The sequence below is a fragment of the Papio anubis genome, chromosome 11 (assembly GCF_008728515.1).
Source record: "Papio anubis isolate 15944 chromosome 11, Panubis1.0, whole genome shotgun sequence".
NCBI lineage: Eukaryota > Metazoa > Chordata > Mammalia > Primates > Cercopithecidae > Papio > Papio anubis.
Genome location: NC_044986.1, coordinates 2,029,996 through 2,299,170, shown reverse-complemented (window position 1 = coordinate 2,299,170; position 269,175 = coordinate 2,029,996). Strand labels below are relative to the sequence as shown.

At 48.6% G+C, this 269,175-nt stretch overlaps 1 protein-coding gene across 1 annotated transcript; it reads right to left on the bottom strand.

Annotated features, from left to right (window-relative positions):
* Positions 1-27,233: 27,233 nt before the first annotated feature.
* Positions 27,234-257,435, bottom strand: TCERG1L (transcription elongation regulator 1 like). Its single transcript, XM_017944455.3, has 12 exons — positions 257,013-257,435; positions 254,906-255,052; positions 253,964-254,144; positions 206,253-206,438; positions 102,417-102,508; positions 98,740-98,828; positions 82,312-82,466; positions 69,949-70,018; positions 51,681-51,816; positions 38,492-38,581; positions 32,471-32,589; positions 27,234-28,157 (listed from the first exon to the last, which is right to left on the bottom strand). The coding sequence occupies exons 1-12, from the start codon at positions 257,349-257,351 to the stop codon at positions 28,001-28,003; spliced, it is 1,761 nt and encodes a 586-aa protein (XP_017799944.3). The 5' UTR covers positions 257,352-257,435; the 3' UTR covers positions 27,234-28,000.
* Positions 257,436-269,175: the final 11,740 nt, after the last annotated feature.

The following is a 269,175-nucleotide window of genomic DNA, read 5'->3' as shown; positions in this document are numbered from 1 at the left end:
GGAAGGAAGGAAGGAAGGAAGGAAGCAAGGAAGGAAGGAAGGAGGGAGGGAGGGAGGGAGGGAGGGAGGGAAGGAAGGAAGGAAGGAAGGAAGGAAGGAAGGAAGGAAGGAAGGAAGGAAAGAAGGAAGGAAGGAAGGAAGGAAGGAAGGAAGGAAGGAAGGAAGGAAGGAAGGAAGGAAGGAAGGCAGGCCGGCCAGAGGCCACTGTCCAGATCCCTGGAGCCAGACAGCACTACTGTGACCAGCTGAGGCTGTGCTTGGGGCTGGGGACTGATTCTTCGCTGTCGGTGGATGCTCAGGGAGGAGGCGTCCTGTGTGAAGCATGCAAGGCCCTGTGAGCCTGAGCCTGCTTGTGGGTCTAAACGGGCACAGTTCCCTGCCTCCCAGGTCCATGGTGCAAACCACAGCCCTGGAAGCCCTGACTCCTGTGCCCAGCCCCAGTGCCCGCCTTCTTCCTGCTGAGACAGAGTCGAGGGCCATGGCAGGTCCCTGAGGCATCCCAGACAGAGGAGGGGCACGGAGTCCCAGCAGGAGGGTTTCCAAAGAGGGGCAGACCCAGGGGCTCAGCTCTAATCTCCCACCACAGCAACGCCAGCTCCCACAAGCCTGGGCCTCCTCGCAGGGCTCAGGGGCTTAGTGACAAGATCTGGCCCTTCAGGAACTGGCACCCAAGCCCCTTCCCCAAGAGGCACCTTTCTCTAGGTGTAACGCAGGGGCCGCCAGACCCAAAGACCCCTCCCTCTGTGCAGGACAGACGTTGCAACCAGGGCCCATCATCCCTCATGCAAGGCATGTGTTGCAGGCAGCATTGGATATACAGACTTGGTGGGCACAGGGTGCACTTGTTTTGTTCTCACTGGCATCACAAGGCCACCATCTGGTATCCTAGCAGCAGCATTTTGGAGGTTACAAAACAGTTTCCTATTTATTACCTGAATTAATCTTTGTGGTAATTTTATCCATTTTAAGTCACAGGCAGAAAATGAGATTCTAGGCCATCATCCTCCCCACCCCCACTTCAAGCCCTAGGTCAGGATCTACCCTGGGGCCTCTGCTCCTTCCTGGCTTCTGCTCAACCTCCTCTCCTCCTCCCAGGCTCTCATCATCCTGCCGGATGGATCTTCTCAGGGGAGCGTGTGGCCACCACTCCTCTGAAGGCACCTGGGCACCGCCAGGCGCTTTGGAAAGCAGAGCCCGATCTTAGCAGAGAGACAGAGAGGCAGCCCGGAGGGACAGCGGTGAGTCCTTCCTTCCCTCCAAAACTGCCCCTTCCAGACCCTCTGGCAGCTGAATCTTCCCCAGGGGTAGATACTTAATTTCTAAGGAAGAACCTAAAACAAAACAGTGATTCCATCATCAGCATAAAATAAACAGAATAACAATAAACCATGAAAGAAAAAAAATAGACTGAAAGAAGCGAAGATCTATACCTGTGTAATGATGTATAATGAGATGTTCCTGTAATCAATAGGAGGCAGAATGGAAATCTTTGATTTTTGCAGAGGCTGCTGAAGGCTGCGGTTCTGGTGGATGTGATTTACGCCACAGTGTTGGGGTCTTGAAGCTCTAGCTTGGAGATCCCCACTTTACCTCTTTATTTTAAAGAACTCTTATTGGTTTCTTTGTCATTACTGTTATTTTTGGAAAGTGATACATACTCATGTGAAAGTACAAAGAAGAACCATGTTTTAAGATCTATAATGCCGTAACCCAGGGGTAAGCACTGTTAAATCCATCTGCATTTTCTTCTAGTCTTATGCACATATATTTACATAATTGAGATTATACTGCATGTGCAATTTTATATCCTGACTTTTTTCACTTAATATTGTGCTGTAAAATTTTCTACAAGTCGTTGACAATTTTAGAGAAGCATTTTAATGGGCATGTAATTATCTATTGTGTGATATAGCACACTGTAATTATTTCCCTAGTGTTGGACATAAGTTTTTTGCATTTTTTCACTATTATGGATAATATTCTGATGAGCACCTTTGCGAAGAAGACTTTGATGGTTGATACGGCTGTTTCCTTAGAAGAGATACAAAGAAACATAACTGTGGAATCTAATTATGCAAGTCAAGAGAGTCTGAGGCAATTAACCATCCGCAAGTAGCAGGAGCTTTGCTTCCCTTCTCCCTAATGGGTCATGGCTATTATCATTACTTTAAAGTTTTCTAATTTAATAAGTAGCAAGTATGTTACTATCATGATAAAGTGTCTCTTCCTAATTGCCAGAAAATTTGAATAATTTTTATGTTTGTTGATAATCTCTTTGTAAATAACCTACTCATTTCCTTCAGTTCCTTTTCTGTTAAGAAAAACAAAATGCTTTTAATTTATTGATTTCGCTTGAGTTTTTGTCACTTAGGAAATTAACCCTTATTTATGCCAATTAATGCTTTTATTGAGAATGTTCATTTAAGTCCTCTTTCCTAAGCCTGGCCCCTGGGTTGTAAATCTTTTAATATGTTTTTGAAGTGATGTTTTAAGGATCCACTTAATTATATCCAGAAGACAATAATTTTCCTGTGATCTATTTTATTGTTCATGTACTTCAAAGAAATAAACAAACAAAAATCAAACCCAACATTCTTACCATCCATATATCAGCTAATAACCTCCTAATGGTCTTATATTGCTATTTTCTTTCCTCCTCTGTCCTGTGCTTCTGCACTTAGTGCCATGGGACTTTCATTTTGGTGTAATAATGTGGTGTGAGGACCCCAAGCCACCCCCTTTTTAATAACAGCATTTACTGACGTATTACACTGACTAATGTATCTCCTCCTAATTGATTTATAGTTCTCTGATAGAATATTATGCTCCAGCCGGGAGCAGCGGCTCACGCCTGTAATCTCAGCACTTTGGGAGGCTGAGGCAGGCGGATCGCTTGAGGTCTGGAGTTCAAGACCAGCCTGGGCAACATGGGGAAACCTCGTCTCTACTAAAAGTACCAAAATTAGCTGGATGTGGTGGTGTGTGCCTGTAATCCCAGCTACTTGGGTGGCTGAGGCAGGAGAATCACTTGAACTTGGGAGGTGGAGGTTGCAGTGAGCCAAGATCATACCACTGCACTCCAGCCTGGGTGACAGAATGAGACTCCATCTCAAAAAAACAGAAAAAAAGGATGCTCCTTCAGGTAGCTGGGTCTATTTTACACTATTCCAGCTACCACAGGGTTACAACATTTTAAGACGTTTTTCTTAACTGTCTCAGCTATTCTAACTGGTTCATTATTCAAATACACATTCTCCCCAGCCTAAGCAATCGTCCTGTGGGCATCTATGAAAGAAAGAAAAGAAAGAGCTTCACTCCCTCCTAACTGCAGTTGCTTCCTTATACCTGACTTGCAACTATGTGGGAATGGAACGTTTGAGACAAAACAAACCTTAAAGGCCATCCAGATCGACTCTTAAATAACACCCAACACGAAGAAGCTTCAGCTGTTGCTGGTCACCCTGCTGGCTTTCTGCCGGCCGAGTGACCCGCTCTGTCTTTGGCAGCTCTCACAGTGCTTGGGTCTTCTCTACTGCTCTGGGGCTACCCCCACCCACCCAGACATGTGCCCTCCAGAGCCACGGAGAGTATGTGGATATCTTCTTTATGAGAACAGGAACCAGATTCTATGGAACCAAGTTTGAAAATCCCAGTTTCCAGGATGGACTCTATCCAGATGTGGGAACCGTGCATGCTGGGAAACTCTTTTGCTCCCTGTGAAGCAGGCTGGCTGGCCTCCTGTTGTGATCTGGTCTAGAGAAGAAGAACAAAAGCCCCTTACTCAAGCTCTAGCTTATCTAACTTTCAGCCAGTCAGCAACAAAAGACCCAACACACTGTTAACCACAAGTTCCTGCTTCCATTAGGACTCAAACTCAACCTATAGTTATCCCTTCCTCATTGTAATGCTAAAAGTCACACCCAGAGGTGCAGATTTAAAGTATGCATGCTACATGCAGTGTATACAGAAGTGTATTAAATCCCTGCCCAGGTGCTGAAAAGGATCCTTCTCTACATGTTCTGATGTCTCCCTTCCCTATAGGAGAGTCCTATAAAATGAACTCCCACGCTGCTTTCAGAGAGCAGCCCGTCCTTCCCTTCTGCAGTGCTGACTCCACTGTGCACAAGCTAAATAAACTTTTCACTAGTCTCTCTTGATTTCTATCCTGGGAGACCGCAGGAACTCAGGGCACCAGAAACACTTGTTTCACTTAGAAAATGTATGTCCATGACTAGAATAATAATTTACAGCATTTTTCTTAATCCAAGCAGTGCAATGATGGATGAACCTGTATAAGCAAATAAGGTTGTGAAAATGTTATTTGTAATAACAAAGAGTAACAAATACAAATATGGGCAGATGAGGAAATCACCCTGAGAAATCTCCAAGTGTTGTTTCTCATCAAGAAATCTGGACACACACTCTTTTTTTTTTTTTTGCAGGTTAGGCGCAGGAGGTCCCTTCACGTCGGGCTTGTGGTGGATGGGAAGAGATGGGCAGACACAATGCTGCTTCTCCAAAGCTCACCCAGGGGCTCACAGCCCCAGAACATCAGGACAGGAGGAGAGGTGTGTGGACAGGGCGGACGGGGGATAAGCTATGGATCAGCTCCCACACCAATCTCACCCCCAGGTACTGCTTTAAGAACGCTGGGGTCCAAGAAGAGCTTGTCATATAAAGGACTGCACATAGCATTAAGTCTAGAAATTAATAACATAACCCACCGCTGAATTCTGCCGGCACGCAAACTCAGGCAGAGATAGTGCTGCCTGGAATCCCCTGTTTTCCCCATGTTGTAGGAGGGTGCAGGGCTCGGTGCAGTGCCCGCAGCATCTTTATGACGAGTTCTCACCTGAGCGCAGAAACACAGCGCCCGCGGAGCACGTGCCCCTCTGCTGGCGCATGAGCACCTGCTCCATGCCAGGTAAGACGGGACGGGCGCTCATTCCATTTCAATTCTGTTCTCTCCAAGAATGGAGCTGCTGGAGTGTCTCCATGGTCAGTTTCTGGACAGGCCTGGGACAGCCCTCATCGAAGATCAATGCTTTATTTGTGAATTCTCCAAATTCCAGCACCCTTTCCTGATTAAAACAGCAACAAAAATGCTTAGTTAAAAAGGAATTTACGGTAATGTCCTTGGCATTAAAAAACAAACAAACAAACAAACAAACAAAATCTCAGCCCCAAAGCTAAGCTCCTACTGAACAGGAAAACCTGTTACAGTAAGATGAGGTCCTAGTCATCTCCAGCTTGGCTGGGTGTGCAGTGGAGGCGTCAGCCCGTGCAGTCAGACCGGTAGACACAGAAGAGGAACAGGATGTAAACCCTTTTTGTTTGCAGGTGATATGAGTGTTATCTCTTGAAAACCCAAGAGAAAAAAGGATAAAACAGATAACTAACACTGGAACGGAACCACACAAAAGCAAAACAAATATAAAAAATTAGTAAAGTATCAGTATATAAAATTAACATAATAATAAAAAGTATACATACAAACAATGACCAAGTAGATGATATAGTGGATAAGAAAACACAAATAGCAATAAAAAGAAAAATACATAAAAGCAAGTTTTTAAAAACTGTATGTTTACATGAGAAAAACTCTTAAATATTCCTAAAAATTTGATTTCCTTGGATGGAGGGGCATCTCCTATTGTTGGATAGGACTATTTAAAATTTGGGTGGGCACGGTGGCTCACGCCTGTAATCCCAACACTTTGAAAAGAGGTTGAGTATGGTAAGATCACCTCAAGGTCAGGAGTTTGAGGACTAGCCTGGCCAACATGGTGAAACCCCATCTTACTAAAACTACAAAATTAGTCAGGCATGGCGCACACACTCAGTAATCTCAGCTACTCGGAAGACTGAGGCAGGAGAATTGCTTGAGCCCAGGAGATGGAGGTGGCGGTAAACTGAGATTATGCCAGTGAACTCTAGCCTGGCCAACAGAGCAAGATTTTGTTTCAAAATGAATGAATAAATAAATAAATAAATAAAATGAAATAAAATAATAAAGATACTAGTTTGGGGGGGTTAAGGTAAATATTTCATGTAATACCAATAAAAAGTAAGCTTTTTAATAAGTTTTTCTGAAACCAACAGGTATATTCAAATTTCTTTTTGAGACGGAGTCTCATGATAAAATAACACCCAGGCTGGAGTGCAGTGGCTGATCTCAGCTCACTGCAAGCTCCGCCTCCCAGGTTCACGCCATTCTCCTGCCTCAGCCTCCGAGTAGCTGGGACCACAGGCGCCCGCCACCTCGCCCGGCTAGCTTTTTGTATTTTTAGTAGAGACGGGGTTTCACCATGTTAGCCAGGATGGTCTCGATCTCCTGACCTCGTGATCCACCCGCCTCGGCCTCCCAAAGTGCTGGGATTACAGGCTTGAGCCACCGCGCCCGGCCTCTAAATTTCTTATGAAAACAAATGCAAAGTATCTTTAAAAAAAATTTTAAAACAATGATAAAGTTACTAGACATAAAAAATACGATAAAGCTTTTGTGATTAAAACGGTGTATTAGTGGGACATGAACCACCTGACCAACAGAAGAAATAAATAAAAATAATTTGTAGAAATCCATAAATAAACCCAAACACATGTGGAAGTTGAGCATATTATTAAAGAGGACATCTCTGAAATATCCGAGGAAAATATTAACTTGTAAAGATTCACATTAGAAAATCTTGACATTCACTTGGAAAATTGGATCCACGACTCACACTATTCGCTGGACAAAAAGTAAAATGTAAAATATACATGAATTATATACACACACACATTAGGCAAAATCATGGGTGAATTCCTTTTTAACCTGAACAGGTGAAAAGCTTTTCTAATTAAGATTCAACATTTAGAAACAATAAAAAAGGTTGATAAATGCAATGATATGCTTTCTAAATTTATAGTAAAAATGACTGTAAGCAAATCCTAAAGACAAACATCGAACCGTGAAGAAGTATTTACAACGCCACTCACGATGGGAGAATACGTGAAAGCTGCTTGCTGCTGCTGTTTCTCACCTCTCAGATCGATGCCAAGTTACAGCTGGCAGCACTCCATGGGCAAGGCTGGGGGAAGTCGCCCCACGCAGTGCTGGTTGGAGCAAGGGTGTTACTGCACTGTGGAGGGGAATGAGAAGTCTTTTAAGGTGGTAGTGTAAGCACCTGCCTTTGACCTAGAGCTGCATGTCCAAGAATTTCCCTTACAGGTGAATGTCTCCAAACATCAACCAGCACATACAAGTGTACTCCTCGCAGCAGTGCTCTATGTTAGCAAAGTGCTGGGAATAACCTGGATAGCCACTTAGCAGGGTGGGTACGAGAGCCACAGTGCCCTGGGATGGCGCCAGGAGGAGGCATGGAGGAGGAGCAAGGAGGGGTGGCCCCACACCAGCAGCACTGGTCCTGTTTCACGCAGCCAGCACTGGGACAGGCCAGGCCAGGCCCTTCTCGATGGGGAGTGATGAGAGGAGCCCAGCACCGGCGGGGGCGTCCAGGGCAGAAGGGCCGGCCTGGAGTGAGTCACCTCAAGAGAAGCTGACAATCCCCAATGCTGGGCTGGAGAGCCAAAGAACCAATGTCAGGAAAACAACGGAAATGGGGGAAGTGTGTGTGGGAGGGAGAGTCTGATTTTAAAATGTCCATGGAAACCTGGCAAGCAAATGCAGTGGGTAAAACTTGATTGGCTCCTGGGAGAAAAAACATAAAAGTAATTGTTAAAAAAAAAAAATAGATGAAACTGGAATGCGAACTATTTAGATGCTGTTGTTGAGTTTTAAAGAGTCTTCGCTGTGACAATGGTATTCTGGCTGGGTGGGCAAGGGCCTTTCTTATCGGAGATGCATGCTGATGATGACTTATTCAAGGGTAAAATGTCACGATGTCTTACACTCACTTTCACATGTCTTCACGAAAATGTACGTGTGTGTGCACGCTTGTATGTACTTATGGACATGTATAGAGTGCACAAATGTAACAGTGTTAAAAAGCATGAAGCTGAGGGTCTGTGAGGGTTCATTTTATGACTTGTCAACTTTTCTATAGGTTTACAACATTTTCTAAGTAGACACTAGGTAAGAAAGAAAAATCGTGCACATTTATTTAATCATGAATATGAAAGGTGAGTCAGGGACAATTTGGCTTGGAAAGACAGAACCCTGCAGAGGAGTGAGTGTCTGCGGCAGAGGCTGACTCGGACTGGCAGGGCGCCCGGTTCTTTGAGAAGATGCTGTTGAAAATGAATGCAGAGGGCTTCATGGCCTCTTCGAAACTACCCTCACCAGCCATAGGCCAAGCCTCCTAGCCCCAGCCCCTGGCCCACTCCCGTCAGCAAGCCCTTACTGCCTCTAATCCTGTGGCTGGTCTTCAATCCCCAATTAGAGGCTCTTCAAAAGCATTCCCTTCTCTAAGCCATATTCCTCTGAAATATGCTTGTAATATTGTTCACACTAACCTACATGCTCACGACTCCATTTACACAACAGCTACGTGATGTTGAGGTTTATGTGCTCATTAAAAATTTTTATAGCAAAATAAAATTATTATTTCAAAAAGAGATTATGCATTTAATATAGCTATACTCCAAATTATCGAACTTTTGCATTTTGCAGAGTAGGCAGAAGCGGTGTGTAGTGTGTCACTTGTTGAATAAACACACGTCCAGGGGTCTGTTTTTCCCATAGTCAAAAAACCTCAAATCTTGTCATGCTGTGACCGAGAAGTGGAACCTGGCATCTGAGTGTGGACAGGTCATCCACCATATGGAGCTGTTCCCCTTGCCACCCAGTACACACACACACACACAAGTACACACATATGCACATGCGCATATACACATGTATTTACATATACAAATCCACACACATATCTACATAAACACACATGCACACATATACACACATGCCCATGTACACATATAGTTGTACACACATATATACACAAATGCACATACATAAACATACACACACACACATACACACACGCACATGTACACACATACCTGAACACACACATATACACACATACACATGCACATACATACACACATGCCCATGTACACACATAGCTGTACACACATATATACATAAACACATATATACATAAATATACACACACAAATACACACACAGACATGTACACACATACCTGAACACACACATATACACATATACACACATACACATGCACACACATACACACATGCACATACTTACCTGCACACACACATCTACATAAACACACACTCATGCACATGCACATACATACCTGAAGACACACACATGCACATGTACTCACACACTCCTGCACACACGCATCTACATAAACACACACTTGTACACACATGCACATGTACACACATACCTGCACACAGATATACACACATACACATATCTAAACACACATGCGCACACACATGCACATGTACATGCATGCCTAAACACATACACAAACACATACGTACAGACATGCCTGCACACACATACACACACATACATCTACATAAACACACACATACACACACATACATCTACATAAACACACACACACACAGAGACATGCACATGTACATACATGGACACAACTGGGCTCTGATTCCCAAAGCTGAAACTGGGCTCTGATTCTGGTGCTCCCCCTCCCCAAAGCTGGAACTGGACTCTGATCCCCAAAGCTGGAACTGCGCTCTGATTCCCAAAGCTGGAACTGGACTCTGATTCCAGTGCTCCCCCTCCCCAAAGCTGGAACTGGACTTTAACTGGACTCTGATTCCGGTGTTCCCCCCAACAAAGCTGGAACTGGACTCTAAATGGACTCTGATTCTAGTGTTCCCCCCAACAAAGCTGGAACTGGACCCTGATTCTGGTGCTCCCCCTCCCCTGCCAACCTGACAACCCTGACAGCACTGGCCCATGGGATCCCGGGAGCCAGCCACGTGTCCTGTTCCCAAGGTGCTCAGGGCAGGTCTTGTCATGGGGACGCTTGGGAAACCCTAGCTGCCAGGAGTCTCACTCCCAGCCAAACCCCAGTCACGACGCAAGCTCCTGGTCCCAGGGGCTTCTGGGCTGCGTTCCATTCCTGCCTTCTGACTTCCCTCTAACCAAGCAAGGTCATAATGTGTGTCTCTTGCAAAGAAAAATAAAAGGAAAAAAAGAACTTACTTTCAACTCATCGATATTTTGTGCAACAGCTCTGCAGGGTATCAATACACTTTTCCAAAGATGTAAATGTGTAAACTTCCGAAGCAGTAAAGCTGTAAAATCTTGTTATTGGGCCTTCATTACATTTTATATTTGGGGCAGCTGATTCTAAACTCCAGAAAACAATAGGAAGGCTGGTCGACACTGCGTGGTTGGAGGGTGGGAAGGAGAAACTTTGCTGACCAAGAAACCGGCTGATCCGCGGGAGGCTGGACCCAGACGGACCAGCGGACTTCGCACGTGGCTGAAATCTGTCTCACCAAGAGGGAGGCAGGTGTGGGCTCCAAATTAGTTTTACCTGGATGGAAACCAGTCTGCCCAGCGTAGTGACAACCTAAACAACCAGGCAAATAACACTGGAAATGAAAAGAAATGTGGCTCCAGTCAGTTCATGGCAGATGAGGTGTGCCCAGTGTGCTGGTTTTCTGTGGCCCTCCAGGAGGTGGAGGCTGCTGGGGGAGATGTGGTTTGGATGGAATGCAAGCTTCAACTGCTTCTCACGTGACATCACCTGTTCTCACAGGGAACTCATGAACACTTATTTGAGCAAAGATGAAGTCTGGTCCCAAGCTCCCTGAGCCATTCCTCAAACCCAGCTGTGCAGGGGTGTTTGGCTGTGGGGACCTTGCTCTCTTTCTGCCGTATCCCTCAGAGGCACAACTGGGATGAGCCAGGGGCAGGGACTTCTTCCCCTGAGGACTCCTGCAAGGGTGTGAACTTGAGGGGAAATCCTTAATGAGGACTCCTCCCTGTCATCGGGTGGGTGATGGCTCTGTCTTAGAGCCCTTGTCTTTGGTGGCCAACCCTGGGGTGCCCAGGGCATGGGGGCCGGGAGCCTGGGGCTGGGAGGGGTAAGACAGTGACGGCACCCAGAGTCTGGCAGCCCCTGATGTGGGAACCCAGGTCATTACATTTTCTCTCCACTTCTATGTGTTTGAGAAATTCTATCATGAAAATCCTCCAAGGCCCTCACTCTTCCCAGGCCAATGTCCCACTGAGTAAATCAAAGAGTTGTTCAGAAAAACTAAGGATAAAGGTTTCAGATGCAATAATGACCTAGTCTAGGTCTTCTGCAGGTCAAGGTCAATCGCTGACCTTCAGAGTGTCAGCCTGACACCCCCCAGGTCTGGGCTCCTGAGTCTGGGTCTCCGTGCAGCCTCAGGCCTCCGTGCACTGGGCACACCCAGGTCCAGGCTCCCGAGTCTGGGTCTCTGTACAGCCTTAGGCCTCTGTGCACTGGGCGCAGCCCTTTTTTGCTCATGGACCAGGGTGAGTTATTGCTCACTCAGCTAATCATGGCCTGATTAATTCTCCAAGCTCAGTTAGTTTGCTAGCTAAGGAACCTAGAGGTAGTCAGAACCCACTGGAAATGCAGCCTCTCCAAATCCAGGCCCCCGTGAATCGCCAGTGCTCAGCCTAGGGGGCATCCCCTCCCCTCCCTTTGTCTTTGCTCCTAAATGTCCTCTCTGTTGGTGCATCATAGCTGAAAAGGTCATCAGTTTATGAAACACCTAAAGAGATAAGCAGGTTTCCTCTATTTCTGTGCATTCCACAAGTCCTTTTGAAATGACCTTATTTTCTTCCCCCAGTGACACTTGCAGGTCCCTACCGGGATACAGTGCTCACCATTGGGATGCAGTTCCCACTGGGATGCAGTTCCCCCCAGGATGCAGGTCCCACCGGGATACAGGTCCCATTGGGATGCAGGTCCCACCGGGATACAGGTCCCATTGGGATGCAGTTCCCACTGAGTGGCAGTTCCCACCAGGATGCAGCTTCCACCGGGATGCAGGTCCCACTGGGATGCAGTTCCCACTGGGTGGCAGTTCCCACCAGGATGTCCACCTAGGCCTCTGTGCGATGTCTGGCTGGCCCTTTCCAAAGCCGCTCCACATGGAGCTCAGGATGCAGAGCTGAGGACAACGGCCGAATCGGGGGCCTGGACTGCCCCCAAATTCTGCCTAGGATGGCCCTTCCACCCCTCTGCACCCCACTTCTGCCCATGAGGGTCACTCCAGCTCTCCGGGTTGCTTCTACAGAGCCAGGGGATGGACTAAACAAACCAAAACAAAAATCTTCTCCGCAGGCCCTGCATCATGAGTCAGCTGAGGGAGTATTTCCCAAAGGCCTTGCAGGAAAAGGCAGGGAGAAGTTGGGCAGCCTGGCTCTGGGGTATCTCTGGAGAGCAGGCTTCGGTGGAGGTTGGACAGAAAGGTGGGGTCTCCCCTGTCCCGGCCTGGGGAGGGCTGGAAGGGACCAACAACTTGTATGGCCGGGGAGCTGGGATTGATCTGTAGAACCAGGCATCGCGAATGAGCAGCCAGGGGCGGACCTGTGGGTGCGCCAGGTGCTGAGCCTTCTAAGCAGCAGGTGCAAGCTCTCTGTCCTTGCACTGTTTCTCTGACACAGAAGAAGTCTGAGACCTGTCGTGTGGGACAGTTGTGTGAGTCAGGACTCCCCCATGGAGGCTGCATCTTTGGGAGTGGTGAGGAGGGATCTATTACAGGAGGCTGAGCCTGTGCCACTGCTGAGGCTGGTTCCACGATCTAGGTGTAGTTGGCATCACTGGAGCCAGGAGGCACAGGGCAGGCAGTGATGAGGGAAGACAGATGGGAGTGGACAAAAGGCCCCCTGGGACGCATCTGTCTCTTTTCAACTCCAGACCTGCAGCCTGGACGACACAGCTGAGCTGTGTAGATGCGGACGCTCTCATCCCGGAGTGGAGCAGGTGCCTGGCCCAAAGGACAGGTACATTGATGCATGGAACCAAGGCAGCAAGGAGGCAGGACTGGCTGTGACAGGTGCCCACAGGGTGAGCAAGGAAGTCCATGGGAAGAAGCTGAAATGGTACCCAAAAGCCCAAAGGGGACCCAAGGACAGGGCAGCTCTAACCTTGCTCTCTGGGCTGCCACTCCCATTTTTGCCTCGGAGTGAGACTGAGTCCAGAAGGGGAGGAGGCAGTGCCTGCTGCTGGGAGGGTGCTGGGTGGGGACAGGGTGGACAGGGATTCCAGGCCCGGTGGAGCTACCCACCTCCACACGGTTAGAGAGCCTTTCGGAGCCACGCTGTGCCCAGTCTGGTTGTGCAACTGTGCCTGAAAAGGACTCTTAAGCCCTGAATATTTTCATGTAAACATGCCTCTAGCCTCATGTTAAAACCACAGATGATCATGGAGGTGAACACATAGCTAAGAGGCTGATTTTTTTTCTGAAGATATGTTCATTATTTGATAAGGATTTAAACAGATTTTAACTACCTCCCTGGATAGTTCTTTCTAAATGTTTTAATTATAAGACCTTCCTGGCTTAATACGTTATACGGTGCATAATCAGGTTATACATTTTCTATCCTATCTCAGCCTGAAAAATAAGAAAATAGGATTATAATAATACCACTGCAGGGGCAATTAAATGCAGCAATCATAGTGTGAAGACAGTCCCCTCTCCTCTCCACTCAGGCTGGCTGAGGCTGGCTCCCCATCCCCCATCCCCTCCACAGGCACTGGGTACCAGCCATGCCTGGGGAAGCCCAGAGCACGGGGTCCTGGGTGGGTTATTGTAGCAGTGCCCAGAGCAAAATGGAGGCTGGAAAGGCTCTGGAGGAGACAGTGGGTGGAATGAGCCAGGATGAGGAGCATCGGTATACCTGTCCTCTGGGCCGGGCACCTGCTCTGCTCTGGGATGGCAGCGTCCGCATCCACACAGCTCAGTTGTGTCCTCCACGTTGCAGTCTTGGAGACAGAAAGAGACAGAAGTGTCCCAGGGATCCCAGATCCTCATCCCAGTACCTGGGGGGCCTTTTGTCCACTCCCCTCTGTCTTGCCCCATCACTGCCCGCCTTGTGCCTCCTGGCCCCAGTGGTGCCAGCTGCACCTAGACTGTGGAACTGGAGTCCCAGTCCCTTCCCGAGTGATGACAATGCACTGGGGGACAAGCTTTCCATGTAGTCCCCAGCACTGCCCAGAGCTCAGGTCCCTTCCCAGGTGAAGATGATGATCTCTTGGGGGACAAGCTTTCCACGTAGTCCCCAGCACTGTCCAGAGCCTCGGTCCCTTCCCAGGTGATGGTGATGCCTTGGAGGACAAGTTTCCAAGTGGTGACCAGCACTGCCCAGAGCCTGGTTCCCTTCTAAGATGACCCCTTGGGGGACAGGATTTCCACGTGGTGCACAGCACTGCGGAGCCCATTCTGCACCAGCCATCTCCACAGTAAACTCCTCACCTGCTCCTGCAGCCCCCTTAACACGGGCACCTTTTCCAATGGGAGAAGAATCTGAGCTTCCAAAAGTTTAAAGAACTTACGCCAGCGCCCCTGAGAACCATCAGCGCTCTCTGACCTCACAGGCTCCATTTCTAAACCCCTCTGACTCATCCGTGGGCTCTGGGGGGAAACTGAGGTGTAACGTGGGTGGTTCTGGGTGAGTCACTTCTCCTGTCTAAGCCTCAGTGGGGCATATGAATGGCCCCCAGAGCATCAGAAATGCTGGAGGAGGGGACTGACGACTGTGGATGGACACAGCCAGTGCCTGTGCATAGGAAGCTCTCTCTGGGGATTGTGCCTCTCATATTATTGCTGTGGGGCCGAAAGCAGTGGCCGGACGCGCAGGTCCTCGAGGCAGCCTGTCTGTGTCTCAGCCTGAGCAATCACTGCCTCTCTGTGTCTCATTCTGCCTGTATATATAAAGGGGCAGTCCCCTTGACTGTGCCACTGGTGTGCATGAGGATGACCTAAGTTAACACCTGATCGCTTCGAGAACTGCCTGGCAGGGGGCCGGCCTTTGCACTGCTGAGCTGCGTGGCTGCTGGTGTCCCACCGCCACAGGCTGGACAGGCTGAGCTAGGATGGCCCGGTGCTCACACCTGCTTTTGCTCTGCTTTACCCTCTTCAAGGGCAGGAGCCAAGTCAGCTCCGTGTCTGACCCCAGAACATAACAGGCTCTGGCGTGCGTCAGTGCTCGGCATCTGTTGTGCTAAATCGCCAGGTGCGACCCCGTTGTTTGACTGTCATAGAGGGAGATGAGGTGGAGGCAGGGAATCCAGGCAGCCAAATGACCCCACTGGAGTCCAGGCAGCTTGGTGACCTCTCCTGGATCCCAGGCAGCCGGGTGACCCCACTGGACAGCAGTTCCCTTGGTTGATACCCTGGGTCTGCTGTCCTGCCTTTCTGAGAAATTGTCTTGGCTGTTGAAGTCCCAGTTGGCAGAGGAAGAGTGGATGGAATGAGCCAGGATGAGGAGCAATTTACTGCTAGGCTGCAAGCGCCCGTGGCTGCAGGGCAAGGGCAGAGCAAATTTCATTCCACTTCCAAGGCACTGAGCTATGTCGACACATTCATCGCGGAAGGGTTGGGGCCTTTATGGGCCATTTCCATTTCTAAAATATGGTGTAAGTTGCAAAGTGATGATGCAAATTGCAAGAGATATTTACTATGTGTAGGACTCCAATAAATATTTCTTTTATGTCCTAAATAAAACCCCAAAATTGTGAGTGTTTTGTGGGCCTCTTTTATGTCTTCCCATTATGGTCCTGGTCTTGTGATTTAGCCAAAATTTAGTGGCAGTGAACATGAGCTACAGTGGAGCTCTCTCTGACCCTGAGCACAGCCACGCACAGAGCTTGTCTTTCTGCCAGGGTCCTGGAGGGAGCCCCACCCAAGAGAAACAGAAAACAGTCAGGACACGGAAACAACATACACGTAAAAAAACCACCAAATGCAGTATGCTGATTTCTGCCCTTAGAACCCACGAGTAGATGAGGACTCCTGTTCTCATGTCTCAGAGGGCAGTGTATTATATAAAAGATGAAGTAGGCAAAGACGGTGCATTCGCAAATACATTGGAATCAGGAGAGCATTTCAATTCCGTGAGCTTGAGCTACAAAAAATTGAGGGTGGAGATCTCTGACTTTGTTATTAAATGTGCATTTTGGAGAAGTGGAGGGAGTTGAAATGGTAGTAAAAATGATTCATTTCTCAGCAGACTTTGCCAGAAGGTGATTTATTTTAAAAAGCATATGGACGCCCACATTTCTCCACTTCTCAGGCAGAATTAGAGGACTGAAACGGAGAGCTCTATCTCAGATGGACGTGGAGACGAATCAAGTAAAATCACCCACTGAAGCCAATGCTGCACTCTCTCTGAAAGTCTAGAGAAAGAACTTGTCCTCTCATGGGGACAATCATCTGATTTGTTTCCATTTCCCTGACTTCTAACTGCTTGGGGTAGAGATTATCTCCCCCAAATGATGCCAGGCAGGCCCAAGACCTTGTCTCCGGTAATGAGTCATGGACAGGAGTTTATGGAATTGACACACCCAGGTAGGGTTGCTGGAGATTCAGAAATGTGGACGCTCTCATGCATTCTGTCTGTGACATGAACCCTCATGCCAGCCTCCCAGGGGAGGGTCTGCCTGAATAGGAGCCACCAGGGGATGGATGTAGAGAGAGGCAAGCTATTTTAGAGCAGTGGGACTGTTCAGAGACACACACACACAGTGCATGCACACACACATGCACATACATACACACGTGTGCACTTGCTACACACCCACACCCACACATGGTGCATGTTCACACATGGGCACACGTGCACACACACACACACACACATACATACATCAGCAGGGAGGGGCTCAGCCCCAGTGGCTCCATGCTGCTTTGCTGGGCCCCAGCTCAGTTCCAGGAGCTCTCCCATCAGGCTGGGGATGCAGAGTGCTTAATCCCAAGCCCTGCCCTCCAAGGCACATAATCCCAAGAGGACATTCTTTTCTTGTTAGTCCAAGAAAAACAAAAACATTTCTGAAATAAAAAGTTCTGTTTAGAACATCTTGCTCCAACCGTCCATTCTGACCCCCGCTCCACCTTTTATCCTTAGACGATCTTGGCTTGCAATCCTGGTGGGCAGAGGAGACCGGGCTGGATCCCAGTTCCAGGAAAGAGGGTGGGATGCTGGAGCAGGTGGCAGAAATGTCGTAGTTTGGCCCCAAGCCTGTGTGAAGTGAGCTTCCTTCTTTACAGACAACCACCTCACAGGAAATGTGCCAGGTCATAACAGCAGAGAAAAAGCCAAAACCAGAAAACAAGCATCGCTCTGAGTGAACATTCTCCGCCTGACCTGAGCGAGGCATTCTCGGTGGGCGGGGCAGTCAGGGCTTATGTAGTTGCTACAGACCTGTGAGAGGACGTCTTGCTGTGACCCCTGTGTCTGGAACCCCAGCAGAGCATGAGCACACGTTCTGCAATGGGAGAAGCTCTGCCCAGGAGTGAACTGAGCTCAAGGCCAAGGCCAACATTCCTTGTTTCATCTTCTCCCAGTAGATGGAGGCTGGAAAGGCTCTGGAGGAGAAGGGGTTGGATTGGGCAGCAGGAGGAGAGTCCAGCACGGGGGAAGTATTCAGACCCTTCTTGACCTTGACTGTCCGCAGGTGTCTCTGAGTCTGGCAGATCCGTCCCAGGGTCGGTGGCCCCCACATTGGGGCACCAGTCTGAGGTGGCCTTGCAGGGCAAGAGCTGAGTGAGGCTTGCTGGGTCGACAGGGCTGGGAGCGTGGAACACAGTGCCTGAGTCTCTGGGCCCCTGATGCAGGCAGATGTGGTGGGCACACTGGGCTCCTGGCCTGCATAGCAGGAGGGTCACCTGGGCTGTTCCAACGAGCATAGTGGCAAATTCGTGAAAATGAGAAATCCGACCACGGCTACTTTTTTCTTATTTCCTTTCCTCTCTACCCCTATTCTGTCAAAAATTTTAAAACAGTGAATGGCCAAGTTCAGTGGCCAAACAGCAACCCAGCCACCTGTCCCCAGACTGGCCAGTTCTTGCTGGAGCCTCCCAACCAATAGAAAGAGCACTTTTCTGCCTGAGGTCAGAAGCTGTGGGAAGATCAATGCTGCCCCAAGATGGAGTCCCTGCAGGCTGCCCAACATGGGTCAGGGCGGGGCAGGTAGAGGAGGACGGCCAGAGTAGAAGGCAGCACTCACCTGGCTGAAGGCTGGACTTGCGGGCACAGGGCCCCCGGCCTGAGGCTTTACCTGATGGATGCTGCTCCATATGCCTGACGGGAGCTCTGAGCTGCTCTGAATGAGGGCATTTGGGATGTCAGGAGTGAAAACCAGTGGCCGGACACAGAGCTTCTCCATGAGTAGTGGCAGGATTGTGGCCTGAGGCCGGTGGGGCGGCAGGTGGGGTGGCAGGGAGAGGACTGTGTCCTCTGTCAGGCTGATCCCTACAAAGGAAACTCCTTTTTCCACTCTTGGGACACCTCAGATTCCCCCATCGTGCCAGCCCAGAGATAAATCCAGGATGGCCACATGGAAAACAGCAGCCCTGTAGTTTAGGCTCAGCCTGGCCATGTAGGAACACTCGTCTTACCCCTAAGCCCCATCTCAGCTCCTCCTCCAAATTCTGGAAGCCTGGAGAATATCTGCCATCATTTCAGCCTTTTCTAAAAGTGTCTGCTTTGGTTTCAGAGACCGGCTGCCACGAGTTCAGTGGGCACAGGTGATGCAGGCTCAGCATCTGTCCACGTTTGGGCAGGCTGCCCGCCGACCTGGGCAGGATAGAGAGAAGGTTGCTGTTCAGCTGCTCATTTATGGAACAGCTTCATTTCAGCACAATCTCTGTTTATGGGTTATTCTAGCAGTGCCCAGAGCAAAATGCCTGCACGGGGCTTTGAAGGGAATGAGCTGGCAAAGTCATCTGATTAGCAACTTTTATGTGTGGAGGAGATATGCCGGCAGAGCAAGAGAGCAGCTGTTTTCATTTGTGGTTTGCAAACCAAGGTCACGGCGGGTTGAGAGTATTTGGGCGAGGTGACTGGACTGGAAGTAATTCATCATTTCAGGATGGCCGGGGCCCGTGCTGCACATTCACACACATTGGAAAATCCCAGGGCCTATGTGCTAAGTCGACAGAGAGACGGTGCACAGCTAACTGGCTTTACAATTCCCATCCCGAACTAACAAACGTTCCCGATCTAACAAACGTTCCAGACAGGCGTTTGTTAGATCGGGAATTAGGCTGTATGGTGTCCATCTGGCCACACATTCCCCACGCAGGCGATTGATCCATTCAGTCACCCATGTGCCCTCTCTTGCTGAAGAGGCTGCTGACCTCCCAGCCATGGGGAATAGATCCTGTGTAATGGGACGCAGGGCAGGGGCCAAATGTGAGAATCCCCCCACGACTGCTCCCCAAACGCAACATACGACTGCTCCCCAAATTCAACATGACACGAACATGGATGGGATGGATCAGAGATGAGATGGCCCAGGTCACTGCTGAGAGAAGGGTTAGTGACCCGCAGGACTCGGTTCCAATGAGATAGGGAGGTGCTCGTGTATCTAAGGAGAGAGGCACCAGTGAGAATGAGAAGAGGGAGCTTTGGAAGAATAAGGGAGAAAATGGGGCAACTGTCCATGGTGCTGACTGAACTGCTGATCGGGTAACAGAACTGGCCGAACGGCCCTGAGGACATGGGCTCGTGGGAAGGGCCACCCCCCGCGGCAGAGACAACGTCCCAGACTTCAGCTTCCCCTGCGATGACTGGAGACTCACAGGAGGTGCTGTCTCTGCTCTGAGCTCTGCTTGCCAAAGAGCCTCTGGGTGGGCCTTGTCTTCTTGTGAGGGTCTGCCCCCAGAAGCCTGAGCAGCCGTCGGTCAGGGCAAACCCTCTGCTTCCCAGGCCACCAGCCTCCTCGTTGGAAAGGAAGCGGTCAGATTGCGCATTGGCTCTGAGTGCTGCGTGTGGGGGATATATCCCCGGAGAGCCAGAGCCATTCTCAGGAGGCAGCTGCATTACGGTCCCCTGCCTGCCTGTCCAGCTAGGGGCCAGACCCCCATCAATTCAACTCCCCTTGGAAAGACACTGGCAGAGGTGACTGGGGTCTCCAGGGGACTCACCTCTGCAGCGCAGTGGGCAAAGTCTTCACCCGGTTTCCTTCTCTGTGCCTTGGGAGAAGGTGAACATTATCATCGCACCAGCCCTGGCCTGCTGGGCTTTTCCAGACATGCTTCTGTATCACGCTCACCAGCGCCCTCTAGGAGGCAGAGCTGTGAGAGCACCCAGCGCATAGGTGGGGAGATGGTGGCACAGACAAGCCGTCACAGTCAGGGTCTCCAGCCCCGGGACCAACACCGGACACCACCAGGCGCTTACCAGAGCCATGCGAGGCCCTGGGCAGACCAGAGCAGCGCAGGGTGAGGTGGGCTGTCTGATGGCATTTTGTCTGAGATGCCCGTACCATCACTCAGGCTCCTCATGAGGACGGGCCGCGGCCCCCAGGGGTGTGCCAGAGCGATTGTCTCGGGTGGTGACTCAAGGGAGGAGGAGATTCGCGGGCAAAGAAAGGCCTGGAGACGCTGTGTGCCCGGCAGCCACGTACAGGCGCATGCGTCCCGGCCTCTGCTCCCCTCATGACCTTCATCTCAAATCATGTGATGTGCAGTGGCCTGAGTGCGTCCCCCAAAAACTCACTTGTGAAACCTAACCCCAAGGTAATCGTGTGAGGAGGTGGGGCCTTTGGGAGGTGGTTAACTCGTGAGGGTGGAGCCTTCAGGAATGGGATCAGCGTCTTATCAGATGGGCCCCAGAGAGCTCCCTCGCCCCCTCTGCCCTGAGAGGACACAGTCAGGAGGGCCCCGTCTATGAGGAAGGGGCCCTCGCCAGACGCCAACTCTGCCGGTGCCTTGATCTTCGACTTCTAGACTCCAGAACCGTGAGAATTAAAGTCCTGTGGTTTTAAGCCCCCTGGGGTGGGGTAAGGGGTTAGAGCAGCCTGGGGCACTGTGCACTTGTCCGTCTGGTTTCCGCCTACCTCCCCAGGTCCAAGTTCCCCAACAGCAGGACCCACACCATCCTGTTTCCTGCTGGGGCCTCTGTGTTGGCAACAGTGTCTGGCACATCTTAGGAGCTCATCAGCATTTGTCGACCAAATGAAGGAATGTGATCACTTACTGTATTGTCTCGCTCTCCATGACGTATATTGAAGGGATTTTGAGAAGCCCTGGTTGGCCTGTGTCATGTCTCAGCTGTTCAGCATGGGTCCCGGGCCTTTCAGAGGCAGAGCACCGAAGATGCAGCCGACCAGACGCACCCTGAGGGCACGGCTGCTGCTGGCAGTTCCGTGGGCAGATCTTGTTACCTGTGCTCAGAGCCTCAGTGTGAGCGGCCCCGTCTGCCTGGAAGACTCTGCTCCTGAGTCCCCCCAGCTCAGCTTCAGGACTTGTCTGTCCCGCTCACCCTCCCCGCTTGCTCCCCTCCCACAGTCCCCTGCACACTCCCAGGCAGCATGTGCCACCCTGTGTGTCAGTGGCCTGATGATCTATGAGTCACTTGAAGACCAGGCTTCCGAGGCTCCCTTCCAGCAGTGCCCGGCCCAGAAGACGCAGAGCACACGTCAAAGGAATAAAGAAATGAGCACCTGCAGGAAGAGACGTTAATTCCGACAAAGCCACAGCCCCCAGTGCCCTGGGAGAAGCCCAGGGTCCAGCGCAGGGTGTGGTTTGCGGATCTGGAGTCAAACAGACTTCTGTGCAAGTTCTAGCTGTGTCCCTATTACCCAGACTTTGGACAAATCGCTCGCTCTTTCTAAACTTCAGAGTCTTCTGCGAAGTGAGAGTGGCAATAGGGTTTACCTCAAAAGATTGTTGAGAGGACAAAATGAGTCAAGGAAGAAAGGACTGAGCTGCACGCCTGGTCTAGAATGAGCATTTGTTCAATTACTCATTATGATTAGTGTTCAGATTGTTCACAGATCAAGGGTCATGGTCATCTGGAAATAGGAGCATGTTCCACTTACAATGAGTGCGCACCAATCACCTGCAAACAGTGGCTTAAAATAATGACCCCTTTGATTTTGCTCCTGGGTGTGCGCTTTGGGCAGGGCTCAGTGGGGAGAGTTGGTGTCCGCCCGGCTCAGTGTCAGAAGTTGCCTTCAAGCGCTGGGAGCTGGGCTCCTAGGAGGCTCCCACACTAGCTCCTGTCACCTGAGGCCACAGCTGGGGCCTCTCCAGGCAGGCAGGGCTTCCTCACAATATGGTGGCTCCCACAGGAGAATGTCCTGGGCAAGGAGGAGCCAGGCAGAGGCTGCCACCTTTCAGAGCCTGGCCTGGCAAGTCACATGTGTGCTCCTTGTGCTCTCTGGTTGAAAGCAGTCACTGGTTCCTGCTGGATTCACAGGGCAGGAACCCAGACCCCACTCGTTGTCATGGCCATGGCAAGGGGAGCACGTGGGCTGTGGGTATGTCTGTGTGTCTCTGTAAAGCACGCGGCGGTGAGTGGGGGAGCACAGCCTGCACTGTGTGGATAGACCCGGCTGGCCCTAAGCCTGGAGAAGCCACCAGAGCCCCAGGAGAGGCTATTTCCACATGTCTTCCACTCCCTCACCTCCAATACAGTAAATACGCATTATTTTAAGATCTCCAAATGATTTCCAAGTGTAATGCAATTTTTAAAGATCGAGTCTTGGAAAACAGAGTTTGGAGGCAGGAAGGGATTCAATCGCAAGACAAAATCCCTAAAACTGTACAGAAACAGTTCTGTTTGCTCTGAATTCTGCTCTCCCCAGCAGCTGTCCAAATCCCTGTTTTCTGTGCCCCCTCACCCCACTGCTATCCTCTGTCCCCCACTGTCCCTGTTCTCATGGGGATGGCCCTCCCTCCTCATTGCCAGTGCCCGAGGGCACAGTGACTTCACAATGCCAGTCTTCATGGGTCTCTTCACGTCGGCAGGCCCGGCAAGGGCGCGACTACATTATGCTGACAGCGTTTTACAAACAAGCAGGAGTTCTTCACCTGCATCACACTTCACATTCTTAATGGAGAAAAGACAAGCAAAAAAAAAAAAAAAAAAACAAGGGAAGTATTTTGGGGGCAATACAACTTCCTCTTATTATTGTTTGAAGCAGATCATTCGAAAGAAGCAGCAACAAGAAAATAAACAGTAGCGACAATAAACGTTTAGTAAAGAAATGAATGGAATACTGAGTGAACCTTGGTAAAAAAAAAAAAAAATGTGTCCTGACCATCTGTGAAGAAACAGCAGGGCCCTGAGTCCACGCAGGCTCATCCATCTCCGTCACGCCATGCTCCTTCTCTGGTCTCGACTGCTCACGGCCAGGAAGGCCCGGGGCCCCCTCATCCTCCCTGCGGGGGCCTCCCCACAGAGCAGGGGGTGCTGGGGAGCGGCAGACGGGCAATGGGCATGCTCTGATGTGTGGAGAGGCTGGCAGATCTGGCAGCAGCAAGGAGGAGCTGAGAACTCCCAGGCAGAGAGAGAAGGCCCGGGTGGGGCCGGGGTGGGGCTCGGGTGGGCAGGGAACCCCTGAGCTGAGACCCCAGGGGCAAGTCCGAGAGAAGAACAGAGTCTGAGAGGAGGATGAGCGAGGAGCCAGGGCAGGTGGGAGGGGTTAGTGAAAGGCAAGGGTCCCAGGAAGGTGAGAGGTGGGTGGGCCCAGCCAGCCGACAGCCGCAGGAAGCTCTTGGGCTCTGGAGCTTGGAGGGAAGCTTCTGTCCCATGACCAAGGCCAGCGACTGCCTCTCCTTCCGCTCTCTTGCTGGTCCTGGGTGAGATTCAGTGATTTCTGATGGACACTCTAATAGAATATTTTAGTTTCCTGCTAAATTCTAAGAGGCTATTATCAAGTTCATCCAAGTTATGTTAGTGGCATTTAAAATGTAAGTGAAACATGGAAAAATGAAATTATAACCTAATACTGTTTTTCTATAATATCTTAAATACATACTGAAACTAGAAAGGTTATTTATATCTACAGCCCCCAAAGTAGGAGAACATTGGAAATGCACTCCCTATAGACAGACATCACGAGGGGTTTCAGAGCTCGTTTTGCTCCCTGAACACGTCCCTAATTACACCCGCGTTCCCCCTTCATCTCCACGGCATTGCTGATGGGCCCACAGATGGGCGTGCAGGTAGATACAACCATCAGCATGGAGATGGCTCCATCACTCAGCTAACCATGACTTTAAATCATTGAATTCTCTTCGAATCATAATCATGGCTGTATGAACTAACATACAAGACCCCCGAATATTTGGATGAAAAGCAAAAATACCCAGGAGTTTCCCTCCAGGCCGGCGGCACCCGTGTGTTCCTAAGCACCGAGAGAGTATGGATTCTTCCATGTTTGCGGAAACAGCTAAAACGGGGCCCTCCCCATGCACTCATGCCTATTTCATTTCTGGTGTAACTGTGCCTTGTCGTGAGCATTCGATAATTACCATCTGGGCGACGATGGAAATGATGGCGGGGATTAGAGGGTCATGGTGCTGACGGCCCACAGATGGCCACTCGCTAGGGGTGACGGAGGAGGGCTTACCAGAGTGTGACCCTGAACACTGGAGCCGAGCTGAGGGAAGTCAGGGAGGGCAGAGTGCCTGGGAAAAGCCACCACAGATGCTGCCTCTAGCCCGAGCCTGAAAGGGCGGGAAAGGCCACTGTTGCCAAAGTCCACGTGAGCCGTGGCTGTAGGAACAGCTCCCTGACCAGAGCTGTGGCCTTGGGCAAAGGAAATAATGTGGCCAGGCAGCAGGGAAGAGGGGGAACAGACACCCCAAACTCCCGCCCACCATCACTGTTTCCTGCTGCTGCCTCCCATTGACAGAAGCAGCCAAGAGCAGGAAGGAAGAGGGCCCAGAGCCGTGGTGTGGGAGACTCGGGGGCCGCAGGGTGGGGCAGAACCCCTGGGAGGGGAGTTTTGGGGACAAATAGAAACTATGGAGCTCTGGCCCCTCACCCCACAGCACACTCACAGGCATTGGTGAGTACGGGGCCCCGCCCCCAGCGTGGGAGAATCCACTGAGGTAACACCAGCAGAAACCCGGGGCAGTGGGCTGAATGAGATAACAGGGGAGAGAAAGGGGAAGACGTGATCCACGGAAGAGTTCAGCTGCTCGGGTCCTATTTCCAGAGACAGCCATGAGCCCTTGGATGAGAATCACCACTTCCAGCTCCATCTCAGGCTCCTTTTACCCAAAACCACGTGATGGGTGAGCCAAGCTTGCTTTTCTGTGGGGTCCAAGTCTTCACCACTGCTGACTTTCTGAGTTGATAGTTTCCTGCCAACCAGTGCCAAGCACTGAGTGGTACTAAAGATGCCCAGCAAATTCCACAGGGTCCAGTCATGGTTCTCCGAGTCCTCATTATGTGGAATTGGGAGAATTCGCCCCAGCCAGCAGAGCGGCCACCTTCTCCACCTCCTGCTTCAGAGCCAGGAGGGGTCCAAATAGCAGGAAGCTGCCACGGCCTCCAGTTGAACAGAACCAAGATGGTGAGCGAACTCTGCCCTTGGGCAACAGGCTCTTCACACGCACCAGCCCAGGGCTGTGGGGATGGACATAAAGATTCCCTAAGTAGGTTAATGAGTCAAATGACCCAAGGGGCCACTCCCACCTCCCCTTGTTGCACCTGGTTCCAGGGGAAACGCCGCCTCTTGCAGGCTGCTGGGCTCTGGTGGGCACCATAACCCACAGGCACCAGACCCTCAGGGTTTTGTCTCCCAGGTGGCACTGTGTCCAGGCCCTCGTAGGTTATTCCAGACTTATCAAGGCAGCTGCTGTGGGGGTGGGCACATGGGAACACCACTGAGTCGGGTGGCTCTGAGCTCATTGTTGCAATGACTTTCACTTGGATTGAATCCCTTGGTCAACAAGACATCTTGCGGGCAGCCCTGGAGATGGAGGCCATCCTGGAGGAATCGGGTCGTGATCACGGTAGAAGTGCTTCAGGCAGGGAAAGAACATCTGCCTCTGGGGAGGTAATCGAATGAGAAAAAATTGCTTCCTCATTAATGAGACAATTTCACATGATCAGTCCAACAAAGGGGCCATCAATGAGACTGAACATTGGCCTTTTGTGGCAGTAGCTCCACCCCCTCCCTGAGCAATTCTACTAAAGCCCATGCAGACCCCGCATCCCTCCCTTGAGGTCACTTTGAAGTTGGTCCAATGCGTAAGAATCAGGGTAGTGAGGGAAAGACACAGGCTGATGGCCACAGGACCATTGTCTTCTCCCCTGGTGCTAGAGTGTGCCTTGTGAAGGGGATTTCCCAAGCACATGGGACCCGAATATCTCCACATTCTGTGTCCATCCCAACAATTCCCAGACTTCTTCATCTCTTGCTTGAGGTGGACACTCAGTAACCCCAGCCCATAAGCCGGTGCTCCCCTTTCACCGAGAGGAAGGAAAGGTTTACAAAGTGGTGGCTTCCACAGCCTGAGGCCACTCACTGAGGCTTCTCCTTCACAACGGCCATCGGCACCACTCCGGACCAGGCCATTACTGGTGTCTGGAGCCAGCAGAGCTGGGGACTCCCCCGTGAGTCCTGGCAAGCACCTTCCATCCTCTGTCGGTGGGGGACCAGGAGTTCAGCAGGAGGCAGCACTGTGGGCAGGGGCGGGACTGGAGCCATGAGTCGAGTTCCCCTGGTCAGGGCCACTTTGCCCATGCTGTGTCCACTCTAAGTGAAACATGGTTGTGCACCTGCAGTTTTGTGTTGGGTGGACTCGACAGTGGGCCTGAGCCTGATCAACGGCCCCGGAACCCCCAGGGGCCACCTGACACAGAGGTGAGGTGTTAACAGTGACAGTGTCAGGACCAGGGCTGATCTCAGTTAAGAGTGGATCCCACCTTGCCCAATTACATCCTAATAAGTTTGGAAAAAAGTGTTCCCTGGGAACTAATTAAGAAGAAGGTAGATGAGGAGTCTGTGTCACTCTTTACTAGGGGACAAAGACATTGTATCTGAACAGATAACTCCACAAATCTTGAAATAAATAAATGGATGTTCAATAGTTCAAGGAACGCAATTAATTAGCGAAGGTTTTGCCCAACATGGTTCCAGCCAGGACTACTAAGTATGTTAAAAAGTAAGATTTGGTGTGAGTGGCATTTTCATGGTCCTTATTGCAATCATCAGGATTTTTTTTCCCCCTGAATCTTTCAAAACTGGGTATCTTTAGTTGAAACACAATTTTGCTGCTTAAGATCATAAGGAATGCCTTAGTAACACACACACACACACACACACGCTGGTTTAAAATATTTATTGATTAAAAAAAATTAAAAATTTTTTATACAAAGGTGATGAGAAAAAATCTCATGCAAACTCTGGGCATACAATAAAAATAACTCAAATATTAATATGATGGTTTTGTACAAAATAATTCTTTTGAAGTAGGACCTGTGGCAACCAGCACGGCTCCCTGCTCCAGACCGGGACGCCCCTCTGGGAGGAACGCGCGGCCACCCTTGGAAACCTGTAAGTGATCCACAGTCCAGGTGTGGGATGCTCACAGTTGTCACTATGATGAACGATGAAAACCCTATTGCTGCTACTCAGAAACGAGACTGAGACCTAGGGACAGAGTAAGGAATTCCTCAACGCCGTGGGAATCCTGGAGGAGCGAAGTAATTCACAAAGGTTTTTCAGAAAAGTTTTCGCTAATCGTCTCAGGTGATGACACAAATGCCTTGAGATGGTTACGGAGGCTCCTGTTCCCGCTTCCCCACAGTCCTGCAGTGATAATTTGTGTATATTACAAGTAATTTGCATAATTAAAACAATTAAGAGATCGACGTATCATGACGATTAGAAATGCATCAAACTCTGAACGTACAAAAGAGAGAGCTTCAATATGAAACAGTAATCCTCTGAGAACGAAGACCCCGCAGTGCCGGTGCCCGCTGGGTCGTGCAGGTGCCGGCCGCCCCACGCCCGTGTCTGTCTCCACCGTGACCTCCTCGCCCCCGGCACGCCCAGGGCCAACCCCCGGGCTTATTGCATTTTTCACAAACTCATCTCATTTTCCGCAGCCTTAGTCTGTTTTCCTTGTCCCGTTTCTTAAGAATAAGTATGAATTGGTTGAAAAAATGCTCCTGGTCCTTTCTTTTTTGAACAAGTCGGAACCTCTGATCCCGGCCGTATTTCTCCGCAAACTCCTTAAATGTGGTCCTGAAAAAGAAAGAGTTTCCTGAGACACCTTCTAGAGAGCAGCTCTGGCCTCCCCAGAGATCCTGCAGCGGTACTGCCTGAGCAAGCAGCCAGCCCTTCCACCAGGCCTGGCTGTGGGCAGCAGGGCACCCGGTGGGTGAGCGGCTCTGGCCGGCCGTGCCTGCTTCTCACCGGGGTCCTGCAGAGCCCTGACATGCCCTCACTTGCAGGACCCCCTGGTCTCTCCTCTGAGTGGTCTCCAGAAATGAGCAGCCCCCACTAGCCTCCTCAGCCAGCTCCTCAGCCTCCTCAGCTGGCTCCTCAGCCTCCTCAGCCGGCTCGTGCAGCTGTCACTCTCCCAGCCGTCCCCGTCACAACTGTGCCTGCCAGGTCTCCTCCGCCCCTTCCTTGCTGCCACCATGCTCTGCCTGCCACGGTCTTTCTTACACTGTTCCCTCCGCCTGGCACACCCTTCCCTTGTTTCTTCCCCCAGTTAGAGCTGCTGGTCATGAGAAACCAGGCCAAGGCATCTTCTTTGGGAAACTCGCCCTATCTAGAAGGTCAGAGAACTGTGACTCCATCATAGCCCTCTTCACAGTGGTGATCTTGTCAAACCTCACGTGTGGAACTGGACTCCCACGTTCGAATGGGGGAGGCACTATCTGCTTCATTCTCCGATAAACGCCCTGAATGTCCAGCCCAGTGTCTGGCAAGTAGTGAGTCCCAAACACTGATGGAGTGAATCAGAGCTGCCAGGTCAGGTGGTGCCCCACAGGAAAACACGAGTGACCCAGTCTAGACCAGCAAGGCTGTTCTCAAGGCTAGGGCAGCTCAGAGGGCAAAACAGGACGCGCCTCTGCGGTGACCAACCTGACCTTCACAGGCACCGGGCCCCACAACTTCCTGTTCTCTTAGCCTTGAACTTGAAGCCAGGAACAGTCACAGGGATAGAGGGGCCGAGGCCTGGAGCCACTGGTCCATGCAGATGCACTCGCTTGTCCAGCAACGGCAGGGCCTGGCCTAGGCAATGTGCTCCGGGGTGCCTGGAAAAATGTGGTCATTTTTGTCCGGGGGATTCTTCTTATTCCCTCCCATTTCTCTTCACAGAGAATTTTACACTTCCTTGCAGACACTGAATTATTGTGTTAAATTATTATAACTTAATAGCTTCTGAAATATACAAACAACAAGATTATGCCGACATGGCTGTTAGAAGACAAGACAAATAATTATCAGACTCATGCTCATTTCTGTCACTGAACAACTCGTCTCATTCCTTCCCCAAGGCGCTGCCGTTTTCCTGCTATCCATCTGTGGGGGGCTTGTTTACACATCTCTTGCAAGAAAAGCACTTCTCTCTGGCTTCCCTCTTCCTCCCTCCCTCCTTCTTGCCCTCTCCCCTGCTTTCCTTTCCTCCTTCTTTCTCTCCCTCCCTCCTTTTCTCCCCATTCCTTTCTTCCTTCTCTCCCTCCTTCCCCCTTCCTTCCTTTACTGATGTAACAACCTTGCTGTGCCGTGGCTACGCCACACTCCACCCCTGACCTGCTCGGGATGAGTCAAATGGTCAGACTCGCCTGGGCTTGTTCCATGCTCCCCTGGCTAGACAGGCATCTACACATTCTCAGTTAGGGTCTGGACAGGTGCCGCTGCTAGACAGGTCCTATTCTGGGTCTCTCTGAAAAAGTGTCCCTGAAAAGAAAGGGAGCTTCATACCTCTGTGGCCCCTGAGCCATGCCGAGGGGCAGCATTGGCTTTCTGCTGATGCTGACGAGCTGTGGTGTGAGCTCAGGAAGGTGAGTCACGGGCCCTGCATCTCTGTTCTCCCTCCACTAAGCGGGACTCAGGACAGCCTGCCATGAAGGAGGCAGCTGCTGCAGCTTCCAAAAAGGAGCACCAGGTGTCAACCCCACCAGGTAGCCAACCCCACCTGGCTAGGACCCAGTCCCTAGTGGATGCTCTCCCGAGAGGTGGGCAGGGCTGGGGCTAGGGGCTGTCCGGGAATTCTGGACTATCCCATCACCACCATTCCCACAGGCTGCTCGAGACTGAGGCTGAGACGGGCGACCAGGAAGGGACTGTACGGCTGTAGGAGGCCACACAGCCCCAGGAGGCTGCTTCGAAGAGGCCCACGTGGCCTGCATGGGGATGAGCCTAGCTGTCCAGCATGTGGTCATTTGAATTGCACATGTTTCAATAGGATGCCTACAGAACAGTAGACAGGAGATCTGGAAAAAATTTTTGAAATGTTGTAAACTTAGCTACTTTAAAAATTAAAAAAAAAAGCTTTATGATTATAAAAGCAATATATCTCAAGTGTAAATGCTAAAATTTGCTGCATTATAGTAAGCATTTTATGATCGCCATGCACCCTATACCATTATGTTGTATAGTTTAAATATATGCAATAAAATTTCTTTTAAAAAATAGCAGGCAATTAAATCTAATTTTAAAAATAGTCAGTATAACTCCCTTCTAATTTCTATCACTCATTTTCCGTGTGTGTGTGTATGTGTGTATGTCATCTTTTTTAAATGACTCATTGCATTCTGAATATCTTTTTCCGTTGTCTTCATGATGTATTCATGGGAAGGGGAGTATGTGGCTTATTGCTACCATTTTATCAATAGAGAGACAGAGAATGCTGGCCAAATGTCCTTAATAGTAATGACGGTCTCAACAGTAATGACAGCTATAACTTTTGGAGCTCCTCCTGCCTGCCAGGCGCCACTGGGGTCCCTCCCTGTAGCCCCTCATTCCATCCTCCTAGTCACTTGCTGAGGTGTGTGTGGTCATCCTCCCATTTGGAGGAGGGCTCTGAAGGTCCAATACTTACCCCATGGCCAGGATAAGATGGGCCAGGGCCGGGGCCAGGCTGTGAACTAAGGCAGAGAAGGGGCTCCTGTACCTTTCCCAAGCCCTTGCCTCCGTGGCCTCTGTCCCATGGCCACCTGGTGGGTGGACACAGCTGAGCCATGGCTAGAACCCAGCATTCTCATGTCTACTTTAACCACAGAAAATCACACGTTGCAAGCAACGGGACACACATTTACTTGCCCACGTTAGCACTTGTGATGAAGATAACTCATGCTATTTTTCCCCATTCAGAAAGTACCTGTTCTCTAGAATAGTTAGAGAAGTTTTATGAGGATTGTGTAACTAGCACTAACTTAGGCCACCCAATTCTTGATCAACCAAACCACAGGTCAAACAAAGGAGGCCTATGCCTTCATAGAAAGCATCAATTAATGTCTGCTTAAAAACTGATGCTGGCCGGGCGTGGTGGCTCATGCCTGTAACCCCAGCACTTTGGGAGGCTGAGGCAGGTGGATCACCTGAGGTCAGGAGTTCAAGACCAGCCTGGTCAACATGGCAAAACCCCGTCTCTACTAAAAAATACAAAAATTAGCTGGGCATGGTAGTGGGTGCCTGTTATCCCAGCTACTTGGGAGGCTGAAGCAGGGAGAATTGCTTGAACCTCGGAGGCGAAGGTTACAGTAAACCAAGATCGTGCCACTGCACTACAGCCTGGGTGAAAAGTGAGACTGTCTCAAAAATAAACAAAAAACAAAAACAAACAAACAAAAAACCTGATGCTGGATCTTCCGGTCTAAAATAAAAATACATTGTCAACCATTTTTATGCTTACAAAACTTACAGTTTTATAGTTCTAAGAGTAGTACATGTTCCTTAATTTATAAAGATTAGTCAATTAGAGCTAATTTTTAAGAGTTAAGCTTACGTGTTCTTCCGATTTCTAACATCTATTTTCTTATAAGTGTGTCTTATTTCATGGAAATAATGCCTCACTTATTATTTTAGTAAGTCTTGGCAACCCAGTTAACTCAGTTCACTTCTCCAGTATATCAAATCTTCATCTTATTCTGGGACCAACTGTTAAGACATCTGGAACCAAGGGGTGTGGTAGGGGTTACGGTGCTGTTGTTTGTAGTTAGCTTTGCATTTTTGCTTCTTGATCATTAGCTCAGAAACTCGACCTCATCTCATGGCTGCTGATGTATTGATTGGTTATCTGGGTCAGTCAGGGCCCCTGACGTTTGAAAGGCATGCAGGGTAAGAATAAAATGGTTGTGATGCATTTGGATAGCAAATAGCCCACTTTCCCAGGACTGATGAGAGGGACATTTGGAGGCTCATGACAGGCAGCATGGTAGAGGGGAGTCAGCCTGGTCTCACTGGCAGGTCTTCAAAGCTCACACTTTTGTGTCCGTGGAAGGCTGGGTTACACAATTTAACAAAAACAAACCTGAAGAGTCCGCTTGTAATTGGCAAGTTCCCAGCCCCAGAAATCATCTGGTCTATTTCTCTCTCCATACCTGGGAGACACTTTAGATTCCTCTAGAAGTTTCTTGAATTCTTCTTTGGCTAGCAGCAATTTACTTTTCTTTTCCTTGTATTCTTCTTTTATTCTTGTCTTGACAAACTGTTCAAATATCTTAAAACACAGACACAGAAGAAAAACATCATGAAATTGCATATCAGAAATGAAATCTTGTATTCCAAGCACAACATGAGAAAGCAGTAAGAATCTATGGCAAAAGCTGTCCTTGTTCACAGCTGCTGGAGTTATGAGCAACAGCCTTTCAGCATAGCTCTCCAGGATCCAAGCGGTCTGAATAATTAAACCTGGGTCCCCACACGGCCTGGCGTTTCTCTACATGCAGGCGCCATTTCTGGGTCAAACGTGAAACAGCCCAGCTGGAGAAACCCAGAGAATGACTTGGCTGCCCTCTCCGCAGGCATCTGGAACCAACCGGCAATTTGGAACTCATGCCGTAGGCTGCAGTGGTCCTCGCTGTGGCCTCCGAGCAGCATCCGTACTGCACGGCCTCCTCACTTTCTCATCATGGCCAGTGGCACCAGAACACAGCAGAGCACTCAGTTCGTGCTAGTCACTTCCTAGGGTGACGTAATTGACATTCGAGTCTCCCAAAAATGACCTTAACTTGTGAAAAGAAAGTAAATTCTGCATCTCTGATCCCCACTTGTGAACCTGGGAGTCTGGCGCGTTGGGGAGGACTCAGGGCGCACAAGCGGCCTCTTCTGAGGAGGTCATGGGATGCCAGGCTGCCTGGGTCATCAGGGTGGAAACAACTGACCAGGCGGCCTGACCCTTGGGCACTGGGCATGCCCCAGTCTGACCAGAAGTACGTCTCAAATGCTGCCCCAAACAGGAAAACCCTGCTCCTCAGTGGGAAGGACACGCACATCAGCTGGCAGGCAATTTTGGGTAAGGCTCCAGGGCACTTCTCCTGGAACCCGCCAGCCCGCATAATGAGATGCAATCTCTTTATGACAGGCCACAAAACCTCTTCTCTGTCAGAGGAAGATGGATCATTGTTCTAACAACCGAAAAATTGTCATTTATAGACTACAGAGTCAAAGAGGGACAAAGTTCTTTCATTCCTAATGCTACCCCAAACTCAAGAACATTAAAAATAAACTGAAGATGAGTGTTTATGCAAATGTAGATAAACATAAACAAAAATATCAAGAGAAAGTCCACATAGGATCCTATAAGGTCGATAAATGGCAACTGTGCACCAATCCAACCAATGGCCAGGCAGATCTTAGAATGTGACCGAGGACCAAGCAGGCAGCTCCTTCGACACTCATGCCAAGTGAGGGGGTGATGAGAAAGTAAGGTGGGCAGGTGAAAGCCTCCACCCCAGCACCGCTCAGCCCCTTCTCTGGAGCGGTTTCCTTCCCACTTTGTCTCATTGTTTCAGATTCCATGTCAGTAGTGGCAAACCTTTACAGGGTTATGAATACACAATGCTACTGGTCTCCTGAAGATACAGCAGCAAAATGAAACATCCACAAATATGGCTCAAATTGAGAATACGTGCATGTATTATATGTAAGTAAGAATATGATTGGCTTTTTTTCTTTTCTTTTTTTTTTTTTTTTTTTGAGACAGAGTCTCCCTCTGTTGCCCAGGCTGGAGTGCAATGGCATGATCCTGGCTCACTGCAACCTCTGCCTCCTGGGTTCAAGCAATTCTCCTGCTTCAGCCTCCCAAGTAGCTGGGACTACAGGTGTGTGCCACCACGCCCAGCTAATTTTTTTGTATTTTTAGTAGAGACGGGTTTCACCATGTTGGCCAGCCTGGTCTCAAACTCCACCTGCCTCGGCCTTCCAAAGTGCTGGGGTTACAGGTGTGAGTCACCGTGCCTGGCCGTAACTGGCTTCTTATAGCAATGTAAGTTCTCAGTTGTCTTATATTTAACTAATAAAAAAAATGAATGCAGGGTTATTATCCAAATAAAAGCATATGGCTCCATCATTAGCTAGAGTTTCGCTCTATTAATTTCAGACCTGGAGAGAAAGCCTCGCTGGCCGTGGGGTCAGGGCTCTTCAGAAACGCCTGCTTCTCTCTCTGCCTAGAACCATTTCTCCATCTCATCAAACGCTCCTCTCTTTCCTCTCGCTTTGCTCTGTAACTTTATTTTATGCTGCTATAATTTAACATCGCAGGTTTTGTTTTTCATCCTTAACAAATTATACCAGCTTTATCCAAAGTGGAGCATGACTTTTTAAAAGAGATTCCGTTGGCCGTTATACACACTGCTGTATGTTCTAGCGCAATAAAACAAAACGCTATTTGTTGCCATAGAAACAGGCCTGCTTTACCCTCCCTCGACCCTGGTTCTGTGTAGGATCACCCTCTTCTCCTGTGCAGCTCCCCCGGCAGAGGAAGGGCTGTGATTTTCACACCAGGGGCCTTAGCTTTCCCCGTGAACACACTGTGTGACATGAGGTCCTGTACCGATTCTACGTCTGATACTTCTAACCCAATTTCTTCCTAAATAGGACTGTGGTCTTTGGATGGGGACCTGCTATGATTTCTCTCCGTCCTCCTCCTCATACGAGCTGCCATGCTCCCCTTTGAGGAGGTTGCAGGCACTTCTGAATGCCCTCTGGCCACTCCAGTGCGCTGGCTACAATGTGGCCTGCTTCCTCCTCCTTCTCACTGGACCTTCTGGGACCAAGCTGCAGGACGTTGGGACAGGCCCACAGTTTCCTCTGGGTGATTTCACAGGGAGGCTTAAAGGCTTTCCCCAGGCAACGGGTACTTAGCATGAGCTATATTCTCTTCTCATCTATTTGCAGAGGACCCACCCAGGCAAGGGCAGGGCATCCCAGCCCAGGTAGGCCTAGCCCCATCAGGGCTGGCATCTGCTGTCTCTGACGATGGCCTGAGAAAGGTCCAGCCTCACAGTGCTCCCTTGGATGAGCCCTGGATGGGATGCCCATGTCCCCCAGACATCAGGGGGGACATCAGGGGGACATCAGGGGGCTGGCGCTGCCCTGCCCATGAACCACTTCCATCCAGCAAGCAGACTGGGCCCCTGTGTTCCCAGCTGTTCTAAGAGATGTGCCTTGGCATTTAAACTAGAATGTCTGGAAGGGGCTTGATCATAAATTGGAATTTTCTTTTTGCAATGGAGATGATCTTACTTATTCAATGTTTTTTAAAGGGACTAATGGCCTCAAAAGGTATCCATGGCACAGAGAGAGAACTGACAACAGCAAACTAGTTGTGGTGGCACACGTGGCACATGCCATGCATACCACACAGAAGCCACATGCCACACACAGCACACATGCCACACACGCCACACGCACCCCAGATGTACTGATGATTTTTAGACACTGCCTAGTTTGTGGCTCCTGCCTATGTCCTCCAGTGAGTCTGTCACATAAAATCACAGGCTCCTTGCTATGCTTTTTCATAGTTGATTTTTTTTTTTTTTTTTTGAGACGGAGTTTTGCTCTTTTTGCCCAGGCTGCAATGCAATGGCACAATCTCGGCTCACTGCAACCTCTGCCTCCTGGGTTCAAGTGATTCTCCTGCCTCAGCCTCCCAAGTAGCTGGGATTACAAGCAAGCACCATGACACCTGGTTAATTTTTGGCGTTTTTAGTAAAGACAGGGCTTTGCCATGTTGACCAGGCTGGTCTCGAACTCCCGACCTCAGGTGATCTGCCCACCTCGGCCTCCCAAAATGCTGGAATTACAGGCATGAGCCATTGTGCCCAGCCACAGCTGAAATTTTTGATTTTTAAAATTGCAACAAAATGATGAAATATTACCAATTATCAAAGTCTATGGTTTTCCTTCACTATAGGAAAAAAATATATACCACCCAAACTCAGCTAACTCTATTGTAGTATTATTTTGAGACTATAACACATTTCACATATTTTAAAATATTTCTTTATAGAAAATGAAACTCAGCTAGAAGACAATAAAAGATTATCAATTCCAAGTTCTTGAAAGGTTCAAGTTCTGTATTCCAAGGCAGTCAATCCTGGGAACACGTCACACTGCCCAGCCTGCCCCTGAGCCTGCTCCAGGGAGACCGTCCAATTCCAGTGAGTGGAGTGGTAGGGTGAGGGCTGGGAGCGGGCGTGGGGACAGAGTGGGAGCTGGTTACAACGAGCAACGTGGGTCCATGTGACTGAGACCCTGTGGGTTAGTGCTCCACTGACATCATCTCAGGCATGTGCTTAAAGGGACTTGATGAGCAGAGGACATAATTGAAAATAAAATGGCAATTCCCATACCCTCCGTCTGGGGCTTTATCAGATTCTGCTGGTGTGAGAAATCCAGCGGACACTAATCTGGGGGCCCCTGGTCTGGTCACAGAATCCCTCCTCCCCAAATTAACTATGGCTCTTCCATTTTCAGCTGCTCTTCTTAATAGCTCACCTTCCATGTGCATCATTTCTGAACTCAAAGGGCAAAGGGAGGGCAAGACGTGACCACACGCATGGAGTCTGGGCAGGGAAATCCGGACCTCCCAGAGTCTATCTCAGGGCCCTTCTCAGACGCGCTCCACGGGGCACATAGACCCAGGCTGTGCTGGTCCCTCCCCCAGCAACCACAGGCCCCTCCTATGAGCCAACACCATCTGTCCCTCTGTCTGTTTGATACGGAAAGCAGTGTTGGCTCAGGGACCTACTCTGTGAAAAGCTAGGGCAGACCCCTGGCAAGTCTCTCCTTAAAATAGCCCCCAGAGAACCCCCTCTAATCAATTCCTTGTTTGCTGGGTGATGTTCTGTAGAACTTCCACCCTTTACTGTGCTGGTATTGTTCTCTGGACCACTCCTATTTCGTTACTATTGTTGTCAACCTGAAGAACAAGCAGAAAGAGGCTCTCTAAAATGAAACGAATGCTTATTTGGGAAGAGAGGATTGCGATGGGAATACACATGTCATCATAAATGACAAGAATACTCAGGGAGGTAAAAAAAAGACAGTAATTTTTAAGGAAAAATAAATGAGAGGATTAAATCATTGTTTTGAAATAATTATCTTTGGCTACAGAGATCCATAACAAGACAAAGCCAGTCTGAGGTTGGACAGGCAGTTGTTGGGCAGGCGTCCTTGGAGAAGTGCTTTTTGTGTGTATAAGTTTGTGATGAGCCAGGTGCAGTGGCTCACACCTGTAATCCCCACACTTTGGGAGCCCGAGGTGGAAGGATTGCTTGAGCCCAGGAGTTCAGGATGAGCCTGGGGAATACAGAGCAACCATATCTCTACAAAAAGTACAAAAATTAGCCAGGCCTGGTGGCTGGTGCCTGTAGTCCCAGCTACTCAGGAGGCTGAGGTGGGAGGATGGCTTGAGCCTAGGAAGTGGAGGTTGCAGTGAGCTGAGATTGGAACACTGCACTCCAGCCTGGGCAACAGAGCCAGACCCTGTCTAGAATAGAATAGAATAGAATAGAATAGAATAGAATAGAATAGAATAGAATAGAAGGTTTTGATGGCCTTGTGTGCAAGACTGTGGTTCTCATAGAGCCTTTTTAGTTATCAGGTACACAAGTGTGAGAACCCTCTCTTCATGGCCTTCCCCCATTCTATTTGTCAGGGTTCTCTTAACATTACTGGCTTCATTTTGATTCTGACAACTTTCATGTTATATAAGACTTTAAGCATATAAAACCTTAAGATCTTACGTAAGACCACCTATTTCACTATCTTTATATAATACCTTCAGTATTTCGTATTTTTAACATATGATTTATGGTCATTTGGAATGAGGGTTAATGCTCCTAAAATCTACATTTTCATCTTTAAAAGTATTTGTCTTCCAGGGTCATAACCAAATGGTGAGGTAAGAATAATGACCAGAATAGCCTTTATCAGTCCCTCTAACTCTTCTGTTCACAAGCTTGCAAGCTCCAGTGCTGGAGTTGTAACTCCTCCCCACCGGCCACATTTACAACACAGTGTCTGTCATTCAGGAACGAAAAGCTCCCCAGATCCAGGATGCAGCAGTCGCTTTCATGCCTCATCTCTGCAGTCAAAGTGCCCTCCCACTCCATTACCTGCTTTCGTTCCTCAGAGTTGAGCAGGAGATAGCGTGGGTCAAACACGATTTTGTGTAATTCTTTCTCCCAGGTAGAAAATGCTGACACCTAAAGAAAGATATTCAATAGAGTTGCTGTTAGCATCTAATGCTAAGCCTGAAGCCACGCTGAAATGATCGATGGTTAAAAACAAACAAACAAAAACCGGCATTAAAGTACAATAGATTCAGTGATGTGGTAGAGTATAAGTGTTAGACATGTCAGACGTCCCAAGAAAATCAATACCTAGAACATCAGAAAATTTAATTTCTAGACTCATGACCATTTCTTTCTTGGGTAACTTTCAGGGTTGTGTCCCCTGATGTGAAACCCCAATTATATCTGTAGAGGCGTGGCATCCTGGAACACCCCACTTCAAAAGGAGAAATTATATTTGTAAAAATTTTCAGAACCCCTACTGACCATAACAAAGAGTAATGTCTTGAAAACAGGCTGAGTTTAGTTGATTTGCAATCAAAGTTTAACCTTTTTTAGGCAGGTCATTTTAAAAATAAATTATTTTGCTTGCAATAGTTTTACACGTACTAAAAATTTGCAAGAATATTACAGAAAGTCACCATATACTCATACCCAGTTTCTCATGCTGTTAACATATTAGTGGGCTAGATTCATCACCACTAACACTGATACATTATTGCTAACAATAGTCTGCATTTATTCAGATTTCTTTAGGTTTTACCCAATTTTCTGTTTCTGTCCAGGATCCTGTCACATTTGGCTGCCATATCTCCTTGGACTCCTCTTGGCTGTGACAGGGTCTCAGACGGCCCTTGCCGTTGATGACTTTGAGGAGCAAAGTCACGATGGTTTGGCGAGCCCTGGTCTGGTGCATTGCAGGATGGTCCTCAGTTGGGATTTGTCTGAGGTTTTCCTCATCAATAGCCTGGGGTTATGGGTTTTGGGAGGAAGACCACACAGGTCAATGCCATTCTCATCATGTCATAACAAGGGTATACACACTGCTGACATGACTCCTCACTGTCAGTGGTGGCCGTGGTCGGCTGGCTGAGGTCTCCCCACTGTGAAGTGCACCTCTCCATGCTGTCCTCTCTGGAAGGACATCGCCATGCACAGCTCACACTTAGGAGTACAGGCTGTGTCCACTTCCGAGGAGGAGAAGTAGCCACATGAGTGACTGGGAAATGTTCTGGGGGCGGGGGGTGGTGAACACTCGTTCATGCCTCCACATTGCTTATGTACTCAATCTTTCATTTATATTGCTGTGGACTCGGATATTCAGCCCATGCTTGGGCTGGACTCCAGTGTGACTTTGCTTCTTTTCCTGCTCAGCTTCTTCCAGGTTGGCCTTGGTGAGCTCTGTGGGGGGGTTCCCGGCTCCTGTGTGCCTCTGACAGGAGCTCATCACTTGGCTTTTTGAGCATCTTCTTAATTTCTGCCACTAAAGATACGTCAGGGTCATCTTCTGCATGTCCCACCTTTGCCTTTGAATCAGTCAATTCTCCAAGAAGCCCTGGCTCCTTTCCTAGAACGGTGTTAGAAACCAAGATCTGGGCACTGGTGTGTTCAATGCTAGTGAGGTGTCATTGCTTCTAGACTCTCTCAGCTGATAGAGCAAGGGAATGGTTAAGTCATTTAGAACATAAAAGCATTCATTTAAAAACACGGACTATGCATTCACTGTGCCTTGAGCCCTAAGCTGGGTATTGAGGATCCTGAGGAAATAAATCAAGGAAGCCCGTGGTCTAGGGTAGTGCTGGTGAGGAGCTAACAGACTCTTAAGATGGCACTAGGGCCACAGCAGAGACAGACCTGGACACTAGTGGGACCCAGCAAAGACCCACAGCAGCCTCGGGAGGTGGCTTCCAGAGTGCTGTGACTTTGGAACATGACTACTCCTCACGGTTCACGTAGGAGTCTGGGGGCTATTCCAGGACTGGCTGGCAGTCAGGGCAAAGGCTGGGTCATGAACTACAGGGAATGCAGGAATCGCAAGAGGTTGAACATGCCTGGGGGTGCCAGAGCCCATGAAGGAACAAGGAAGAGGCAGCAGAGCCAGAGGCTGAGGTGCAGGGCAGCCTGAGACGTGGTCAGGAGCCTGGGCATTCTCTCGAGAGACAGGGGAGAAGAAAATTCGGATGGGGCATGCGTTTGAGGAAAGCCACCCTGGGATCTGGGCAGGAGATGAATACCTGGGCAGGGTCAGGGAGGGGAAGGTAATTGAAAGTTTACAAAAACAAAACCCCATTCGCATTCTTAAAATATTCCTCATAGAGGTACTATTTCAATAAACACGTGCTTTATCTGTTTATCATAACAGATGAATTTACTTCACTGGCAATTTCTATCTTTAACTATCAAATTTAAGCCTTTTCTGTAATACCCACAAGCTCTTTCATTGGGTGGGATGACCGAGGGTCCAGCCAGGGATTCTCCTCCACAGAACACGGTGAAGCATTGCTGGGACTCAGAGTGAGGGGGTGACTCTGGGAGGGTCTCCAGGCAGAATGGGTCCCTTTAGCTTTGACTGAGTGCACGTGGCCCCAGGAGCACCTGGGGCTGTTAGAGAAGCTGTGGGCAGCCTCCATTCAGCCCAATCAGATGGCAGACACCCATCTCATGGGGACCTGTGCACAGCCCGACAGTCCCAGCTCTGCAGGGACAGAGGATTAGACCCTCTGTGGTATAACGACACCAGTTTCTGGAAAATGTTGGAGTTCTAGAAGTATAATAAAATAATTTTTCAATTAATGATGTGTAGTTTTTGCTGCCGAAGGGATTTATAATCTCTATGGAAGGTCAGATAAGCCATCTCTACAGTGATTACAACTTACAACAATAAACCCAACAGTGTCATGTCAGGGACAGTTCAGGGAAGGGTGAGAGCACAGTGGCTGGGACCCAGGACGGAAGTGGGGGCTGAAGTGAAGGCTGCACAGCCATGTGTGAAACAGGGTCTTTCCCTGCCCTCCAGGTGGGTGCAGGACTTCTCCCAAAGAAGGGGTCCTGACAGCCATGGGGACGAGGAGTCCTGAGAACTGCTCCTGAGAGAAGCCTGATATTCCCGAACCTGTGTGAAATATCTACGTTGCCCAGAGAGTACATTCCATGGGGCCAAGATTACACACGTGCATGTGTGACTATACACACACACATAAGCACACGCACCACACACACAAACATCCACAGCATGTACACATGCAGGTGCACACACATGCAAACACATGAACACACACAGGACATGCTAAGATATGCATACACGGGCACGTGTGTACACACCCACATGTACATAGTTGCACAAATGCACATATACGCACAAAGATGCACACATTGATACACACATGCACATGTGTGCCTACACACACACACACACACACACACAGTACCGCCACCACCACCAAGGAAGTCCAACATTGCAGAACCAGGGAAAGAAAGCCCATCAACTGAGTAGACAGCAAGCTGCGTATCTCCTTTTTTTTTTTTTTTTTTGAGATGGAGTCTCGCTCTGTCACCCAGGCTGGAGTGCAGTGGCGCGATCTCACCTCACTGCAAGCTCCGCCTCCCAGGTTCACGTCGTTCTCCTGCCTCAGCCTCCCAAGTAGCTGGGACTACAGGTGCCCACCACCAAGTCTGGCTAATTTTTGTATTTTTAGTCGCGACAGGGTTTCACCGTGTTAGCCAGGATGGTCTCGATCTCCTGACTCATGATCCACCCGCCTCAGCCTCCTGAAGTGTTGGGACTAGGCATGAGCCACCGCGCCTGGCCCAAGCTGCATATCTCTTTTAAGTCCAGCTATGTTGTGGGACTGTTCTCTGGGTGGCGTGGACAAAACCTGGTTCTCCCTGTCTCTGGCTGGTACCTCTCCAGAATGACTGGAATGCACTGGGAATGCAACAGGCTGAGAACAGCCAGGCTTTGTTTGGGTCCCACCCCAGAAATAAGACATCCTTCAACCTGTAGCCCAGTGTTTCACATGACCTCAGGGTATGAAACCCACTGCGGGCTGCTTTCTGGGGTCCCTTGGTTACACCAAAGGGTAGATGAGGCTCCGTCCCCTCCTGGCCGCTTTCCTGGGCCTGCAGGACTGGTTCACAAGGCATCCTCATCTTCACCACCCTTGTTTCCTGTATGCAGGGAATAAACCCACTTCAGATGATTTGCTGTGTGCGTGGGCGTTCTGTCTCAGCAGCGTCACACAGGTGGCTGATCGGTGCCCAGGGAATCTCCTTCACATCTCAGTTTCTATTGCTGCATAAGCAATGACTTCAAACTCAGTGGGTCACAAGCACTACCTCGGGTCACTCCATGGGCTGCGTGGGTCCTGAGTCCAGCATGGGGGCATTGGGCTCCTTGGCCCAGATCCCACTGGGCTGAGACGAGGTGCCAGCAGGACCTTTGTTCTCGTCCGGTGCTTGGGGTCCTCTTCCAAGCTCACTGGACGTTGGGAGAATTCAGGTCTTGTGGTTGCAGGGCTGAAGCTTTCCATGTCTTCAGCCAGCTGGGAGCCAATCTTGGCTCCGAGCGGCTGCCTGCAGGTCCTTGCCCCAGGGCCCCCACAGTGGGGCAGCTTCTTCAAGCCAGAGAGAGAATCTCTCCCTGGCTAAGGCAGAGTCTTACACAACACAGTGCAACATTGCCACGGGTGTGACATGGGCCCCGTCCACGCTCAAGGAGAGGCCCGCACAGGATGAGCACAGCGCGGTGGGGCGGGGTAGGGGGTGGTGTTTAGAATCCTGTCTGCCCAGCACGCCCCGAGACCAGGACACGCTGTTCCTCCCTCAGGGGTTTCCACGTCTCAGCAGAGATCTCTCTCTTTCCTCTTGCCTAACACTTCTTTGATTCTTTGGCATTTTATATGTGACTTGATCCTTAAAGACCTGAATTCTTCTGTAAACTTCAGACCCTTTCCTGCAGAAGTTTGTGATTCCACCCTCTTCCTCACCCTGTTGTACATCGTCACATCACCCCCTGGACGAACAGCAACGGCGGTCCTGGTGCCCGTCTCAGCACGCCTGTTGTCTGTTTCCCTGTGGATGACGTGACCATGGCTGTGACCGTGGCCGTGTCTGTGACCGTGGCTGTGTCTGTGACCATGGCCGTGTCAGTGACTATGTCTGTGACCGTGGCTGTGTCTGTAAATACTGGAGCTGCCTCGGTGGGAGAACAACAGGGTCTTGTTCTGGCTCCTGGGCTGGAGCGAGTGTTTGACTCTGTCTGAGGACCACGTTGCTGGTCCCTCACTGCACATTCTCATCTGATCGCTGTTTCAGGACTGTCCCTCCACCCTGCCTGAATCACGAGAGTGGGGACTGGAGGTCATGTGGGCTGGGCTGCAGTTGTGCCCTTTCTTCCACTCTCAGCCTCCTGCAGTGGGACTCTCTCCTCTCTCCCTGGGAACGCCGGCTGGAGTGCCTCTATTCCCTCATTAGTGTCCAGGTTGCAATTGATTCCCTCCCATTTCCACAGTGGAAGAAGGCAGAGCTGGTTGTTAGAAATGCAGGCGCCAGAAGTTAGCTGCAGAGGAGGCAGTGTGGTTGCAGGCCAGAGAGGCAGTTTCCAAACTCGGCAGATATCTCCATAAAATGGACATTGCCCAAGCATCACCCTGCAGATAGTGGCCGGCTGGCAGCAGGCGTCCTTGACTGCAGGTTGCCATGCGGCACCGTCTCAGCCCGCAGGCATCTCTGCTGGAGAGAGGACAGGCACCTGGAGTCTGAGGTTCAGGAAGGGAAACTGCACCTTCTTCACAGCCACAGGAACTGGGCTGTCCCTTTCACAGCTGTTTTCAACATCCTCTCAGTGACAAGGACCTGGTCTGGAGAACCCAAAAGTGTTTTCCAGATCAAGTGGCAAGATGAAGACCACATGGGCAAAGCATGTGGCCATGGTCATCTGGTTCTGGGACAGACACCGCTGTCCCTTAACCACTCCCCTCCCTGCCACGTCACCTCCCTCAACTCACACCCTCTAAAACTTCTCCTCCTTGAGCCCTCAGATGAGTCCACAATTCGGCTGGGTGCTCGAGGCCCTGGTGGTCTCGCCCCGGCTCCCTCCCAGCATTCAGGGGGCTGCTTCTGTGTCCTGCCGAGTGATGAGTGGTTGCCAGGAGCCCCAGGTTGCCCTGAGCACCCACACTGCCTTGAGCAGACTCTCAGCAGGGAAGAGACCCCAAAGCACGGCCCGAGCCCAGCACTGTCCATGCCTCCTGCTGTGGATGGGTCTGGGTGAGCCCCTGCCTGAAACTGGGCACCTCAGCCCTGGGAAGGCAGCCAAGACCTTGGGCATAAAGAAAAAGGTCACCATTTATAAAACAACACCAGGGAAAACTAGATCTAACTTCAGTCCCAGCTTCACCAAAAGCCTCTCTGGAGACTGAGAAACTCATCGTGCGTTGTTCCGGTGGATGTGTCAGCTCTGAGAAAAGGGGGTTCAGTTCAACTAAAGTGGCTGAGAGCTCGAGGACGGCTCAGCCACATGTGGGACGCCAACGTCCTGGAGGTGCCCCATGCGTGTGACGGCTCTCGGAGGTCAAGGACGGGACAGGTCTGGTCTGGCAGGGAGCCTCCGACAGAAGCAGAATGCTACCTTCCATCTCTAAAACCAAAAAGCCTCTTTCAAGTATGTTTTCAATCCTTGGATCACGGAAAAGGCCAGGGATCCTGATGACTAGAGTAAAGGGCGAAAGCTGGCAAAAGGATGGCGCCTGCCAAGTCCCGAACTGGAGGATAAAGCCCCAGCCTTGAGAGGGCCTAAGGTCAGGGGCACAGTCCATGGCCTCTCCAAGGAAAGCTGGAGCCATGCCCTCTCCAACCCTGACGCTGGGGCTGGGCTTAGCCAGGCAGACTCGTGTGCGTCTGCAGAAACGCGTGTCTGTCCGTCTGTCTGTCTGCACCGTCTGCCCCCACCCAGCCTCATGGCTCCCTGCTGTGGTCCTCAGTGTGTTCCAGGGACGGGAGCTGCGGTCTCTGTCCCTCAAGGAAAGCTGGGTCATACAGGGTCTCCCAAACGTGGCGAACTTCCATCTCAAAGACAAACCTGGTTACTTTTATGAAAGTCCTGGAAGCTAATGTTTTGATGAAATTTGATTGTCAAACAAAATGTATTTACTTTTACTTCTTTGTATCTTCAAATGGCCGTAATAGACCGGGAGCATGAAGTGTTAATCGAATTAGAGGTGATTTTTCCTTCTGGCTTTTATGAGTGCAAACGTCCTAAGGAAGGAAGCAATCTGTCACAATTACCCTCCTCTCTTGACGACCCTGCAGCTGGACCTTTGAAATACGATCACGATTTCCTTGCACAGCCTGCCCTTCCCCTCGCCCATGCCCCGTGGGCAGAGGATAGGCTGCGATTGGTTATCCTGGGGCCTGCGTGGAATTCACTCATGTAAATAAATGAATAAAGCTTCCAGGTAACATTATGCTATATTATTTCATGCTGTGTTGGAAACACAAGAAGACGAACCGACAAGCCAGGCTGCTCCAAGGTGTTGAGGGCGGCCTCCCCTTGCCGCCGCCAAGTAAGACCCCAGCAGCTGAAATGCATCTCCAGGTCCCTTGGTCCCTAGTCATGGGCCCTGCCCCCCAGCCTCTCTTCTCAGCGCAGCCTGCAGGCTGCATGGCCAGTGCCAGCCCCCTCCCTCCCTTCCTGCCGTCTTCATCTCTCCTGTTTCTTCCTGTCTCCCCTGGTCTCAGGAAAATTGACCAAAGTCCTCTGCTGGGGCAGCAGAAGTTCAAGACCACTGAGAGTGGGGCAGTGGGCCCCGGCCACACAGCACTCCCAGGGGCCACATGAGGAGGGTTCAAAAACCTCCCTGGGGCCTGAGCCCAGGACCTCCGCTTCCAGGGCCGGGGGCTGAAGACTTGGGCCACACCCGTGTCCCCGAGCTCTGTCCAGATTTGCCTGCTCTGTTTCTCCAGCTCCGGCTCCCGCACTGTCCTGGAGATGCCTGCCTGGATCTGCAGCCCACCTGGCCGCTTCTGAGCCCAGATGCCCCAACCCACCCCCAGCAGACTTTCTCCCCCTGTCCCCCAGGCCCACACTGCGCCTCCCACAAGCCCTAATGATCCCACAAGCCCTAATGATGCCAGCTGCATGTGGACAGACTTCATTTTTGAGAAACTGCCTGGCCATTCTCCTTCCCTTTCAACCTGTCCCCCTCTGCGGCCCTCTTCTCCTGGCCCCTGGACTTTGCCTGCTCTCAGGGATGGGGAACATTCCTGGAGCCTGTGGCTGCCGCTGCTCCAGAGTCCCCGACCATCAAAAGCGTGGCAGCCCAGGGCAGAATGACCGGGCTCCCACCTCATCCTTGAAGATGAGGCCATTGCCTTACGCTCAGACCCCTAAAGAAGCCGCATGGCCAGGGCCAGGGTGCAGGCGTTTGTTTGGAAGGTGATTCCAGGCGGTCCTGGGAACGGACACGCGGAAGGAGAGGAGCCAGCGATGGAGGGTGGGCCATGGGGCGAGGAATGTGCCCAAATCTGCCCGAGAGGTATCCTCACTGAGGACTGGGAAGCAGGTTTTCACCTACTGACCCCGTCCTTCCTCGGTTGAGGGTTGCCCTTGGGGCGTTAAATCCCTAACGTTTAACAGTGGAAGTGGCCAGCACAGACAGAGTTCCTGTGAGCCCAGGTGGCCCCAGGTGGACCCGGGCAACTGTGAGTGAGCGTGGAAGGGAACCTGGGCCCGCAGGCGAGGCCTCCGTCTGCATCCCTGTATTACCCTGCCTCGGGGCACATCAACGCCTACCCCTACCTTCAGGGCTCGGAGTAGTTTACTAACTTTTTGTTTTCTCTTTTGCTGAATAAACGCAATTTTACATGGTTATTCCACAATATAGCCAGCTGATTTCACTTACTTTTGAGGGTTACTTTCACACAAGCGTAATTATATTCCCATTCCAGAAATTAGAGCAGGCAATCCCAACTCCCAAAGGCACCTTCAAGGGTGCTGTCCCCACAGGCACCTCTCCTTTCCTGGCAGCAACCTAGGCCTTTCTGCGCATGCGCGTCCCAGCCGAGGGCCCGGTGAAGCTCCTGGGAGGCAGAGCTGCCTGCATTTGACGGGAGGGAAGAGCACCAGACGTTACTCATCCAGGGAGACGGACAGGCCAACGCTGTCCTTCCTGCTGCCTGGGAGGGGCGCCTGCTGCCTAGGACTGTAGGGGCCTCTGTCTGGTTTGTACCCACTCACCCCACAGCCTCGCTGTCAACACCCATCTTAGTGTAGGGAGAAACCATCATAGCGAAGCCTGCAGGAACCCTGCTCTGTGAATTCCTCACCCCAATGCAGACGTGGTCCCAGGGCTCTCCTGTGTAGCCCACCACACTGCCAGCCAGGGTCCCCGAGGCTGGTCATTGTTCTGGCCCAGGGTCACCCGCAGAGGGATCCCTGAAAAGGACCAAGGACAGCCCCTAAGTCCCTAAATCGAAATTGAGTATTCTCAAAAGGACTTTCTCTCCTGGCCCCTGGGTGAGCACCACCTACTTGTGAGAGAGACTTTGCAGAAGGAAAGTGTTCTCAATAAAATGTCTCTAATGTATTCAACTAAACAGCAGGATTAAATGAATAACCTGCTGTTCAATTAAACTTGCTCCTGATGGACTAAAGTTTTAAAAGAAAGCTTCTTTGGGATTTGTACTAGCAAGAAAAAACCAAAAATAAAACAAAACAAAAAACAAACCTTCTGCTGAACCATCATTTACATGCCACAAAACCACAAAACCTTCATCCCCCTGCCCCAGGGCACAATCCCCATGGCAGGGCCCAAACTCTGCCCTTTTTAAACTACTAAAAACCCCAGGGTCCACCTTTCATCACTCCACAAGTACATGAATTTCTGAACTGAAGTATTGAACAAATGCAATAAAAAATCTTATTAATCACTCAGTCCATGAAAAAGTGACCTTTCTGTGCCTCATTGTTAAGCAGCTAGAAACCTTGTGGGTTTAGCTATCAAATTCTCCTGAGCACGAGCAAATCTGCCAGCATATTTTACAAAGCTGAAAAGTCATAAATAGTGGCATTGCTTTATGATATTCACAGTAAATTTGGATTGATCTTTTCTATCATGAGCTGTGTGTGGGCCTCTCCTGAAGATCCTCATGAGACACGGGACTAGGCTTCACCCGGGTCCCTTTCTCTCGGGGTAAACACACAACCCTGTAGTTACTGCTTCACATTCAGATGATTTTGCTGATTCCTGTATAATAATCTGAGAAGAAAAAGTTGAAATGAATCACCCACTCTCATTGGGGTAAAAAGGCCCTGAAAATCTCATTAGTAAAATCTCTCAACCAAGGCCATTTGGAGAAATTCAAGAGGCCACGTAAACTGAGTCCGCCAGCATCCCTGCCCGGGAAGGGAAGGCCGGCCTCTCGAGCAGGTAGGTTAGTTTAAAACTGTGTTGGTAAATTGGGCCTGGCTCATTTCTAAAACAAAGAGATGGAAAACTTGGACGTTAGTAAGATAAAGGGAATGTTTTATTCCTATTTCCCAAATGTCCACGATGCCATCATGTTTCAGGGAAGACAGGTCATGTCTCCTGCCTGATAATCCAACCAGGCCAGCCTGGCCAGGCCTATTCGGAAACTCAGAATTACAGTCATTTCCACAAGGGCCATGCAGTCGCAGGGGCATGACAGTAAGGACTGGGAAACTGCCTGCACTTGGACCTGTGGGTCACAAAACGGCCTCTCCTGCCTCTCGCCCAGTGACACCCCGAACCTGACACTGCTCCCAGGCAGGGCTCTCCTAGAAGGTGACTATCTTGGTAAAGACGCGTCACAAGGGCATGTGCTGATATAAGCAGGTTTCCTGTGAGAGGGCCGCCCAGTCACCGGCTGGACTCTTGGGCATCAGGCCGTCCACCAGGATAAAGAAGAGTCCGTGTTGCTTCCTGACTTTTTAATGATCGCCATTCTAACAGGTGCTGGAGAGGATGTGGAGAAATAGGAACACTTTTACACTGTTGGTGGGATTGTAACCTAGTTCAACCATTATGGAAAACAGCATAGCGATTCCTCAAGGATCTAGAACTAGAAGTACCATATGACCCAGCCATCCCATTACTGGGGATATACCCAAAGGATTATGAATCATGCTGCTATAAAGACACATGCACACGTATGTTTATTGCGGCACTATTCACAATAGCAAAGACTTGGAATCAACCCAAATGTCCATCAGTGACAGACTGGATTAAGAAAATGTGGCACATATACACCATGGAATACTATGCAGCCATAAAAAGGGATGAGTTCGTGTCCTTTGTAGGGACATGGATGCAGCTGGAAACCATCATTCTCAGCAAACTATCGCAAGAACAGAAAACCAAACACCGCATGTTCTCACTCATAGGTGGGAACTGAACAATGAGATCACCTGGACTCGGGAAGGGGAACATCACACACCGGGGCCTATCATGGGGAGGGGGGAAGGGGGAGGGATTGCACTGGGAGTTAAACCTGATGTAAATGACGAGTTGATGGGTGCTGACAAGTTGATGGGTGCAGCACAGCAACATGACACAAGTATACATATGTAACAAACCTGCACGTTATGCACATGTACCCTAGAACTTAAAGTATAATAATAATAATAATAATAATAATAATAATAATAAAAGATTTGAAAGAAAAAAAAAAAAAGAAGAGTCCGTGAAGGCACACGGGGAACACCTGGCGGCAGGGGCAGGGCGAGAGCTTTTCGCCACCCTGCAGAGAGCAAGTTAGGAGAAACTACAACAAAGACCCCCAGGAGGGCAGGAAGCCCGGGGGGCAGGAAGAGGGAGGGACTAAAGTCTCGTTTTAAAACAGAATTTGAGCCTAGTAAAAACAGCTTTTAAAATAACATTTTTTGAAAAACAAACCAACACCCAGGTGGCGCATCGTGCCAGGGCCGGCTCCACACACGTGTGAGTCCACATCGTGCTCCGTGCCTCTCGGCGCGTGTGTTAATTCAGCCTGACACACGCACTGCAGTCACCAGCTCACACGCCTACGTTTCCTTCTGGTTCCTTGAGGCCCAGGGCTGTGTTTTACCTTTGAGTGAATGATGAAATACATAAACAGGTGCACACATTCAAATTCAAGGGGCTTTGGAGGAGACGTGTCCCTGGGGGTGGGTGGGACCAGCTCCTTCCTCCATAACATTCCTAAAGGGTAGGATCTGCTCAGTGTTTCCTGTTCCCCCAGGGTTTAACCCAGACCCAGGACAGCGCCCCAGCCCTAACCCTTATGAGGGTTCTGCTCAGACCTCTCTGTTCTGCAGGGAGCTGCGTTTCCAGGCAGCTCCGTCCCTGCCCCTCTCCAGGACCCTGGGAGTTACCAGCTGTGGGAGGGCCAGAAAGCAGCCTGGGGGTGGGTGCTGGCTGCAGAGGAAACTTGCTCTTCAGTCTGAAAGGCCGTTTGTGTGTTCATTATAAATATCCTCACACGTGGGGCCCATCACTGCCATCTGCATTCAGCCTTACTTTCTGAGGAAATCCAGCGGGGCTGAAATACTGCCTCTGGCTCATGTTATACCCAGAGCCAAAGCAGGAAATGATAGTCATTGAAAGGGGATCTGAATATAAAATCCCCCTGGCCCCCAATTCAAAGTGAGATTTGGAAATCAGCTACACTGAAGATATCCTAATTTTATTTTAAAAACAGTCACGTTCATCCCTAGGGGAGCGAGTCCCACTAGGTAGGATGGACAACCCCATGGGGAAGCTGCACAGGGAGGTCGGGCACCGCAACCTGGCCCAGCTCCCGCAGGAACCCCATCTGCGCAGTGCGTGCTTCCTCAGGCCACCCAGGACCTGGCCTCCCTGTGGACCCCACCTGCCGGCCTCTCAGGCCTCATGCCCACAGGAGAAACCACAAAGGCACCTTTCTCCTTTCAGAGGTGAAGCAGGACCTCCTCTCCACATTGGCTGCCCCTCGGCCTCCACTCACTTAGCACCTGCCCCTCACTCAGCACAATCGGGAACTTAGTAAGAGGGAGGCATCCCTCAGGCCCTGGGATGGTCACTTAGCCTGATCAGGAACTCAGTAAGGATGACACATCATCTCTCAGGCCAGGACAGTCACTCAGCCTGATCATGAACTCAGTGAGGAGGAGACGTCCCTCAGGCAGGGACAGCCACTCAGCTGCTGTTCCCCAGGGTCTCCGCCGGAGTGCAGCCCCTCAGCCGCTGCGCCTTACCCCTCTCTCCAGCAGCATGTGCCGGAAGTGGGTCACACGCTCCTCCAGGGGCAGGAGGATCTGTGGGGGTGGCGTCCTTGTGCCTTTGTCCTCTCTCTTTGCCTCCTCTGGCCTGGGACTCCCGCAGCCTTCAGTCCTTCAGGGACACAAGATGCAGAGAGTTAGACACACTCATGGGGACCCAGCTGGTTCTTATTACAACCTTTACAAACCCTCCTTGAGGTAACTCTTTCAGAAACACAGTCTCTTTGACAACTCTTCACAAAGCCTGACGTGGTCTCCCCAGCAAGGGTGGCACATTTGCTCCTGGCAGGCACGGGGCTTGGCTGAGTCCAGGGCGGGAGGCTGGAATTGAAGTCCCAGCCCTGGGCCTGGCTGCGAGAAGCTGCAGCTCAGCTGCAGGCAGAACCACACCCCGGAGGCCAACCGGCGTGTCTCCCGGGCAGGCCCTCACTCCAGGTCCCCGTGCTGCCCACGGCCCACGGCAGGGAAGCCAGGCCTCAGGTGCCGCTGCAGAGACGGGGTCATGGAGGGGTAAGTAGCAGGCTTTTCATCTGAACAATCATTTCACTCACTCATGGCCCCTTTGTTCTGGACAAATGCCTGGAAGACAGTTATGCACAGAACCATCTGTGTCCTGAGATCTAACCCCAAAGGGAAACTTCAGTGACAAAGAAGGAGGCTGGGACCCCTCCTCAGGCACAGAGGACAGTGGAGAATGGGATCACCCAGGGGCCCTGGAGAAGTTCCCTCCTACAGCAGAGGGGTGGCCCCTGCCAAGGCCCCAGACACTGTGGGCAGCAGCAGGAGCTGCACAAGGTGAAACCCAGGGTGGGCAGGGAGGGAGGGACCCCACGAGCTGACTGTGCTAGGCTAGGCAGCTGACCAGCACTCCCTTTCAAACCACAAGGGCAGGGAGGCGGGACTCTACTCCTATGGAAGAAATGTGAGAGGCCCACCTTTTTCAAGTACCAACTCTCCCCCTTGCATTATTTTAACTGCATGTGGATAGATCTCTTTATGGTTCTACACTGGATTCTAAGAAGCATCTAGAAATATTCTTTTGAAAAAATTAAATGTTTGCTGCTGGGAGAACGTGTTTGGCCAAATGCAGACACCGTTCTTCTTGTGTCTGGCTTCCCCTCCTTCCCGCTCTGGCCCTGCCTGGGAGCAGGTCCGTCAGCTGCCCCCCGCACCTCAGGATGCAGCCTGTTCTCCAGGATGGGCAGACTCAACCCACGCAGGCTTGGCACACCCTCGGTCCGACCATGCTGAGCCCTCATGGGCCTGCTCCATGGCCTGGCCCTGCTCCCACACCTACCCATGGATCATCAGACCACCCATTTGAGAGCTCCCTTATTTTCTTTTTCTTTTTTTTTTTTTTAGATGGAGTCTCACTCAGTCGCCCAGGCTGAAGTGCAGTGGTGCAATCTCGGCTCACTGCAAGCTCCGCTCCTGGGTTCACGCCATTCTCCTGCCTCAGCCTCCCAAGTAGCTGGGACTACGGGCTCCCGCCACTACGCCCGGCTAATTTTTTGCATTTTTAGTAGAGACGGGGTTTCACCATGTTAGCCACGATGGTCTCGATCTCCTAACCTCGTGATCCACCCGCCTTGGCCTCCCAAAGTGCAGGGATTACAGGCGCAAGCCACCGCGCCCAGCCGAGCTCCCTCATTTTCTGCTGCACTTAGGTCAAGCTCAGCCAGCAATCATGAAGAGCAGTCCTCTCATAAGCAGTGACTTAGGGCCTCCTACATTCTGGGAGCTCCCTAAGTGCCTGGAGATGTAGGAATGGCAGGAACGTGCATCTAAAGGCCTTACCTGCTCCTTTCAAAACCAGATCACCCTGGGATCTGAACTGTGATTTTTTTGAACCTTTGTCTGAGCTTTCTGATTTGGCCTAGAGGCAAGAGTCTCTCCTGGGCCATGGTCTCCTCAGGCTCCCCTGAACTTTTCAGTAGGCCTAGGATTTTGAACTTCCATGCTCACCTTTGCATTAAGAGTACTGCTAAACTGATTAGCCATACTCTTCCCCGCCCTTCCCTTACTCTGCTCACCTGGACACCTTATCAGATTTCTCATCCTCCGCCATCCCCTAGATCTGACTCAGCAAGAATCTGCTGAGGTTGATTCAGCCAAAACTCCCTGATCCCTGAAGTCTACTCTTGCTAATTTTCCATCCACTGACCCCCAACCCTGACCGTGGCTATCAATTCCTGTTTTTCCATGCCAAATTTGGAATTGAGCCTGGTCTCTTTTCCTCCTTTGCAACAGTCGTGAATATAATCTGATTTTATGGCTTTAACTACTGTCCAGCTCTGGTTTTGACAATAGTGCCATGTTCTCCACTGGGGATGATTTTGCCCCAGGGGATATTTGGCAAGGTCTGGAGACATTTGTGGTTGCCACAACTGGGGAGATGTTACCAGCACCTGGGAGTGGAGACCCGAGATGCTGTGAAGTGTCCTCCAATGCACAGGACAGCTCCCACCATGCAGGCTCATGTGGCCCAAGTGGGCCTCCCCCAGGAGGTTTGGATGCTAGGTGAAGATTATACTACTTTTCTCATTTGGAGAGGAAGTAAGGGGTCAGACGGGAAAAGGTACAGGTGGTCATCTAGGGGCCAGACCCGGCCATCCAGGCCTCCCAACACCTGCCAAGTGAGAAGTGTTTCCTCATGGTCTGTCCAAGGTCCTGGGAAATTCATTAGTACCATGTTGAGGATGTGCTGAGAATATACAATGCCTTATGTCTAACAAGGGGTTTTCACTCACAGGGGCTGTAATATGGATTAATCCCAACGAATACAAAATGTGCAAAGAAACAGAAAGATTGCTCAGCCCATTCGAGAATTGTATTTATAGACCAACTATTCCAAGAGAATTTACATTCTCTGCTTCTTATGCAATTACATGGAATTTTGAGAAAAGAATATTACCAGTGGATTTCCAATTGTATCGTACTCCAAAGGGTATAATTAGGATTTCCCTGTAATAAATTTTCATTAGTTAAAAATAGAAATGTGAAACAAGGCCTGTATTGTTGCAACTTGAAATAAGAAGAAAAGGCACATTTAGACTGTGCGGTGATGGTGTGTTGAAGCTTATTCAACACAATACTCTATTCAGGACTGCTGCATGCCTTCCAAATGGCTATCAGTTCTGTTAGAATCGGTTGAAAGCAAATGCAAACTAGCTAAATATATCTTTGATATTCTTATGGCTGAATGATTTCTGTACCTTTAACAAAAAGTGAATTCTAATACTTTTAGTAAAGATAGCTCAAGTCATGGTTTTCCTGCCGGTAAAGGCGGCGTCCCCGAGGACGCACTAATTGGTGTGCACAAGCACTGCCGGTTGCGAGCCGGGGAGGCAGCCTTACTGCATCACAGAAGCCTCGTTAAGGTAACCCATGGATTTGGGAAGTTTTCCAGGTCTAGTGTATAGGTTGAAAGGGGCCTGGTCTTGGTCAACCTTTAACCAGGGTAGGTGCTCCTGAAATCTGGGCACCATAACCCTGGGCGGGGGGCCCTCACACCCAGGGTCAGCCCCTCCCTTCCTTCTGCCCCTCAGTGTGGTGACCATCCCACCCCTGAGCTCTCTTCTCCTGGTTCTGTCCCTTCCCCCAGCCTCTGAGCTGGCCAATTGATCTGTTAATGATTCGTGTGTGTGAGTGAGCCTGTGTGTGTGCACATGCAGGCATCTGTCCCACGCTGGTAAGTCTGTAAAGCTGAGGTTTTCTGATTTTGCCCATGTGCAGAGGGCAGCATATTATCCAGTAAAATGCACATATCCGAGATCCAGTGGAGCTGGGTTCCGGGCACTGCAACCAAAGCCACGATTTTCCCTTTGTAAACAAGACACTTTAATGGTCCATCTGAGGCTGTGCACACCTGCTGTGGGTGCACAGCGCACCCCTAAATCCTCAGAGGCACTTCTCTCCACCCAGATCCTTTCTGCAGAACCATCTCTGAGGTTGGAACCATTGCCCTAGCAGAGGAATGACAAACACCAAGCAGTTGCTGGCTCCAGGCTAGAGGAATGGGATGTGTGATATTCAGCTTCTCCAGCCAGGCTGAGGCACCCACCCATTCCCTCGCAGGCTGACACCCAGGTGCCTCATCACAGCATGACCCAGATGGATGGAGGCTCAGACAGCCCAGCTGGATGGGTCAAGATCCAAACCTCTACGGGGGCAAATGTACTGACGCCTTCAGCCCCAGCATGCTCCCATGAGGTGGTCCTAGCACTCACCTAGGGCTGTCGTGTGGATTCAGTGAGATGGTCCCACATCGACCCCTCAGAGCAACCCCTCCTGCTCCTTCCCTCCCTCTCCAACTTGCAGGTGCGGTGTGTCCACCCATACTAGGCCCTGCGACGCTGTAGCTGGAACAAGGAGCCCCTCACTGCCCAAGGAGCTTACAGTCTAGTGGGACGTGAATTAAGGTTACACACACGTGAAGCCTCAGCTGCCACAGGTGTGTCAGGGCTGAAATCCACAGTGCAGAGACGGTCAGTGTCAGAGGTATCCCTGTGGTGGGCTTCCGGTTGGTGTTCCCATGAACACAATTATTGGAGAGACTCTGCAGAAACAGCAGACATTCTAGTGGACCACGGCTCCAAGACAGAACATGAGCAGAGAAGAGACACAGACGCTGACACAGGTTGAGATGGCGTCACTCTGCCAGGGTGCTGCCATGGGACGTGGGGAAAATGCAGACATGGGAGGGAGGACCTGGTTCTGGAGAGGCCTGTCTGCAGATGTGACGAGGTCAAGGTGTTTCTGAGCCTTACAGGTGAGGATGACTTGCTGTACAACCTTGGCCAAAATATGGAAACTCTCTGGATCTTACTCATGGTAAGATGTATGCTTCCGACCAGATGATCTGAAAATGCCTCGCAATACTGCAATTCTATGATGCAGATGTGATCCTGTTAATTTCATCCTGATGAAATATTTAAACATCTTGAGTCTGCCATCAACTTACTAGCTCTGCCTCCCAACTTTGCAGTTCCTATAAATTTGATAAACAGGCCTCCTGCGTTTTCATCCAGCTTGTTCATAAAAATGTTCCACAGGAAGCACCAGACAGACGCCTCTAGCAGGTCTCCCAGCTGCAGCCCTGCAGACGGACGGCTCCACACACTCACGCTCATAATGGGCTGTGAGGCCTGGGCATGGGCACAGAGACAGAGATGCCCCCTCTGCCTGGCCTGTCTCCCATATAGTCTTGTCTCAGCCTGCAGGTGCCAGGTCTCCCAGCTGCAGCCCTGCAGACGGACGGCCCCACACATCCACGCTCATAATGGGCTGTGAGGCCTGGGCGTGGGCACAGAGACAGAGATGCCCCCTCTGCCTGGCCTGTCTCCCGGATAGTCTTGTCTCAGCCTGCAGGTGCCAGGTCTCCCAGCTGCAGCCCTGCAGACGGACAGCACCACACACCCATGCTGGTGATGAGCTGTGAGGCCCAGGTATGGGCACAGGCCCCTCGGCCCTGGCCTGCCTCTGGCATAGTCTTGTCTCAGCCTGCAGGTGCCACGCTACCATCAGAGGTCCCTGCTGACAGCCAGTCTGTGGAAGTTTCCAGAGGCTGTGCCAGCCCTCACTTCAGTCTTGTTTTATCATAAACGATGTCTCTTGCAGCCTCACTTCTAACAAGTGACCACACCATGCCACACACTGCCAGCCTCCCCAAGGGCCCTTTGGCAGTATTGTTTGCTGGGGAAGAGTGGATTGGGAACCTAAAATGTTAGGCCTATGATATAACAAATAATTAATCCGGTCTTTACTCCCAGTTCCTGGCAGAGATCCAAAAAGTTCTTGGAACATCCTAAGCACTAGAAATGACCTTTGCTATTCATAAGGAGACCTCTCCACCATACCACATCTTAGCTGCACTAATGAGGCCACTCACTGGGTTCTTAGTTTCAACGAGGGGGCTGGCATGCCAGGAAACACCAGCCCTGAAGACTAGAGGGTTGGAATGTCCAGCCCCACCCACCACCTGCCATCCAGGGTGAGGAGAGGGGCTGGAGATTGAATTAAATCTTCTCACCAGTGATCAATAAATTAATCAATCATTTCTCTGTAATAAAACCCCAATAAAACCCTTGAACAATGAGTTTCAGGAGTGCCCTGGTTGGTGAACAAATCAGTATACTGGCAGCAAGACAAATGTAGGGGGACAGAGAAAAGAATATTACCAGTGGATTTCCCTGCCCTTGAGAACTTTCCCGATCTCACCCTATGAGTCTCTTCCATTTGGCTGTTCCTGAGTTGTCACCTTGATCATAAGATAAAACTGGAATCGTGAGCATAGCACTTTCCGTGAGTTCTACGAGTCATTCTAGCAAAGTATCAAACCTGAAGGAGGGTGGCGAGAGCTCCAGAATTTGTAACCAAATCAGACAGATGTGAGGGTAGCCTGGGGACCCCACTTGAAGCTGGTGTCTGAGGTAGGGATGGTCTTCTTAGGGCTGAGCCCTTCCCCTGTGGGGTCTGCAGTATCTGGGTGGTTGGTGTCAGAACTAGACTTAATTGTAGGACACCCAGTTGGTGTAGAGAATTGCTGTGAGAACTCGGGTGCAATCAAATTCGCTTCAATTACATTCAGCAGGCATTTCCATGGGGACTATCCTGTGGTCCTCCCAACTGGGGCAACCTGCCTCATTTCTCTGAGCTTCCCAGGTCGTTCATCTATTACAGAACCCACTGGCCCCACACGGCTGTCATGAGACTGAACAGAAACCCTCACCTGCAGGGGCCTGCAGAGGGCTGCGTGGGGCCCCTTGGTTAGCACATGGCTGCTGGTGTCTGCAGCGGACCCTGCTCCAGACCCTGGGATCCCAGGCCCCTGCCCTCACTAGGCTCACATCCTAGAGGGAGGAACAGAGAGTAACAAATAACCAATACCACCAAGTTAGTAAACTAGGTGGTGTATTCAAAGATGCTGGATGCTCAGGAAGTCACAAAAAGCAAACAAATGAACGCAGCTGAGGGGAGGGTCTGAGACCATCACCAGGCAGGCAGGACACCCACAAGCAGATCCTAGGAAGAGGTGAGGAGGCTCATTCCAGACTCAGGGCTCAGCTATGCAAAGACCCTAAGGTAGGAGCATCTAAGAATATTCCAGAGACAGTGGCAAGGAGGCCAGTGAGGGGAGGGTATGGGGGGCAGTGCTCAGAGGTCTTCGAGGGTCCAGGTCCTGATGTCTCCTCACCCATGGCAGGGCTGTGACCTTTCACTCCCAGGGACATGGGACCCCAGAGCCTCTGAAAGTGACGCATCCTGGCCTCCGACTGCCCCGAGTCCTGACTTAGTGCTCGCTTCTCTGCTTGCCTGGCCAGGGGCCGCCCTGAGCCAGGGAGTGCAGAGACAGCTCTGGGCAGCACCCGGGGAGCCAGGGCGGGAGTAGGTTCCTGCCTGGAGCTGCCTCTGGAGCACGTGGTTATTTCCGTCAGGACCCCACGGAGACGAGGCCCTGACCCTGTCTTCTCAAACGCATTTCAGAAATGTTTTCCTGGACATCCAAGACTGCCCCATGGTTTCCTTGGTGGATTTTTAAAAATCATGCATTGTTCCAGGTAGGGCATGAGTGAGTGGAGTCCACCTGGAGGAAAGGATGCCTCACCAGGTAAAGCCATGACATCAGGCTGTCCTGGCAGCGGAGGCTCCTGGAGAGTGAGGGGACACTCTTCTGTCAATCACCGCGGCGTAGACCAAGGTGCAACTTTCCTTGCCTGGCTTATGCTACAAGATGATGCAAATCTGCACACGCTGCCTGGCCCTTGGGTCAGGGTTTGACCGTCCCATAGATCTCTGGCCTCTGACAGGTCTCCAAGGCTGTAATTCCAGGGCCCACTGCCAGGCTCCTGAGCTGCAGGAGACCCACCTAAGACCCACTAGCATCCTATGCAGCCGAGCTCCAGATTCTACTTTCTAAAGGAACAGGGTTCCAGGGTCTCCAGCCTTCCTCTCTTAGCATGCAAGAGTCCCCGTCCCCCAGGCTGGCCCCACCCCAGCCTTTGTCTTGGCATCGCAGACCTTGCCCTTCTGAGCGATGTTTCCAGAATTTGTCCAGCATGGAATTATTGCCACATTTCTGTAAGCCTTCCGAATGAGTGGCCACTGAGTTCTACTCTCATTGAACAAAATTGCCAGAGAAATTTATAAAACAAGGTGACTTTTTGCAAGTGCACTACGGTTTTGACATTTTCAGCTCTACGCCATGCAGGAGCGGAGAGCAAGACTTTGACACCCAAGCAAGGCTGGACCCCCTGCTGGCTTGGCTCTTCGTTGCTGCCTGTCTGTGGATGTGCATTGCACTGGCCTCTACAGGCTTTACCTTCTTTATCGCCCAAATGACAACAACAACAACAAGAACAACAGGATCTGCATTGCAGGGTGAGCTGGGGAGGGAGTGCTGGGCGCTCATGAAATGCGTGGTCTCTGAGCTTGCAACCTGGGCTTTCCCACTGTGTGCTCTGTTCTTAAGCAAGTCTCTTCATTTCACCAACCCTCCATTTCTTCCTCTATAAAGTGGAAATAATAATAGTAGCAACCCCTTGGGATTTGCTTGTAAGAATTAAATGAAATAAGAAGAATCCCTTAAATCCACTGAGGGCTCACTGTGTCGAATCTTCTCCTCTTCAGCATCCCTCCATAACCTCATTTCATCACCAGCACAACCCCTGTCCAGGTGGAAAAACTGACATAATGCATTTAAAATATTTAACACAATGGCTGATCTAGTAATAGTTTTGATGACAATGATGGTGATGATGATACAGTGATGATGGTGATGAAGATGGTGGTGGTGATGATGGTGATGGTGATAATAAAATAAATAAAGTAAATAAATGTCGTAATAATATCGCGTAATAAAATGCGTCGTAAAGTAATAAAGTAATAACAATAATAAAAATAAATAAATAAGTAAAAATAAATTAATGTCGTAGTAAGTAATATTAACAATGTCGATAAATATCGCGTCGTAATAAGTAATGTAATGGAAGTAGTAAAGTAATAACAGTAATAAAATAATAAAGTAATATTAAAATATCAATGTCAAAATAATAAATGTCGTCGTATCTTGACCGTAAAATGCGTAAATTAGTAATGGTAATAAAATGTCGTAATAAATGTAAAAATAAATAAATAGTATGGTGGTGATGAAGATGATGGTGATGATGACAGTGATGAAGATGATGGTGAAGATGGTGGTGGAGATGATGGTGATGGTGATGACGGTGATGAAGCTGATGGTGATGAAGATGATGAAAATGGTGATGAAGATGGTGGTGAAGATGATGATGGTGGTGGTGGTGATGATTTTTCACCTTCATCATCTCTGGCAGCTTCTGATCATCCACAGCCAATCTTTCCAGGCTGGGTTCCAGCCCTGTGTTCATCTGGATGACATCTCATTTTTTTTTAATTTTATGGATGGGAAGAACCTGTTCTTTCTTCCAGCAAAGAGGGCTGGGAATTTATCATCAGAATACTGCCAGACTGTAAATCTGGTGTTAGACACAATGCGAAATTCTGCAGGAATCAAAGTTTCTATGAATCTTTTGCCTTATGGGGCCTCAGACATTCTAACGTGTGGTTGTAACAAATGGTCTTCAGATGAGACAAACTTTGAAAGATCTGTATTTTCTAGTTTTTTTAGCCTCGACACTGTGCAGTGCAGAAGCGTGCCTCTGGCAGCTGTAAGGAAGATTGGCACATCAATCAGGGTGGGCTGCAGGCCCCTGGGTGAGACAGGAGCACAGGGGCGTCGGTTCCGCCAGCTCTGCTCTGCTCACGTGGATGGTCAGGATTCACAGCCAATGATGGCATCGAGATGGATGCCTCCCCAGGATGGATCACGGCCACCAACAAAACCCTGGCTTTGGGGCTTGGTGCTGGCCCTGAGTAGGAACCTTGCAGGCAGCTGGGTGAACTCAGCTGGAGCAGCTGCTCCTCTGCCCTTACACAGAGGTGACACTGCCCAGTGCACAGAGATGGGGCTCTGGGATGGGCAGGGATGCAAAATCTTCCTGGAGGAGCGATCGTGAGTTCCCAGCTGGGGTCTGGGCTGCCTGGCGTCTCCAGGGACCTGTGCCCTAGCCACAGGCTCACTGTTGGCCTGTCTGGCTTGGCCAGTTCCTGACTGCCTAGCACCCCTACTTCTGCCCTGCCCGCTTCACCCCTTCCGGGAATCACAAACCCATTTCTGGCTCTGCCTAAGGCCAGACAGGCTCCATCATGGCTGGACAGCTCACTCTCAGTCTTCAGTGTGACCACACTCATCTGTCCCGTGTGCACTTGCTGTCCGTGTGGCTGTGGCACATGGGCCATGCTGGGGAGAGGGGGCAGAATGAGGAGAGATCAGGCCATGGGAGCTGTGGCCTCCTGGACCCTCCACCATGCTGAGAGGCAGGCTCACCAAGGCCTGGGAAGGGCTGAAGTCTCTGCCAGCTGAGGTTTATGAGCCACTCAGAAGGCGAAACGCCTGCTGAAAAGGGTTTGCTGGTGGCCGCTCTGGCCTGAGCTCCTGCTTTGTGACGAGCTCTGCTGGGGACTGTGTTTCAGTAACAGCTTCAGTGCAGGCTGCCAGGCTTCCCCAGCAATTAATCAGGATGCCCCTGAGCCCCTCCCCAGGACGTGTTTCTGCACTTGTAACTTGTGCAGCCTCCTCATATGAGAACTCACTGGTGGCTCCAGACAGGCAGCACCTACCTCCACCCAGGGCAGCACAGACACCAGGCCACGTCCTGTCCTTTGGCAGGTAGTTTGGTAACATTTGCAAAATTACCAAAGCTCTCAATCTGAGATCTTGGTCTCAGAGCTCTCAGAACTCTAGACGGGGCCAGACAAGAGCTGAGGGAGACAGTCAGGGCACCTTGGCTCTAGAATTTGGGGCATGGCTGACGGAGGCTGATTAATCACTGAAAAAGCAAACCCTCAGCAACAAAAACCTCTTTTCTTGTCTCTACTTGCTGCCTCCAGGTGTTGATTTTAGGTAATATTGAAGGAGACACATCAGCCCAGTCACATGCATCTCAGGACACAGGACTCTGAGGAATTCTGAGATTTAAAACAAAAACAAACGGCAGGAAACTAAATCCCACAAAGGCAGAAGGGAAGTGTTTTTATCTCCCCAAAGTCACAAAAGCTCACACCGGACTGTCAGAGCAACAGAACAAAAGCTCACACCGAATTGTCAGAGCAACAGAACAAAAGGCCCATAGACAACATCTTCACATACTGCTGGGTGAAGAACCCCCAGGAACACCAGTGTGCGTGGCAAGTCCAGGCCAGGGCCCTGACAGAGACAGAGACAGAGACCGAGGCACGTCCCAGCCAGGCCCCGAGCACCAGCCAGCCCGCGACCCTGTCATGAGCAGCATTCCCAGGCCAAGGGGCAGCCCCCAGGCTTCTGCAGCTAAGAGGCTGATGGTAAGCAGAGGCAGACAAGAGCAGAAGCCTTCCAGGGTCCAAACCTCTTAGGAGCCCGGGTGGCCCAGGAAGTTCCAAACAGCTGGACCCTAGACACAGACTGGTGAGCTCAGTACAGCAGCTGCCTCAACAGACAGAGATGCCAGGGAATGGAGGGGCAGGTCCAGATAGAGTGCAACGCAGAGCGAAGGGACAGGTCCCTAAAACACAGTCCCTGTCACAATCACAGACTCTAGGAGGGAACCCCAGAACCACAGATCTGGAGACAGGTCCCCAAAAACACAGCCCGTGTCTCAATAGCAGACTCTAGGATGGAGTCCCAGAGCCACAGACCTGAGATGCTGCCCGGGGCCACTGCGCTTATCACGGTCTCATCTAAACAGGGATGACAGAGAACCACCATGGTCCCACCCCATATACCACTACCAAGACCACCACCAAGAGGGACTGACGCTCAGAGAAACGTCCCCAGGTGGCAGAGGAACCGCAGGGAGGCACACCCAGACATTGAATGACAATTCAGCTGACTATTCAAAAAGGAGCTAAACATTAAAAGGAAAAAATAGGTGTTACAAAATATCAGCATATGTCTTATTTTAAAATGAGTGAAAAAGAATATTGGTCAAAGACTTGAAAAACAGTCTGAGAAAATCTGGGAAATAATTAGAAATGAAAGGGGAAAAAGTGGAAATGAAGAATAAACTAGAAGGAACACAAGAGTGAATAAATGTCATAAATGACATCATAGGAGGAATAGAAGGTGAGAAGGGAAGAGGAAATCCAGAAAGAGCATAATGACGAAGCGTCAACAGCGTGCAAAGGAGGTGACCCAGGAGGAAGCTGAGGGAGAACCAAACAGTTCACAGGTGACTCCAAGCCACGAAACAGAAAAGACATGAAAGCAATTCAAGAAAATGCCCTGATGGAAGAAAGGCGTCCACCTATATTTTTATAAGATGCACCTTATATCTGGGAAAATGAACCAAGAATCACCAAGAGTTAGCTCTATCATTGTCTTCTAAAGGATAAAGATAGTAACTAAAATTGACTAAAACATCAACCATGTTTGCATCCAATTCACAGTAAGTTGGTCATCTTTCGAGGATACCAGGGAACCGATGGAGTATTGTGGAAATTGATATTTAAAGGAAAGAATCAACTGTTCATTGTGTGTTTTCAGTGTAAACAATACCTTGAGGGAGTCAATAGTTTATGAGGGTAAGTTCCTCTTTATGAAAGTAGGCAAGCTAGTAAATGTGAATAAAATGGCAGAATTAAGAGATGAACACTCAGCAATCTCTAAGGAAGTCTTAGATCAAGATAAATCATCTGCTTGTATCATGTAAAGACAGACAAGTCGACATTACCTGCTTCATGATGGAAGGAGCTCAAAGCCACCATTAGTCCTAATCAAACCTGACCCTGATAAAGCTCGAATCTGACTGCAGATTTACCAAAAACACAGAGGACAGAAGAACACGCCCCTAAACCATGCCCCAGGCATGATCTATGTCCAAGCCATTCTCCAGGGATGAAATGACCTATGTCCAAACGATGGGAAATGTACACTTGTAAAAAATCTGTCACTTCTTCAAAAACAAAAGAAGAAAATAAAAATGAAGCATAGAAGGGAACACACCAGCAGGTTAAAAGAGACTTAGGAGAGAAGCAGAGGGCAATACCCGAAACTGATTCAGTCCTGATATGAAAGCAAACCTCTAAGAGAAAATAAAACAGTCAAGAAAATTTAAACCATGACTGGGAGCCCATTTGATAATGTTAAGGAATTATTTCTGTTTTTAAAGATGTGACTATGTTACCATGCTTACATTTTTAACATCCTTGTATTTTAGTATTATAGAATATTTACAAATAAGATTTATATGATGTTGGGAGGAGTTTGTTTCAAACTAATCTAGAGGGGCCTGGACTAAAGCAGAAAAACGCTGGCCTTGAGTTGATGCTGGGAAATGAATGCATGGAGGCGAACTGTGTTGTTCCAACTTTTATGTGGAACTTTTCCATAATAAAAAGTTAAAAGTAGGTAAAATAACTATTACTCCTTATTGAGTAATATATTGAGTATATTTGTTTTTTCATATATTTGTTGAGTCTTTTCCACCCAGTGTCAGGCAGCTAAGCACACGCTGGGCCGTCTTATGCCATCTGTCTCTCCTATCACAATAGAACTGTTTGGCTTTGATGGAAATCACTCCGTCTCCTGGGATCTTTTGAACTGACGTAACCTGTTGTATTAGTCCATTCTCACACTGCTGTAAAGTACCACCTGAGACTGGGTAATTCACCAAGAAAGGAGGTTTAATGACTCACAGTTCCACAAGGTTTGGGAGACCTCAGGAAACTTTCAAACTTGGAGGAAGTTGAAGAGGAAGCAAGGCCTGTCTTCCATGGTGGCAGGAGAGAGAATGCGGTTGGGGGAGATTTCCACAAACTTTTAAACCCCCAAATCTTGTGAGAACTCACGCACTATCATGAGACAACCATGCAGGAAACTGCCCCCATGATCCCATCGCCTCCCACAAGTCCCCTTCCCTGACACATGCTGTATTAGTCCGCTTTCACGCTGCTGAGAAAGACATACCCGAGACTGGGTAATTTATAAAGAAAAAGAGGTTGAATGGACTCACAGTTCCACGTGTCTGGGGAGGCCTCACAATCACGGTGGAAGATGAAAGACGCATCTTACATGGTGGCAGGCAAGAGAGAGTGTGCGTGTGGGAACTCTCCTTTATAAAACCATCAGATCTCGTGAGACTTAGTCACTATCACGAGAACAGCCGGGGAAAGACCCGCCCTGGTGATTCAATGACCTCCCACTGGGTCCCTCTCCTGACACGTGGGAATTACGGGAGCTACAATTCAAGGTGAGATTTGGGTGGGGACACAGCCAAACCGTATCACATGGGGATTACAATTCCAGATGAGGGTTGGGTAGACAGCCAGAGGCAAACCACGTCACCCATGTCCCCCGCACATGACCATTTTCTCTTTGGCTTCTCCCACCCTGGCTGTCCTCTCAGGGCCCACGCCCCTGTGTCCCTCTGCCTGTCATCCTGTGATCTGCTCTGACCCTCTCTTCCTCCTCATTCAAGTTGAGCGTTTCTTACCACAGAAGTGATGACCACACTGAAGAGTTAACCTGTCATTTCTCATAATACAGAACAAATACGTTCTCTCTCACGGGAGAGGAAACTACCTGAGATTTTGATAAATTTATACCTCCAAGTGGTGATAGAGTGAGCCAAATATTTGATAACCAGCCTTGTGAAGAAAGTACTGAGTTTTGGGGGAAACTGACTCCCCCATTCACTCGGTGATCTCTGGATCCCTGCAGGGATGGGCATCAACCCCCCGGCAAACCCTAATTACGTCACAAATACGGGGTAACTGAATTATATGAAAAGAGTACTGAAAACACGCCCACCCTCTGGAGGGAAGCAAATTGGTGGAGCGTTCCCGTGAGCACTCACGCAAGCTACACTGTGCATTTCACAAGCCTGTGGCCACAGCCACACAAAACAATCTGTTGACTTAAGAAAATATATTTCCACTTCAAAACACCGCAGCAATTCCAGAAATCACAGGTGTGATTCGAGCCGTGGTGTCCAGGTTTCTGATGCTCAGGCCCTCATTCTTGGGGGACATTGGGAGACAATTGCAGTGATACCACTCAGCAGAGACCACCACCCTGTACACGTGAGGTCAGAGGGATAGAAGGCGACTGCGGACGGGATGCTCCCCAGAGCCCATTTGAAAGGGAGAGTTATAAAGCCAGAAGATCAAAGATCAAAGCAGGTCTGAACTATGAAAAGACCCGTTCATCAGAAACTGGCAGCACCTCCAGCCCTGAGCAGAAAGGGGCCGAGCAGTCATGAGTCTATTTTCCAGTCCCAGGGAAGATGCATGGTCAATGCAAACACATCCCTCTAAATAGTAAATAACAAGCTATTTGAAATGACACTCACCATGTAGATTAGAATATTTCAGTAATTTGAATGCTTGTCATTGTGACATATTTCTCCTCCGAGAGAATTTCAGGAAAAGTTTCATGTGGACCTGAATCACTTTCACAATCGATTTAATTCCATCTGGGCATGAATGTCCAAAATGTGTATCGATTGCGCCAGGGTTCACAGGAAATGTGGGGAGTAGAGACCGGTATCCAAAACAATCATCATCTCAGCTTATTTGCTTGTTTCTTAAACATCATAATCTGACTGCTGATGAATCACACGTTCCGGGAGAATTTTAGTGTTCTTTGATGAGGCAAAATTATGCTATCCTCACAAAAAGGGCAGGTCCAAATGGCCAGATTTCAGCAGGCCCCCTGGAGGCATGTTCTCTAACTATATGGGCCAGATTCTACGACATAGAAATACATAAAAGCAGTTAGGAGCTTGAGGAGTACGTGGACTTATTGACCCTAACCTTCCCAAAGAGGGATCAAAATGCCATGGTGATGCTGGTGGTTCACCCGGCCTGTGGCGATTCACTCTGAGCCGGGGGCGTGCAGGTTGGTGCTTCGGAAGAGCTTTGGGAAAACCTGCCCGATGGTGATGCTTCCAAACAGAGGGTGCGGCTTTGTAAACCGGTCTATGAACGAATGCCCAGGACGGGATGGGCATGCTCAGTCCTCGGGCTGGCAGCAAAATGAACACCAAAGCGTTTTCCTCCCATACCTCAGAGCGGGCCGCAGCCTCCCCGAGAGTCTCCTTCTCCCATGGAATCTTCAAGGCTGGAACCAACGTGGAAATGAACAGCTGCCAAAACGGAGGCAGCTCCATGCAAAACCTCTGTGCGTGTTTCAAAGTTGGTTTTCAATGACGGAAATCATTCAGATGATTAAAACCAAAATTAGCGTTTCGATGTTGTTGAATGCCAACTGTTGGGAACTGAGGCCAGACCCACAGGTCGGGAAGTGCAGCCGGGTGAGGAGGAGGACAGCCCAACTGCTTCGGATCCCACCATGCTTTTCCTCCACACAAGTTCAAAATTCATCAACTCATGGCCATATTCCATGTTTCCTGTGCCTCAGGAAGCTCGTCTTGTGTTTTAAATTAAGCACACATACCCAAAGACCAACGGAGACCAGTTTAGCTGAGGTCCACGTGTGATGGTGAAATCAGAGGCTGCACTGGGTCCTTTCCTGGAATCCTTGGCCCCCATCAGAGGTGCTCCTTGTCCATCCCCTGTGGCCCACACATCCTTTGGCCCCCAAAAGTGACTTTCTATGGAGGAGATTTGGGGTAGCAAGAAGACAGCTGCCCAGGAGATTTTGAGGAGGAGGCGTCCTCCCTCCACAGCCAGTGAGCCCCGGCCCTGCCACGTGCGGCCCTAGACCTCCACACATAGTGGTTCACAGGCTTCCATGTGCTGTGGGGCCAGGCGGCAGGACCCCTAGGGGAGGAGAGCTCCACCTCCTACCTGATCACCTCCCTGGCTTAGGGAAGACACTGTTATTCTTCTTCGCATTGTTTCTGAAAATTCTGTGGTGTCTGCTTACTATTGAACCACTCAGGTCTAGTTCTATGTGTTTTGTTCGTGGCTCCATGGGCACTCAGGAGACAGAAAAGTTCGCCCTGACCCCCTGGCTGCTGGGCCTGCTAGGCATCCCCAAGCCCAGCTCTTGCTCCCTCTTCCCCTCTCTTCCTTACCATCCTTTCATCCTTTGCTAAAAAGTTGAAAGGACTGAAAAGGTGAGAATGGGCACAGGCTCTGAGTCAAGATTTTGTTTTACCTTCATTATGGCAAATATTTTTACTGCAAAAGTACATTTTTTAAAAGAGAAAACGCATATGGTGCTAAGATTCCTGACCACTTCATTTGGGTTCCTGTTGCAGGCCTAGGGTATCCCATGAGCAGGGCTGGTACAGGAGCCTGGTGCAGGATGAACGCACCTGTGGGCCGTGGCAGGACCCAGGGTCCAACGGAATGTCTGGGCATCATGGGGCCAATAACAGCCCAGCTCAGGAAGAGCCTGGGAAGCGCCCCTCATTGATTTGCCTTTCAGAGTCCTCCCCACCCTTCTCTGCCAAACATGGGGCCCAGCAACCACAGCATTCCTTGCATCTCCCTGTTCTGGGAGGGAACACACTTCCACATTCATCCCCTTATGTGAAACTTACAGGCAAGGCAGGGCAGACCAGCAGCCACACAGGAGGGGTTAAAGGGCAGGAGCCATCCCCTGGCTTGATGGAAAACAGGGATTCCCTACTTCGATGCATGGCAACTCCCAAAACCAAACCGTGACCAGCCGACTTGGAGGGAGACCCACTGGCCATGTGCACCCTGCAGGTACGCAGGCATCATCTCATCCAGCTGTCCCAAGGCCCACTGGGGCCTCTGCAAAGCCTCATCTTACATATGAGAAATCTGAGATCAGGGTTGGCTGACTTTGCCCAAAGTCATCAAGCAGGCAAGACATAGAGCTGCAGCACCAAGCCAGGGCTGCCTGACCCCTAAACTTAACCTCTGACACAGCACATGGCACCACCTACACACTTGGCCCCCATGACCACTTCTACAGGACTCTGGAAACACAGCAGGGCTGAGCATGTGGGCGCCTGGGTAGGCGGGGGGTGGCAGGCCCTGTGTACAGTGTCTGAATGCCCCAAGCTCTGAGATACCTGCTTCAGCAGGTGCCCAGGACACTGCTAAGACAGAGCCTGAGACCTCTTACCATCTGTCCAGTGGTTGAATTAGTTCTTTGCTCATAGTCAATGTGGTCAAAATGATGCCTTTTCTTTCTACATCACCTGAGTACCCAGTAGGGAAGGACCCGCTGGGGAAGGGAACGGCCACCTACCGGTTCCTCTTGGTTTTCACATCTGGGTCTTCCCTGCCGTCTTCAGAACTGGACCCATCGCTGTTGTCAGCTGAAAGAAAATCAGATGAACAGGGTTAGAGTTGTCAGCGCTCAGGGCTTTGGCACAACCACTTTCAAGCAGACTTATCTAGAAATTAAGACAACAGGCTTCTCTTAAAGATTGATGTGAAATCCTACGAGTTTCCTCTCGGCACACAAGCTTTTACATTTCAGCGGAACAGAAATCTGACTGTGCTGATCTGCAGTGGTTCTCTTTAGATACTGTCTGTTTAGCAGGTGCTGGGCCTTCCAGAGGGGCTGGAGGGTGGAGAATTACAGGTGGACCTCTGCTCAGCCTCCGGGCGAGGGCCCAGGATGAGCAAAGCTATGTCATGTTCTTGAGAGGGAACCATGAGACCGGGGCCACTTCTGTGGCCACTGCCCCAGGGAAGCATGGGCCCCAGCAGTACCTCCAACAGGCCCATGCTCAGCTCCTCTCCATCCACTACAATAGATAATGAGATTCCCCTACCCTGCATGCAGCCTTGCCTCACTATAGATGCCCATCTACTTCCAAAAGCCAAATCGATTTTGAAGACATGGTCCCCTATTTCCATTCTGAGGCGGTCAGCCCTGTAAATGTTTGATGAGTTTTGGAATGAAAAAGTAAAAATGTGCTTTGGTGTTTCCTATGGGTCTCCGGGAGGGAAGAGGAAAGATGATCATGTAGATGGTCTGGAGTGTCATCGCTTCTTCCCTGACAGGTGGAGTGACTTCCACACGCGCCAAGCATCACAACGGCCTCCCACCTGCTTCTCATTCTGTGTCTACCTCTGGCTCATTCCGCCCCTCCCAGTTTGGGTGGCCAACTGAGCTGGGCTGGGCTGGGCTGGGCAGAGCGTTCCACCATCTTCCCAGCCAGCCTTGGGCCACCTTCCCAGTGACTGCGGAGCCTGCACTTCCTTCCTGGGAGGGTCTGTAATGAAAACAGTGCTCAGCTTAGGACGAGCGCAGAGTTGATGAGAAAAGACATCAATTTCAACAACTGCAGGGGTCTCTGCACATTTTCTTTCCATAAAACCCTACAATTCCCCCCACACCTGTTTTTAGAATCCCAATAATAGCTCTGTTACCAGCTCACAGTTCAAATCTATTTACAGGCTTGTTTTCAATGTGCAGCATGGGGCCCGTGGTAAGAGGAGAGGGTCAGGCTCTGGAAGCCCCGGCTCGCCGCAGTCATGCTGCATCATCCTTGGGGGCCTCTGCCACCTGAGTTTCCCAGGCAGCTCATGGCCGCCCCTGCCCACATAAGCCACAGGACCACGGAGGCTGCCTTAGAAGGACCGAGGTACGGCATGTCTGCCCTGCACCTTCCAGCAAGGCCGCAGTGTCCATCATGCACACCCTGTGTGGATGTTCCACCCTTCTGAAAGGATGCAGGCCCCGGGGGAAGGAATTCCCATGGGCAGTGCAGAGGAGGGGATGAGCAGAACTTGGCCCCGGGAGGGCGGAGGAGCCACAGCCCAGGCGGAGCTTCCTGACTTTTCAGCAGCTCCTGGTTCTGAACCTGGCAGCGCTGACTCCAGGGCTGGATTGCTCTGCCCTAGGGGCCGCCCTGCACCCTGCAGGTGTCTCTCAGCCTCCCTGATCCCTGTCCCTCCCCACCATGCTAATGAAAATGCCTCCAGAACTTCCCAAATGTCCACAGGGGTAAATTTGTCCTTCCCAGTTGAGAGCCACTGGTCTAGAGCCAAGATCATTGATGACAACCGGGGGGCCATGGAAGGGAAGAGAGGACACTGGAGGGCATCCACTTCCTCCTCTCTGGCTGCCTTCTGCGTGTGCTCCACAGCCCAACACAGCCCTCCAGGCCAGGACCCCAAAAGACACACTTTATGCTCCCTGCTTCCCAAGCTGCACTCGTGCCAAGCCCAGCACTTCCAGGCATTTCTGGTTTTTTCTGAGACGGAGTCTCGCTCTGCCCAGCTTCAGGATGAGGGCCTGCTGTAAGCACTTCTATGTCATGTTCTTGAGAGGAAACCACAAGACCGGGGCCACGTCGTGGCCACCACCCCAGGGAGGGGTGGCCCCCAGCAGCCCCTCCCCCAGGCCCACACTCAGGGGCTCTCCATGTTCAGTCTGTCACCCAGGCTGGAGTGTAGTGGTGCAATCTCGGCTCACTGCAACCTCTGCTTCCCGGGCTCAAGCAATTCTCCTGCCTCAGCCTCCCAAGTAGCTGGAATCATAGGCACCCGCCACCACACCAGGCTAATTTTCACGTTTTTAGTAGAGACAGGGTTTTACCATACTGACCAGGTTGGTCTAGAACTCCTGACCCCAAGTGATTCACCTCCCTCGACCTTCCATAATGCTGGGATCATAGGCATGAGCCACCATGCCGGGCCACCTGCAGGCATTTCTACTTCCTGGCTGTGGGAACCTGCTCTGCCCATTCAAACTGAGGACACTGGCCAGGCACAGTGGCTCACGTCGGTAATCCCAGCACTTTGGGAGGCCGAGGTGAGTGGATCACAAGGTCAGGAGTTTGAGACCAGCCTGGCCAACATGGTGAAACCTCGTTTCTACTAAAAATACAAAAATTAGCTGGGCGTGGTGGCAGATGCCTATAATTCCAGCTAGTCAGGAGGCTGAGGCAGGAGAATCGCTTGAAAACACAAAGCAGAGGCTGCAGTGAGCCGAGATTGTGCCACTACACTCCAGCCTGGGCGAAAGATCAAAACACACCCCGCTTCCTGCCTCAGCCTCTGCACCCCAACACCCTCCAAGGAAATGCAGGACTCCTCTCCTGTGTCCCCGAGTCCTCTCCCCCTGGGGCGCTGGGTCCTGGGCTGTCACTGTGCCCTCCTGGTTTTCCCTCCCTGGTGCTCTGGCTTCTCCCTGGTCCCTCCTGGTCATTCCCACCTGGGTCACTGGGCCTTCTGGATGTCTCGTCCAGAGGCTCCGGGGCCTCACAGAGGCTCTCTCAGCTCCCCCGGACCCTCCGCCTGACTGCCTTTCTGCACCTCATGGTGTTTGAAATCTTCCAAGGTGTGCCTCCTGCCTGCTGTGTCCAGGGGAGGGAACATTCCAGCTCTGCCTGGAAGAAGGCCTGGGAGCGGCACCTCTCCTCCACCCACACCAGAACATACCCAGGGAGGCCACGGGGGAAACATCCACATTTCTTAAAACTTAAAAAATGAGGTCATACAATCACATGCATATTATTTAAAGTACATGTGTATAATATTGGTAATTTTTTAGGGTTTTAAACATTGGTTTGTTTTGAATAGTTTCAACATGCGCATAGCTTTCCTAATTACGATCCAGACTCATAAATAAAAGTATGTATAAATTTAACAGACTTAAAGAATACAAAACCAGAGGAGTTGCCGTGCACAACGGCGGCGTAGCAAGCTCTCTGGTTGGGTCTCCACCAAGACTGCCGTCAAGCTGGAGGGGGATTGGAAGCAAGTATTTTAGCTCTCTGGAAGCAGATCAGACACTTATAAAAGCTAGGACTGGTGTAACAATAGTGCTAGAGGCTGGGCGCGGTGGCTCACTCCTGTAATCCTAGCACGTTGGGAGGCTGAGGTGGGTGGATCACCTGAGGTCAGGAGTTTGAGACCAGCCTGGCCAACATGGCGAAACCCTGTCTCTACTAAAAATACAAAAATTAGCCGGGTGTGGTGGCACATGCCTGTAATCTCAGCTACTCAGGAGGCTGAAGCAGGAGAATTGCTTGAACCCGGGAGGCAGAAGTTGCAGTGAGCCAAGATTGTACCACTGCACTCCAGCCTAGGCAACAGAGCGAAACTCTGTCTCGAAAAAATAAAAAAATAAAGAAAAATAAAAGAATAGCACTAGAGAGGCTGCCATTCTCAGTTGACTGCAAAGACAAGGGAACTGAAGCTTCAGTCACCACACACGATGAAGAATATACACTTCAAGGCCATCACTTTGGAAAAGGCACACTTGGATGGCTCCAGCCTGCACAAGCCCATGTCAGTGATCTCTGGGAAGTGGGAGAATCCGATTTCCACCAAAGCTGCCCCATTACAATGCCTAGCATATCTACTTTTCAACCAAAAACTCAAAAGCATGCAACACCAGGAAAGTAGGGCCAATTCACCTGATAAAAAATATTTGACAGAAATCATCCCTGAACAAGTCTATGCGTAAAAAGTATCTCGAATGGAGTTAACCGTACACGTTACAGCTATAAAAGTTGTTGAAGAAAACGTAAGGGGGAAATCTTTGTGACAATGCTTAATCACTGCAGAGTTTCTGCTATGGGAGAGGAAACAGTTGTAGAAATCAGTAGTGTTGACAGCTATACAGCATTGTGAACATACCTAATGCCACTGAATTGTACACTTACAAATGGTTAAATGGTCAACTTCATGATATGTATATTTTACCACAACGAGAAAAAAAAATCAAGGACAACTTGTTCTATGGCAAAAAAATAAATAAATCAATAAATCAAAAGACCAGGAAAAATATTGTGATACTATTGTAGCCAAACACTGATAGCCTTGATTTTCAAGTCCAAATAACTCAATAGGAAAGATAAGGAACACAAACACAAAACGAATGGCCAACAAACCTGTGAAAAACGGTTCAATTTCACTCAAAATTAAAGCAATGCCAGCAGAAACAAAGAGTGGCTTTAAGAATTAAGTCTGATGTTCTACAGTGCTAAGGAGATTATGTAGAATCTATCAGTACAAGTGTGAACTGATCAATCTCTTTGGGAGAGGATTTGGCAATACCTGCCCAAAATCTAAAATGCATGTACCTTCTGAGACAACAATTCTAATAATGTGAAATTACACAATCAATATGTTTGCAGAAACGCTCCTAAGGTAAATACCTAGGTACAAAGATGTTCTTTCCAGCACTGTGTGTGTGAGCACAAAGCAGATGACCCAGACGTCCATCCAAGAGGAGGCTCTGAGGAAGTCATCATGCGTCCAGACAGGGCGAAGGTGGGGGCACAGGAGATGGATAGGAGAGAAAAGCAAGGCATTGGAGGGAGAGGGAACAGGGTGCAGGAGACAGGGAGGCTCTGGGTCTGAAGGATAGCCAAGACGTGTTACAGGTGCGGTGCAGACAGCATGCAGCAGTGGGTCAATCTCTAACATGCTTATTAATGCACACACACCAGTATCTATGTATTTTTAAAATGTGTTGTTTTTTATGCATTTGCCAGAAAGGCTACGCATATGTGCATGTGTGTCTGTGTGTCTCTGTGTGTGTGTGTGTATCTGTGTGTGTGTGTCTGTGTGTCTGTGTGCATGTGTACATGTGTGTTTCTGTTTCTGTATATATATATGTGTGTGTCCATGTGCTTGTATGTGTATGTGTGTGTGTATGTGTGTGTATCTGTATGCATTTGTGTGTGTGTCTCTGTGTATGTGTCTGTGTGTGTATATGTGTGTTTGTATGTGTGTCTGAGTGTGTTTGTAAGTCACTGAGTTCAGGGAGTGTGGCTAGTTGCATCGGGTAGTAAAAGTCCTGAGTCTCTGAGCCAAATGTTTTCCTTTCTGTGAGTGGTGGGGAATATACCTAATTTTATCAGTCTTCTTAGAGAGGGTAGGCACAATCTTTGGTAAAACTTACTATGGAATCATAGGAGCCGGTGCGTATGACAAATTTGTTGTGCGTAAGGCAAATTTGCATTCAGATGGGATCCTTGGCACACCTAAACTTCCCACTCATCACATTTCTTTCATACACAGACTGTACCCTACAAATACAGAGAACTACAGTTTTGGTATCTGTGGGTGCCTGGCTGGACCTGCTGGTGGACCCAGCCCCTGCACAGCCAGGCCTCTCACCTCCGGTGCAGGTGACACCCCCACCCCTGCTCCTGGCAGGGGCTCAGCCCCACAGGGCCCTGCTGCTGAGTGGCCCTGGGCTTTGTGCTCTGCCCTCTCTGATGGGGCCTCCTGCTCTGCATCCTGTCCAGTGCCCTACCCTGCTTGCTCGGATCCTGAGTCCTGAGGAGGATGGGGCTCGGTAGGTTGGAAGGTGGTGTCATCCTCCCTCTCCAGGCAGTTGCGCTCAACCCTGTGAGCTGGATGCAAACCCCAGGTCACGCATTAACCTCAGGTCCCCCCCATCTAGGCAGCACTCAGGCTTGGCATCTTCGTGGAAAAGTCAGTGCTCTCCCAGGACTGTGGCTTTCCTGGGCACAAAGAGGGGCACAGTCCTCCTGCATGGTCCAGGACCCCAGAGAGCACCTTGCAGGGGCTGGGCCAGAACTCATCCACAGGCAGGCAGCTGTGCGAGGGGTGCCCAGGAGGCAGCTGTGCGAGGGGTGCCCAGGAGGCAAACAGGGCGGGCACCGGGATGAGATACGGAGCAGGAGCCCTTGGCGGAGAGGGCAAGGCACATGGCTCAGGGCAGCAGGGTCTTGCGGGGATGAGCTCCTGCCAGGAGAGGTGGTGGGGGTACCGCCTGTGCTGAGGGGCAAGAGGCTGGCTGTGCAGGGGCCAGGTTGGATCCGCCCCATTCCACCAGCAGGTCCAGCCAGGTGCCCGCAGATGCCAAAACCGGACTTCTCTGTATTCCTGGATTACATCCTGCGTATGAGAGAAATGTGATGGGTGTGAAGTTTAGGGATAGAAAGAGCCGTGGCAGAGCTGCAACTACCCCGATTAGGAGACGGACCTGATGTGGTCACTTTGCTTTGCTAGGCCTGGGCTCCCAGCTGAAACTCAGGGAGGACATTCTGGATTTGGTCAATAATGGGGACCTCTCCATGGCCACTTGGAAATGCCACAGAACAGGTGCCGTGATCACAGCAGGGCTTCCCTGAGCCTTCCATGCCTTGAGGCTCACTGTCCCCAGACAGCCCCAGACAGCCACCCTCCACCGCTCTCAGCTCAGCCACAAGCACACCTTCTTCTTCCCGCCTTAGAGCTCAAAACACACCCTTTACCTCCCCTCCTCACCTCCTGGGGTCCAGTGTGAGTGACCATGCCTCAGGGAAAAGCCCCTGGCTGGTGTGCTGGGTCACCCCACTCCACCCATCCATTGTTGCTTGTTTCTCTTCCCCAATATGCAAGACATGGTGCTCCCTGCCCAACATCTGCTCATCTTTGGTGTCCTGTGTCCAGTCCAGTGCTTGGCCAGTCACCAGTCCCTAAATAAAGGACTGGTTCAGAAGAAAATGAACTTCCTCTTTTCCCTCCCTTCCCTTGCTCCCTTCCCCCTTTCCTTTCCTTTCCTCCTTTCCCACTTCCCCTCCCTTCCCTTTCCTTCCTTTGCTCCTGGCCCCAGAGGTGGGTGGTGGCTTGGTGTCTTAGGTCCTGGGGAAACTACTCTGAAAAATGCTATTCTAGCATCTGTCCTTCTCCACCGAATCCACTGGTGCATCCAGGAGCCTGGCTCAGCCCCTGCCCTGCCCACCTGGCCTCCCGGCTGACGCCAAACACAGCAAGCTGAGGAGTGAGTGTGATCACAGCATCCTAGAGACTCCCCCAGCTCACTCCTTCCCTTGCACCGGCTGCCCTGCGAGCTCCACCCTCACACTCAACTTCCTGCACGGTCAACTCGGGATTCTGCAAGGAAGAGACACCTGTCGCAGCTCATCTGCTTCATCTTGGCATCATGTTACAGAGACTAAACAAAGTGGGCACTAAAATGGAGCTTAGCAAACAAGCCACCTGGTTCATTCATTGTGCAAAGAGGAGGCTCAGGGCCTGGAGGCCAGCAGAGGGTGCCGTGATATGAAGGCCAGGATTCCTCCCAGAGAGCCTGGAGCAGGTGGGTTCTAGGTGGGCAGAGCCTCCCGCATTCCCCAGATCCTCATGGACAGAACCACACTAGCTCACCACCCTCCAGGGCTCTGGCATTTGTGTTTTCAGCAGCCCTGGGTCCCCCCAAGTGCCCCAGCCACCTGGGGCCCTGGATGTCATAGATCCAGTGTGCGCTGTCTTCTCGGACAAACAACGCTGGGGAAAGTGACCCATTCACGAGTCACAGCTGTGTTTACTCACCGGACAATTTTACATCCTACTCGGTGAAATGAATGTCATTGTCAATTTACATTGGTCTTGAATATAAATGTCTAAAGTGTTTATAGAGCAATTAAGTCCAGTGAAGTTCATGTCATCTGCCTGCAGGCTAGGGAGGGACAGTGTTGAGTGCACAGCTGCTGTAGCTGCTGCCTGGTGAGCTGGCACAAAAAGTCACCTGTGTCCATCACAGGCTCATGGGGGCCTGGCCAGGCTGCCCTCAGGCCTGGCATCAGACTCGCCAGGGTGCAAATCCCCATTCCCCACTCAGTAGAGGTGTGACCCTGGGCAAGTTAACTAAGCTGCTTTTTGAAATTCCCTCTTCTGTAAAGCAGGCATGGGTCACAGATTAACGCCTCCCACCAATGCCCACATCTGAATCCTAGAAGGTGTGCATACCCTGGGCTGCCTGGAAAAGTCGATGGAGGTTGCTCAACAGCTCCCCTTGAGGTGGGAGACCATCCTGTATCATCCAGGTGGCCCCACAGACCACAGGGACCCTTCAGAGTGGAAGCGGGAGGCAGAAGGGCCAGAGCCAGAGAGAGAGGAGAGAGGCATGAAGATGGATGAGGGGCCAGGAGTCAAGGAAATCTCCCCCGAATCTCCTGGAAAGACACAGCCCTGCCGATGCCAGTGAAGCCTCTGCTTGATGTCTGCCTCCAGAACTGTAAGATCATCACCTTGTGTGACTTTTAGCCCCGTGGTGGTCATTTGTTACAGCAGCAAGGGGTCTCCAATGCTGATGGCATCTGCTGCGTGGGACTGAGGAGGGGAGTCAATGGAACCAAGTGTGGGGGTTGCACACACCCAGGGTCCCACCCGGTGGTCCCTCCCCTCCCCAAGGCAGTGAGAAGGCCCCTCTTCACTTCTTACCCCAGGGCTCCCGGTCCTCCTCCACCCCTGGGAGGCACTAACAGGAGACAGCCAGGCAGAAGGAGAGGCCGGGGTTTGGATTCCCTCTCCCTCCCCCACCTCTCCTCCCTCCACCCCAGACGAAGAACCCAAGGGCCCCAGCTCCAACACTTCCCACCAGGCTGCACCAAATGTCCCAGTAAAGTGACAGGTGGCCCCCGTGGCCAGGGCAGGCAGAGCAGGCCAAGGTGGCCGGGCTGCAGGTGCACAGCCAGATGGCAGGGGAGTTTCTGCCGTCTCTAGCAAGAGAGGGTTCGGCTGCTGCAGGCAAAGACAGTGAGAGAACCGTGCCTCTGATAGGCCTGTGAAATGTGGGTACAGGTGGGAAAGCAACAGCCAGCACCCTCCCAACTGAAGTGTCGGTAAGATCCCCGAGAATGGCATGGCATGGAACGGATGGGGGTGAGGGTGAAGCCTGGCACTTCTCATTTTCCTCCAGTTCTACTGGCATTTATTCTCAACTAACAGCACAGTTACTACAGCGATAAAAAATCTGGATGCTCTGCAAGGTAATTAAGTAATTCAAGAGACTTAAGCTCGAGATCCTTCAACGGTGCTCACCAGAATGAAATGACCTTTTCACTTATCGCCGGATAATGAACGTCTCCAGCCCTTCTGGTGATTAGCACCATCCGCCATCCCTGGCTGCCAGCACTGTGAATAATACAACTTCCGTCTCCACCCCCACTGGTTACCTGAACCACCTGCGGCTCACACACACCTGAGACACACTCTCACGCGCACCACAGACACCTGCTCCTGCGCACCACCTGCGGCTCACGCACACGGACACCGCGACTCCACCACACCGCGACTCTGCACCTTTTCCGGTTTGCGCCTGCCTGAACCTGCGGCTCACATGCACACACGCTCACACGCACACACAGACACACATGCTCACACGCTCACACACAGACACACCGGCTCACACACACACACACACCCAGCTCACACACACAGACACACACGCTCACACACCGCATACCTACACAGACCTGCGACTCCACACACACGCCCCTGAGACCTAAGAGCAGTTAAATGTGGCAGGCATTTTACAAAGTTCTTCTATTTCATTTGCCTCTTGAAAAGTAATGGGTGTCGACTGAAAGCGTAATTGTCCCATTTCAGACTTCAAATAGGTATGGATATATTCACATCGACAATGACTGATAGTTGAACAAAATGTGAAAAACAAAACTCTCCACCCAGAGCCATCTCCCCCAGAGCTTGTTTTCATCATCAGGGTTAAATATCGGACGAGCTGCGATGAACGTCGGCCAGGGAGAATGCCAGTCACTCCTGATGGCTGCAGGCCATCAACTCTGCTCCCTGATCACTAATTAACCCTCCAGAAACACCTCCTGTCCTAATTGTTTCGCTGCAAAGCTCTCTGAGTGCATTTTAGGGAATTAGAAGTTGTGCTCTTAAACATCAATTCTACCCTGGCAACCGGAAGTCGAGAATCGAAGTCATTTGCATATCCTTAAGATTCAGGTTAAAAAAAAAAAAAAGACTGGTTGAAGACAAATCTTTTCCTCTCTTTATATGAGGAGGGAAGTAAGATTAAAAATCGTTTTATAACTACATGTAATTTTGTAATCACATGTCTGTCTAAGTAGAGTACTTAGGTCTACCATAATAAAATGGGTATCAGACAAAACACCATAACATGCTAAATCTAAATTAATCAGGTATTTCTGGTTGTTAAACCTTAACTCTCTACTTTTCAGAGTGTAACATGAGATTCTTGTTAAAAGAAGGAAACGGAGCATGGAGCTCTGAGCCAGGTAATCCAGGCCCCTGTCGTCTACCCACAGTCCTGGCGAGCCCTGAGACAGCAGGTGGCCCAGTGGGGGCGTTTGCAGACGCCTCCCTACCTCTTTTCAGACCTGACCTGATTTGGTCCAAACAAAAGAAATGAGAGAGCAGCTATGCATTGCCTTTAATAAGTTCATTTCTTTCTCCTTACTACCAATTCTTTTGGGGAAGAAAGAAACAGCACCCAATTATCTACAAGAACACAAGCTAAAGAAAGGACTGAGGAATCTGCCAGCGTGATCTGCCTTTGCCAAGCAAATAAAATCATCATTAGGACAAACTGTGCCTCAGTGTTTCTCATGGGGCCTGAGGATGTCATGATTTCCCAAATCGTGCACCATCCTCTGGTCCATGAGTAGGAACCTTGAGAGGGTGCTTTCTGTAATGATTTTAAAGCACTCTTTCAGGACGTACAAGGCCCCCTTTTAATAATGAATGTGGCCTGATCAAAGGAGGAAACACAATCGCCAAATTCAATCTTCACTGTCCCTAAATACAGCAACATTTTACAGATTCAATTCCATATGCACCTTGGAGATTTTTCTTTTCCCAACATGCTGATTCAGTCTCTGGAGAATGCTGTTACTATTTTAAGTGGAGTAAACATTTTAAACGTGAGATGTTTCCATCTTAAAAGACTATCACCATGTCTCTTACTATGGTTAAAAATGCTGATAAAACTTTTATAATACTGTCTTCTAAAGCTTCAGTCAAATACCTCTGGATTTGACACGAAGTGTGGATTGCTGTCATCTAGTATTAGCCTTCAATAATGTGTAATTAAAAATGCCACTATGAACCCAATAGAATTCCACACAAAACTAAAACAAAGAGCCAAGCTCCCATTTCACCGGGCTGGCCTTGCAGCCAGGCGTCTCTGCCTCTCAAGTTGGCGGAGAGCTCCTGCTCTCAAACATCTCCAGTGGAGTCAAGACTGTTTGAATCCACATGCTGCGGGAGGAGGGCTTTCCCTGAGCAGCAGCTAATAAAATATGTATTAGATCTAATCGGAAAAGATCCTTTGTGAAAATGCTAAAAGTTCCTCTCTGTTTCTTGGCAAAACAAGATTTACAGGCATTGTCAGAAACAACTGCCTCTCCAAGCACCCCATTCCTCTACGGCTGAAGAGAATCTCTTCCCCCGTCCGTGACCAGGGTTTTATCGAATTGAGGCATCCATCCAAACACAACAGCAGATCGATGTGGTGCAAAGGTCTAAAGTGAATGTAAGGTGGAAGAAAATACACTCCCATCTGTGTACATCTGGTCTCTCAAGGGGCGTTCATAAGACATTTGGAACAAGAATAAAATGTTGGGTAACAGTGATGCTGGATGGAAGCTTTGAGGGGCTGATGGAATGAATGGCTCTCTCTGCATTAATCACCTTACGTGATGCAAAAAGACAGTCAGAGCCGACCGCTTGGAAGGATCAAGGTTTCTGCAGGAAGTGCCATAAAAACTTGATTACTAAACTCTGCAGTCGTGCACAGGATTCCTTAATAGTCAATTTTCAACATAACCAAGAAGAAACATGCTTTCACTTTACATTCATTAGAAGTAAGCAGCTTAAACACTTCAAAGGAGATGTAAATAACCCAGTGCTTAGTTACTTGCTGGTGCCTCCAGCTTGCGTTTGTGGGGCGGGTCCTCAATGATCCTGTTGAGGTCTCCGCGGTCCTTCAGGTCCATGGGCTTCTCCCAGACAGACAGGTGCATCGTTGGGTTGAAGAAGAAAACTCGGTCATCGCCCGTCCAGACCACACACCTGTTCGAGTGGAAAAACACATCTCAGTGGCTCTCAGAGACACTTAATTAGAAAGTCATTAGCATGAACTCTCACTGAAAAAGCCCCTCAGGACTGCAATCCACGCATTTGCAAAGCTTGTTTACGGACAGTATGAATGCTAAAGACAAAGCCTGCCTTTTTAGGGGGCCTTATGGATCTGATTCATTTGATTAACAGGTAGACATTCTTATCACCAGCCTTAGACCAGGAAGAACATCAACATTCAGAGAAACCAAGCAGCTCATGAAGGTCACATGCAGGCAGAGCTCTCTGCAGCCCACCAGCTGTCTCAGCCTCAGTGAAATTCCATTTCAGATGCAGAGCACTCTGGGGCACCTCTGGCCCCGGTTCTGGCAATGGAGTAATTTGGAGAGTGGCTCCCTACACTTCCCCAGTCGAGCTCTGCATGGCCGTCAAGCAATGCGCACGGCCACAGCTCATTACCCTCCCACAGCGGCAGAATTAAAAGGGCTGCTTTCATTAGCAACCACAGCCCCGGTGTCCTGCTCATTTGTGGATGAGCAAATAATGAAGATTTGTATTTTCATAGATGGAAATTGAAGATATCTAAAAGGAATCATGTGCCATTTTTAAACCCCTTATCTGTGAAAGGTTATCAGAAAAGATTAAAAAGAAAAAAAATGAAAGGAAGAAAAATAATGAGAGGGAAGGAAAGGAGAAAAGTCCCTCCCTAAGGAATGTGGGCTCTGGAGCCTGCAGCATGGAGGTACATGGAAGATTCTGCGCTCTGACACTCTGGCCCTGCACTGTCCCCAAGAGATAAAGGCCAGCAAGGCCGGCTTGGGCTCTGGGTTTATCCCCTAAGTGGTATCAGGGTGCTGTAGAGATTGAGGCCTGTGCTGGCACCAAGGTCTGGTCTAGGTGTGGACCCCCCGGGAGGTTCCCCTGGGGCAAGCTTCCTCCCCTCTCTGGGCCTCAGCTTCCTGCAGTGACCTCAGAAGGTCCCTCTGGCTCCACAAGCCTCCTGGGACTTTTCAAATGTGCGGGAATGAATGGGTGAGAACATCCACATACCCACCTCTAGCTATTGACTTCCCTCTGAGGGAGGCCCCCGACCTGTTGGGCACTGCCTGGGTCCCCAGTAGCCCACTCACGCCTCACTCCGGCCAGCCTTGCGCAGGTTCTGGAGGAGCTATGGATCCGTGTCAATAGAAGCCACTCTGTTGTGCGTGGAGAAAATTACTCCACACTTCACTCAGCCAGGCACGTTCCATGGGCCAGGCACAGGGCTCAGGGCCTGGGGCCCTGCATGTTGGCAACCCTGGGCAAACCAGGACCCTCCCTAGAAATGGCCCTGAGAAGATGTGCCGGGTCCACTACTCAGCCCAGCCACGTTCATGAGTGTGGGAGCCAAAATGATGGCCCCAAAGATGTCCATGTCCTGATCCCCAGAACAGGTGTGCATCACCTTACATGGCAAAAGGTCTGTGCAGATGGGATTAGGATCCTGAGGTGGGGGAATAGCCTGGGTCATTCAGGTGGCCCCAAGTGTAATCACAAGGGTCCTTCTAAGAGGAAGGCGGGAAGATCAGTGAGGAAGAGATAGGAAGATGGAGGCAGAGGTGTTTCACACAGACACACTCACAGAGACACACACAAACACACATACACACAAACAGACACACAGAGACACATGCACACATATACATATACACAGAGACACACACATACAGAGACACACACATCAACACACAGACATACAGAGACACACATGCACACATACACATACACACGCAGATATACACGCATAAACACACACAGACACATACACACACACACAGACACATGCACACATATATACACACAGGGATGCATATACACACAGACACACAGAGACACATGCACACATATACATACACACAGGGATGCACATACACACATATACACATGCACAGAGACACATGCACACATATACACACACACAGGAATGCACATACATACATATACACATGCACAGAGACACACATGCACACATACACATACACACATGCAGATATACACATAAACACACACAGACACATACACAGACACACAGAGACACATGCACACATATACACACACACAGGGACGCACATGCACACATACACACATGCACAGAGACACACACATGCAGACACACACACATCAACACACATAGACACACATGCACACATACACATACACACATGCAGATATACACGCATAAACACAGACACATACACACACAGACACACACAGACACATGCACACATATACACACACACAGGGATGCATATGCACACATATACACATGCACAGAGACACACACATGCAGACACACACAGACACATACACACACAGACACACAGAGACACACATGTACACGCAGACACACACAGAAAGACACACGTGCACACACACACGGAGAGAGAGAGAGATAAGGAGATGACTTGCCTTGAGGCTCAAGAAAGGAATCATGAGCTCAGGGTTGCAGGGGCCTCTGGAAGATGGAAAAGGCAGGAAATGGACCTCTCCAGAGGCTCCAGAAGGATCCAGCCCTGCCCACACCCTGACTTTAGCTCAGCGAGACCTATGTCAGACTTCTGACCCTCCCAACTGTAAGAGAATCAATGTGTGTCTCTGGAGCCCTGAGTCTGTGGGAGACAAAGCAATGGGCTTCCCCGTTGGGGCCACTCTGTCCTGAGTGCCAGCATCTGGGAGCCCTGACCCGAACCCCAAGTATTGTGCCTGGAGGCCTTGGCCACAGTCAGCCTGGTCATTCATGTGGGAGAATATGACTTGCCCTTCTGCCTGGCAAACTCTGCAGCTCCAACCCTGCCCTTGACCTACCAGGTGACCCTGAGAAGGTCGCCTCCCCTTGCTGGTGGCCTTACACCCTCAGCCCTTCAGGTGGGGAGTGGAATGGGAATTTGCTTTACCTGGATAGTCCACCCCACTAGGGAAATGGACCAAGATAGAGAGTATCGCACTCCCATGCCAGGCCCTGCCCTCAGGGAAGGCAGGCTCACGGGCCCATGGGGCGCTGCCCAGGCCCATGCTGGAGGCTGGAAGATGAGGCTGGCCAACTGCAGCAGACTCCATGCCCAGGTAGCTGGATCCCTTCCTGCTCTCAGATCAGGCAGACCCTTGCTCCAGGAAGCCCAGGTCAGGGATACCTGACCTCTGGGGCCTGCAGGGAGGCTGTGGGTATGCATTTATGGTGCAGAACCCGGCTAGCATAGGAAGTTTTTATTGAGTCTAAAGCTGAAGGTAATCACACGGTGCTGTAAATTATGCACAATTCAGCTACTGCATGAACTCTGCAGACAGTGTGGGCCAAAAGGGAACAAAAGCCCAGGGCAGGGACTGACTCTTTTCCTCCAGACGCAGACGTGGTGATGGCCTCCTCCCCAGGTGGACCTGTGAGTGAGTGGGCCACATGCAGAGCCTGTTATTAGCTCCCCGCGAGGCCTGGGCTCTTCAGGAACGGTTAGGACATGGATGGTTTTACTAGTGTGACACTGGGCTCTGTCTCCCAGCACCCCTCTTGCAAGGAATGCAGTTAGAGTCATTGATGGGACCCTATTGCCAGCAGGAATGTAGGGAGTGAGGAAACCCTGAGCCCACCTCCTCATGCTGTATGTCTCATGCCCAGTGTGTCAGGACCAGAGCAAGCCCAGCTCTGGCCCCACATGGGCTTCAGAAGCTTCCATGACTGGACAGTGGCTGGAAAGGCAGCTCCAAGCCTGAAGCTCCTGGCAGCAAGAGGGCCCATTTCTAACAGTATTGCTTGGAACGTTTTTTCATGATGTTTTGCTGCAACTGGCCTCAGTGGCAAATCCTAGAAGCATCCTTGAGTCTCTGTGTTCCTCTCTAGACACTTAAGACTTAAAACCTGTTGTGTAGACCCACGAAGGTCTCCTCAGGAGCCTGACCTCACCTGGAGAACACGGAACAACTCACTGTGACGTGGGTACAGCAGATAGACCTGTTGACCACCATGTTTCTGGCAGGAGGCCATCCTGCCCCCACGGTTCTATGCACACCAGTGATCTGGGCATAGCACCCCAGGCTCCAACAGCCTCACCCAGAGCTGGGGGGATCTGTGTGCTCCTCTAGAGTCACTGAAGTGTGGGGATGCTCAGCCAAGGGCCAGATGCTCACTGAGGCATCTCCAGTTCACTAAGAGCTGCTAGGTGCAGTGTCAGGCATTCCTACTGCACTCCACAAGCAACAGGGCCATGGGAGAATTATCCGGAAGCCAGAGGTGTCGGGACACAGGCTCAGACTGGCTGAGTGGCCTCATCCAATCCCAACCCTCCCACTGGCTTGGGGAGCTTTCCTAACCTGGAAACTCACCAGCTTTCCTGAACACCCGGGGTGAGCCCTGAGCCAGGTGAGGGCCAGAGGACAGGGGGAAGAAGAAGCTGAAAGAGGTGAGAGGATGACCCATTGCATGGCAGAGACCAGCAAGAGCTCTGTTCTGCCCACTGCAGAGTTTAAGAGAAACAGGACTTCAACTTTGGGCCCTGATAGCACATGTGGATCTCCTGTTACCCTGCACTAGGCTGAGGGCAGGTCAATGGCTGTATGAGTCCATTCTAACATTGCTATAAGGATATACCTGAGACGGGGTAATTTATAAAGAAAAGAGGTTTAATTGATTCATAGTTCCTCATGGCTGGGGAGGCCTCAGGAAACTTACAATCATGGCGGAAGGCACCTCTTCACAGGGCAGCAGGAGAGAGAATGAGTGCCAGCAGGGGAAGTTCCAGACACTTATAAAACCATCAGATCTCATGAGAACTCACTCACTATCACAAGAACATCATGGGGGAAACCACTTCCATGATTCAATTACCTCCACCTGGTCCCACACTTGACACGTGGGGATTATGAGGATTATGATGAGGTGAGATTTGGGTGGGGACACAGAGCCAAACCATATCATTCTACCACTGGTCTCTCCCAAATCTCATGTCCCTTTCACATTTCAAAACCAATCATGCCTTTCCAACAGTCCCCCAAAGTCTTAATTAATTCTAGCATTAACCCAAAAGTCCAACTCCAAAGTCTCATCTGAGACAAAGCATGTCCCTTCCACCTATGAGACTGTAAAATCAAAAGCAAGTTAGTTACTTCCAAGATACAAATGGGGGTACAGGCATTGGATAAATTCTCCCATACTAAATGGGAGACATTGGCTAAAACAAAGAGGCTATAGGCCCCACACAAGTCCAAAATCCAATAGGGCAGTCATTAAGCCTTAAGTTCCAAAATGATATAATTTGACACCACATCTCACATCCAAGTCATGCTGATGCAAGAGACATGCTCCCACAGCCTTGGGTAGGTCTTCCCCTATGGCTTTGCAGGGTACAGCCCCCTTCCTGGTTGTTTTCACGATCTGGTGTTGAGTGATTGTGGCTTTTCCAGGTGCATGGTGCAAGCTGTAGGTGAATCTACCATTCTTGGTTCTGGAGGACAGTGGTCCTCTTCTCACAGCTCCACTAGGCAGTACCCCAGTAGGGACTCTGTGTGGGGGCTATGACCCCACATTTCCCTTCTTCACTGCCCTAACAGAGGTTCTCCATGAGGGCTCTGCACCTGTAGCAAATTTCTGCCTGGACATCCAGGCATTTCCATACTTCTTCTGAAATCTAGGTGGAGGTTCCCAAACCTCAATTCTCGACTTCTGTGTACCCACAGCCTCAACACGTGAAAGCCACCAAGGCTTGGGGCTTGCACCTTCAGAAGCAATGGCCTCAGATGTACCTTTGCCCCTTTTAGCCATGGCTGATGCTGAAGCAGCTAGGAAGCATGGCACCTTGTTCCAAGGCTGCACAGAGCAGGTGGACCCTCCTAGCGCCCTCCAGGCCTGGAATGGCAGGAGTTGCCATGAAGGTCTCTGGCATACCCTGGAGACGGTCTTCCCATTGTCTTGGTGATTAACATTTGGTTCCTTGTTATTTATGCAAATTTCTGCAGCTGGCTTGAATTTCTCCCCAGAAAATAGGTTTTTCTTTTCTATCGCATGGTCAGGCTGCAAATTTTCCAAACTGTTATGCTCTTCCTCCTCTTGACTGCTTTGCCACTTAGAAATTTCTTCCACCAGATACCCTAAATCATCTCTCTCAAGTTCAAAGTTCCACAGATCTCTAGGGCAGGGGCAAAGAGCTGCCAGTCTCTGCTAAAGCATAGAAAGAGTGACCTCTACTCCAGTTCCCAACAAGTTCCTCATCTCCATCTGTGACCACCTCAGCCTGGACTTCATTGTCTATATCACTATCGATGTTTTGGTCAAAGCCCTTCAACAAGTCTCTAGGAAATTCCAAACTTTCCCACATCGTCCAGTCTTCTGAGTCCTCCAAGTCGCTAGGAAGTTTCAAACTTTACCACATTTTGCTGTCTTCTTCTGGGCCCTCCAAACTGTTCCAGCCTCTTCTGTTACCCATTTCCAAAGTTGCTTCCACATTTTCAGGTATCCTTATAGCAGCACCCCATTCCTGGTAAGAATTTACTGTATTAGTCCATTCTCACAATGCTATAAGGAAATACCTGAGACTGGGTAATTTATAATGAAAAGAGGTTTGATTGATTCATGGTTCCACATGGCTGGGGAGGCCTCAGGAAACTTACAATCATGGCAGAAGGCACCTCTTCACAGGGTGGCAGGAGAGAGAATGAATGCCAGCAAAGGAAATGTCAGTTGCCTATAAAACCATCAGATCTCATGAGAACTCACTCGCTATCATGAGAACAGCATGGGGGAAACTGCCCCCATGATTCAATTACCTCCACCTGTCCCTGCCCTTGATACATGGGGATTACGGGGATTACAATTCGAGGTGAGATTTGGGAGGGGACAGAGAGCCAAACCATATCAGTGGGTATGGGCGGGTGAATTCATTAAGGGGTCCTGGGCAGGCGTCAGTGTTAGTGGGCCTGGGAAGAGGTGCAGCAGAGTTGAGAGTCCCACTGAAGTCTCCCAGACACTAGGCTGAGTGGTGTATGAGGCTGCTAGGCATATGGCCTCTTCTAGCAGAGGGAGGAAAGGGCAGGGCTGCCTGGCTTAGATCCATCTCCAGTCAGGGCAGCAGGACCCACCTGAATTTCCCCGGATGTCCTACTTTCCACAGAAAACCAAAGCACATTCACCAAAGGCCAGGGCAGTGTGAGGAAGCTGGATTCCCTTGCTCCTCTGCTGGGCCACTCACCCGAAGCCCCATGTGCTCATTCCCTAGAGAATCAAATGCACTGAGACCCTAGAAACCTGTGTTCCAGAGTCCTGGTGGAATGCTCCAGGCGGCCCTATCCACTGGGCCTCATCATTGTCTCATCGACTTTCTGAGGGATTTTCCCAGCTGGCCTCCAGCTTTGCTGTTAACTTAAGAAAGAGCTTTACATTTGGGGACTTATATTTATTCAGCCAAATTTTCCCCAGATCCTAGGCCAGCGTTTGTTGTAAGTGCAGTGCCTAGGGATGCACTGACTCTAGGTCCCTGGTTCTCAGATGCAGAGATGCCCAAGGTGCATCCCCATGCTGGGAGCAGCCAGCACAGCACCCTGGAATGCCCCAAAGTGTGAGGAAACAGCTCCCAATTCCCAGCAAGGAGTGGAGCTAATTAGGACTTGGTAAGAGATTACACTCAGGAGGAGGCCGAGCGATGGCAACTAACACGCCACCCATTTATATCCAGGCCACAAAGAGCCCAGCTCCTGAGCCCTGGGGAAATGCATGGAGTTGAACCAGAGCGGGTAGCTGGTAAATAAACGCAGTTCCCCCGGAGAAATCCACCCATCCACTCGTTACGGTTGGCTTCCACTAGACAGAGCCAGCTGTAACACGCGGAATTGATTTTATGTACCATTTTATGCCCATTCTAAGTAATATGCATGTGTTCCCCTCCTTTAATCACACTTTATAATTTCTGGATACCTGCCATATTCCCTTTTCTCTCTAACTGTCCCCATATCCCAGAGGATATAGTTAGTGCATCAGAGTTATTTAAGTCTGGTTCAGTACATCCACACCAAGCAGCCGCAATATCTGAAGACCTGGGTTTCACTGAACAAACACTGAGGTTGTTGCTTTGTCATATGAAAGGATTCCCACACTCATCCTGCAAATAGCAGGACCCCAAGCTTCAAAATCAGCTGGCTGGTGGGGAGGGAATGCATCCCTCCCAGTCCCCCACTCCACAGAGGCTCTCCCGGGATCCCTGTCTCCATCCATCTTTCATCCCTGAGTGCCCTGTTCCAAGAGCATCCTGGGGGGTGGACAGAGCCACACACGGGGCTGAGCTCTCGGAATGAAAGGGCTGCGCCCAGTGCCCTTTGCCATCTTCTCTCCCTCTCCTAGTCCCTCCCCACCTTTTCTGGGGTTTTGTATCTGGGAAGGGCCTGACCTGGGCAGGACTGAGTGGCCCAGGCCCATCCACCTGGCAGCTGCATGAGGAACTAGGGCTTATAAGGACTTCAGGAGGAGTGTGTGGAGACCTCCCTCCCGCCTTTCTTCCCGCCTGAGTAGGTTCTCCAGCCCAGCCGTGTCTGGTCGTGGTTCCCACCACCACCAACCCTTAATTTGAGAAGAAGTTACAGATATGCAAGACAAGGACATGAACATGCACAGACATGCTGTTCTGGGGCAGCGGGGGCAGCCTGGGCCGGGCACCTGCCAAGTGACTGTGTGTCCTCTCCGCTTCAGGCCGTGGGTCGTCTCGCTATCCTTTCTCGAAAGTTGATCTGGCTTGTGACGTTCTAGACAGAAGGTGCTCCAGGCGCTGGTGCCTGCTGCACGGTGAGTCCAGGAGCCTGGGGACACGACCTCAGCCTCCCAAGAGCACAGGCTTCCCTACTTCCTCCTTTGAGGTAAAAAGACACCAGGAAATAGCGCCAGGGAGGGGCTGGAAGTGAGACGGCGGACAAGCTGGGTGAGGACGTCCCTGCCCTGCACCAACAACGGAGGCTTCTTGGCTGAAAACAAAATTCCCCTTGCCCTGGGCTTAGGCGTCTGTGCTCCTAAAGGCATCACTGTTAACTTCTTGGCATAACTCTTAAAAGATTTTACCAATCCATCTTTAGTTATTTCACATAAACGGATTTTGTCATTGTTAAATAATGAGCCACAGGGAAAGACCATTATTCCATAGTCATGTTGAGCCGAGGCCACTCGGGGCCCTGCCAGCTCTGTCCAGCCTTGCAGCGCAGACGCAAGCCCCTGGAGTCTTGCCGGGAGGGCAGCCTCTGGCCCAGACAGCCTCTGAGAACACAGATTTCCGCCGAGAGCTGGGCTCTACCCGGGCTGGGGGCTGCCAAGAGAGCCGGTCTTTATGGAGTTGGAAAGGGGTGTCACCCTGCTCTTGCACCCAGCAGAGTCCCAGCTTTCTTTAAACCCAGGGACTCATCCGATTTCTGATCTCCCCACCAGTCGCCAGTCGAAGATGGATAGAACTGCTACCTGCCCCATAGAGGCAGGGGGCTGACAGCACGTCCAGGAGTCGGTGGCTGCCTGGGGATGAAAGCAAGGTAGCCTGAAGACCAGGGAAAATCAGCCCAGAGGGAACTGGAGGTGGCACTGCCCATGGCCCACCCCCCACTCCATGAGCTGCTCCCTCCAGACCTCTCAAATGTGAGCTAAATGGCAGCTTCCCCGCCAACTCCTCCTCCCCCACTAAACCACACTGACATTTACTTCAACATTAGAGTCCCTTCCTTGACAAGTGACACCTCCTGTCCCTTCTCTGACATAATAAAAACTCAATTATGCAAAAGGACCGAAGTGACATTTGGTTTTTCTTAAGTACTACTCAGTCAAGGAAGACAGACGCGATGTCCCTCAGCCTAGCGAGTGCAACCGCAAGTCAGGGGACGGTGCACCGGAGAAACTGACTCAGTCTGATGTGACCGAGCCCCGCATCTCTCTTAATCACCATAATTTCTAATCACCTTTTTCTTCTTGAACATCATCCAAATGTATGATGTCTTGGGAAACTTTTCCTTTCTTTTCAGAAAAGTTCTACCAACTTCATCTCAGAACATGATTTTGATACTAGTTTTTCAAAAGTCAAACATGCTCAATACCTGTATTTAGAAAATCCAGAGAAACAATTTTTAAATATCATGCCCAATAAATAATTATGAACTAATACAAAAAGATGTTACCCACAGGTACTGAAATATAAAATGAAGTCAGAATTAAGGACAAGTCATTAGTGTAAAATCAGGAGAACCAAAGCATATCCCTGGGATTTGAAAATACAAAACAGCCCTTTGAAAGATGCTCACACCTACAACAGTTCACAAATCACATTTCTAGGATGGTGTCTGCCCGCAGCTCTTACCTCTCCAAGGCAGAAATGCAGAATCAGCCGCTGGCTTTTGGACTGGACACATTTACTAACATCAGAGGAATGCACCATACTCACTTTGGTAATGTGCCCTGTACTTCTTACCTTTCAATGACTTTTGCCTCTTAGGATAAAATGTGAATCAGCTTTGCTAGAAAGTGGCGCCTTCTGACACTGTCAGCTTCCTAAAGTGCACTTTCATATCTTTCCAAGCCATCTTAGAAAGAACTTTGATCTGTGCTATTAACAGACCATGACATAAGACCTGCAGTGTAGCAATCTGCATTTTTTAGGAAATAATATAATGTTAAAACCAATATTTAATATATAGTTTTTAATTTTTACAAAAAATAGCTAACTACTTGTAAATCTATAGTCTTTTAAATAATTTTAAGATGCTGATTAATCATAGTTTTTGACATTTATTGTCATTTAACCCAAAAGCTATGGATTTTACACTTTGTCGAGCAATTACTATTGAAATTTTCTCATGTCATCAACTCTCTAAAAACCTTTTTATTGCCAGTAAGTGGGAGTGGTTTAATTCCCTCAAAATTACTATTTGTGTCTAAAGCCAAATCGCAAAAAAAGAAGATATAGAAATTCCTAAGGAGACTAATATAATGCTATTCTACTGTTAACATGCCTGAACGTTTAAAGAAGATTTGAAAAAAAAGTAATTCAAATTCCATTGCAACTATTACCATGACACCTTCTCTAGAGGAGGATCGGATTTCACCTTGTATGAAAGTAAATGCATGGTCTTCATTTCCTTTATCCTCCTTAAAATACCATGCCAGGGACATGGTATCCTTGAAACTACCCAGCAGGAGAATGCGGAATAGGTTTTCAGATAGCAGAGTTGGCTACAGAAGTTACTATGAACTTCGACACCAATTTTAATGGTTAAACTGGCCCAGGCCGTTAGACAAGAGTGGGTAGATGGCCCTTCATTTTTATTCCGGTCAGGGTGTTAATCTTCCATTTCTCAAGTGCTTAGCATTACATTAATGCCTTCAAGGAGGCCCTGCGTCTGGCCACCTCTCGGCAGTGGGAACAGCAGAGAGACTCCCACATAGTTAAGAATAGCTAAGGATGCCGCCCGTCTACTGCTGGCATTCCATATGGATTCACTGAGCTCTAGCAGGGGGCACCAGCTCCTGCAGGGAACTGGAGAAACATCACCCTCTGCTGTCATCACTTTTAAACCAGTTTCTACCACCTCACTGCTTTCTAAGATGCTTTCCCCAGAGCAGACGCAAATCAGAAAAATGCTGGAGGAGTTTCACCTTTGAAAGTGAGTTTCTTCCCTGTAACTGCACACAGGAGATGGAGGGTCTTATTCACTCTGCTGTCTTCTCAAACACTCCATTTCTCAGCCCCAGCTTTATTCAAAATGTATTTAATAACTACATGAAAAAGTTAACCAAGAGTAAGACTAATTTGATTTTTGTTGCAGATGTGTTGAGTGGATTCCAAAACTCCTTACCTCCTTATCATCCCAATTCCAGCTGCCCCCAGATGGCTCTGTGATATGCAAGAGGAACTCTTTCGGAGAATACTTTAGCCCAGTCTGCTTGGCTGGTCCACCTATGTGGAATCTTCTAGTAGCCAGGTTTCCTTAGGAGAAGGTTGAGGTCTACACTTACGTAGACAGCGGAGCTAATTCTGGGATCTGGCCTGAGCTGGCAGCCTGGACCACCACCCCTGCCTGGCTGAGGGTGGCCTGGTCTCTGACTGCCAAGCGGACCATTGCAAAGAGGAAGCACGGTCACGGGACAGACAGAAGGAGACTCCCTGAGACACGGGCAGCAAGCTCTGGGCTTGGCCATGAGAGGGAGGAGAGTCATCTGGAGCCATTAGAACTTCCTCCGCTGCCATGCCTGCTAACCCCGCCACCAGTTCAACTGACAGTGCCGGTGGGGTCCCCCAGGTGACCGTGAACTGGCCTTCTAAGACCTGACCCCTGCCCACCATCCTTCCCACCTACTTCCACTGCAGCCCCGAACCCCAAGCACAAGACCTTTTCCTGCTTTACACTCGGCCAAGATGACCTTCTGTGGGGCAGGCAGGTTCTCACTCGCGGTTCGGGGCCTCAGCAAGAAAAGGGGCATGCGTCCTGGGGAGAGGGCTCCTTTCTGTCAGCTCAGGGCAAACAGGCAAACCACACTGTGCCTGGCCAGCCATGTGCCAGAGCCTTACAGAGCACTGTAGGCTTGACCTCTCAGTCTAAGCGTTCCATAGCTGAGATGAAGACCAAGGAGCTCATCTATGTGGCAGGGATGGGCTGTTGTGCTTCTGGCAGAAGCTGTCACTGGGGCCCCTCCCCAATGCCTCCTTAGTCCTGGGGGCTCTGCCAAGCTCCTGCTGAGACCCCCTGTGGTCTTCTTAGAAAGTTCAAGGCGGCCACAGTGTCTGAGACATTCTCTGTCTGGGCGAAGACACCCTTTCTAAGCATGGGTTGTTTCAAATGGGTGAGGGAAAATGAGACAGATGACAGAGCCCCACTCCTGTCCCTGGAGCTCCCAGTGTGTCTCCGTGAGACCCTGGCTGACTCAGGGGAAAGGCTGACTGCTAGCAAATCTCTATAAGCAAGACAGCAGCAGATAAATCAGCTGATCAAGTGAAATAGGCATAGACCCACCGCCCAACCCCACCCCACAGTGGAGAGAGCTTTTCCTAGATGCAGGTTGCAGTGTGAAGAGAGAGTGCTGTTCCCAGGCCTGTGTGCATCATGCTGACATGAGTGAGGATGTCACATCACGAGGCACACAAAGCCCTCCTTGACAGAGCACACGGCCACGGGAGAAGTTGAGATCTGGAGTGACCCCCTCACTCTGCAATGTCGAGGGTGCCTCTGCTTTTAAGGATACGTGCGAACCACCCTCTGAGGTCTGGTGGTGGTCTGCCAATACATCCTTATTCCAACAGCTGCTCAAACAAGCCTAGGCTCTCTCTCCATTCAGGTGGGGCTGAGGTTAGACTAAACATGAAACGAGACATACAGTGAAGCATCAGCCACCTCTCCATCCCTCTATGATACTGCACAGGTCCCAGCAGGCAAAGCCTAGATCTGATTCAAGCAGTATGCTCCCAGCGTGAAGCTTCTCCGTCCACTTGCAGGTGTTCGCTCCTCTTGTAACACAGGAGGCGCCCCTGGGGCTCCTTGGAAATTTCCCTCTTGCCCTCATGCTTGCCAGTTAAAGATGACATGGCCAGGAACCCACACTGCACCTCCGCCGTAGTGGCACCAGTCACTGTGCAGACCAGGAAGGCCTGTAGGTCCCGTGGGACCTTGGCCGTCCTTCCTCTGTGATCCCAGGCCCAAGTCCTCACCCACCTTTCCTCAAGCCCGTGGCCCTACACCCCACCACTTTCTCTGACCACGGCCGCCCTTACCTCCCATCCCCAGCACCCCCCATTCATTCCCTCATCTGCAAGTACCCCGGGCTTAGCTGCTCCACGCTCAGAAACCCACAAGGACCCGCTGAGTCCTCGCCCTGCGTGGGGTCTGCCCTCCCATGTGGACCAAGCTCCCTCGTTCTGCTCCTGTGCCGAACCTCTACTGTCGCAGGGATAGTGTGCTTTCAGGTGTGATCACGCAGCAACCAACAGACTCCCTCACCCATCCACGATTCATTGGCAAAGACCCACGACTGGGAGGGGAGTGCAGCAGCCAGGGAACTGTTCTGATTTGCTGGATCCCACGAAGCCTTGCTCATGGTAACACAATATTGCTAGAGAAGAAAGCCACAGCTTTCACAGTGAGAAGGCTCTAGTGCTCAAGGTCAAGTCTTCCGGATCCCTGCAACCCCCCAGGGGAGCCTGGCGGAAGCTGTGTGAGGATTCCACAGGGTCTCAGGGAATGTTTCCCAATCCCGCAGTGTGATGTGCAGCAGTTTGCCTGCCTTGGAGACATCGGAGAGTTTGCTTGTAGAAGCTCTCAAACAGTTTGTGGCATCGTCAAATGGACGTGCAGTCATGTGCCGCACAGTGACATTTCTTTCAGCCACAAACTGACAACACATACCATGGCGGTCCCGTCCAATTATAATACCGAATTTTACCATACCCTCTCTACATTGGGATGTGTTTAGACACACACATCTCCACCACTGTGTCACAACTGCCTCCGTGCAGTCAGCACCACACGGTCTGCAGCCTGGGAGCCACGGACTACGCCATGCAGCCTGGGCTTGCGGGAGTCCATGCCACCAGGCCCGTGTGAGAGTACCCTGTGATGTGCACAAAAGGATGTCAGATGCCACTGCCCGAGGATGCGTTTCCAGAACATACCCCTGTCGTTAAGCAGCACAGGGATGTATATGGTCTTTGTTCCAGATGATTCCTGACACAGAGCTTCCCAAACTCTTAGAATTTCCTGAGCAAGGACAAGTCCCTGACCATGCCTGAGGCTGCACAAAGGAAATGATTTCAGGACGCCTGAGTAGCTTCAGGGAGGGTGCTGGTCTCCAGAGACACCAACCGCGTGACCAAAGGGTTGCCACTTTCGGCCCTGCCCAACCCTCTGAGTCCTCTCACTTGGCCGATGATTTCATCAGTCATGCCTATGTAGTTACATCTCTGCTAAAATTCTAAAACAATGAGGTTCCGAGCGCTTCCAGGCTGGTGAACGCTGCGGCACTGGGAGGGTGGCTCGGGGGAGGCCCAGAAGCTCAGTCAGGTCCATACCTTACCCTGAGCACTGCTTCCACTGGCTGCTCCTGAATGGTATCCTTGATAAGACAAATGTAATGCCAACTAAAGTGCTTCCTGAGTTCTGCGAGTTGTTCTAGCAAATCACCACTGAAGTGGAGAGGAAGTCATGGGAACCCCAAATCTGTGGTCAGCTGGGCAGATGTATGGGCAGCTGGGGGACCCCATTTGCAGCCAATGTCTAAAGCAGGGCAGCCTGAGGGACTGAGCCCCAGCCTGTGGGGTTTGACACTAACTCCCACTAATTAGCATCAGAATTGACTTAAATTGTAAGGGTTGGAGAATGGGTGGTTGGAAAACAGCACAATATTAGTACAAGGAGGCCTTATCCCGAGGCACTCCCAGGGTGCAGAGGAGCTTTAGCTACAAATGGAAGGCTGGAGGTGCTGGGTGCCTGCCACCGACACTGACCATGGCATACAAGGCAGGGGTGCCAGTTTGTCCAGATTGGAACCAAGTTCACCCTAAAAATCAGAGGGTCAGGGGACAGCACAGCAGGCCCGGTCATCAGGGACATGCTCACTCACTATGCAAGGCTGGTAGGGGCCCTGCGCTCCTTAGCTGGCTGCTTTCTGTACCTGGCTGGCACATTGAGCTGACACAAGTGGTTGCTATTTCTGTTCTTTAAATTAGCTGTTCCTCCCAGCTGTATACTGCACTCTCATCTTCAGGCTTTAAACTTAATTTTTACTGTAATAACCTTTTATTCTGCTTCCAAATGACTCCATTATAAAAGGGCATTTTAAAAAACCAAAGACTGTGGCTCCCTCGTGGAGGGTGTCTGGAGCGTGGCATACTCCGAGAGCAGGCAGCCACGCAGGGCGACAGACAGAACAGCCACGTCTTTAATTAACAGCCATTCGGTTACGATTCTTCTTGGAGTGGAGGGAAAACAGATCTTTTGAAGTGTAAGGCATGCTACACTTTCTTCAGCCACTGCCTTTCGCTGATAGACATGCAACAGCATTATCATTTTAATACATATGCACAAATAGATCAGAGCAGGATAGTTCACCACTTAAACGCTATGTTTTTCTTTCTGCAGAATGTGACCACAGTGCAGAATTATACCTGCCAGGAGCTGCAAGTTCATTTTTTTAAGGCACAGGATGCCTGAGAAACATGCAGTGTCTCTTTGGTGACATCGGACAAATGCCAGGACCAGACAACGCCATTGCTAGTGGCTCTTGGGCTTTGGGGTGTCTTACCAGGGGGATCCGGGCACTGGGGTGGAGGCCACTGGCCTGTTGCCTCTGGCTGTGCTGTCCTCTCCTCCCCCCAGCATCGGCGGAGGTTCCTTTCAACAGAAAGAGACAGGAGAGTGACTTTTAATTTTAAACACTCATCTTCAATTATAAGCAAGGAAGGGAGGAATAAACAAATCTCCTGCAGGCAGGCTGCTTATAGTAGCCCCGAGATAATGACCTCAGCACAGCAGTGCCTGGGCTGGGAGGTTCTGCCGGGGACACGGAATCAATGCAGAGCAGACTGGGTAGAATCACCCGGACAAAGGCACCCCTCATTGTCCCAAGCTGTCTAAGCTGCCTGCTTTTCCAGAAGCAGAGATGGTCAGAGGCACCCAAGAGAGGGCATCTGAAGTCTGATGTCTTTGGGACAGAAAATCTCACTGGCTTCCTCCCCAGAAATGAGCTGACCCGGCAGTGGGAGTCACTGTGCCATGAAAACAACAGCATTTAGTGGCAGAGAGAGCCTCAAAGCTGGGGCTGCCACATCCTGGTCCCGTTAAGGCAGGAGGAAGCAACAAACCGATATTCCTCAATAACGACTGTGCCACACAGAGTGCGGTTCCTTCCCAGGCTCCCGCCTTTCCTGACCATCCAGCTGGGGGCGGGGCTCGTGGGGGCTGTTTTGCATCCTGGGAACGATTCTGATTCTGATGCTTGGTTCGTCCACGTTTCCATTAAGAAATAAGAAAGTTTGAAATGCCGGGCGCGGTGGCTCACGCCTGCAATCCCAGCACTTTGGGAGGCCGAGGCGGGCGGATCACGAGGTCAAGAGATCCAGATCATCCTGACCAACATGGTGAAACCCCGTCTTTACTAAAAATACAAAAATTAGCTGGGTGTGGTGTGCGCACCTGTAGTCCCAGGTACTCGGAAGACTGAGGCAGGAGAATCGCTTGAACCTGGGAGGCGGAGCTTGCAGTGAGCCGAGATCGCGCCACTGCACTCCAGCCTGGGTGACACAACGAGACTCCGTCTCAAAAAAGAAAGAAGAAAAAAAGAAAATTTATCACCTAGAATAAAATGAAGATTTATGCCCTAAAATTAAAAAGAGAGAAAAATAAGCTATGGTTGGGACACTTGATCAGTATTCACTAGGAATAAAATTTGGAGAAAAATAAAAGTTGCTTGAGATTTAGAAATATGGTCCATCATAACTCTAACATAAACAGAGGCCCACAATTCAGATGAATTCCTTTAGCCATATTGATGTATGACAGACAGCAGATCTTACTGGGCAGAAAGAACCAAATTCTTGCCGGTAGAACCATATATCACAAAGAGAAATAAAAAAAACAATAAGGAGGTATCAGCACAATCTTCGAAGGCTGTGAGAAAGAAATGAATTCACATGAAGTATAATAAATTCTCGTGTGAGAAATTTTTTCTTTTTTCCTCTTCCAGCTGTTTCCATGGTTTTAATCTCAAACTTAGAATGCTCTGATAGATTATGTCCTCTCTCTGGGAAAATTAGGTGGGATTAAAAGATACCAACGCCTTATTCAAAGCAGCAACCTGGTTCTGAGGTGAGAATGTCAGGTGCGATTAGAATACTCGATTCATTAAAAAAATGGCAAATCATCCTAAAAGTTTAGAATCTCTGTTTCTACCATTGTTGATGTTGGTACTTTATGAGGTAGTGGAGGTGGGAAGATGATTAACCATTCGACCAACCAAAACTAAATGAAGTCAATGCTCCAAAGTCCTCCTGGGGAGCCCCCAGGGCAACCTCAGCCATGCGCAGGAGGCTGGGGATGCTGTGGCAAAGCCCAGCACATGTGGGTCCCTGAGGGCTGCGCTGGGCCAGGGCCCATCTGCACTATGTCAGCTGCTTTCAAACAGAGTGCTTAGGAAGGAAAGTGCTAAATTACGGAGGGACAGAAACATAAGATTAGAACAAAAATTAAAAGAATCTCGAGGGTCTATAAGAGACAATGGTGAGATAAAGCCCAAACGAGTAAGTCTGTCTAATGTGACAGTTTGGTAGAACCATGGAAAACAGAGTGAAGTTGTGTCTTGGTGACCGAGTTATCCAGAGTGAGTGGCCCATGTTGAGAGATGCCAGCCCAGAAGGGAGGACAAGAAACACAGAGATTAAAGCGCTCAGCCAGAAGCATCTTGCACAGTCTCCAGCGTGAGGGTGAACCTGGGAAGGGGATCTTCTCGAACATCACGCAAGGGATTACCAGGAAGAAAGGAGTGGTCTGTTTCATGTACGTTCATCCTGGCATTTTGGTATTTTACACATGATTTGTAATGTATATTATAACATTATCCTTAAGTTTGTAAGTTTACGAATAAAATTTTTATAGATTTTCTAGTAGCAGGAAATACCTTTGTTTCTTGTGAGAAAATAAGGTCAGGATAACTAATTGGCATAACGGAGCATTCAGAAACACTTGTCTCAAAAAATATATATTAAGACTAGAGCTTATATTACCAATCCAATTAGAAAAACTAGGGGGGACTTCATTATGAAGTTAATTGAACAGTAGAAACTCACCAAGAAGTCTGTGAGTGGTGGATTACCTCAGCTAATTATTCAAGCAAATAGAGTAGGATGTAATTTGTGATGGGGACTAACGTTTAAATTTGGCAAGGCTGGGGTTTCTACTGCTAATTACCGAGGTCTTCTCCATGAGATGCATGCTGGTTATGATTTCCTGTTGGCGATAAAAACGGCTAATCATGGTATAAAACTCTTGTTCCACGCTGAAGTCATAAAAGTGAATTAGATTCAAAGAACCGCGTGATGGAGAAAGGAGTTATTTAAGGCACTAGAAAGGCTATCTGTGTAATTAACATGTAATTCTGGCCTGGATGTTAATCTGGAAAAATCGGAAAAATCATACCTCGGAGGGCAAAAGTTTAATTTGCACTAACATGTGTGATCAATTTTCACCACTGAACACCCGCACCGATGATTGAGGAGGAGACGTGAACAACAGGGCGACTACATCCTGGAAGAACTCAGAGGAGACACGGAAGCAAAACCAGGGAGAACAGAAAGCTCGCAGCGTGACTTCAGGCAGAGAAATACCTTAGAAAGGTGAAGTAAGAGAGAACGTTGACAAGTAACTGAGTCCCACCAGCATCTTCAGTGTATTTGACAGATGAGAGCAAATTAAGTGTGATTTGTGATTTTGAAATGCAGTAATAAAAGTGGCTCCGTTGGGTTATTGAGAGGAAGGACTGTACTATTAAAAACATGAAATGCTTCAAATGCACTGTCCTGGTCAGTCTTTAAAATGCCATTTGGCAAACCAATGAAGAGAAAGACCTGAAATTAGAATGAGAGCTTGGCTTTTCTTTCCTCTTGCCTAAGTGCTGTCTGAGTTTGACTAACTTGTGTGTCTTCTCTTCCTTCTGAAAATGGACAAAGTTCAAATGGAAGCCAAAGTCTTTCCATACAGGGTCCCCTAGGGAGCTCCAGACCCAGATCTGGCAGGACCAGCAAAGGCTGCATCCCTGCTTTCCAGGCCTCACCTGGCCCCTTCAGTGCCAGGTCCTGTTGCTTCACACAGCAGATGTCAGTCATTTCACAAACACCGTATAGCAAACAAGCATGAGGGTGTCCTGGCCCTGGATCTCCACACCCAGGGTTTTGTGTCTTTAACACACACACGAGCCCCGAAACTGACCTTGTCTTCTTTGTCCCCAGCCCGGCTCTTCTTCTGGGCCCGCAGCATCAGGGCAGGTGGGCGGGCCACTCCGCCCCGCTCTGTCCTTGTATCTGTTGGGCCAAAGAAGCTGTCGTTAACATTTCATTTGTCACAGTAGTTTGGAAAACCTAAGCAATCAAAGACAAAATGTGGCCCTGAAGATTCGAATTGATCGGTAGACCCTGTGCATTCCACAGGAAAGTGACATTGCCCTGTCCTTGGGTTGAAGTCTAGTGACAAAGTTCTCATCCCAAAGTGAGGATGCACCTGACGATGGGTTTGCAGGGGCCAGAGGCCTGGGCACACACATGTGCCCCTGGACTCCCTGGCCCAACCTCCTGGCATCCCTCTCCTGTGCCTGTGTGTGCCCGCAGTGTTCATTCCATCCTGGACTCAGGCAGTGTCCACTCCGTCCTGGACTCAGCCTCTTGGAGGAGGACAAGCAGGAAACAAGTCCAAAACGGGGTGGCCCAAGACTTGGCTGTTGTCCACCTGGTGACAATCACCAGGGTGAGGCCATGACAGCTCTCACCACTCCCAGCCCAGTGGGCCCAGGATGGGAGTGCTGTGCCCAGGCGTGTGAGTGTCTTGGGGCTGCTCTCTCACATTCTGGGGCCCCCAGTGCTCTGGGAAGTCAGCAGCCTCCTTCAGTGATGTCAACCTGCCCCCTGTGAAGTGGGCCACGTGGGTCACGGATGAATAGGACACAGGCCCTTTCCAAGAAGGACAAAGGGCCAGTGTAGGACAGAAGAACCAGCCTTGCTGAGGCTCTGCCAGCTGATGGCCATGATGGGCTGCCTTTGGTCCTGGCCCTGCCAAGGGGACAGGAGGGGCTCTGTGCAGACCACACCACCAGTGACCATGGCTTACTGGCCACCATGGTGGGCCCTGGCTTTTCCAGGGGGCCAGATCCACAGCACTTTGAAAAGTACTTGTTTCAGGGGAGGAAGGGATTCTGCAAATTCCCAACAACTGTTCCATTTTTGTCTTATCCAAAAGTGTCTATCTAAGTCTCAAAATTTTGCGAGTAGATTCAGGGTAAAACAGGAAAGCAAGGTTGAGCACAGTTTAATACCAAGAATAAAAAGAAGGACCCAAACCATCTAACCACACACCAACCTAAAACAATAGATAAGTTCTCAAAGGAAAGCCCTGGCCGGGTCTCATGCGTGTGCAGGGCAGGGCCCTTGGGAAGCAGAGGTTTGTTTAGCTGGATCCAGAGCTCCAGACTAGACAGTGCAGTCAGGGAGGCCGGGTATGTTCCTTCCTGGCAGAAGGGAGGGTCGGGAATTCATGTAAATCACTTTATGCGTGTGTGCACACAACACACAGGAGCGTATATGCACACACACATAGAAAGGATGTCCCGTGGCCCCTTCAAGTCACATGTCTGTGCTTGAAGGAAGTGAAAGGCAAGACTGGGGGTCCCACTGGCACACCCCACCTTCTAGCCTTTCCTCCTTGACCCCTGCAAACTGGGGCCCCTCTGCAGCTCCTGGAAGGAGAACTGCATAGCTCCGCATGGGGCCGGCAGTCACGCCGTCCGTGGGCATTGGCACCCGTCTGCCTTGCAGCTGTAAAGCCAGGTGGTCTGCAAGGCATCCCTCCCCAGAGCCCTTGGGAGGAAGCCCCTTATTAGTTAGGGTTGGGTCAGTTAGCAGATTTATTTCAGATGTGGGGCAGCAACACTGAGGCAGTCTAGATGTGGCCCAGAGGCCCCATCCCCGGAGGTGCTGAGTCCGGACGAGGCAGAAGCACAGCATTCTACCCCGGGCTCCCCTCCATCCAGTGAGCGGGTGGAAGAAGGCCCAGCCTGTCTACCACTGTCACTCTGCACCGGGCCCTGGCCTGCAGGCTCTCCCCAGGGCTGGGTGGCTGTTCTGCCCTTAGTGCAGGCTGCTGGCAAACAGGCTGAGCAGGGATCCCTGAGGGCACCGGCCTCCTCCATCATTGCCACTCTACGAGGGTGTCCACACAGAGTCTACACGGCACACTTCTCCCTCACAAGAGGCCTGCCAAGGCTGACCACAGGGCTCCCATACAGCCATGACCACCCCAAGAGACGCCCTCCGGCCTGGCAGCTCTGTGCGTGGGTCTATTTCAAGGATGGCCTTGGGAAAGGGACTATCGGCTTTTCACTGAACCGGGTAACCAAGCCCGAGTCAAGAAAAGATTTCAGGGCAGTGGAAATATTTTACTGTCACTCAGGAAGAGAAGCAGGGTCCCTGAATTGCACTAAGATTTCCGGAACTCTGTAAGAATCACTCCCAGAGGCCATTCCTTGTCGAGGTGCAGTGGTCATCAAGCAGCCCGGACACTGGATCTCTGTCCTGATCCTGCAGGGCCATCCTGCCCCACCCCATCTCCGCCTTCTCATCTACAAGAGGGGATTAGCGGGTCACTACCTCTACACCACAGAAAGGGGCTAGCAGATGGGGACACAGCCACGCCCTAGGGAACCCTCGTCAAAAACCCGGGGCTCTGTCCTTCTGCCTCCATCCTGCAGCCACCAGAAGCAGCCCAGTTAAGTTTCAAGGGGCAAACCCCACCCTTCCCCACCCTGGTGTATTCTTCCTTCACCACATATATCCACCATATATCACTACCATATATCCTTTCTGCACCCATATCTCCTTTCTCCCATTATCCTTTCACCCTTATGTCACTACTGCACCCCATTCACTGCTCCATTGTATCTCCTGCTGCACCCCCGGTATCTCACTACTGCGCCGCGTTAATCTCCTTTCGCCCGTGTCTCACTGCTGCTCTCCACGTATCCTCACTGCACCCCGTATCTCCACTGCTGCACCCCACGTGTCTCACTGCTGCACCGGTATCTCCTGCTGCACCCCACATCTCACTGCTGCTCCGCATTATATCCATTCCATTGTCCATGTCCATTCCACATGTCTCCATGTGTCCACTATCCATTCACTAATCTTTCTTCCGTTATCTTTCATCCATTAATCTCCCTCTTTCCCCACATGTCCTCCTTTCTTTCTTAACCCCCGTTATCTCTTTCTGCTTACATCAATCTCTCGCAATCCCGTTGTCTCCTTTCTGCCCATGTCACTCCCTGCTGCTTCATATCTCCTTTCACTGCACCCCACGTATCTCACTACTGCACCCCATGTATCTCACTACTGCCTCTCCACATTATCTCACTCTGCACCCATGTATCCTCTTTCTGCACCCATGTATCTCACTACTGCACCCCACATATCTCACTACTGCTCTCATCGTATCTCACTACTGCACCCCACATATCTCCTACTGCTCTGAGACCTATTTTTTGACTGGATATGAGTGGATGGCTTTTTACTACCTAAGAATGTGCCATAAATGAATTGTTTTAAATTTTATCTAAAGTACAGCAAAGAGCAAGTCCCAGGGAGGAAATCTGGAGGGGTCGTGCATGGAAAGCTGAGCTTGTGTGTTAATTTTATGCCATACACTCTATGTTTTCAACATGGCAGGTGCCTATAAAACACACAGCAATCACAGTAGCTGAAATGTGTGTCTGTATCTTCTATGAGCATGTAAATAAATATGCATTGTGAAAAACTGTGTTAAGAAAACGCAGCCCGCAAGGAGGGCGTAAGCCCGTAATACTGTTCTCAAATAGGGACAGCGTTGCCTAGTTTATTCCCCATTACCTTGAGAAAACATATTAAGGCATTTTTCATATTGAAAACAGTTGATCTTTGTAAAAATCAGATCTTAAAGTCTGGCTTTTGAGATAAACGGATTTACACTGCTCCTCGTGAGTGCTTCTTGGAGAATATATTGTTGATGATCATTTTAAAGCCCCTAATCATAGACACATACCCCCAGAATACCTGTGACAAATGTGTGTGCCTTGCCCTAAATACTTTTCTTAATAACCAGCACTCTTTAACAGTCATTGATTTTGCAGGTACCTTGGAGGTGCGTGGGTGGCACCAGGGGCTCACACACATAATGGGGTCTGCGTCTCAGCCATTCCACCGTGGAAGTGCTTATTCTACGGCTCTCCGGGGGCCACTTCCGGGGTCCACTCTGACATGCTTAAGTACTCTTTGCTTTGGGCCTCTCCACAAACTCTGATGATGTTGTCATAAAATCCTCCCTTGAGTGGCAGGGAGAACTAGTTTATGGAGGAAAATCAACAAGTTGTAAGACTATGGGCGCTGAAGTTCTTCGGGGAGCATGCCATACATTTCCACCCTCCGAGAGAGGCATGGCGGTAATACCTTTCCGTGCAATGCCTCTATTGATCAAACCCAACTCTGAGATGTGAAGTGCTCCCCAGTGGCCTTCAATGTAATTTCCCTCCTGGCAGTGATGAGAGACAAAGAGAACTGAGAAGGTCCATGGAAGTCTGGAAGGAAGCAAAAAAGGCTGTGCTAAAAACACCCACGTCAGTCAGCTGACAAGCATTTATTTACTGCTCTTACACAATCCAGCACAACGCTCCTTGCTGGTGGGGAAGAAGTGAGAGGATGCACTGTGAGCAATTAAGACACTCCTTTCTCTAAGGGCTGCAGGGATTGGTGAGGGCGTCCAGCAGAAAAGTATTCAACACCAGCCCCTTGAAATCAAATGGGGCAACGAAATATCTCTTTAAGAAAAGTGTGGAGGCCGGGCACTGTGGCTCATGCCTGTAGTCCCAGCACTTTGGAAGGCCGAGGTGGATGGATCACGAGGTCAAGAGTTCAAGACCAGCCTGGCCAAGATGGTGAAACCCTGTCTCAATAAAAATACAAAAATTAGCTGGGCGTGGTGGCAAGCACCTGTAATCCCAACGACTCAGGAGGCTGAAGCAGAGAATTGCTTGAACCTGGGAGGTGAAGGTGACAGTGAGCTGAGATCATCACTGCATTCCAGCCTGGGTGACAGAGCAAGACTCCGTCTCAGACAAAAACAAACAAACAAACAAAAAACAGAAAAAAAAAGAAAGAACACTGTGGAAAGAAAAACTGTGAACTACCTCCTGGGCAAGACTTAGTTTCAGAAACTCTTAGAGCTCAGCAATCAATTCACCATGTTTCCCTGAAAGAAGGGGGAGCTGGGTTTGCTTGTGCCTGACCCGGGGTCAGGGTCCTGGAAGCTTTTCCGTATTGTGCTTTTAATTCGTTAATCTAGGCCCGAGGCACCTGTTCTCCTTGACTGCCCGGAAGGTGAAGACAAAGGTATCATCATCACCCGGGTCAGGGTTCTGGAAGCTTTTCCATATTGCCCTTTTAAGTCATTAATCCAGGCCCGAGGCACCTGTTCTCCTCAACTGCCCGGAAGGTGAAGACTCAAAGGTATCATCATCGCCTGGGGTCAGGCCTCAGCTCAAAGGTGGCACCAGGACGCAGGTCCCGTCGATGGCATGTCGTGTAGTCACCACACACCTGAAGACCAGCAAATGCTTCTTACATTGAATGAAGCATCAGGAATTGATTTATTTATTTTTTATTTAGAGAAGGGGTGTCACTCTGTCATCCAGGCTGGAGTGGGTTCACTGCAACCTTCAAGTGATTCTCCTGCCTCAGTCTCCCGAGTAGCTGAGATTACAGGCATGCGCCACCACAACCGGCTAGTTTTTATATTTTTAGTAGAGATGGGGTTTCACCATGTTGGCCAGGCTGGTCTCGAACGCCTGACCTCAGGTGATCTGCCCACCTCAGCCTCCCAAAGTGCTGGGATTACAGACGTGAGCCCCTGCGCCCGCCTGAATGATATTTTAATCTTGCCTACTGCCTCCCTAGAAGCACCCTTCTAAAATAATTTCCAAGACGCTGAGATAAAGTAGGCACAATGATCTCTTTTTACAACTGAGAAAAGCAGATTAGGTGAGCATTTTCTAGATTATAAAGTAACCCAGTAGGGAGGGTAGAAATTATCTATTTAACTGGTACTGAGCTCCTTTGAAGAATTTGATAATAAAATAAGGGGAAAATACAATTTATGCTGAAGATAATAAAAATGACACGCTCAGGACCCGTTGTATATGGTCCTACATGAGGCGTGGTGACGGCATTGATTTTCCGAGTCGGCCTCTTCAATGAGAATCAAAGCATCTAAGGGAACCCTGTCCCTGGGAAGGTGCCTGCGTGCTGTTTTCATGCTGAGTGCCAGATTCACAAGAGCTGCCAGCCCCGGAGGAAGGCGGAAGGAGGAGAGACACAGATTTCAGGGGTTAAAAACAAGAGAAGCCCAGGGGCCGGAGGGGCACTTGAATGGAAGGGGTGCCGTGTCGTGCAGGGAAGGTTGGTGGCAGCTGGGAGCACAGAGGCACGGGCCTGGAGGTGTCTTTTTAAAACCCCTTCTCTAGGGCCTGCCCCTCTAGACAGAACCTGGCACAGTGTCCTCCAGATGATGTCAGGAAAGCCAAATCCCACTGGTGAGGAGCTGGTGAAAGGGGAGACTGTGCAGCTACCTGGCGCTCCCCCGGTAGCTCAGGACTGGGAAGGAGGGAGGGAGTAGGGGAGCAAACCCCTCAAGAAGCCCCTCCCCCAGCAGGGCTTTTGACTGCCACAGGAGGGGCTGGAGTCGGAGTGGCAGGTACTCCCTAGGTTTCCGGAAGAGCCAGGGTTCTCTGGTCCATCCCCACATCTCACCAGGGGATGTATAGGTGGTGGCCTCGATCCCCCTTAGTGTCTGCTGCACAGACCTGCTCACCTGCCCAGAATATAAGGCCACAGTCAGATGCCTGCTGCCGCCTCAGGAGGACAGCACTGGGGGCTGCCAGCACTGGGGCAGGAGGGCGGGGGCACCTCTGACAGAGCACCACAGCCCGGCACACAGGATGAGCCCAGCATGAAGCCCAGCTGCACATGCTGAAACCCCACAGTGGGGCCATTTCCCTGGGAGCCTCCTTGAAGCCGGTGTAGGTCTTCCCGGGTCCTGCTCAGTAGGCCAGGAGGACGCCAGCTGGCTGGGCTGCTGTGCAGTTGGAGACGACTCAGGTCAGCCAGGGCTCCAGAGGTCCCCCGGTGGGGGCTGGGCTATGAGCAGGGCCCACGGCTGCAGCTCCACCCGCCTCTCCCTCTCACCCGCCTGCTCCCCAGCAAAGGCTGGCTCCTGAGATCCCAGAGCACCTCACTGAACTCCACTATAAACGGAGATAATTTTCATACAAACAGCAAATCATTTCTGAGTCCTCCTAAATTTTTCATAGGTAATGATTTCACAGAGTTGACAAGCTGCAGAGAATTAATTTTCCATCCATTTTTAACATCCTGAACTTCCCTTTCCAAGAACAAAGGGTTGTAAAATGCTCAGACCGGAGAACCAGAGCGTGGCTTCCTCCACAAGAAGGGGTCTCAGTGCTGAGAGGCAACTCCACCTTTTAACAGGACTCAGCCCTACAATGAGAATTTGCCTCATCATGGGACTCCACCCCTGCAACCTGAATCCATCCTGGAACCCGAACCCACCCCTCTAATAGGACCCCATCCCTGCAACCTAAACCCACCCCTCTAATGGAACTCCACCCCTGCAACCTGAACCCACCCCTCTAATAGGACCCCACCCCTGTCATTGGTCTCTGTCCTCCATACCCAGCCAGAGTCCAGATTTTCTCTGTGGGTTCTATCTGACCAGCAGATCTGTCTGACCAGCAAGAGAGAATCTGGTGTCACCACTAGACAGAATGGCCTGGGGAGGTGGTGGGACATTTTCACCAGCGTGATCCAGGGCCTGGGGCACTCTGCTTCTCTGACAAGGCAGGCTTCCGACAGAGAGGCCAACTCCAGGTGGGAGATGCAGGAAGTGCTGCACCCGGCAGAGTGAGCGTTGGGATCTGAGGGTAACAGGAGTGGGGATGACGACACCAGCACCCTGGTTGTCAGCGGAAGGCAGCGAGGAGGGCCTAGTGCCTGCCTCACCTGGTGCAGCACGCCTGCATGGAGGCCTGCCTGTAGGGAGGCATGTCAGGGCCTGTGGGGAAAACCAGCTTCAATGCGCTGTCCCTCCAAGAGAGCTACTCCCAAGTCACCAGGGCACTGCAGCCCACCCCAGGGGCAGGCTTGTCCCGCTCGGTCCAGAGGAAACTGACACCTGAGCACCAGCTGTGCCCAGGGAGGGAGCCACAGAGCCAGCTCCCTGCCCACGTCTGACCTCAGTACAGGTGTGTTTAATGAGTAAATGAATGAGCTGATGGGGAGTTCCATGCAATTCACAAATTACGCTCAAAGTTCTCATCTTTATCCAAAAGCAGGGATGTTAAAAGCAAAACAGACATATTAAACCAGACAATTTGTATAAGAAATGAAATAAAAATTCCAAGCACTCTTGTGTCAGGTACATGGTGAGCGAAGTAGGACTTTACCCCAACCTTGGACCAAGAAAAGAAGAGATGGTCAGATGGAGGAGGAGGAGGTGGAGGCTGGGACAGAGACAGAACGAGCTGGGACAGAGACAGAACGAGCTGGGACAGAGACAGAACGGAGACAGGGATCGAGACAGAGGCACGGATAGGAAGCAGGGAGGAAGGCAGTAGAGATTCATGTGAACTTGTAACCATCATTTAAAACATTTTCCTGAAACCTTTTTTCAAAGCATAAATCCATTTCACAGTACCAGGCTGAGTTATTTAAGCAACGCCCACCTTTCAAGGCAGTGCGGGAATTACAGCTGCCGACAGACGGAGAGCTTCAGTCTGCCACTCTGCCAAGCCCTCCGGGTGCTAGAGCAAGCACCCAGCAGTGGGTGTTCCTCCAAATGGGTTGTCACGAAAGTCACAGCTGGGCTGAAGACTGCTGTTACTCTGGGTGCTTGAGCTGGATCAGGGGCTCTGCTGCCCATCCGAGAGGGCAATGCTGCACACACCGATACCCATGCACACACACAGAGAAGCATGCACACACAGACACGTGTACACACACAGAGATAGGCACACACACCAAGAAACATGCACACACAGAGATGTGTGCACACACACAGAGACACATGCACACACAGACATGTGTACACACAGAGATAGGCACGCACAAAGAGACACGTGCACACACACCAAAACATGTGCACACACACAGAGACACAGTGCACACACACCAAGACATATGTACACACAGAGACACATGCACACACAGACATATGTACACACAGAGACACATGCACACACAGGCATATGTACACACAGAGACACATGGACACACACAGACAGGTGTACACACATAGAGACACATGCACACACACAGACACATGCATACACAAGCACACACATATGAAGAGACACACACGTACACTACACACACACAGCCACACGCATGCCCACACAGACACAAAGCAAAGCTTGTGTCTGATGATGGCTTTTCGGCCACCTGTCACAGCGGATAAAGGCATTGCTCACAAGCTCACTACTGAGCTCTGCCACTCTGTACACTCCGTGTGCCAGAAAAGAATGGAAGAAAAACTGACACATGTACATAAACGTGAACAAGCAAAATGTCTGTATTGTGACTTCAATAATCTAAAGGTGACATCAAAACAAGTTGCCTCTATAATGAGAACTGTGTGTGCCCTGCACTGCTCCTCCCAGCACAGGGCCATTGGGATGTCCCAAAGGGCAGCACGCCTATCGGCAGTGGTAAGTCCCCTTGGCCACCACACTGTCTCCCCTTTTACGGGCGTTAACACGCCCAGCACATGCCAGAGGGCAGCATGTGTGCTGAGACCCCCATCGGGACAGCCCCTCACAGAGGCAGCCAACACCCACTTCCGAATCCGGCACAGAGCAGCAGGCTCTGGGCAGACGTCAGCTAAGGACACAGAGGGAGACTGAAGGGGAGGCTCTCAGCACGCGACCCTGGATCAATACCCCCCATGTCTCCTCTGACCTCTGACTGTTCTAGATCCACAATCCAGATTCTTTCCCTCTTGATCATGCATGACATTCGCACTGCACACTGGAACCGTCAGCCCCTCGAGTCCCTGCTGTAGTTTCAAGTCTGTTTCCACTTTATTTTTTCTCTAGAAACAGACTCTGGCATGTTGCCATTTTGACGGAAGCAGCCTCCACATTCTGGGACAGTCATGCAGGCTCTTCCTCCCTTTACTCCCAGGGCTTTCTCAGGAGTTGGGGGAGCCTCCGCATGGGGCGTCAGCCAAGGCCCCACCTGTGCCCCCTGAGGACCCTGCCTCCCCGCTGAGCGCTCTGCAGGAGGCACCATGTGAGGCCCAAGCCTTTGCCCAGGGAGGTTGCCAGTTTTACCTTTGCTAGAATTGCAGGTTTAGCACAAGACAGTGACATAGGTGACTCTGCCAGGTGCTTGGAGGGGATTTTCCCGGGAAACAAGGAAGCAGACTAGCGTGGGACCCTGGAAGAGTTTTTGAAACAAGACGAGGTTGGTTTGTATCTGAATGTCTCTTGTTCCTCTCAGCTGAGCTGTGATACATGGGGTAACGAGTATCTCATGCTCTGAGTGGTCTGCAAACAGCTTGAAAGTTCTACCAGATGATAGAATGTGCTTCCAAGTCTCAGAAGGTGAAGCCCCCTAGCCACGCAGGTCAGGAGACATCTCCCTCAAGGACATGCATCTGTCTGTCTGCCTGTCCTCAAGGCCTGGGAAGAGGCACAGTCCTTAATTTGGAAACTGGGTGTGGAGACCTTCAGGCCCCTCCCAGAACTGAAGTCTCCCCAGCACCTGGGAGACACCTGGTCTCGCCTGTGGGTTCCCAGCAAGCACTGAGTTCAGGGCCTCGCTTGTCCTGCCCTGGGTGTCTCCGGGATCCCTCGGGACCTGCTCCCCAGGCATCCGCCTGTTCTTCACACTCCAGGATGAAGATCTGGCTCTCCGCACTTTATGAGCCTCTCTCTGATCAAGTTAAACAACAGAATCAACAGATGGGACTTCACTGTGTGCTCCACAGAGCTGCAAATGAATGGTTTAATGAGAAAGCAAAGCAGTTCCAGGAGAGCCCCGCTCACTACTTGTGTATACTCATCAGTGCTCGTTCCATCCCTCGGGGACACGCTCCTACATGTCATCACGGAGCGTTCTATCTCATGGCGGCACCAGCCCAGCCTCCAGCCCCTCTGACAGCAGTGGAGGCTGAGCCTGCATCGGCACCATGCCGGTGGAAGTCGGGGCTCCTGTGAACACACCTGCCCAGCTCTCTCCACGGGCTGCAGATCGGGCTGCCTGGATCAGGAGGTGAGCAGCACTCCCTGCCCACCTCCCCAAACTAACAGGAACCGGCCAAGGTGGGGCAGCGGGGGCAGCCCCCACACAGCCATGTGGGCAGCACCTGTGTGTTTCCCAGGTCACAGTAAGAGGCCAGGCCACGCCCAAGTCAGGACCATGGGGCTTCCTGGCTTGAGTTATACATACAGAAACACCAAAAATCAGCACCATTCAGCTGTCTTTTAAACTTTTCTTTCAATCCAAGAATGCCCTAAACAGAAATATGAAGAATGTGCCCTTCAGGGCACCACATCCCACGTGAGGCTGGTCTGCAGAACACAGCCCTGCCCTCCCTCGGTGATCACCAGAGTAGCCCTCGGTCCACCCTTGGGCACCACCTTTTCCAGCCTGGACAGCAGCCAAGGGGACTGAGCCAGCCCAGCCGTATGACCCTGCAAAGTTCAGACAAAGCCATTCCTACTGACATGACCACCACGGAGGGCTGGGGGAGGGGCTTCCAGTATGTCTCTGGCTCTTGTGCTTTTGTTTTGAGGTCAATGAAAACATTGCTATCCAGAGCCAAGAAGTGGAGCCTTAAACTACACTTTACCATGACAGAAGCAGCTGCATGCATGCGTCACTGACGGTTTTGTCCCCTTGCAAATAGGGAGGGGTAGTGACTCTGCGAGGTTAAGGCCCAGGCATGCCTGATTCCCCACACCCACTTCTGGGTGGAGAGAAGTGGTCACCGGCAGGTCTGGAGTCCTGGAATTCTCCATTCTGCTCCTGGTGACAGCAGTTGACTTCAAGACAAAGAGCTGGCAATGATTTTTTCATGTTTTAGTTAAAAATATGTGCCAAGCATTGCCCTGCTCTGAGCATGGCCTGAGGCCCAAGGGAGGTTGGGAGAAAGACAGACATGATCTCCCTGGTCTGGCAGGCAGGTAATGACCAACCCGCTCTGCAAGGGACTCCAGCACACAGCCCAGAGGGGAGAGAAGCTCGGGGATGGTGGCATTGAAGTCAGACCCCAAGGATGGGTAGAGATGGGATAAAGAAGAATCTATATGATACAGGAATGGCAGATAGGGATGCAAAGTCCCAGAGCTAAGATCACGGTGGCGTGGCTCACAGGCAGGGGTGAGTGACAGAAGACAGGCAACGCAGGAGCAAGGCCAGCTCAGGCCCAGCCGTAGGGACAGCTGCCACTGGGCATTGCAGGGAGCTCTGCAAATTACAAATTCTGAGGACATCAATGCATTGGATTGCTAAGGTCATATACAACATACACAGGATATTACACACTGTCTCATCAACATAATAAAAATGAGGACATTTTATTTTTACATTCACATTTATTTTCGGCTACTATCCACTGCTAATATTATTTCACATTAACATTTATTTTAGGCTACTATCTACTGCTGATATTATTTTGCAGAAGAAAGAGAATTTCAAGAGGGGGCCTGTACTATTCCTAGGTGTATTTTGACAACGTTAAAATTAAGTGTTCGAGCCATAAAGTTAAAATATTGTATTTAGCACATTCGTTATCTTAGCATACACATTCAGAACTTCAGATTTTAAAGCTTCAAAATACCTTTTAATATAACCTTCAGTTCTATATGGAAGATAAATGCATGACTAAGTATATTCACATTCTAAATTGCATCATTAAATTTTATCAAATAAGAATGTTTTTGTAAAAAAAAAGGATTCAGTATTAAAGTGATTATAATATAAGAGGGAGATGTGTGAAACCCCACGCTTCCCATCACTGACTGCATCCTATTATTAGCGACGTCTATTACCTTGAAGGGAAGTCGGGTCCCTGGTGTCTGGGTTTGACGCTGCTACTTCAGGAGAAGCCCCCGCTGGCTCCATTCTCATGGCCAGGGAGTTTTGGGGCTCAGGCAGGGAAGGGCACAACCCCTGCCACTGCCCGCCATGGACCATAACCTCAGAGTCCAGGCCTCCCTGCTGCTCCCTGGTCTGCGTGGTTGAAGCACAACCTCCAGTTCTTCAGCCAGGGCTGGGACCTCCCCACCGTGGAACCAAGGCCTGGAGCCTGAGGGTCGCTGGGGACAGAAAGAGGAGAGTGGGGCCAGGCTCAGCTAAGGCCCACCTCTCTCCTTTCACCTGGCCTGGGAGGATGGAAATCAGGCTAGGAAGGGACAGCGCCACCAGCAACACCGGGGACCAGGGAGTGTCTGTGCTCAGCACAGAAGCCGAGGTCTGCGATCGGGCGGGCCTGAGCACGGCACTCCGCTCAGCTACTTCCTAGCCACGAAGTCGGGGGAGCATCACTTACCTTCTCTGAGATTCAATGTGTCCATCAGTGAATGGGAAAAATAATAGCATGTGGAAGATCCTGACTACGGACAGAGATGCTAAACGTTCAGTGCCATGCACAGGTGTGCCCATGGCAGGGCTCATGGAAGTAGATTCTAACAACTGTTTGGGCAAGAGCCTGCTGAGCCAGCTTCATCTGCTGCCAGCGTCTGCCTGTGGCCAAGCAAGCAAGGAAGACCCTGGCCTGGATGAGACCTGCAGCGGGCCAGGTAGGCCAGGGGCAGGGAGAGGCGCTCTGTGTCCCCCTCTCGCTTCCTGAGCAAACTCAGCTCCTCTGGGTCCACATATCTTTGCAAAATGCACTTGTTCATCCGGGCGGCATTCCAAAAACTTGTGGTAGCCACTATTCTATCCTGAACATTTTAAGGTAAACCTTTGCAAACGTTCTTTGCAAATACATTGGGAACAACCACTCATCTCTCCCAAGGCAGCATTGCTCGTGTTAAGATGCAGCTTCGAATCACCACACAGAAATCAAAATCAATCTGAACAGCAAGGTATCTATGTATGTGCACATAGCACCCTGTGTGTGTGTGCACATAGCACTTGTGTATGCGTGTGTACATAGCACTGCGTGCATGTGTGTCTGTGTGTACACAGCATCTGTGTGTGTGCATGCATATGTGTGAATATAGCATGTGTGTGTGCACACTACATGTGTGTGCACACAGGACGTGTGTGTATGAGCATGTGTGTGCATGTGTATATCAAATATTCGGGTCCCTTTAGAAGCCTTGAGTCTGCCGTGTGAGTAGGCATGGGAAAAAGACCTGAAGAAAGTTCTCTTGCCTCTGTAAAAATGCATTTTGCAGGCCGGGCGCGGTGGCTCAAGCCTGTAATCCCAGCACTTTGGGAGGCCGAGACAGGTGGATCACGAGGTCAGGAGATCGAGACCATCGTGGCTAACACGGTGAAACCCGGTCTCTACTAAAAATACAAAAAACTAGGTGGGCGAGGTGGCGGGCGCCTGTAGTCCCAGCTACTCGGGAGGCTGAGGCAGGAGAATGGCGTGAACCCGGGAGGCGGAGCTTGCAGGCGGAGCTTGAGATCTGGCCACTGCACTCCAGCCTGGGCGACAGAGCGAGACTCCGGCTCAAAAAAAAAAAGCATTTTGCATTGTCACTGTGTGAAAGGGAGGAAAACACACATTAAAGTTACACCAAAGACTCGGAGGTCCTCAGGGCATGGCCGGGGTCTTTGTGCCCCTGTCCCTAGCTGGAGAGCTAGCACAGTAGCTAGCTGGGAGGGCGTCAGTAAGCAACTAATTTAAAAGAAATAAACATTTATTTAAAACATCCTCTTAGATAGAAATCAGGATTTGTGATAAATCCATCCTAATCTGACCCATCTGCATGATTTAAATGAGCAGATACTTACAAGGGCATCTGCCCTTGCACAAAAGTGCGCTCCTGCTTCTTGGAACTCGGCATGACCAAAACAAAAGATAACTTCAGAAGAACTGTATGGATCCCTCTGTCGTGTGGTTATGGTAGCCTGTGATTTATACACACCCTGGTTTAGCATTTGTAGGCCTGTTAGTCTTCAAAGAGCTCATATCAAGTCAGCTCTGACTTTTTGCAGACTAATCTATGTGAAAATGCAGTCCTCACCTGATTTATTTTCACATTTAGAAGTAATAAAATTAATAGTGCAGTTCTCATCTCAGTTGATAAAATTAACTTTTTTTTTTCTAACTAACTTCTTTCAGTTATTTTCTTTATTTCTAAAGGGAAGTTATTCCAGTCATTTGATACAAATGGCTTTAATTAGTTTAAGGCAAACATAACCTTTAACGAATCCAGGCTTGGGATTGCTGGTTGTGCGCTAAAGGATAAAAACAGTGCAGTGCTTATGGCATTGATTTGTAATGTCAGGCTGCACAATCCAATTTGGGTTGGCATCAAAGCAAACCACCCATCACTTGAAAGAATAATTCCTCTGCCAAGGCCAGCCCCGAATACACACAAAATGCATTTTTATGACGAGGGCAGGCACATTTTTCAAATGATGGGGAGGGGGAGACTCACCATAACTATGTTCTATTTGGCACTACCCACCATAGAGGCTGCTCTGACTTAGAGCATAGCAGACATTTTCTAAGGAACTTGCATTTTTAATGACTATTTCTTTGTTGTTTCTTTTAAAGAAATTCAAACATTTAAAATAACCAATCCTATACTTACAACGAAGCAACTGGTACGAAGAGACCCTTTGTTGGGGAAATACTCAACTGAAGGTTCTTGTCTGAGATTTACCTTTTCCCAGTTCTGTTGAGCTACCTATCAAATGGGTCAGCCTTTGTCAACTAGAATCAGAATTTCTGGTCCATCCACCAGAACTTGTATTTGCAGATCTGACCTTGGGCTTCTCTCGTATTTCAGTGGCCCCTCACCTTCTGTAGGATATAATCTAATCCCAGTAGTTCCTCCTAAATATCTTATTTTTCAGGAATTATCTACTACCTAAGACCACTCCCAGAACAAGCTGAGAATACAGTTTTATGTACCCACTCTCTAGAATACCCTACACCCATGCCCCACCACTGACTCCCCCCTCATCTGAGCTCAGGGCCCAGGCTCTCTGGACACTGTCCACACTCCCATGGTTGGGGCAGGGAGGACCCTTGTTCTGTCCCCCACTCTGTGCATTGCTCTTCTTACACGTGTTGCTAACATTATAGTGAACGTGTCTGCCTCCTTCCTGGGAGACAGGCTCCTTGGAGGTGGGCATTGCATCTTGAGCAATGTGTCTGCCACGCACATGCACAGGCACTGATAGCAGTGGGACTCAACTCACCTCCTCTGACTGCTCACTTCCCCATCTCAGTGACCAGCCCTTATTTCCGCAGGGCCAAGCTCAGGGGTTGCCCTAGAATCCATGACACTCTCTGTCTCTGTATCTTCACCTGGAAGTGTCTATTTCTTGGAAGCTGCTCTCCTCTTTGCCCAACAAAGCCCTTCTCTTCTCAGTAGAGCACTCCAATACCCTCTGCCTTGCAAAGCCCGCACTTGGAGTGTGCACTAAGCGATGACTTCATTATCCTTCCGTGTTTCAAAAAATGTGACACATTTCTATTCTAGCGTATCACATTTAAATGACCCGTTTCTTATCCGCGAGCTCTCTGAAAATAGAAGTCATATCTTTTAATCTTTAAATCTACTTTAAATCAACTGTGTGATTGACACAAAATAGACGTTTAATAAATATTGGATGGCTGACTAAATGTATACATAAATGAGGGAACTACTATCCGCTGGAGGAGATAAATGGGCTTGTCAATCTGCCCTTCCCATGCACAGAGCCATCAAACAAAAGAGAAACAAATCAGCAAATAAATATGAAACTGCATGCGGTATTTGGCAAGAGTCAAGGCAGCTGGCACAAAGGTTTCCTATTCTGGAACAAAGTCCTCCATACCAGTCAGAGAGGGATCCCACTACTAAGTGGTCGGCTCCTGGCACATCCAACCTCAGGTAGAAACTGCGTCTACAGCAGCTCTGCGTGTACACATTGGTCATGATGGGAACTCTCTTGCTACTCGCTGATTCTAAGTTGTGAATGGGAAGCCCAGGAGCTCCAGGCACCAGAGCAAGCCTCAGCATCAAACAAGGAAACTGCAGCAGCAGGTGCACAAGTGCCCATCGGCCTCTTATCTCACAGAGGAAGCTGTGGGCCCTTGTAGCGGGATCGACACAGTGTCCTCAAAGGGACTGAGAAGGTCCTGTAGCCATGAGGCAAGAACAAAATGGCCCCAAAGTCACTATTAGAAAACACAAATAAATTCTAGAAAGTCATATATACACACATATAATATACAACCTACTACATTTATAGGTTAGCTGGGATTACTGTAGGAATTACAGGAGGCTGAGGTGGGAGGATCACCTGAGCCTGGGGAGGTTGAGGCTGCAGTGAGCCAGGATGATGCCACCGCACTCTAGCCTGGGTGACACAGCGAGACCCTACCTCAAAAAATAGAGACATATAGATATATACATAGATAAAAATATAGTTAATATAGATGTAGGTATCATTTTAAAATAATTAGATAACAAGATGCATCAAGAATATAAATGGATATAGATATATTTTAATTAGAAAAAAATAGATGTTTGAAAGATAGCATCAAGTAAATGACCCAAAACACAGAAGAATGTCATAAAGATTTTAAGGAGAAAGAGACATAATATTGGATTTGGCAATAGATTCTTAGACATAACACCAAATGCATGAGTAACGAAAGAAAAAATTAATAAACTGCATTTCATCAAAATTTAAAACTTTTGTGCATCAAAGAATACCACCAAGAAAGTAAAATACAGCCTTCAGAATGGGAGAAAATATTTGCAAATGATGTATCTGATAAAGGTCTGGTATCCAGAATATGTAAAGAATTCTTTACAACTCAACAAGAAAATGACAAACCAGTGAATTTGAAAATGAGCAGACAACTCAAATCATCCTTTTGCCAAAGAAGATACACAAACAGCCGACACGCATGTGAAAAGGTGCTCAACATCACTAGTTGCTGGGGAAATGCAAAACCAAACCACAGAGAACACAGTAAACTCACTAGAAAGGAACAATTTCAGAAAATAAAGGAAAATAACAAGTATTGAGAGTATGGTGAAAACGATGGCCGAATGTAAAATGGTTCAACTACTCTAGAAAACAGTCAGAAAGTTAAACATAGACTTAATGTAAGACTCAGTGATTCCACTCCTAGATCTATACCCAAAAGAATTGAAAATGGGTATTCAGATCAGTACTTTTAAACAAATGTCCACAGCAACACTATTCATAATTGCCAAAAGGTGGACACAATGTACATGAGCATCAACGGATGGGTGAGTTAGCGACCCGTAGGCTATCCAAGCAATGGGACTTTATCCTGCAATGAAAAGGAATGAGCTGCTGATACACGGTACTGTGCAGATGAACCCCAGGGACATTAAGTGTAAAAAGCCAGACACAAAAGGTCACCTATTATATGGTTCATTAACATGAAATGTGCAGAATAGGTAAACCCATAGAGACAGAAAGCAGGTTAGTATTGCCAGGGGCTGAGGGGAGGGGAAACTGGAGAGAAACTGATTAGTAAGAAGGTTTTTTTGGAGTGAGGAACATGTTTTGGAAGTAGATGGAGGCGGTGGTTGAGCAACACGGTAACTGTGCTCAGTGCTGCTGAATTGCTCACTTGAATATACTTAACTTGTGGTATGTGAATTTCACCTCAGTAAAGAATAGAAAAGGTAACCAAAACAGACATACAGATTATCAATCCAGGAAGCTGAATACCCAACTCATAAGACGTCCAGAGAGGTAACAGAGACTGATAGAAAAGTTCTGGGAGCTCCAGAGACACGAGGCTGCAGGTCTGATGGCTGCAGAGTTGTATCCGTGCAAATCAGAGACATACTTTGGAGGACCAGGGATAAACATTGATCTAGAAGGTTACAGAAAGGAAAAGAAAACTGATTCTTCTACAAAGGATGGGGACAGGCTGCAGGTGTCTGAGGGCCAAATGTGCCCCCTGAGGAGCCCCCTGTCCTCGTGCCTCTGGCGTGAAGGCGGAGGGCTGAGGTGCTGAAGGCTCTGGCTCTGGGCCTGCCACTTGTGCACTGGGCACTCCACACCACCAAGCTGCCCTGGACATCTGTTTTGTCATTGATTGGTTTTTGTTTTTTTCTCATCGGCTGGTTTTTGTTTTCCCCTCACCAAGGATGAAGTTAATGCTTTGATTTACACCACAGAAACATTTTTAGAATAAAGGAAGGTAATATTAATGAAAGAGCTTTGAAAAGTCAGAAGCTATGAATCAGAGCCGCATCTGACCTTGACCCCACACCTCCAGCCCTTAGGTCAGCAGTCCTTCATCCCACAGGGGCTCCTTGTCCTTTCAGCCCACTCTCTCACGCCTCCAATGCACTCGCTCTGCCCCTGTACAACAAGGCAAGTCTGCCACAGCTGGCATGAGCTCCGAGGGAAACAGAGAAGTCCAGGTCAAGAAGTGGGCAGAGGATAGAGGCTGTGCCAGCAGTGCCAGCAGTGGCCCGTCGGTCAAATCACCACTACCCAGCCACCACCCCAGCTCCTGGTGCATGATGTCTGTTGAAGGAAGGAGTAATTAATTACGAAGCTGGCATTCGATAGAGCTGTGCAACCTCAGAGTCAGAGACCAAGATAATCTAAGGCTTAGCCATTGCAGAGAGCTGAGAAGTCAGCCGTCCAGACTCTCCAGCTGTACTAGACACGAGTGTGGGTGTCCAGGTGGCCCAGCAGGGAGCATTCCACCTGGCCATCCTCCTCTGCTGCTATCCAAACAGGATAGCCTCACCCAGGGGCGGCCCCCATCTGCCACCCCAACTCCCGCCAGTACTTGAAAAGGGGGCAGATTTGTGAGGAGATGGCCTCCCATCCTCCTGCATTTCATCCTTAAGAATGGCACGGTGGAAAGCCAAAGGCCAAAATCAGTAATCTGCCCCTTCTGGGGCCTCGTTGGTTCTCCCTCAGGTCTTGAGTTCTGACTTCCTGCCCCTACCTAACTGAGCTGCAACTACAAAACTACCCCCAGGAGAAGATGCTGGGGACACTTTGTTCTCCTGGAGAGCTTTCACGACAGGCCCATGCAGCTGGCACCTACTCGGCACTCCATCCTGCTGCACTGGGAGGACTTGGTGTTAACAGATGGAAGAGAAAAGAGAAGTATCCTCTGCAGAGGGGAGGGCTCCCTGTGCCCTCACTCAAGGGCTGGGCCGGGCGCTGCTCCCATGCTGCTGAGCCTGTGTCTGATGGAAGGGGTGGGTTTGAAGCTGAGTCGCACGGAGGCTCCGCATCCTGGGTGACACTTTCTCTGCAGAAAGGCAGCCTCTCCTTAGCTTGGTCCCCAGCACACTTCCCAAGTGACAGCCGGGCAGGGCTGGGCCCTTTCCCTGACTCTGGCGCAATTAGAGCTGGGAGCACACTGGTGCTGACAAGAAGATGGAGGGCTTAGCTGTCCCGGCAGTTAATTGGTTGTGTTATTTATGTGTTTTGAATGCTTGTGAAGTCCCCTGCCTGTTTCTGATACAATTAGTCTCATTGATGGCGAGGTTTATGAGTGGAAATAGTGGGTACTGAAGTGCCACCTGACACAAGAGAACACAGTACAAATGGGCACGCGCTGCTCGTTTCCATGCAAACACCTAGGAAACGGGCTTCCGAGTTTTTACAGGGAGATAAAAGATTCATCTTGCCCACACAATTACTCCATTCACATGGAACTGTATAGACTGCAGTCTGAGAGAAATGAACTTCTAAAACGAAAGGCCAATATTTACAAAAACAGTTTTATTTTCGGCAGCCTCTGCTCTCTCTTAGTACAGCAGAAAGAAATCCTAATGTATACATTTCCATTACTCCTACATTCAATAATGGGCACACAATTAGCTTTAATTCAGGATAATTATTATGGACAATTTAAAGATGTTTCACACAAATTCTTCATTAATATTGACTTGGGAATTTTTTTGCACGTGTAAATTGTTATCTATACGTGGGACATGACTTTGCACTTTTCTTTTAAAACCAATTTAATTTTGAATAGACCATATATTCACTATATTCACATGATTCAAATTTCAAAAGGTACAGATGGATATAATGTGAAATGTCTGCCTCCGCTCCTAAATCTGGCCACACAACTGTCACGGAAAGTAATAAATGTCACCACTTTCTTATGCGAGTTTCTTTAGTTATTTTATGCATTTTCAGACAAATATGAGTATATATCCTTTCTATCCCTTTTTCTGTACACAAATGAACTATGGTATATACTTTCTTTGCACCTTTAAAAAAATCTAGTAATACATCTTTGAGATACAGGCAAATAAAGCAGCATCCTAATTTTTAATGGCTCACAATATTGACCGTGTGGATAGATTAGCATTAATTAAACCCACCCTATCAGAACAGACATGTAGGTTTTCCTAGAAGTTACAAATTTTTGTAAAAGAAAGCCTGCTTAGATTTGCCATTTATTATTTCTTTTTCCTTTTCTAATTTTATAAATTTATAGGGCACAAGTGCAATTTTATGACATGCATAGATAGGCTAATAGTCAAGTCATGGCTGTTAGTGTATCCGTCACCCAAAGAACACACAGTGGGCCCATTACATAACTTCCCACTATCCATCCCACCTCCCACTGCCTCACCTCCAAGTCCCCACTGTCCACCATCCCCTCTCTATGTCCGTGTGCACACCTCATTTAGCTTCCACTCTGAGTGAGAACATGTGGTATTTGACTCGCAGTGTCTGGCTCATTTTACTTAAGTTGATGACCTCCAGTTCCATCAATGTTGCTTTGAAAGTCATGATTTTATTATTTTGTATGGCTGAATAGTGTTCTATTTTATATATAGATAGATAGATATAGATATACATATATATATATATCACATTTCCATTATCCTATCTTCCACTGATGGACACTTAGGTTGATTCCATATCTTTGCTATTGTGAGTAGTGCTGTGATACACATAGGGGTACAGGTATCTTTTTGGTCTATTGATTTCATTTCCTTTGAGTAAATGTCCAGTAGTGGGATTGCTGGATGGCACGGTAGTTCTCTTTTTAGTTCTTTGAGAAATCTCCATGCTGATTTCCATAGAAGTTGTATTCATTTACATTCCCACCAACAGCATACAAGAGTTCCTTTTTTTTCTGCATCCTCGCCAACATCTGCCATTGTTTGTCTTTTTAATAATAGCCACTCTGAAACAAGAACAAACTAAATCTAAAGCTAGAAAAAGAAAAGGAATAACAAAGATCAGAGCAGAACTACATTAAATTCAAACAAAAAAATACAAAAGATCAATGAAACAAAAAGCTGGTTATTTGAAAAAATAAATGAAATCAATAGATCATTAGCTTGATTAACCAAGAAAAGAAGAGAGAAGATCCAAATAAATTTAATTAAAAATGAAACTGGAGATATTACAGCTGATACCACAGAAATAAAAAAGATCATTGGAGACCCCTATAAACATCTCTATATGCACCAACTAGAAAACCTACAGAGAACGGACAAATTTCTGGAAACATACAACCCTCTTAGAATAAATCAGGAGGAAACAGAAACCTTGAGCACACCAAAAAACAAGCAGTCAGATAGAATCAGTAATTTTAAAATCGCCACACAAAGAAAGCCTAGGACCAGATGGATTCACAGCTGCATTCTACTAGACATTCAAAGAAGAATTGGTACCAACCCTACTGAAACTGTTCCAAAAGATTAAGAAACAAAGAGGCCTCCCTAAATCATTCTACGAAGCTAGTATCACCCTTTTACCAAAAAAGGAAAGAACACAACAAAAAAGAAAACTATAGACCAATTTCTCTGATGAACATAGATGCAAAAATCCTTAACAAAACACTAGCTAACCAATCCAACAGCACATCAAAAATATAATTCCTCATGATCAAGTGGGTTTCATCTCAGGGATGCAGGGTTAGTTTAACGCATACAAGTCATTTCAATAGATGCAGAAAAAGCATTCAACAAAATCCAGAACACCTTTATGATAAAAACTCTCAACAAACTAGGCATAGAACGGACCTACTTCAAAATAATAAAAGCCATATGTGACAGACCCACAGCCAATATCATACTGAATGGGGAAAGGCTGAAAGCATTCTCCCTAAGAACAAGAACAAGACAAGGATGTCTAGTTTTGCCACTCTTATTCAATATAGTTCTGGAAGTACTAACCAGAGCAATTAAACCCAAGAAAGAAATAAAGGGCATCCAAATTGGAAAAGAGGAAGTTAAACTATTGCTGTTTGCAGATAATATGATCATATACCTAGAAAATTCTAAAGACTCCTCCAAAAGACCCTTAGATTTGATAAACGAATTCAGTAAAGTCTCAGGTTACAACATCAGTGTACACAAATCAGTAGCACTGCTAGACACCGACAAAGACCATGCTGAGAATAAAATAAAAACTCAGTCTTTTTCGCAACAGCTACAAAACCAACCAAACAAACAAAACCCCTAGGAATATACTTCATCAAGGTAGTGAAAAATCTCTACAAGGAGAACTACAAAACACTGTTGAAAGAAATCATAGATGACTCAAACTAATGAAAACACATCCCATGGTCATGGATTGAAAGGATCAATATTATGAAAATGACCATACTGCCAAAGCAAACTATAGATTCAATGAAATTACCATCAAAATACCAACATCATTTGTCACAGAATTAGAAAAAACAATTCCAAAATTCGTATGGAACTAAAACAGAGACCAAATACCCAAAGCAATCCTAAGCAAAACAAATCTGGAGGCATCACATTACTGGACCGCAAATTATACTGTAATACAAAACTATAGATATCAAAACAGCATGGTACTGGTAAAAGTTGGCACATAGACCAATGGAACAGAATAGACAACTCAGAAATAAAGCCAAATACATACAGACAAGTGATCTTCAACAAAGCACACAAAAACGTAAATTGCAGAATGGACACCCTGTTGAATAAATGGTGCTGGGAAGAGTGGCAAGCCACATGTAGAAGAATGAAACTGGATCCCATTTCTCACCACATACAAAAATCAACTCAAGATGGATCACAGACTTAAATATAAGACCTGAAACTATAAAACTTCTAGAAGACAACATTGGAAAAACTTTTCTAGACATTGACTTAGGCAAACAATTCCTGACTGAGACCCTAAAAGCAAATGCAACAAAACCAAAAATAAATAAATGCAACCTTATTAAACTAAAAAGCTTCTGCATTGCAAAAGAAATAATCAGCAGAGTAAAAAGACAACCCACAGAATGGGAGAAAATATTTGCAAACTATGTATCCAACAAAGGACTAGTATTCAGAATCTATGAGGAACTCAAACCACCAAGAAAAACAAACAAACAATTCCATTAAAAGGTGGGCAAAAAACGTGAACAGACATTTCTCAAAAGAAGATATACAAATGGACAACAAACAGGAAAAAATGCTTAACATCATTAATCACCAGACAACTGCAAATTAAAACCACAATGAGATACCATCTTACTCCTCCAAGAACAGCCATTATTAAAAAGTCAGAAAACGATAGATGCGAGGAAAAGGGACTCCTTGTACACTGCTGGTGCAAAGGGAAATTGGAACAATCCTGATGGAAACAGTATGGAGATTCCTTAAAGAGTTAAAAGTAGATCTACCATTCGATCCAGCAATCCCACTACTGGGTGTCTACCCAAAGGAAAATAAGTCATTATATGAAAATGATACCTGCACACATATGTTTATAGCAGCACAATTCACAATTGCAACCTAAATGCCCATCAACTAATGAGTAGATAAAGAAAATGTGGTATATCTACATCATGGAATACTACTCAGCCATGAAAAGGAATGACATAATGTTTTCTTTTGCAGCAATTTGGGTGAAGCTGGAGTCCATTATTCTAAGTGAAGTAACACAGGAGTGGAAAACCAAAAACTGTATGTTCTCACTTGTAAGTGGGAGCTAAGCTATGAGTATGCAAAAGCATACAGAGTGGTAAAATAGACACTGGAGACTAAGAAACAGGGGGAGTGTGAGGAGCTGAGTGACAAAAAAAACTATACATTAGGTACAACATAAACCTCTTGGGTGATGGGTGTACTAAAACCTCCGAATTCACCAAGATATAATTCATACATGTAACAAAAGCCACTTGTACTCCGGAAGCTATTGAAATAAAATAATAAATAAACAAATAAAAGATAGCAGCTATTTTAACTAGGGTAAGATGATATCTCATTGTGGTCTACATTTGAATTTCTCTGATTATAAGTGATGTTAAGTATTTTTCATATGCCTGTTGGTTTTTTATATGTCTCCTTTCGAAAAATATCTATTCATGGCATTTACACACTTTTTAATAAAATTTGTTGCTGCTGTTGTTTTTTGTGTTCTTTGTATAGCCTAAATATTAGTCCCCTACCAAAGTAATCATTTGCAAATAGTTCCTCCTGTTCTCCAGATTGTCTGTTCACTACATTGACAATTTCTTTTGTTGTGCAGAAGCTTTTTAGTTTAATTAAGTTCAATTTGCCTACTTTTTTCTTGCCTATGCAAGTCAGAAATTATTTGCTCAGACCAATGTCCAGAAGAGTTTTCCCCAAGTTTTCTTATAGTATTTTTATAGTTTCAGGTGTTATATTTAAGTATTTTATCCATCTTGAGTTGACTTTGTATATTGTAAGAGATAAGGGTCCAGTTTCATTTGTCTTTCATGGCTAGCCAATGTTCCCAGCACCATTTATGGAAAAGGGTGTCCTTTCTTCAATGTCTTGTCAGTTTCATCAGAGATCAGTTGGCTGTAAATATCTGACCTTATTTCTGGGTTCTGTATTCTGTTCCATCCATCTACGGGTCTATTTTTGTACCAGTACCATGCTGTTTTGGTTACTATATCCTTGTCATGTAATTTGAAGTCAGATAATGTGATGCCTTTAGCTTTTTCCTTTTGTTTCAGATTGCTTTGTCTATTCTTTGATTCCACATGAATTTTAGAATTTTTTTTCTAATTTTATGAAAAATGTGCATATGGGTCTTGCTACAAAGCACAGCCCTGTGTACTCCTCACTGAGCCCCCACAGGGGGATTATGAAGATAGACCCCCGGAAGGGGAGTGGCTGGTTCTAGGATACACACCTTTGAGATTCTGATAATGTTGCCGCATTGGCCATCTCATGCACTGTGCTGATTAACAGCCACACCTCCAACCCCCAGCGGCATGCCTGGCTTCCCGCGCTCTGGCCACACCACACGGCATGGAGCTTTGACCCATGCCAAAGCAGTGGGGATGCATGTCTTCATAAAGGCTCGCTTTGCTTTTGGTTCCTCCATTCAACAAACATTGAGAAGCTACCATGTGCCAGGCACTGTTCTTGGCGGTGGGGAGTGAGTGAGGGAAAAAACAGATGTAATTTGCTGCCCCGTGGAACTCACACGCTGATGAAGGGAGACAGACAATGTCCCGGCCATTGCCTTCAGGACCTTTCCAGGGATTAAGAAAGGCACCTGAATTCCTCTTCTGGAAGCTGCCTATTTATGCCCAGTGCCTGGTCCTGTTGGACTGTGGGTTTGTTTGGGTTATAGAATTAGAGGGCCCTTTTGTCTAAGATAAGGTTTGTGACATGCTGTTCTCCTTTTGCCTTGCTTGTGATCACAGTTTCCATGCCTCAAATTTTTATTATTAGGTGGTCAAATTTTCCATTATTTTCTATTGGAGCTTCCAGCTTTTCTGTTGTATTGAGAAATTTCCTCACTCCAAAATTACATACTAATTCTCTCATGATTTTCTCTGGAAGTTTTATGGTTTCATTTTTTGCATGGTGGTCTTGTTTGCACATGGAATTTATCCAGGAGAAGGGGTGAGGTGTGGATACACCTGTGTACTCCACCAGGCGGCTGCCCTGTTTGCTCAACAGCATCACCCGAATAATCCATTTCGCCTGTTGATTTGAAATGTCTTCTTCATCACAAACTCCATGCCTATGGATATCTGAGTCCATTCCTGGACACATATGCACATATTTACCTATTGCTCATATGTTTTTGCATGTGTACACACACATGCTATTTTAAGGTCAAGGAGCAATAAATGCTGCTGGTAAGATTTGGCTGCTGATACACATGTGCCACTAAATCCAGCCTGTCGAAGCTTTCACTCTAACATTTGCTGAGGTGCCCATGGACTCCTTCCTTTCCCCCAGACCCAGGCTGTTCCAGGTCCGAGCATGCTTGGTTCTTGCAAGCACGAGGAACAGATATGAAATGGGAAAGAGGTGAATATTTTTATTTCTCATATTTTGATGAGAAATGAAGCATGACATGAGATCATCTTAGTAGGCACATCCAGGAACCTGAAACCGTGTATGTGAAGCCTAATCACAGCTTTTATCTGCCCGTACCTGGCCGGTGGGTGTGGCTGTCTTCCTTTGGCACCTGTGCACATCTCAGCCCAGAGACAACACACAGGGACAGAAAGGCCTTACTTATTTGGTTTCCCCATCGGAGAGGCTCAGGGCCCTGCAAAACCGGAACATGACTGTGGCACCGGATGGAAACTGAAAAGGAGGAAATCTCTGCTTTTCCAGGCTGACAGCTGTCCACGGCAGGCCAGCTTATCTCCAGGGAAGATGTTCCCCTTGAGGCTCTTCCCAATCCCCCTCCCCCGTACCCCAAGAGCTTTCTATGAGAGGGGTCCAAGGACCAAGGCAGGATGGGGAGCCTCTTTCTCCAGCCCGATCGACAGGACCTCTCTGCTGGGCCAAGGCTCCCTGCACACTCAGGGCTGTGGTCCTGGCACATGTGCTGCTTGAAGTGGTCCTTCCCTCGGCCTTCTGTGTCCCACCACCCTTCCCACACCCTTTTATCTTCTGGCAGACGCCCCTGCCATGGTCAGCCATGATCAAGCATCTTGTCTTCTGCAAGCCCTTCCAGGCACTGCTGGGTGGAGACCATGCTTGGCCTGCAGGGCGCAGCTCTCCTGGCTGCATCCACACAAGGTGAGGCACACACAGCCCCTGCACCATGTCCCCACTGGCCTGGAGCTCCCTGGAGAACACAGGATGCAGGAAGCCGGTCCCCAGAGCCTGGCGGTGGGGCTGGCCCTGAGTGGACACACACAGACTCTGTGAGTGACACACTGGCCAGTCAGCCACCTGAACAGCAGTGAGTGCCCCCATTACCATCAGCCCCACTGAATATCAGTTCCTTTAGGGTTCAGTATTCACGGTACTCCCATCGCAGGGGACAAAATAAAAGAAATAAAAATTAATGGATCTTGGCTTTGAGAAAATGTTCAGACGCCTGTCACACACAGATGAGATCTGACTTCTGCCACTGGAGATGAGATTTACCTTATCGGGATGGTACCCTCTGTGAAATATCCTCCGGCCGCCTCTTGTCAAAGAGTTCAATGATCATCATCCCTGCTTGAATCGGAGACACAGGCGCACCCACAGCTGCGTCGCTCAGTGACCCTGCACATTTGCAGGGAAAGTGGGCGTGCCAGTTCCTTCCAAGAGAAAGAGGAGGCAGGAGGCCTGGACACCCCAGGCCAAAGGATGCTGGCTCGGGGCTGCGACAGCCGTGCTGACACTCACAGCCAAGGCCTGAGCATGTTCCGAGGACAGCCTCGACGTGCAGGTGCTCCTTTCTCTTCCCATCTCTACCACTGCATGTTCAGTCTCCACTGTCCTGAAAACTCTGTGATCAGGGCCGGGACTTTCATGGGGAAACACGCAGAGGCAATGGCAGGAGCAGCCCTGGAGCCCGGAGGCCACCTTGGCACACCTGGCGCTGTGGCCCAGAGTCTCCGCTTTCCTGCTGCCTTAACAGCCTCCCGTGACTCGGCCTGACTGGCTGGAACACCACCACCAAGCAATTCCCTCCAATGAATAAACATTCTACCAAAAAAGTAGCATTTGCCTCTGCTGTCATCATGGGCTAACTGCCATTCACCTGTTAGTACTAGTTGATGCTGTGTTTGCATTGTTGATCTCAGCTCTACTAAGAGAAGAAGGAGAATCAGAGAATGGGGTACTTAGGAAGGGCCCCTGACCTGCCCCCTAAAATAGAGGCAGAACAAGGGACGCGGGGATCATGTCCTTTGCAAGGGAAGGGTGGGCTCCAGGAAATCAGAAGGACAGGAAGAGACTGGGGAGACCACGCCCTCCACCCCCTCTGCCCCCTTCACCCCGCCCTTGCCCTACAAGACACTCCCTGTGTGGTCTGTCAGCACCAGGGACCAGAAGTTTTGCTGCAGCTTTCATCTGGGACCCTGTTTAGTTTTCTCTTCTTAAATAGGGCCACATAATTTCCTTCTTTCCTCCATTTATTTTTCTGACTCAAACGTCACAAAGTGTATAAAGGTACCAAACACAAAATGAAAGAAATTAGTCATGATCGAGTATCAGAAGGCAGCTGCAGTAAACCCTGGGGAATTTTTCATCACATGCCAGTCTTTAGCAGTCAGCAGGTCTACCCAGGGAGATGGCCCAAAACTGAACACGTGCACGCAGATAGCAGGGCGCACCAGCCAGAGCCGACCTGAGGTGAGGAGCCCTCTTTTAGGAAAATAGCATAATACACAAAAGCAAAATCAGATACAAATGTGTATCTTTACCTTGAACGAGCAAAAAATCACAACACATCCCAAATTCAAAAGGATTTAAGCAATTGCAAACATCACACAATCGAGGAAATTGGTATATTTCGACCAAATTCCTGTTACGTTTTAAATTATTTTTGCTCTTACTTTTTGGGGTTGTGTCCTTGTCAAACATCTCTGCATACAAAACAATTTTGTAACACCATTTTGTATAGTAGAATAGATATTTAAATCAAATTTTGCTGTAGCATCAATGCTCAGAATCGCTGTTTTTTAACAAAAATTCTTCATAATTGCCGCACCTGAGGATGTTCTCACCTGTGCCAACATGTCCATGGGTGCAGCGCTGCTGTGTCTCTGCCCAGGGGTCCGGGCATCCTGGTACGTTCTATTTTGTGGGATTATCACAGGAAATGACAGACAGGTGTGGTGTGTTTATCACTATGTACGTGGCATCATCAAGTATATTCTGATAGAAAAGAACTCAAAAGTGACTAGTTGTTGAGAAATTACACATCCAACTTGGGAAGAATTTCCCAGACTGGCTTCTGGCTCTGCACGCTTCAAACCAGGTCCCTTGGTGACCCATTGCCCACCTGCTCCTGGGGGCCAGGCCTCACGGGATGTGTCCCTCAAGACACAGCCTCTGGCCCACGACTTCCTTTTATGAAAAGAGGTGCCTCTGCCCATACTGCGCGCTGCTGTAGCAAAACACCACTGGCTGAGTCATTTATAAAGAGCAGAAGTGTGCTCCTCACCGTAAGGAGGCTAGAAAGCTGGGACAAGGCTCCTCTGGTTCCACCATCTGAGGCAGGCTCCTGGCTGCCCCCACCCCTGCAGCGTTGCTGGAGCAGCCCCACAGCTGCTCTCCTAGGTGGCAGTCTCAGGCCTGTGGCCCTCCCAGGCTGACATTACATGCTGGTGGCTCTAAGGGTCTGGGGTCTTTGTGGGGAGCCCTGCTCCCATGTATCCACTAGGCATTACTCCAGCAAGGGCTCTTTGCAGGGACACCACCCCTGCAGTGGGGCTCTGCCTGGGCCTACGCCTCTCTGAGGCATCTTTTGCAATCTGGGTGGAAGAAGCTTGCGCCTGCTCAGCTCATGCACCGTGTGCACCTGCAGAGAGTGGACAGAGCCACGTGGACACCACCAAGGTCACTGCTTGGACCTTCTGGGGCAGCACGTCCAGCTTCTCACCTGGCCCACGTGAGCCACAGCTGGGCTGGCTGACGAGTGCTGGGTCAGAATGAAGGGAATGGAAACTTGAGGCAGCCCTGGGCAGTGAGCCCCAAGATCTCATGGGCAACCTGGGCCCCTCCCTGAAGCCCTTCCACCCTCAAGGGCCTGGCACTCTGGGTCTGCGAAGGACTTGGCAGCCCCAGGCTCTCTGAAATGCCTCAGACTCCTGCTCTCATTGTCTGGTGAACGGCAGCTGGCCATGGGCTATCTGTACTCACCCTTTGATCAAAGGCTACCTTGGCTACCCTTGGTGCTCTCTCCCCAACCCCTCTTCTCATTCTGTACCTGGCCAGGCAGAGGATGTTCCAACTTTAAGCTCTGCTTCTCTTTTGATTATAAATTCCATCCTTTATTTGTTTCCCTCTTTTCACATTTTACTATAAGAGGTCAAAAGAAGCGTCCTGGGCCCCTTGCTGCTTAGAGATTCCTGACAAATGTCCTAGCTCATTGCTCCCAAAGCTCTGCCTCCACTAAGACCTGGGACACAGACACAGCTCATCCGGTTCTTGGCCACGTTATAACAAGGGTGTGATAACTTCCCTCAGTTTCCAATACTTTGTTGCTGAGAAAGAAAATAGGCCAGGCGCGGTGGCTCAAGCCTGTAATCCCAGCACTTTGGGAGGCCGAGACGGGCGGATCACAAGGTCAGGAGATCGAGACCATCCTGGCTAACCCGGTGAAACCCTGTCTCTACTAAAAAAAATACAAAAAACTAGCTGGGCGAGGTGGCGGGCACCTGTAGTCCCAGCTACTCGGGAGGCTGAGGCAGGAGAATGGCGTGAACCCGGGAGGCGGAGCTTGCAGTGAGCTGAGATCCGGCTGCTGCACTCCAGCCTGGGCGACAGAGCGAGACTCTGTCTCAAAAAAAATAAATAAAGAAAGAAAATAAACTTTCTGTCTGAAGAATGCAAGCCCTTTTAAAGTATCAGGCCCATTAAATGGGCATTAAAATATGACAGCAGTCACGCCACACCCCCTTGCGCTACATAATTACTTCTTGAAGCCACCTGCTCTGTGGGCTCTCAGCTGACAACAAGCAGCCACAAAGGGCCACACGCCAGGCACCATCACCACACCCTGTGGTTCAGTGGTGCACAGCCGATCACTGACCAGTGCCCCTCCTGTAAACAGTGGGAATTCCCACCCGACAGCTTTGTAGCAGCCAGCCCTTGTTCTCTTTCGCCTTTAAAAACCTACTCAGAACACTCCCCCACACAACTTAGAAGTGTGTCCCGGTGGCTGCCCTCACCCTGGCTCTAGTAAAGGCTATAAAATTACATGCTGTGCCTGAGCTTCTCGCTTTAGGTTGACATTCCTCCTTTCCATCTGAAGCCTCTCAGAATGGTCCTTCCCGTCTATATCACCACCAGCATTCTGATCATGACCCCTCAGTGATCTCTAAGAAGGACTAGGCTTTTCCCGACAGCTCTCCCCTCCTCTGAGCTCTCACCAGGATCGTCCTCAATGCTCTGTCTATGGCAATGCAGGCTTTTCCCAGCAGTCATTCTGAAATGATTCCAGCCTCTGCCCTATTCCTGGTTCCAAAGCCGCATTCATATTTTTGGGTATTTTTTATGGCAACAGCCCACTTCTCAGCACCAATTTCTGTCTTAGTCTTGTTTGTGCTGCTAGAAAGTTGAGTTGAGACTGGGTAATTTATGAAGAACAGAGGATGGGAAATTCAAGGCCAAGTCACGGTAACTCTGTTGTCTGATGCGGGCTCCTGGCGACTCCACCCCAAGGAGCGTTGAGGGCCCAACCTCTGCTCAGTGTGTCTGGAACATGGAGTCGAAGAGGGTGATTCTCAAACCTCAAAATGTGATGCCATTTGCATTGTCGGGTATTGACATTACCTGGGATCTGCTACTCTTTCCTTCTTGCCTATTTCTCCTTTTTGGAAGGGGGATGTTTATCCAATGTGTGTTCCGCCACTGTATTTTGGAAGTGGATGACTTGCTTGATTTTGCAGGCTCACAGCTGGAGGGAAATTTCCCTTGGAATAAATCACATTTTGGGGTCTCACCCGTATGATGTTTAGAAGACTCTGTGCTTTTGAGTTGATGCTAGAACAAGTTAAAACCTTTGGAATTACTGAGATGGAATTAATGCATTTTGCATGTGGGAAGGACTTAAGTTTTTAGGGTCAGAGTAGAATACTACAATTGAGTATGTCCCACCCTAAAATTTAGAAGTTAAAACTTAATGGTCATGTGAATGCATTAAGAGATGGGGCCTTTAGGAGTTGATTAGATCACAAGGGATCCTCCCTGGCAAAGGGGATGGAGGCCCTTACAAAACAGGCTTCTCGCACGGTTATCTCCCACTTGCCTCTCCCCCTCCTGCCAGTGCTCTGAGGACACAGCCTCCCTCCCCTCGGGCGGATACGGAATCACGGCACCATCTTGGATATGGAGGGCAGTTCTCACGGTCTAATGACCTGCTAGAGGCCCCACCTTTTGACACCATCACATTGGCAACTAAGTTTCAACACGTGAAATGTGGAGGGGACACACTGGAACCATCACAAGAGGTGAAAGCCTTCCCGAGAGTCAGGCCCACCACCCGCATAGCTGGCTCTGCCTCCCTGGAAAGTGAGCCCCCAAAACACACCCCACTAAACTCAAACTCAATGAAGCACCTCCCTTCCCCCAGCTGGGTCCTGCCATGCCTACAAATACTCCACCAGCACCCACAGGGCAGGGACAGCGACAGAGAGGGTCACTCCAGGAACAGACAGCAGCCTTCCTGGGACCATCGACCATCCCGCAGATTTTACCCAGATACATAATCACGGGAGCACAGCACCAAGGGTTCCCCGGGTCTTGCAAGGCACCCAAAGGGGGGTCCCAGCACTTCAGCTTCATTCATTCATTATGGACCTGTCACCGAAAATGTAGGATTGTTTGCTTTACTTACTATTTTAACAAACGCCACATGCTTAGAAGCCCTTAATAAGCATGATTTAAATGCCTGCAAATAAATACACAAAAATAAAATAAATCAATGGCTGCCAAGTATTTCTACAAAACATGGACTGCAATTTGCTCTGCTGCTGCTATTGGGCATTTGGACTTCTTTTTTACATTTAATCTCCCAATTTCACACTGCATTCTGTGGGATGTCCTCATGCATCCTTTTCTGTGGGACTGTAATGACCTTCTAAATGCCCATCTGTTAGTGAGTTTTTCAGAGCTGCTGGCTTTGGTAAACATGGCTGCTCTTTTACCCCACGTCACCACCCCCCTGTGCTGATGATATACCCATGGACCTTCCCCAGAGATGAGGAAAGAGCCAATGAAAGATAGTAGAGAAGATGGCCGAATAGGAACAGCTCCAGTCTCCAACTCCCAGCGCGAGCGACACAGAAGACCGGTGATTTCTGCATTTTCAACTGAGGTACTGGGTTCATCTCACTGCGGAGTGCCGGACGATCGGTGCTGGTCAGCTGCTGCAGCCCGACCAGCGAGAGCTGAAGCAGGGTGAGGCATCGCCTCACCTGGGAAGCGCAAGGGGGAAGGGAATCCCTTTTCCTAGCCAGGGGAACTGAGACACACAACACCTGGAAAATCGGGTAACTCCCACCCCAATACTGCGCTTTAAGCAAACAGGCACACCAGGAGAGTATATCCCACACCTGGCCGGGAGGGTCCCACGCCCAGGGAGCCTCCCTCATTGTTAGCACAGCAGTCTGTGATCTACCGGCAAGGCAGCAGCGAGGCTGGGGGAGGGGCGCCCGCCATTGCTGAGGCTTAAGTAGGTAAACAAAGCCGCTGGGAAGCTCGAACTGGGTGGAGCTCACAGCAGCTCAAGGAAACCTGCCTGTCTCTGTAGACTCCACCTCTGGGGACAGGGCACAGTAAACAATAACAAAAACAGCAGAAACCTCTGCAGACGCAAACAACTCTGTCTGACAGCTTTGAAGAGAGCAGTGGATCTCCCAACACGGAGGTTGAGATCTGAGAAGGGACAGACTGCCTGCTCAAGTGGGTCCCTGACCCCTGAGTAGCCTAACTGGGAGACATCCCCCACTAGGGGCAGTCTGACACCCCACACCTCACAGGGTGGAGTACACCCCTGAGAGGAAGCTTCCAAAGCAAGAATCAGACAGGTACACTCACTGTTCAGAAATATTCTGTCTTCTGCAGCCTCTGCTGCTGATACCCACGCAAACAGGGTCTGGAGTGGACCTCAAGCAATCTCCAACAGACCTACAGCTGAGGGTCCTGACTGTTAGAAGGAAAACTATCAAACAGGAAGGACACCTACACCAAAACCCCATCAGTACGTCACCATCATCAAAGACCAGAGGCAGATAAAACCACAAAGATGGGGAAAAAGCAGGGCAGAAAAGCTGGAAATTCAAAAAATAAGAGCGCATCTCCCCCGGCAAAGGAGCGCAGCTCATCGCCAGCAACGGATCAAAGCTGGACGGAGAATGACTTTGACGAGATGAGAGAAGAAGGCTTCAGTCCATCAAATTTCTCAGAGCTAAAGGAGGAATTACGTACCCAGCACAAAGAAACTAAAAATCTTGAAAAAAAAGTGGAAGAATTGATGGCTAGAGTAATTAATGCAGAGAAGGTCATAAATGAAATGAAAGAGATGAAAACCATGACACGAGAAATACGTGACAAATGCACAAGCTTCAGTAACCGACTCGATCAACTGGAAGAAAGAGTATCAGCAATTGAGGATCAAATGAATGAAATGAAGCGAGAAGAGAAACCAAAAGAAAAAAGAAGAAAAAGAAATGAACAAAGCCTGCAAGAAGTATGGGATTATGTAAAAAGACCAAATCTCCGTCTGATTGGGGTGCCTGAAAGTGAGGGGGAAAATGGAACCAAGTTGGAAAACACTCTTCAGGATATCATCCAGGAGAACTTCCCCAACCTAGTAGGGCAGGCCAACATTCAAATCCAGGAAATACAGAGAACGCCACAAAGATACTCCTCGAGAAGAGCAACTCCAAGACACATAATTGCCAGATTCACCAAAGTTGAAATGAAAGAAAAAATCTTAAGGGCAGCCAGAGAGAAAGGTCGGGTTACCCACAAAGGGAAGCCCGTCAGACTAACAGCAGATCTCTCGGCAGAAACTCTACAAGCCAGAAGAGAGTGGGGGCCAATATTCAACATTCTTAAAGAAAAGAATTTTAAACCCAGAATTTCATATCCAGCCAAACTAAGTTTCATAAGTGAAGGAGAAATAAAATCCTTTACAGATAAGCAAATGCTTAGAGATTTTGTCACCACTAGGCCTGCCTTACAAGAGACCCTGAAGGAAGCACTAAACATGGAAAGGAACAACCGGTACCGACCATTGCAAAAACATGCCAAAATGTAAAGACCATCGAGGCTAGGAAGAAATTGCATCAACTAACGAGCAAAATAACTAGTCAATATCATAATGGCAGGATCAAGTTCACACATAACAATATTAACCTTAAATGTAAATGGACTAAATGCTCCAATTAAAAGACACAGACTGGCAAACTGGATAAAGAGTCAAGACCCATCAGTCTGCTGTATTCAGGAGACCCATCTCACATGCAGAGATATACATAGGCTCAAAATAAAGGGATGGAGGAAGATTTACCAAGCAAATGGAGAACAAAAAAAAGCAGGGGTTGCAATACTAGTCTCTGATAAAACAGACTTTAAACCATCAAAGATCAAAAGAGACAAAGAAGGCCATTACATAATGGTAAAGGGATCAATTCAACAGGAAGAGCTAACTATCCTAAATATATATGCACCCAATACAGGAGCACCCAGATTCATAAAGCAAGTCCTTAGAGACTTACAAAGAGACTTAGACTCCCATACAATAATAATGGGAGACTTCAACACTCCACTATCAACATTAGACAGATCAACGAGACAGAAAGTTAACAAGGATATCCAGGAATTGAACTCATCTCTGCAGCAAGCAGACCTAATAGACATCTATAGAACTCTCCACCCCAAATCAACAGAATATACATTCTTCTCAGCACCACATCGTACTTACTCCAAAATTGACCACATAATTGGAAGTAAAGCACTCCTCAGCAAATATACAAGAACAGAAATTATAACAAACTGTCTCTCAGACCACAGTGCAATCAAACTAGAACTCAGGACTAAGAAACTCAATCAAAACCGCTCAACTACATGGAAACTGAACAACCTGCTCCTGAATGACTACTGGGTACATAAAGAAATGAAGGCAAAAATAAAGATGTTCTTTGAAACCAATGAGAACAAAGATACAACATACCAGAATCTCTGGGACACATTTAAAGCAGTGTGTAGAGGGAAATTTATAGCACTAAATGCCCACAAGAGAAAGCAGGAAAGATCTAAAATTGACACTCTAACATCGCAATTAAAAGAACTAGAGAAGCAAGAGCAAACACATTCGAAAGCTAGCAGAAGGCAAGAAATAACTAAGATCAGAGCAGAACTGAAGGAGACAGAGACACAAAAAACCCTCCAAAAAATCAATGAATCCAGGAGTTGGTTTTTTGAAAAGATCAACAAAATTGACAGACCGCTAGCAAGACTAATAAAGAAGAAAAGAGAGAAGAATCAAATCGACGCAATAAAAAATGATAAAGGGGGTATCACCACCGACCCCACAGAAATACAAACTACCATCAGAGAATACTATAAACACCTCTACACAAATAAACTGGAAAATCTAGAAGAAGTGGATAATTTCCCGGACACTTACACTCTTCCAAGACTAAACCAGGAAGAAGTTGAATCCCTGAATAGACCAATAGCAGGCTCTGAAATTGAGGCAATAATTAATAGCCTACCAACCAAAAAAAGTCCAGGACCAGATTGATTCACAGCTGAATTCTACCAGAGGTACAAGGAGGAGCTGATACCATTCCTTCTGAAATTATTCCAATCAATAGAAAAAGAGGGAATCCTCCCTAACTCATTTTATGAGGCCAACATCATCCTGATACCAAAGCCTGGCAGAGACACAACAAAAAAAGAGAATTTTAGACCAATATCCCTGATGAACATCGATGCAAAAATCCTCAATAAAATACAGCAAACCGGATTCAGCAGCACATCAAAAAGCTTATCCACCATGATCAAGTGGGCTTCATCCCTGGGATGCAAGGCTGGTTCAACATTTGCAAATCAATAAACATAATCCAGCATATAAACAGAACCAAAGACAAGAACCACATGATTATCTCAATAGATGCAGAAAAGGCTTTTGACAAAATTCAACAGCCCTTCATGCTAAAAACGCTCAATAAATTCGGTATTGATGGAACGTACCTCAAAATAATAAGAGCTATTTATGACAAACCCACAGCCAATATCATACTGAATGGGCAAAAACTGGAAAAATTCCCTTTGAAAACTGGCACAAGACAGGGATGCCCTCTCTCACCACTCCTATTCAACATAGTGTTGGAAGTTCTGGCTAGGGCAATCAGGCAAGAGAAAGAAATCAAGGATATTCAGTTAGGAAAAGAAGAAGTCAAATTGTCCCTCTTTGCAGATGACATGATTGTATATTTAGAAAACCCCATTGTCTCAGCCCAAAATCTCCTTAAGCTGATAAGCAACTTCAGCAAAGTCTCAGGATACAAAATTAATGTGCAAAAATCACAAGCATTCTTATACACCAATAACAGACAAACACAGAGCCAAATCATGAATGAACTTCCATTCACAATTGCTTCAAAGAGAATAAAATACCTAGGAATCCAACTTACAAGGGATGTAAAGGACCTCTTCAAGGAGAACTACAAACCACTGCTCAGTGAAATCAAAGAGGACACAAACAAATGGAAGAACATACCATGCTCATGGATAGGAAGAATCAATATCGTGAAAATGGCCATACTGCCCAAGGTAATTTATAGATTCAATGCCATCCCCATCAAGCTGCCAATGAGTTTCTTCACAGAATTGGAAAAAACTGCTTTAAAGTTCATATGGAACCAAAAAAGAGCCCGCATCTCCAAGACAATCCTAAGTCAAAAGAACAAAGCTGGAGGCATCACGCTATCTGACTTTAAACTATACTACAAGGCTACAGTAACCAAAACAGCATGGTACTGGTACCAAAACAGAGATATAGACCAATGGAACAGAACAGAGTCCTCAGAAATAATACCACACATCTACAGCCATCTGATCTTTGCCAAACCTGAGAGAAACAAGAAATGGGGAAAGGATTCCCTATTTAATAAATGGTGCTGGGAAAATTGGCTAGCCGTAAGTAGAAAGCTGAAACTGGATCCTTTCCTTACTCCGTATACGAAAATTAATTCAATGTTAGACTTAAATGTTAGACCTAATACCATAAAAATCCTAGAGGAAAACCTAGGTAGTACCATTCAGGACATAGGCATGGGCAAAGACTTCATGTCTAAAACACCAAAAGCAATGGCAGCAAAAGCCAAAATTGACAAATGGGATCTCATTAAACTAAAGAGCTTCTGCACAGCAAAAGAAACTACCATCAGAGTGAACAGGCAACCAACAGAATGGGAGAAAATTTTTGCAATCTACTCATCTGACAAAGGGCTAATATCCAGAACCTACAAAGAACTCAAACAAATTTACAAGAAAAAAACAAACAACCCCATCAAAAAGTGGGCAAAGGATATGAACAGACATTTCTCAAAAGAAGACATTCATACAGCCAACAGACACATGAAAAAATGCTCATCATCCCTGGCCATCAGAGAAATGCAAATCAAAACCACAATGAGATACCATCTCACACCAGTTAGAATGGCGATCATTAAAAAGTCAGGAAACAACGGGTGCTGGAGAGGATGTGGAGAAATAGGAACACTTTTACACTGTTGGTGGGATTGTAAACTAGTTCAACCATTATGGAAAACAGCATGGCGATTCCTCAAGGATCTAGAACTAGATGTACCATATGACCCAGCCATCCCATTACTGGGTATATACCCAAAGGACTATAAATCATGCTGCTATAAAGACACATGCACATGTATGTTTATTGCGGCACTATTCACAATAGCAAAGACTTGGAATCAACCCAAATGTCCATCAGTGACAGACTGGATTAAGAAAATGTGGCACATATACACCATGGAATACTATGCAGCCATAAAAAAGGATGAGTTTGTGTCCTTTGTAGGGACATGGATGCAGCTGGAAACCATCATTCTCAGCAAACTATCACAAGAACAGAAAACCAAACACCGTATGTTCTCACTCATAGGTGGGAACTGAACGATGAGATCACTTGGACTCGGGAAGGGGAACATCACACACCGGGGCCTATCATGGGGAGGGGGGAGGGGGGAGGGGGGAGGGATTGCACTGGGAGTTATACCTGATGTAAATGACGAGTTGATGGGTGCTGACGAGTTGATGGGTGCAGCACACCAACATGGCACAAGTATACATATGTAACAAACTTGCACATTATGCACATGTACCCTAGAACTTAAAGTATAATAATAATAAATAAATTTAAAAAAAAAGAATTTTATACTTATCAGAGGGTGTGAGAAACAGAAATAGAGTTAATCAACTGAAGTAGTTAATATTGATTAGGCATTCTTTATAAAAACAAACTTGAAAATGTTTTACTTCTCAAAAAATTCGCTGCTCTGAATTAAAAGGTCATTAAATAAAAAAATAAAAATAAAATAAAAAAAAAGAAAGATAGTAGAAAGCTCTAGCAAGTCCCAGGGCCATGTGGGGGTGATGGGGGCTGGTGCACTCCAGACCCTGTAATGCATTTCCGATGACTGCTCCTTAGGAAAGGTCCTGCGGTCGGAACTGCTGGGTTAAACAGACAGGCTAATTAAGAGTCTCAATTTATATTAATCCATTTCTTTCCAGAAGCAGTGAACCAAACTGCGTGATCACCAGCTGCACATGAGCCTCCTGCCCACATGAAGGAGCACAGAGAATGTTCACTCTGAACTGACTATAACAGCCCACGTTAGAAAGAGCCTGATGCCCCCAAAGCAAGTAAGTATGTGCCTGCACCATGGGGTACCACGAAAGCTGGCAAGGCTGGAACTTTTTCACCAGGCCCAGTGGCTCATGCCTGTAATCCCAACACTTTGGGAAGCTGAGGAAGGCTGATGACCTGAGGTCAGGAGTTCGAGACCAGTCTGGCCAACATGGTGAAACACGTTCACCACTAAAAATACAAAAATTAGCCGGGCATGGTGGTGCATGCCTATAAACCTAGCTACTTGGAAGACTAAGGCAGGAGAATCCCTTGAACCTGGGAGGCGGAGGTTGCAGTAAGATGAGATCATGCCACTGCACTCCAGCCTGGGCAATAGAGCAAGAGTCCATCTCAAAAAAAAAAAAAAAAAAAAATTTTCAAGGTCACTATATTTTGGTCTTCAAGATACATTGCTAAGTAAAACAGTCACATAGTGGAAATGTGTGCATCACACAATCCCCTTCAAGTCAAAAACATCCTCCACGTTTTCAGGATTCCCAGAGACTTGCATGGAATACACTGGAAATATTCTGATTATCTGATTATCAATAGATGTTTCCAATATGAGAAGAATAGGGTTGGGAGGAGCTTGATCCTATATGCTTCTGAATAGTTTCCATTTCAAAAATAAAATACGGTTTTTTTTACAGTTCAATTAGAAAAAAGAAACAATTAAGTCTGCTGTCTATGGAAACGCACACCTCAGTGTTGATTGCTTCATGGTTCACGTTAACCAGGTGCCCTCCTACGTGGAAGTTCGAGTGAAGACGTTTATTCTGGTTCACAGATTGTGGGGACAGAAGTCAAAGGCCACGCTGACACCAACATGCTTGATTTATCACACAGCTGCCAGGAATTCCACTTGTAAATTCAAGAACCATGGACAACAGCCCTCAAAGCTTTTCAATGACAGCAGTGACGCCTTCTCAGGAGTAGTGACGGCGTTCATGGAGGTGCCTATACCCGTCTTCAGCCCTCCCAGCTGCGCTCTCTGAGTTACTGAGCACAGCTGGGTGGTAGATGACCTCCCTTAAGACTTCCAGTATTTTGCGGCGGTGACCTTCGCGGTCTCGTCACTTAAGACCAACTCGTTGTTTAATGAGGCTGATGACAAAGAAGCACCCTAAGACCTCTTTGACCAGACGGCAAACCGCCTCTGGTAGCACATCCAAGCTGGCCCTGATCACAGGTGCCTACGTCTCTGTTTTAAGGGAATGCATGTGCAGGACTTCTCAGCCTCACAGGAAAACGCCCCCGTCATGTCAGCCGTTCACATTCGAACGCGGTGTGTCGCTCCTGTGAGGATGAATGTGGGTCCCCGCAAATGAATCAGGGACACGTCTGCTTCTGGTCTGTGGCCCTGCCGTACCCAGTTTCAGAGAGGTTGGAATCCAGGGGCCAGCAGAAGCCGGGAGGTGGGGAAGGCACCCTCCTAACCGCTGCTTCCGCTCTCATCCCGCCGGCGAGCACTAGCCCTGGGGGAGGCCTGGGAAATGTGGTCACAGCCTCACCAGACACTTTCCACTTCAGTCCTCCTCTGAGAGGGGGTGGGCATCTTAAGGGGACAGCTGGCTGTCTCCACTGCAGCCCAGCTGGGAGGGGAGAGGCTGATGTCACATTAGGTCACACTAGGGCATGAATGCGTGAGTCCCCGCAAAACCCCAAAGTAGGAAGCTAAGCCCCAATAGGACGATGTGAAGAGGTGAAACTTCAGGAGATGTGAAGTGATGAGAGCAGAGCCATCATGGATGGTTGAGCTACCTCATGGAAGGCCTGAAGGGAACCCGCTAGGCCCTCTTAGCCCTCGCTCCCTCCTGCCATAGGAGGACGCAGCAAGGAGGCACCATCTTGGAAGCCCAGCGGCTTAGCTCTGGGCCTGGGCCTAGCTAGGGTCTCGGCAGCTCTCATCAGGCACAAAATATGCTGGCGCCTTAGTCCTGGACTTTCCATTCTCCAGAACTGTAAGAAAAGCATTTCTTATGTCTATAAGTTGTCTAGTCTAAGGGTATAGAGCAGCGGGAACAGACTAAGACAGGTCACAAACCAGCAAATGGGCTGGCCCAATGGCCCCACCCACATCTCCCCATGATTCCCAGCCTGGAGCACCTCGAGGGACCCTCTGTCTCTGCTGAGACACAGCAGAGCCCCCAGAGATCAAGTCAATATTTTTGGAGGAGAAAGTTAATTGTAATGTCTGCTTTCAATTATAGTCATTTTAACCGGGTCACTTGGCCTTGGAGTGTCCCCACCCAGAGTGGATCTAAGTACCTCACAGAGAAGTGGGGTGTTTGCTGAGTCTGCAGTTGGTCTGTTGCAAAGGGTGTTTTATCCAACTGTGTTTATTAACTTTGATCCCCTTTGAAAGGCTTTCCCCATCACTCAGCAATGGCGATGCTGTGGCCAGGCCTCCAACAGTAAAAGCAGCGTAAGTGGCCAAGTGTGCACCCTTTTTTCTGGCTGTGGGATAAGTCCTGCTAGGGCTCTGGCTGGGAGGGAGAGGCCACAGGCCTGGAAAGGTTGTCTCCCTCTGAGCCTATGCAAGGCTCCCCCTTTTCTGTGCCCTGTGGGACCTGAGTGTGCTCTGGAGGGGGGGCGGTGAAGAGGTGGCCGGGGAGCTCTGAGAATGGGTGCAGATTGTGACCCTAACCCGCCACAAGCAGGCTAGGAAACTGGCACCTGCCCCCCACTCTGCCCCTCCATCTACAGGGCCCCCATATGCCCAACTGGAAAATGGGGATGAAGATGATTCCATCCACCCCAAATGCCAGAAAGCGCCTGTCAAAGCCCTTTGCCACACAGAGTGAAGAAACTGTCCATGATGGTGGGTCCTGGCTTGCCAGCAGCGGTGGCCACAGTCACAGCATGGGCTCCAGCGGGGCATGGAGCCAGCTCAGATCCAAAGCTGTGTGTCCTCAAATCAAAGGACATTTGTCCAGTGTCCTTCCACTAGAGGCTAAACTAAACCAATGAACCTGCAGGTAAGGGAAGAATGTTTCTTGGGGCAGAAGACTCCCTTCAGGGAGAGGCCCCGATGGCGGTGGACTTGTCCCATCAGCCCTTTCACAGCCTGGCCCCAGGCAGAACTGGTTGGCTGGAGAAGAGAACCCACCTCTCAGTTTTATGAACAGGCAGAGGAAGGGATCCTCGGTGGAGGTTCACACCATCTCTGACCACAAGCCCAGTGGCCTTCCTGCTTGAAGTCCAGGGTCTTCACGTGCTCTCCAGTTGGATCTGGTCTAAGGTCCCTGTCCCTGGACCTGTCACACCCTCAACCCCTGCCACCCAGCTCTTTCTGGGGCTGCACTGAGAACCCAGCCTCTCCCAGACCAAGCGGACCATGGCATCAATTCAACTGCAGTCTCTCCCGAAATCCAATTACACCTGGTTTTATTGCCATTGTGACTGACAAGTGGTCCCCTTAAAAAAGGAAAGAAAATGTTAATCTTAGCAGTTTACCCTTTAATCCCAACAGCTCTCCTTTATGGAATGCCACACAATTAACCAGTGACGTGCATGCCTCATTGTGAGGCACAAATCAGACGCATCCCAACTCTCTGCTGTGTCACTTACTTCAGAAATGTGAAGCTATGAAACCTAAATAGGTTTTCTTTTTTTTTTCTTTTTTTTTTTTTTTTTTTTTTTTTTTGAGGCGGAGTCTCGCTCTGTGGCCCAGGCTGGAGTGCAGTGGCCCGATCTCAGCTCACTGCAAGCTCCACCTCCCGGGTTTACGCCATTCTCCTGCCTCAGCCTCCGGAGTAGCTGGGACTACAGGCACCCGCCACCTCACCCGGCTAGTTTTTTGTATTTCTTAGTAGAGACGGGGTTTCACCGCGTTAGCCAGGATGGTCTCGATCTCCTGACCTCGTGATCCACCCGTCTCGGCCTCCCAAAGTGCTGGGATTACAGGCTTGAGCCACCACGCCCGGCCTTAAACCTAAATAGGTTTTCAATTTCTCCTAATGTAAAAAAAAAATAGCAATAAAGTCAAAAAGTGAGAGAAAAAGGGAGAGACAGTTAGACTCTGGAAATAGCATCCTTCATGAAACTACGTATGATGTGAATTATTCCCACAATCATTTGTCTGTGGAATTGCCGCATTCCAGCCTGTATCTCACAGTAGGAAATTCTGTAACAGGCTGAACTTTTATTAGAAAATGTTTCTCCTAAGTAGCCCCAGTGCAGCCCTGGAGACGTGGAGGTGAATGCTGCCTCCCATGGCCTTCCCTTTGCAGGGCATGTCCTGGCCTGGGGTCATGGGGCCACCCTGGCCTCTCTGACGGCCACTTCCTGGAGAAGCAGCACCTCTGCAAACACCTTCCTGAGGTCACCTGGTCTTGGAGGCTCAGCACTGCAGACCTCATCCTTCCTAAGAGGCTGCAAAGGGTGTTTTATCGAAAAGGTGTTTTATGCAAAGGGTGCAGGAGATGGGAGGCTGCTGGAGCCCCTGGAATGGACCCAGAGTCGGGGAAGCTATGACAGAGGGCCAAAGTGGTGACTGCCTTCCACTCGCCTCCTGCGCCAGGTCTGTGTGGGGTCCATGGGCAGACAGCTTGCCATACGGGCAGGGGTCCGCAGGCCGATGGTTTGCCATATGACCACAGAGGTCTTACCACAGTTCTGTGGCTCCTTTGTCTGGAAGGCCCTGAAAGGGCAGGAAGGTGGATGCTGCAGACACAAAGCCCTTGGGATTCCCAGGCGGGAGAACTGGCTGGTGGCTCTGGAATAAGAAGTACAGGCGGATCTGAAGGATGTCATGGACAACGAATGAACTGCCAACCTGGTGTACGCCCAAGTCTGCAGAGGCAAATCCTCATGGAAACACTGCCTAGGGTCACCAGAAGGTGCCTAGGGTCCTGCAAGTCTGCAGGACCGGCTGGCAGCCCAGGAGTGGACTCAGGGCACCAGGAAGGGAGGTCAGCCCGGGACACACCCTCCAAGGGGGTGCTGGGGTGAAGACTGGCTGTGGGAGCTCTGCCGAGGCCTCCCAGGCCCTGTGGCCCCAGACAGTCCAGGAAGGGAAGAATCCACCTGCATGACCTGAGCCTTCCTGGAGCAGCCCTCAAAGGAAGGCGCATGAGGAGAGGCAGAATCGAGGGCGTTTTATCCATGGAACAAGTGCCCCTCGAGGGTGGCTGCCCGCCAGGCCTTGCACAGGCCCTGGGTGCAAAGTCCATGCCGTCAGGGAGCCCATGGCTGAGCTCAGTGGGTGGCATGTGAAGGAGGGGCAGATGTCACGTGTCCCCAAAGGGGCGACTGTGATGAGAACAAGAGCATCGTGAGGGGCGCGGGGTCCTCCTGGAGCCCAGAAGCAGCAGCTGAGCTCAGCCAGGGTGGAATAGGGGCTGGGGCAGCCCCGGCGGCAATTTCTCAGGGATGTGGGGTGTAGGGCAGGGAGGCCTGGTCCGCCTTGAAGAGGACAAGATCATGAGGAGAGGGTGGGGTCTGTCCAGGGAAAAGCCAGGTGCTCCTGTGGCCAAGTGGGTGGTGGGGGAGGGCAGGGAAGGATTCGGGGTGGTCACTTCACTCCCAGAGGGGCCAGGGAGGCAAATGGTCCTTGAAACTCTCTGTCTGCTCCTAATTATCAAACAGGCCTTTCTTGGCATCCCCGTGGCTGGCCCCCTCCATCGGTTCCCCTCTTCAGAGCTGAGCCCGGAATCAGAAAGTGCTTTGTCCTTGTCAGCGAGCGTTGGGGTGGGCACAACTCTGCTGGTCACTGGCAAAGAAAGCTGCATGGAGATCTTCAGGGAGGTCCCCACCCCAATCCCCTCACTTGCCCCGATGCCTTCCCCCACCCCGATCCCCCCCCACCCAATCTCTGGCTCCAAGCACAGCGTGATTCCATATCTCCAAAGGGAGGTTCTGTCCTTGCAGACCCCAGAGGTCACAGGAGCTTTCCAAATGGGCTGAAAGCCAGCAGGAGTGTTGCTTGGTTTCACGCGCAGGCCTGGTGGACAGGCGTCTTGCTGCCGAGGCTTTGCTGCCCAGGAGGGTGCCTGCAGGTCTGGCACAGCAGCGACGCAGGGCAGAGTTCAAGTTCACTGTTTACAGGTGACACAGCAGCTCCAACATGAAGACAGATGTTCCCTGGAAGTGACACTGCTGGTTTCTCCCTCCAGCTCTCTCTTGCATCAGTTGCTACCGTTTTCTTTATCCCCTGGCTCCAATTAGCAGACCAGAAACAGCTGCATCAGGTTTAAGAACATTCATGGGGCAAAACCTTAAAATGGAGAAAGCTGCCCCCTTGGCCTGGAGGCCTCACACAGACTGGGAGATGTGTCCGCTTCCTGTGTGGACAGCACGGGCCTCTGCAGCAAGAGGAGGGGTGTGGGGCCCAGCTCCATGCGACCTCAGACGCACCAGGCCCGGGAACCAGGACCACCCCGACAGCTCGGGCTTCCTGTCAGCCTTGAAATACCGAGCAGGCTGTCCCCGACACCGAGTGGGTCTGAGGAGGACAAGCACCACGGAAGGAAGAAAGAAGGTACCAGGCTCAACTGGAAATAGGCTATGTCAACAGTGAGAGACCCAAGGCCCGGGCGGCTTCAGGGAGGCAGGCAGGGGAGGCTGTGCTGAGGGGGAGTCAAGGTTCCCCGAACTCCACTTCCACAATGAGCCAACCTGTCCGTACCGCCAAGGGACCCCAGGGACCAGCCCAACCACGGAGAGGTCAACCCTGTCTAGCCCACATGAGGACTCCAAGGACCCGCTCAAAGGCCAAGACAGGACAGGACTAGATGGAGTCAGTATGACCATCGCAAGTCACCTATGATCTCCTTTGATGCCTGAGCCAAAGCGGTTCCTCCAAGGGAAATCTTCCAAATTGAACACCCCTCCTCCATGACGGATGCCCAGGTTACGTCACTTGGAGAAATCTCCCTCCCATATGACATGAGGATACCTATCCTCTGTGTCACCCACTGACCACAGAGTGTGAAGCCTCAGAGGGGGCCTGTGAGTCTGGCTTTCCTTAACGTGGCCTCTGCTTGGCTCCGGAGCCCACAGAGCTCAACAGAGATGCCTGCGAACGATGGTGAGCGGTGGCGAGACCAGCTGCCACAGGCGGCTTCCACCTCCTCAGCATCCTCTTCTCATTTTGTGTCTGAGCAGACAGATTTTCACAGCTGGCGTTAAACGATAAATCAGAGCTCACGTGCTAATACTCCACAATCTGTCCCCTGCCCCGCTGTTTCTAGGGAGGCGGCAGCCGTTGCCTTTCTTAGGGTGTAGGTTGAGCACTTCTAACCCAAAAACACACAATCCAAAATGCTCCAAATTGGAAGCTTTCTCCGCGCTGACCCCAGAAGTGGAGAATTTCACATCTCACCTCATGGGGCTCGTCTCAGTCAAAACACAGTCAAAACTTGGCCGGGCGCTTTAATGAACAGATATTTTTATATGTACACAGCATGACCAGTAAAATAATTCTTTTGCCACAAAGTAAATGTCTTAGATAAATGTACTTATAAACGTAAAACATATATAGGCTTTGCCATTTGTGAGGCCTGCTAACCTTCTCCGAATAACCCCTCTAATTCTACAGGATCTGGAGGCTGAATGGTCTCATCTGTCCTCCTACCAGTGACAAACACAGTATCATAGTAAGGCAATAATTATTATAATTAAGTAGTTTTAAAAATAAATGATAAAATAAAGCATTTTATAATTATCTAAATAAATATAACTAAATAATTTTAAGCTTAAAGAAGACTTTGTAATATTAATTTACAAAGATAATGCTTTTAAAACGTTACTTTTTAATACATCAGAATCTTGATGTGACACCCAAAATAGCAAGTTTACAAATATATTTTACACCTAGAAATAGAGACCTCACTGATTAGGCTGCATTTTGATGCTATCGTAATTTCACTGTGCTGGTCATACCAAAAGGAGCAAGAATGTAAAAACCTAGAGGATACTTTCTCTAGCTTACAAAACTGAATGTTTTTTGCAATACAGGGAACAGAAGTGAGATAAAGATCACCTGCAGGAAAAGGAAACACTCAACATGAAATCCATTGACTTTCCAGCATTTTGTCATCATCTCTCTCTCTCTTTTGTTATTGCCATAACTTCAAGAAAAATAATGGGAGCTGTTGTGCCCATTTTCCAGATGAGGAGACTGACACAGGGATCTGGCTCTCCCTGAGGTTGCCCAGCCTTGCAGACAGTGTCAGCTCAAGGACCAAGGCCACTGACTCCAGGTTCCTGTACCCACAGTCCCCCCAACCCTCTGCCCCCAGGGCCATCCTGGGCAGGAACTAAGAACCTGCCCACTTGCCTCACTTTTGTTGTCCCTGCTGGAAGAGAGTCAGCTCTGACCACATCCACTCTCCAAAGACCCCCAGCAGGGAGACATTCAAATGACCAGGACTCCATGGGCAACACCAAGAGGAAAATTAAAAGAAAGAATTATCTGGGGAAAATTCCAGGCTTCACCACTCACAAGTGGCACAGCTTTGCCAAGTTGTTTTTACCTCCAGACTGTACAACTAAGAACTCTTAGGCATTGCGGGAACACACTACATGTCCTGAGCTGTCCCGCAGGCCCGCCCTCCTGGAGCCAGCCCCCATCTCCACCCCTCCCTCAGTTTCCTCCCTCCTCTCCTCCTCCTCCTTATTCCTTCTTTGCTAACTACCCCATCAGGCCCATGTTACAAACCTATTTTGCTTATTAGTAATAAATTATATCTGTAGTCAATAATTCATTTTCCAAAAACTAATTTGGGAGCAACAGTACACAGTTCCCCATGTAAAATCAGGGAGGCATGGCAAGCCACCGAAACAGCAAGTCATTACTTCATGTCACTACTATTTCGTCGTTTTCCTCCAGTGAAGATTTATACCCTCCACGAGGTGCTGCCATGCACTTCAATGTTTGAATCAAAATCAAACGTCTAAGGACGTTGTCCCATCTCCCCTTCTGTCTCACCCACCTGGAGACCTTCTGAACGTTTGTTTTCTGAAGCTGCCTGCAGCCTGTGCATCTGTGCTTTGGGGACAGCAGCAAAGGGGTGTTGGGATGGTATGTGGGTGGTGGGGCACGGTCAGGGCAGCAAGGCTCGGCCCGCCCTGCTGGAGGCACCATGGTTCTGGACCCACAAGTGCAAGAAATAGGCCAGCCTCTCAGAGGAGGACTGAGGAGGACTGTCGCTGGCCTTCAGGCCCCCAGCAGATGAGGCTAGAACCGGATCAGATGCCTCACATCAGGAAGCATGTGGTGGGCTGCGGCTAGGGCTGGGACCCTGAGCACAGGGCTCTGACTTTCCCTGCCAGATTTCCCCACAGTGTGGCAAAGGGTTTCCTACTACAACCCCCTTTCTGGTGTTCTGGGCCCATGCTGTGGCCGGAACTAGATGTGCTAGAACCCCTTCTATTTAGTTACACACAAGAAGTAACGTCCCAGGATGCAGTGACTTCATCCACATCCTGGGACAAGTGAAAGCAAAGCCCCAGCCAGAGAGCCAGTTTCAGCCAAAGGAATGTTATAGGCGACTCCTTTCACGAAGGCAACCTATTTTATTAACACTTCAACCTTCAAGCAACATAAATGCAAAAGCATGAAAACTGCACAAATGGAGGAAAGAAGCCTCTGGGCAGTGGACTCGGGCCTGAGAAGGAGCTCTGCCCCAAGAAGCACCAGAGCACCAGGCCTGCTGGGCCACTTGCCACCCTCACCTCTGGTGGAGAGCATCCATTTCTCTGATGGAAAAGGATGATGTTAGGAGTATAAAGCAGAAAAATAATCAGATAAACAGAAGTTTCCACAGCATTAGTTCCTAAGATCATCTTTATGCTGTTGCTGAGTAGACACGTGACCATCCATAGATCTTTTCTTATTTCTTTTCCAGATTAGCAAGCAAGAACTAATGATAAAATTGGGGGTGATTCTTAGGTTTTGTGACTCAACTGTGAGTGGGACCACATCATCCTAATCTCCCACGTGGATGAGAGACCATCTCATCTCCCCAGGTGACGGTGTAGGAACCATCCCTGCCCAAAAGTGCAGGCTAAGGTTGTGTCTGCTTCTTCATTCACATGCTCCACCCACTGGCACCACCTCAACTCAGACGCAGACCTGGGGCAAGAAAGCAGCTCTCCCACTGCCTTCAGGCCCATGCATACTTGATTCTGCAAGGCTGTAACACGAAGGTCTTGAAGGGAGCATCCTTTTTGGTGTACACGTCCATGGTCTGAAGTCAAGGGTATACCAGTGCATGATTAGAAACTCCATTCATCCAGCCCAAATGCATGATAGGAAACTCCATTTATCTAGCCAAAATGCATGATGGGAAACTCCATTCATCTAGCCCAAATGCACGATGGGAAATTCCATTTATCTAGAACAAATGCATGATGGAACACTCTATTTATCCAGCCTAAATGCATGATGTGAAACTATTCATCTATACTTGGCATCTCTAAGCTCAAAATGATTAGGCCTTACCTAAAGCATCCATAATTAAAAGTGGAATGGTAAATGAAAGAAGTGAGGGTCCAGGTGATTTTATAAATATGTATAGATAATGCTTTGAAGGGTCTTAGGTAGTTTCCTGAAATTAACATCTCCAGTTTGCACATCCATAAGTCTACAGTTCCAAAATTCTCGATTAAACCTGAGACTACCAAATTAGTTTTATTTGTGAGTGGTTAATAAAACAACGAATTAAATTGTGAATGCTAATAAGCAACCACAGATGCAAAAAAAAAGCTCATTTTACAGTAAGAGAGGAAAACAGTCAAGGTATGAATAGTTTAAAACAGGACCGTGGTTGCAGCTGCCCCATGTGATATGCGGTAGGAAGTGTGACAGAGGCACCACATGGGGCTAGCACTGCTGGAGCACTTCTTACGCAGAGGTTCCCCACAAGCACTCCTCCCACAGCTGCAGACTGACCTGCACAAGCACAATGGATCTGAAGACTTCCATCACTCATCAGCCAAAAATGACCCTCTCTGCCCCATCAGGCAGGCGACCAAGAAAACTATTCCCTCATCAACCTCGACCAGAGCCTGCATGGCAATGAGGGGGCGTGTGTTGGCCCAAAGAGGGCTGAGGATTGGCTACAGCCCCCAGAAGCTATGTGGGGCCTCCCTCCCATGGCCGCCTGGTGACTAGAGGACAGCCGCTCTATCAGCCCTGAGCTCCTGGCACGCCGGAAGATGGCTCATGTCAAGAAGGGAAAAAGAAAGGACCAGACTCATCAGAACCCATACCTGCACCCAGGCTCACCCTTGAACGTGGGAGGGCTTGAAACCTGGGACTTACTTCCTGGAAATGTCTACAGAAATTCACACACAGAAAGGTTTGACTGGAATAAGACTTCATGTTATAAAATTCCTCTGCACCAAGACCAGATATTAGGAAACATGATTCTGCTCTTCAAATTCTTAGTAAAATATCACTGAGTAGCTCAGCATGCAGAGTCAAGAGACCCACAGCCTCCTTTCAGATTCCAGCTCAGCTGGGCCGCTCTGTCTGGACTGGTTGTGCCTCAGTTTCCCCATCTATGGAATGGGGACAACCCAAGCTGTCTCCAGCACTGCTGCGGAGATGCAGCTACTTAATTATGCAAGCAGCTTCCATCAGCCTCGGGCTCCAAGCAGGCCCTCAGCAGGCACAAGGTGGGCTTCTCCCTGGACCCTGCTCTCCTATGTTTGCTGAAGGGATTCTTAAGGGCAAGGGTACTGGCACACCCAGGCGAGAATCCCGTTCAACCTGAGCTTAGGGCCCTGTATTGGGCCCTGCTTCAGGAACTGAGAGAAAACAGAAAGGAAACAAGAGCCCTGCCCTTGAGGAAGCCATAGCCCAGCAGGGAACCCTGTGTTTCCCAGGCCCTAAGAACATGCTCACCAGGATCAGACCGTCCTACAGTCCCAGCAGCTCCAATGGCCGTGGAAGTCAATCAGTCTAACTCAGCAGAGGCACACTGCTTATCCGGGGATGCAAACATGCTTTTAATGTTACATGCGCGTGCGCACACACACACACACACACACACAGACACTTGCAACTGTTAGTACAATGACTAACTGGGCAGTCATTCATGAATTCACAACCTCTTAAAGAATGTAGGAATGCACAGGCCTCCTCACAACCTCTGCAGGGTCCTCAGAGAGCCTGCCCAGGGAGGGGTGGGAGCCTGGGGTGAGGCACCCTGGGAAGCTTGTCCTAACCTGCCTGCAGAGTCCCCTCCCATCTCCACTGAACGCACTGCCCCCTGTCCAGGGCACAGGCCCCATGGGACCCCCAGGGAGCCTGGATGGGCCACACGTGCTCCTGGCTGCTCATCTCTTCCCTTCCGCAGGATCTTGTTCCAGCTGGTGGCATCTCAGCCGCTCTCACGGCCGCCTCCAGTACGTCTTTAACTCTTGATTAGCAAGCCTCCCCCACCCTGAGTTTGGAACCCCTCCCAAGAAAATCAGAGTCTTTCTACATGCTTTTAAGAAAAGGCTCATCATCGTCATTTACACCTTCTGTTTTCACTGAACCGTGAGAGTTAAGAGGAAAAGAGCACCGTCTCCTGCGTTTCAGCCACTCCCACAATGCCTGACACCCAGGAAGTGACAGAGGCGGTTCAGAGAGGCAGCTTCAGTTCCACTCGTACAAGGATTCACAGCGCTCCCGGTTATCTGGAGGCGGAGCAGTGACAAGGGAAGTGGGTGGAGTCCACGCAGTGGGAACAGGCCCCCGGAAGGTCAGCCCCACAGATGCCCAGCTGAGTGGGTCAAACCTACTGGTTCTGGGGGTGGGGGGCAGCTTCAGTTCCACTCGTACAAGGATTTCCAGCATACCCACTTATCTGAAGGCGGAGGGGTGCCGACGGAGGCGCGTGGTGTCCACGCAGTGGGAACAGGCCCCCGGAAGGTCAGCCCCACAGATGCCCAGCTGGATGGGTCTCACACCTACTGACCATGTGCCCACTGAGAAAGACATTGGACAGTGAGAGTCAGCAAACACAAACATGTACTGATACACTGATATTCACCTGAATCTGTTTATTTAACAAGCACATTAAACACTTATTCTGTGCCAAGGACTCCTCTAAGGCCTTTGTGAAGCTCATCTCATTGAATTTTCGCCATGGCCCTGTTGGGGGCCCTGTTTCTGACCCCACTCACAGACAGAAACGGGGGCACTCAGAGCTAGGTTGGGTGCTCACAGGTGGAAACGGGGGCACTCAGAGCTAGGTTGGGTGCTCACAGGTGGAAACGGGGGCACTCGGAGCTAGGCTGGGCACTTCTCGAGATCACAGGGTGAGTGGGTGGCAGCTCAGGCCAGATCCCACGCTTGTACTTCCTCACTGTGACACACTCATACTTGATACTTTCTACTCAATGCCACTTTATGTTAAAGCAGTGCTGGTCCTTACCTGCTAATGATTTCCCTTCATTGAAAGCCTCCAGACCATAAGTTCTCCAAGGCTCACCCCAAGCCCGACACCCCGATCCCCATATTGAAGCCACGTCCCCCCGCAGGGAGCCAGAAATGAGTGGCTCATGAGAGAAGACAGTCTTTCCGTCTGAAGACGCATTCTAAATTGGGAGCTAGCCACTAGGTAAACATATCAACTGCCGAGAGAAAATGACCTTAAAACGTATATTTAAATATAAATGGATATTTTCAATCCAATCCGGTTTGATTAAAATGGAATCCACGTAATTGGTGAAAGCCTGAGTCTCAGCAGAGGCTTCCTGTTTTTGGAGGAGATGAATGAATCCAACGCGAGGAAATTTGGAAACCCGATCTGCACCCGGCTAGAGGAGCAGACCCCAGCCTGAGGTCAGAGTTCCCGGGACAAAGGGATTTCGGGAGAGTCAGGCTCTGAGGACACCCGGTCCAGCCCATGGGAGGGTGTTCAGCTCCAGCCAGAGAGAGGGACTGTGGAGAGGAAAGAGGAGGCGAAGTCAGCCCCCTGGAGCACTGGATAAAATCACTAAGAACAGGGAAGAAAGTTGTCACAGCCAAGAGTCTACCCTGACCCCTAATGGAGCAGTCCCCTAAGAAGTGTCCACAGAAAAGAACAAACTGATGCTGCTGAAGGGAAACATAAAACCATTTTCCATGAAAAACTACATAACCAAGAAAAAAAGTGAGCAAAGTAGACAGCACAGAGCAACCAGTTTGCTGCTTGTGCAGAAGCTCGAGACTGAAGCAGAACTCACCCACGAACGCGAGCCGAGGGGCGGCCACAGCTGAGCCGTGCTGCCCAGACTCCCCACGACACAGGACCTGACCAGCCACAGGGAAGGGGAGGGCAGGTGAGCAAATGGCCTTGTCCCTGTATCAGCCTGGACATCAGAAGCAGACTGGAAGATAATCGATTAAATAAAAACAGTTTCACATTAGCAAAATCCAGCCAGGTGTCATCAGCTAGTCAGTTTCTGCTCTCTGCCCTTGTTGGAGATGGAGAAATAGAAGAAGCATCTCACTAGTACAAAGCCCAAAGAGAAGAGGTAGAGAAAGAACTGGGTCAGGTGTAAGACAATATGGAAGGGTAGAAACTGGGGCAAAGAGGAGCTCCCAGAGCCCGTAGGCATCACTTTGGAAACACCAAGCCGAGAGCCTTGTACGATCTACTATCGCAGATCCTACAACTGCCTGTGCTTTTCGCTATGGTGAGGCCTTCAGTTTGGACAATATCTTGCCTCTTTTGATGTTGTTTTAAGAATCTTTGGAGAAAATGGGGATAGACCTGCTTTGGAAACTCTATAGTAGATTTTACCGTATCATCCTTACACATTACGTAAGAGAAAACTTCGTCTCCTCAGAGCCAGGGACAGAACAAACTTTACTGAAACTCAATAACTACCTTTTGTTTTTTAATTTAAGCTCTAACCAGGGACAGAATTGGAGAGGAAAGAAAACAGAGCTAAGAAAATAGCCTAAGAATCAGCCCAGGACAGCTGGATTTCACTTTCACTGACTACAGTGGGCAAATAGATATTGGTGGCATTTATAAGAAGATATGTCTCGTGCTGCCTGCGGGCCAGGCATGGGAGTGGGGTGCACACAGGTATTGGAGCCCCCCAGCAGTCCGCGGAGGGAAGTGCCCCTGTGGCGGCTGGGAGAGGAAGAAGCTATGACTCAGAGACCGTGGGGTGGTTCCCAAATCCCACTGAAACCGAGGGTGGCATCTCTACCCAAGGCACAGGACCAGGCCTGCCATGACTATCCCTTCTGGCTGCCAAGCCGTCTCACTCCTCCTCCGTCCTGCACCCACAACACCCACAGTCTACAGGGTTGATGCTCCTGGCTGGGTGGTAGATGCAGGAGAACAAGGATGATATGGTTTGGATCTTGTCCCCACCCAAATCTCATGACAGATTGTGATCCCCAGGGGTGGAGGCGGGGCCTGGTGCAAGGTGTTGGGATCCTGGGGTGGATTTCCTGCTTGATGCTGTTCTCGTGACAGTCAGTGAGTTTTCCTGAGATCCGATCGTTTAAAAGTGTGTGGCACCTCCCCTATCCCGCTTCTCTTCTTCCTGCTCCAGCCATGTAGGACGCCTGCTCCACCTTCGCCTTCCGCCATGGTTGTAAGTTTCCTGAGGCCTCTGAAGAACACCAAGCAGATGTGGCCATGCTTCCTGCACAGCCTGCAGAATAGTGACCCAATTAAACCCCTTTTCTTTATAAATTATCCAGTCTCTGGTATTCCTTTACAGCAATGGGAGAACGGACTCATACAAAGGGGAAGGCAGGACTCAGCGGCAGAGGGCTGGATCCCAGACACCAGCCTGGTTGGCAACAGGGCACTCCAAGAAGAAGCCTCCCATCCAGCTGCTCTGCCTGGCCAGCAGCGACCACTGTGTGCCCAGAGACCAGGACGGTGGCCAGGCAAGGCCCAGGGAACAATGGGAAGCTCCACTCCTTCCAGGCTGAGTCTTGCTTCCATCTGACCCCACACAGCAGCTGGCTTTTAAGTTAAAGGATGCACAGTGCCTGCCACAAGAGCGGGAGCCACAGGCAGTCCCAGTGGCCCCAGCGGCCTGGTTGGACATGGCCCAGCTTTTCCCACTGTGTCCCTTCCTGCAGACTTCCCTCCCTGTTCTCATTACTGCATTTCCTGGTGTGTGGACTGCCACTGTTTTAATAGTTCATGACTTTTGTTCACATTTCTACATACAGTACTGTGAGTGCTGTGTAAGAAAGCACCAATACATCTAACCAACACATGCATGACATGGATAGAAATGCTGTTTTTAAAACACAGAAACGATGCTCAGCCCTGTGGAAACACCACGTAATCCTATCAGTTGTCCATCTCCCACAGTGGCCCTGCAGTCCTTCCTGGCTCGGGTGGTTTGACCTCACTGCACATTGATTCACAGCTTACAAATGGCAACTGAGTAAGTCCAAAGCCAGATTGCTTCTGCGATCCATTTTTTCTACGTATTTATTTATTTATTTATTTTGAAACAGAGTTTCACTCTTGTTGCCCAGGCTGGAGTGCAATGGTGCGACCCTGGCTCACTGCAACCTCTGCTTCCCGAGTTCAGGTGATTCTCCTGCCTCAGCCTGCCGAGTAGCTGGGATTACAGAGTACCCACCATCTGCCCATAGGCAAGTGATAGGAGATGAGAGGAGTGAAGTGGATGTGTGTCCTGGGCCTCCGGGAATCATCTCGCAGGGAAGCACCTGGGCTGACATGGGGAGGGAACCACGATGCTGGCCAAGGGGAATCCTTGCAGCTGGGCGCCCTCCATGTCCTGAGACCAGTGTGATGCCGTGGTCCTGTGGTCACTGCAGAGGCCAGCTGTGCCCTGCTGTGACCTGTCCTCCTCCCTGGCTGGGGCCTCCAGCACACAGCAAATCTGTTCACAGCTCCCTCTGGACCCTTAGAACCATCCTTCCTGCCTTAGCCAGGGCACTGGCCACTGTCACTCCTCCTGGGCACTGGTCACCAGCTCCTCGCCCAGCTCACACCTGTACAGTGGTCATGGCTGGCATGGCTCTGACAGCAGCTCCAGCCTCCAGGACTCCTCTCCATCCTGGCTCTGCCTGCAGGCTCTGTCCCACAGTCATGATGGCCCTTCATGGCTGGCTCTGCCCATGTCTCAGCCTGGCTGCCATTGCCCTTGCCCCCAACTTCCCCATGGGGCCCCTCCAGCACACAGGGGTCCCTAAGCCACTGGCCAATTTGGGAACATCTGCTTCCAGGAGAACCCCTGTCCCCTGTCCTTGAGCCAGGTAGGTCCCATCATCCTAAAATTCTTACTCAGTTTTCACCTCCCCAGGAGGGACTGATCCCTGGTGGGCAGACCCAAGGACCACCAGCTGCTTCGAGCTGTGGACGTGCTCTTGCCCCCAGGCCAAAAGAGCAGGCTCCGTGGATGCCGGGCTGTGGGTGGACCCTTAGCTTACCCCTAAGGAGCCTAGCACATCGCTGGTGCTCAACACATACTTGCGGGAAGGTAGAGTGACCGTCTGAAAAGGCCACTCTGCAGTCCGTGGCGACCTGGGGGCCGCAGTGCAAGGAGGCTGCCTCCTCACTGATCCTTTGTCCACGTCTCCCGCCTCCCCCAGGGAAGGCTGCCCGGTCCCAGGGCTTTCCCTTCTGATACTCTGAGGGGCTTCCCCTCGAAGCTCACCGCGGCATCCCTGGGGCATTCGGGGCTGGATATGGGCCCTGAGTGTCCTGAGGTTCCATTTATCCCATGCTCGGCAATCTACACCAGGGCTGTTTACAGTACAACACTGTTAACTAAGGGACGGGAAGGTAAAGTCAGCATCCAGTGTTAAGGTGGGGTGCTGGACTGAGGCTGTAGTGGAAAGAGGCTCTCCTCGGATCAGTACGGTTTGCCCCCCGGCTTGAGCTCTGAAGCCTCCCCGGGCCTACCAAAGTGCATAGAAGAGACGCACTCCGTTCCAAGGGTCTGTTTTCTGAGAAATGAGCCCAACCAACAACAAATGAGCCAGCCTATGACCTCTGCCTCCCTGAGGTTCCAACGCGGATCACAGGCCCTGGACCCAGGCTGAGCTCCACCCTGGCACCTGCATGGTCTCTTAGAGCCTCCAAGCCTCATCCATAGTGACGCTTCTCCTGGTGACTGTTCCCCGCCATGCGGAGAAGATTGCTCTGCCAACATTCCCCAGCTTTCGGGCCTATTGCCCCCAACAGCCTGGAACAGGGAGACCCGCCCAGGTGCCACAGATGCCGCAGGTCAGGAGGGCTTGGTGGGTCCCCACTCACCCCAGCCCCATCCTCCAGGGCTCTTGGCTTAGGGCCCAGGTTAGGGACCAGGGAGAGCACAGCCCTTGGGCCTCTGGCTCTCTCTGCGGGACACCGAACTGACCATTCAGAAACCCTGGGCAGCGTTTCCTCCTCCTGGCACCCTGACTCACAAGGGGAACATGGGGATCCCAGAGCTCCATTCCCGCTTTCTTTGGCTTGGGCTACTCAACTCTGGCTTACTGACCTTACTTGGTGTCTCGTGGGGCCAGGGAAATGGGCCCAGAGAGGGAGGGACGAAGGGGCATGGAGACCCCATGGGAGCCACCCCGTGCTCCTGCAGAGCTCTCAGGGCAGGAGCTGTGCCTGGGACCCTGCCTCGGCCAGACCAGGCTGGCAGCAGATCACTGAATCCCCCCAGCTCCTCCGCCCCTGCAAACTGCCCAAACCCTTGGCAGTGGTCCAGCACCAGGATGAGGAAAAGGGGAGAGCAGCACCTCTGGGGGCTCCGAGGGTTTGCAAACCGCTGTGCCTGATCCCCCATGCCCTTGTATGTGTGGTCTTAGTTCTGCCCTGGGGCCAGAACTAAGGGGCACCACCATCCAGGGGCAATGAACAGCTGGGCACCTGTGGTGCGGTCACTGAGGCAGCCCCCCCGAGCAGCTGGGCACCTGTGGTGCGGTCACTGAGGCAGCCCCCCCAAGCAGCTGGGCACCTGTGGTGCGGTCACTGAGGCAGCCCCACACCCTGAGCAACTGGACACCTGCAAGGTGGTCACTGAGGCGGCCCCACCCCTGCCCCCAAGGGTCTGCTTCCGCTCCAATTCCCTGGAGGCCACAGGGGCAGCCAGGAACAGCAGGTGGAAAGCGTCTCCCACTCTGACCCGCCCAGAGCCACAGCTCCCCTCCCTGCTGCTGTGGGGTGGGAGGTCCCTGGCCATCCAGGAAAGGCAGGAGGAAATCTGTGCTCAAATCACCGGTGGAGAGGGAGAGACTCAATTCAGAGATGGCAACACCATCAAATTTCCTTCTCAATATTTTCTACAGAAATCTCCAAGAAGGTGCCCAGAGGGAGGTGGGGGAGGGTGGGAAAGGCAGTGGAGAAAGACCCCACCTAGGGTGACAGGACCCTCTCCCAGGATACACTCTCCACCTGGAGTAATTAGAAGGCAGTGAGGAAAGCGGGGATCTGGGGTCTTCTAACTGCACTGTGAGGCTCCAGGCAGGAAGCTTCTGGAAGATGCACCAAGGGGATGTGGCACTCAGAAGATACTACACTTTTTCAAGGTGCCCGGTGTGTGTGTAAACTGCATGTGTTACCACAGTTTATTGAACACAGATCCCAGCTCCTCTCTAAATGAACATTTGGCACCAGTTTTTGCAGCGGGGGAGGTGCCCGTGCTATGACTTGGCCACATGGCAGACAGCAGAGCACGTTGTAATCACACAGAGGGCAGCCCGGTCTGCTTTTCTGCGGTGTGAACATTGTACAGGAGAAGCGGCATCTTTCCGCAGACCCCTGTCCACCGCTGCCCCCACATTGGGAGTATCTTCCCATACAGGGCGAATGAGATTCTGACTGGACATCCCAGCTACAGCCACCGGACCTCTGGGTGATGGACGAGGCAGACTGCAGGCATGAGGCTTTCATTTTCACTTGTTGACTGTGGTTTGCAGAACTCTACATTCCTATTCCTCCAGGGAGCATGAAAACACACTAAGTGTCTCTAATTCTTGCGGTTAATCCACATTTCTCAACTGTCCCAAACCAGGAAGAGAACAGCCTCCCTCCGTCTAGCAAGCCAGTGAGTAACATATTACACCATAAATATGAAATGGCCTTAGAAGTTCCAGACCATTAAGGGGGCTGCTTCTCCGCAGCATGCGAGTTTAGCGTGAGAAATACAACTATTCATCAAAAGAGTGAATTACTGGTGCACACTCAGGCATCCTGAGTGCCCCACATCTGACAGATGCTTCAAAGGTATCCATACATGATATTCTGTGCGGACAGTGACGGCTGCGTTTGGAACCAGGCTCTGCTTACTATTCGTGGATGAATTCGTGCTGCCCCAAGGGGCCATGAGTTTACAAATGCGTCAACTTCTAGAGCAAAATTCAGCATCCTGAGAGGGATGCATCTCTCTGTTGGCAGATGTGAAACACGATGAAATTTCTCCACCTAAGTCAGAAGGCAGCCGCCACTTGGGTGTGAGTGCCAGCCTCGTGCTGGGACTCCCAGATGGGAAAGGAGAAAGCTCTAGATTTTCACATGGTTTCTTCAGCACGATGGATTTTTCACCAAGGCTCCCTGAACTGGCCCCATTCAGAGGGTCCACGAGATAGTGAGGACGTGGCCAAGCCTTTCAGGATCACCCTACTCAGGAAAGACCACGGCTGAGCTGTCATGGCAACGGCCTCATTAACGTGGCCATGCCCATCCAGCCCCTTCCTGTCCCCCCTCACATGTGGTTTCGAGGGTGGATAAGGTCCCTTCCCAAGCCACAGCCCTCTGGGCAGGGTCGTGAGAGAAGGCTGGGGCCTCTCCCAGCCCCAGTTGCCTTCTAACTGCTCAAGGTGGAGTGTGTTTCCTGGGAGAGGGTGCTGTCACCCTAGGTGGCTGTGGCCAGTTTAACCCCTGCCCCACCTGTGGGAAGTCTGCACAAGACAATGGCGTCGTCCTGGTTGGGACGGTGAGTTCCATCCCTGATGGTGACTTGTCCCTTCCCTGGGGTTCACCGGACACAAGCCCCATTCTTAGTGTCCCTGATCAACCGGCAGGGACGAGATCCCAAAGGATGCCAGTCAGCCTGCCCGTCGAGTGAGCAGAGGATGGCAGTCAGCCTGCCCGTCGAGTGAGCAGAGGATGCCGGTCAGCCTGCCCATCGAGTGAGCAGAGGATGCCAGTCAGCCTGCCCGTCGAGTGAGCAGAGGATGCCGGTCAGCCTGCCCATCGAGTGAGCAGAGGCAAAACCTGGGATTCAGGCACTTCCTCGTGCCAGGAGACCAGGAGACCTGCCACCTGCACCAGCAGCTGCTGGACTGTGGAACCCCATGGGAACTGGGTGCCTCTCTCCCTCGGACCCCAGGGCAAGCAGCAAGCCCAGCTGTGTCCTCACCGTGGTGCAGACCCCAATCCAGGCATTGAGGTATTTGGGACCACACGCTCCACTGCCTGTTACCTTCAGGTGGGTTTCCATCCCAAAGGGCTCCTTTTGGTTGTCACAGCTTGGCATTTTGCTCCAGAAAGAGCTAAATGCTGACCCATCCTGATCATTCAGATACTGTTTTAGGTCCACCCTTTCCTATATCCGCCATTTCTATTTGTTGGCTCTTTTCCCTTACATTGTAAACATACTTCTGTGTCTTTTGACTTAAAAACCAACAGCTACAGAAATAAAGCACATGTGCACACACTCATACACACTGACATGCTCACACACATGCTCACACTCACACACACACTGACACTTGCTCACATTCACACACACACTGACACATGCTCACACACATATGCTCACACATGCTCACACATATGCTCACACACAGATATACTCACACATGCTCACACATGCTGACACATGCTCACATACATGTTCATACATCTCACACACACACGCTCACACACACATGCTCACGCACACACACAAACTGACACATGCCCTGATACACATGCTCACACATGGATATACTCACATACATGCTCACACACACATTCACACATGCTCACACATGCTCACACACAAGTTCACACTCACACATGGTCACACACACATGCTCACACATATGCTTACACACGCTCATACATGCTTACAATGCTCACACACATGTTCACACATGCTCACACACATATACTCACACATGCTCACACACGCTCATGCACACTTACACATGCTCACACACATGTTCACACATGTTCACACATGCTCACACTCACACACATGCTCACACACAAATGCTCAGTCACACACACACAAATGCTCACACTCACACACAGACACATGCTCTGACACACACAGACTCACACATGGATATGCTCACACACATGCTCACACATGCTGACACACTCTTACACACATGTTCACACACAAACGCTTACACATGCTCACAGGTCACACTCACACACATGCTCATACATGCTGACCCATGCTCACATACACACATACTGACACACACGGACACACTCACACATGCTCACACACATGCTACACACTGACACACACACTGACACATGCTCAACACTGACATGCTCACACACACATACACTGACACATGCTCACACACTGATACGCATGCAGCACATGCTCACACATACTGGCATGTTCACACATACTGACACACACATGCTCACACACATGCTCACACACTCACACACTTTGGTTGGTCTGAGCCCAGCTGGGGCCCAGTAGCCACTCAGGTGACATATTTTTCCATAAAACTTTCCTGAAACATCAGACTGTGCTCTGAGCCCGTCTCCCTCCTTTAGCCCCCATCCCCCAATAACCTGATAATCAGATACTTTGCTCCCACTGGGAGATTGTACCCAGGGACCCCACAGACCCTCCTGGGCTGGTCCATATGGCTGGCAGGTGCGCCTGGCTGTGGCTGGTCCTCAGGAGAAGCCTCTGGGGTCCATCACTGCACATCTCCTTCCAGCTCAGGGTCACTCCCTGAAGTCTCCTTTGGCAAGCAGCTCCCTGCGCACCCAGGAACCCTCCCCTGGCCCTCCCCCGGCCCTCCTCCTGGCCCACCCCGAACTGTCCCCTGGCCCTCGCCCTGCCCACTGCACATGGACATCTTCAGGATGCAGCTCACTAAGAGATCCTAGCTTGACCCGCTGAGCCCTGTCCCCTCCCCAGGCCACATCCCCACCTTCTCCCCTCCCACTTCTCCCTCTTCACTGCATTCCCTGTGGTGAGAAGCAGCTGCTCCATCCAACCAGAGCTCCACCCTGGAGGCTTCACTGTCACTTCCAACTGTTTCCTTTTCAGGCCTGAATTCCAGTTGATTACGAATTCCTCGAACCCCTCCTGTCTCCTCTCCCCTTGACCCATCCTCTCCCCACTTTCCAGTTATCCCCTTTTGTCCCAGCTTAGACCTGAACTCTGGAAACTCTCACCCCATTGTTCCTTGGGGCTCCTCTCCAAGCCTCAGATGATGCCCCTACATGCTCCTGCCCCACACGCCTTTCCAGCTCCAACTGTGTCGACCCTGAGATCGCTGCACTTCCCACCGGGGGTGCCCTCCAGAGCCGGCCTGGCCCCACTGTCCCGTCCTCCTGGCTCTGCTGCCTCCTGCACTCTGGCCCCTTGAGTCCCCTGAGCAATCAGCCACATCCCTGTTTCAGACTCACCCACTAAAGTAGCTTTGTACGCTTCCCTTCCCCTAGACTCTAGGACCCAGGGAGGCAGGGGTTTTATCTAATTCACCATGGATCCTTGGTGGGTATCCCAATGTCTGTTGTTTGATTGACAGCAAGATGTGTGTGGCTAAGTCAGTCACAACTGATGGCATGTCCTCAGGGTTGGACTAAGCTGTGTGGCCTGGGGAGTTACCTGAACTCTACAACATGAAGATGGAAGTTGCATCTTCCCTCACCAGGCCCCTGGGAGGATGGTGCAGGCCAGGCCTGGGAACTGCAGGGCCCATCACAGGCTCCTGTGGCCCCTCGTCCCCCAAACCCCACTCCCAACTCCCAGATAAAACGTGTGGGAAAACACTGACAATCTGTGGAAATAAAAAATAAACTCTGGCAAGATCTCATTTTGATGAAAACACACTTTCCACTCTAATTAGCACACCTGGACGTCAGGAATTCTGAATGGAATGATAAGTAGAACATCTCTCCTTACCAGTGGAGGTAATAATGTGGTTTGTAATCATGACTGTCTGCCCTCAGTGTGGACCTGCCATGGGCTGGGCACTGGTTTGGGCACTGAGGCTCATGAGTGCGGTGGACGCGTTGACTGAGAAGGGCCTGAGTATCATCTCGTTTTGCAGATGGGAACAAAGAGGTTCCCAGGACCCACAGAACCAGGAGTCCGACTCACTCCTGCCCCGCGCCAGAGCTTAGGCGCTCTTCTGCATCACGCACTCTATTAGTTTATCAGAGGAAAATGATTAAGCAGAGAGCAAAATTGCTATGACCTGACAAGGTTTCTTCTCAGATGGGTCCTACAAACCAGGCATCAACATCCAACTGCTCAGTCCAGAGAACAGGCGCACAACCCTGCCACGCAGACTGGAAACGCGCACTACAGCCAGGACCACGCAGAAGGACCGGAGAGAAGTGGCTTAGGGAAGACCACTGCACCTGTGTTTGTAGGTACACGATTCTACCCGCGCGAGAAGGCAGGAGGACAGAGGCGTTTCTCATTTCCAAAATCAAAAGGTATCCAGGACACCAGCCGGGGGCGCTCCCGATGGCTCCGTGGCACCTACACTTCTGGATTCATCTCAGACCCAAGATGCATTTCGACTGATTTCAAGACCCACTCCCCATGTAATGCTGAAGGAAAACCCCACCTGAAGGGAGACCCTAAATCTCACGATGGCTCCAGAATCGTTCCACTGAAGTAGCAGAGCACACAGACCACGTGGAAAGCAGAACGAGAAGGCTCTCCATGTCGAGGCACAGCCTGGGCCTGGCACCTCCAATGTGACCCCCGCACCCCCCACCCCGGCAACTGCCTACACATGGCGATGCCCCAGGCTAGGTTTCTGATAAACTCCAGTGTGGTCGGCCTCACAAACGCAGTTTCAAAATCAGTGAGTTGTGTTCAGTCATCTTAATGACATGAAATGACTTGAAAGATACACATCACAGAGCAACATGCCCTAGACGCCAGGACCAATTTCCTTTACTTATTTATGTATTTATTTGCACAGGGTCTCACACTGTCACCCAGGCAGGAGTGCAGTGGCACCGTCACAACTCACTGTAACCTTGAATGTCTGGGTTCAAGTGATCCTCTAGCCTCAGCCTTCTGAGTAGCTGGGACTATAGGTGTGAGCCACCATGCCCGGCTAATTTTTAATTAGTTTTTTGGAGCTGGAGTGTCACTAGGTTGCCTGGGCTGGTCTCGAACCCCCAGGCTCAAGCGATCTGCCCACCTCTGCCTCCTGAAGTGCTGGGAGTCCAGGTGTGAGCCTCCACGCCTGGCTACCACTTTCCTTGAAACATCTAACCTGACCAGTAAGTTTTCTCACTCAGCAGAGCTCTAGTCTGTCCCAGAAACAAGCCAGCACCTTTCCAGAATAGCAGAGAATCCAGGAAATTACTGAGTTTTCATGTTTTCCTTCAGAACCATAAAAATTAGGATTACAGCCATGCCGATTAGTATTCAGCAGAAGCAGGTTTCCTGCTCTGCAGCACCGTCTTAATAAGCAACTGAAGGAAGGGAGAGACCGTCCATGGAGCGGCTGGTGTGAGGGAGAGAAACGCAGCCTCAAATCCAATTGCAAAGAATTCAAGGTAAATTAGCCACATAGTAAATACATGTAATCAAAAATAATTACAGTTTAGAAGTGTAAAAGCCCAAGCAACAAAAACTGGGTTCATTTTGAACAAAAAGGAATCCTGTTCTTGCCTGGGGGCAGACGAACAGATAAAGTACTGTATTTTCATGTTTGTATAGAATTTGGAGGAAAATGAAGTATCCTGCTTCAACCACAAAACACAGAAGCAGAGTGTGGGGGCCCTCCTACCTGCTGGCATCGCTGTCAGCTCCCACAGCATGAGCAGCTGCTCAGGGCCAGGTGGGCTCTGGGCAGGGAGGCGGCCCCCTCCCAGGCACTCTTCGGCCCTGCTCACAACCGCAAGGCCGAATATCAGTTTCGCCCTGGGCCCTCACAGGACCCTGGAGAGAGCGGCATCCCATTCAGAGACTTCTTCTCCATAATGTCCCATAGGGCATGGCCGTGGGCCCTAGCAAGGGAACCTTTGTTTAACGTGGCACTTCAGCCACCATTGGAAGTGACCAGGGGTGGCCGAAGTCCAACCCAGTGCTGGTCACCATGGGAGGCCCCCAGCTCTATGCCTGCAGATACGTGGTCTGAAAAAGGTGATCCCTGGTTCTCCTCCCAAAGCTGGGCTTGGAGCTGGCCAATTAGAAGAGTAGAGTTCCCTTGGGTGGACACACGGCATGGGCAGAGCTGGACCGAGTCATCGGCACACATCAGCCTCGGGTCTGGCCGGTTCCAGGGCAGCCAGCCCAGCTTTCCCTGCCGTCAGGGCTTGGGTGAGAGAAGAGCCACCATCTCCCACCTTCCCCCCAACCCACACACCTAATACAGACCTGAGATAGCAAACACCTGCCGGGCATGTCCCACTCAGACCCTGGAAAGGACCGCCCAGCCCATGCACCTGTATCCACACCGGCTGACCCTGAGTTCCCTGGGAGGCAATGAGCAGCTCCGCCTCGCCTCCAGGTGCGCTGAGGGTTTTCTATCAGGCGAGCTAGCTGCCCCCCTAAAAAGATTAATGAGTTACGGACATGAGCAAAGAACCCAAGATACACGTTTTGATGATTACAAAACTGATCACAGGCACTTTCATTACAATATTGATCACTTATGAATAGTGTTTTCTCTTTCTCATTTTTTAAACAGAACGGGAACCCCTTCTCATGGTCTCTGTCTAATATTTAAATTTGACCTGAGAGTGACTATCTTCCAGGTCAATATTCAGAAGCTGTTGGGCTGCACTCAAGCGTCTTCAGGCTCCCTGGTTGAGGGCATTTCCGTCTTTGCCCTCCTCACCCCCCAGCACCTGACTTGGACTCTGTCCTCCTTGCTCAGTCCCCCCTCCCTGTGCTCTGTTTCCTTAGTGGCCTCGCAGGCGTATGTTTCTGGACCTCCAAGCCCCCGACAGGCATTTCCTCAAGGCCTCACGAGTCTCCCCTCCTGCTTTGACTCTGGGCCATCCTCAGTGCCTGTTCCAGGCCGGGCCATTCTCCTCCAGCATCCAACTGTCCAACCCCAAAGCCCTTGGTGCTAAACCTGCCTTCAGAATTCCACTCAGACTTTTTAGTTCTTTCCAGCAGATGACGGGGGAGGAAATAAAACACCTTCAAGATCTTTCCGAAGAAACCCCAGCCGCCAGCGACACGCACATTTCATGCTTCCTGCCCACATGCCGGTCCCGCCGTCAGCGACACGCACGTTTCATGCTTCCTGCCCACATGCCGGTCTCCAAAATGCCCCTGGAACATTCAGCTCCTGGCAACAGGATGCTCAGTACCACTATTCCAGTAAGCGAAGGTCAAAGTGACAGTAAAATGTAAGAAGTATGAAGTAAAAACACCAATTACCAATTAGCACAGTCATAAACTTCTGATTCTAGGAGGTAGATGAAATCCCAGAATAGCCCAAGACACATAGATATATAGAATATTTGCCTCCTAGGCATATAGATTTGCCTCTTACATATTTAGAATATTTATAGAATATTTACCTCCTAGTGGTAAATAAAATTTTAAAAAGTAATGATAATAATTGAGAATAAAGGCACAGGGTGAGTAACCTTAATGAAATTTAAAGAAGTAATCATAATTGAGAATAAAGGCATAGGGTGAGGAACCTTAATAAAATTTAAAGAAGTGACAATAATAATCGAGAAAAGAGGCACGGGGTGAGTAATCTTCTGAACGGAGCGCCGAGGAGAACCTGATTTTGTTTCACGGAACTTTTCCCTCGTGTGGCACTGTACGAGGATGAGGCAGCTTCCTCTCTGCAGAAGCAGCTCTGAGCGCTGAAGTTTCTGAAGCAAGGGAGGGAGCAGCAAGCACGGGTGCCCCCAGGCACTCAGCTCTCCACTGTGACCGGACTGTCCCACGAGGATTTCAGCACAACACAATTTTCACCTGCAGCCTCCCAGAGTGCCCAGCCTGGCTCCAGCCAGATGTCAGAGTGGCCCAGCTCAGCTCCTGCCAGGTGTCAGACAGCCAAAGAGCAGAGGGGGCAGAGACGTATCCCCAGGACAGCAGACGCCCTCCTTGGGCCCTTGTGTTTCATTTTATGAGGACAAGGCAGCTTCCTCTCCACAGAAGCAGCTCTGAGCTGCTTGCGCACCCTTCTTGGGTGCTGCTGTGGTGATCACTGCGTGCCCATGACCCAGCTTTCCCGTGCCCCCTTCCGCCTCCTGGGTGACCACAGCAGGTGCAGGCCCCTTGCTGCCGCCTCCAAGGTCCACCCCGGAGGGCACTGGCTGAAGCAGTGAATCCCGGCCAGTGTTCACCGGCAGCAAGTCCCAGCACACTGAGGGACGCTGGGAAAAGAACCACTGTGCCAAAGACACAGACATCTCCTTCCCACTGACAAGCCTGGTGGGCCCTGGTTATGGGAGAGGCTGGGTCACATCGTATCTCAGCTAAGCCTCTGTGTGGATGTGAGACAGTGGGACAGTGGAGATGGGTCTGTGGCTCGGGTCCACTATTCCATGTGAGACCAAGCTCAGGGCTAGAGAAAAGTGTGGCTCTCAAACCTCAGGCTCTCCAGGGTCACTCACAGCCACTCACACCCGGACAACCCGGGAGCATCTCTAGCACCTGAGCACCATGTGCCAAGGGGAAGAGATGCAGATGCTACTGGCCCCGGGCAGGCGGCTCTGGACAGATGCACAGCAGTCAGTCCCTGAGGGGACAGTGTACCCCTTGCAGGCTGGCACAAAGGGGCCACTGCAGGGTGCTGTGCCAGGGCCAGTGATAGACTTCTTAATTGTTTTCGCATACATGCCCTGAGCACCCTTAATTGTTTAGGGTGCCCCTGAGCACCGCTCCTGAAAGTATGAAAGACTGGGATTTGGCCTGAACACTGCATGACTGTCAGTGTAAGGATCTGGAGGGGGCAGTGGCCATGTTGGCCTGCCCAGCCTGGGTGAATTAGCCTCCAAGTACACCCAAGTTCCAAGCAAGTGGGTTCTGAGCAGGCCGCTGCCCTGAGCCTGCCCGAGGACTGCCACTCTGACTGTAGCACGGCAGACGCTGAGGGTTTCTGACAGTGATGAGCCAGCAGGTTCTGGTGCTTCTCAGGATGGCTCCTAAGCTGTGATCATAGAGCTATGCCATTGGAAAATGAGCCGAGTGGTGGCTTCCTAAGCGCCTAGCGTGTGCTTTCTGTGCCTCCACAGTCCCACCGTTACCATCCCCTCCAGAGGCGAAGGTCACCAACCCCAGGTTAGAGAGAAATGGCTGAGGCTCCAAGAACTGCAGCCCTGGAGCCGGCTGGCATCCCCTGTGGCTGCCGTGGCCCTGCCTGACGAGCTTGTGGCTCTGCCGAATCCTTCTGAGGTGCAGCCTCAGGACCACGCAGATCCAAGCCCCTCCGGCATCAGAGGGGTTCGGAGCAGGGACAGCCAGCGCATTGTGATGTCTGCCACCGCCTTCCCCCTTTGCACATCTATGCCTGTGACCTTCCTCCTGGTTCAGCATCCAGTGCCATGGGAGGGAGATGAAGCCAATGAGGCCAGCAGGTTGGGGGAAGTCAGTGCTAAGATTTTATCCAATAAAATAAGATTTTACTTCCACTTAGCAAAAAAAGAGCGGGACAGCTGAGTCTCAGGGCTCAGGGGACAGGGGACAAGGGGGACTCTCCCTTTCCACATCTGGGAGTCCGGTGGAGAGGGCAGAGCAGCTCCAGCCACTGCAGAGGCTAAGGGTTCCTGCTGAGCAGGGGCTGATGCAGAAGGAAGGCAGTAGGAAGGTGAGGAAGCTGCTTTCCGTGTGTGAACAGTGGCAGAAATGGCCCCCGTTCCTCCCATCCCCCAAGCCAAAGCTTTGCCCCTTAATGCTGCAGTGTCTGCCCTCCCTGGTAGGGGCCATTCTGCCGCCGCCTCCACTCCAGCCCCAGCCATGTGCTCAGGGCCAGCGGCGAGTTAGACACAGCGATTCACTGGGACTCCAGTCACTGATGCCATCAGGTCCATTCATTCTCGCACGCTGTCATGCCCATGAAAACGTGGCTGGGTGGGCCTGGGTGGGACGCGAGGAGCACAGGCGAGTGACCCCATCACTCCATATAGGCACCCCAGACCCCACGACAGCCATGCAACCCCTGAGCTGGGTGGAGCCCAGCGGGATGAGCGGCTGCCGTCCCAGCAGTGGCACACACTGGGCACTCCCTGGCAACTGCCTCTGACAGGCTGCTTCTGTTTTGCAGGAGCGCTGGCAGAATCAGTAGCTAACAGGCAGTGTGTACCACAGATCGCACATGCACACGCTCACCTGGCAGAGATGCCCCGAGATGCATGTTTCACTGAATCCATCTCATGCGCTTTGGTCCTTAGCCAATTTGTGTTCACAAAAAAATGGGTAAGAGAGGTTGATGAATCTGAGAAAAGTTTTAAAACAGATTTTGTTCTTTCTCTTTAAAACTGCAGTGTGAAAATTGCCAAAAGTGAAGTTTTCACGTTCCAACAGTGCGGGCAGCTCAAGGAGTATTGGGGATTGAGAGCCCTTTCCCAAAAGCTGCTAAAATGGGCACAAAACCCCTCCCCTCCTCGTTCCACCACACAAGTGTCCCCCACCCTTCAGCTCACAGAAAGACAAGGGTCTGGAGCCAGAGACGCCTGCCCTGAAAATTCCCCCACACCCTGCCTGTTTCCAGCCTCCACATCTTCAAAACTCAAGGTGTGGTCGGCATTCTGTGTTATCCCCTAGTCTGTGTAAATAGGTTTTTACAAAGGCTACATAGTTACTTCAAAGAATAATTTATACGCACTATTATTGGAGATGTAAGTGGTGGCTGCCAATTTTAAATATCACAAGTAGGTGTGGCTAGAGCAAATGTCCTGCATCACAAAGCTAAATTCCCTGAGGGAGAACTGTTGGTCAGAGGATATTAACATATGTAAGGCTTCAGACACAAATTCCCAAAGGGTTTTCAAAAGAAGACTTTTTCTATTAGTGTGTCTGCAATTCTTCTTACCACACCTGTTTTAGTACAGATCTTACATCATGAGGGACAGGAAGAAAGGAGGGAGTGGGAGAGAGAGGGAGAAAAATGTAGTAAAATATTGAGATCTTATTGTTGCAATTTGCTTTCTTTGATTATTAATGAGGTTACACTTATTCTGTGTTTTCGTTAACTTATGTATTTTTTGATCCCTTTATTCACAGCCATTGTATTTTTATTAATAAGAGACAGTGATCTTGAATATCCATTGCACACACACACGTATGCACATACACACACATGCACACAATGCACGCACGCACACACACAGACATGCACACACGCAAGTACACACACATGCACACACAAAATTTGATGACGCATTGCGACTTTTCTTTCATTTCTACAGTTTACTAGTCCTTTTTCCTCTGGATATTTTCCTTAGTTAGCATTCATTTTTAATATATAACTTTATAATCCATTTTTAATGCTACATTAAAGCACAAATTTTGAAACTATCAAAAATATATTGCAGTGAAAAAAAATGACATTTTAATCTCCATTAAACTTTTAGGACGTTACTTAACTCCTGCTATGCTTTGGCTCTGGTTCCCCCCCCACAAAGCGCCCGATGAAATCTGATCCTCAGAGCGGCCATGTTGGGAGGCGGGGTCTGTGGGGGCTGCGTCATAGGGGTGGATCCCTCACAAATGGCTGGATGCTATTCTCTGTATTTGTGTGGGAATGGATTAGTTCCCTAGAGAGTGGCTTGTTATAAAGCCAGGATGCCTCTTGGGTCTTCACACTCTAAGTGTGTCTACTTCCCCTTTGACCTTCTGCCACATTGTGACACAGCACGAATGCCCTGGCCAGAAGTCAAGCAGATGCCAGTGCCACGGTCTTGAACTTCCCAGTCTGTAGAACCACTTCCTTTATCAGTTACCCAGCCTCAGGTGTTCTGCCATGGCAACGCAAAACAGACTAAGTCAGCTTCTTGAAAATTCCTGGAAGAAGATCATCAGGTATATTTTAGATTTTATTTTCTACCCTAGTCACCCCCAACCCATTGCATCTGTGAGAGTTCCTGCTACCTTTAAAGTACGCTGTTGAAAAGATACTTCATGGTATGATAGGCTAATTTTACTAATGTAATTTCATGAATCATTGCTATGACAAATAATACTTTTTTCAATTTATTACTAGCTGTTAGGCACACCGAATTCTCAAAATGATGAAATAAAACGTAAAAGCTGTAGATAAAAACGATTAAAACCTTTTTTAGAAGAGTTTGGAATAAACTAGAGGCTCGTGGCTTGAAGGCAGGATGGCTCAAGGGGTCAAGACAGCTGACTTCAGATTAGCCCATAGCTTACATCATGGAAGAAAGAATGTACTCATTTATTCTGATTTATTCTTGATCCCAAGGGCAAAAAATGACCAGCACCTTGGAGGAAGTTGTTGAGAAGCCTGTGTGGTTCACTAAGCTGATTTTGTTTTTTTGGGATGGAGTCTCGCTCTGTCACCAGGCTGGAGTCCAGTGGCGTGATCTCTGCTCACTGCAACATTTGCCTCCCAGGTTCAAGCGATTCACCTGCCTCAGCCTCCCAAGTAGCTGGGACTACAGGTGTGCACCACCATGCCCAGCTAATTTTTGTATTTTTAGTAGAGACAGGGTTTCATCATGCTGGCCAGGATGGTCTCCATCTCTTGACGTCATGATCCACCCGCCTCAGCCTCCCAAAGTGCTGGGATTACAGGTGTGATCTACCACACCTGACAGGATAATTCTTTTAAGCACAGGGCAACTGCCACGTGAGGTGGCGAGCCTCCAGACAGTGGGAGAGTTCAAACAGCAACACAGGGCCCAGAGTGCCACAGGCAGGGTCCTGTAGGTGAAGGAGGGTGGCTCAGATGGTGCCCAAGTTTGATTAAAATTCTAAAATCATCACCCATGAAAATGCTTAGGCCTAATGTAGTTTACTCTTACAACATGTACCAACAAAGTAGTTTTCCAAGACAATTTCAATGATGATGGCAGAATGGAAGACTGATCTTTCGTGTTGGAGAAGAGTGGAAACAGACAACGCTAGAAAATGAACATGCAGGGAATGACTTTTCGATGCCTGTGGTGAGTGAGGAAAGTCCGAGCCTGGCTAGAAAACCACAGGGCAGCACCTATAAAAGGAAGAGGGGTGTTACTTTGGTCCAGCAGTTCCATTTCTAGGGATCTCTCCTCAAAATACTGCAAATAAGTACCACGATGTGGATGCATCATTTCTAATGATAAAGAACAACTAAAAAGAACACTGATAGGCAAATACTATAATTTAGCAAAGCACGACAGCTCAAAATTATGGAATACTCTGGTGCGTTAACAGAATTAGGTCAGTTTCTATCTGCTGATACAGAAAACGTTCTCATAAAAAACTGCTAAGTCTGAAAAATCAACATGTAGAACAACATATATAATATAACCCTGTTCATGCAAACCAACCAAATAGATCTGTACATGTCTGTGGGACAGAAAGAGATCAACAAGGGGCCACCAAAGGCAGACAGTGAAGCCAGCACCAGCAGGGCTGATGGTGGCCAATAAGCGTGCCTTGCTCTGTACTTCTGTTGTGTATAAATCGTATAAAACAAAAACGCATTCATCTATTTCTTTAAAACAATAGGCTAATCCTTATAAAACAATAAATACCTGTAAAATGTTTTTATGTCATTAAAGAAATACACAGTAAATATAGTGCCTATAATGCAAACAGTGCCTTCTACATAAGCAATTTCATGGCACTCCATTACATTTAGGCTCACATAGTGTGTGTGCCAGGTAGTGAGTCACCCTCAGAATCCTAATCTGAACTCCGTATGGCAGGATGACTCTTGCACTCCCATCTCCAAAGATACTGTGTGTCTTGCCTATATGCAAACACTTAGCCTTTCGATCTTGTTATCCCAGTGGGGGACATTAGTCCTCCAGTCCTATATAAAAGGGGATCACGTGCTCCAACCTGCTGTGATCTGTGACCTAATAAATTGGACCATCAAAACCGTCTAATGGTTCTCTGTAGGTTAGCTATTACTGCCTTTCCCCTCACCCCAAACAATTCAAGTAAAACGGCCATTTGTTCATCATCCATGGAAATCAGCCTCAGAAAGGCAATGGACCACATGACATGGCCACACTGACATTCCAGGGTCACCGAGCCTGGGGCCACAAACCGCATGATGTGGCCATGACATTCCATGATGTCACCGTGCCCTGTGGCCACCGCTGCTCGCAGAACTGGCTATGAAGGTGAAGTTCCACATTCACCGACGTCACTGAATCTTGTGGCACATACCCTCGTATTTAGCTCTTTTGTAGTTAAAAATGACATCTATTCGATTACAGCCATCCCCACTGTGTTGAAGCCCTCTGAATCTTATTATCAGCTCTCTCCCTCCTTGGAGCCCAGCTGGTCCTATCCAGGAGTGGGAGGCTGAAGAGAGGTAATCGTCTTTGTAAGGAGAATCCACCAGGAGCCTCTCCTCTGAGAAGGAAGGAGTGAGGCAGGTAGGTAAGAGCAGAGAGACATGAGTCCCTGGAGGTGGGTGAAGATCCAGCCTTCGTCTAGTCCACGTGCTTTCTGAGAATGGACCATCCACTATCCCCACACAGGCCACCCTGTTCAAGCTCTCATCATCCTTTGCCCCAGTGGCTCATTCTTGGTAGCCGGAGGGACAGTTTTAAAGCTGTGCAGTGTCCCATGACATCATCCTTTGCCCCAGTGGCTCATTCTCAGTAGCCAGAGGGACAGTTTTAAAGCTGTGCAGTGTCCCATGACGCCGCTTTGCTCCGAACCCTGAGTCGTCCCATTTCACCGGGAGCAGAGGAGAGTCCTAGGAATCCCTGAGAAGCCAGGCTCCGCCCTCCACCTCACCCTGTGCCCTGCCGCTGCCCCTCCCCTCCTTGCTGGCCTGTGCACATATCAGGCTCGCTCCCAGCGGAGGCCTTCCGTGGGCCATTCCCTCTGCTGGAATATTCTTCCCCAGAGAGCCACTTAGCAAAAACCCTCATCCTCCGAGCTTTATCCGGAAGGTCATCTTCTGGGAGCCCACATGGAGCCCCCGAGTGCCAGCTCCCTCTGGCCTGAGCTCCCCTCCCTCCCCTGCTCTATCCACTATGGACTCTGGCCACTTTCCACCACACCACAGGCTCAGGCTCGGCGTGTGCTTCTCCTACTAGGGTGCAGCCACACCACCGCAGAGAGTTTTGTTTCTCAAGATTTTCCTGGGCCTCAGTAGGCATGAGTGTTTACTGAAGTGAGTGGAGATAAACCAAGCAATGAGGATGCATTAGTGCATGGCTAGTTTAATAATTCAGTTGCATTGTATCTGATAAAATTTCAGATACGTACATACAATGTCATCATTTTTTACAGTACATTAAAAAAGTGTTAATGATTTCCAAAAGGAAGACGTTTATCTCTGAGGGATATTTGAAGCAGGTCCCACCCACCGGTGGGTTCATCGTAATTCACAGAACTTGGCCTTGGCAAGGCTTGGGGCCCTGTGTGTTGTTCCCTCTCCTGTGTGTCTGACACGAGGCAGACGGACAGTAAATCTCTGCTGAATGAATGGGGAATTGAGAGGGTTACCTTGCTATCCTTGGCTGAGCCCGAGTATAGTAAGAGCTGAGTGGAGGCCTGTGGGCTCTGGCATGTCCATCCAGAGATCCTTCAGAGACGCAGGGAGCGCCAGGGCAGCCCCTCATCCACTGAGAAACATGGCACAGTCTCTCAGCCAAGCCAGCTCCCTCTGGCCTGAGCTCCCCTCCCTACTCTGATCTTTTCCCACACGGGTCACATTCTGCCACACCACAGATAATTCACACATCTCATGCATACGTTAGGCTAGAGCAGTTTCATGGATTTACTCTGAGATTAAAAAATTTAAAAGCCAGAAACTTTATTACAGGTTTGCAAAAGAATGCTGAGGGGGGCTGGATTCCTAGGAGCCAAAATGTGGTCTCCATGTTAAATGCCCTCTGTACCTCTTGGCTTGAGAAGCTAATCCAGGCATTGGCGGGGTGGAAAATGTCAGCTCCATAGTTCAGCCAGTCCAATTGCTTCTCTCCTAAATATTTCCTTGCAGGCAGCAAGGGCCTTGAACCCGGTAACACCTGATGGGATGCAAGTCTTCGTGTTCTTTGATCACATTGACTGAGAGCTGGTGGGTGTATGCTCATTACTTGTGTGCTCCTTGCTTCGGTGTTTCATTGATTTTTGAGTTGAAGTTTTTTAAACAACCTTCCTGCCCACAAAGCCCTAATGTGGAGCATCCCTAACTGAAGCATGGTAAAATAAATGGCCATCTTTTCAACAAAATACTTTTTTCTGTTTTGAGAACTCAAGGAACCCTTCATGACATCAGGACCTGCCCAATTAGCTTCCACCCCACAGCCTGGCCCCTCCACCTGCTGGACCCCGCCCCCTGTTCCAGCCCCTAGATCTGCAGTCTGAAAAGGCCCACAGACCTGGGTCCGCTCTGGCAGGATCTCAGGAGACGGCCTCCACGTGCTGTTCCATTGCACAGCCATCTCGTTAAGGAGTCCACACTGGAGTACACATAATGACAGTCGTTCCCCTGGGGATAATATTTGGAGACAGTTTGCAGAAGATACGAAGCTTCCACCAAAAAGAAGTCCTGACGGAGGAGGTCAGCCCTCGGGAGGGGTGTGATACGCAGGGCGGGGGTCTCCCCACGGTGCTCAGAGCCTACCCAGGAGTCAGCTGCAGGGCTGCCCACACTCAAGGCAGCACCGGGGCCAGGGGCAACCCCAGCAAGCAGGGACTGGCTTTATTTCACAAGAGGCCACAAGGAAGCAATGGGCAAAGCCTGCCCCGAGGGAACGGCTCCTGGAAGTTACGTGCTTTCCTATTAGGAACCTTCCTCCATGTTCATTATCTCTCACGCTTGTGCCATGGTTCTTTGTGAAATAGGAAGTCGCCCTTCCATGTGCAGCCCTGGCAAAGATTGTTCTGGAAGTGCTCATGGTCTTGGGCTGGAAATGGGCCCTGGTCCTGTCCCCCAGCGGTCCAAGCCACTTGCCCATCACACAGGCGGGGCTGAAGGGGAAGAAGGGGCTGGGCCGCAGCTTTGACTCGGTGCTCAGGCATCTTCTCTGCCTGGCAGCGCGGGGAAAAGGTACACTGGGCAGAGGGAGATCTGTCCTGGTCATGGGTGTCCCGGGCAAAGCCTGGTACATGCCAACGTCCCCGTGCAGCGGGTGGTGTGCCTGCTGCTCTCCTGCCTCAGTGCCTGACATGGACTTAAACTCTGAGAACATAACAGCCAAAGCCCCAAGTAGCAGGCATGCATTTTCATTGGCTGCAAACCAAGCCGAGCGCTGTTCCCAAGGGACAGCCCATTTGAGGCTGCTGAGGCCCAGCCAGCTGGGTGGAAGGAAGCCCAGAGCTGGGCCTCGGACCCAGCCTTGCCACGGCACCCAGCAGCAGAAGGCAGACCTGCAGTCTCCTTTCCCAGGTATAATTCCATGCCTTTGCTTGAATGCAGCCTTCAATGCACGTTTAAAAAAATAAACAACCACCCATAAATTGTTTGCTGATATGAGAACCAAAGATAAACAGATAGAAAAGAGCCTGCTGCAGAAGATGTTGATAGCAATGCCAAGAATAAGAATGAGAATGAAATGTCAGCATATATCTTATCTCCTACAAATAAAGGCATGTCAAAAAAAGAATATGTTCCCTGTTATCTGCTTATTTATTTATTACCTCAAAGAAAGGCTTTTACAGATTTTGACAAGTGGTCAAATAATGAAAACAAGTTTAGTAATAATCAGACATCTCAACAACACCATGCTGCATGCTCCAGGTGTGTATTTGCAGGGACTCTCAGACGCGTCGGCCCTCAGACATCCATCACACCAGAGTCAGAGGTGAGGAGGGGCCCACAGGGCAGCGCAGACAGAGGGGCTTTTACAGGATTGGCCCTGAGGGTCTCAGACACTGGCTACACCCATGATAAATTGCTTCCAGTGGCATGGAAATCTCGCCACTTGACCTTCTGCTCAGGCTCCTGCATAAAGGGGATCGTGTTCTTTTCCCAGTGTACAGAGACACCCGTGCAGCCTCTGGTCAGAGCCAGGACCCTCCCAGGCTCCCTCATGGCCCCTAGAAAAGGTGCATTATCTTCCTACAGTCCCTAGAAAGGGTGCGGTGGCTTCCTACAGCACCCCAGAATACAGAGGAGAGCGGTCCTCCTGGGGAGCCACTTTTGTCTGTGAGGTGCTTTCTATCTGGTTGTTCAGGCACACATCCATGGTTTCAGGAAATGGGACATCTGGGCTTAGTGAAGAAGCCCTTCCCCCCGGACCCTGCTGACTGTGCTGGTCCCTGTGGTGGGACATGACCCCTCCCTTAGGATGACTGTCCCTGGGAGGACAGTGGTACCTAGTCATCCCCACTGGCTTCCATTCTGTGCAGAAATGTGTATTCTGAGCCTAATGCTGTCCTTTTCATCCTCAGTTCTGGGCATTAAATGTGTGTGGAGCAGGTGCTTGGCAGGTGGGCATCAGACCCCCAAAGGCAGGGTCCATGCCATGTGGCCAGGGCCCCCCAGGCTCCCTCTGGGAGCAGGTACTGTGTTATCCACACAGAAACTCAGAATGGTCCCTCCCACCCTGACACTTCCCCGCTCGTTCATTCATGCATGTATTGGGTACGTTTGTGGAGCTGATTTATTTTATGATCTGTCTCCTCTTGCACCCCATAAGCTTCCTGAGAGCGGGAATCCGGGGCTGTTTTATAATTTGACCATCCAAAGCACCGACCACAATCCCTGGAACCCCAGAAGCACCCAGTAAGTATCTGAGGAACGAATGAATGAATGAGTGAGTGAGCATCTGTTTCGAAGGCCGGGCCTGCTCGAGATGCTGGAGATGGGACAGCACCCGCACAGGGTTTACAGTCTTGCAGACAGACATGAGCCACACGTTTTCTAAAAATACGGCGCAGCCTGGTCCTCCACAATCCCAGGGAAGGTGACTGAGTCGGCGTCCATCCTGTCTGGGGCTCCTCCTGAAATATGGATCTGGGAAAAGTGGGAGGCGGGAGGAGCGGAGCAGAGGGATGCCTCTCACAGATGAGAGAGAACCACAGGCTTCTAGAAGGTGAGACCCAGAGGGAGCTGATTGTGAGACAGGAGAGGCAGAGAAACCGGCGTGTGGGTCCCCTGTGAGGGACTGCAGCGGCCTCAGGGCCTTTGGCTCAATCCCAAGAGACATCCAGGGCAGAGGGGGGCCAAACCAGCTCCCAGGCCTCCTGCTTCACCAGGAAAGCATGACCAAGGTCTATGAGGCGGCCGTGAGAAGACATCGCAGCAAGAGAGGAAGACTGAGATCATCAGAGAGAAGCTCAGGGCACCGCACAGAAACGGCAACAAAACAAGACAGCGTGGACGGATCCGGAGAGTGGAGGAGCTGCCTGCACACAGAACAAGCGGAGGGCTGTGGAGAACACGAGGCTGGGGGTAGGGAACACAGGAAGGAGGTGAAGGAGGTTTTCAAAAATTCAATAGATTTAGAAAACAAAGTTAAGGAAGTCTACCAGAATGTGGGAAGAAGTCAAAGAGCAAACACATGAGAGAAAAGAATAAGAGACAGGGAGGGATGACGCCCAACGCCCGGTAACCCGTGGACAGGAGCCACAGGAACTAAGTGCATGTGGAGGAGGAGTAAGCACCTGTGACATGTTGTATGACGTGCAAAACATTGTGCATACATGACATACAGCACAGTGGACAGTATAATATAAAAACACAGTGGAGGACATGCACGAACACTGTGGATAGGGCAATATAAAAATGTAATACAGAACATGCATTAACACAGTGGATAGGGTAATATAAAAACAATATAGAACATGCATGAACACAGTGGATAGTGCAATACAAAAACATAATATAGAAGATGCATTAACACAGTGGATAATGCAACATAAAAACGTAATTAGAACATGCTATAACACAGTGGATAGGGTAAGAAAAAACAATATAAAACATGTATTAACAGCAGGTATGTCTCTGTGTGCATATATGTATACATATACATCTTTGGGTTGAAAATGCCCATGGAGGTTTCCACAGAGTTAATATTTTAAAATGTCTAGATGTCATTAGAAAATCACTGAACATCCGAGATAAAAGGGTCACAATTACCACAGCATTTCTACAGAAAGAAAACAAAAGTCACCTGCACAGTAACACAAACTCAGTGAGTCTCTCTCATGGTAGGGTCAGATTTTAAAAGACGGAGAGCAATTCCTTTAAAATGTTGAGGGAAAAACAATTCAGGGTAACACTGTACAACTTGGCAACCTATCAATCAAGTTTGAAGGGCAAGAACAGAATTTTCAACACGAAAGGGATCTGGAAGGCTTTTATTAGGAGGTTGTTTTTGGCTATGCTCCAGCCAGTGTGATCGTGAACTAGGAAAGGTGGAGATAATCCATTCGGGAAACGTGGCTCCCAGCCAGCAGAGCGATGGCACGAAGTTCCAGCGTCACAGCCCCAGGGAGGAGCTGCTGAGAGTATAGAAATCAGGAAGATGGATGCTGTGAGGAGTGAGAGGCCTCCAGGGAAAAAAGACGAGAAACAGAATAGAAAAGTACAGTGAAGAATGTGGAAAACATCTTGGCAATGCATAAGAGAAAGAAAATGGGGACTGGCTGGATGAACAAGCAGAAGTGCACAAGAAGGTCGCCATCTAATCTCTGGGCAAACTACAGAGGGGCATGATTGGGAGCACTCGGAGAGCGGTCAAGGCGCGGGTTTCACTCTGATATTAAAACACGGCACCAGCGACTTTCAATGGAACAACATCTACTTAATTATACTATTGAAAACCTACACAGTGAGTATCTCTTATATGAAAGGCTTGCAACCAGAAGCATTTCAGATTTCAGGTTTTTTCCCAGTTTTGAAATATTTGCAGAATTATATACTGGTTGACCATCTCTAGGCTGAAAATCTGCACTCCAAAATGCTCCAAAGTCTGTGACTTTTTGAGTGACAGCAGGATGCTCACAGGAGAAGCTCACTGGAGTCTTCGGGATGAGGATGCTGCATCCATGTCTGTGTGTTTATTTATTTACTCATTAACCTGTAGGATACGTCTAGGAACAAAACTAGAAAATCTGGTGATCCCTGTAAAAGCGAATATAATTATGAACACCCTTGAAAACAGAAAGGGAAAACTGACAGAAGTTAGGACTCAGAGAGTTGAGGAAATAGGGACATCGATCTCCACATGTTATAAAAAAGAACGTCAATGCTAGGAAGAAACTGCATCAACTAACAAGCAAAATAACCAGCTAACATCATAATGACAGGATCAAATTCACACATAACAATATTAACCTTAAATGTAAATGGGCTAAATGCCCCAATTAAAAGACACAGACTGGCAAATTGGATAAAGAGTCAAGACCCATCAGTTTGCTGTATTCAGGAGACCCATCTCACATGCAGAGACACACATAGGCTCAAAATAAAGGGATGGAGGAAGATCTACCAAGCAAATGGAAAACAACAAAAAAGCAGGAGTTGCAATCCTAGTCTCTGATAAAACAGACTTTAAACCAACAAAGATAAAAAGAGACAAAGAAGGCCATTACATACTGGTAAAGGGATCAATTCAACAAGAAGAGCTAACTATCCTAAATGCATATGCACCCAATACAGGAGCTCCCAGATTCATAAAGCAATTCCTTAGAGACTTACAAACAGACTTAGACTCCCACACAATAATAATGGGAGACTTTAACACCCCACTGTCAACATTAGACAGATCAACGAGACAGAAAGTTAACAAGGATATCCAGGAATTGAAATCAGCTCTGCACCAAGTGGACCTAATAGACATCTACAGAACTCTCCACCCCAAATCAACAGAACATACATTCTTCTCAGCACCACATCGCATTTATTCCAAAATTGACCACACAGTTGGAAGTAAAGCACTTCTCAGCTATCGGGAGAACCCACTCCCAATGTTTAACGTGGGTTCTTTTCTATTTCCTAAGTGTCTCGGCTAGGTTGAGAAATAAAGGGAAAGAGTACAAAAGAGAGAAATTTTAAAACTGTGTGTCTGGGGGAGACATCACATGTTGGCAGGTTCCATGATGTTCCCCGAGCCGTAAAACCAGCAAGTTTTTATTAGCAATTTTCAAAACTGGAGGGAGTGCACAAATGGGGTGTGGGTCACAGAGATCACATACTTCACAAGGTCAGAAAATATCTCAAAGCAAATGGAGGCAGGGCGAGATCACAGGACCACCGGATGAGATGAAATTAGAATTGCTAATGAAGTTTCGGGCACCCATTGTCATTGATAACATCTTATCAGGAAACAGGGTTTGAGGGCAGACAACCTGTCTGACCAAAATTTATTAGGTGGGAATTTCCTCCTCCTAATAAGCCTGGGAGCACTATAGGAGACCGGGCTTATTTCATCCCTTCAGCTTCAACCATAAAAGGTGGGACGCCTTAAAGGGGCCCTCTATAAGCCTACCTTCAGGGTGCATTCTCTTTCTCAGGGATGTTCCTTGCTGAGAAAAAGAATTCAGCAATAGTTCTCCTATTTGTTTTGAAAGCTCTGTTCCGTCCAGCTCACCAGCGGCCAGTTCAAAGTTACCTCTTTTGTTCCCTGAACATCGCTGTTATCCTGTTTTTTTTTTAAGATGCCCAGATTTCATATTGTTCAAACACACATGCGCTACAAACAATGTGTGCAGTTGACACAATCACAAGGTCCTGAAGCGACATTCATCCTCCTCAGCTTATGAAGAAGATGATGACAGGATTAAGAGATTAAAGTAAAGACAGGCATAGGAAATCACAAGGATATTCATTGGGGAAGTGATAAGTGTCCATGAAATCTTCACAATTTATGTTCAGAGATTACAGTAAAGACAGGCATAAGAAATTATAAAAGTATTAATTTGGGGAACTAATAAATGTCCATGAAATCTTCACAATTTATGTTCTTCTGCTGTGGCTTCAGCCGGTCCCTCCGTTCGGGGTCCCTGACTTCCCGCAACACTCAGCAAATGTAAAAGAACAGAAATTATAACAAATTGTCTCTCAGACCACAGTGCAATCAAACTAGAACTCAGGATTAAGAAACTCACTCAAAACCACTCAACTACATGGAAACTGAACAACCTGCTCCTGAATGACTACTGGGTACATGATGAAATGAACACAGAAATAAAGCTGTTCTTTGAAACCAGTGAGAACAAAGACACAACATACCAGAATCTCTGGGACACATTTAAAGCAGTGTGTAGAGGGAAATTTATAGCACTAAATGCCCAAAAGAAAAAGCAGGAAAGATCTAAAATTGACACCCTAACATTGCAATTAAAAGAATTAGAGAAGCAAGAGCAAACATATTCAAAAGCTAGCAAAAGGCAAGAAATAACAACGATCAGAGCAGAACTGAAGGAGACAGACACAAAAACCCCTTAAAAAAAATCAATGAATCCCGGAGATGGTTTTTTGAAAAGATCAACAAAATTGATAGACCACTAGCAAGACTAATAAAGAAGAAAAGAGAGAAGAATCAAATAGGCACAATAAAAAATGATAAAGGGGATATCACTACTAATCCCACAGAAATACAAACTACCATCAGAGAATACTATAAACACCTCTACGCAAATAGACTAGAAAATCTAGAAGAAATGGACGAATTCCTGGACATATACACCCTCCCAAGACTAAACTAGGATGAAGTTGAATCCCTAAATAGACCAATAACAGGTTATGAAATTGAGGCAATAATTAATAGTCTACCAACCAAAAAAAGTCCAGGACCAGATGGATTCACAGCCGAATTCTACCAGAGGTACAAAGAGGAGCTGGTACCATTCCTTCTGAAATTATTCCAGTCAATAGAAAAAGAGGGAATCCTCCCTAATTCATTTTATGAGGCCAATATCATCCTGATACCAAGGCCTGGCAGAGACACAACAAAAAAAAGAGAATTTTAGACCAATATCCCTGATGAACATTGATGCAAAATTCCTCAGTAAAATACTGGCAAACCGAATCCAGCAGCACATCAAAAAGTTTATCCATCACGATCAAGTTGGCTTCATCCCTGGGATGCAAAGCTGGTTCAACATACGCAAATCAATACAAACATAATCCATCATATAAACAGAACCAAAGACAAAAACCACATGATTACCTCAATAGATGCAGAAAAGGCCTTTGGCAAAATTCAACAGCCCTATATGCTAAAAACTCTCAATAAACTAGGTATTTATGGAATGTATCTCAAAATAATAAGAGCTATTTATGACAAACCCACAGCCAATATCATACTGAATGGGCAAAAACTGGAAGCATTCCCTTTGAAAACTGGAACAAGACAGGGATGCCCTCTCTCACTACTCCTGTTCAACACAGTGTGGGACATTCTGGCCAGGGCAATCAGGCAAGAGATAGAAATAAAGGGTGCTCGATCAGGAAGAGAGGAAGTCAAATTGTCCCTGTTTGCAGATGACATGATTGTATATTTAGAAAACCCCATCATCTCATCTCAGCCCCAAATCTCCTTAAGATGATAAGCAACTTCAGCAAAGTCTCAGAATACAAAATCGATGTACAAAAATCAGAAGCATTCCTATATACCAACAACAGATAAACAGAGAGCCAAATCATGAGTGAACTCGCATTCACAATTGCTTCAAAGAGAATGAAATACCTAGGAATCCAACTTACAAGGGATGTAAAGGACCTCTTCAAGGAGAACTACAAACCACTGCTCAGTGAAATAAAAGAGGACACAAACAAATGGAAAAACATACCATGCTCACAGATAGGAAGAATCAGTATCGTGAAAATGGCCATACTGCCCAAGGTAATTTATAGATTCAATGCCATCCCCATCAAGCTACCAATGACTTTCTTCACAGAAGTGGAAAAAACTACTTTAAAGTTCATATGGAACCAAAAAAGAATCCACATTGCCAAGACAATCCTAAGCCAACAGAACAAAGCTGGAAGCATCATGCTACCTGACTTCAAACTATACTGCAAGCCTACAGTAACCAAAACAGCATGGTACTGGTACCAAAGCAGAGATATAGGTCAATGGAACAGAATAGAGCCCTCAGAAATAATACCAGACATCTACAGCCATCTGATCTTTGACAAACCTGACAAAAATGAAATGGGGAAAAGATTGCCTATTTAATAAATGGTGCTGGGAAAACTGGCTAGCCATATGTAGAAAGCTGAAACTGGATCTCTTCCTTACACCTTATACAAAAATTAATTCAAGATGGATTAAAGACTTAAATGTTAGACCTAAAACCATAAAAACCCTAGAAGAAAACCTAGACAATACCATTCAGGCCATAGGCAAGGGCAAGGACTTCATGAGTAAAACACCAAAAGTAATGGCAACAAAAGCCAAAATTGACAAATGGGATCTAATTAAACTAAAGAGCTTCTGCACAGCAAAAGAAACTACCATCAAAGTGAACAGGCAACCTACAGAATGGGAGAAAATTTTTACAATCTACCCATCTGACAAAGGGCTAATATCCAGAATCTACAAGAACTTCAACAAACTTACCAGAAAAAAATCAAACAACCCCATCAAAAAGTAGGCAAAAGATATGAACAGACACTTCCCAAAAGAAGACATTTATGCAGCCAACAGACACATGAAAAAATGCTCATCATCACTTGCCATCAGAGAAATGCAAATCAAAACTGCAATGAGATATCATCTCACACCAGTTAGAGTGGTGATCATTAAAAAGTCAGGAAACAACAGGTGCTGAAAAGGACGTGGAGAAATAGGAACGCTTTTACACTGTTGGTGAGAGTGCAAACTAGTTCAACCATTGTGGAAGACAGTGTGGCGATTCCTCAAGGATCTAGAACTAGAAATACCATTTGACCCAGCCATCCCATTACTGGGCATATACCCAAATGATTATAAATCATGCTGCTATAAGGACACATGCACACATATGTTTACTGCAGCACTATTCACAATAGCAAAGACTTGGAACCAACCCAAATGTCCATCAATGGTAGACTGGATTAAGAAAATGTGGCAAATATACACCGTGGAATACTATGCAGCCATAAAAAAAGATGAGTTCATGTCCTTTGTAGGGACATGGATGCAGCTGGAAACCATCATTCTGAGCAAACTATCACAAGGACAGGGAACCAAACACCACATATTCTCACTCATAGGTGGGAATTGAACAATGAGAACACTTGGACACAGGGTGGGGAATATTGCACACCGGGGCCTGTTGTGAGGTGGGAGGAGGAGGGATAGCATTAGGAGATATACCTAGTGTAAATGACGAGTAAACGGGTGCAGCACACCAGCATGGCACATGTATACCTATGCAACAAACCTGCACATTGTACACATGTACCCTAGCACTTAAAATATAATAATAAAAAAAGAAAAAAGTATATGCACACAAACATATATATATATACACATGCACATATATATGTGCATGTATATATATATAGAAGGTCACCTTTTTGTGAAACTCATCATGTTACTGAAGAAGAATGAGGGGCTTAAGTGTTTTATTTACCCTGTGACTTATTTAAAGACTAGTTAGTTTTGAATATCTAACGTTATAAAATACCCTTGTGTGGGGCTGTACAAGATTTTGGTTCACCTGCATGATAGGAACAATCGCCAACTCACTCATGCCTTTCCGCACTCACGCCCTGTGAGTGTCCCTCCCACGCTGACCCTGGACTTCACCATGGACCTGCACTGACCAGTGAGACAGGGGCAAATGTTGCATAAGCAGAGGCTTAAACACTGCAGGCACAGCCAGGTGCAAAGGCTCACGCCTGCCATCCCAGCATTCTGGGAGGCCGAGGTGGGTGGATCACCTGAGGTCAGGAGTTGGAGACCAGCCTGGCCAATGTTGCAAACCCTGTCTCTACTAAAAATACAGAAATGAGCTGGGTGTCGTGGTGTGCACCTGTAATCCCGGCTATTTGGGTGGCTTGAACCCGGGAGGCAGAGGTTGCAGTGAGCCAGGATTGTGCCACTGCACTCCAGCATTCCAGACTGGGCAACAGAGTGAGACTCTGTCTCAAAAACAAACAAACAAACAATGTACATGCACACTGGGGCTGTCCTCTCTAGTGTTCCTAAAACCAACCCTGCAACCTTAATGTGAGAAACATGGTCCTGATGGGAGAGGCACGTGACCAGACACCCTCTGCTCACCAAGACGCATGTAAGTGATAACCATCCTCAGCCTGTCGGCCACCAGGCAAAACGGCAGCTGACCTGATGCACAAGGGATACATTATTAACTCGTGATTTGTGGGTCAGTAATTTGAGCTGGGCTTGAAATAACAAAATCATGAGTTACATAAACAGCCATTATTTGAAACCACTCTATTTGGGGATGGTTTGCTATCCCACAAAAGCTAAGGTTTTGGCTGTGCAGCAACAAACAATGAAAACTATCTTCCTTTTACAGGATGTCAACAGCCATTGTCTAAAACTGACACACCCGGAGATCACGATATCAACTGTGTCATTATAACAGAAAAGTTAACTCACAAAAGTGCAAAACGTAAAATAAAAGTTGCATCGATTGGAAGAGGCTGCCTGGGGGTGGGGGCCCGGGGTCCTGGGGCAGGAGGCCCTCGCTCATCACCAGCCGTCTCCCTCCATGGGAGGGTACAGGCACATGCGTAGAAATAAGTATGAAAAGGTGTGACCGTGAAGCATGAGAAATGCCAGGAGCAGAAGTGTCAGGTGCTCCCACATGGAACAGGCACCTGCTTTCCTCCGGGGGGTTAAGGGAGTTCATCCAGGGGAGAGGAAGGTTTATGTTCAGAGCAGGCAGCTCTGGGGGAGTGGAGCACGCAGAGTCGGGGGTGCTTTGGGGGTAGGTGGGGAGAGGCCTCTCAGCAGCTGGCTAAGATTCTTTAAGGTGCGCTGGAAGAAACTGCAAGAAGCGTCATGACCCCATGGTTGAGGTGGAAGGACAGCTAGAGTTTGTCTCCAGAGTAGACGGCAGTGAGCTCTCCAGGTGGTAACCCCTTCCAGCCATGGCCAGGACTTGAGTCTCAGTAACGCCCAGGGTGCCGTGGAACTCCCTGGAGTATGGCCAGGTGGGGAGGGCTTCCAGAGCTCGCAGTCACTGAAATCCTGGCCCAGGCTGAAAGAGTTTTATCCGTGGACGAAGTCACTTGTGCACTTTCAACAGTGCCATGGACTAGTGGGCCCAGGTGTCCCCCAGCCGAGAGAAGACTTCAGCAACTGCCTAGATTCTCCATGCCGCCACCCCCTGGACGGGCAGGGAACTGCGAAATCCCATGTTCATGGGCACAAGCAGGGCCAGGTGTCTTCCTGCTGAGGACACTGGGGAACAGGAGGGGCATCAGTAACACAGGCAGATGCTGCACGGGGACCGGGTGGGAGTGTGAGGACACTGGGGAACAGGAGGAGCATCAGTAACACAGGCAGATGCTGCAGGGGGACCGGGTGGGAGTGTGCTGGGCACAGGGGAGTTGGGGAGCCCCTCAGCTGCTGGACGGCACCTGGACAAAGCCCAGCTTCACCCAAGAAATGGGCTTGCTGCGGTGCTCCCCAGCCACAGATCTTGGCTGATGGGAGCCTGGTAGGACATTCTGAGCTCCTGAAAGGGTCTCATTGGCATTGCTGCCACCAGTGTGCAGAGCGGGGCACTGTGACCCCAACACACACTGGAAAAAGTGTCACCAAAACCTAATTAAAGAGTGAGATGAAAGGAGCTTGCAGGAGCCATGTTAATTACAGCATTTAATCCACCGGGCAGCGTGGCCGGGCCTACCTCTTTGGGATTTTCTGAGCTTGTTTATGATAAATTATTTTTGGGAATAACAGCCAACATCATGGCTTGTTAACTGGTTCAAAATAATAATTTTTTAAAAGAACTGAGAAGTTGAAGTCGATGTTAGCTTCCTAAGAGCCCACGGTCACTTCCCTTGAAGAGGGCTTCCCTCCCTCGAACCTTCTGCATTTCCACCCAAAACGAGGGGGCGGCTCTCCGGGGGCAGGGGCAGGAAATGTGACCAAGCCCGCAGCTCACGGCTCTCCCTGGGAAACCACGTGTCATGCCCACAGGCTGCTGCCCCGTGGCTCTCTGGTAATTTTCAGTGGCAACAGCCCAGACCAGGGAGGGGCCTTCCCGAGGGGCTCCTGCCACTGCTCCTAGGTACAGGTTAGTGTATCATCCTTATAAAGAGCTGGTCAAGTTCGGAGTTGGCGGGAGGGGTGCAGTGGGTGGGAAGTGCACATGGGGCCTTTGTATCAGAGTTCTGTGGGTTGCAGGGCCTCATGGAAGGGCTGGCCAGGAGTCCCAGAGGCCTCGGGTGGATGGGAGTGTAGGTGGGAAGAGTTCCCACAGCAGGTAGCGCCAAGGAGCAAGGCCCAGGGCCCTTGGCTGAGTTGACGGGAATGATAGGGATAAACAGAGGCCGAGAGCCCCCAAGTGCTGGGTCTTCTGGAAGGACTGAGGCTCTGGTGAGACACAGAGCACCAGCCCTGCTGGGTTCACGAGAGTCACAGCCTTGGTTGGGCTCCTCCTGGCTGCAGGGCCCATCCGCTGGCTGGAGGGGGGATTGCACCTCAGCCAGGCGGCATGGCTCAAAGCCTAGTGGGGAGATGGCACCTCGGGCACGACAGTGGCAGAGGGGTGGCTGCACTCAGTGAGGCTTTCTCGGGGTGGCACAAGCTGAGTGCTGGAGGACAAGTGATTGTTGGCCAGAAGCATGGCGAATACCATGAGGGAAGGCTAGGGGCCAATGGGCTCAGGAAGTGCTGAGCAAGGAGAGAAGAGAGGCAGGTGCATGCAGGAGATGGTGGCCACGCTGGACCGGGAGGGGTCTGCTGGCCAGGCTGGGTGGGACCCAGTGATGGAGCTGGGAAGTGGGCAGGGCAGGCCCCACATGACTGGGACGGCACACTACAGTCTCCACGAGGATGCGGAAAGGATGGTGAGCAGAGGCGTTTCCCAGTTGGAGAAGGATGGCAAAAAACAGAGGACAATTTAGGGGCTTGTGAATCTCCTCCTCTCCCTCTCCTGCCCCACAGGGAGCTCCTCCTCCGGTGATGGGTGCCTGCCTGAGCCGGAACTCCGGGATCAGTCAGGGATGTGGCAGAAGTCCGTAGCAAAGGAGCTTGGTCCAAAGAGGAGGAATCGGGTAGCCACCTTCCAGCCTTGAGGCTGGGCTACCCCAGGTGTGAGACGGCCGCCCAGCCACATACCCCCACAAGGCATCCTCCTGCCAGGAGCATAGAGGTGGGGGTCACACACTCAGGGGACAGGACTATGAGACTCAGAATTGAAACCAAATAGCAGGCGCCCCCTCAGCCGAGCCCCCGGGCTGCTGCACAACAGAGTCCCAAACTTGTGGGGTGAGATGTGTAGGGAGGGGCGTATGCCAGCTCGTTCAGCAGCCACCAAGCCCGGGTGCCACAGTGCCCTCCCAAAACAGGGAAGTAAACTGAATTAAACACATATGCACACACGCGTGCACACACGTCCACACCACACACAGCGATGGGCACATTTTCACTGGAGGTGGTGGCCCATGCTGTGCCTACTCCAAGGTACCCTGTGCTGGGCAGACACAAAGTGGCTTGTATGTGTACACTAGTTTCCTCTAATTACTATAAATTGAGTATTAGATGTTCGAGTCTTACACATTCGCCACAGCAAATTATATCCTCACCTTCCTTTCTACCATTATCACATTCTGAAACACCCGTATGTAATCAGCATCGCCTACCAGCCCCAGGCTGTGTTTAATTCCTATTCTGTCCCCAGGAGCTCCTTCCTTAAGTGTCCTCAGTCAAGAACCAAATGATTCTTGAACTCTGGCAAGACCCACCCCTGGTCGGGCCCCTGGAGCTTATGAACGTGAGATAAGGCTTTTGTGGCAAGGAGTTATCAGATGGTGAGAAGGACAAGGCAGAGCAAATGTGGTGAAAAGAACCCTGGATGAATGACCGCCCTCAAGGATGGCAGCACACCCAAAAGATTTTAGAGCAGATTAGCTTTCCCTTCTCTGTCCCCATCGTCCATCCTTGATCAGTTCACACATCTGGTCCATTTACCCTTTTCCAAACGGTTCTCAAACCTGATTCTCAAACAAGGCTCTCTCTCCATCCCCACCTCCAGTAACACCAACTCTCCCCTGCCTCCTGCCATGGCCTCAATTAGATCACTCACTCACAAATACTGTAAATTCACACCCACACGCCCACATGACTCAAGTACACACACACACAGACACATGCACACACACGACTCACACACACACAGGTAAACTCACACACACACTGTAAATTCACACCCACATACCCACATGATTCGTACACATGCACACACACACGACACACACACTACTCATACATGCGCACACACACATGCACACACAACTCATACGTGCACACACACACGTACACACACAACACACACGACACACACACTGATAAATTCACACACACACGACATACACTCACTCACATATGCTGGTAAACATACCCACACACCCACATGACACACACACACACAACTCACATACACACAACTCTCTCACACACAACTCACACACATGACTCACACACTGATAAGTTCACACCCACAGGACACACACACACACTACTCACACATGACTCACACACACACACACGACACAGATGCCATCCAGAACCTGGACCCAGGCCTTGGCAGGAAATGTCAGAGCTGTGACAATGACAGAAAGGTCTCCATGTCCCTAGCACTGAGGCTGTATTAATTATGAACTTGAGAAGTCACAAAGCAAACCAGGTTGATCTCCCTCTGCCCTCCTTGGCTCCGAGGGCCACATTCCACCCGTCAGCCACACCTGGGCCCAGTACCTTCCTGTAGCCTTGCCTCCCCCACACAGGCCAACGGCCCTTTCCCGGCATCCCCTAGACTCTCTCTGCCTTGGTCTGTGTCTGGCTGGAGGGCCATCTGGGCCTAGTTCGGGGCAGGCAGGAAGACAGGGAATGAGAGCCCTCATGCTGCCCTCAGATACAGGCAGCTGAGAGCCAGTGGGAAAAACATAACTTTGCTCCTTAAACGGGACACTGAACCTGCACTAGGCTTTCTGTTCAAGTCTCCAGCAGCGCTGAGCCCCCAATGCCATGGGGTGTCACGCCCAGCAGAGGCTCCTTCGGCTCCCATCACAGTCCCCCCAACCTGTGCTCACATCCAGTCTTTGTCTCAGAGTCGGCTTCTGACTAGAGGTGCCCAGCCCTGCAGGTCATGCCCATCCCTGGAATGGTGCCCCAGGCCAGCCCTCGGCAGGACTGAGCCACCCCAGGGAGAGGCAGGATGTGATGGAGCTGACCTGGTACACACAGGCGATGCCTCTGACTTGGGGCACTGAGTCCTAAGGGAAGAGGTTCCCTCTCGCGCTCACTTGTAAACAGCCAGAACCCAGCCTAATGCTGGGAATCCAGCAGGGACTCAGCGAAAGCGGGGCGGCTGACTGGTTCATCAGGTAAGGGGAGGTTGGGACAAAATGATTTATTTACAAAAGCTCAGGTTTACTTTTCACATCATGCTAGAGTCCATTGTCTTAAGCAAATATAAGTGATTGTTCCTGCCTTCTTAGCAGAGGCAATATCACTGTTGAAGAAAGAAAAATAAAGGGAATACAGCAAGCTCTGGAAAGCCATGCGGCTGCCCCAGCATAGGAGATTCCACGGCCCTGACAGTGGCTCCCCCCGGGTTCCCAACAGCTGTGTAAAGCAGCATCCCTGAATCCCGGGAGGACAGTGGCCCTCTCTAACCGTGGCAAACGCACACCGGGGTCCTTGCAGCCCAGTAGCACGTTTCTTTCTTTCTTTCTTTCTTTTTGTAACTGTTATACATTTTGTTCTTTTTTGAAAGCCTCAGAAGTAAGCTTTCTTTCTACTCGTGCAGACTTTCAAACTCTGTATCACCAGTCAAAACTGAAATCATGCATGCACTCTCCCCCTCCTGGTTCTGCCTGGCTGGGAGCTGCATGGGTATGACAGTCACACTCGCTGGCTCACACATTACTGGCTTGCTTAACCTGAGCAGCCAAGGCTGTGTTCCCCTCCTTTTCAAATCATTGCAGGAAAGCACAAGCATTCCGCCTGGCAAACAAGAACCTGAGGAGAGAAAGCAGCACTCTCTGCTTGTGCACAGAATAACTCAAACACCGTCTCCTCCCAGCAAAGACAGTTCAGCTCCCAGAAAGGAGCACACACCTGCCCAGCATTCAGAAAGAACGCAGGAGCAAACACCATCCGGGCAGCCAGGGACACCTTGGAGGAATAAAGCCGCACGATTTGAGTCACAGGGCACCAACGAGGTACCACAGACCAGGCAGGAGCCCAGCCCCACTCACGTGAAGCTGCATGCTGCGTGCACGCCTGACGGGGGCTGGCAGAGCCCACCTTACTCCCCTGCAGCTCCTCCCGGAGGCTGTGCACAGAGAACCACCAGACACTGAGACTGGGTAGGGCTTCTGCAACTGGTCTGTAGGTTCATAATCTTCAAGAAGTAAAATGGAATTGCGAGTGCTTCATGCAAGATGTGGCCTCACAGATGCAGGCTAATCTGTCACTCACTGAGCCAGAGCCTTTGAGAGGTTTGCAGATGTTCACTTGAGGTGGAGGGATCACGGGCTATTTTCCTTTTCTTATTTATGCTTCTCCCCTTCTTTCCTCAGGGTTCTAAGTCAGTGCTAATCGGACCCTCCACAGGGAAAGGTGGCCGGTATATCCTAGTTGGGGAATCTCATTCTAAGAACACAGGGAATCCTGAGGGAACACGTGGGTTGTGAACCAAGTCCTGGCCGTCACTCATCGCCTGCCCAGGTGTAGCTGGAGCCAGTCTTGAGCTGCAGCAGGGAAGGGATGGTGAACTGGTGGACAGCGGCCGCCTGCCCGGGGCCTGCCCTAAAGCAGCCTCTTCGCCTCTCTTCCTCCTAGCCCGGGAGCCCAGTGCCCTGTTAGTTGACTTCCTAGGGAGTGAGAAGTGCTGCCTGCTATGAGCTCACTCAGCCTTCTGGTCATCCACATTTACTAAACTTTCAGCTGCCTGCAGAGCATTGGACACCCGGGATCTCCTTATTAGCTGGACAGTCTCCCAAGCCACATTGCTCTTTCTCAAGCCGCGTGTGACATAGGACACGCCGGGCACGTGAAGTCCTTCTCTCTGCAGCTCTCTCATTTCAGCACCAGCACCAGGCTCCGCTTCCCACCTGCGCTGCTAGATGGCTCATGCCTGGGAGAGTTGAGGCCCAGCCAAATTCTCCAGCTTGTGGGAACATTATTACGCTCTCAGGCCGTGGGTCCATCTCAGGGAACCCACTCACCTTTGGTATATGGTGTTCCTTTCAAGGCACTGAGAAATTCCAGGAAACATAATGGCAGCAGAGGGGTCCAGATTCCACACTGCCACCCCCTCGTTCCCCAGGAGCTCTGCCGTGGCCCTGACCACTCCCACGCCCCTCTGCCCAGGCCAGCAACCCCAGCTCACGGGGCTGCCAGCCTGTGCTGGGAGCCAGTCCTGACTTTCTGCCCCCTTTCCCCCTGCCCCTCCTCCCAACCCAGCTCAAAACAGCCCCTCTCCCTCTGCTGCTTCCTTCGCCGAGAATCCTTGCAGTCACAGACCTCAGGCCAGCCCCCAGGCCCTGCTGTCTCCTGCTCTCTGCAGACCCTATGCAGTCTGCCAGCCACCTCCAGGACAGTACATGCGCTCTGAGCCAGCCGCCCTCACCCAGGCTCACGGGTCTCCTTTCTTCTTCATACCTCAGTTTCTGCTGTGTTCCGGATGGCTGATGGCACCAGAAATGGGGCCGCTGAAAAGACTGTTAGCAGAGACTATTAGCAGAGCTGATCAGAGGAGATGCCGAAATGGAAGGTGCCATGAAGGGTAGAAGCAGTAAGACGTTTTCACCGCTTCTTACTTAATGCTGTTCTTCTGACCCTCTCCAAGGTCCCTCAAATAAACTTCATTCATGTGCATATGAGAACACGCCTCCTTTTCTTATTGTTTTTATTGTGGTAAAATATACATACCACGAAATTTACTGTCTTAACCATCTTGAAGTGTACAGTTCAGTGGCATTAAGCACATTTGCAGTACTTAATGCCAGCCGTCACCACAGCCCACACTCCGAATTATTTTACCTTCCCAAACAGAAACTGTACTGGTTCAACACTGACTTTCTCTTCCCCTTCCCCCAGTCCCTGGCAACCACCCTTCTGCTGTCTATCTCTGTGAATCCAATGGGGGAGCCTCAGATAAGTGGAATTCTACAGGCTTGTTTCACTGACCATCGTATCCTCAAGGTTCATCCGTGCAGCAGCAGGTGCCAGCAATTCCTGCTTTTTAAGACTGAATAATATTTCACTATATAGATCACTTTCATCATTTGTGGAATAATAAATAATGCTGCTACGAACATGTGTACTCCAGTAGATATCTGTTTGAGACCCTGATTCCAATTGCTGAGTCCCATGGTAAGTCCACGTGTAACTGTTTGAGGACCTGACGCACAGTTTGCCACAACTGTAGCTACTCTGAAGCACCAATGTTGCTTTAGGGATGTTTGTTCAAAGCAACTCCCACACAGTCTCTAGAAGTTTAAGCATGGAGCGCAAAATGTCAGCTCTCTCTCACCCAGACCCCTGGATGGAACATGGGCCTGAAATGTCAGCTTTCTCCCATCCAGACCCCTGGGCGAACACAGGCCTGCATGCTACTGAACACAGGCTGTCCTCGCCCAGGGCATGGATCTCATTCATGCACCAAAGGGGTCTATTTGAGTGTGGGGACCGGAAGACTCTCCAGTGTGAGCTGCGGACCGGTCGTCTCCAACGAGTGCCCATCAGGGACCGCCTCCTCCACCAAGTCCTGAAGCACATGTCACTCGCCGCTTCTGACGGCCGCCCACCATGGATACTATTTCCAACAGTGCTGTTATCACAAATTAAATAGAGTGGCCTGGCCCGGGAAGCAGCTGCTGCTCCTGTTGCAGTGAGTATTCTGTGACAATGTCCTGTCTGTGGCTACAGCAACACGATCTGCACAGCGACCAGCCTCCTCGCACAATGCTTTCATTAAAGCAGCCATGGGTGACCTCCTTCCTCCCTGATCTGTCTACAGACCAACTATTTCCCCACCCTCCTTCCAGGGGCGCGTCTAAATCTGGCTCCTGCTTGAAGACCACAGGGACCCCCAGGGATGGCAGCACGTACCACTGTGTGCCTGAGTGAGGCCCTGGCGCCTTCCCTCTGGGTCGGTCAGAGACTCTCCCTGAGGGTCCTCAGCACAGCAGCCATCCAGACTCTCATCGGCCCTTGGCCTGTGCCTGCCAGGCAGGCACAGCCGAAGTTATCCAGTGTCCCTTTAGCCCCGGGAGCCCGGCCACCATCACAGCCACTGGGTTATTGATTTGAGCGCAGTGGCTCTATAGACGGACAGGAATTACAGCTGGTGGGTGGGACTGCCAATGGTGCAGAAGAAAGACATCCTGGGGAAATCCTTGGCCAAGCACTGCTGAGTTCCATCCTCACTCTGCCCCTCACTTGTATTGGGATTTAGGTAAACTGGTCTTCAGTGGCCTGTGACCCTGCCCCCCAGCTTTAAGTAATGGAATCAGTTGTCCGGAATCCACAGGCCTTTCAGCTTGAAAATTTTGGGTTCTGGGAAATTCAAATCCCTAAAGATTGTGGTGACTGGGGCACGATCACCTTACTCTCTGCCTGAGCTTCCCATTAGAGATTCCGGTTAATGCTGAGCTGAGCAGCATATTCGGGGGCTGGGTGATGCAGCGTCCGCCGTGCTGAACGCTTCCTATGTTTGTCTGTTTGTTAGGACTGGGCTGAGTGGGTGTGGGATGAATGTCTGTGGAGCAGGGCAGCCATCTCTGCACTGTCTTTTTTTTTTTTTTTTTTTTGAGACGGAGTCTTGCTCTGTCACCCAGGCTGGAGTGCTGTGGCCGGATCTCAGCTCACTGCAAGCTCCGCCTCCCGGGTTCCCGCCATTCTCCTGCCTCAGCCTCCGGAGTAGCTGGGACTACAGGCGCCCGCCACCTCGCCCGCTTAGTTTTTTTGTATTTTTTTAGTAGAGACGGGGTTTCACCGTGTTCGCCAGGATGGTCTCGATCTCCTGACCTCGTGATCCGCCCGTCTCGGCCTCCCAAAGTGCTGGGATTACAGGCTTGAGCCACCGCGCCCGGCCTGCACTGTCTTATAGAGAACACAGAGAACTGTCAACCAACACCCCAGAGCGTCGTTGAAGAGGGTCGTAGCCACAGAGCACAGGTGTGACTGGATGCCGTTCTTAACAAAGAGTCAATGAGAGGTAAATTTGTGCCAAGAATCGTTCCCGGCACCAGGGCCTCAGCGGTGAATAGATACGGGAGCACCCCGCCCCTCAGGGTCTGACATGCCAGTGTGGGAGAGAAAATAGGCCAGGAACTGACACTGAAGAGAATTGCAGGTGATGATAAATGCTGAAGAGCAAACACCACAGTGAGGAGAAGGAGTTCGTTCCATGGGCCACTTCAGGATGGGAGGACTAGGGCCGTGTGCTGGAGCTGAGGCCTGAACAGTGGAGGAACCACCGGCCGGTGGGACAAGGCGTTATATGACTTCATACAAACAAATGCTGCACGAAAGTGAACAGGATGGTACCACCGCTGCACATACCAGCAGGGACGACTGTAAAGAAAGCACGTATCTGAGTGAAAAGGCCATCGCAGAAGAATGCACAAACGATGCTAACATTTATGTGAAATTAACAAAAACTGAAGTATGCAATATATTGTCTAGAGATAATGCATGTGGTAAACATATTTTTTTAAAAGATAGCAAAGGAATGATTGGCACATCTTCAGGGGAGCAGTGACCTCTGGGGTGAGCAGGAGGCGAGGCTGGGGGCAGGGGCTGGAACACTGGAAACATCAAGTTTCTTAGACTCAGAGGGAGGCACTGGGTGTCTATTGTATTAGTATTCTCTATACTGGACATAACCTTATGCATGCTGTGGCCCGCATGATATATTTCCATATTTTTTCTTCAAAGAGGGTGAATTGGAGCTAACAGTGGAGATGGCTAACATAAAGTGCAGGGTGATTCTCAGGGAAGGCACAGGGAATGGAGCAGCTCAGAAAGAACGCGAGGTCCCAGGAGCATCGTTTCCTAGATGAGTGAGCCAGACCATGCTCATGAGAGTGATTTCCCTGTGAAAGCAGCTCTCCCCTTTGGAGCCCAACAACGGGGTCTCCATTTAGGAAAGTCTGCTCCTTATATGCCTAAAAGTAATAATGCCAGCTCAGACACTTGTGGTTGCATTCTCAGTAAGAATTCACTTATCATGCATAACAAACTATGCAAAGGGGTTTTGTTGGTTTGTTTGTTTAAATCCAGTAAGTTTTCCACTAGAGGTAACTCAATCCTCCATCAGAAGTGAACACGTCTTTCCCGCACAAGCCCGATGAGTTTCAGGAATCTTGAGGTATAAGCAATTATATTGTTACAGTATTTTTGTCTCTGAAAATCTTTAAAATGTTAATATGTATTATGACATTTTTGATTATAGTGGAGGAGGGAACAATTCCTGGGTGATTTAAAAAAAGACCTTATTCCCAAATGTCTGAATTACTGTTGTTATAGAGCCTGTTTCAGCATCTGCAGGTTTTGCTAATGAGGAAAGCCGACAGCCACATGAAAGGCTGCGTGGTAGAATTCTGGCTTGGAGACTTTCTGACTTGTTGTGTAGCTTGGCTGGTAAGTTACTGATAGAACAAAAAAACAGTCACTTCCCAGCTGTTCTGTGGCAGGACAAAATGTTAAATTTAAACCATTAAATAGTTCTGGAAGCAAAGAACAGGTGGCAAATGGCTTCCCAGGCAGATGGCCCTTTTTAATATCTATTTGGTAGTTACCTGCTCTACCAGAGACTGAAAGTACTCACTCATATTTCACTCTTCTCGCCCGAACGCTTCAGTCATGGTGGGCCAGATTTTAAAAATAAATGCTGTCTTTCTTAAAAGAAGAATCACTTTGGCTGAGCACAATGACTCACGCCTCTAATCCCAGCACTTGGGGAGGCCAAGGTGGGCAGATTACGAGGTCAGGAGTTCAAGACCAGCCTGGCCAACATGGTGAAACCCTGTCTCTACTAAAAATACAAAAATTACCTGGGCATAGGGGGTGTGCACCTGTAATCCAGCTATGGGGGAGACTGAGGCAGGAGAATTACTTGAACCCAGGAGGCGAAGGTTACAATGAGCTGAGACCATGCCACTGCACTGCAGCCTGGGTGACAGATCGAGACTCCGTCTCAAGAAAAAGAAAGAAAGAAAAGAAGAGTAAAGAAAAGAAAGAGAGAGAAGGGGGAAGGGGGGGGAGAGAGAGAGAAAGAAAGAAAGAAAGAAAGAAAGAAAGAAAGAAAGAAAGAAAGAAAGAAAGAAAGAAAGAAAGAAAGAAAGAAAGAAAGGAAGGAAGGAAGAAAGAAAGAAAGAAAGAAAGAAAGAAAGGGAGGGAGGGAGGGAAGGGGGAAGGGGAGAGAGAGAGAAAGAAAGAGAGAAAGAAAGAAAGAAAGAGAGAGAAAGAAAGGAGGGAGGGAGGGAAGAAGGGGGAGCGAGAAAGAAAGAAAGAAAGAAAGGGAGAGAGAAAGAAAGAAAGAAGAAAGCAAGCTCTGTGAGTGACTGGAAAAGGAGCAGGCTCTGCTGGGCCTATCAACGTGCAGAAGGGAGTGCTGTCCCTGGAGTCAGGGGAATTGCTGTGTTGGGTGCAGGCAGGGTGGGGATGGAAAGATGTGACCTCTGCTGATGACCCACTGCCTGGGAGGGGCCAGCCTGGTAAACAGACCCCTGTGAAGCGGAGGCCAAGGGACACCCTGTCCCCTGGGAGGGCAGCCAGGACCAGCCTTCCCGCCTGTGCTGACGCCACTCTGAAAGAGAAGTCCGGTTCACGGCTGAATCCGGACCTGGTCACGGGTTCTTTACGTTTTGTGTGGCATCTTAGTTAAGCTAAATCTCGTGCAAGGCACCGAATTCCGTGCAAGCTTTATGACTGTGGGCTCTTTCCAACACACAGCCTGCTCCTTCAGGGTCAGGGTAGTGCCTTATTAACTCTCCCAGATGAGCGTATCTGGGTACCCAGACAGCTTTTCACGGTGCCTTAAGCAGAGTTCGAATAATACAAACCCCGGTTTCTCCACAGAGCCACTACCTATACTTCGGGCCAGATGATTCTACCACGGGGGCTGGCTGGGGGTTGTAGGATTGTGGCACCTTCCCTGGCTTCTACCCACCAGATCCCAGTAGCAACCCTCAAGTCATGACAACCAAAACACACGGATAGTCCCACTGCCAAATATCCTCTGGGGTGCAGAACTGTCTCCAGTTGGGGACCACGTGGAGCTCTGAGGTTACTGACTTTTATACCAAAGCCAGGGATGTAAGTACAACAGTCAAGCTCACTTATATAAAGTGGGAATTATCTTCCAAATAAAAACAGGATAATTCTTCTGTAGATAAATTAAAGGTCACAAGCTTTTATAAAATCAGTTTGAATATAGAGCAAACTTGGGAGTGAGCTGTGTTCTTCTGAGTCCATCAGCACCTGCTTCGCACTGATGTCCTTCTATTTCCTCTCCCCCAGGCAGAGGCCACTCCCTCCACCCACCCCTCCATGGGATAGCTCATCCTTGTCCTGCCCCTGCCCAGTTCATCTATTTTAAGGGGTGTCGGAAATTTCCTAGGGGGCTGCCTGAGCATTCGCTGAGACCGCCCATCAGCAGAGACGACGCCTTGCTCCCATCGTTCTGTGGGGCTCTTGCGGCGGTTTAGAAAACAGCCCTAAGGGTACAGATAGGCCAGCTCTCTATCCCCGCATCTCATCAAGTCTTGGTTTTCAAAAAGTACCCCAGGCACATGTTCGGATGGTTTTCCTCATGGGCATGACAGCCTCGCTCCCAAGTCCAGAGGAGGCTGCCACGACAGCACCACCAGGCAGTCCCACCTCCCAATGGAGCCCTCACCAGGGGCGCCCCTGGCAGCACCGCACCCACCCGTGAAGCCTGGGATGGGCTGCGCTGCTCACAGCTCAGACCTGCTCATTGCCGGTTCAGACCCAGCTTCCTGATGGTATTTCAACCTGCACCCTGTCCTGTGGGGCAGGGTCTCCAGGTCAGATGGATCAATGCCAGCAATGGGAAGGCAATTTTAGGAGCTACCTTCTGAGTAACGCCCCTTTCATCTTCCTGTCAGCCCATTTTTCCAGTTATCTACAGGACAGACAATGTTGGTGCTGGCCTCATTCTAACTGAATGCACATTATAGCAAATTTGATCATGGAACCTTATAAAAGGCAAACAAGAGAGGATGCCTAATTGTTCTGTCACCTTATAAATCATGTAACAGATACGGAAAGTGAGGCTGCCCCTGAGGTACACAGCTTTTGGTTCTAAGATTAATTTTCCTCTGAAAACAGTAAGTCATCCCTAATATATGTCAATGGACTGGTAGCTTTAACCAAATTCTTGACACAGCTGCAATTTATGTTCCACTCCGAGATTATCCATGTGTTTTATTTATTTTCTCCATCACACCCTAAATGCATGTTCACTGACATGCTGAAAGAGAAATACGATTTTGATCTTCAGAATACAATATCCTACTTATCAACTAATTCATCAAGCCAACATAGAAATAGCGAACGCCGAAGGTCCATTGTTGACAAAGACCGTGTTATATTTACTAGCAACAAAGTCAACAAACTGCAAACACTCCAAAAATCGGAAAGTCGTGGAACTAGGCTGTTTGTCCTTCTACCATGAACTGGTATGTATATATTTATGTGTGCGTCTATCAGAGTCTAGTGACTCATTTCCTGCTACTCATAATCTAGCAATTAATGATATTAATACAATCTTCCACGGAATTTCTCTACAAGTTTTACCATCTCCCATGAAGAACTGAAACCAAAATAACAGAGTAAATCCTCAATTCCTGGGAGTTGCCACTGTCATTCCAAATTAATGGAGATGTTGCTAAGTTTGGAGAAACAGGCATTTCACAAGGGTGTCTGGGTCCCGAAGCGTGTAGGTTACAATTAATGGATGGAGACGCATGCCTGTGAACACATAGGGGCAACAGAGCTGCAGATGGGACCCAGGGCCTCCCATCTACTCCAAGTGCCTCATCAATGCATCTCACACCTCTCAGGACACCAGAATGGCCACCCTCCCGGCCTCTGCCCTGAGGACATCTCAGAAAGGGAGCACATCCACTGCACTGATGAGCTCAAATGCCTTTGTGGCGGCCCAAGCCTCTCGTACTCCAGGCTGTCACAATGGGTGGGACCCCAGCCCCCGTGTCCAGCACAGGGCCAGAAGGCAAGCCAAGTGGGCGGCCTGGGGGGAGCGGCGTGCAGCTTGGCTCTGGGCTCACACACCAGGCTCCGCTCCAGCACACCAGCCTCCACGTCCTACGCAAGAAAATCACGACTTCCTGGGGTCCTTGCACTTCCGGACCACGCATGACTCCCCATAAATTCCAGTTAGTAAACAGAAGCCTCATTTCCCCAAACGGAAACTTTCACCTTGGCTTTATAGCAGGAAGTGCCAGGGTGGACCTGACAAGGTGGCTCAGTGGAGTCAGGTCCATTTGCAGGGTCTGAAGTCAAGCAAAGCCCAAACGATCCCAGCCGAATGTTTCCCCCTTAACCGCAGCTGGGCTTCATGTCCCACAGCACCTGGGCCCAGGCCAGTGGCATCTGACCAGGAAGCCTCGGTGCCCTCACTAAGGCAGCACCAGGCACCGGGACTGCGCTGAGCCTACCTGAGAAGGGGGACGTCCGGAGGGGTATTTTGATGGGTGCCAAGGTCAGGAAGTGGCACGGCTGCACACTGGAGGGGGACGGGCCCCGGAGGCTCTCAGGGTCCATGGAGACCATGGCAGCGGCAGCAGCGGTGGCGATAGTGATGGCGGGGCTGCTGGTCGGCTTAAGGCTGTTATGGCAGCCACCTGCGGAAGAGGGATGCAGAGGGTTAGCAAGGGGACGCCCAGGGCCATGGGTGACAGATGCCCATCTTGCAACCGCAAGATATCAGCCCCTAGAAAACAGGTGAGGGGGTACTAACCCTCTTTAATGGAAACCCACAGTATGTACCACTGTCCGCAGAACAACCGGTTGTGATGAGTTCTCCATCTGTGAAACGCTGACACACACCCAGCACATATACAGGGCCATGTGATGCTCAGTGAGCCACAAGGCTTACAGTCGCCAGGGGACGAGCCAGGATCCAGGTGTCTTACAGAGAAACCGCTTGTCCCTGGTGCCCGTGTGCTAAGTACCTAATCAGAAGTGACCATGAACAGCATGCAGTGACTTGGAGCAGATGCCGGGGAAGGCCCGGGAGTGCCACATAAGACAGTGGGGGTTTGGAAGAAGGGGCAGCTGTGAGATAGGTTTCCAGAGGGCACCAGGCTCAGCTGGGCCCTGCAGGGAATGGCCAGTCACCAGACCAGCTGCTGCAGGGGAGAAACCCACACCCAGCTCAGCGTGGGTTGCTCCCTGAGAGGAGTCAGACTGCAAGCTTGGAATCGGGCATCTCTTCTAACATCAACGGAAGCATCTGAAAGTTTGCTTCTTCCTCTGCCTTTTCAGTAAAACATTTTTTCTTTTAAAAGACTCTTCAGTTCCCCCAAATAAATGTGGTATCTAAGAAGTATTTTGTAGGTGCCATTTTACATAAATGGTGGAAGCTTAGTCTGGCCAGCTCTGGACAGCAATTTGGAAACATGGTTTTAAAACCTTGATATAATTCACAACTCTTGATCTGGCACGTCCTTTCCTGCGACCCACCCACATGCCCAGTGCCTTAGGATACAGGTGTAGAATGTGGAGCTAGAAATATCAGCAAAAGCTGGAGAGCTGCACGAAGGATGGTGCACCATGCATGGGACGGTCAATGGTTAGTATGAACACATCAAGAAAGATCATTAGTGCCATAGCGGATGTCTCAAGATACAGCAGATAAATAAAACAAGCTAAAAACCATATAGATTCCTACAATGTATCGTTATTCAGTCAACCAGTCTTTATTTAGCTGACAAGTGCCAGGCATTTTCCAGCTCTAGCTCTTTGGGACAGAGCAGTGAACCAAACACTGGGAAGGCTGGCCTTCGGGGGGGTTCCTCCCAGGGAGGGGAGAGGCAAGGTGCTCATTCTTGTTGATTTTCTGTACTTTCCAGGCTAGTGGGAATGGTGGGAAAGCAGAGAGAGGGCATCTAGCCTTGGTGTGTGGGCCTCAGTTGTGACTGGGGTGGCCAGGAAAGTCCTCACTGGGAAGGAAAAAATAGGTAAAAGTCTGCATGAGGCAAGGCGAGGCACCCTGCTGACCCCTACAGAAGCAGCAGGTGTGCGAAGACGCTGTGGCCGGTGCCTGTGTGGTGCCTTCCAGGAGCAGCAAGGAGATGAGCAGGGCTGGGGTGCAGCGTGCGAGGCACCGAATACAGGGAGATGAGGAAGCCGGGGGTTGGGGGGGCAGCCAGGCTTTGCCGGCAGACACAGGCAGGGGATGACTTGGGTTTTACAACAAGTGAGGCGAGCCACAGGAGGGAGCGGAGCCTGTGGAGCCTGCGGAGTGGTGGAGAGGCCAGCTCTGAGTCTCGTCTGAATGTCTTCATCCTGCCTGCTTTACTGGGAACAGACGGGCCGGGGACAGCATTCGCTTCCAGATGGGCTCAGTGCCATACCCTATAGAGTCCCTATTTCAAGGAAGACATCCAGGCTAGAGCTAGAAATTTGGAGGCATATAGGAGGTACTTAACACTATGATGTCAGATGTGGTTAAAAATAGAAGAAAGTCGTGATAATGAACATATCTAGATGGCAGAATTACGGCTGATTTTCTCTCCTTTCTTTTGGAATTTCCTATGATGAGCATATAAAGATATTTTAAATTAAATATAATTTGTTATAGGGCAGCTTTAGGTTTACAGAAAAATTAGGTAGAAAGTAGAGAGAGTTCCCTAATAGATGCCCCCACTCCCCTCATTGTGAACATTTGGCATCAGTGTGGTGCCTTTGTTACAGTTCATGAACTGACAATGGCACCTTGTTAACGACGGCCATAGTGTTCACTGGGGTTCACCCTTTGTGCTGTGCATCCTGTGGGTTTGGACAGGGGCACTGTGGGATCATAGGGAGCATTTTCACAGCCATTGTACCACCATGCATTGTGGTATCATACAATGCGTTATCACAGCCCTTAAACTCCCCTGTCCTCCACCTGTCCATCCCTCCCTCCCCCCAGTCCCTGGCAGCTGCTGATCTTTCTACGGCCTCTCCAGCTTTGCCTTTTCCAGAAGGCCATTCAGTTGGAACCAAATACTATGTAGCCCTTTCAGACTGGCATCTTCCTCTTGGCAGTATCCATTTAAGGTTTCTCCATGTCTTCTCATGACTTGATAGCTCATTTCTTTTTATTGTTGAATGATACTCCATTATCAGGATGTGCCGCCGTTTAGAAGCACAATTGTTGGATTTTATGGTAGGAGCGTGTCTCACTTTTTAAGAAACTGCCAGACTGTCTTCCACGGTGGCCGTGCCGTTTTGCATTCCCCCAGCAGTGAATGGAGTTCCTGTTGCTCCACATCTTCACCAGCTTTTAGTGATGTCGGTCTTCTGCATGGCAGCTTTTCCAAGTATGTCATGGAATCTACTTGTTGCCATAGACAGATTTGAAGTCAGAAAAAAATAGGCACTCTTCAAAATATGTCATCTCAGTAATAAAACACTTTAGAAAATTTATAAGATAACGTGATTATGTGGATAAAAAGGTCCTTCCTGAACTCCCCACTGAACGCTGTCCATCTTTCATTATGTTGCAATTGTCTGGCCTGGCTGTGTTGGAAACATACCACAATGACACCAGATCTGTGGCTTTTTCATGAGATGCTAGAAAAGGAACAAAGTCCCACGCTGAACCACAGCCTTGTATTCCAAGGAAGGGACATGCCACATACGTTTGCCGTCTTCTGTTACCCAGCCCCATCATAATAGGTGCTGCTCTGATAGATAACCATGACGTCAACAACCACCTATAAACAGGTTCATTTCTGTATTTATTGCTATGCAGTAGATTGCAGGGTCCAAACAGTGTAAGTATGTGGGGTGTGCATGTGTCAGTGTAAGGAGGGAATTTTCCGGAAGTTTTGATGCACTAAAGAGCCCTACATTAATTTATTCGCAGTGGCTTCTCCCCTTAGGATCTCTGTTTGCATGGTGCCTCCCCACAGCTATTTCCACTAAGTGGTTAAATTTAACCTGCTTAGTAGGCCTCTGAGTGAGCACAAAAGTTAAAGCCCTTGCTAGGAAGTTATTTCCAGTTGAGGAAGGAAAAGATGGTATCAGAATGACCTGGGGGAGTTTTCCAAACCCCAGGAACCACTGGGAGCCCCAGAAGGGCAATGGGTGGGAGGGAGGGAGGGCTGTAAACATGCAAAGCCCCTCAGGTCACTGTAACATCCCCCCTGCACCCCTTCCCAGTGCCCGAGTCCTGCCCACCCAGAAGCTTCTCCCTGGTCTCAATGCAGGCTGACCTTCCTGCCAGGGGTGCTCTGACTTTCATTCCTGAAACTGCTCCTACCCGGCAGAGAAGGACCAGAGGCAACACACCCTCCATTTAGCAGCCCTGCCGGAGCATGGGTGCAGCAGTGCTGGTGATCAGGCCCGAGCTGTGGGCTCCCGGGTCGGGGAGGGGTTGTCCGAGACCACCCACCCACAGGAAGGAAAGGTCAGACCTCTATAGGGTGTGATACGGGTGCAAACAGATACAGAAAAGCCATACAGCTTGGTAATTAGTACACAGATTGGCACCCAAGGAGTCCGGCTCTCAGTTCAAAACCTGAGTGTGATAACTTGGGTCTTACCTGAAGGCTGCACTGAGCAGGTCCCAGGGGGAAGCTGTGTCCCCACACCAGGCTCATGCTTAGCCAGTCATGGCAGGCTTGAGGGAGCAGCAGGGAAAGGCTCAGGCCCTAGGGTCAGTCACGCTCCCAGCACATCTGCACCCCTATCCCGGGAGCACCTTCATTCTCATGTCTCATTATCTGAGGCCCCGGGCAGAGGTCCTCCAGGTGCATCTGCTAAGACCTCCTTGTTGGTGGGGGAGGGCAAGAGCTTAAAGCCACCTCCGTGCTCTGACTCAGTTCCCAGGGAATTCCTGCTCCAAGCCCTTCCCAACTCCATGACTTCAGGGTCCCTAAAACTGCAGGAGCCTTTTGTTCAGTGTTCCCTGACAGCGTGAGGACCCCATGTCTGTGTAGATCGCTCTGGCTCTAGACCTGTGTGCTGGTCAGTCGGGGAAAGAGAACGGGGAGTCGACACGTCCTCCAACTTCAGACTCTTGCCTGTCCCAGCCAAGTACATGACCCAGGCTTCCCGTCTCTGGTCTCAGGGTGTAGCTTTAATGGCTCCTCTGACACTGCAGCCCAGCTCTGCCTCTTGGCTCACCTGAGCCCTTGAGAGAATGCGGGCCCCGCCCAGAGCTTCCCCCAAAGGCCCTGTGTCCACACGGGCTGCCAGGGCAGATCAGGGAGCCCCAGAGAACTGAGTGGGTGAGGCTCTTCCTTCCCTCTCCTGGGAAGTGTTGCTGACCACACATCAGATGCCGTCCATGTGGGCTGTGCTGTGAGCACAAGACCTGGAAACATCCGTGTAAAATGCAGCATTTCACAGTGCGATGTGGGGGTGGTGGTGACTGTGAACCTTTCAGAGAAAGGTCTAGCGTGGTACACAATGCTTGAGAGCATCGCTCTCTTAGTTAAGAAGACAGGACCAAACTTCACAATCCTGGTGAGAAGCCACCTAGTCAATTTTTTTTAATGAACTCAATCTGTTGTTTGAAATGAAGATGGCCTTTACCAATTAGTAAAAAGTCACTAATGGTGTTTTAAAAGAAACAGATACTAAGGTGAGAGTCGTTTGTATATGAAAGTGAGAAGAGATTTTTATCACCATGTGATTTTGTTGAAAAAATTGTGGGTCAACTAAGTAAAAAAATAAATAAGTAAACTTTCTTACCTGCCTCTTTAAAGAAAAACTTGAAAATAGAGTTTTTAACCTGTTCTGAGATCATATGGTTGCATATGAAAATTTAACACTCTGATTCATTCACAAAGTCAGCTGAATGATATCACTGAAGATAGAAAGTTAATAACCATATCAACAGAATGATTTACATAATCGGTGGATGAGATTGAAAGAAGAGGTCCTGATATTGAGTAAGACTTCTGCCCAGCTCCAGGCCCTTGTGAAGTGTGTTGTTCAACCACGACAACGATCAGAACTGAGTCCCAACAAACCTCAGAGACAATGAGGGTTCAGTTCCAGACCACCACAGTAAAGCAAATATTGCGATACAGTGAGTCAGGCGAACTTTTTGGTTTTCCAATGCATACAAAAGTTACATTTACACTATACTGTAGTCTGTTAAGTGTGCAATAGTATCATGTCTAAAAAAATGTACATCCCTTAATTTAAAAGTAGTTTTTTGCTAAAAAACGTTAGAGATCATCTGAGCCTTCAGCAAATTGTAATTCTTTGCCAGTGGAGGGTGTTGCCTCGATGTTGATGGCTGCTGACTGATCGGGGTGCTGGGTTGCTGAAGGCTGGGGTAGCTGTGGCGATTTCACAGAAGAAGAACAACAACGACGTGTGCCACATCGATGGACTCCTCTTTTCAGGGAAGACGTCTCTGCAGCATCCAATGCTGTTTGACAGCATTTTAGCCTCAGTAGAACTTCTTTCAAAATTGGAGTCAATCCTCTCAGACCCTGCTGTCATTTTATGAACTCAGCCTGTGTAATATTGTAAATCCTTTGTTGTTATTTCAACAATGTTTACAACATCTTCACCAGGAGGAGATTCCATCTCAAGAAACCACTTTCTATGTTCACCCCTAAGAAGTAACTCCTTAGGTGTTAAAGCTGTATTTGAGATTTTAGCAATTCAGTCACATCTTCAAGCTCCACTTCCAATTCTAGTTCTCTTGCTGTTTCCACCACATCAGCATTTACTTCCTCTAAAGAAGTCTTGAAACCTTTGAAATCATTCATGACGGTTGAAATCAGCTTCTTCCAAACTCCTGTTAACGTTGATATTTTGACCTCTTCCTATGAACTATGAATGTTCTTAATGGTATTTAGAATGGTGAATCCTCTCCAGAAGGTTTTCCATTTATTTTTCCCAGACCCATCAGAGAAATCACTATTAATGGTAGTTATAGCCTTATATATAAAAAATACAAAATATATGTCTTAAATAGTAAGACTTGAAAGTTGAAATGACTCCTCCATTCATAGGCCGCAGAATGGAAGTTGTGTTAGCAGGCATGAAAACAATTCATCTCATCCCCATCAGAGCTCTATGTGACCAGGTGCATTGTCAATGAGTAAAAATGTTACTAGATCTTTGAGGTGTTGCTTTTCTGGCTGGAAACCTCTGTGGCCAGTGGCACCTTGGCCTGACTTCTTATCCTGAGTCCAGAAAGAATGAGGTACACAGACAAGTGGAGGGTGAGCAAGACAAACAGGAACGTTATTAAGTGTTAGAACAGCTCAGAGGCTCTCAGCAGAGAGGAGGCCCTGGAGTGGGTGGCTCCTCTCTGCAGGCAGGTCATCCTGATGAGAGTTCAGCTCTCAGCAGAGAGGGTAGCTTCTGTCTGCAGCTGGTCAATGACATCTGCAGCTCTCAGCAGAGAGGAGGCCCTGGAGAGGGTAGCTCGCTCTGCAGCTGGTCGTCCTATGTCTGCTGCTGTCTGCAGAGGAAAACTCCTCTACTGCAACTGGTCGTCCTGGCACCTCTCCGTCCACTGCTCTGCTCTGGCTGAACCTGGGGCTTTTATGGGCCTCAGAGGGGAGGAAGTGCCTGCCAATTGGTCCATGGGCAGCCATGAGTGGGCCCGGAAAAGGCACAAGTCCCTACTGCAGCCCGGCCCCCAGCCTTCAGGTCCTCCCTGGCCTGAAGGTGCAGCCTCACCTGGAACCCACCCCTTCACACCCAGAAGCCTGTCTGCCTCCTGCCACCACCCATGATGTCCAGGCCGCTTGCACCCAGGGGTACCCACAGGCCAGTGCTGAGCTGCCACCAGCCCCATCTCAGTCTCCCACCCGTGCTTATTGGTGCCCAAAGTCCAGAGAGGCCAAAGCAGCAGGGCACTGTGCATCAGCACCGCGCTGAGTGTGCACACACCTGGCTGGACTGCAGCAGCACCCGGGTTTGGCTCCAACCCTACTCCAGGATCGGAGTAAGCACTGGGAGCAGGGAGAGGCCAGGCAGAAGGAGCAGATACCCCCAAGCCTGAGTCCTGAGAGCATCAGGAGGCCCAGGCCCACAGCTGTAACCTGGGTGGCTGCAACTGAGCCTCAGGAGCTCCCACCCTGCCAACTTGAGGGGGGTCATGGCTCTTGCCTGTCCTAGCTCTGCAAGGTGAGCAGACCTGGCTGTGCCCTTCTCTGCATCTCCCTCTGCTGCAGTGGTGACCCCTACACAAGTGAACCCAATGTTCCTTGGGCTGGTCCCATGAATCCTTGCTGCAACTTTGGCCAGGTGCTCCTGGGCTCCCAGGACATGGCAGAGTGAGGTCGAAGCTGTGGCAGAGGCTCCAAGCCTTGGAGCAGGTCCTGCCCAACCATGCAAGGGTGGAGGTGGCAGAGTTGGCTGCCCTGGGGACGTGGGGCACAGGGGACCCCACTGCTGCTCCCACCACCAGTCCTGCTGCCCTATCCACCTCCTTGCAGACTGGGATGGGGGCTCCAGGTCTGTGCCAGAGTCCAGGGGCAGGGGTGATATTGCCACAAGTTCTCCTGTGGCCCCAGTGGTCAGAGGTGGTCCAGGGCTCCTCTCTGCCCAACTCACAGCCCTGTCAGGTTGGCTCCTCTGGGAGCAAATTGTAGGCCCTGGGCCCAGCTGCCAGGAGTGCCAGGCTCAGCAGTGGGAGCAGTCACTTCTAAGCCTGTGTGGGGCAGGGAGGGATTCCCAGGCTCCTAAGACCACAGGAATGCCCTGCTCCACAGCCAGGCTGGGCAGCTGCAGTGGTGCCCAGGGAAGGCTGGGCTCCTGCCTGCTCTGTGGAGTGGAAGACCCAGCTGCACCTCCCTGCTGCAGCTGGCATCTTGGCAGCAGCCACTCTAGATGGGCTGCTACTGCCATCCATAATATTTTGGTAGGAATCCTTTTTGTTTTATTTTATTTTATTTTTCTGAGCAGTAGGTCTCAATAATGGGCTTTAAATATTCATCAAACCATGCTGCAAACAGATGTGCCATCACCTAGGCTTTGTCATTCCATTTATAATGCACAGGCAGAGTAGATATAGCATCATTCTTGAGGGCCTTAGGATTTTTTGAATTGTAAATTAGTCTTGCCTTCAACTTAAAGTCACAAGCTGCATTAGCCCCTAACCAGATAGCCATCTGTCCTTTGAAGTTTTGAAGCCCATCACTGACTCCTCCTCTATAGCTATAAAAGTCCTAGATGGCATCTTCTTCCAATAGATGGCTGTTCTATGTGCATTGCAAATCTCTTATTTAGTGTAGCCCCCTTCACTGATGCTCTTAGCTGGGTCTTCGGGATAACGGCTGCAGCTTCTCCATCAGCACTTGCTACTTCACCTTGCACTTTCATGTTATGGAGATGGCTTCTGTCCTTAGACCTCATGCATCACCTCTGCTAGCTTCAAACTTTTCTTCTGCTGTTTCCTCCACTCTCTCCGCCTTCACAGAGTTGAAGACAGTCAGGACCTTGCTCCGGATTAGGCTTTGGCTTCACGGAATGTTGTGCCTGGTTTGATCTTCCATCCATACCATTAAAACTTTCCCCACATCAGCAATGAGGCTGTTTTGCTTTCTTATCTTTTTGTTTTTGTTGTTCACTGGAGTAGCACTTTTGATTTCCTTCAAAAACATTTCCTTAGCATCCACAGCTTGGCTAACCGGTTGGTGCATGACACCTAGCTTTCAGCCTGTATTAGCTTCAACACATCTTCTTCTCTCAGCTAAATTATTGCTAGCTTTTGATTTAAAGTGAAACATGCCACTCTTCTCTTCATTTGAACACGTAGTCGCCATTGTAAGGGATTAATTGATACAATTTCTATTTGTGTGTTTGTTTGCTTGTTTGGTTTCTCATAGGGACTCTCACTCTGTCACCCAAGCTGGAGTGCAGTGGCGCAATCTCGGTTCACTGCAACCTCTGCCTCCCAGGTTCAAGCGATTCTCCTGCCTCAGCCTCCTGAGTAGCTGGGATACCAGGTACCTGCCACCATGCCTGGCTCATTTTCATATTTTCAGTAGAGACAGGGTTTTGCCATGTGTGGCCAGGCTGCTCTCAAACTCCTGACCTCAAGTGATCTGCCCGTCTCAACCTCCCAAAGTGCTGGGATTATAGGCATGAGCTACTGCACCCAGCCTCAATTGATCTAATTTCAATATTGCTGTGTCTCAGGGAAGAGGAAGGCCCAAGGAGAAGGAGAAGGATGTGGAAAGGCTGGTTGGTGGAGCAGTCAGAACACACAAGACATTGATGGATTAACCTCCCCATCTTATATGGGTGCAGTTCGTGGCACCCCAAAACAATCACAATAGTAGCATCAAATATCACTGATCATAGATCATCACAACAGACAACAATAATTAAAAACTTTGAAATATTGTGAGAGTTCCCAAAACGTAACAGAGACATGAAGTGAGCGCATGCTGTTGGGAAAATGGCACCCATAGACTTGTTCCACCCGGGGTTGCCACAAACCTACAACTTGTAAAAACACACTCTCAGCAAGGCACAAGAAAGGGAGGCACAATGAAGAGACGTGTGCCTGTACCTACTGGGCAGGCGAAGCCTCGCACCAAACCCGCAACCCACAGAGAGCCCACAGAGCACGGCAACCCCACGTGCACATCATAAAGGCAAGAAGAGTGCACTTCAGGAGGACACCCAAGCCCGTTTACTGATAACCGTGCAACAGTAACACACACAGAGCCCAGTGTTGGGAAGAAGAGGTGTGGGTTGCTTTGTGTTTTCCTTCCTGGGTCCTTCTCTGCACCCCATAGTCAGACATTTATGAAGCCAGACGGTACCTGGCTCTGGGACTGGAAAGATGATATAACGCAGGCACCCAGGCCAGCAGAAGAGTGCCTTCGGGTGGGAGCAGCCTGAGGACACCAGCCAGGAAGGGCGCAAATCCAACTGGAGCCTGGGGATGCCAGCTGCTCCCCTCGGAGATGCCTCCTGAGCTGAGTTTGAAGAGCAGCAGGCACTCAATGCACTACGTGGACGGATAAATACCATAACTCACTTTCCTCAAAGGACCACAGAGAATCCCATAGTTGAGTAAATAAACAGTGAGATAAGACAGGTCCAGCCAAAGAAAACTGCTAAGCCAGCTCAGAGATAAGCCAGAAATGCTATCCCACAAGGATGGCTTATAAAAATCAATATTTTAAGCAAAACAGTAATTAACCATGTGCTTCCCTTGAGGGCAGGCTGAGGAGAGGGTGCGGAGCCAACGTGTTCAGAAAACCCGCATGTGCTCGACACCCAGCCCCGCCTGGCTGCTGCCGTTACTAGCATTTGCATTGTTATTGCCACTCCTACCTTCTTCTCTGATTATCACACTCACAAAAGAGCTTTGCTTGCATGTTGTTTTTCAAACGTGTCCTTTAATATCCACATGCAGGCAAATGTCCATTGCCCCTGTGTTTCGTGGGAGAGGTCAGGCTTGGCGAGGTTTACAGAACCTGCACAAAGGCTCGTGATTATGATGGTGCCGATATTCCTGCTCCAGTGTCTCTGGCCTGAATCCCACCCTGCCAGGCTGGGGCCAGGCCCCCTCCCCACGCTGGCTGAAGTCGTGCCTCGTCCGTCTGATGCATCTGAGAGGACTAGGGCTTCCCAGAGACTCTCCTGGGCCTCACCAGGTCCCACCCTGGGGCTGTGTGCACTGAGGGATTTGGCCGGGCTCCACATCGTGACTTCCTGAAGACCCCACTGGCCTCAGCAATACTGGGAGGGCAGCCCTGCCACCACCTTCTCTGCTCGGAGGCAGACTGGCTGCTGAGATGCTTCCAGAACCTGCCTCCAGAACCTGGCACCCAACCAGCAGCTGGATTTGGCTTTTCCTGGGACTCAGCAAAGAGGAAGGAAGAAGAGGGACAGTGGGGTGGGAACCCAGTGCAGTGGCAGGCGGCTCCAGAACATCCGGCCGAGTGAGCCAAGCCCCACCGCGCCGGCTCAGGGCACCCACACACAGCTGGGCGGCTCTCCAGGTGTTCTCTTCCTCTCTGGGCACACCCTAGGATGGAGCCAGCCTCAGACCAGAGGACTTCGGTCTCTGCCTGCACTCTGCAGAGGAGGTGCCCGCAGAAGGCACATGGCTGGAGAGGACTGCCGACCCAGCCAGACCCTCCCTGCCCGGCCCAGGCATCAGACCCCTCTGCCCAAGGGATGCTGACCCAAAAGGAGCGTGCTGGCATCGTGGGCTCCGGCGCCTCAGGCTCGGAAGCTTGTCAAAGACTAAGTTGGGAATTATGCCCACCGGTGGGATGCAGAACAGATAAAATGCTAAGCATTTACCTTCTGCATCTTCACCAGAGATCAGGAGGAAGGCCAGGACAGATCTGCCTCTGATAATGCCAAGTGGAGGGAAGGCCTGGAGGCCTCCCACAGGGCAGAGGGTTTTAGGTAAAGCCCAGGACGGCTGGTGAGGGTCCCTCTGACCGAAGACTGAATCCGACAAACACCAGCTGCCTGTGCTGAGCAACACATTCAAAGAAAACAAACAACCATTAGTTTATTATGCCTGTTTAGCAACTGATTTCAGCTCCAGTGGAAATCCTTCAGGCGCCGTAGCCACCAACTATACCAGAAATAACGGTAACTACTTCTGCAGAAATGACTCTTTGATCAGGACAGTGATGTCAGGCACAGAAGACAGGCCCAGTGAGTTTCCCAGGGAGATGAGCCTGGGTCCACAGCAGGCACTGGGGGCTCTGACAACACGGTGGGCAGCGGCAGAATGAGCTGGTGCAGAGACTCCGTCGACAGCACGGGTCCTTCCCTCCATGTCCTCTGAGAGCGCTGCGTCTCGCACCTCCACACACAGCTCCACACACAGCTTGCAAGAGTCAGGAAATCATCAGGAATTAACTATGCTCCTTTTGGAAGACAGCGCTAGGTGTTTGCATAACTGATTCAGGCGCCGTGCAGATTCAGGACACGTGCGTTTGAACCGCTGTTGGACGAGGCGGCCAGCATTTGCAATTTCTGGTGTTTGTTGTTCTGGTTGTTTTCTGAAAGGCATCCAATGCCTGGTATAGTTGAAAGTTTTGAACGTGCCAAATGAATAATCCTACAAACTGGGCTGGATCATGGCCCAAGCTCCACGGGCCCCTTTCATTTCCTTGCCATGTTAGGTGTTTGACTATCCGGCTCTTGCTGCGTGGTGGAGTCCCCAAGGGCCCCCACCGTTCTTTCTTCCCTGCCAGCCCTGTGCCTGGGGTCCCCAGTGCTCAGGAAGAGTCTGTCTGTGTGGAGCCCCACCTGGCCGGTGGGAGGGATGACCCTTGGCAACCCTTCCTTCCTGATCCTCCCACGCCACAGCCTGGTCTGTGAACTGTGCCGTCCAGCATGGATGCGGGTAGAACCCTTGGCAACCCCCCAGCAGGGAAGCTCAGGCCCTCAGTGCTGCCCACCCTTCCGGGATGTGGAGGCACCTGCCTCACCTCAGCAGGCTCAGCACATCAGCTTCCACGGGACCTAGAGGTCACAGAGGCTCCTCGCCCGGGTTTCTGCATCTGTGGGGTGGGGGGAGTGTTGTTTAGCGGACCAAATGGGTGGCCTGGATGAGGCGCCCAGCCAGGAGCTCGGGAGCTCCCCTTTCCTTTGAGGGCTTGTCTGGTGCCTTTGCTGATGGGGAGGGTCTGTCCACGGAGTGAGACTTTGGAGACTGTTTTTCAGACAAAGCAGCAGGGAGTTGGGGTCTACAGTGGAGAGGGCCCGACCTCACCCTCAGGCCTGGGGCCCCTCACTCAGGCAGCACCACCTTCCACTCCCCGCATTCCTTCCATTACCCTGGCCTAGGTCGGGTCCCTGCCCCATGGCAGTGGGTCCTGGACTCCCAGGGGCTGCCCGTGCAAACAGCCTGGGACCCCCGTGGTTGTCAGGACAGAGCCTGGGCAGCCAGAATGGAAGCCCCAGCAGTGACTACACACAGTGGTGATCCTCGGGCAGTGTCTGTTGGGGGCTCGGGCACGTCCAGCTGGCCTCCTCCCCGGGTCTGGAGTTACCAGGAACCCGGTTCCCAAAGCACTCGCCTGCCTCCTGGGGAGTCCCTTGGCCAAAGCCCCGGGCTTTGCTGCCACAAACTCAACGTGGAGCCTGAATCTCTGCCACAAAACGCTGAGGAAAACTTTCTGAGGATTGAGGTTTTGGGAATTGTCATTTAAAAGGTGACTCTCAAAGTGAAATGCAGTGGTGGGGGCTGACCCCAGTGGTGCACCTCAGCTTTCCCGCCTCCGTCCAGGCCCCTGGGCTGACCAAGGCTCCCTCATCTGCCGAGAGGAGTCTCCAGGGGGGAGCGCATCATTTCCCCAGAGGAGACGCTGCCCACACCTACCCCATCTTTGTGGTGGGTGGTGCTGGCCCAAGGTCTCCAGAGGTCACTCTGAGTGTGCCCAGGAAGCCCCAGAGCCAGGCTCTGGGCTTCCAAAAAGGCTCTTGGAGCCAAACGGAGCTCTGGTGAGTGCTAGCGAGGAGTGGATGCTGGGAAGCCCCACTTCTCTAGGCTTTCCAGGAAATATGGAAATAACAGGATTTACTCAAAGTGAAAGTCAGGAGTGAGAGGGAAAGTATCCCCCGGTGAAAAGCTTCCCAAATTGAAAAACAAATAATTTGTCAGGGAACATGTCACATGTTTCATGTAATTTGTTGCACAATAATTTGAATATTCATTTTATTAAAACTAGAGATTAATGACAGTACCCAGGAGAACGGATTGCTGTGCATACGTGGTAATGTAAACGTCCTGATTACTGTAAGGAGCCAGGTCAGAGAGGGAGAGAGCGGGAAAAGGCAGGGAGCAGTTTCCATCATTAACTGCTTGTTCAGGTCTGTTTTCTTCTCTTCCGTTTGGATGAGAGAGGAACGGGGCTGAGCGTGTGATGGAAGCACCACTGCTGTCGAACACCTGCTCAGCGCCGAGGAGGAAAGTGTCCTTCCTTTTCCTGCTCCGCTGTCTTGCACGCAACTCACAGTCGTTTATCCCACAGACACGGGAAAGGAAAGATTCTCGTAAACTGCATTTCAGAAGATATCCACATTTTCGTATTCTAAAAGGATCATTCCGTTTCTTCAAAATGGGATTTAGCACGCAGAACCCAGACTGGGCGGTGGACGGCGCCTGCACAGCAGCTGTCCTCCAGAGCGGCACCTGCTCAAGGCAGCCAGGGCCAGCGCCACTCCCAGCTGCACTTGCTGGTTTTGCTCAGCATCCCATGGCCATGAAAAGTGACATCAGCCAACGAACGGATGGGTCTCTGCTTTAGGACCCTTTCTGCCTCTCTGTCCTTGAAGGAAGTGTGAAGGTGACTTTCCCAGGCACATCCCTTTCATTTCATCTGTGTGCCCCTCCTCTGCTGACGTCACAGGTCAGTACACCACGACTGCTTTACAAAGGGCTTCTTCACTCCGGCTGTTTCGTTAAAACTCCCTCAGGGCCCAGCTCCTCCAGTGCAAGGCATGGCTGCTGCATGGCTTGTTCGTGATCTGGCTCTGCACAGGCACTCACAGACAGCAACTTACCCCAAGATTCCTCCCAGGCCCCAGGAGGGGAGGACCCACCTGACCCCCGACATTGCCCTTGTGCTTTTCTAGCCAAGCTAAGCCCAGGCCAGATGACACTGTCCCTTGGCATCATGGCTTCGCTTAGCAGCTATAAAAAATGTGGACATGGCCCCGTCCAGTCTGCCTGCCTCCATCCACAATCCCAGTTCTGCAATCTGGATTGTCACACCAGGTGGAGCCAGGCAGGCTCGAGATCTCAGAATGGAGCCTAAGCCTGTGGGCACAGACCTGGAAGACCCGTAGGCCCCATGTTCCATGACTGACGCTCCTCTTGGGCCACTGACTCCTGATCCATACTCAAAGGTGCCCACATCACCCTGCTCTCAGCATTGAAGGGATGCAGCCAGGGTTCACCCTGTCCCTCCACCCCATGACACAGTGCCTCACAGCTAAGGAGCTAAGAGGTGCAGCTTTGGCGTGTGTCCAGGGAGGACCCTGACGATGTAAGCTCGAAACGTCCACTGGGCCCCACTGCACGGGTATGAACAAGCAGCCCGGCTCCCCACACACTGGACAGAATGTCTAACCATTGAGTCACCGGAGGTCTACAAGCATGAACATCACTTTCCCTGCCTCGGCAAAATGGACCGGTAAAAGGCGAGGACATATGCAGTACTCTCTGTAAGATGGGAGAAAATTCACTTAGCTTTGCACGTCAGTTTAGGAAGACTAATGCATTGATATTGTTGTGATTTTGTGTAATTTGTTGCACAATAATTTGAATATTCATTTTATTAAAACTAGAGATTAATGACACCACCCAGGAGAACGGATTGCTGTGCATACGTGGTAATGTAAACGTCCTGATTACTGTAAGGAGCCAGGTCAGAGAGGGAGAGAGCGGGAAAAGGCAGGCAGCAGTTTCCATCATTACGAAACAATGGACGGGTTCTCAGAGGTTTCAGAAATCACCCCTCGAGAACTTACCTATGTAACCAAAACCCACCTGGCACCCCAAAAACCACTGAATTTAAAAAATTTAAAACTATTTTGAAAAAGGAAGATTGGATGGTTTTACAATAACTTCCAATGATCACCATCAGCCCAGCCTTTCCCCCTGTGCCAGCATCAGCTGGTAGGGGAGGTGGCCACGGGCTCTCCGGAACTGGAGATTCAGCACAAGGTCCAGACGCGGGCGCCTGGACAGGAAGTGGATTGTGACAACGTGTGTGCACCCCAGGCTGGCTCAGAAGATCCCTTTGCCTTCCCCAGACCCTCTTTCTATCAGAATCCCAGACATGCCTGCCTGCACCAGGCACACAGAGACTCCTCAGGCAGGATCCTGCTCCAAGACCACGCCTGTACTGTGTATGCAGCAGGTGCTTAACACATACATGTTAATTGGGTGGCTGCTAGACAGCATTCTCCTCCTGAAAGATCCATTCAGTGTGTGGCTTTCATGAATTAGAAGGGTCCGCAGCTTCCTCAACTTCCAAGGTTCCTCCTGATACGGGGCTTCCCTGGGGGGAATCCAGCAACGTCCCTCTAAGTACAGTCCAGAGTGGGCATCTGTCACTAGGAAGATTAACCCTTTGCCCTAGAATACATGTGTTTACATCACGAAAGCTGCAGCAGGCAGATTCGATTCCCCACCAGCAGCCCAAGGCTTCATTGACCTTGAGAGAAGAACAGAAGCCTATTTGTTTGTACAACAACAAAAGTTTTGTGAAGAGGTTCTTTAATGCATTAAGCAAAACTCCGCTGTTTATCATCAGGCAGCTGTTTTCAAACCACTTCATTATGTTCAACGCACATGCAATTTACACTCACCTCTCACCTGCCTCGTCATATCCCTTGGCAGTAACAGAGCACAGGAAATTATTCTCAGCCCATGTCTCTCTCTTCGGAGACGCATTTAGACAGCGATGCAATCAGCCAGCTGACAATTTTCAGGGATTCTCAGGCTTTGCTAAGTCTATCTTGGTTATGAAATTAACATGATTGAATGCCTCATCATTGAGACACCAAATATGCTTTTCTCTATACCACCTGCCAGGATGAGTTCTGTTCCTGAATCTCCCCAGGTAAGTGCATGCTGCTTCCTTCCATGACTGTCCGGGATGGTAGACGGGTCTTCAGTGGATCGCGGATAAATGTGTCCACACTGATGACTTTATTCCTCAAAACCCGAACACTCTCCCAGGAAATAGCCTCTGAACCAGGACTCCCTGCAAACTCCAGAATGAATATGTGCAGTATTGGAGAAGGAAAAGCTAAGACAGAAATGCTCAGAAAAAAATTCCTCATCATATGTAGCTGCTGTTGAGTTTTCATGTCAATATGACATAACAAGACACGATCATGCCTGTCCTTGTAGAACTGCTGCCCTAAGCGAGACGAGAGTTTGAGATTCCAGAATCAAGGCATTGGTGGGGACTGAGGAAAACAACGTCACCACTGAACTAAGAGCTGTGAGAAGGAGCAGAGACTGGGCTCGGGAGAGCGGGGCTACACTCAGAACTGTCTGCTCCTCCACCCCAGGAGCGAGTGGTGACCATGGAGGTCACAGAGGGTTTAAAGCTGGAAGACGGATTGGTGAGGTTCTGGAAAGTACAAAGGAGATTTGAGCTCATTCTTTGGACCCAGCCCCTGGATGTTGGCAATTCCTGGCAGTGCACGCATGCCCCAAAGCTCTAACCACGGGAGCAGGCACTGCAGCTGCCCAGATGGACAGCCAGCAGATCTCCCGCAGGCCTGCGCCGCAAAGATAGTGGCCTGGCCTAGACGTGAGCCACATGAGAGGGCCGCTGCCCACCTCCCGGCAAGCACGCTGATGCCCACAGGCATGTCCACACACTTGGCTACTTAACGACATTTTTGGAACCCTCCCAGGCGCAGGCACTGTCCAGCCAACGGCCCTGCCTATCTGGCTCAGGTTCTCGTCTGGGGAGCAGACCAGGGACAAGCTAACAGAAAGCTTGAGGCTGCGAAGTCAGTGTTGGGGAGGACAGTGCCCATGGCAGAAGGATAAACACAGAGGCAGGCACGGGCTTCTGAGGTCAGGTCTCAGCACAGGTCTCAAGGAAGCAGGGATAAGCTCTGAGGACATCTTGTCAAAAGTTGCCCGGAGGAGGGCACAGCGACTGCCCAGGCCCCAGGCAGAGGCCAAGAGAATGGAAAGGAGCCAGTGACAGGCCCCTCCTGAGCCGGGAGAGCCACTGACTTGGGAGGGAAAAAGGCTAGGTGGCCAGAGCAGGGGTCTCAGGGGCCACCATGAACTCTGGACTTCATTCCACATGTGGGGAGCTTCAGCCACTCCCCAAAACAGGGCCTGGAGGGAGGAAACTCTGAGGAAACCCAGCAGGGTGTGGGAGATGGAAGCGGAGGGAGGCAGGGGCTCCCGGCTCCTGCCTCCCCCAGGACCCACTGGCCTCAGGAACAGGAGAACTAGGATTGATCTGGGCACTGATGGGGCTCCTTCACCCGACTCTGAAACCCCAGGCCGAGCCGCGTGACCCCGGCCAAGTCGCATTCTCTACTGGAGGCTGCTCAGTTTCCTCACCTGTGAAATGGGGCAGCAATGCCTCAGACGTTCACTGGTGAAGATGAGATGAGGCCACCCCTCCTGTCCTCTCCTCTTGAGCCACATCGTCTTTTCTTTTCTTTTCTTTTTTGAAACAGAGTCTTGCTGCATCACCCAGGCTAGGGTGCAATGGCCTGATCTCAGCTCACTGCAACCTCTGCCTCCTGGGTTCAAGCAATTCTCCCGCCTCAACCTCCCAAGTAGCTGGGATTACAGGTGCCCACCACAATGCCCAGTTAATTTTTTGTGTGTGTATTGTTAGTAGAGACAGGGTTTCACCATGTTGGACAGCTTGGTCTTGAACCCCTGACCTCAGGTGATACACCCGCCTCGGCCTCCAAAAGTGCTGGGATTACAGGCGTGGGCCACCGTGCCCGGCCCACATTGTCTTTTCAAGCTATGAGACCGATCATGTCTCTTCCCTGCCTTGGAGTCACTTCCTGCCAAGGCTGGCCTGGGAGCCCTTTGCTGTTGGTGTCCTTGCCTGCCCAGGAGTCACCACCAGGCCCTTGAGGGCCCCTGCTGTCTCCCATCCTGGGGCTTTGCAAGGGGGAAGTGCTCCTCCCTCCCATGGGAGCTGTCTTGGGCTCATGGGGCCTCAGGTCCCCTGAAAGTCCTCCCTGATGACTGCTGGACCCCCACAATCCTCCTGCGTGGTCTTCAGCCCCACACCTCCCTCTGGGCCCTTCTGCTGCCACTGTGTGTGTCAGTCACATCTGTTTAAGGAAGTCTCTCTCACAGGTCCCAGAGCCCAGAAACCAGCCCAGAAGCCTCGCCTGATTGGGTTCAGCTCTTTCCTCCCTAAGCCTAGTCCAGCCTCACAGCAGTGTGTGCCCCCTCAGGCAGGGACAGGGCTACCTGGTTCATGGGAGCCCTAGATTAGATGCGATGAGCCACGGGGAAGGGCCCGATACAGTGCCTGGCACACAACTCATCAGTCTCTTTCCTTTCAATTCCAAGGCATTCTAAACATGGGTTGACTTTACACAGGGACAGAGGAAAGGTGAGAGGGGGAGGAAGAAGGGAGGGAGGAGAGGGAAAAGGCCTGGGCAGGCAGGTGGGCAGGAGTGTAAGACGCTCAGTGCTGTGCATTGCCTGCAATTGACAGTAAGCAACGCTGCTAACCTTCATGACGGTTTAGGACAGCAGACGGGTCTTTTCCAGCGAGCCCGTTCCAGGCTTCACATCATGCCCAGAGTCTCTAGGACTTAAAGCCCCAGCAGGGGCCAAAAAAATCCAGCCTCATCAAGAACCAAGTGACAGAACCCTGGAAACAGTGACATCTGGCGAGACAAGCACCTGTGCCCCCATTCAAGGCACCCAGATAAAGAGAAGACCATGGGCTGTGTTGGCCTGAAAGCCAGAAAAACACAAAGGAGAGAGAAAGCTGAGAAGGACCTGGAGGAACCCAGGCCACCCAGCCGCCCCCAGAGGATGACCACACCTCCAGCGACCCTTGACTGAGCCAGGGAAATGTCCCCTAAACATCTGTTGGTGGGTGACATTCATGGATGCTGAAACACCCATAGCAAACCCGGTGAAAGTCACCCACACAGTTCCTCACTCTGCCTTTCGCTGCAAAGGTCCAGCTACTCTCTCAGGGGCACACCCTCCTCTCATTGGCAAATCCCACAAGAGTGACAGGTGACAGTTTCTCCATGTGGAATGTGACCCAGCAGAGCCAGCCTACACACTTTCGTGAGCCCCAAAAATCAGAGACAGGTCTCAGTTAATTTAGAAAATGTATTTTCCCAAGGTTGAGGATGCACGCCCATGACACAGTCTCGGGAGGTCCTGGTGACAAGTATCCAAGGTGGTCAGAGCAGTTTGGTTTTATACATTCTAGGGAGATATGAGACATCAATTAACATATGTAAGATGACCCTTGATTTGGTCTGGAAAGGAGGGACAACTAAAAGCCAAGCTGGGGAGACTGGAAGCAGGAGGGGCCTTCCAGGTCAGAGGTAGATACGAGAGGAATGGTTGCATTCCTGATGAGGTTCTCCAAAGGAGGCAATCAGGGAGATGCACTTATCTCAGTGAGCCACAGGGCGATTTCGAATACAATGGGAGGCAGGTTGGCCCTAAGCAGTTCCCAGCTTGACTTTTCCCTGTAGCTTGGTAATTTGGGGGCCCCAAGATTTATTTTCCCTTCACGTTTCAATATTAAGCTATACGACTCATCTGTGCCTGCCTAAGATGCGTGTGTACACACACACACACCCCTGCTCTCTTTGTGGCTGTGCTTCCTGCAAACAGCCACATGCATGCCCAGGTAGTCTTGGAGATGCACCTGACAGGCCCAGGGTGGACAGCTCTGAGCCTGCACCAGCGTCCCCACCACCCCAGGCCTGGCCCTCCTGGGAACCCAAGCTACTGCCCTTTTCACCTGTCAGGTATAAATTGAAGAAATTTTGCTATCCATGGAATCTGATCAAGCCCGTGGCCCCGCCTTCCTCCTCTGACTCAATATTCATCATTTGACCTTTTACAGTCAATCACAAAATGTCATTTTTAAAAGGCATTATTCAAGTTATCACTGTGGTCCACGGTGAAAACTCTTTTTCTCTTATCCAAGCCTGCATCAATGTTTATATGCCTCTTTCTCATAATCTCAATGGCAATAATCTACTAGCAACAGTCATTAAATTTCCCACTTCTATTGCAAATTGTACAATACCACGCTCCGCATTCCAAATCACATTCAGTCTTCCTTTCACGAAACCAGCAGACATTGCCTGCATGCATATCACAGGCAGCCTTGTGGCTGAGCACACTGTGAGGAATGCCCTGCACGCCCTGAGTTGCCTGAGCGGGTCGACCGTGCAGCTTTGTCTGTATCACAGAACACCAATGCACATGGACTAATTAGATCAAAGGAGATTCAAGGTCCATCTCCAAATTAAAAAAAAAAATCCATTGCAGTAAAGACAATGCTACCTGAAATGAATGCTTTCTTTCCTCAAGAGTGAGCACCACCTTGTCCATATGAAAGGCATTTGTGCTGATGCAGGAAGGAAAAGGAAACTTCCAGTGAAGCCCAAGCCCCCAGATCCTTAGGGCAAGAGCCAGACACGAAGTTTGGCCACTGGGAGCTGCCTGTTTCTATTCTTCCCAAAGGCAAACCCTCCCTAGAGCTAATGCAACGGAACCTCCAGGGTCCTCCCGGCAGACTCCCCAGACGCTCTGTCCTAAAGTCCCTATTGGGAATGTCGGGTTCTTGTTCTTTAAAAGGACCCCTACCCATCACAATTTGTATACTAGTCAGGGTCCAAAAACCCTGATCCGCCCCTTGCTTACCACCTTCAACACCTAAAAGTGAGGACTGCCTGAGCCCAATGAAAACCCTTCTTCTGCAAAGCCACTTAGGAGGAATTTACCCAAATCTTCACTTCTGAAAGCACATCCAGTAACTAGGTATTGAGATCCCATACTTTCAGACTTCTCAGAATTATATTGAAGTCACATTTTCAGGAATTCAAAAAAGAAAAACATTGTTATGGGAATTGTGATTGTGACATGCATGGTGTTTTAGGAACAGACATTATTTTTTAAGAGTCCTGATGCAATTGTTTTACAAAAATTTGTAGTGGTTGGTGATACCGAACAGGTAGATGAGAACTAATTCTTCCCTATAGAAACCAGCAAAAGTAACCTCAGCTAAGATCTCCCTATGTGAAAACTTTTCACTAGAAGTTGATTAACTTACTAATACAAGTTGATATACTAACATGTTAACAAAATAAATGACTGTAAAACCTGTGGAAGCAGGTTTTAAAAATAACCCTGTTTTGTTCACGCCTCTATCCCCCAGCACATATAGCAGTGTACATGCTACAGAATAGGCACTCAGTCATATTTGTGATATTGATCATCGATTCGATATTTATCAAGCCCTTGTTATACCAGACACTTTGTCAGGCCTTGGAGAACCAGCAGTAGATGAGATAGACACAGAGAGCTTCTGCCCTCCAAGAATGTACATTCTTTCCTGTATTGATGTTACCAGAGTTTTAAAGAAAAAAAAAATGTAAAGTAAGATGAATATTTAGTTTTTATCATAACATTACTTCTCATAAGTTCATTTCTTATGAGTCTTGACCCTAACTTTCTAAGAAAATTAAAGTTCAGGTGATATATGTAATTCAAAAGGAATCTATTGAATTGCATAATTTGAGGGTATTGTCTCAGATTACATATATTATACCCAAATATAATATATATTTATATATAATATATAAATGTTTTTATGTCTCAAATTATATAGCCTCAAATTATCTCAAATGTATTTCTCTTAGAAGAATATTTCTTATTACACTGTTTTAGAGCTACGTGCATGTAGGCTATAGAAGCTGAAGTGAGTCATGTCTGCCGCAGTGCTGTGAGCAAGGTTCTCTGAGAGGCTCTCCAGCTACAGTAAGGAACGGCCTTAGAACGGTCAAAGGTTGATCAGGCCTCCAAGAATTCAACTTCTTTCCATTTCCCAGGAAACCTGTCTTAGGTCTCCCTGAGAACCAGGCAGCAGTGACGAAGGAAGCTGAGCGCAGGATTTTAGAATGAAACAGAAGCTGTGCCTTCACGGGGGACTGGTCTGCTCCTGGGTTGATGGTGCCCCTTAGTTCTGCAGGTGCAAATGTAAGGCCTCTCTAGTGAAAAGCATAACCAACTGAGCCTGCTGAAGTTCCACAAATTAGGAGGAAATCATAAGCTCAAAGTTAAAGAACAATGGGTAAAAGAAGTAAACAACCATACAGAGTCAAAAATAACAAATGACAACTTTGGACCCACAAAAATTAGAAATATAAGAATTTTCATGTATAAAATATACTAATTGTATATGAAATATTTTCAAGAGGAGCAAGGACCAAGACATTTTAATGAATGAAGAACTGGAAACAAAGATGATGAAATTTCTAAAGATTAAAATAATTGTTGAAATGTAAAACTTCATAGAAAGTTGAAACAGGATATTAGACATAGATGTGAAGAGAGACTTAGCAACTAGAAAACACAGCTAAAGAAATTGCTTAGAATACGCATAGTGAGCAATAAGCACAGAGAGCAAAGAAGTAAACAGTATAAAACAAAAACTGGCTGGGCATGGTGGCTCACGCCTGTAATCCCAGAACTTTGGGAGGCCAAGGCAGGCGAATCTCTTGAGGTCAGGAGTTCAAGACCAGGCTGGCCAACATTGTGAAACCCTCTCTCTACTAAAAATACAAAAATTAGCCAGGCATTGCAGCGGGCACCTGTAATCCTAGCTACTTGGTAGGCTGAGGCAGGAGAATCATTTGAACCCAGGAGTTGGAGGTTGCAGTGAGCCAAGATGGAACCACTGCACTTCAGCCTGGGTAACAGAACAAGACTACATCTCAAAAAAAAAAAAAAAAAAGAAAGAAAGAAAAAAGAAAGGAAAAAAGAAAAGAAAGAAGAGAAAAGAAAAGAAAAGAAAAACTAAGAGATACCAGGCCATAAATCAAATCTCCACACATTTCAGAAGAATTGTTGTATACAGCCCACAATTTATGTCAGTTACAAATGAATAACAAAAAGAAAATTTTAAATTAGCATACATTAGAAAATTAATGGGAATTTCTTTAAAAATCATAGGATATAAAACTACAATGAAAATTTAAAATTTAAATACGAAACTGAGTGATAACAAAAGTAGTACATCTAAAAATTTACAGGAAGCAGTGAAAATTGTATTAAAGAGAAAGGGATAGCCTTAAATCTTTTATGAAAATAAAGACAGATAATTAATGTGCAAATATACAACTTAAGGATTTAGGGGAAGAAAAAAAAACAATACATCTGAAGAAAATGGAAGAAAATTGAGATAAGAACAGATTTCAATCAAGTTGAAAAATGTACCAAAAATGTTTTTAAAGACTAAAAGTTGTTACTTTGAAGAACTAATAAAATGGACAAACCTCTAGTAGAAACGAACAAGTACTTTTTTTTGAATGAGGAGGTGCAAATAAGCAAAACTATACATTAAAAAATAGACAACTATGATTATAGCATACTAAAAAGATAAGTAGGTACTGAACAATCTTATACAAAGAAAATTTGCAAACTTAGAGTCAAATATAAATTCTAGAAAAAAAATACAACTTGTGAACCCTACCAGAATAGGAAATGGAAAGCATGCATAGTCATATAACAACTAAATACACTGTATCAGTAGTTAAAAATCTTTCCACATAGGAAAGATGAGGTTCTTATATTTTAAGAGGAAAGTTCTACAAATTATTTTTAAGGAATATTCCAATATAACATTGTAAAATTCTTCCAAACCATTAAAAAAAGAGGAGCCACTTCCCAGCTTATTTTATGAATCCAGTATATCTTTCACACCAAAGCCAGATGAGTCTAGTAAAAGAAAATGAAGTCTCCAGGTGCAGTGGCTCACACTTTTAATTCCAGTACTTTGGGAGACCGAGGCAGGTGGATCACTTGAAGTTAGGAGTTCGAGACCATCCTGGCCAACATGGTAAAAAGCTGTCTCTATTAAAAATACAAAAATTAGCCAGGTGTGGTGGCTCATGCCTGTAATCTCAGCTACTCAGGAGGCTGAAGCAGGAGAATCATTTGAACCTGGGAGGCGGAGGTTGAGTGAGCTAAGATTGCACCACTGCATTCTAGCCTGGGCAACAGAGCAAGACTCTGTCAAAAAGAAAAAAAAAAAAGGAAGGAAGGAAGGGAGGGAGGGAGGAAAAGCAAAAGAAAGAAGGAAGGAAAGAAAGAAAAGAGAAAAGAAGATGAGACGGCAGGGCAGCTTCACACAAAAACGTGGATTAAAGACCCTAAACCCTGTAGCAGAGATAAGTGCAGCATTGTTTGTATGAAAAGGGCAATTCAACATGAAGATTTTGGGTTGATTCAAGAAACATAAGTGATTTAACACCGTAACAGTTTAAAATATCATACACCACAATAACAGATTAAAAAAAGAAAAATGTGGTTATCTTAATCTAAAAAGGTAAAGCATTGAAAACAATTCTTCCCTAAAGTATGATAACAAGAATGGAAAAGAAGAAAGAAATCTCACTCCTGAATGTTAACACGTCCGTGGCTCTTGCACAGTAGTTTTCTTTTTGTCCCTTAAACCAGGGGAAATACTTGGACAACTTGGGTTAAGAGGCCTTTAAAACGTCTGGGAAGTTCTTATAACAAAATGATGCTAAATGCCTAAAAAGTATGTAGGCACCGTGAATGTTTGGAAATAGTTTTTTCAGCGTATATATGTTGAGTAAACTCTGATTCATCAGCTGGATTTTTAAAATTTATTAAAGATGGCATACTAATTTATAATACCATGGAGAAATCTATATTAAAACATTAAGTCGGAAGTGAAATACAAAACTGTGGTTATAATACCGCATCGCGTAAGGGAACGCACCAGCATACTAGCCTTATTTGTAAACATTAACTGGAGCTGGGAGTGACTTTTTTCCCTTCCTTTCGCATGTTAATAATTTATAAATGTTTCATATCTAACCAATATGAATTATTCTTATACTGGAAAAAATAAAAGGCAAATCATTTGTGTATATAAATACTTTATAAGTTTACACCATTTAAATACCATATATGTAGATTAAAATGGATCCTTTAGCTATTCTTATAAGATCAAACAGAGAGGTCACATTTGGGTTCCAGTTGGTAACAAAGGGGCATGAAGTAAATTTCTTTGAAATGCTGTCTTTAGGCCTCATTGAATCATCTATAAACTATACTCACAAACAGATCTCTGAGATCTTCGCAAATGAACTTGGTTATTACCTTCCGGCACTGCCGTTCCCACGTGGGAGGCATTAGCTCCACGTGGCTACAGAGCCCCTGACCTGGGCTGGCCCAAATGGAGATGTGTTGCAAATGTCAGATATACACTGGATTTCAAAGATAATATCAAAAAAGGAAGGTAAATATCTCACCCATAACTTTTACATCGATTACACGCTGGAATAATAATGTTCTGGATATATCGAACTAAATTAACAAATTATTAAAATTCACCTGTTTCGTTACACTTTTACAAATGTGAGTGCCAGAAAATTTTAAATTCCATGTGTGGTTTGCATTATATTTCTGCTGAAGAATGTTACTTCAGAGCAGGGATCAGACACTGGAAACTTCCAGTAAGAAGAAAGTAGGGGAATAAAAATCTCTCATTTAGATGCTAACGTCCATAGTTATCATGGAATTCTGACCTCTCCACACTTATTTTCTTAATAGTCTCAACACTAACATGGTGATTCTGTATCCTATCTGTAAGTTAGAATTTTAATCTTTTGGCAAACCGATTCATTATTTTGTGGCTTGTCACTCATAAATTCAAGGAATATAATGATCACTGGGACAGATTTCTAGTTGTTTAAAATGATATGAATTATGTTGGTAAACACAAATCTCACTTAATTTCATTACCTATGCAGTCTGCCCATTTTAGCCGATGTTTAAATAATTTACCAATGGGTCTGGGGATATAACCATTTTTTACATAAATGGTACCTTGAAGTACAGTCCAGATATAGAGAAAATATAAAGTGATCCAAAGGTCTGGCTGACTCACTAGATTACTTCCAAGCCAGCGTCCACCTCCTTGCCATCTAGAGCTGGCTTACTCAGGGAGCATCTATGGGAACGGTCGAAATAGGCCGGGCATTGCAGATACCACACAAGCAGTAGTCATTCACATCCATTATTAAAATAATCATAACGCAATTAATTCTTGCAATAATCCCACTTCACAGATGCGAACACTGAGGGACAGGGGTGTTTAGTCATCTTCTCAAGGTCAGGCAGCTGGCGAGTGACAGGCCATTTTGAACCCAGCAGTCTGTCGGCAAAGTCTGTGCTCTCAGTAATGATGTCACTCGTCCAACAACAACATTAAACAATAGACTAGAAGGTGGCTCTGGACAAACGTTTTCCACACACAAGTATTTTTCTGACTTCTTCCAGATGGCATAATTTACAGTACTTTTTTGGATGTGCTTCTCCACAGCTTTCTCTGGAACTGGGGACCTGTGAAGATCCCAGCAGGACGACAGGCAGGGCCTGAACCGGCCGGCACAAACCTACCAGTCTCTGAAGGTTGCCTGTGATGGTAAAATCAGTCTGTTCTTCCATAATATAAAAGAAGTGTTTCTGCCCCGACTCTCTAAGGAAAAGTGCAGATTCAGAATGACTTATCTGCTCGTCCTACAACTTCAAAAACCACTCGGCACCAGGCACCCAACCCAGTTTGAGAAACCGAGCCCACAGTTTAATTTCCTAGTAAGCAGGTGCTGCCTCTTGACTAGGAGTAATCAACCATCTGCGTTTTACTCTCCCACCTGCATCCCGTTATGGTCACGTGGATGCAGACCTTCAGGTGCGACCAGACCGACTCTCTCAGGACAGACGCCCCTGTGGGACGCCCGCTGTGCCCGGAGGTGGATGCTACCCCCCAGGGCCTGCCCTCCACCCTAATATCAACAGGGTTCTCTGCTTAGAGGAAATGAAAGTCCACGTCCAGACGTCAAGCTCTGTGCCCATAAAACTTACCTCGGAATAGGCCCTTACTTGGAAGTAGAATCTTTGCAGATGAAATTAGTTAAGATGCCATCATGCTGGATAAGAGAGGGCCTTACATCCAAGATGCCCTTGTAAGAAAAAGACCCACAGAGAAGGCGGCCCGGTGACCACGGAGACAGAGGTTGCAGGTTGCAGCTCCGAGCCAAGAACTGCCCAGGATGGCCAAGGACACCAGGAGCCGGGGCAGGGCCCGGGACAGACCTTCCCTCAGCGCCTCGGGCAGGAGCCACCCTGGGACTTAGACATTTCCAGCTTCCCGAGCTGACAGGGAACACGTTTCTGTGGACTTCAGCCACACCGTTTATGGAATTTTAAGGCAGCCCTAGACACAGAACCCACTCTGTATTCCCAAAAGTCACACAAAATTTCAAAAGTCAGGGTTACAGTATTATTAAAAGCTCTTCCTATTTCTTGACATAACGTGATATAAATAAACCGAATTTTAAAAAGAGATTGCTTTGCTATAGTAAAAGTCTTGATTTTCTTTTTTTATCAAGCATCGCCTTAGCACAGGCATTTCTTTTTGGAACAGATGGACAAGACAGCATTGTCTTCATTTCGTAAGCGTCACGTGACTGAGAAGACTTTCTAACAGCAGGTGATACTCTCATTTTCAACAGCATAAAGAAAAAGAGATGCATTTTCATATATTTATGGCATGTTTCTGATTATAAACGTAATACAGACTCATTAAATATGAAAAATAAAAGATATGATATAGTTGGAAATAAAAGTGCCCGTTTATCCCAGCATCCAGAAAGGCCCACGTCTGACATTGTGGTACACTGCCTCTATCTCTTATTGGTGTGTGTGGTATGTGGCAACTGTGCACCACACGCAATGTGGTAATGAACAGGTGTGTACACATCTGACGTGGGGCACACTGCCACTTTCATCTCTTACCGGTTGATGATGACTGGCAGGTGTATGGCTGGACTGCTGTGTGGTAACCAGGTCAGCCCTTCACACATCTGACATTGTAATTTACCTGCCTCCATCTCTTGTCGGTATGTGTAGTAGCGCGAGTGTATGTGACGCGCGGCTACAGTGGCAAACTGAGCCGTTATTGCGCACGCATCACGGTATTGGTACACTGCCTCCATCTCTTATCAGGTATGTGTGTATTATGTGAGTCAGCTGTATTGTGCTGCGCTGACCAGTAATGAGCAGGTGTGTACCCGTCTGGCGTGGCGTGTTACTGCCTCTATCACCTCTTGCTCCCGATTGTGTGTGTGTGTGTATGTATTGCGCGCCTTTGTGTGTGGTCGGTGTGTACACGTCTGACGTTGTGTTTACTGCCTCCATCCTCGCCGCACCGTTGTGTGTGTGGGGTGTATGTTGTGCTTTACAATGTGTGAGCAGGTGTGTACATGTCTGACATTGTGGTACACTGCCTCCATCTCTTATCGGTGTGTGTGTGTGTATGTGTGCACTGCTGTGTGTGAGTCGGTGTGTACACATCTGACATTGTGGTACACTGCCTCCATCTCTTATCGGTGTGTGTGTGAGTGTATGTGTTCACCACTGTGTGTGAGTAGGTGTGTACATGTTCACATGGATATACTGCTCTCCAACTTTGGATCCTATTGTTCAATTTGAAGCCTAGTTTTAAAAACTTAACATTCAGCCCGGTGCGGTGGCTCACGCCTGTAATCCCAGCACTTTGGGAAGCTGAGGTGGGCAGATCATCTGAGGTTGGGAGTTCGAGACTAGCCTGATGAACATGGAGAAACCCCATCTCTACCCAAAATACAAAATTAGCCAGGCGTGATGGCGTGTGCCTGTAATCCCAGCTACTTGGGAGGCTGAGGCAGGAGAATCACTTGAACCTGGGAGGTGGAGGTTGCAGTGAGCTGAGATTGTACCATCGCACTCCAGCCTGGGCAACAAGAGTGAAACCCTATCTCAAAAACAAACAAACAAACAAAACAAACAAACAAAAAATCCTTCACATTAAAACAAAACAAGAGCATTTTCTTTTGTCACTGTAAGTACTGTTCTAAGTGTGATTTTATTCATGACTGAAGGCCATCCATTTTTTAATGTAGATGTATCATAATTCACATAAACACTTATCACATTGGAGGTTTTAGTTTTCCTTTTGGCATTATGAATAATGTCGCGCACTACCACGGTTCATACACACATGCTCTTTCTCTAACCTCCCTGGAGCTAGAATCACTGAATGAAGTTATATCGGCTTATTTCAAGGATCTAAAAGTTATGCTGCAGGTGGCCCATTGCATCCCACTTCTCACAGAGCACACAAAAGAATTCACCAACTACTGCGTTGTTGGGAACGCTGAGTAAAGAGCCAATGTGTTCTGAAAATCTGCGCTAATTTAAGGAGAACATTCCACTTGGTGGTTTAAATTTACATTCCGTGAATGACTTATGAGTAAGCCACATATTACACAAGGATCATTTATAATTATTCTGTGTCTTCCGTTTATGTCTATTTTTATTATAATGTTAGAATAAACTGTCATATATAACAATGTTTGTAAAATTCATTACATTGACCTATGTGTAGATTACTGTCAGTGCCACATATTTTAAAAACTGATGCAACTTTAGAATAATTTTAATCCCATATATTTCATATATATCTGGAATCCTATATAACCAATATATAGACAGCTAGATACCTTTAATAATCTCATGTGTATATTCCATAAACAGCATTTCTAAATGCATCACTTTCCTGTCCAAGACCATAGTAACTGTAAAAAAAATCACTTCTCAGAATTTTCTTGTTGTTTTCTCTGTTTAGATTTCACACGTAAGTAAAGGTTATGATCCATCTACCAGTGTAGATAGTTGTTCATAGGTATTCTGTGCAGTTTTCTATGCTATGTGAATAGAGTATTTTCTTCAGTTACAACATCTAAATAACTACTAATATGTAGAAAATACATTATTTTTCATATGCTAATATTTTATCGATCCATTTGTTGGTCTTTTAATTCTGAGTTGTTAAGCTGACTGTCTCCAGTTCTCAAAATGTAAGAGTATATAACCAAGTAGTATTTCATATTTCTGTTTTATTTCTTATTGCATTGGCTAGAACTTCCTGAAAACAGTTTCAGTAAAATGATAAACAGTGACTCTGATTATCCAAGGACTGCTAGCACTGTGGCAGTTTTTAGCTAATTATTCTGTATCCGGTTCCACTTCATTCTTTAGTTTTCTTTCTTTTTTTTTTTTTTTTTTTTCAAGATGGAGTCTTGCTCTGTCGCCCAAGCTGGAGTGCAGTGGTGTGATCTTGGCTCACTGCAAGCTCCGCCTCCCGGGTTCAAGCCATTCTCCTGCCTCAGCCTCCCGAGTAGCTGGGACTACAGGTGCCGGCCACCACGCCTGGCTAATTTTTTGTATTTTTTAGTAGAGACGGGGTTTCAACGTGTTAGCCAGGGTGGTCTCGATCTCCTGACCTCGTGATCTACCCGCCTCAGCCTCTCAAAATGCTGGGATTACAGGCGTGAGCCACCGCGTCTGGTCAGTTTTCTGACTTTTTAAATGGCTGTTACTTTTGCATTTTTATCAAACGACGCATCTTCATGTGGTCGACTGATGGGATATTGTTGTTCTTATAAACACACAGAGATGATACTATTGTCACTGCCTTTCATAATATGATGCTGTTGATGAAATGCATATTCTACTGGATTCTTACAGATGTTATTGTCACTGTTCTGTGAAATTTTCAACAATACTTGGTAGGATTTGTATAGCTATCTTTATAACTGAGATTTGTCTGTATAATTCTTGTTTCCACTTTTTCTATTTTTAAAAAACATTGGTAATCAACTTCTATTTAGAGTTTCACCATATTCCATGTTTGGAAACAAGCTCTCTAGGTTGAGAATGTTCTTCTCGGAGTCTGGGAGATTTTACCACTGAAACCTGTGGTGTCTCAGGTGCAGATGGAGCTCTTTATGCAGCTGCCACATCGTGGTTCAAGTTGAATTGCCCATTGTGTCTCCCAAAATAGTTTATCTAATTACTTAAAAAGTACAAATGTGGAGCAGTGACGGCTCCATTTATTGTGTATTTTTTTTCATGTAATTTGTTTTTGTGTCTATGAGAAAGTATTTTTAATCATTTTAATTCATTTCTGGATTTTTTTTTTTTTTGAGACAGAATCTTGCTCTGTTGTCCAGACTGCATTGCAGAGGTGCGATCTCGGCTCACTGCAACCTCCACCTCACAGGTTCAAGCGATTCTCCTGCCTCAGCCTCCCAAGTAGCTGGGATTAAAGGTACATGACACCACGCCTGGCTAATTTTTGTATTTTTAGTAAAGACAAGGTTTCGCCATGTTAGCCAGGCTGGTCTCAAACTTCTGGCCTCAAGTGATCCGCTGGCCTCAGCCTCCCAAAGCGCTGGGATTACAGGCATGAGCCACTATACCCAGTCTTATTTCTGGTTTTAAAATCATCAATGCCTGCCTTTATTTTTTAATCATATGCTTCCCCATATTTTCCTTTTTCTCCTCGAGTTTTCTAATGCCAGGATTTGAAAGCTAATTTCTACAGTGCTGATGGTTTCGTGTTTAACATCATCATCATTCCAGGCTTTAGATTTGCAAGTACTATTTGACTGTGACAGTGCAGGTGTATCGCCATCTTGGACAGGCACCATCATTCTAAAGTTCACCTTGATCAAAAACCACCTAAATCCAAAGGGCATCAGCCTAATGGCTAAAGTCATCATGACCATAAACCACAAATAACATCTCCTACCAGAAACATTCCAAAGCCCTCCCCGACCAGAGACATGCCAGCCCCGAGATAACTTCCCTCCGGCTGGGAAAATGTCAGCCCCAAGATAACCTCCCCTCTGCCCAGAGACATTGCAACCCCACCATAAAACTTCTCCCTCACACAGAAACATCCCAAGTTTGTGAAAAGCCCCCTTACCCTAAAACCAATCTATACTCTTAGTCTGTATGAGAAAGTGCTCCTGACCGAAATCCACCAGAAGCCCCTCTCAGGTTTATTTTCTCTAAAATAAATCTGTCTTTAACTGTTAAGCCACATTCCATGTTTCTTTCTTCTTTCTTTAACTCTTACAGACTGCAACTTATGAATTCTAATAGATGCACTTCAGGTTGGGTAATTGTATTTATGAGTTTACATTTGTAATTTATACTTCCATTTCACTCATTATTTTTTTGTAGCCTTTTAACTTCAAGGTTGATAGGCATTTCTTTATAGTCCATCACTGTCTTTCTGGTTCAGATGCATGATGACTGTAGGTAAGGCCCAGGCAATTGCTCTCTGTAATTTCCTGAATGTACTTCCTGGTGTTATGTAGAATCTCACTGTTTACTTTTTTAACTTTGATTATGAAGTCTTTCAACAATAATAAATAATAGTGTAATGAACCAGTGTCCCTATTTTTATACTGTGGGAAGAAATAAAAAACAAGGAAACTTTATGTCTGAAGAATGAGAGCCCCTTTAAATGATCAGGCCCAGAGAGGCATGAGAATGCAACAGCAGTCACCTCCCTGCCCCTGAGCTAAATCATGGCCTCCTGAAGCCACCTGCTGTGCCACCAAGTCGCCATCAAAGGCCATACACTCTGGAGTGCCACACGGTGTACCCCATCACTAACTAATGTCATCTCTGTAAACCAAGCGGAATCCCTGATGAGCCACTTCTGTAACTGCCCACCTCCTGATTTGTCCATTATCTCTTTAAAAATCTGAGCCTTTCCTTCATTCTCCAGAGCACTCCCCAAAGCAACCTGGAAATGTTCCACATGGCAGCTGTCCTCAACCTTGGCCCAAATAAACTCTCTATGTTAATTTTGCCTCAGTTTCTTCCTTTTAGCTCAACAACACCAACCTAGCTCCCACACCAGGATTATTCTAAAGTAAATTCATGACATTTTATCTCACCCTTACATGTTTCAGAAGATATCTCTAAATTATGAGTTCCTTTGAAAACCGTGAGCATAGAACTCATCACTCCAACAAATTAACAATAATTACTTAAAATTATTAAATACATAGTCAGTTTTTCTTCTATTGTCTTTTTTTTTTTTGTTTGGTTTTATTTAAATCAGGATCAAACAAAATCCTGGCGTTTTGTTGGGTATGTCTTTTAAGTCTTTTTTTTTTTTTTGGGTTAGATGCACTCAAGTGCTATTTACATTCAGTGTACAGTCCTCTGCTTTTAACAAATGTAGACAGTTTTGGAACCACTGAAGCCAGATAAACATCCACCACCCCCAAACCTGCCCTCTGCCCTTTTGTTGTCAAAACCCTTGTCCCACCCCATCCCCTGGAAATCACTGAGGTATTTTTTGTTCTTATAGTTTACTTTGCCTAGAGTGTCACGAAAGTGGAATAATACATGACATAAATGTTTGATCCTGAATGCCTTCATGGGTATAATGCTTTTGGGGTCCATTCACGTCATTGCACCTGTAAGAAGTGTGTTCGTTGTTATTTCTGTGTCCCAGTCCGTTATTTGGATCTAACCAAGTTTGTTTACCCATTCACCAGCCAACATCACTTAGGAATAAAGCTACTACAAATATCTGTGTGCAGATTTCTATGGGCATCTTTTTATGTTTCTAGAACAAATACGTAAGACTGAGATTATTGGGTACTAGGATAAGGGTGTTAATAACAACCTGCTCAACTGACTTTCAAAGTGACTGCTTCGTGTTGCATTCCCACCAGCAAGTTATGAAAACTTCAGCTCTGCCACATCTTCACCACCACGTGGTATTGCCACGTTCTGTCTTTGTTTTGTTTTCATGATCGCCATGCTGATAAGTATGTAGGGACTCCAATCATGAATTCAACTTGCATTTTGCTAATGAAATATAAAGTTGACCATTTTTTAAAATTTTATTTAATTTTCTTTAAATGTACATAAAATAACAATACATATTCATGGGGTATATAGTGATAAATTGAGTCATATGAAGTCTAGTGACCAGATCAGGACAATGAGCATATCCATCACCTCAAATATTTTCCATGTCTTCGTGGTTGGGAACATTCAATATTCCAATACCCCTCCTTCTAGCTATTTGAATCTATATATTACATTGTTGTCATCTATAGTCACCCTACAGTGGTAATGACCTCTAGAACTTATTCCTGCTCTCTAGCTATAATTTTGTAGGTTTTCACAAATCCCTCCCTATTTCCTGTGCTTATTGGCAATCCATCTTTCTTTGTTGGTGATGTGTCTGGTCATATATTTTGTCCATTTCTGTTGGATTGGTTTTTTTCTTATGACTAAGTTGTGAAGGTTCTTTGTATGCTCTTATCTTTATCACATATATGTTTTGTGAGTATTTTTCCCACTGTGTGACTTTTCTTTTTCTGTTATTTTATTTTATGAAAAGTGATTTCAAAGACCAACAGTTTTTAAAAATTTTGATGAAGTTCAAGTCATCAATGCATTTTGTAATATGGTTCATGCTTTTGGTGTCATGTTATTAGAAACATTTGTCCAATCCAAGGTCACAACATTTTTCTTCAATGTTTTCTTCAGAATTTACAGTTTTTGGTTTCACAACTCGGTCAATCATCTACTTTGAGTTAATTTTTATATATAGTAAAATGTATTGATCAAGGATTGTTTGCTTATTTTGAAGACAGATAGATGTTTACTTGTTCCAAAGTCATTTGTTGACAAGATGGTCTTTTCTGTATTGATTTTTCTTTGTACCCTTGTAAAAAAATCAATTGGCCATATGTGCATGTGTCTACTTTTGGATGGTCTACTACTGTGTTCTATTGGTCTTTATTCTTATGCTTTTGCCAATTGCACAAAGCCTTAGTTCCTGGTGATTTGTCATCAGCATTTGGATCAGCTCTGCCTGTGTCCTCCACACTCGCTTTCTTCGTCAGAACTCTTGCGGCGATTCCACTTCCTTTGCCTGTCCGTATTAATTATTGCATGGGCTTGTCAATTTCCACGAAACTGGGATTTTGTTTAGGGCTGCACTAAACATGTAAATCAACGTGGGCAGAAGTGAAATCTTAACATTATTGAGCCTTCCAGTCTATGAATACAGAGTATCCCTCCATTTATTAATGTCTTATTTGACTTCTTTCGTTAATGTTTCATGATGTTCACATATTTTGTTAGGTTAATCCCTAAATACTTCATGATTTTGGTGCAATTTTAAAGGTACTTATATTTTATTTTAACTTCTAATTGTTCATTACCAGTAATACAGGAGTACAACTGAATTCTCTATATTGACCTTGCAACCTGCTACCTCACTAAACTTCCTTATTCATATTAGTAGCTTTTGGTACACTCCTGGAGATAGTCTATATCATCATTTGTCTGCACATAGAGACAGTTTTGTGTCTTCCTTCCCAGTTTGTATGTCTTTCTTTTCTTTTTACTTTTTGCCTCGTTGCACAACTAGGGCTCCCGGCACAAATCCTTGCCTTGTTTTTCATCTTAGAGGGAAAACACTATCCTTCCACTATTCAGTTCGATGTTAGCTGTAGGTCGTAGATCTTCCTTAGATGTCCTCTGTCAGTTTGATTGTTAGTTGACTCACACATGGTTTTTTGTACTGTTTTGTTTTTAATCTGAATGGATGGTGAATTTGACAAATGCATTTTCTGAATCTATAGAAATAAACTTATTACTTTCTTTCTTTGTCTTTTGATAAATAGCTTTGATGGATTTTCTAATGTTGAACCAGCATTGGATTCCAAAACCAGAAACAAAAACAAAACAAAACAAAAAAACTCACTTGGTCATGATATATTATCAACTTTAAATACGGCTGGATTTGATTTGTTAATGTTATCTTGAGCCTTCTTGCATGTATGTTCAAAAAGTGTATTGGTCTGCTATTTTCTCTTTGTAATAACCATTTGGTTTTTGTGTAAGGGTAATGGCTACTGTAGAAAAAATTACTTAGGGAAAATTATTTCATTTTATTTTCTGAACAAGTTTATTTTAATTTGTGTATTATTTCTTCCTTATGTATTTGGTAGACCTCACTAGTGAAGCTGTCAGGGACTGAATGTTTTCCTGTTGGAAGAGTTAAATCATAAATTTTATGTTTTTATCAGATACAGAGTTATTCATGTTTTCTATTTCTTCTTGAGTGAGAACTGGTAGCTTGTGACTTACAAATAACTTATTTCATCTAAGCTGTTGCATTTATGATTATAATTTATGTTTTCCTATTGCATAGCTAGTGTTAAGATGCATCATAATAATATCTTCTTTTTTATTCCTGACATCAGTAATCTGTGTTGTCTTTCTTTCCTCTAATTCTTCATAGCCAGGGGTTTATAAATTCTATTTGATCTTCCTAAAGCATCAAGTTTTGTTTTCATTGAGTTTCTTTATATTCTTCTGTTTTTTAACTTTCTAATTTCTGCTGTTATCTTTACTATATCCTTCCTTTTGCTTGTTTGGATTTAATTACTTCTACTTTTTCTAGTTTCTTAAGGTTAAGCTTAGATCATTAATTTGAGGTATTTCTTGTTTTTTAATATAGGCGTTTTAATGCTATAAATGTCCATCTAAGCTATATCCCACAAGAATTTTTTTGTTATATTGATTTTGATTTTCTTTTATTTTCATTCTATTCAAAATATTTTCTTATTTCCTCTTGTCACTTTTTCTTTGACCTATCCATTACTTAGGAGCATTCTGTTCTATTTTCAAACATTTGGAGGTTTTCTGGGTATCTCTGTTACTGATTTCTAACTTAATTCTGTTGTGGTTGGAAAATAAATTGTGTATACTCTTTTTTTTTTTTTTTTTTTTTTTTTTGAGACTGAGTGTTGCTCTGTTGCCCAGGCTGGAGTGCAGTGACACAATCTCGGCTCAGTGCAACCTCCACATCCTGGGTTCTGGTGATTCTCCTACCTCAGCCTCCCGAGTAGCTGGTACTACAGGCACATGCCACCACGCCCAGCTAATTTTTGTAATTTTAGTAGAGATGGGGTTTTGCCATTGTCGGCCAGGCTGGTCTCAAACTCCTGACCTCAGGTGATCTGCCCTTCTCGGCCTTCCAAAGTGCTGGGATTACAGGCATGAGCCACCGCGCCCGGCCCTACTTTTAATTATTTAAAATTTTTTACTTGTTTTAGAGCCTAGAATATGGTATTGATTAATGTTTCATGTGCAGATAAAAATATATACCCTGTTACTGTAAAGTAGAATGTTCTATACATGTCAATCGGGTCAAGTTGTTGGACTATTATATAAGTTCTCTAAATTCACACTGATATTCACTGATGAGCTTTCATGCTCCGTCAATTACTGAGAGATGTTGAAATCTCCAATTGTAAACATGATTGTCTAATTTTTGTTCTGTTCTATCAGTTTCTGTGTTGTGAATTGTGAATTTCTTTTATTAAATTATTAGATTAAATGTATTTGACTAAATTTTATTAGAAATTTTTGTCCCCAGTAATACTTTTTGTTCTGAAATCTAATTTGTCAAATATTATTACAGTCACTTCAGCTTTCTTTTGATTTGTATTTACATGTTATATATTTTCCAGGCTTTTGCTTTTATGCTCACTGTGTCTTATAAAAAGTGAGTTTTTTATAGACCTTGTATATTTGGAACTGCAAACCTGAAAACTTCTGCCTGTTCATTAGGGAGGTTAGATCTTTATATTTAAATCTACCATTTCATAGTTTTTAAAATATTTGTTCCAACTTTACTTTGATCCTTTGCTTTCTTGTTTTGTCTGCTTTGGGGTTAAGTGATCATTATGATTTCATTTTTATCTCCATAATTATTTTATTAGTTATAACTCTTTTTACAATTTTAAGTGTCTGCTGCTCTACTGCTTTATATCTTTTGAAGATATCTTATATCTTTCAAAGATAAAGTATGTCTTCATCTTAGAGGGAAAACATTATCCTTCCACTATTAGAAACCATAGCTCTTCCTTAGATGTCCCCTGTCAATTTGAGGAAGTCCCCTTTAATTCATAGTTGACTTATAGGTGGTTTTTTGTATGGTTTTGTTTTTAATCTGAATGGATAGTGAATTTAAAGACATACTTATATCTTCAAAAGATATAAAGTATGCCTTTAACTTGTCACCTTCAAATAATACTATAGCACAAAATGTATAGTACAATAGCCTTACAATTCCATACTTTCAATTCCTTACTTCCATGCTTTGTGAAATTTTTGGCATGCATTTTTATTTTGTGTATAATTTTATGCATTATATAACTATTTTTGCTCTTTATACTGTCAGTTATCTTTTAAAACAATTAAAAACAGGAAAATATATATTTTACTTAATGTATTCCATTTCTAGCATGCTTCTTTTGTGTAAAGGTAACTTTCTCTATGCTAGTGTATTATTCCTGACTGATAAGCTTCTTCGTAATTTCATGAACTGCAAATCTACAGAGAATGAATTCTTCTCAGCTTTTGTTTGCTTGTTAAAAATCTTTATTTCACTTAGCTTTCAATAATTGTTTCCGTTTAGTATAAAGTTCTTTGAATCAGAAGTTTAAATATGATTCATCTAGTTTTCAATTTCAGTTTTTTCTTGTTTTTTGCTATTTATTAGTCTTACAGTTTGCTGAACTTATTGGACTTATAGTTTCATAATGTCCATTTTTATCTCCTTTGTTCATTACAACTTCAAATATTCTATCTTCCACGTATTCTCTCCTTGCCCTTTTCAGACTTCAATTATACATAAGTTAAACCATTTGATATTCTCTCCTGGCTCTGGAAAAGGGCGTTCCATGTTTTCAGTTGCTTTCTGTTTTTGTTACCGGTCTGTTGATCTATCATTAATTTAATTAATTCTTGGCTGTATCACATCTACGCAGGAGTTCATCAAAGTAATTTTTCATTATGCAGTGTTTCATTTTTTCTGATATTTTCATTTGACTTTCTTATATTTTTTACATCATTGATGAAATTCTCCTTCTGTTCATTCATGTTGCTCTCCTTTCCATGAGTTAATTTAACATGCTAATCATGGTCAATCATAGCACTGTCTGATAGTTCTAACATCTGTATCATCTTAGGGTCTGATTCTGTCGATTATTTTGTATCTTGTCAATAGTTTATCACTTCTTGCTTGGTTTGTGTGTCTTGTAACTTAATTTATTAAGTGCTAGGCATCAAAATATAACATAATGAATGAGATAATAAATACGGTTTACTCCTGGGAATGGGCACACCCCTTCTTGTGTCAGCTGTTAGTGAATGCAATTTTGTCAGTGTATTCAGGGGGTGGACCTGGACTTGGATTTTGTTGTCATGGTTGCCTTCAATGCACCACAAGCTTCAAATCTTTTAAAAATGTATTTTGCTTAAGACAAATTCTGGGGTGTGTGAAAATCTTTTTCGGTATTTGTACCCTTACCCCAGCTTTCAGCCAGCCTTACGTCCCTGAACCACACAAAAGGTTTCCTATATGTCCCTCTCCTTCCACCAGTGATGGGGGTTATTGCTTTTTACTCAGTACTTGCTACTGGTTAGTGGGAAGAAATCCTTGTCAATTTCAGTCCTACCTAACTTTGTTCATTTGGTCTTAAAGACTGGGGGTTTCTTACTCCTTCTGCTTTTAACAAACGTGAAGGATTTTTAAAGGCTTTATACTCTCATGATCCTTCTTTCTCATCTCAATTTTACTGACATAATTTATGTATCCAGATTATGATTATTATAAAAAACTCTTGAAAATAAAAATATTGTTTTAAATTTTTCACTCATTCCTGCAACCAAATTAACAAATATTCACATATATCCTAAAGGTTAACATAAATTGTTGATAATTACAGATATTTTGAAAACTGACATCTCCATTGTTAGTTCTTATTTAACTGTATTTATCACTTATCTGAAAAAATTAAAAGAAAAATGAAATTTGATAAAATAAACTTTTTCCAAATGTCTCATATTTCATAGAAGAATTCTAAAGTAATTGTGTTTTCATGATTTGAAAACTGAGAAAACGTAACCTCAAGTCTGCTCTTTTAAAAAAATCATACTGATAATTGCTTGAGAAAATAGGATCAGTGTGAACACATTCCAAATAACCATATAAAAGTAAACAAAATGAAATAAACTGTCAATGTCACCCACAAAAATAAAAACAGTATAAATCAAAAGAATACCAAAAGAAAATAAAAAAACAGAATGTAATAATTACAGATAAATATATGCACAGTAAATCAAATATAAATGTGCTAAATTTCATTTTCAAAAAGCAAAGGCAGACATTGTACTTTTAAATAATTGACCCGAGCTTAAAACAAAAATAAGGCAAAAGTTGATAAGAAGAATAAAATACAAGATGTAGATAGAGCAGCAGCAACATTAATTTTAGACAAAGAATTTGAGGTGAAAACATTAGGTGGGGTAAAGTCAATTGATTGCTTTTTTAAGAACATCTTTTCCATACTAATGCAGTTGTATGACTTTCTTGTGAGGCATAAATTGCTTCAATCACAAGATGCTTTCCTCATAATTCTCCAAACTTTTCTCCATGAACCAAGCTTGTCTAGTACTGCAGAATGGTCTGAAGCTGTGTCAGCTTCAGTGTTCTTTTAAGTAGTGTCTCCAACATTCATAAAATGCCTCCAGGATACGGTGAGCAGGATATATGACTTGCCTTGCTCCATTTACTACTGCTGAAATCTGTGTTTCGTTTTTTGTTTTTTTGAAAGGAGAGATATATATTTTTTTCCTTTTCTCATCAAATGGGTTTTATTTAACCTTATATATATTGACTTATTTTCCAACCTGACTCTGGTATAACATTATGAGACAAGGAAGAAAAACCAAAATATTTCCCCCAAAACATGTTTCTTTGCCATATCTTGAAATGGCCCTGCAAGTCATCTTTGGTGGGGGAAAATTTGCATCTGTAAACAGTCTCTATTAACATAGCTAGATCTTTTACTTCGAGGCCCTCCCAATTCTTTTTTTTTTTTCAATTTTTTTTTTTTTTATTATACTTTAAGTTCTGGGATACATGTGCAGAACATGCAGGTTTGTTTTACAGGTATACACATGCCACGGTGGTTTGCTGCACCCATCAACCCATCATCTACACTAGGTATTTCTCTTAATGCTATCCCTCCCTCAGCCCCCATCCCCCAACAGGCCCTGGTATGTGATGTTCCCCTGATATTCCTCTCCCTGTGTCCATGTGTTCTCATTGTTCAATGATCATTTATGAGTGAGAACATGTGGTGTTTGGTTTTCTGTTCTTGGGTTAGTTTGCTGAGAATAATGGTTTCCACCTTCATCCATGTCCCTGCAAAGGACATGAACTCCTTTTTCATAGCTGCATAGTATTCCATGGTGTATATGTGCCACATTTTCTTTATCCAGTCTATCATTGATGGGCATTTGGGTTAGTTCCAAGTTTTGTTATTGTGAACAGTGCTGCAGTAAACATATGTGTGCATGTGTCTTTATAGTAGAATGATTTATAATCCTCTGGGTATACACCCAGTAATGGGATTGCTGATTCAAATGGTATTTCTGGTTCTAGATCCTTGAGGAATCACCATACTGTCTTCCACAATGGTCGAACTAATTTACACTCCCACTAACAGTGTAAAAGCATTTCTATTTCTCCACATCTTTTCCAGCATTTGTTACTTCTTGACTTTTTAATGTTCACCATTCTAACTGGCATGAGATGGTATCTCAATGTGGTTTTGATTTGCATTCCTCTAATGACCAGTAATGATGAGCTTTTTTTATATGTTTGTTGGATACATAAATGTCTTCTTTTGAGAAGTGTCTGTTCATATCCTTTGCCCACTTTGTAATGGAGTTGTTTGTATTTTTCTTGTAAATTTGTTTAAGTTATCTGTAGATTCCAGATATTAGCCCTTTGTCAGATGGATAGATTGCAAAAATTTTCTTCCATTCGTGAAATCTGTGTTTTTAAGGAGGTCAAAGCAATATAGGTTTGTTGTTTGCTTTCTATTTTACACAGATATCACCTTCTCCCACTGTTACGATCTGATTTTCACAGTCACATCTATTTATGCCTAAGAATCTTTCTATGTTGTCTTCTCTCATCAGATGCATAATCAGTTCTTCTCTTCAATGATTTTAGTTGCTAGTTTTCAGAAGTTTCCTTGCATTCTTTTCTCTTTTCCTCAAACTGTCTTTTTACATTGACCAACTCTCTTTTGAGTTTATCTTTTACTGCTTTTCTATGTTCTATTTTCTTTTACCTATTAAGATAGGCAAAAAGTGTTTTGCCTACAACGGTTACTAATTCCTGTGCAAAATCCATTTCTCAGATATGTTTCTCTTCCGGAGCTTTTGAGCAAATGAATCTTTTACGAAGCAGAATACTTCAGATGCCCTATCTCATCTTCCACTTTCTCTCCCCCTCTCTCTCTTAGTCATCTTTGAATGAAGAGAGGTACAGTCAGTGGTTTGGTTTGGTTTTCCCATCATGGTGTTTGTTGGTAGAATCAGGCTCTTTGATCTTAAGCTGGCAGGCAATGGGATATGGACAACTTTTACATAAATCTCTAGTTTCCAGCAAGATCCTTCTATTTCATTTGCCTTTGTTGGACAGATGCTGAATTAACTACCTTCTCCTCCCACTGCTTGATATTCTTGATATAAATTATTTAATTCCTGAATGGCTTGAAGGACTCTGAAGCTCTTATTTTCAGAAGTAGAAAACAGAGACTCCTTGGAAGGTACTCATACCACTCAGACCCTTCTCCACATCTGCCTGTGAGGAACCGCATGTCCTAAGATGCAAGGTAAGCCCCTTCTGCCTGGGAAGAAGAGGGACTGATAGGACTGCAGGGAGTGGGGAGGTGTTGATGGGGATGCAGCAGCTGATGCACAGGCACTGCTGAAGAAGAGGTGGTGACTGTGGGGCAGGTGGCCTCTCCCTGCCTGTCCAGCCCTGAATCAGCTTCTGAGGTCCGGGAATCAATAGATCCTAGATAATTTCTCAATTCAACCCATTCACAATGATCAGGAAGAATTTCTTTAAAAACTGCAAAATCATTAATTGGAGATCTTAGTTTCTAGTGCAGGTGTAATTATTTGTGTGCTTGAATTTATTTGGCTGTGAGAAGGCTCTGCCTCTTCTGTGGCTCCTCTGCTTCCTGAGAACAAGTTCACACTTTCCTGGAGAAGCCAAGAATCCTGAGTGGAAGAATGATGTAAAGTCCCCCAACAGTCCATGAGGATCCAGGGGACTGACTCACACCACAGGTCTCATGTGATGGGTCTTGTTTGAAGAGGCCCCAGAGCCCATCCCTGCCACATCTCCTCCGGCAGCCCAACCACACTTGGCTACTTGGAATTGCCTGATCACAAAATGCTCCTCTTGATTTTGTGTCTTTGGACAGTCTATGTCCTTCATTTGGAATTCATTCGACTGTTCCTGCCCCAAGGTGGCATTGGCCACAGAGGCCTTCCCTGAGGATCCCCTGCTAAGGTTCTCCTCAAACACCTGTAGAGAGCACACGCCACTTGAATTTCTCCCCCAGGTCATATGTTGATGGACTAGCCCCCAAAGTGATGGCATCAGGAGGTTGGCCCTTTGGAGGCTCAAAAATGACCAGCAGGCTTGTTTACAACAGAGTGTGAGAGTATGATGACAGGCGACCATCATCCTCCTGGTCACGAATGAGTGCAGTGTATATAAAAATGGAGTCCTTTATAATACTTATTAAAGCTTAGATAGCTTTTCCAAATTCATCCAAATTGTGCTTATATTATCTGAGACTCTGTGCCGTGCAGTTAATTCCTAATCAACAGTAAGTGAGGGCTGATCTGATATTAGTCTCACCCCCATCTCTACCAGAGAGATTCCAACTTAGTTCAACAAACGATTCAGTTCATTCAAACAAACCTGCCTTCTGGGTTACATCATTTGAGTTCATAGTATAAATTGCCATTATCCCTAAAACAACAGTGCAGATTTTAAAAGTACTTAAAGAATGATCATTACAGAAAAATTACTACCTCTCCAAGAAAGGAAAGTAAGCTTAGCTCACTAGACCTGTTTAAAATGAGCGAGTTTGATTCACTTTTCCTGCTCTTTGGGACTGTGATTCTGCTTCACTGATTAACTTGAAGGGGATCGATAAAATATATCTGATTCTAAGGCCATTTATTTCTGAATATAAAACTTTATAACAAGATTGATTGATGTAATATAACAACTGTATAATAGATTTATACATTATATATTTTATATATAGTACATACATATATTTGTAAATGCATACTTTTATAATATATTTGCAATATAAATTAGCAATAATATATAAATTTATCAATTCATAATAGGATATGAAAAATTAATAGTAATTTTTAGTAATGACAGCATACATGAACATTTACGTGTGAGTGTCTTAATAAAGTTGTAATTTCTCATTAACTACAGTAAAATTAAAACCATTTACCTGAATTTTTAACTTACTTGGAGCTTACCCTACCTTCCACCTTTACTTGCCCCGCTCATCCCAGTTCTCTGTTAAGCAGTTTGTAGCACGTAAATAACCCCTTATATGTTTTCTTTGGCCTAAGAGACATTAGGTATGTGCATTCCAAAGTTGGGTAAATTCTAAGAATTCTGAAATTTATCAAAAAAGTAAAGTTTTCATGAAGCAACTCAGAAACTACCATCTCAAAACAAATACATTTGATTATTATTAAATTACCTTTGGTGTCAGGTACCTTTCTCCCCATAACACAATTAAAATTTTAAGTGTTATATTCACATATGATCCATAAATTTAAAAAAAAAGCAGAGAAGAGAAAATCTAAGCTTTGTTGAATAGTAGACTAGGTTAGAATGAAAGGTTATTCTGCTATTTATCATGTTTATAAGAAATATTATTTTATTTTGTTCTTAAAAATAGATCCATTAATGGATACTCCATTCTCTAGGATGCGCTTATCTCACACTGCGTGCCTGTGGTCAAAACATCTCACGTTCCCCACAAATACATACACCTACTATATACCCACAAAAAATTGTAAAAATAATTTGTAAAAGTTTAAAAAATAGATTCATCCAAAAATCAAAAGAAGGTAAAATCAATACAAACATGTTTCTAATGAAGTATTGCATATTTGCCACACAATAGTAAGTAAACGATGTTCCTAAGGTGGAAAATCTATGAGAGGTGACCATAAGCTTCTCCAACTAAACAGATATTTAGCACATTTGTATATGGATTTCCTATGAAGAAGGTGAAGGAACGGTGGAAAACGTCTGTATTATACTCAGGGGTGAACTGAGAGAAGGAAAGTTCACATAAAGACTTTGTAGGAACAGGTGAGCTCATTTCACCATTTTTAAAACTACATTTGCTGATTATTTTCATGACAGTTATGGCCAACGCATTAGGAAATTAAAATATTACCTTTTCATATACCAAAAGAACCTTCCAAAGTCATGTCATCCTCATATAACACATGCCACTGAATCATCGTTTATCATCATTAAATCAAATAGGAAACATGATCATGTTAGTGTAAAATGTTTATAATGTGTGCATGTACCATGCTCACTCAGACTTCAATTAATCCCTAATGTGTAATTACAAGGACAAGTTGCAGTCAGAAATCATTTAGGCCTATGAGAAACACAAATAGTTTAGTTGTTCTTCCTGACTTATTACTAAACAAGATTCATAGCAAATTGGAATAAATGTGTAGGCAAACAGAGAACAAAATAAATATATCTCCTAACCCATCACTGCATTATCCACAAGAACATCTTATTACTAAACTTTAGAGACACACATTGAGACAAGCTTGGGAGGTAGGAAATTACAGAAAGGTAATGTAATTCTGAAGCCATAACATATTCCATAATGGAAGGTGTTGCACGACGATTTTGGCACGGGCGGCATTTGCTTTCATAAAATGATCCACATGTTAAGGTGATTTTAAAAATCAATTCAAAAATTCATAAGATGATTATATTCCCCTGTTACTATGTAGGTTTATTACACAATCTTTCATCCAGGCATTGCTTCATGGGAGTCTGTTCCAGGACAAATGTTCTTTCAGGTCACTAGACTCCAAAGATAGAATAAAATCCATCTTTCAAACAGGGCATTTTATAGTCCATCTCACTATCACCACAACGTGAAGGCAAAATTCAGAGATCACACATGTTCCTGTGTCCTACAGACCAGCAAACGTTATTCCTTGCACCTCGCCACAGACAAGCAACATTTTTTAAAGAGTAGGCTGATCAATTAGTGCCCCTATTAAGAGCTATCAGCAGGAAACCTGGTCCAATCCTAAAAATAGAGCACTGCAAGTACAGTTCTGTGAAAACCCCTTCAGCCATCTCTTCATTTTAACATCAGATCTCTTATCCACCCACCCCAGAAAAAAACAGTGGATAAGCTATCCAAGACTCATTTTTTAAAAAAAGCTTCATGCTTGTGAAAAGAAATTATCTTTTACCAAGATAATTGTTTCATTAAAAAGACAAGTATGGTTTTCATATCTAAAACTAATTTGTGATTGAAGCAAAAATGAAAAGCACATTGTCAATGTTATTTGGGCACCAACCTGGGATGGGCTGAGGTGCTAACACCACTGTGGGGAGTGGCCTGGAGGCAGGACCCGGCCTGGACAGAGACACAGCGACTTGATTTGCCAGCAAATGAGGCTTTTCATGCCCATGGAACAATCTTGACTCCTCAGGATGTATCCACGTTGAGTCCAGAGCAAAGGAATTATTAAAAAAGATCTGTCCAAAAATAATGCAAGCATAACATTTAAGGCAAGGTACACGATAAAAGCTGAACATGACTATGAAAATATTTATGTTGCCTTACGTTGATCCAGCACTGAACATTCTATTATTGGGGACTCTATAAAAACATCATTCTAAAACTTAAAGGAAGTTCCACAGGGCTTCAATACCAATCACCATCTAGTTAATATCTTCTGGGCTGGCCTTCAGCTATTGAGTTGGTCACTTCAGCACAGCAGTCAGTTCACTGATTGAAGAATCACCCCATGAGATAATTACTAAGCTGTACAACAAGTCAATAATTTACTTCTTTAGTTTCCTTGTGAACAAAATGTAGTCAGTAAATTTGAATCCAAAAGCCAAAACAAGCCATTAGAAAGATGAAAACTTAAAGCATCATATGAAGAAAAACTGACTTTTAAAACTTGAACTGGTATTGTGTAATGTTTAAGTCTAGATCTTGGATCAATGGTTACAAATTTTAAAACAAAAAAAAATTTTAAAAAGACTCTGATTCAAAAATTGGAAATTTTACATTGCCCTGTGGAATCCAAATATCCTAAACTAAAACAAAATGCCCCCCGCCTGCTGACATTTTTGAACAGATCAGTCTAAGCCTGAAATGATTTCTTTGTATACCTAGATGGCCAATTTATGGCAACGAGAAAATACATGGATATTTTTGTTGTTATGGCGATGTTCAACAACTTAATCATTAAAAAACCCTTATCCAATTAAATCACTTGCATTTTTACCTTACAGTTAGGAATCCTTTTATCTATCCAACTTTTCCCAATAGGAGTTGCAAGAGCAGAAGGGCAGAGATGTGGGAAGATGGGCACCAGCTCCACTGTGGAAGAGGGGGGCAGTCCAAGGGACGGAGAATGGCCACCAAACAGCCACTGCAAGCCAAGCAAGAAAAGACAATTGCATTAGCCTGAATCCATCCACTCAACTTCACACCAAAACATTCTGGAATAACTGCTTTGAAAAGGGAATTTCAAAATGTATGTATTTGATTATCAGATAAACTTCCTTGAGGAAAACTATAAATATTTACCAATCAAAGGAAAAATTATAGTTTTCATATCTGAATCGTCACAAAGCATTATCAACATTACATTCTTCAATACTGAAAAAGAACTTCTAAGCACAAACCTCAAGCACAAGGTAAGAAATGGGTTTCTGCTCTGAGATCATGAGAAACCACCATGAAAAAGAGAAATGCTGGGTGTTCCCTTTCTAATTCTTAAATTATTTTTATAGGCAGGCATAGGGCTATATTATTCCTTTCAGAATTGCGTTTTGTATTAATTACATTTGTCATTTTACAAACAACTAATACTTTCAAAATGAAAATATCTAAGAAGTTAAGATTCTAAGTTTCACCAATACAAGGTTCACCAATACAAACAGATTCTATGGGAAAAAAAAAAAACTAAGCATCTCATGACTTGAAGATCTCAATGCACAGAATAAAACATCAGTCATGGAAAGGGGCTGGTAATTCAGGACACCGTCTCTCTAATTAAAATAACTGAGACCTCATAAGGCACTAATAAAATGCATTGCTCAATGACATGGAACGTTTCAGTACCTATTGTTTTAAAATCATAAAAGCATTTGTGATGTTCCTGTTATGTGAAAATGTTCTTCTGGTTCTACATATTCTTACTTTACAGAAGATGGGTAGCACAAAAATATTTAAAATATTAATACTAAGGTTTTTTAAAATTTTCTCTTAAATTTATACAAGTGAAAAAATGCAGTTTTTTAAAACAGAATTTTTAAAAATGTAGTTCCTTGACATTATATACCTCTAGTGGCAGCATTCTGATACAACACCCCTCCAAAATACGGCAAAAACTACCAACGTTTATTGAAAATTCTCCAAAATAAACTGCATCATACATAAAAACACAATATCCAGGGCTGCATATGTGATGTATCATTAAGTCTAAAGACCAATTTAGCAGGAGTTTAACAACATCTTTTAGAAAAACTTACAAGATAATATTGGAATTAAATTAATCAAATGGTGTATTCTAACATAACACTCATTTGAATATGCTAATGAGGTCAATCCTTGGAATAAAATGCACGCTATTCCCTGATTTTAAATGCATCTGCATAGTTAGCTGACAATGAATCTTGCCCAAACCAGCCCGCCTAGCTCTGCTGCACCATTTATCAAAGGTTCAGTCACTTTTTCTTTTTAATTCCATGTCTTAAAAGCCAAACTCTTCTAAAGTGCAGTGTGGCATTAACGAATGTGGTGGACTCCGGCAGGCCTGGGCAGGGGAATCTCCGGTAATACCTCTCAGTACCGAAGGCAGGATTTCCCAGCCACTTCCACCGGCTGGAATTCTCTGAAGCATTGCCCTGAGTCTATTTTCAAACGAAAGGGGGAAAAAATCCAACCCAGATTAGAATCCGAAACAGCTATCGATTTCCAGCTTGCTTTCAAGTCTGGCAGAGACAGTGAAAGTCCTAACTTCTCCGCGATGTCAACCACGGCCCGCGGCGGCCACGGAGCCACTTCAGCACCGCGCGGTGGACAGCGACCCCCGGCCTGGCGCGAGTTCCCTGCGGTCCCCACGCGGGCCTGGGCGGCGGGTCCCTCCACGGCTCCGTCCAGACACCCGGAGGCACCTGCCAAAGCTGCGGAGGTGGACAGCCGGGCGTCCAAGCATGAACTTTCTCGCCGAGGCACGGCTGCCGGGCTGCGTCCTGAGGTTTGGGGCGGCGAGGACCGCCGGGGAGGAGGGCGCGCGAGCCGGAGGCCAGAGCCGGGCCGGGCAGGGCGCGCCCAGGAGCGGGGGAGCCGGCGATTCGGGCCGAGGCGGGACGGGGACACGTTACCTGCCCGTGGAGCGCGGGGAAGGGGTGCGCGGCGGCGGCGGCGGGGTCTGGCGCAGAGGGCAGCGGCAGCAGCGGGAGCAGCGGCTCGCTCGGGGCCGGCCAGCCAGGGAGACCGGGGAGCAGCGCGGCCGCGGGCGGCGGGGCCGAGGCGAGCAGCACCGGGGGAACCGCGACCCCCGCGCTGAGCCGGAGCAGCCCGGCCGAGCCCGGCACCATCCAGACCCAGGGCGGCGGCGGCGGCGGCTCTGCGTCCATGGGCCAGAGGAGAGGCTGCCGCCGCCGGGGCTGCTGCTGTTGCAGCTGCCGCCGCCGCCGCTGGAACCTGGCGCCCGCCTGCATCCTACATCCCCGCGCGGGCGGCGGCGGCGGCGGGGGCGGCGGGCGCCCGAGATGCGGGGCCGGCGGCGGCGCGGGCTCCGGAGCGAACTCACTTGGCTCCACTGCGCGGCCGCTCGCTCCGCCCCTGCCCCGCGCGGGGAGCTCCTCCTCCTCCTGCCCGCGCCGCCGCCGCCGCCCCCGGACCCGGCCCCCGCCCCGGTCCCCGCCCGCCCGCGCCCCTCCCCGCCAGCCCCAGCCCCGCCCGCGCGCTCCCTGGCCCTGGCCCGGGTCTCCTCCCCACTGCGCCCCCTGGACCCGGGCGGCCGCGGAGGACGTGGGTGGGCGAGGGCCGAGGGCGCGCCGGGCTGGGCTCCCGCCAGTGCCGCCCCCCTGGTGGCCTCTGGCCCTCGGGGACCCAGCGCACCGCCAGGGAGACTCTGGGCTCCGCACTCAAGGGCAAGCGGAAGCCGGGGTGGCGGCGCCGGAGCCAGGCATGTCCCGCTGCCCGGGTGGGGCTGAGGGCGCAGATGGGGACAGCGCGGGCCGCTCTCTACCTGGCCTCCTCGGAGTCCAGGGCGCGGGACCCGGGGGGTACTGGGCTGCGGATCCCGGTGCAGGCGGCCCGGACGCTGCTAGGCGCTGGCGGATTTCTGCTGCACAAATCGGCCAAACACGTTCTTAAGGCCCCCGCGGGTCCCCTGGCCCAGAGGTTGAGCCGTGGGTGCCTGGTCTAAAGTTCCGCGCCCCACAGTGGCCCGCTGGCCTCGGCAGCTCCTGCCCTACGCCCTCCAAGGCACCGGGCAAGTGGCCCCAGGGCCTTTGCCCAGGACACTCCGAGGGTGGGGCAGGACCACCCCTCTATGAATTTGTCCTGTATGCCCCCAGGCACAGTCTGTGCTCCTCCCACCCCCAGCACACGCAGCCTCTGACGCTGCACGCCGAACTTCCTGGGACCCAGGACAGACCCGGGCTCCGAGGACCCTCGCTCCGCCCGGAGCACACGCGGCAGCGCCGGCCGAACCGAGCTTGGGTCAGCGCTGGCCACGCGCAGCCACCGCCAGACGGCGCTCGCCCTTCCCAGCCGTAGACCCTGCTTCGGAGGCCGCCAGCGTCCTCCCCATCCCGGGCCACAGCTTCAGTCCAGCCCCTGGCGATGCGCGCTGAGAGCTGGGCAGAGACTTCCGTGCGCTGTAAACCCCTTAGGTCGCTAAACCCAGGAAACCCAAGCACAGCTAATGCCAGCGCGAGACCAGTGCTTGTTAGAGGCATTGAAGGGGCTTTCGGGATGCAAAAGGCAGCATTATGATCCATGCATTTAAGAACCTGCATGAAAAACCCTCCCTGACCTGGGTGGGGGAGCAGGCACCCACCCACCTACCGGCACAGACACGCCTGGTACTCCAAACACGTGTTCGCATCACCTCCCACCTGTCCACTGCCAACCTCCTGAGATGGACTAAAGCACCCCAGTGCTTTTAATTTGCATCTAGGGTTGTTTCCTCATTATCCTGATTTGCTTAATTTCCTCTTGGCCTGGCATGATTTCTTTTAGATCTGGGCATATGCTGATTTACATAGCTGGCGCCTCCATATTTTCCTCCACAAAAACCAGTTTTCAATTAGCAAGTTTATCTGTCTCTTTGATGCAAAAGTACTGGCATTTTTTTATTCACCTAAAATCAGAAAGCTCTGCAGATTAGAAGGCTGTTACTATTCACTTACACCCTTAATTTATGTGCATATATTAGTATGTGCTCGTGTGTTATAAATGTGTCAGTTTAATGGTCAGAGCCAGATCAGGATATTGGGGAGGCGTCTCTAGGCAGGCTCACATGCCCCCGCCACCCACCTCCCCCACCGCATGGTCCGTTTTGAACAGGAGATTCTCCTCCCTTCTGCATTGTTTGGAGGCAGAGACAGAAGGCCAGGGGTGCTGGTGCCTGGCTTGCATGCTGTTCTCCGCAAAAGCAGAGCTTCGTGTGTGGCCCCCAGGGTCCTGGGAAGATAGGGTGAGCCACAATCTGTGGGAGCTGAAGCACTCCTTTAGGGAATCCCAGCTCCATCCCCACTGTCCTAGAAAGGGTTCTGCTGAAGTCAGTTTTTGCCAGCGCACCCCCCGGGCTTGCTGATGCTCTGAGCTCAGGACCCCTTGAGCCACTGCTTGGCCCTGAAGAAGAGGTGGAAAGTCAGAAGCAACTCGACTCAACCACAAAGCAGCCTAAACTCTTTTGCTGTTTCCTGCCACAAGCTTGACTCTCCTTTTGTATGACAATGCTTGGAAGCCCTTTTCTGTCCCATTCTGTGTACTCAATTACAGGAAAACAGCCCTGGACAATGCAGACACGACCATTTCCACTAATCATTGCTAGGGCCAAGGACCCAGCACAGGGCTTCTCCCCCTCCTCCTGGCTCTCATTTCCATCAGCTTCATTTCGGGGTTTGCCTCTCATCCCACTTAACCCAGGAACCTTCTACATCCTCATGGGTAGGAGACGCTCCCTCATAGACACACTCATTTCAATGATTGTTTAGGAGGACTCCCTCCATGAACTGGTTTTGCAAAGGTCGTTTGTACATCTTGAGGGTGGTTGAAAGAGCAAAGGCGGAGAAGATGCAAAGAAGACGGCTGTCGCACAAACAAGCAGGATGCCACCTTCTTCCTGGGGACTGGAAGCCAGGTGAATGTCTAGCTTTGAGCTGAGACACTCTGCCAGAGAGACGTGTGCTGGCAGGCACATCTGCCTCCCTGTGAGTGCCCCCGGAGGTCAGCCCTAAGCAGGACAGGTGGCTGGCACCCCACAAACTCCCCTTTGTCTCCCTGTAAAAATCATGAGAAATTTGCTTTATAAGGCATCTTATATACAGTCTAGTCTCCAGCTCTCCTATCCAATAAAAACAACCTTAAGTCTTTCCACGTTATTTGGGCAAAGCCAGCAGAAATTTCCTGCTAAGCTGAGACAGGATATCACCTAGGAAGAGGAGATTCGCAGCAGGGAAAATGTGTGAATTACCTACATGTGCTAATGAGTTCCCGATTGTTTATTACCTTTCAGGAAAAAATCATGTGGAAGGTTTCAGAGGCATCAGTGGAATAAGATTTTGAAGCCCGTAGAAGGTTTCTTTTCTTTTTTTTTTGGAAGTTATTTTATTTTGTTTTTCTAAGTAAACCCTAATAGAATCCCAAAATGGGAGAGATGAAAACATTTCCTTCCAGGCCGGCAGAGTTAAAGTAAACACCAGGGGAACAGGAGGGAGGTCAAGGCCCTGCATATCACCTCCACGGTTCCCTGCACCGCCCACCGCCCACGCTGCCAGAACTTCTTTCCAAAGCAAGTGCCATTCAGACCGACTCCTTTCTGAACACTCGCCAGCGGCGCGATGATGAGACCCTGAAAGAAAGCCGTGCCAGCGAGGACCCAGAGAAGGAGCCGGCAGTGTGACACCTGACTCAGTGCAGGTTGAGGAGGAGACAGGTGGGAGAGTGGCTCCCCTGTTCTGTGAGACTGGGGAGAGCCTGGGGAGTCTGAGAGACTAGGGATGAGGAGCCCTTAGGGATGGATGCACTGTGGGCCAAGAGGCTGGCGAAGATGTGCTGACCTGGAGGGCTCCAAGGTCACCTGGAAAGACGTATCCTCTTCACAGTTGAAAACTTCAGCCTGGAGTTCAGGAGCAAGGTCTTGGATGGAGCCACAGAACTGAAATTAACGCAAAAATTGAGTGGCAGCTGTCCGTAGTGATTGTGATCAAAAATGTGGATGGGATCGCCCAAGGCAAGCACAAAGTGGGAAGAGGAAAGGCCACTCGTGGAGTCAAGTGATGGGAAGTGAGGCTCCCAGTGAAAGAGAGAGAGAGGGACACACAAGGCACACTGGGCCCGCAGGCCTCCCGGGCGGGCAGGAGCACGCTTGCCTGATAAAAGCTGTTATTATTGTTATTTTTGTTATGAGTGTTACTGTAGGATATCTGGAAAATACTGCAGAGCACTATGAGTCAGAACCCCTCAGAGAGAAGCAGTGCTAACCTTTTGGTTACCTCTCTACAATCATTTTTTCTCCTCACTTCTCTCTCTCTCTAATGTGTTTACGTGTGTGTGTGTGTGTGTGTGTAGTATGAATAATATATTGCATCTTGTAATACAGTATTACATTTTATATTAAATTGCATTTTATAATAAATAGCTTTAATGCAGCCTGTACTATAAATAACCTTAAATCTTATTTTTCACTCAGTATCACACCATAAGCATTTCCCCACATTTTTTAAAAATCTTAGAACAACCCACTTATCAATACCAGAGCAAATACCCCACTGAGGACAGATGGAGGTTCAGGTCAGGCCCTGTTGTGTGAATTCGCACCCACTGTCAGGTCAGGGCCCTGCCATGTGAATTCACACCCACTGTCAGATTGGGTCCCTGTTGTGTGAATTCGCACCCACTGTCAGGTCGGGGCCCTGTCGTGTGAATCCGCACCCACTGTCAGCTCGGGGCCCTGTCGTGTGAATTGCACCCACTGTCAGCTCGGGGCCCTGTCGTGTGAATCCGCACCCACTGTCAGGTCGGGGCCCTGTCGTGTGAATCCTCACCCACTGTCAGCTCGGGGCCCTGCGTGTGAATCCGCACCCACTGTGCCAACTTTCTGCAACTTTCAAAGGACCACGCGTGTGAAAAGAGCCACCCAGTAGCTGGTGAAGAGCAGGCGCTTAGTGCACTTCGCTCCCCTCGAGCCTTCACCGAGGCGGATGAGTAGCTTGTGGCCTGTTTGTTTAAACAGTGTGTACCTGTGTTCAGAATTGAGAGACAGGGACCCCCACATGGAGTCAGGCAGGTAACAGGCAGCTGCTGAGAGCCCCTTGCCTGTTTGGCCTGCCCTTCTGCCTACCTGATTTGTACCCTCAGGGTCCTGGGACTCCCCGGCCTCCACACACTCACTGTTTTCCTTCCAGGACAGCTACAGGCCTGGAGCCGGGAGCCCCCTGGCCTCGCATGCTGCCTACAGGTCCCCTTTGGCTGTGTGTCTTCATAAGGGTCTTTATGTTTAGAAATGCATGTTCCCTGGCCCTCAGGAATCCCTTCCTCTGAAGCAGCTCTCCGGCCTTTCTGGGGCCTAGCACGTGTGTGCACAGAGTAACCCATGTTGGCTGAGGGACAGTGAGCTCCGTGGAGCCTGCTTCCCAGCGCCCTGTCCCTCTGCCAGCCTGGGGCTCCCCACACAGTCGCTGCCTGCTGCCTAGTGCGGCCCTCGCTGGTCTGGTCCTCAGGCTCTGGGTAGCACTGCTGCCTGGGCAGACCCAGTGGAGGCTCCTGGTCCCTGCCTGCTCATGACGCTGCCGCCCAAACCCTGGTGACATTTCTGAACACATTTCTTCCACCACCCCTGACAAACATGCCTGAAAGAGGCACCAAACTTCCTTCAGTCTTCAGCACTCAGAAATGCAGTTATAGAACAGCCCAGCTCAGAATTTCCTCACAGGCCTCACTTTCCCCGTGGAGTGCTCAGGCTTCAGCAGCCACCACCCCCAAAACGTCCCCCTTCCCTTCTGCCCCAACATTGGGGTCCTCCTGAGGCCTGACCCCTTCGTGAGGCAACTCGCCCAGGCTCTCCGCTTCCTCCTCTAGTCCAGGATGCTGGCCACAGACTCACCATGGTGGGTTGACTGTGCTCCCCTCCAAAAAAAAAAAAAATTGTCTACCCTATAACTGTGTTTGAAAAAAAGGACTTCGCAGATATAGTTAAGACAAGGGTCTTGAAATGAGAACAGGCTGGCTACCAGCGTATCCAGGAATACATTTAATATTAACAATTTATTTTTGAATATGTTAGAATATTTATTTTGTAGTATAGAAATTAACTATTTATAATCAAAGACTGGTGGTATAAATGATAAAATATCTATAGGATAAAATACTCTCTGCTATGCAAGTATTGTTACAGAAGAATATTAATTGAAGTGAAAATAATTACATATTCTATTTTTAAGTAAAAATGTTAATCAACCTACCTGTCTACCTATCTATAGATCATCTGTGAGACACACAAGAAATGTCCCAAATCGTGGAGTGAGCGGAGGTTGTGTGGGGCTGGTATGACTGTGATGAAACCAGACACCACAGGCCTGGGCTGCAGCTCCCAGGATGCTCAGGCTGAGATGGAACCCGTGGTGGGAACAAAGCTCCTCTCTGTGCCAAGCCCTCAACCCTCCACTTCCCCATTCTCTCCTCCCCCACCTCCCACCCTCCACTCTCCAACTTCCACTCTTCTTCCCACTGCCTGCCCTCCCACTCAACCCTCCACTTCCCCATTCTCTCCTCCCCCACCTCCCACCCTCCACTCTCCAACTTCCACTCTTCTTCCCACTGCCTGCCCTCCCACTCAACCCTCCACTTCCCCATTCTCTCCTCCCCCACCTCCCACCCTCCACTCTCCAACCGCCACTCTTCTTCCCACTGCCTGCCCTCCCATCCCTCACCCTCCATAAGACACTCCCCAAGGCCCTCACTATGCCAGGGTCCTTCCACACAGGGTCCTTCCACACACGTGCCCCTCTGTCTGGTTTGGTGGAGAGGCCCTGGATGGCAAGAATCATGGGTTCTTCCTTCTCCTCTTCCACTGCACACTGTAAGAAGTTAATAAATGCTCAAGGAAGGGCACAGAAGAACCTTTGTGCTGTAGAGAAGACCCAGGCCAGGATCCCCGGGAAGGTCATGCCTGAACCCCGTGGATGAAGCCAAGAGGAAACTGCCTTCCTACGTCCACACCCACTGGACAGAAGCGCAGCGAGACTTTGCAGGTGCGCCCTGTAGGGGTTGCTTAGCCAAAGGGAGAACGGGGTCCAGCCAGGCCACTTGCCCGTGCCAAGTATAGGCATGTGTCCACCTACACGGCACCTTTGTGAGAGTCGCATCAAGGCAGCCTGGGGCTGGGCTTCACTAGGATCCAGCCTAGGGAAGCCCAGCCCCTGCCCACTCCCGCATTTGTTCTGCTCCTCAGACCTGGAAATACTCGGGAGGGCAGGGAGGCGGGAGGGAGAGGGAAGAAGAGAAGGAAGGGCAAAATCCTGTGGGGAGGGGGCGGGAAGATCAGAGACTGAAGGACAAGCTCCTGTGGCTCTAAGGGAGGCACCCTCAGCCTGGCCTCCTCACCCACGACTGCTTCCTGTGCCCTTTACTGCCCCACTACTGCCTGGCAGCATCCGGCTGCTAGAGGAGGGGACAGGGATCATTAATCTTAACCGAGGATGCCTTAGGGGACACACCGACAGGGAAGGAGGAGAAGGGAGGCCGCGTGGTGTGGGGCATTCTCACAGCCGGGCAACTCCTCTGCCTCCTGCTCACTGCACACATATGGTGGCATGATTTGTGGGGTTTGGTGACATGAAATCATTTGCATTTTCTCTACAAAGCCTGTGCAAACAACTAAAAGCCACACTGATTCATGTTAAGCAGGCATTTACCGGTCAGGAAACACACAAACTTCCCATTTTGACACAAACATCGCTACTGCCATGCAGTTGTATCTTCTGGTGCAGGAGCCTAGAGATCTCATGCGGATGAAGCCACTGCATTAGCCCTGCTCCGATCAGTCCCACTGCAAGGTGCACCTGCCTGATTTCGTACCTGGACTGAGAGGGCGATGCAGCTCCCCGCCTCCAGGCTCCACCACTCTGTGGGCGTGTCACACCCTGACACCTAAGAGGGGCTGCAGTTGGGAAGCAGGTGACAACAAACCCATTGCTTGGAAATAATTCAAGAAGAAAAGTGGCCTGGTCCGACTTGGGAGCCCTGTTGATGATCGAGTGTGTTTTTAACATAGTTTCACTGTTTGGGGGCAAAACTAGCAGCACAAGGCCCCCAGTGACCAAGGAGAATCCTGCTGTGCCCGCTCTGAGCAGGTGGAAGCTTTAGCAGAAAGCGCTCTGGAAAGTTTCTGCTTCTATCTGGAAGCCAATCAGCCTCCTCTGCACACAGATTCCATTCTGCTAGGAGATTCTTATCACCCTACAGCCCCCAAACAGTGGAGAGGCAGATTCCCACCAGGCTCAAATTGGCAAACTTCCAAGGCACAGGGTCTGAATTCACGACTGAACCCCAAGCACGTTTCTTTAGAGGCACCAGAACGAGAGAGTGGTCTGGACATTTCTGGTAACTCAGCTTCTGCAGCCCGTGCTTGAGCTGATCAGAATTCTAAAGATATTCCCACACCTCCCATTCTGCCAGTGGCATCTGAGCTAGCAGTGCCCGTGGTGCAGCCTGGCTGTACAATAGGATTATCAACGCCCCAATTCGGCCCACAGTGTGTGCTGCGGATGGGAGCTCAGAGCACAAAGAATGAGAGTGGAAGAGGTGTTCCTTCAGCAGACCCAGCTATCGACCGGCCTCGTCAGGCCAGGGTGAAGCCCTCTGTGTGTGCAGGAGTCCCCAGGAGCTTGGTTTAACATTTGGTCATGATATGCACAGATGAAGGGCCCTGTGGCTCGTGGTCATTAGGCGTGCACACAGGAGCCAGATATTATCCTAAGCTATTACACACATCATTTCACTAAATCCATCCCAAAGTGCCATGAAGACGGTATGTCCCTGTGCCTGTTTGAAGGATGAGAAACCGAGGCAAAGAGAAATTTGGCAATCTGCCCAGGAATCTGAGGCTGATCCTTAGTCGGGGCTGGGATTTGGACTCAAGCAGCTTCCCAGAGCCCAAGCATTCCAGGAAAGAGGAGGCCAAAGGATCAGAGTGTTGCTGAGGTGTTGGGGACACCTGGTGACTGAGGACACGTCCACACTGGCCCTCTGCACACGCTCCCACTCTTCCCTTCTCTTTGGAATCACGTCTGTGACTGTGGAGCCACACATATTCCCAAGAGGTGGCAACTCTGGATGCAGCAATCCTAATCCTTTAAACCCAAATCTCTACTCTCACTAGTAATTCTGTCTCAACAAAGAAAGAGGAGACTAAGTATGTTCTCTGCACCATTGATTGTCTTAGTATTTTTCACCTTGACAAAATAGTCTTAGGGTAAGGAAAAAAATAGAATTTCATAGACGATAGTCTGTTTTATCTTCCCTGAAGAGTTAACCTAAATAATTCTGTACATTCAGCAAACTCTGCCTCTTAACCTTTCCTCTGACTCTTTCAGCTCATTAATAAACACATGGAGATATGCTTGCCTTGGGACCAGTCCCTGGGGCATCTGACTTCTGACCTTTTTCCATGTTCAGAATTAGACTGGGCAAGAGTTTTGATTATCTAAGGAGCTAAGTGATAAAATAGAAATACGCCCATGAGACCGTGGGGCCTGAGAGAATGAGGTTTCACGGGGACCTGGGAGGGCAGCGGGGCCATCTCAAGCTGAATCACCTGCTCTGTGGCTTGTGTGAAACCAGGCAGTGTGGGAGGGACTCCAGCAAAGAGCCAGACCCCTCCCTGCACAAGAGCCAGCCCATGAGACGTCCTTAAGCCGTTGAGGGAAGATTCCCAGCGGCTCCAACTTCCAAGCCCTCAGACAGACCATAAAGATCTGCCTCTCCTATGAGCTGGGAGTCCACGGGCCAGGTCCAGGGTGAGTCAGCCTTGGCCACCTCCCTGGGGCCTTAGGAGAGAACACTTCCTTGGCACAGTCAGAGAAAAAGGCCAAAAAATATTAGAAAAGAAAAATGTAAAATGTGAAAAGTCCAGGACAGGGATGCGAGTGAAACCTGTTTCACCCTATATGCTCTTTACCCTGAGAGAAGAGTTCCTTCCACCCAACCAGACACAGCCTCACGCATCCCAGAGCTGAGCCCCAGGCTGGGACCGAGGCTGGCCGCTGCCACAGGCCTCAGCTTTGTGGGCCAGAGCGCTGCACACCGGATTGAAGCCCACCCACAGGTGGGGGAGCTGCAGGAGCTTCAGGACCCTTGGCTTCTCAGCAAACCCCTGCTGCTGCTCCGAGGGGCTGGCCTGGGGCACCCAAGGCCACTCAGGCAGCTGAGGCGGGGACAGGATCCTGGGCCTCTGGGCCCAGTGCAGTGCTCTTTCTTCTATCAACAAGACCAGGACCAGTCATGGCTGGACAAACCGGTTTTGGAAAGAGAGGGCACGCATGTGGACTACCACACATAAAGGTCCTGTCCCTGCCAGAGCCAGCCAGAGCCACCTGGGGAGAGTCCACAAGGAGTGCAGCGTGGGGGCTGCAGCCTCTTCCCAGCAGGTCCCAGCACCTGCCATTCTGCAAGTCCTCCTGCTTGCATTTGGGAAAGCAAAACACTCATAAGAAGTGACAGCCTCACCGCATCTCAGTAGAGGTGGGAGGGGGAGGCCTTCAAGTTATGTACCTTCTCCCCAAAGCCTTATGACTCAACACATGGAATGAATAGAGGGAGAGATCCTGTTCCTGGGAGGCTCCTCTGCCCTCAGGGCAGCCTGGGAAGCAACCTGTGAAGTGATCAGGCAGGAGCCAAATTTTCTGATTTTTGGTAATAACCTGCTCACTGCCTGCAATCCAGGCACCAGACCTGGTGCCTTGTGTAGCTCACCCTGGCCAGCTCGGGGCCCACACAGTGGTGGAGGGAAGTGGGCTGCAGTAGTCAAGGAAGTTAACTGGAGCCTGAAGCTCCTGCCTCAGCTACACAAAGCTGGTTTATGTATATTGCCAATAAACCAAGTATACTTTAGTGCAAGAAACATTATTTGAGATTAAAGAGGGCAGCACATAATAAAATCACAGAAAGGCATAAGTGTTCTAATCGTGCATATACCTAATAATAGAACCTTAAGATATATGAAATAAATATCAGCAGAATTTTTTTCTTAAGCAGACAAATTAATCAAATTTCCTGGCGGGTTTGAATTCCAGTGAGTCCAACATCCCACGACTCTGCCGCCCCTTCCCTGCCTGTCGGGTGCCTGCTTATCCCCTAACCTTTTCAGAACAAGGAAAGAGAGAGGATTTATTTTATCCTTCCACTCATGCCACTTCTGAAGATACTTTCCCCATCCTTGTCCTAGTTTTACTTCTCTACAGTTCCAGGAGCCAGGTCACAGCACGACCTTCCTCCTGCTGGGAGGGGAACCCTGCTCTTTTCTTCCCCGTCCCCAGCGAGGAGCCCAGGCAGGTGCTGGGAGCCACTACCCTGAGTGCCGCTCAGGAGGCAGGAGGAAGCGAGGCAGGCTAGGGGTCCGGGCCGTCCAGAAACCCCTCCCGTCCTGACCTGAGAATCTGAAATGTGAGCCGCACGTGGCAGGGTGCAGCTGTGTCCTCAGAATCTGGGACATGACAGGCTGCCACTCCTATATGCCCTTGCTGAATGGGGATCTTATCAGGTACATGTGTTGAAAAACCTTTCCAGTATGAAACAGTTTTTCAATGATATGATTACAATTTTTAAAAAGTGCAAGGCTGAATTGGCCGAGAAGAAGATGAGATCCTGAGAGAAAACCTACAATAGGGAGAGGCTGAAGCAAAGCCTCCATCCAACCAGCGCAGGTGCCAGCGCCTGGTAACCGAGCCTTTGTCTTGGGGAACCGGTGTCCAGACCTGGAAGCTGCCTGGGAGACTCCCATGTTAACCCACTCGATCTGTGCAGGTGCCAGCACCTGGTGACCGAGCCCTTGTCTTGGGAACCGGTGTCCAGACCTGGAGGCTGCCCGGGAGACTCCCATGTTAACCCACCCCATCTGTGCAGGTGCCAGCGCCTGGTGACCGAGCCCTTGTCCAGGGCAGGAGGCTGCCCGGGAGATTTCCATGATCCCAGGAAAGCAGCATCCTCGTTGTGGGCCAGGAGAAATGCTCTGCAAAGGAAAACAGGTAACATGCCCAGTTCTAGACAGAGGGAGAAGCCTCCCTGAAAAATGAAGAACCACAGACCGTC

Excerpts from the sequence above, each read along its gene's own strand:
- TCERG1L (XM_017944455.3), bottom strand. The coding sequence starts at position 257,351 with ATGCAGGCGGGCGCCAGGTTCCAGCGGCGGCGGCGGCAGCTGCAACAG. Across the intron at positions 102,509-206,252 it reads CCGGACGTCCCCCTTCTCAG|ATACAAGGACAGAGCGGGGC; the intron begins GTAGGCTCAGCG and ends TTGGCCCAACAG. Across the intron at positions 38,582-51,680 it reads ACATGCTGCTGGAGAGAGGG|GTGTCAGCATTTTCTACCTG; the intron begins GTAAGGCGCAGC and ends ATCTTTCTTTAG.